At 39.6% G+C, this 234,239-nt stretch overlaps 6 protein-coding genes across 7 annotated transcripts; 4 read left to right on the top strand and 2 right to left on the bottom strand.

Annotated features, from left to right (window-relative positions):
• Positions 1-11,938: 11,938 nt before the first annotated feature.
• ier2a (immediate early response 2a) lies at positions 11,939-12,995 on the top strand. Its single transcript, XM_041816870.1, has one exon. It carries the CDS (start codon positions 12,057-12,059, stop codon positions 12,588-12,590), a length of 534 nt encoding a protein of 177 aa, XP_041672804.1. The 5' UTR covers positions 11,939-12,056; the 3' UTR covers positions 12,591-12,995.
• Positions 12,996-21,064: 8,069 nt separating this feature from the next.
• Positions 21,065-166,505, bottom strand: cacna1aa (calcium channel, voltage-dependent, P/Q type, alpha 1A subunit, a). The gene is made up of 46 exons (XM_041778582.1): positions 165,703-166,505; positions 133,347-133,452; positions 132,956-133,095; positions 119,264-119,355; positions 114,943-115,095; positions 112,473-112,660; positions 108,020-108,123; positions 107,759-107,874; positions 105,104-105,148; positions 104,935-105,018; positions 103,678-103,884; positions 102,901-103,013; positions 101,218-101,330; positions 100,998-101,129; positions 100,734-100,806; positions 100,269-100,386; positions 97,788-97,855; positions 97,529-97,635; positions 92,689-92,857; positions 91,850-92,472; positions 90,840-91,189; positions 90,014-90,149; positions 89,684-89,813; positions 89,335-89,394; positions 88,437-88,543; positions 79,726-79,825; positions 78,195-78,355; positions 77,883-78,023; positions 77,598-77,799; positions 76,162-76,326; positions 75,700-75,810; positions 74,388-74,471; positions 69,297-69,413; positions 69,080-69,145; positions 68,721-68,818; positions 66,772-66,922; positions 66,399-66,526; positions 64,142-64,238; positions 53,107-53,221; positions 52,553-52,657; positions 49,885-49,988; positions 45,018-45,133; positions 44,785-44,917; positions 31,207-31,420; positions 30,815-31,092; positions 21,065-27,914 (listed from the first exon to the last, which is right to left on the bottom strand). The coding sequence occupies exons 1-46, from the start codon at positions 166,062-166,064 to the stop codon at positions 27,111-27,113; spliced, it is 7,386 nt and encodes a 2,461-aa protein (XP_041634516.1). The 5' UTR covers positions 166,065-166,505; the 3' UTR covers positions 21,065-27,110.
• Positions 166,506-188,884: 22,379 nt separating this feature from the next.
• On the top strand, positions 188,885-191,096 carry alkbh7 (alkB homolog 7). Its single transcript, XM_041777983.1, has 4 exons — positions 188,885-189,268; positions 189,502-189,675; positions 190,090-190,214; positions 190,420-191,096. Exons 1-4 carry the CDS (start codon positions 188,996-188,998, stop codon positions 190,538-190,540), a joined length of 693 nt encoding a protein of 230 aa, XP_041633917.1. The 5' UTR covers positions 188,885-188,995; the 3' UTR covers positions 190,541-191,096.
• A 3,211-nt stretch (positions 191,097-194,307) lies between these two features.
• Positions 194,308-201,629, top strand: LOC121504012 (GDP-L-fucose synthase-like). Its single transcript, XM_041778639.1, has 9 exons — positions 194,308-194,435; positions 194,966-195,080; positions 195,894-196,022; positions 196,232-196,305; positions 196,539-196,672; positions 196,789-196,853; positions 196,945-197,011; positions 200,782-200,861; positions 201,124-201,629. Exons 1-9 carry the CDS (start codon positions 194,308-194,310, stop codon positions 201,247-201,249), a joined length of 918 nt encoding a protein of 305 aa, XP_041634573.1. The 3' UTR covers positions 201,250-201,629.
• Positions 201,630-202,027: 398 nt separating this feature from the next.
• On the bottom strand, positions 202,028-210,215 carry gtf2f1 (general transcription factor IIF, polypeptide 1). Of its 2 annotated transcripts, none has more exons than XM_041778637.1 (14): positions 210,166-210,215; positions 209,636-209,718; positions 208,062-208,108; positions 207,731-207,803; positions 207,396-207,589; positions 206,950-207,120; positions 206,653-206,858; positions 205,926-206,073; positions 205,758-205,813; positions 205,534-205,665; positions 205,362-205,432; positions 205,068-205,209; positions 204,804-204,942; positions 202,028-202,526 (listed from the first exon to the last, which is right to left on the bottom strand). In XM_041778637.1, exons 2-14 carry the CDS (start codon positions 209,645-209,647, stop codon positions 202,322-202,324), a joined length of 1,596 nt encoding a protein of 531 aa, XP_041634571.1. In that variant the 5' UTR covers positions 209,648-209,718; positions 210,166-210,215; the 3' UTR covers positions 202,028-202,321. The 2 variants fall into 2 exon arrangements, with proteins under 2 accessions (XP_041634571.1, XP_041634572.1); XM_041778638.1 differs by having other exon boundaries at positions 210,141-210,195.
• Positions 210,216-219,903: 9,688 nt separating this feature from the next.
• LOC121503960 (adhesion G protein-coupled receptor E2-like) lies at positions 219,904-231,547 on the top strand. Its single transcript, XM_041778581.1, has 15 exons — positions 219,904-219,919; positions 220,044-220,175; positions 220,267-220,413; positions 220,494-220,619; positions 221,907-222,050; positions 222,171-222,317; positions 227,265-227,378; positions 227,898-228,001; positions 228,081-228,266; positions 228,356-228,559; positions 228,681-228,920; positions 229,952-230,043; positions 230,994-231,153; positions 231,292-231,357; positions 231,491-231,547. The coding sequence occupies exons 1-15, from the start codon at positions 219,904-219,906 to the stop codon at positions 231,545-231,547; spliced, it is 1,935 nt and encodes a 644-aa protein (XP_041634515.1).
• Positions 231,548-234,239: the final 2,692 nt, after the last annotated feature.

The following is a 234,239-nucleotide window of genomic DNA, read 5'->3' as shown; positions in this document are numbered from 1 at the left end:
ATCTAAAAGCCAAAACACCTACCTACATTAAAAAAAAACAGAAGAAAAAAAAAACTCAAATTGTGGTGAGAGGAAACACAGCTTCAGTTCAGTATTGTTCAGTTTTGGCCTGTTTAGCTGCACTAAAAGAACCTCCTAGACAGAACCCTGCTCTAAATGTGCGTTTCTGCAGATTTTCCTGTGAAAGTCTAAAATAAATGCATGCGCATGCAAATCTGCTGATAGCTCCCGCCCTGTTAATTCTTTATCTTTACTTCAGCTCACACACCTGCAGCCTTTCATACATGACCACGTCTGTTTTCATGTTTTACTCACATGCATTTCCTCACACACAGCTGTCTCTGCCTTCATTTGGCTGCAGTTTTACTCTCATAGCTCACAAACACCACTTTACATATTCAGAGCTGCCAAATGATTGGACGGATTCTCCTTTGTTAATCAAACTCTGTGGTGACGACCCTTCTTTGGATTAAAGATTCAGAGATATGAATGTACGACAACTCAAAAATAAATGTGAATTACTGACTAATGCCTTTTTTCAAAGAGAAGAGCTGGTGGAGAATATTCAAACATAATAGAGGAGTATGTTTATCATGGTTTCATGGTCTGATTAATCTAAAGGTACCAGATATTATGGCATTATGATGGAAGTTTTTGTTCTAACGAGTCATTTTCATTTTTTATTTCACAATCATTTTGGCTGTCATCCTGATTAGTATTATCTTACTGATTTTTGTAAGGTTGTATGGTTTTCTTTATTGATATATTTTTTTAAGATATTATATACAAATTTACAACAGACGAGAGCCATTTTGGACAAAAATGCTCACTTATGAAAAAATTAATCAAAAATAAATACAAGAGTATCTCTAACAACTTTTTTTTGTATAAACCTTTCAATCCATTTAAAATGACCGAATGTTTGATGTTTCAGGATTTTAACCCTTTAATTGTGAGTCTGATTACCATGATGTAACTGTTGCTTTTATATGTAATGATGCTATTTTTTGATTACAGTCTTGTTTATGTCAGAAATTATGGACAGAATTAAACCTTTTTTTAAGATTTATTTTTGTGCCTTTATTTGATAGATGAGGATAGTGGATAGAGTCAGAAACCGGGACAAGAGCGGGGGCAGAGACGTACGGTAAGAGGCCTCAGACCGGATTCGAACCCAGGCCGTCCACGTACATGGGGCGCACCTTTAACCACTAAGCCACCTGCACCCAGGACAGAATTAAATTTGATGTTATATTTGTTTTTGAGCAGTATCCTTTGTGAAAATTTACTACACATTAATGCCACCAAAACTAACCTTTTTAGTTGTTGGTGAGTCCGCAGTAAGAAACAACAGCGGCTTTCTTTCATCAAACTGGCATCTAAAGAGTCAAAAAAGGGAAAATAACTCAATGATTCAAGTTTTTTATGTGGAGTAGTGCAGAATGATCAATTAAATGTTAAATGCAGTGTCAGACTGCAAATACATATGGATAAAACGCTGCAGTTATTTCTGCACCAAGTAGAACTTAAAGGTTGAGAAAAGTTCCTGCAGAAATGTTTCATAAATGCCTTTATTGAACTTTGTAGGACTCCCAATATGTTTTAAAAAAGGAAAAAAATAGTTTATATTTTTGTATTTTTCAGCGCCAGTTAATATTTGTACGGTTGCTGATGAGAAACACTTTCATTACTTTCTGTGTTTTCCTTTAAAACAAAGCAAATGGACTCGTTATACATTAATGGATTAAAGTGTAATTGTATTATCGCTAATTTTTACCAAATCATGCAGCACCAGACAGATCTTCATTAAAACACTGAGCCAGCAAACATAAAAATGTATGTATAATATTTTTATCAATGCTTTTAGTGGGTATTTCTGTGTTAAAGGCCTCAACATCAGAACATTGAAATGATACCAGAGGTTGAAGAGCAGATGGAACTTTTAGCTGACATAATTTCATACCAGTAAATATAAGAATTTAAAGGGGACATGTGAGCAGTTTCTATTCCAGCAGCACATGAAATCACATAATAGAAAAATGTTGAATCTTCACCAGGATTCTCACTTTTCTTCTGTAAATGTGTGAAAACGTTTCATTCATGCAGCAGATTCTGCCGATAAAGGTGATTGTTCAAAAACTGCCTCAGTATGAGAGAAACAGCTGATGATCACCTTAAAATTCATTTAATCAAGAAAGAAAGAGAGGAAGACAAAGGAAGAAAGAGAAACACAGGTCTGTTATCTTCATTTCCCTCACTGTAGCGCCACCCAGTGCTGAATTGTGGATACTACAGCTGGATATCACGTGACAAGACAGCAATTTCTGCAGCTTTCGCCTTTTTAAAGTCACAGTTTTATTTTTGGAGAACAGTTCCTTAGAGGAAGGCTGTAAAGTTCTGACAATTGAGGGTAAGAGCATTAAAACAGTCAGGAAGTAAAACAAAAATATAACAAGATATATATGGTAAAAAGGGAAGTTTAGTGTTGGGTTGTACGTGTAGAGACCGCTGGGATGACCCTGAGGTCATCAGCTGATTTGATTCAGAGGGAAAGTCCCAAGAAGACCCCTGCCTGGATTCTGTTCCATTCTTGGTGTGGCTTTAACTGCTCAACGTCTCAGTAGAATTGAATTTCCTGCATTTATGTTTTTTTAACCTAACAACAGTGCACACAGCACCAACGGACTGTTCCTGGTGTCTCTCTCTCTTTTCTTTCTTTATTTTTTATTTTTTTGCTGTTTATGGTTCTCAACGTGGGGGTCAGGATCCCCCTGGGGGAATATAATGTTTGAAAAAACTCTGAAAATCTCAGGTACAGTAGGGTCCCTGGTCTCTCACGCCATTATTTGGGGGTCCTGAGCTGAAATAGAGAACCCCTGGTTCAGGGAACCTAGCTCCACATATTTATATATTTTTTATTTTTTTTGTACACTTTGATGAATTAAATCAGAAAATGCTGAGGCTAGAAGTAGATTTTTTTCCCCTTGTAACATGGTAAGCAATCTGTCAGTCTGCATATTCTAATGTTTTGCTGCCCCCTTGTGGTAAAAGAATGCTTAACCCATTAATCTCTACATATCCAGGCAAGATCCCTCAGACGTTTTTCTGTTGGCAAGGGGAACACAACATTTGCAATGGAGACTGGAAAAATAGCATTGCTATAAAAAAAATTAAAATAAAATACAAAAATGTACAACCCCAATTCAAAAAAAAAAAAAAAAAAAAAGAAGTGGAGCGGTGTAAAATGTCAATAAAAACATGAAATGATTTTCAAATCTCATAAACCCATATTTTACTCATACTAGAAGATAAACAACATCAGATGTTGAAACTGAGATATTTCTGTATTTTATTATTATTTTTTTAGCAAATATGAATATAGTAGCGTTTCAAAAAAGTAGGGACAGGGCAACAAAAGGCTGGAAAAGTAAGTGATGCTAAAGAAAAACAACCTGAGGAGCATTTTGCATCTGATTAGGTTAACTGGCCACAGATCAATCACATGACTTGGCAAAAAAGATTATTTTAGAGAGGCAGAGTCTCTCAGGAGTAGAGATGTGTAGAGGTTCGCCAATCTGTGCAAAAATGTGTCTAAAAGTTGTGAGAAAAGCTTTGAAAGCAGACCATCTACAGCCCAGAATATCGTCAGAAGAATCAGAGAATCTGGAGAAATCTCTGTGAGCAAGGGACAAATTTAGACTTCAGGTGTGATATGGTGATGGGTGTCTTCTCTGCAATGAGACGGTTTGTGAAATGTCACCTCTGCTGGATATTCTACAGTCAGCTGTCAGTGACATTATTAGAAAGTGGAAGAGTTTAGGAACAACAGCAACTCAGCCATGAAGCAGAAGACCTCGTAAAATCACAGAGCAGTGTCAACGACTGCTAAGGCTCATGGTGCATAAAAGTTGATTCCATAGCTGGAGAGTTCTGAACTTCCACAGGCATTCATGTAAATACTAAAACTACTGCAGGAGCTTCATGAATGGGTCTCCATGGCTGAGCAGCTGCATACAAACTCTTTTAATAAGTCCAGATGGAGTGTTGTAAAACACACCATTGCTGGACTGTGAAGCAGTGGAAATGTGTTCTGTGGTGTAACCAATCACACTTCTCTGGGCCTTACTGAATCTGTCAGGGGCCCCGCCATCACCGTGCAGGCCTGATGATGTGTACCAATGATCAACAATATTTAATGTCTACCCGTGCCAAAGGCCGACAGAGTCTTTGGCAGAAGAAACTCACCAACTCAAAATAAGGTGAGAATCTATCAGTTCCAGTCCATTGCAACTAAGAAGAGAGAGAATTATTTCTGATACAACAGATTTACTAAATGAAACTGCTGCAATTCTGAAAGTTGACCACATGAGGGCGCTCTATACTCTGTTATGGTCTGATAAGTTGGAGCATTTACAAGTGAGGCAAAATCCAGAGTGTCTACACCTATACTGATGATTTCATCAAAGTGTTTAGAGGTTAAACTCAGCAGGAAGAGGTCAGATGGAGGAGAAAGACTTTTCAGGATCTTATTGGTCAAGCAAAACCAGATTGTGTCTTTAACAGAGGTGAACGTCAGGATTGGTCATGAATCTAATATCAAATAGCACATTAACATGCAGAGTTGAGTCAAACTACTGGGAGACTTTCCTCGTCCCAGTATGTCCCAGCACTGGGGCGAACTGATTTATTGATGGAAATACTGTATGTCCAACTCTGCTTGACTAGGTTGCAGTATGCCCCCCTTCAGCTAATTATGTTTGGACCTAACTCAAGATGACCTTGTTAACAAGCAGAAAGCTGCCAACAGGTTGTGGAAACATGAGCATGAATGCTTAATTTTAGGTACTGATATGATGAACACTACCCCCTAGCTTAAGGTGACTGCTGACGACAACACAAGTTCATTCAGGGACACTCTCACCACATATTTAACCATTTACTGCCAAATGAATGCACAGTTTAATTTAGTGAAGAAGGTTCTGCTCAAAAGATGCTCAAAGGGTCATTCAGGAAGCATGCTCAGACTTTCCAGGGAGTGCATGGCTAGGAATATAGATAGATATATTCATGACAATGTAAATGAAATACAATAAAATTAGTTTGAAAAGAAATTAAACCACAGTAGCATGAATCTGAATATGAGGGGGCAACAAGCTTGATTCTATAAAGGAGGAGGCTGGGGTGGAGGAGGTGAAGCTTTGCTAGCAGCAGCAGCATGGTGCATCAGCATTAACGCAAACAGGGATAAGGGAGAAGTACGTCATGTTCAAATATACAGAAAGAGCTGATTGGCTGAGGGCGCTGGGTGGTGATAATTGGGATCAGCTGGCTGTCAGCTGATCACAGCTGGACGTATGACTACCGTGTCCTGTATGAACTATCACAAAGCTTCATAAATGTTTTGAGTAGCTAAATGCTGTTTGATTTTCAGGTCCAGGTCTCGTTGCAGAGGCCAGAGCATGCACAGAAAACTTAGTCCACTTTAGGTCTGATGCAATAAGAGATAAACTACCAACCATGAGCCAATCTCTCACAGACTAATGTAGTCCTGGAGACTACATAGACACCCATACAATTAGCTAAGGAGCACAAATAAAGACAATAATTTGTTTGTAACTGCAGAAATGCATTGATTGGGATTTTATTTGTCCATCCTGACCTTTTAAAATGGAAACTATGAACTTAAACTATTCAAACTAATGAGAGAAATCAACCTTTTATGACTTGGAGATTTCGGCACATCATCCTCTGTTACTGATGTTTTTGGGAGCTGCTTCCACACCAGAAACAATCACCTTCATTCCTCACATTCCTCTGGAGGCACAGCACAGACCAGCAAAACAAACCCTTTTTTAAATGTTTGTCTTTAAATTCAAACCTGCTGAGGGAACATGGTAAACTGTGGCCTGAAGGCTGAATTTAGCTTTAATTGTGTCATATTGTTGTAAACTTCAGAGTATTTCACTGTGAATAAACTGATAAAGTTTCTCCTCAGACACAACCTGCACAAATGGATTCCATTGCCCAAATATGGTCAGGAGGAAGTAGCATCCCTGACGCAGTCATCACTGCATGTTACTTTAAATGGCTTCAGGAAACAAGGGCTCCCACTCACGTCACGGGTTTTCCTCTGCATGTGCCACAGCAGCAGGATGTGCTAAATATGGGCATCTGTGTCCGCACCTCCACCCCTCCTTTTCCTACTTCCTTCAAAAGGAAGCAGCACAGAGGGGGGATGGGTGAGACCGGCTGTTAAAGGCAGCCCTTTTTCTCTTTCAGAGCAGAGGAATGGAGTTCAGCTCTGCTGGGAGAGCAGCTAAAAATAGACTCTCAAAGATGAGCATTTTTCTGCTCCAGGTTTTATTTTTCAAACTAAAACATCATAATCAGATAAATATGTTTGTAAATGTGAAGCATGCTCTTTACACGTTAAAGCTGCATGGATCAGGATTTTTGAAACCTCTCATCAGTCTGAGGATTTGTCCTTGAAAGACTTAATCAATACAAACAGATCTATGCAGGGGCTACAGGATGGACAGATGCTCATGGGTTCACGCAGAAAAAGGAGAAACTCAACCAGTGGTGTGATTCTTTTTATCAGTATTGAGCTGCTGCAAAAAAGATAGAGAAGGAAAAACATTCAACCTGTTCCTGACATTTAACTCATATTTACTGGATGCATTATTCATTTATTTGATCATAAACTCATGTGGAACACATATATCAATCTGACAGCAGGTTTTTAAGATCATCTTATTAGCTGCAGTTTGCAGACACTTGTGTGATGGTTTAGGCCTCCAGGGAGCCTCATATCACTTCCTCTAGTTTTGCTCTGTATGCATTATGCATCCAAAGAAGCAATGCTTTTACTTTGCATCATAAAGAACACTGATTGAAGATTTAAATGGCATAATCTCTGTAGAACAGGATGGCCTCCTGTGCTATGCAATCTGTTGATATGCAGTTAAACTCGGGTAAATGGGTGTTTGCAGGGGTCACAGGGTCATAATTTTCTGTTCCCATCAATTTTCAGCTAAAGTTGATCAATTCAGTGACTTTTGTATTTTAGGTTCATTTTAGAAAGCGAGGAAGTTCTGATCTGATGAACAGCCAAACAGGCCATGAGTCATGAGGAAGTCTGAACTTCCTATGGTGAAAATGCACCGTCTCTTCTGTTTTCTTGAGTCGTCATATTGAAAAACCGACAACTACATTTATTTTTAGAAGTGAATTATAAATGTCGGACTATTTTTTGTCCCTTAAAGAGGGAAACACCTCATGTCCAAAAATGTCTCATACAGAAATGTTTTATTCTAACAAAGCTGCAGAAATGTTAGCTCACATTCAGGCCTGCTCCTCATCACTGCTGGGTAAGTGTTCCCGCTGATACTCCTATGGTCTGACTTTTTCTCTACATGTTACATAAGCAGACTCTCACAGGCAGCAGCTTCTGAATTTGAATTTGTGGCTGTTCATGAATATTGTGCCAACATTTCAGCTGATTCTGACGCTTAATAAAACCGCCAACGCTCTAACAGATATTAAGTTTATACAATTATGAGCATTTCGAAGTATATTGATCATGTAAGTGAGGATTATCACACCCAGCCTCTCTAAATGATCTTCTACCACAGTAAAACCATGATTTTATTTGGGCTATAATAATGCATGATTATCCTTGGAGGGTCATCCTTTATTTAACTATTAGGAAGTCTCATGGTTTTTCCCAGCTGTTTTTTTGGACAGTTAAATTCTGTTTTGCAGCTGTTTTTTTATGCACCCTGGGCATCTAATTCCAATCCAAACACCCATAATAATCTAAATAATTTCAGGTGTAAAGCTCACCTGGAGCTCACCTGTTTAGATACCAGTAAAAGGAGAATGTGAAGTGGACCTACAAAGCACATGTCTTCCTCTGGTTTGATTTTCTCAAATGCTAGAGGCTATTTTAGCTCACATCATCTCTAAAAAATCTACGTTTGGGCTCCTTTAAATTAGGACAGTTTAAACTGGAAAGTGTTGATTTTTTTCTAATTGATTTATGACTTTGTAAACTTTCTTAGAAATTAAAGGATTCTCCTAATTTGTTTTATTGAGTGCTTTTCTACTCCTGGATGTGCTCAGGCTGTTGTTTTTCCTTTCTTATAGCCCCAGTTCACAGACATGTCTCCTCTCAGTACACATGCTAATGACAATAAGATGATTCTGGGAAAAATCCTCTTTAGAGCTGTCTCAGTGAAAAGGAGAATATTCTCTCTTATGCAGGACTCTTGAGGACAAACTGCTGTAGTTAATGTGATTTTTCTCCATACAAAAAACTTTTTAGATTTTTTTATTCTTGAAAATGTAAAGTTATGGATCTCATGAATCTATGACTTTTCAAACTCAAATGTGGAGTTTTTTCTTAAATATTTAACTGATCCTCCTATATTTTTTTAGTGTCCCTAATAGGCTGCTGTACCCTGTCGATCTTTGGTGTATAAAGCAGTTAAAGTTAGCGGATGAAGCCCAAAACAAATGTAAGTCTATTTTCAATTATGGCGTTTGAGGGCCACTCTAAAAAAAATTTAAAAATCTGTGAATTCAACAGAAAAAAATAGAAATGATTGAGATCATAAAGCCACATATTTAAGAGAAACCAAATTCAGAATTCTATGAGAAAAGGTTTAAATTGTTTTATAAAGTCCAAAATTTCACGTTTATAAAATAATAAATTTATGACATTATAAGGTTAAATTCTGATGAGGGACCAAACTAAAATCAGCAGTTTATAGATCTGGAGAGTAACTACTTACATTTACTCAGATTACTGTAATTCTGTGTTGTTTTTTTTTAAGAACTTGTACTTTATTGAGTAGATTTTAAAATCTGTATTTTAATTCTAATTCAGTCAGTTTTAACCAGAGAAACTGTTCTTTTCCCCTCTGTTGACTCCACAGAGAGAAGGATTACACTTCACATCATTAACAGCTGTCAGATTTCACTTTATTATGAAGCTGTGACTGTACCTGTAAAACCTGGATGTCTGAAATATTTTTTCTACCTGAAATGTGTGGAAAAAAACAGTTTTATACACTTTTTTAAAACAGAGATGTAAAACACTGCACGCATGCGTGATGAAAGCAAATGCAAATATTGAAACATTCCTGTTTCTCAAGAAGGGTTTGTAAAAATCTTACTTTGCTTATTGTTGTAGTTTTGTCTTATTGAGAGTGAGAGTGACATAAATATTTGAATATTTTAATGTTTCTGATGATGATGAAGGTCCAGCTATCACCTAAAGTCCTGATTTTAATGTTTCTGATGATGATGAAGGTCCAGCTATCACCTAAAGTCCTGATTTTAATGTTTCTGATGATGAGGAAGGTCAAGCTATCACCTAAAGCCCTGATTTTAATGTTTCTGATGATGATGAAGGTCCAGCTATCACCTAAAGTCCTGATTTTAATGTTTCTGATGATGATGAAGGTCCAGCTATCACCTAAAGTCCTGATTTTAATGTTTCTGATGATGATGAAGGTCCAGCTATCACCTAAAGTCATGATTTTAATGTTTCTGATGATGATGAAGGTCCAGCTATCACCTAAAGTACTGATAATGTTTCTGATGATGATGAAGGTCCAGCTATCACCTAAAGTCCTGATTTTAATGTTTCTGATGATGATGAAGGTCCAGCTATCACCTAAAGTCATGATTTTAATGTTTCTGATGATGATGAAGGTCCAGCTATCACCTAAAGTACTGATAATGTTTCTGATGATGATGAAGGTCCAGCTATCACCTAAAGTCCTGATTTTAATGTTTCTGATGATGATGAAGGTCCAGCTATCACCTAAAGTCCTGATTTTAATGTTTCTGATGATGATGAAGGTCCAGCTATCACCTAAAGTCCTGATTTTAATGTTTCTGATGATGATGAAGGTCCAGCTATCACCTAAAGTCCTGATTTTAATGTTTCTGATGATGATGAAGGTCCAGCTATCACCTAAAGTCCTGATTTTAATGTTTCTGATGATGATGAAGGTCCAGCTATCACCTAAAGCCCTGATTTTAATGTTTCTGAAGATGATGAAGGTCCAGCTGTCACCTAAAGTCCTGAGTTAAATGTTTCTGATGATGATGAAGGTCCAGCTATCACCTAAAGTCCTGATTTTAATGCTTCTGATGATGATGAAGGTCCAGCTATCACCTAAAGTCCTGATTTTAATGTTTCTGATGATGATGAAGGTCCAGCTATCACCTAAAGTCCTGATTTTAATGCTTCTGATGATGATGAAGGTCCAGCTATCACCTAAAGTCCTGATTTTAATGTTTCTGATGATGACGAAGGTCCAGCTATCACCTAAAGTCCTGATTTTAATGTTTCTGATGATGATGAAGGTCCAGCTTTCACCTAAAGTCCTGAGTTAAATGTTTCTGATGATGATGAAGGTCCAGCTATCACCTAAAGTCCTGATTTTAATGCTTCTGATGATGATGAAGGTCCAGCTATCACCTAAAGTCCTGATTTTAATGCTTCTTATGATGATGAAGGTCCAGCTATCACCTAAAGTCCTGATTTTAATGCTTCTGATGATGATGAAGGTCCAGCTATCACCTAAAGTCCTGATTTTAATGCTTCTGATGATGATGAAGGTCCAGCTATCACCTAAAGTCCTGATTTTAATGTTTCTGATGATGATGAAGGTCCAGCTATCACCTAAAGTCCTGATTTTAATGTTTCTGATGATGATGAAGGTCCAGCTATCACCTAAAGTCCTGATTTTAATGTTTCTGATGATGATGAAGGTCCAGCTATCACCTAAAGTCCTGATTTTAATGCTTCTGATGATGATGAAGGTCCAGCTATCACCTAAAGTCCTGAGTTAAATGTTTCTGATGATGATGAAGGTCCAGCTATCACCTAAAGTCCTGATTTTAATGCTTCTGATGATGATGAAGGTCCAGCTATCACCTAAAGTCCTGATTTTAATGTTTCTGATGATGATGAAGGTCCAGCTATCACCTAAAGTCCTGATTTTAATGCTTCTGATGATGATGAAGGTCCAGCTATCACCTAAAGTCCTGATTTAAATGTTTCTGATGATGATGAAGGTCCAGCTATCACCTAAAGTCCTGATTTTAATGCTTCTGATGATGATGAAGGTCCAGCTATCACCTAAAGTCCTGATTTTAATGTTTCTGATGATGATGAAGGTCCAGCTATCACCTAAAGTCCTGATTTTAATGCTTCTGATGATGATGAAGGTCCAGCTATCACCTAAAGTCCTGATTTTAATGCTTCTGATGATGATGAAGGTCCAGCTATCACCTAAAGTCCTGATTTTAATGCTTCTGATGATGATGAAGGTCCAGCTATCACCTAAAGTCCTGATTTTAATGCTTCTGATGATGATGAAGGTCCAGCTATCACCTAAAGTCCTGATTTTAATGTTTCTGATGATGATGAAGGTCCAGCTATCACCTAAAGTCCTGATTTTAATGCTTCTGATGATGATGAAGGTCCAGCTATCACCTAAAGTCCTGATTTTAATGCTTCTGATGATGATGAAGGTCCAGCTATCACCTAAAGTCCTGAGTTAAATGTTTCTGATGATGATGAAGGTCCAGCTATCACCTAAAGTCCTGATTTTAATGCTTCTGATGATGATGAAGGTCCAGCTATCACCTAAAGTCCTGATTTTAATGCTTCTGATGATGATGAAGGTCCAGCTATCACCTAAAGTCCTGATTTTAATGCTTCTGATGATGATGAAGGTCCAGCTTATGAAGAACTCTGAAGTTTCTCTGCACAGCCACAGAGAAAAGTCAAACTACTCTACTCTCAGCTGTCTGACCAGTTGTTCCAGGACTGTGTTGAAATAGCAGCCCGTGGGGCGGGGCTACTCTCATATGACGCTGGGTGCGTGACGTCACCGAGGTAATAAGTAGTTGTCCTGCCGCCTGCCTGTATTGTGTCTGTGGAAGAAGTCATAGGGGGCAGACCACAGTCAAACATTTCTACTCCTGTTTGTTTGTTATTTTGTTTGTCCGGACTTTTTTGGAAACCTGCTGACATGGAGGTGAGCGCAGAGGCCAAGAGGATCATGGTCGTGGCTTTGGGGAAACTGTACAGCTCGCGCACTCAGAGAGGAGGTCTGCGTCTCCACCGGAGCCTGCTCCTCACCATGGTGATGAAATCCGCTCGGGACATTTACCACGCGGCCCAGGCGACTGAAGAGAGCCCCGTGTGCGAGAGTGACCCTCAAATACCCAAGGAGGAAGAGACCACACAGCCGCAGACTGAACCACAGGCTCCTGTCCACGGGGAGCAGACCGCTGGGTCCCCCGCGGAGCCGCGTCCTGACGCACACACTGAACACAAGGAGAATGTGTGTCCAACAGTTTCCACGCACCACTCGAGGAAACGCCGAGGAAAAGCAGCCGTGGAGCCGGACTTTCTACCCTGTAAGAAGGCCAGACTGGAGCAGGGACTCTGTCCACAGCCACTCATTGTGAGTTCTGTTCTCATGGACTATGTGAACTGCGGCAGTGAGCTGGGGGCCCCCACGGCACCCGTACTTCTCCACAGAGTCATCGCAGCGTGTTGAGACCCTGAAAGATTTGGAGAGTTAAGACTAGGGATCCTGGACGCCCCTGTCTCAGGATGTTTGGATGAACAGTCGAGATCCGGGTCCATTAGAGACCAGGACATGGCTGCGAACACGCCGGAGCATGTTATCAGACGCACCTCGGTGACTTTTGGCCTAGTTGTTGGCCTCCCTCATTACCGGGACTGACTGCAGCTGGCCAAAGGCGGAACTGAAAGAGTTGGTTGATCCGGATGGGGCCTAAGCTGCCTCATGAACTTTGGACCAGCAGAGTATGTGCTCCAGGCAGCACAACCAACATTTCAGAGTGTTGAGACTTTGAGCAAACTTTTCTGATTGAAATCGAGTGTAAACCATACAATGACTACAACTACCTCAGTATTTATTAAACTTTTTCTGTAATAATCTGACTTTGGAGTCATTTCTTTAACCTGACACATAAAGCCGTGGAACAGTCATTTCCTTCATCCCAGATGATCAGTTAGAGATGTTTAGTTAAAATCCAGACTTTATATTTTTAATCAGAGAGACATTTATATGTATTTATGATATATTAAAGCAAACTAGTCAGCATCAGCATGGGCATTCTAAGAGTCTCTGTGCCATTTATTTAGGTATAGTTTTTAAACATTCAGCTTAAACAGTATAGATCATTTATAACCATTTAAGATTAAAACAACCCTCAAAAATATGCAGAGTTTTTATCCAATCAGTTAAAGGGCTATTTCAGTATTTTTGAAGTGAGGACATATGAGGTAGCATTAGCCTCCAGTGAGCGTAACAGAAAGGTACAGTTTCTTCATGGAGTTTAGGGTTTAAATGGGCCACAATAAAAATGTTAGCTCAAATGTATGCACCTTTGAAAATGTAAGCTTTTTTTTTTTGTTTTTTTACCCAGAAAGCCTTTGTGTTTTTGTCACAATTTTGCAATACAAGAACATGTCTCCTATAGCCAAAGCCTGCTCTGCAAAATAGTGACGAAAACACAGAGGCTTTCTGGGTAAAAAATAAAATGCGGCATAAGTTTTCAGTAGTTGAGCCAGCATTGTTTTGTTTCCAAACTTATCGTGGATATGACAAATGGAACGCAAAAAACTTGGAAATCCGTTTGTGCAGACGAATAAAAGTCTTTTGTAACTTCCTAAGGTAAATGGAATGCAGCAGAATGCCACTACTACGCTACGTATCTCGTACGGCCCAACTTCAAATGTAGTGAAATATCCCTATAAGGGTTTTCAACCAATATTTCATGCTCCCATTCACAATTAATCAGGATGTTAACCTTGGATCACCATGCAAATGAAAACAGCATGAAAATGGTTGTGTGTTGTCATTGAAAGACTTCACTTGTAAGGCAGCTGCCTTTATTCTGTGAAGGAGCCCAGATTAAGATTATCTAAAAGTAGTCCGATAATAAAAGCTCAGATGAAAAATGTCTTTAGTTTTCATAAAGGAAACTAAAACTAGACTAAAACATTAGTGCTGGACTGTTGAACATTCTAGATCCAGGATATTTCTCTCCTGAGCATATAATCACTAATCTGCAAAGATTGCAGCTATTTACATTTATTTTACATTATGGTGATTTAAAAGGTTAAAAAATATGTTTTCATTAACAGAAAAGACTTAAATGTGGGGAATTTCATTGAATAAAACCAGAAAAAACCCTTCAGAGTGAAAATGACTAAATATTGGTAAAAACAAAGGCATTTCATTCTAAGACTCAATTTAAACTAAATACCAGCATTAACAATAAAACCAGCATTCAGATAAAAACTTCATCTATATATGTATGGCTATTAAAAATAGTGACTAGTGCTGTCATACTATTGTATTTATCATAAACATTTTTCAGTGTCTTTCTCCTTCTGCATCATCACACCGCTGCATTCAGGTCTTCACTGATCAGATCAGTGCTGTCGGTCTTCTGTCTTTGAACCTCTGTGGTTCTGTACTTCTGACACAGACTCTAAACCAGGGGGGTCAACCTCAACCACAGCAGGGGCCGGATTCTGGATTGAGGTCTAACCTCAGGGCCTAACAGGCTCAACATTTTAACCATAAACTGTCAACCTCATTTCACCAGTAATAAAACATGAAAAAAAACCCAACAACTTTGGACCGGTGATAAATGATTTGAGGTTAAAAAAGTTAAAAAGATGAGTTTAAAGGCTCAAAATCTGAGAAATGTAAATGTATTAGTTAAAAAGGTCAAAACATGAAATTGAAAAATTATTAACTATGGGATTATGAAGTCAAAGTAAGGAGTTGAAAATCTGAGATAAAATACTCAATAACTAGTTAAAAAGGTCAAAACATGACTCAAAATTTAAACTAGGAATCTAAAAGCTCATAATATTATATAAGAAGTCAAAATTCTGAGTTGAAATGCTCAAAGTATGGAATGAAAAGTAAAAATCCTCAGTTTGAGTCCTTATTGATAGATGCAAAATTATAAATATGAAATTAAAACACAAAACAATTTATTTTCCAACATTCCTGACTTTTTTATCTAATTAGTTTTACTTCTTACTTTTTCAGATTTTATGACTTAACAAGGATATCTTAAATCATTAAGGATAAGTTTACATTTTTATACTTGAGGAAACCTTTATACTGATGAACCAGTTCCAACAGAAATATTGTGATCTTGCAGGCCTGATTTAACTGTTCCACAGGCCGGATTTGGCCTCCGGGCCTTGAGTTTGACACCCCTGCTCTAAATGGCCCTTTGAGCTCAGATCTGGTCTTAGGAAAAGGAAAAAGTCCCACGGTGGTAGATCAGGTGAATAGGAAGGGTGATCATCACTGGATTTAGTTTTTCTCTTTACCGAGAGCTCAGTCTGAGCTGGAGCGTTGTCCTGATGAAGAAGGAAACCATTCCTCCACAGCTGTGCTCTCTTTCTTCACTTTTTCTCTGTTTTTCTAGAACCTGTTTGTAAAAGTGTTGATTCACCATCGACCTTTCTGAACCAACTCCTCCAAAATGATCCTGTCATTGTCAAAGAAAACAACCAACAAGGCCTTGAATTTGGACTGTCGTTGTGGTGCATTCTTCATCTTTGGTGATGATGGTGTTTCTGATGCACTGAATGCTGTTTGTCTCAGTATTGGAGGATCAAACTTTCGTTGCATGTTATCTCTCCTTCTAAAAATGTGGGTTTCCTTTAATTTGGCCCAACATGTCTCCACAAGTTTGATGGTGTTTGGCACACACTTTGTCATGTTCTGACGTTTATCAATGGAGGCCATTTCTGATGTTATTCTTGTCCTGAGTCATGGACCAAAAGATTCAGCTGCTTCCAGCTGCTTCTAGCCATTTCCAGCGCCTTTGCAAAACCCATGCACGTCACTCAGTAGCTAGCAGTGAACTAAAGACGCCACTGATTGGAAACTTACAGCAGTTGTCCATGAATACACAACCTTTATTTATAACAGTGTGATTTGAACCATGTGGTTTCATCCTCATAAGAGTAGTCTCATTATTTAACAGCCAGACCTCATAAAATCTAACCTTGCATAGCGGATGGATACGCCTGTTTCCGTGTTTCTCACTGGCGAATCCATCTTGCAAAGCTCCCATCTGAACCGTTTGGGCCCAGTTAGAAAGTGACAGGACCAATAAGCAACGAGGGGCAGTTCTTTCAGGCGTTGCAGAGTCGTGACGTAATCAAGCAGCAGCAAGAGGGCGGTGCAATTATGGCAGAAAAGATTAGCATGGATGCTGCTAAAGTGCCATTTTTATCAGAACTTGACGACATTTCTTCAATAAAAGAAGAACAAAGAACAGCAGTGAGTTGTTTTCTTTTCAAAAACGTCCAAAAGTTGTGTACTGGCGTGTGTACAGTCACCATGGTCCCCGTTGTGCAGTTCTCCATGGAGTTTATTCCTCGGTAGCTGAGACAACATCACATGTTTTGTTGCTCTGATTGGCCCGTAGAGATGGGACAGACAGAACGTTCATCCAATCACCCTCCAAGGTTTTTTCCAAATCCTGTGCCCTTTTCCAAACACTGTCTATCTGAGGTTTTCCAGATGGATGTGTGAAACAACTCCATCTGGCGTGTCAGCTTACATAAAATCAACATTTAGCCAAATATCAAGATAAATGTTATGGTCTGCCTTTCAGATCAAATATATATGGAGTTATTTCTATGCTCATGTTGTCCAGCCAGCAGTTGGACTGTATTTCAAAGCTCCAGGGTCTGACTTTAGATGATCAACTACGTTTTGAGTTAAACTGATGTGTTTATGGCTGATCTGCTTCGGATTCAAAACCAGCAGTGAGAAAATTAGTGTTTGACAGGAAACTGGTCTGGGTGTGAAGAAGTTAGTTTCCTCCCCCCACACTCATTTGCAGGACAAAAAGCAGGAACAATTCAGGAGATCAGGGCCTAAAGAAAAGAGTGATGGGGGAGGTTTAGAGCCTCTGACCGGCCGTAAAAGGAGAACAATCAGAATCCCCCGACTCTTGAAGACTCTGGTTTTTATTGGGGCTTCAGTACTGTAATGATGAATGGGTCAGCTCTGGCAGAAAGGGGGCAAAAGGTTACAGAGACTTCAGTTACTGTTGATGAATGACAGCGTGTGATAAAGCTCATCAACCAACTGAGCCTGGAAGATAGACGTTAGCTGGTTTACAGTTGTGTTTGCTCATCCAGATTTGGGTGGATTTGACTCTTTTTAAACCGTAAAGTCTATGTGCAAAACACTTGCATAGTTATGTCTCATTTGTAAAAGATGCATGGATACTGGGGCTGATATTAAGCTCCAGTACTCATAAAAACTGAGGATACTGTCCTTGATATCCTTCACAGCGTGGCGTTAGCCCCTCATTTGAGCTGTTGGAAAGTTGGAATTGTGTCTGCAGTTTGGTGACATTTTAACTTAAAACAGGATTATAAAAGTAAAATAAACTGCCAGTTAAACTGTAAAGAGGAGGAGGAGGAGGGAACACCTGATAGGAATAAAACAAAATGACTTTCAGAAACGTAAACGTATCATTAAGTTTAGATTTTTGTACTCGTTATCAGTAGATCTAGATGTATGTTCTTGCTTTTAGTCTAAGGATGTGGTCTTGGTTCATCTCTATCAGTTTTTCACGTATTTAAAAGCAGTAAAACCAAACTTTTATTATTTTTAAGCCAAACGTCCATAGGTTTTGGAATGCAGACAGACTGCAGAGCTGCAGGCGGACGGGGGATTCACTCGTGTTTTGGGGGAGGGTATTAACAACAGAAGAAGGAATGTGGGGGGAAGTGCCTCCGGGAGCCCCATGGGGCCCCGGGCTTATTCTTCCTGCTGAAACCAGAGCACCCAGTCTGTGTACACAGGCCGGGAGGAGGGGCTGGAACCGTCTGGACATGCCAGTGAAAATACACACGTCATGCTAACGCTCATTCACCTCCTTATCAAATCAGGTCAGACAAACACTTTCTTTACTCTTCTTTTTTGTCCCTCGGGCTTTCCCTTAAACACAAGAATGACGCGCTGACACATTCATGTCCTCTGACCTTTTCCACTGGGATGTTTTGGTCTTTGTAAAACCAAATAAAAGTCAAGTATCTGAGATCTTTGAGATTTTACAGAGGGCTGAACTTGCTCAGAGCAACTCGTGTCAGTTTATTCCAAAGGTCCATTAGATTTGTCGACTTAAAGCTCCATTGAGTTTTTTCTTTAAAGGACTAAAAATGGATCAGTGACTCAGTGGATCATGAAAAACTGCCCAGAGTTAAATCAACCATTCATCACCCAGAGTTCCTGCAGGTCTTCTTCGGTGCACAGCATCATTCACTGTCCTTTAAATTTCCATTTACACTCTCTTTAACCCTCTCACAGCCACAGCAGGCAGCTGTTACCACACAAAAAACTTAAGTCCACACTACCATCACTAAAGGCAGACACAGTTATCAAGCATGGAGTAGATAGTGGATCATTCAGTAACAGTAATTTAGACCGTTAACTGAACACAAGAGCAGTATGCCTTTACTGCCCTCTTGTGGCCAAAAGACCATGAAAACATCAAATGCAGCTTTAAAATCATAAAGTTTAGAAGTATAATAAATCTTTCCTGTCTCGATGGCGAGGTTGTGTTGACTGAGACTGGTCACACATTTCCTCAGCTGTGGAACAATCACAGAGTCTACTACGTATTCCCCATAGTGTTCCAGTTAGCTTTGTTTTCTGGTCGATTCTTGCCAATGAGTGAAATAGTTTTCTCTTAGTTGTTTACTACTGTGGTTTAACCTGTTGGTTTTGTGTCTGGGGACTCTGCAGATGAACAACGTCTCAGTACCAGCTGCCTGAGGGGGGCGCTCTCAGCAGTCTCTCTGGAGGTCAGGGCTTTATGTTAAATAAAAATAACATTTAAATGATCTCATTTGTATTTTGATGAGTAAGGATATCATCCTAGTTCTGCTCTCAATGCATTATTTGGTGTTTTTGGACATGGTGGATGGATTTGCAGAATTGTGCGTGCTAAGTCTCATTCTGATGTTTGTCCCATTCTGTAAAGTCTTGGTTGGCACTAATACCCTTTCTTCACCAAGCTGGTCCTAGGGCTGGTTCAGAGCCTGTGCTTAACAGTACTAGTCCTTTGTTTCTCCCTATCATAAGAACTGGCTTTAGGCCAGAGGAGCCGGTTTCAGCATGGAAGCAACTCCTTGCTGGACCAGAGGAGAGAACCGGACTACATCAGAACCACAGTGCTTATGTTCATGGCTGTGTGCTTAACGTCTTAAGAGGGGCAAACACTGTGTGATTTCAAGATGACTCTCTAACAAATATGCTGGAATGTCAGTTCATACTGTGTGACTGACTCTCTCATGACACACATCCATCGTGCATGATTTCTTTGCTCACACTTTACGGTCTGATGGCCGTGCATAACCTGAGCACTCACTCTGTATGAGTGAAATCAGACAATTGTGTCTAGATTGGATGAAATTTGCACAGAGAAACAACTTTTTGGGAAAGTGAGTGGATCTGTTGCTGAACAGACAGGTGTACAGGGAAACAACGCTCCACAGTGAGCTCATTAGACTCTTAATAAAGACTAGACTGTGATATCTATCAGTGAAGCAGCACCCTGTGATTATAAATAATAGTAACAAGCCTACTGCCTTGATGGTTTTGGTGTGTTTTTATGTCTCTACAGTGAGTGTTTTTTAGTTTTATGTGTGGAGCTTTAATGCTCTAGCATCACTATGAATATCAGGTTGTCACATTGGATAATAACTTGTCACTGTAACACCAGAATGAGGATATCACAGGACGATTTAATAGCTATAGGACAGCACTGAAGGCCCAGACATAAGATACACGGCACACTGCTGCCAGAACGATTTCCAGGTCAGTTGAGGAGTTATCATGATTCTAATGTATGATGGACTAAATCTCTACTGACCTCCAGGGACCCCCAATGCAAACCAGCTAACAAAACTACATAGCCATGTAGCGAGCAAAGTTAAAGTTAAGTTCATGAAGCAGCTATGTAAGCTGCATAGGTATGTTATCTATGTTTGCTTTGGTTACGTTTCCTAAATTTCAAATTGCTAAAGCTAACTTAGCTATGACAAAACTACATAGCAATGTAGCTAACATAGTTAAAGTTAAGTTCACAAAGCAGCTACGTAAGCTGCCTAGGTATGTTATCTATGTTAGCTTTAGCTACGTTTCCCAAATTTCAAATAGCTAAAGCTAACTTAGTGATAGATAACAGAATTTCATAACCACTTAATTAACGTAAGTTAAGCTTGCAAGCAGCTATGTAAGCTACATCTGTATTTTATCTGGATTAGTTTTAGGTACACTGGCTCAAGATCATGTGGCTAAAGCTAACTTAGGTATAGATAAAAAAAATATAATAGCCACATAGCTAATTTTAAACTAAAAAAGCAGCTATGTAAGCTACATAGGTATGCTATCTATATCAGCCTTAGCTACATTTGCAAAAGTTCACATTTATAAAGCTAACTTAGCTACATTGGCTTATGTAGTTATGTTAATTACATAGTTTGCATAGCTATGTTAGCTTCAGCCAAAGCTTTTAAGCCATAGTTTATAACTACTTCTGAAACAGATCTTAGCATGAATTAAACACAGATTGGACGACCTTTTTCTCTATATTATTTACAAAATGTTTGTGAGTCTGTAGTGTTTGAATTGTCGTTATTTCATGAATATAACGGCAAAACTCTTTTTTGAATTAAGTTGAATTCAAAGAGAAAAAAATGCTAAAAGCTGGAAATATGTACCAGCAAATTAAAGCATTTGCTTTATGCGATACATGCCCCCCCCCCCCCCCATTTTTGGAGGGTTTGCACTTGAAATCCAGGTCCTCTTCAGATCTCTGAGCCGCCCTACAAACGAACCCCACAGAGCGTTAAAAAAGAGTGAACCAATGACATGCACAAGAAAAGAGACGGAGCAGTGTGCATTCTCTCTGGATTTTATTCTTTAGGAAGAGTTCTGTTTGGAATTACAAAATGCACTGGTAGAAATAGCGGTGAGACAGGTTGAGAGTGTGACAGATAAGAGTGTGAGAGAGACAGAGTTAGAGAGAGAGAAAAAAGAAAGAGTGAGTGGGCGATCAAGGGATCCAAGGCCATCCTGGTGGAGGCTGGCTGCAGCCCCTGACCCCCACAGAAAGGAGAGGGGAGAATACACCATCGTCTGAACTGTACTTTCTTTTCTTGGATTTTTTCATTAAAAACAGTTCTTTTTTTTGTGGTGTCCTGAACATGGTCGTGTTGTGCCTCAACCCCATGTAACAGAAGAAATCAAACGAGACTCACCAAAGTCTCTTTTCATCTTTAGACTTTTTTTTTTTTTGCATTTTTAACCTTTTTTGTTCTCAAAAATAGAAGGAAAAAGAAAACGTTGCTTTTTAAAAACATCTATCTATTTATATATCTTTTTTTATTCCTCTGAATTCATTAATCTGCTTTTTCTTTTATGTCCTGAAGATGACTGTTAACCCACGGTGTGGCATGCACATAGCACATGCATTTCTGGAACTAGATATTTTTTCTTTTTTTAAATCTTTTGTACTTAAAAAACTTTTTTCTCAGTAGCGGCTTTACATTGCTTTTTGAAGACTTTGTGTGGTTAATCAGCGTGTTAGTGGATTTCACTGCAGCATTGACACAAAGATGGATGTGAATGTTCGGGATTTCGCCTGTTTTTCACACGCGCTCTCTCATGCCACGTTTTCACGCACACAAACACGCGAGGGTTTTAAAAAAAGGTCTGGAGACAAAGATTAGAAAGCAAAGCAAGCAGTGAATCATAAAAATTGATCAGAAACACACTCACAGGCACACGCTTTAAACCCACACAGACACACAAACACAACCAAGAGCTACATACCTAGTGTGCTTTCTGATTTAAGTGTCGTGATGTGAAAAAATACTCGTCTGTGACATTCCACTGAGGTTGGAAAGACACTAATAGGCAGTTTTTTCTTTTCTATTTTCGGTGCATTCTCTGGTCAACATGTGATGGACCTCCAGGAACGGAGAAGACGGAGTCAAAAGGAATCAAACAGAACGGTGTAGGGGCTGACAGTGGTGTGCGTTAGTGACCAGTGTTAGTTTGAGGCACACAGAGTTACACACAGAGAGAAATTAAAGATATACAGGAGTGATACACACAACAAAGATGCTTTCCAGGAACAGAAAGACACTCGGACGTCTTTTCTCCAACCCGGATGAACTGTGTGAACTCAGACAAGGTGCTGGACCACTGAGAGAAGGAGCTCAACTGCTTTCTTGGTGCACCGATAAAGTCAGATCTTATATTCGAGGTCACACTAGTCACTACAGTCAAGGATTTCTAGGCAGTTATTTCAAATCAAGCTAAACCCAAAGTTTTAGTTGATAAAGTTCTGGAAACACTGAGAAAACAGCGGCGTTTGCTTCAAAATAACGTTGGACTTGGGCAGTAGAGAAGGCCGTCCAGATGTGTTTATGTTTGTGAGCCATGAAAGTACATAACCTCCAGCTGGTGGTGCTAGCTAGTTTGTCCGTTCTCATTTATTGATGAAGGGATTCTGTCCAAGGATGCCCACAGATGTGGCCGGGCCCCTGAAAAACCCAGAGAACGGGCCCCTGACAAACCCAGAGACCAGCCCCCTGACAAACCCAGAGAATGGGCCCTCCCCAACTGTGATTTATTGATCATATCGGTGCATGCGTGTTGGATCATTAGCATTAGTGCTAGCATTCTGGCTAACAGTTCCCTCATTTTGGATCTGAAAGTGTGTCGAACTTTCACTGGGTTCTTTTGTTGGAATTATTTTTGTGCTACGTTTTAACCCATTTTCAACACTTTTTCTTTACATTTTTAACCAAATTTTTGCAACTTAATGCCAATTTTTGCCACTGTTTTGCTACTTTCAACCAATTTTTGCTGTTTTTTTTCCCCTTTAACTACACCCTTTTACCTCTTTTTAACCATTGTTGCCAGCGCTTTGCCACTTTACCCTAATTTTTACTGCTCCTTTTTCAAGTTCAGATCTCATCCTTATTACTTTTCATCCATTTTAGTTGCTTTTTTGCCCATGTTTATCTCCTCTTTTTGCTAGTTTTTACCCTTTTTCTGCCTTTTGGCCATTTGTGCAACTGTGTGCAACAATTTCTGCCACTGTTTTGACACTTTCAACCCATTTTTGCTGCCTTTGGCCATTTCATGCCACTCCATTGCCATTTTACACCTATTTTCTGACTGTTTTGCCATTTAATGCCCATTTTGCCTCTTCTTTTATGCATTTCTGTCCCATTTTTGCTTTTTCCCCATTTAAATTGCCTTTCACTCATTTTTGCCTCTTTTATGCCCATGTTTCTCACTTCTCTTTACCAGTTTTTACCTATCATGCTGCTTTTTGGCCATTCTTGCAACTTAATACACAATTTTGTTGGCCATCTTTGCTGTTTTTTGCCACTCATAACCAATTTTGCCACCTAACAACAATTACTGCAGCTGTTTTTTTTCTTTACAAATTTTTGCATTTCTTGGCAAGTTTTTGCAACTTCATTTTTGCCACTTTTCACAATTCTGTAGTTGTTTTCCATGAAAGTTTTCTCAGTTTTAGTTTCTGGCATCCTGACTTCATGGCCTGACTTTGAAATCTAACATTACTTTGCCCACATTTTTAACTTTACTCATAAAAGTTAATTTTATTTTAAGAAAAGGGGGTTTTCATTTTGAAAAAGGCTATATTACAGCATAAATAAATAAAATTCAAGGTTAGTTGTTTTGATAAGAGTGGTTATTATTCAGGTAATAAAATACTGTTAGCACAGTTTTCCAATAGACCTGGTTCTCCTGACCTCCATGGGCCCCAGAAAGCTCTCCAGTTTATCGCCCTTATGGGTGGCCTAGGTTGAGGTAATGTCTTACAAAGCAACTTACTAGTGTACTCAGATTACTGTTTGTAGTCTTTGCCGGCCTCAGAGAGGGGATTGAGAAGTGGATATTCTCTATAGAGACTGAATAACAACACCTCTGCTGGTAAGAAGAAGCAGACACAACCCTTCAGTAACCAGCTGAGTAACCATTGTTAGCATTAGCGTCAAGCTAACAGATCACAGATCCTAATGTTTGGATAGAAAAGTGCTTTAAGGTTGGTTTACAGTCTGCTTTCCTGGTGTCATCCAGCCCTGCCTCTCTTATGGTTCTTCAATTGCTTATTTGACACAGCGACCATTTAACATACAGAATATCCTGTAGTCTGACCTCAGAATAAAGGAAGAGATGCAAAAAGTCAGGAGGACAATGTTTGTCACACAGCGCCACCACAAGGTCACAACTGGTGGTTGAACTCAGCTTCAGCATGTGCAGGAGGGCAGACTGTTCCTTTAACGCTTTCATTTTTTGGGTCAACTACAAGCCTTTTGCTTGGTCTGCTTTTGGAAATTACTGATTCACGCCTGCCCTCCTGCAGACTCATTCTCCCAGAATGCATCTGTGGTTCAGAGCTCCACCTCAGGGTTGGAAAAATGATCAACTGAGCAAGAAAAAAACAAACAAACAAACAAAAATCCATACAGAACAGAAAATTAGAGCAATCATGGAGAATCTGTCCCATAATCACAGACATCATGATCATCGTGAGTTATTTTATCATCTTTTTACGGTCCGTAACAAAGAAAACAAAGATGAAGAGTTTCTCTCCTTCCTGTGCCTTTCTTTTGGTCTCTTTCTCTCTGATGTCTCTGTTTTAACCCCCAAACCCTGGAAGACTTTGAAATGTTTCAGATTTGTTGGACCCAATAAGGACTCGGCGTCCTTGAACCACTTTACCCTGCTTCCCAGTATTTCATTGTTCATTTTGACTTCAGTTATAAAAAAGTTACTCTCACAAAAAAATCTGTGCAATTCGAGCTGTATCAGTGGCAGGCATCTGGCACGGTACACACAGACAAGCAAGCAAAAAGTAATCATTCTGCTCCTTCTAGAAAGAGATAAACGAAAGATCCAATCCCCTCTGTGGCTTGATTTGAGTGTTTGTGAAGGTGCAGAGAGAGGAATGTCGTACAGAGGAGAGAGAAAGAGAAACAGAAAGAGAGAGAAACCCTACAGACCACAAGAGAAATGACCAAGTAAAGTTTCCCCCCGCATACAGTAGATTCTCATTGTTGCTAGTATTATTATTTTTTGTATCATTCATGCAGGATTCAACAGGGTGTACAACTCCGCCAGTCTAAAAAGCGAAGCTGTGTGGGGTGCAACAGAAGATTCAAGCTTCATGTTTTGAAGAAGTAGAGGAGAAGGAGGAAGAAGAAGCAGGAGTAGAAGAAGAAATACTGCAGAAAACAGTTACTGGTTTGTATTTTTTTCTGAAACCCATCTCCACTTTTTTAAAATTTTTTGTGTTTCTTCTCCTCGTGGTCTTCGCTCAAGGGTTGGTGACATTGTTCCTTGGAGGGGGGGTGTTCTCCGATACCAGGGGTCATTGTCCCCCATCCCGTCCTCTGGATTTGGACCGAAGGACTCGCCAACCCCATACGACACTTCCCAACTCTCCCACCCACGAAGCCGCCCGCCTCATACAGGCGGAGGCTGATTGTTAGTTTGTAATTTAAAAACACAGATGATAAAACTCATCAATATTCACCTGGTGGCTGGGAGGGTTGGATTCTTTTTGAAGCTGACTGGAGCAAAGTCAGCTTCAAGAGGCAAAAAAAAAAGCAGTGGTCGTTCTTTTGTTTCTGACTGTGAAGTGTCTTTTGTCGAGTCGCAACTCTTGACATCTTGTAAGTGGCTGTAGCTCTTTGCCAGAGGCATAATTTAAGACACACAAAGACTCTCTGAAGTCCATCAGCCCTCCTGCTTGCATCCTTAAAAACTTTGCTTTGAGGTTAGTCTTATTTGGCATCAGAGATGAATGCAACAACAATGCACGCAGATCATGGAGGTGGTATGTCCTCTCTTTGCACCACGTGTTTCTCCAGATGCTGCCTCAGCATTTTTATTTCATCCCTTCATCCTGACACCCGTCCTCCATGAAGCCCAACATTCCCGGGACGTACCACGCAGAGGAAGAGAGGAAAAAAACTGAACAGAGAAGAACAAAAGAATCATGGTTTCTCTTGGCAGTCAGGGCTCTGGCTCCGAGTAGGGCTGGGCAATACGGACCAAATATCATATCCCCATATTTTTTTATCTGTATATATTTTTTTTTTCTGTAAAAAATAAACCAGTGTGATAAACGTTGATATGACAAAATCAAACCATAGTGAAACCTTTTTGATACCACTGCTACAAAAATACAAGTCATAGACACCCGATACTGAGCAATTTTTCACTTAAACGATCAAAAAACGCATGCTGCTTAATTGGTGCATAAATATTGTCAGAGTTTTCATAAGCTGAGGTTGACCAGATTTCCTTCTCTAAAACGTTTGTCACGTCCCCATAATCAAATTAAAGCAACCATGACTTAAAAACCAGGATTGAGTAAGTATCAAATAAAGGAAGCCAGTCTTCATTAATCTGGATCAGGGGTTGGCAACTGGTGGCCCGGGGACCACATGCTGCCCCCCTCCTTAATCACTGTGGCCTTTAAGTAAATTTCAAACATCAGTACCTTGTAAACATGAAGAAAGCATGAATTACTCCATATTGGATGTCTGTGACTCCTGTTGTTATGGTATTAAAAAGGTATTGATATTACTTGATTTTCACTGACAGTAGAAATCCTCCTAAAATAAAATAAAATAATAATTCTCTATAAAGAATAAACTTCTAAATAGAATATCCTGTGTTGATAAGTATATTTCTGTTGGTGGTTCTTACTGTAAACAATCTTATTCTGGGTCTGACATCCATTTTTAATAAAATAAAATAAGCTTTCTTAATATAAATAATATTTTTTGTCTTGTATATCTTGTTTGAAAATATATAGATATGTTTAATAAACTCGATATTGCCCAGGCCTTGCTCAGAGCGCCCTGTCTTCTTCTTTTCATCTATCAATCATTTCTTCTCCCTATGTAAGCCCCTCCCCCTCCCCAGAGGCTAGCACCAGTCATCAGCCTCCGTCTCGACGTAGGGTTCGTGCAGGCCCTTGCGTGGCCCTCTCAGATGCCCAGCCGGAGGTGGGACCTTGTGAGGTCCGGTGTGTGGCGGTCCGTGGAGATGTGTTGAAGGCGAAGAAGAGCGGTAGCCGTTGGGGAGGCGGCGCTGGGCGGCAGGCTGCATCTGGCCCTGTGCCGGCCCGGTGAGGGCGGTGGTGGGTGGGGCCGTATGGTGGACAGTCCTCGGTGAGGTGCGGCTGGGCTGCTGGTGAGGCGGAGGGTGAGGGTGGGGGTTGTTTACGGGATGCTGCTGAGGGGGAGGGAGGGGGTGAGGGTTGTGTGGCTGTGGGGGAGGCGGCAGTGGGTGGTTGGCCAGCGCGTGTGGGTGGGGGTTCCCACCCTGCATGGGGCTCTGCTCGTAGGCAGGAGGTTCATGGTGGGGCTCATAGTCCTGGTAGTCTTGGTTGTAGAAGCAGCCGTCCCCCTCCATGGAGCTGCCTCCTCCACCTGTGTCCCCCCAGCGAGGGGGAGGATGGTGACCCGGACGAGGTCCGCCATGATGGAGGCCAGTAGTGGGTGGGCCTTGGCCTTGGGGAGGCTCAGGAGAAAAGTGGCGTGGGGCGGGGGCAGGGGGGCGGCCTTGTGGGCCCCCAGGAGGTGTGGGCATGGCCTTACGGACCACCGGGGAGTAGGTCACATGGGGCCGTGGGGTCGCGGGGGTCTGAGGCAACTGTCTTCGACCTCGACGTGGCGTACTGGTCCCCGAGGTCGAGGGAACGGGGCTTCCGCTGACTGAACTACTGCCCTACACGAAAAGTGAAATAAAGCAAATAAAAAGAAGGAACCACGAATTCAACGACAAAACACGTAGAATAAAAAGATGATGGGAAAGATAGAGCGTTAAAGAAAAGTGAAATAAAGCAAATAAAAAGAAGGATCCACAAATTCAACAATAGAACGTGAAGAATAAAAAGAAGATGGGAAAGATAGAAATGAAAATAAAATAGAGACAGAGCAAGACAAGAAGAGAAGAGGCACAGTCCAGACAAAAAGCCAAGAGAAGACAGGAACAGGAAGCCCAACAACAATAAGAGTAGAAGCATCGGTGAAGTGGAGCAGAGACAGGAGTCATGAAGTAACAGAGATAGTGAGGATGGGAATAAAAAAGATGGGAGTTCAAGCAGAAACATGCATGGAGAAGCAACATGTTAGAGGCAGAGGAAAGGAAACAAAACACGACAGGAGAAAAAAAGGGTAAAGGGTTGATTTCAGGAGCAACACATGTGTTACAGGGTAAAAATGGAGACTAAAGCCACATTTACACAACAACGACTTCAGCTGAAAACGGTAGACTTGTGTTTGATTGGACAACAGCAGCATTGTGGGAGCCCGGCTCTATCTTATAATATTCATGTCATCTGAAATCACAGACTCTACACACATGCTCATTAGGATTCTAGTCAAAAACCACGTGTGAGAGTAGAGTACCATAAATCCTCAAATAATAACCAGAGCCTTTATTTACAACATTTCTGAAGGTACCAGGCTTTTATATGAAGGAGGCTCATTATTCAGAGTCAGACCTTTATCTTACATTATCTTAAATTGTTCCTATTTTAGTTAAAATATCATGATCTAACTTCAAAAGTAATCGACTACCATAAAATGTTTAATTATTGGTTATGGACTGGTTATTTCATAAGTAAATAATATCAAAATAACAATCATGTGCAAAAGGATTCATCATGGGCCTGATGTGGCACAACCCAGGGCTGGAGGGGTGACATGCCTAGAGACTACCAGGACCTTGGGACATCCAAAGCATGACCAGGGGCTCCCCCAGGACAGTACCCTAGGCCATGCTTACTCACCAAATCCACCCTTAATCTGCCATAAAGGTGTGGGGTTTGTTATTTTTTCAACTGATTTTCCCGTGCCTGTGGTAATAGGCAAGGACACCCAGAGCACGACCAGGGTTATGTCAATCAAACCCACCTAATAACCCCTCAGGTTGGCATTCTTGTGATTAGATGCCTTACTTCAGTCTAAGGTTGGCCAATTAATCAAAAATTAGATTCAATTGCAATATGGCCTGCTGCAATTTTCCAATCACACAAGGTGCAATATTTCTTTGACCTGAAATTTGTGTCAAAGTTCCAGTTTTAAACTTTTTATTTTGCAGCAGAGATGTTATGCATGACGTATCATGCAATCATTCAGGTGCCATTTTTTAGAATGGTCTACAAAAAAATCCTACCTTCTTCATTTGTTTACTTTTTTCTTATCAAATGACAAAATCCCTTCAATGCAGTAATTCATATCCAATTTGCAATACGAGTCAAAATCATCAGAATTAGACACTTTTAAATAATTGTTCAGCCCTTGTTTAGGAATAAAAGAAAGTTGAGGAATAATCGCATATCAAATCTCAATTGCAATATTGGGGAAAAAAAATCACAATTAGATTATTTTCCAAAATCGTTCAGCCCTGCTTCAGTCACAGTTATGAGCCCAAAAAGCCTCTTTTTCTCTAAATCTTTATTCATGAGCAAACTACCTCAAATGTTGCTGAGTTGGTCTGATATTCCATAGAGAATTTTCCTGTCTGCACTACTCCTCTGTGCAAAAACATGGATTTGATTGGCTGAGTAGTATCATGTGACAATCTTTACCAAAAAGTCAAGAAAAGTTGCAAGATTGAAAATGGATATGCACAGGAATCAAAATGCTCACCCTTGATAGTATTGCATCCTTTATAAGGGAGTGATCTCCATTTGCTCATGCCCATCACAGCCTCGGCTGTAATACAGGCCGTTAATTGACTACCGGTCTTTATTTGAGGATCTGTGGTAGGAAGACTACAATGACAACGGACTCCTGAGTTCTGTTTGTGCTGCTCACTCCTGACCAATATTTCTTGAACGTTACATTATGTTAGTTGTACTTAAGTAGCGACCTTGCCTCATGATCATTTTGTTTGTTCACATCTCACCACTCTGGAGGAGGAGTATCTGCATATGTGCATGCTGTGTCATTACATTATCACATCACCAACTACTGGCCTTATACGGACACAACAGCCTTTTGAGGGCAGCAGTTATGAAAATATTTTTATCTTAATGTTTTAAAACGGACATCAGTTCAGTTTTCAGCAGTTCGTTTTTGTGTTAATGTGGCCCATCCTAATTCAAAAGAGCTTGGTTTTATTCTGATCTTAAAGAGCTCTGTGTGCAAAACTTGTTCAAGAACCCAAACATCAAAATTCAGATTGAAGTAGCAATCTTTAACTTTAAGTTCACATTGCTTTGTAAGATCTTCGAGTTTTAACATAGAGGGCATTTGACAAATCAGGCTGAACACTGAGGATAACAGACGGTTTTGAATTCAGGAGTAGATGACATAGTGTTGGATTGTGTGGGGATCTGTGGGTAAACACTGAAGCCTGAAGCATTCAGGGAGGGTGTGTGGGGACGAAGGTCAGGTACGCAAATATACATGAGTATGTATATTTGTTTGGTTGTGGAACAGAGATTTACAGCAGTAGTTTCACAAACATCAGATTTTTACATGGTCATACCAACAAACATGAAGTTTGTGTGCATGTAGTTAAAACATATTTACATTTGTATTAGCTATAAGTTTTTAAAGCTGAATTATTCTCAGGACAAGCCAAAACCTCATGCACACAAGTTCCCAGAAGCCCACCTGTCTGTGTGTCAGGCACTCTCTGCCCTCGCTGGGCGATCGAGACCAGCGTCGGTCCCTCTCTCTCTCCCTCTCCCGGTCGTGCTCTCTGTCGCGGGAGTGCCTGTGTCCATACTCGCCGCCCCGCTCTGCTACATAGCGCTCTTTGTCCACAGAGCCGTGGTGGTGGTGATGATGATGGTGGTGCTTACGGTCTTTGGACCGGCCACGGTCCCTGTCCCGATCCTTGTCTTTGAGGTCGCCTGACTGTGTGGTGGTACTCAGGTCTGTGCCCAGGCCTGATGGTGAAGAGATGTGGATTTGTTATTTGATGGAGGGGTTAAGAGCATGCATGCCTTTCAATGAAGCATCCCTCAAAGCAGTACCTGTTTTGTGTTTTTTTTTTTTCCTACCTGTGTCAGCCTCCGTGTATCGACAGAGGGACCTTTCAGACGCCCGATGACTCCGCTCTTTTCGTCGGTGTCCGTGTCTGGAGGATCTCCCTTCCTCAGGCACACGCTCCATGTTGTAGTCGTCCGGTCCACCTTTGTCTCGGTGTCCTCGCCCAGACCTGCTGTGGCCCAGAGATGAGGCTGAGCGCTTCATGGGGCTGCTGTCGCTGATGGTCTGAGAGAGAGAGAGAGAGAGAGAGAGAGAGAGAGAGAGAGAGAGCAGCGAGGCGAGGAAGGAGAGAGAGGGAGAGGTGTTTCCTTTGATTGTCCAGTTTGTGAATGCCAAGAGATAAGGGTCAGAGGCTCTGTGTTGGTGTGTTTATGTGTGGATGGGATCTACGAAAACCAACCGTACTCCAACATTATTAAACACACACCTGCATTAGTAAAACCCTCCTAATCCAAGATGTTTACTTTGAATTAAGTTTACAGGGCAATCAAAAGCCCTAGGGTTAAATCTGACCTTCTATCATAATGGTCTAGTCCCCATTAAGGGGACATTTTCTGAAATACTTAATCAAATATGTGTCTTTTACTCTTTCTCATAATAATGCCCTCTGTTTTCCCGTTTGAGTTTCAGCGCTCCCCTCAAAGACTGCCTTTGTTTAATTTCATTTCTATTTCCCTGCACCGCAGTCTGGTCTCATCCTAGAATTCGCAGGTTTCTTTTTTGCTAGTGTCAAAAAGAAGTCCTTCAAAAATCTCCCATGGTTTAAAGTACAAGAATTGAAAATCACTTTTGCAGAGAAATAAATAAATAAATACAGAAGAAAACAAATCAAATGGATGATGGCAAACGGCCATGCCTTCCATGCGTCTGTATTTGCTTTTAAAATGTAAAAAAAGGGAACAGAAGGGTCAGTATGATCCACCCTCGTCACCCCTCAACCCCTGAACATGGAACATTCCAGGCTGCACAAACTCCTCTACGCCTGCAGCTTTATAACACTTGATCCAGCCATGCAGGTAACTCCATGGGCGTTATCCTGAGTGCTCATGCTCTGACTGCAGGACAGAGCTGATGGAGCTACAAGTTTCGGACCTGGACATGTAAACCACATCAGGCTAAATCAGTGCTAGATCCATCAAGGCTGCTGCCCTGGCTTTATTTAAAAAAATATACAAATCCACAGACAGATGTTTAAGAAAACACCAGATCATCCAGCCTCATGGAAGTAGCACTGAGAATCCTCACAGCGTATTCACTTGCGCACATTTACACCTAAATCATTCCTCTCTGCTTCATCATCCTCACACGCTCAGATCAACAAGAACACTCATTCAACAAATCTCTGGCATGCAGGTAGGCAGGTATGAGTGAAGGCCCCGACACAGATGGAAGAACACGGACAGCTCTGCAGGAGACGAGAACACAGGCATGAGAACAGAAAGCAACGAAGCACGAGCAGCTGAGAGACAGAGAGGAGAGAGAGGAGACACTGACGATGACGGGGGACGTGCAGAGATCAGCCCAGATCCAAACACACTGTGTTTGCTGCATGACAGAGAAAGCCAAGGATGCTGGAATCAGTTTGGAGGCTGGGCTGGCATGCACATGGGAACATATTTTTGCTGAGGGGTGCTGCACACCTTCACCACATTTTAAGTAACAGCCAGTTCCAACAACAATCAGAGTGTCTGCCATATTTAAATTATATTATCTTTGATATCTTCAAATTAATTCAACAATGACCAAGAACTCATTTTCATGTTACATAAGTCTATCAAACTACAGCAGCATTCCCTGTTTTATCTCCAGAGGCACAAAAAAAAAAAAAAAAAAAAAATTATCCACTCTATGGCATTTTTCACAAACACGGTAGACATGAGCCATGTTTACTTCTCACTAATTCATCAGGCAGTACGGCCAAAGTGGCTCATTGGAGCGTCTGTCTACATTTTGCTACCTTCATGGTGCACAAGGAGAGAACAAGGTTGGCTTTGTTTACATGACAACATTCTGCTTCGTTTTTCTGTCTCCTTTTTCAAATAGTTCCATGTGTGGAGACCACAGGAAAAAAAAACCATAAAATGCTGTAGTATATATGACAGGCCGGTAGTTGGCGGTGATAAGCATGTGTAGAGCCCTTCCCTTCCTCAGAGCATGCAACCTGACACGCTAGATGGATTTGCATGGAATGCATTTAAGATTTAGTCACATTTTAGTCATTTCTAGCCCTTTTAGTTTTAGTCTAGATTTAGTCGATGAAAACTCAAAAACGTTTTAGTCTAGTTTTAGTCCATAAAATGTCCTCACATTTTAGTTTTCCTTTAAATCCAAGTATTTATTTTCTTGCCTAAATCTAAGTTGTGCTAGTGTGTTCTCTGCATCCTGCCAAACCTGGGGTCCCTGTTTTCTACAGCTGAGAGGCAGAATAGATACGGATGCATTGTTTTTGACAGATTACCCGCAGTGGAGAAATATCATGGATGTTGAATGTCCTACGAAAACTAAATTACATTTTAGTCTAGTTTTAGTCATCTTGACAATAACTAAACTTACTTTTTGTCAGTGTTAGTCATCACAGATCTATTTTTGTTAGTCCTAGTCTAGTTTTCGCCATGAAAAAAAGGCTGTCAACGAACATTTTAGACTTAGTTTTAGTCAGCGAAATCAACACTGTCTAGAAACCATTTAGACTTTAAACTTCTCTCCTTTCATTACAAAAACAGAACTCACAAAAGACAATGTATAACATTTGTAAAGCTATATTTCATTGAAGCATTCCCACAACATCAGAAATGACTAAAAAAATGTGGTGAAAACTTCTGCAAAAAGAACAAAAGCCTGTCCCTTTAAATTCTTTATTTGAAGGAATCAGAAAATGTTAAACTGTGGAAGAGGCTGCTCAACCTGCATGTGTTGCATGTGTGGAACAAGCTCAGTTAACGCACAGCATGCCAACCTTTCAATGTGTCCTCTAAACATAAAAACATCCTGAACCAAAGACTTTTGACCAGGTTATAAGTGGTTTAAGGAGCAGTCATTTTTCTGCAATTGGAGTGCCAATGCCTGTCACCTTTCTGGCATGATGCCAAAACCTGCAATCTTACAAAAACAGTCCAGCAGTTATTATCTATATGGATAGTTTAATCTTGTTACGCTTGGCTGTGATCTATTTTTAAGTCTCACTGAAAGGCCCAATGAATGGCTACCTTGCAAAATGTCAAATAATACTTTAATTAACTTTAGCATTTAGCATCAGCATTATCAACGTTAGTCTTTTGGCTAGCATACATCATTTTAGCCTTGGTGAGCTCATTTGGAGTTACTTTTATGGCATCCTAACTTTTTTGGAGGTTATGGCAGTCCAGATATTAGCCTTACAGCTAAGTTTACTGGGTCAGCCTTCTATGTTTACTTTAGAATTAACTATTCATTTATATTTTGACCTACATATTTTTCTAAACAAATGTTTGGACAGAATTTATACTTAAATCATGAACTACTAAAACACTTCCTTCCTCAACCCCTCAGCACCCACCGTCCCGTGCCCACATGGGCTGATGTCAGATTTGGTCATGCTAAAATAAAAACTCTTAAATAAGCTCTGCAGGAACAAGAGACAACATGGAGACATGACAGGTGAGAAGAACACGTTTGACGAGGGCTCGAGAGAGCAGAAGAGAGAGGAAAGAGGAGGAGAGAGAAAGACAAGACAGGGAAGACAAGGTACATACACTGAGGTTACTGCCACGTTGTTTCCCTTTCCTCCGCTGCTGTATGAGCACAGAGAAGACACACAAACACACAAAGAGCCACAAAGTAGTGACACACATGGAGTAAAGACACAGAACCAGAGGAAAGAAGAGGAGAGGATGGGTCGATACACAATGGAGGAGAAAAGGGAGACAAAGGAGACAATTAGGTGGAGGTCCAACCAAAAACAGAGATGGGTGTCAGGGCGGAGAGAGGAGGGACAGAGAGAGAGAGAGAGAGAGAGGGTCTGATTAGACACTGAAGCTGCAGTGACGGTGGGAGAGAAACACTTACCACAGACACGGGGGTGGATGGTGCCTACACACGCTTATAGAGACAAGGTCACCATGAAAATGCTCAGTCAACAGCAGCGCGGTCACAACAGCAGTGACAACAATTAGCAAAATACACAAATGGAAATGCATCGTCGCAAACACACAGTCAAACAGTACGTTTACATGCAGATATAGATTGTCTATTACTGTGTAAAGGCATTTCTGCTGTTTTTTTTAAAATAAAAGCCTTCTGTCCGTCTGTACACCTGTGCTTACAGGTACGCGGCTGAATGTTACAATACGAGAAGTAGTGCAAACCTGGAAGGGTTACTGCAACACTGGGGGCAGCACTGAGCAATATAACCAACAGCTCAGATCCACAAAACCACAAAGAAGAATTTGATTAAAGGTGGAACCCAAATTGAACTTTTACAGCAGTGTTACTCAACCCTGTTCAGCCAAAGAGCCAAATTGTTGAAAAATGCCATTGGAAGAGCCACGATCTAAATGGTGAAAAGTGACTTAAATGGGTAAAAATGCTGTAAAAAGGTGGGAAAATGGGGTAAAAGTGGCATTTAATGGCAAAAGGCAGCTGAAATGGGTGAAAATTGTAAAAAACGGGATAAAAGTGGCTAAAACTGATGAAAAAGGGCAAAAATGGGATGAAAGTGGCAAAAATAGTTGAAAAGTGGCTAAAAGAAGTGGTAAAAATGGGCTAAAAGCAGCAGAAATGGATGTAAATTGGCAAAAAAAAGTAAAAAAAGGGAAAAAAATAAAGGTTGACAATTAAGTTTGACCATTTAAACATACTGTATAAGTGTGGAAAACAAACTGGTTACTGTAACTTATAATGATACATTTCTGAGGTCAAAGTTTAAAAGAATGATATTTCAAATTAAGGCATAAAAAAGCCTCAAATCATCACAAAAGAGCCACATGTGGCTCAAGAGCCACGTGTTGAGTATCACTGTTTCAGAGGAAATGTAGCTGAATATTGTGTGGGTTTTTAGAAACTATAAATGAAATATCACACTAACTTAATTATTCAGACTCTTTACAGAAACACTTGTTTAGCTCGGGCTCCTCCCTTTTCTCTGGATCTTTGCTGAGATGTTTCTACACCTTGATTGGAGTCTACCTGTGGAAAATTTAACTGATTGGATATGATTTTGAAAAGCTCACACCTCTCTATAGAAGGCCACACAGCTGACAATGACATCAGAGCAGAAACCAAGCCATGAGGTCAAAGGAGCTGCAGAGCTCAGAGACAGGATCATAGACAGGCACAGATCTGGAGAAGCTGCTGAAGGTTCCCAGGAGCACAATGGCCTCCCTGATTGCTCCAAACTGAGCAATCAGGTAACAAGGGCCTTAGTAAGAGTGGTGAATTTTTCACATGGAGTTTTTTGCAAACTCCAAACTGGCTTTCCTGTGTTTTACACAGAGGACAGGCTTCCATCTAGCCACTCTGCTGTAAAGTCCAGATCAGTGGAGCGCTGCAGTGATGGTTGTCCTTCTGGAACTTTGTCCCATTTCCCTATGGGACCTCTGGAGCTCAGCCAGTGACCATCAGGTTCTTGGTCACCTCTCTTTCTGAGGCGCTTCTCCCCTGGTTGCTCAGTTTGGCCGGGTGACACACTCTTGAAGAGTCCTGGTCGTATTAAACCTCTTCCATGTCTTCTGGAGGCCACTGTACTCTTGGGAACCTTCAGTGCAGCAGAATTGTTTCTGTAGCTTTCCCCAGATCTGTGCCTGCCAACAATCCTGTCTCTGAGCTCTGTAGCTCCTTTGACCTCATGGCTTGGTTTCTGCTCTGATATCACTGTCAGCTGTGAGGCCTTCTATAGAGAGGTGTGTGTATTTAGAATCATGTCCAGTCAGTTTAATCTTCCACAGGTGGAGTCAAATCAAGGTGTAGAAACATCTCAGCAAAGATCAGAGAAATGGAGGAACCTGAGCTAAATTTACAGTGATGTTGCAAAGGCTGATGTCACTGTGATATTTCAGCTTTTGATTTTTCATAAATTTGCAAAAATTTCTAAAATTCTTCTTTCCATTTTGTCATCATGTAGTACTGAGTTTAGATTTATATTATTATTCTTTTGACTTGACAAGGGTTGTTTTGAAGCAATGGAGCTTTATTGGTAGTTGCCACTCTTTTTGCCCTCTATGCACTGATCACATGACTGAAAGCATGCATAAATCTGTTTTCTATACTGCTGAGACAAAGACAGCAGGCCTTTTAAACGGTCTAACTGAGCTTTAACCATGGCTCGACATCCCTGTGCATGTAAACGCACCGACAGTTCATCAGACGGCAGACAACAGAGAGACAGAAAAACAACAGAGCACTCTCATACAACACACACCTTTCTCACTCCTGTAACACACACTCTCACACACATGCTGGCTCCAGTCCTGGTGGAAATAAAAGCCCCCAAAATTCACAGTTCAGCACGGACAAAACCTTCGATAAAAGGAAGAGACAGTTTAGTACAGAAGGAAAAAGAAATGAAGAAAAGGAAGAGGAAACAAAGGGGGCACAGAGTGTGTTTCTACACATGTGTTTTTGTCTGTAATTATGTGGTGTGAATGTGACAACCAGAGCACTCACTGGAGTTTGAAACCATAGAAAATGGATGAGAGTGTAGGGTGGGAAATCACAGTTAAAAACCTCCATGCAGGCGTCAGGATGACAGAAGACAACAGAGAAGGGGACGACAGAGGATCAGACGTCTGACTTTGCTTTGCTGTGGTACTTTACAATCCATGTTTTCAAGTTTCAGAGAAGAGGTGCATGTTTTCATTAAAAATATCCTCATTACTGGATTTTCTCTTGAGTATGAAAGTGTTGACACAAATGCAATATTTTCCTTCCCTTCAGGGATAACCAGGGCTGTCAGATGATTAGAATTTAATTCTGATTAATCCTTTAATTTCAGGTTAAAGGCAATTAAAACATCTCTAAAGTATTTTTGCATTGTATTACTCATTTTACAATGTTTATTTAGGTCCTTTTTGCCTTTATTGATTGAGATAGGACAGTGGATAGAGGTGGAAACAGGGGTGAGAGAGTGGGGAATGACCTGTAGGAAAGGAGCCACAGAAATTGAACCCAGGCTATCTGCATACATGAGGCACAACCAAACCATGAAGCCATCAATGCTTCATAATTCTTCAATCAATACTGGCAATGGAAATGAAACCTTTCCACCGTGTTGACCAGTGAACCAAAGGAAGTCAGAGAGAAGTTTTAATGTCATCTTTTAGATTGCTGTCGAAAAATGTGCATTTGCACTTCAGTTGCATTTTTTTTAGGGCATGTGCACTTTAGTTGCATTTCTCCTTCATTGTGAGAAATTTATGAATGAAAAAAAGGGATTTTCTGTAAATACACCTCATAAGGTGCTGTTTTTTTTTTTTGTTTTTTTTTTTAACAAAGTGCCAAATTCAAAACAAGTAGTAGTATTGAAAAAGAGACTGCAGAGGAGGCAGCACTGAGCAGTGCTGGTCTATGGGGGGCGGGGGGGTTGCATGTTATTGACCTATACCGACCCATAGTCACCACCTTGACCAGACATGTCCCGTTAAAATGAGAAAATAAAAACCTAAAATAAAAAAAAACATATGAATGGTCAATTTTCTAAAAATTAAAATTTTAAGTGCAAAAATTCCACACATGGTGTCTTTAAAGCTAGGACACAGCTTTAAATGTTTTCTTACGTAAAATACATAGATTCACATTGTTATACATTAAAGTGGTTCTCAACCTTGGAGTCGGGACCCCCTTCGAGGTCGTGAGACACTGAGAGGGGCTCTCCAGATGCCCTAAAAAAACTAAGAATATTTTAAAAATTACACTGTTGCCACTTTACATCAATTTTGTCAGAGTCTTTACCCCTTCTCATCATTTTTTCTTACCAATTTTAACACATTTTTGCTATGTTACACCTATTTGTGTCAGTTTTAGACTCTTTCCATCACTTTTTTCTGCCTGTTTTTGCCACTTCCAGACCAATTCTTGCCACTTAAGTTTAATGTTGCCTCTGTTGACCCATTATTGCCATTACTAACCCCACTTTACCACTTTTTACTCCCAATTTTTCCCATTTTAACCACATTTCACCGTTTGATATGCCTGATTTTTGTAGTTTAACCAATTTCTGCCAACATCTACCTATTTTGTTCTTTCTCAGTTAACCCTTTGTTGCCGATTTATAACAATTTTTCATCCCATTTCACCCAATTTCCACCAATTTTGCAAATTTGAAGCCATTTCAGACACATTTTAACTCCCTTTTACCACTATATATGCCCATTTTTGCCACTTAAACCCATTTATGACATTTTTATCTAATTTTTGCCACTTACGACCCATTTCTGCTACTTTTAAAATTGAACTTCACCACCCATGCAACTTGTTTTTTGCCATTATTAACCCATTTTAGCCATTTTTATATAATTTTTATTCTTTTTAAGACAAAAAGGATTTACATTTTTAAGAAGGCTTTTTACTATCCACATGAATAAATAAAGATATTTGCGTCTTTGATAAGTGTGGTTATTATTCAGGTCAAATAAAATATGGATATCACAGCTTAACTTCACAATGGATCATTATTTGCTGACCTCCATGGACCCCAAGTTTGGCTGGGTGCCAGAAAGCTCTCCCATTTATCCCCCTTTATGGACAGCCTTGTCTGCACATGACTGTTCTTAATTGTGCATGGCTGTGTTCTGGGGTCCCTGGGCTCTGGCACCTTTATTTTGGGGGTCGAGATCTGAAAAGGTTGAGAACCACTGCACTAAACAACATGCAAGAGTGCGTGTACAAAATGACTCACTGTCCTTTTAGGAGTTTATGTTTAATTTCTTTGCCTGTGTAGGCAGATATTTGATAGCATAAGCTGCAGATGACTTTGACTGTCTGTGGCCTTTTTAAAAGGGAGATGAAATATTCAAAAAGGTTGCAGTGTCATTATTTTACTAAGTAGTACGCATCTGTTCCCCACTAAAGCAGCTGAACTACAGTAAATCCAAAGGCACATAACTGTACAAGATTAATGCAATTAAAAAAAAGACCCATGTGTTTATTTTGGACCTAAATTGATTTGGAAGAATGTATTATTGCCGACAGCCCTTATCATAATAACTTGTTATTTTGGAGCCAGTAAACTTTTAGTGACATGGATTTGAGTAACCACAGCAAAAAAGGAGTAAGCAACAAGTCAGACCTTTGCTAATATGATCTCTTCCAACCAAAGCAGACGAGGAACACAGAAAATGGGGGAATAGAGAGAGAGTGGAAAGATGAGAATGCTGCTCACTTGGTTGTTGCCTGGGAGGCGGGGCATGGAAGCGGCCCTGCCATGGCCTTCCATTGGTGGAAAGTGCTCAGTATCGGAGTAACCATCCTGCCCCATCTCTCTCATCTCTACCGTCTGCAAACAGAGCAGGAGAGCAGGAGATGGCTGCCATGAAAACTGAGGGGGGAGCAGGGTGGGACAGTTTGTTATCCAAAGAAAGCAGAGAACTGAGGCTCTCAGAGAGCACAGAGCGGTTAGTGGGAAAATCTGAGTGACTGTGTGTGAAGAGGGGCTTTCTGGTCTTTGTATGTTGTTAAATATTTTTAATTGTGCAATGGATGAAAACAAGGGGTTGATGGTTTGGTGTTACATGGGTAAGATCAGAAGAAAACTCCAAATAAAATCATCTTCTTGGTCTAAAAATGTTGCTAACCAATGCAGGAACTCTTTGTTTAACAGCATGTCAGTCTTGTTTAGGGAGGATAATTTGAAGAGAAACCAATGACTGTGTATTAAGATGGACAGAGACTCTGTTGAAGCCAGAGTACTCCCATGACAGGTGGTGGCCTTTGACTGTGAATAAACATGGATGTTGTCTTAGTGACAGTACTGGTTTGGGTCTTGTGAATTCCATCTGTGGTAGTCACCATGTTGGAGATGCCGTCTTAGCCTAACTTAGCTCCAGACAAAGAGGTGGAAGAGGTAGGGACTATAGAAAAATATTTTCTCTACCAGGCAATTCACATGATTATTTCTTCTGTAAAAATAGGTATTTATGAATGGAAGTGTATGCAACATCCTGGGCTTCTGCAGACAGCCTCTAGCAGACACTCCAAGAACTGCAGAATTTTGCATCTCCCCTTTGACCATTGCTTGCCGTTGAGATATTGCACTGGTAACATCATTTAGAGTCAAGACATGCCCTGAAGGGACCTGGTCAGTGGACCCATAGAATGAATGCCACTCCCCTGCTAACTGCAGCATTGCCAAACTTAATAAAACAGCTAAAGCTGGTTCTGAGTTAATTTCAGCCAAGTCTGGTTCTATTTTGATAACTAAATCTTTTGGCTTCACCTTCAGGCACTTTCTTTGACCATCTTAATGCACAGTCCATTGGAGAAAAACTGTCATCCAAAGAAAATCCAGAATCATATAACTGGTCACCAGGTTTAGGTGCTGATAAAATCACTACTTCATTGGATTACAACAGCATACACTTTGCATGCAAATCTGCTAAAACGTCATGTTTGTCAATGGCAGCTAGGGCTTCTGGTTTGAGCTTATCACCTCAGAGTACATCAAGGTTTCTACTAGCTGACAGTTAGTTAATAATGAAGGAAATTAATTTATTTAAACTAAACATGCTTTAAAAATGCACTATTTGCTACCTCATTTTCATCTCCTTTAAGGTATTAGTTTGTAGTCTGTGTTCACTGATTTTCCTCTTAATCATCTCATTGTAGGCTTCATTCAAACTAGTTTGAATGAAGCCACTCTCTTCTATCAAACTGAGTTTAAACGTCTCCAGACCTCTGTCGGTGGATATGGAGAGGTGACTCTGAGACAGAGCCGACGGGTCCAGAGACCTGTCGGGCCCTGCAGGAGGTCTACAAGCAGAGAGGTTTAATATGATGATATCCTGAAGACAGAGGCAAGAAAGACTCTGAATGAAATGTGGAAAAGACAGTGGAAGAAAATTCATTAAGATAGAGAGACATGTTTGAGAGATGAGGCTAGCTGGAGAAAATGATGCTCAGAATCGATGCAAAAGAGGTCAAACCAAATCAGTAACGAAGGGATGACTCCTGAGTCCAAAAACCTTAAGCTGCTCTGTCATCATGGTCTGACAGCAGTATATGCCTCTGCAGAAAGTCAGAAAATCTAAACCTTTGTTTGCTTTCACCACAAAGTTTTTTGCAGATTTGTGTCTCGAGTTTAAACATTGGATTTGTAAAGGCTGCACTTTTAAGGGCATATGTACTCAGAGACAATAAACATCATAAACTATGGCCATGGTACCATATTGTTAATGTTCAGGCTTTTTTCCTGCCTGTGCAGATTATTTTTCCAGCTTAGATCTAAATGAACCAGAAGTTCAGCTTCACAAAAATAACAACTGAGTGAAGATGTCATTACCACAGTCATAGATCACATGTTTTTATGAACAGTTTGGAGATTGAATGGCGCTGAGGCAAAGAATTGTGGGTCTTCTTCTTTTCTTTGCTTTTGTAAAGGATACTCCGGTGTATCTACTGCAAAATGAGATGATGAGGGAAGCTTTTAAAGACTTCAGACCCCCCTTATCATGGCCGCCGCACAAAATATACCTCTGAGTTAGGAACCTAAGCAGCAGGGCCGTTTCTCGCTTTGTCGGGGCCCTGTGCAAGATGCTGACTAGGGGGCCCCTAGTCTGCCAAACTACATGACAAACTGCAGTCCTGATAACCTCTGGTGGTGTTTATTTTAGGCCTATAAAGTACACTATAAACCTAATAAAGTAATCTTAAAGTAATGTTACATGGAAATATCTGAGACATAGCAGTCATCTGCACAACAACACACTCAGTTTATCATGGCGGCTTATTTTATTGTTTTATTATTTTATTTATTTATTTTTAAGCATGTAAGGGATAAAGACAGGCATTTTAAATCCTCCTCAGATGAGAATGAACACTCAGCTTTGGAGCCCCCTGGTGGCTTGTGGGGCCCTTTGCATTTACATAGTCTAGCAAGAAATGGCCCTGCTAAGCAGAGAAGGCTGTTCAGAGGAACTCTTAAACCAAAGTCTGGAGGATTCTAGCAGCGGCTTCTAGTGGGGGACTGAGCGGCAGAGGCTGCAGACAGCAGCAGCAGAGCCCCTTATGTCTTTCCTGCTCTGCTGTCTTCATTAATAATTATTTTTATTAAATCAGCACGGCTACACGTTGATTTACTAATATTACATCACAGTTTTCTTTAAATGGAAAATTATGACACAGTAGGAGAGAAACATTTTTAAAGGGGACATATTTTACCCTTTTAAGACAAGTTTATATTGGTCTCAGAGGTCCCAAAAACATGCCTGTATAGTTTGTTGCTGAAAAAAAACAAACAAAAAAAACGATAGAACATTTGTATGTCTACAAACCCCTCTGTTTCAGCCCTACTCAGAATGAGCTGTTTCTGTGTCTGTGGCTTTAAATGTTACTGAGCTGTCTGACTCCGCCCCTCTCAGGAAATGGATGTGGCTCAATAGATGTGGCTCTCCTGATCCTCCTCTAAACTGACAACTGAGAGGAGGATCAGGAGAGGAGGGACTTTCTTCCAAGCAGGGGGGGCCAACCGAACTTGGGGGTGGAGCTAACTCCAAACATGACATCATGAGGGGAAAAAATCTGAGAACAGCTTGTATTATCAAAGATTTTCTGAAAGGTGGAGAAAGAGAGGGGGGAGGGAATGGATTTTTCTGGTTCTTGAGGGAGTTGTGGACAGGCCAGGGACAAAAATTTTTTTAGAAAAGCCTGAAAAAGTGATTTTTGCATAATATGTCCCCTTTAAAATGTTGGAATCAGCACCTGCAGGGCGTGGACACCTCTCCGACACGTAGCGTATTTAGGTGATATCATTCTTCGCCATCAGCTGACTGTGAGAGAACCTCCAGGTTTATAACACAAACACAGGTGTCTCTTTGTGTCTCATCATGCCTTTTCATTTATAAAGCTGTGAACAAGCTGCGCTGCCATCATGTGTTACTTTTATGTCTATTGCTGTGTGTTTTCCATTCATATTACACTGGATAAGTCTGACTTTCTAAAATTATGCCTGCTCCAAAAGTTACACCTATAAACAGAGCTGGAGCACAAGGTATAACTTCCAGTTCTAAATTGGACATATTACGCCCAGCTAGTGCACTCTGAGTATTAATCATGTGATCTGATCGGCATCATTTCTGACATTTTGGATTATTTTAATAAATATCAGCTGCTGACAAGTCAGGGCATCCCTACCTCAGGTCTTTATTGAGGAAGTGTCTCAACTTTTAATGGAGATTTAAAGGATGTCTGTAACAGGATGAGGGTCGTCATTCATTTTCCCATTTTAACGTCCTCAGTGGTTCTTTGGGAGTTCATTTGGTGACGATGACATGAGAGTCAGGACAAATGTTGAATGGACTAAGTGTTTGAATACTTGCTCACACAAACGTAGTGTATCTATTCTTTGTCTCTGTGCGTGTTTGTGTCTGTGTCGTCCTGAGAGTGCGTTAGTCTGAGCTTTCTACCTGAGAATTGCTCATGCTTCCCAGGCCATCCTCAGGGTGTCCCTCAGGACTCCAGCTGCCCACCTTCTGGGACATCTCCTGAGCACGTGCTGTCACCCATGATTGGCTCTCCGGGATCCCGCCCCCCACTGGCCTGTAGCACACAAACAAACACGACAGCAAAGACATGATGTTGTCGTCACCTGCTTGGCCTCCATGCCCTGTACAGTTAACCATGCAAACGTCAAACTCACAGGCTGTTAGCCGTCTCTGTCGTCGCAGGTGGAGGCAGGGCGTTGTTAAGTCCTGGTCCCCCGTCCTGGGCGGGGGAAGGTGGCTCCACGCGCTGAAACAGTAATGGCGTTCGATTCTGTGTGAGATATACAACATGGCCGTCGCCAGCTATCAGGCAGACTGACAGGGAAATGGAGGGAGAAGGAGCAGAGCAGGAACAGAGGACATGTCGAGAAGCAGAGCGAGGCAGAAGAAGTAATGCAGGAGGAAGACATGAGTGGGAGATGGGAAGACTCAGAGTGCATTCTGGGACCTGGAGACCCTCTGAGGTGTCCAGGTCCAGATCTCAAACCGATTCATAAGGAAGTAACAAACACTCTGAGCTTCATCTGATTGGTTTAAAAGCAGAAAAAGAGGAAAAAATATGAGACATGACAGAGAATTTGGATAAATTAGGGAGGTACACAGGAGTGGCCTCGATCAAAGGAAGGATGGTCATCATGGAGGATAAACACTGCAACAATCCTGCAGAGGGGAACATAGCAGGTGAAATGCATGATGGGAAAAAGCCTACATTCATTTCAGTCAATTATCAGGAGTGAGAACTACCAAAGAATGGTGATAAACTTGGCCTTAATGCAAGATGGGTGAAAAACCAACCTCTAATGTTGGTGTAATGCTGCCGAGGGAAAAACCTTCATTTCTGAGTCAGTTTTGGGGAAACTCAGAATTAATTCATTATTATCGGTGTGGGAAGGTAAGAGTTTGAAAATTTAATTTGGGGCTTTTAAGCCTTTACTTGGATAGGACTGTGGATAAAGTTTGTAACTGGGGAGAGAGTAGAAAATGACATGCAGGAAATGAGCCACAGGCTGGGTTTGAACCTCAGCTACCTACATAGAGGACAACATTCTCAGTGGTCATAGGCCACAATCACCAGGCTGCTCTTACCCCAGAGCTTATAAAGGAAATGACCAGTCTATTAGTAGTTTTTTGGATAAGTACAACCATTTACTCGGCCATACATACTGGATGAAGGTTTGAATGTACAATAATACTTCACATTATACAGCAGATCAAACGTTTTGGGCCCAGTCCATGTTTTTTTTTGTGCATTTTGCCCTTTTATGCAGATTGAATCGGTGTTTTAGGTCAGGGGTTCCCAAACTTTTCAGCCCGTAACCCCCAAAATAACATTATAAGAGAAAGGGGACCCCCACCTTCCCTTGAGGGGGATAAAGTACACAACTTTGTACAAAGCATCATGTATAAAACTTGCATTGTAGGTAGTTTTTAGAACTTTTACACACATTTAAGCACAGATATTTCTAGACGTCTATGTTTATATTTTAAATTGAACTCTTTTTAACAATATTTTTACAATAATACATAAAATGTAAGATTTTAACTTAAATTAAATTTCTCTTTGTCTTTTGGAAAGCATCTTGCAACCCCCTTTCACTGTCTTGCAACCCCCACTTTGGGAACCACTGTTTTAAGTTACAGAAATGCACCTAATCTCCAATTCTGCTTTTTTCATGGACAGGGTCTCCAGGTGCAGTCAGGGAGTGGAGGGTTTTTGATCTGGGGACCTTAGAATTTCATCTCTGCTTTTTGCAGATGATATGGTACTGTTGGTGTCTTCTGCGGGGGGACCTCCAGCAGGCACTGGGGCGGTTTGCAGCTGAGTGTGACGTAGTCAGGATAAGGGTCGCCACCTCCAAGTCTGAGGCCACGGTTCTCTGCCAGAAAATGGATTGCTCCTGGGTGTGGAGGGTGTCTTTGCTTCAAGTGAAGGGGTTCAAGTATCTCTGGGTCTTGTTCTTAAAGGAAAGTAGAATGGACTGAAAAATTGATAGGCAGATTGGTGCAGTATTGGAAGTATTGCAAATGTGCTTGGCCATTGTGATAAAGAGGGAGTTGAGCTGCGAGGCAAGGCTCTCACATCCAACCATCATCTACAGTCATGAGCTCTGGGTAATAACCAAGAGAGGCTGCAGGTTCAAACAGTGTTTGATTTCACTGGGTGTTTTTAATTTGAATAAAATGTATGCTTATATCGGTATGGCTTAGATGAAAGTGGAAATATCTGCATATCTAATGTTGTGCTGCCCTTGTCATTTTGAGACATTTCTGTTTCCTCTCCCTTGTTGAGAGCCTAAAATGATGAACAAAATTCAGATTTTTGACCGCATATATGATAAAATGTCAGAAACATTTTTGAGTACGGCTGTAGTTTTTTTTCCCAAGGCAGCGGTGTCTGATGATCCATATAGACTGAGAGATGAGATAGAAAATGTTTCAGGAAGCATTTGAGAGAAACTGACTGAGAGGATGCAGAGCATCCCTTTATGTGGTCCAAGGTAAACCTCTCACTGACCTTAAAATACCAGTTCTCATCAGATATTATGACATGAAAGTGTTCTTTCTTTTAACAAGGGACAGTTTGTTTAATAAAGTGCTGCAAAACCAGAATACAAAATTAACTGTCCCAGGTTACAAGCATGGGGATGGGGAGTGAGAAGGTTCATTTTCTTTACAGGCAATCAAGGCACTGCAAAAAGTCAAATCTTAGTCAATGTGTTGGTCTAATTTCTAGTAAAATATATCTTTACACTTTATATATGCCACATTCATCCAACAAGCCTAGATTAATGTCTCATTTCAATGTACAGGAAGCAAAAAATAAGGTTGGAATTCTTTGTAAGAGGTAAAAATATCTGCTTAAGCAGCAAACAGTGAAATGAGATGTACTAGCTCAATTAACAACACGCTCAAGTACATTTTTTACTAACTACTAACGATACAAGCCAGCTTTTTCCTTTTTATGTCTTAAAATAATATATGTATCTGAGCATGTCTGGTAAATGACGGTTATAACAAACAGGCACGGTTTTAGTTATTTGGAGGCCCCTGGTAAAGACCAACCAGGCCCTTTTCCCTTTTCCATTTCACTACAAGCAATCATAGCAAGTGAACAAAATATCCAAAAGCATCTATATCCTGGTAGCAAAGCCAGAGAACTACAGGATGTACTCAAATAAGAAACATAAATACTCAACATGGGCTGCACAGTGGCACAGGGGTTAGCCTCACAGCCCGCTCAGGGCCTTTCTGTTTGCATGTTCTCCACAGTGCATATGTGGGTTCTCTCCAGGTACAAATAAAAACATGCTCGTTAGGTTAATTGGTGACTCTAAATTGGCCGTAGGTGTGAGTGTGAGCGTGCCTGGTTGTCTGTCTCTATATGTCAGCCCAGCGATTGACTGGCAACCAGTCCAGGGTGTACCCCGCCTCTTGCCCAATAATGGCTGGGATGGCTCCATGCCCCCCCGCGATCCCCAACGGGATAAGCGGTATAGAAAATGGATTGATGGAAATACTCAACATCAGCTCTGAAAACGCATCATAACTGATCATAGCATCTTGTCAGACCAGATGGAACATATAAAAAGACAAAATACCCTATGTGCTCAGTAATGGTGCGGAATCTATCATTCTGCCATAAATCACACAGGTTTTTAACTGCATTTTATCACACATTAGTCTACCAAGTCATTGTTTCAATATAGGATCTACCAACCTTTTTTTCTTGATATTAAGACTTTTTTGAAGGTCTTTGACTTTGCTGATGTCTTCAGAAGTCTGAACTAAGAGGGTAGCAGCACCCATTTAACACTATTCTCCCATATTTAGTCACAACCATGCTTTCAATTGAAATGGAGATGTACCTTTAACTGAATAAACCTTGTGGTGGAAGAAACCATGGTAATGTGTCGTTCACAAATGAGCCTTTTATACGGGCTGGGTTTTTATATGGAACGCAGAAGCTGGCTGCTGGAGAGCCAGTTTCCCTTCTTACATTTTTGTTATTATCTGATCCACATTTCAAAAGCCAAACTGGTCCCAAATGATGGGAGCCAAAAGATCGGCTCTTATCACTGAGCTGAGACCAATGGTCAGGATTTTGAAAAAGTGACAGATTTCCCATCTCACCAAGCGAGGCTGGACCAACATCAGCTGTGGAAACACACAAGATCAGCGTCAAACACTGCTGACCAAAACTGGACTATTTTGTGGAAACGGACCAAAAGCAAACATCACCTGACTGTACTCCTGCAGGCTTTAGACAGAGACATTCATGTCTGCTGCTGTCTGTGAGCTTTCAAACTTTTTGCCTTTGCATGTCACTATTTTTATGACTCAAAAATTGCACACAACTTCTTTGTCCCCATTTGAACTTGACGTCATCTACAACAGCCTATCATGACTGCATCTTTTGGCCTTTTGGAGCACACGACCCCCTCTCCTTACGCTAAAACTGCCTGTAATGGTAGGTGCAATGAGATATTTTGACCAGATATTAGATGACTATTCTGGCTTAGGTTTGAGTTTTTGCAGTGCACGGGAAAGAGTCAAGCTCAGGAAAAGGAGCTCCTGTGATGTTAAGGTTTTTGGCTGTGACAACACTTCTGCCTGTGTAACACACCTAACATTTTACAGGAATAATCTACCATTCTGCTGGTGCAAATGAATGAGCACTTTAAATTTGGATAAAAGCTTTCATTCCTCTGGCTCTGTACGAGATCAGTTCTAAAATCCATGTGGAAGGAAGAAGTTATACATTTTCACCAGCAGATGGCAGCACTGGTTGTGGTGTTGGAAGGGAGCAGTGCATATCAGAGTGGAGTTTCTTCAAACACAAAAATACCACTTTGAGGTGACTTAATTAGGATTCCTGGATGTGGACAAGTGTTGGCACAGCCCTGGATTACATGAATGGGATTACAGCCCGGCAGCCTGGATTTCAGTGCGTCAGTCTGCCTTACACTTTAAAGGTCTGGATGCAAATAGTTTTGAGTGTTGTTCTCTTGTAGACAGCAGTACCTGCTCGTCCCGGAGTGCCTGTGAGCGCTTGATTTTGCTCTGCCGGTAGTACTCCATGATCATCATGGCAGCGTAGATTTTTCCCACTGTCAGGTCTGTCGCTGCTGAAAGAATGACAAGTTACCCTGCAAGATTAGACCTTTTGGTATGGACCCTGAGCGCGAGGAATGGCAGAAAGGGGTGAGGCTTCACGCATACACAAACACACTTTGACTGAAACGCACACAAACACTTTCACTCATGAACATTGAGCATTTAGTCTTTTCACAAACAGATTATTTTAACTCTATTTAAACTCTATATCACATTTATATCTGTTACAGTTAAATCTTATAGTCAAAGCATCTCATTTTAAAATCAAGGAAACATAATTCAGCCGCTCCGGGAATCTGCAATCATGTGATTGCAAGAATCAACATAAACTTATAATTTAAGTGATGTAAAATTAAAAGAAAATATATAAATAAAATCTGTGATATCATCATCAACTTCTTTGGAATCGAGTGCAAATGCAATAATAAAAGCATGAAGTTTATTTCATAGCTTTTGTTATTTTGGTAGCAAATCACATGCATTTCACAATCTTCAGCATCCAGTGTTTTATGCAACTAGTGCATTAGCACACGTGCATTTTGTCTTAGTGTAATGACATTCAAAATAAAGAGTAATATCTATCAAATGGCGAGCCAGTAACTGTACACAGCTGACCGCCCCTGGAGTGAAAAGACGTCTATAGAGAGTTGATCTATAGTGAGGCACCCTCTGATTTCAGGCACACGCAGGTGAAGTGTCAGGGTTGGGGGCTGGTGGACAGACTGACCTGCTGGTGGTGGGTGTTTCTGTGAATCCTGAAAACAGGAGGCGTGTTTGTGTGGATGCATGTGCGTGTTTGCTTTGTCATTGTGTTGTTTGTCCCATGCAGCCTGAGCTTTAACAGTGGCCTTGTTAACACCCAGTATCAACATACATCCTGAGTCATCTGATCCTAAAACATGGATATACACATGGACGTCATCACCCACTGGTTTCTGAGGCAGACTTCTGAAGCCAATTGGTGGTGGCTATCATACTGGACATTTTAATTAGTCTGCCTAGAGACAGGCAGAGATAGATAAAGAAGTGAGCCACTCAGACCAAATCAGAGTTATGAGCCAGGCAGCAAACACGTTCATTTCTGTTGTAAAAAACAACCTTTTTGAACAAGTGTGTATTTGAAGTCTGGGGCTTCTGCAGCTAGCCTAAAGTGGAGACTTAAGGAACTCGAGCTTTTTTGGTATCTGCACATTGGCTTCATTTTTCAACACTGGCTGACTTCTAATTTCCTGTCTGGGGTTATCAATCTTGTTTAGCAAGTCCAGAGCTGAAATCAAACTTTGCAGAGCCAATGGACTTGCCAGATTCCATGTCCTTTGCTTCTCTGACTTTATCTGTATAGATGTACACTTTTGTATCTATAATCTCATATGACATATGTTGCACTTTTACTTAATGTGTTGTAACTGTTAACTTGTGTTCAATAAGAAAAAAAAAAAAAAGGTAGCTCCATCTTGCAAAGCTGAAACACCTGTTCCCAGTCAGAGAATGACTGGACCAATCAGCATCGTTTGAGGAGAAAGACACAGTAGGTACAGGTGTGCTTTAGTTGAAGTGACTACAAGCCTGTAAACAATGGTGGCTGTTGACGCGAAGTTAGCATGGATGCAGCTACAGAGGCAGAATTGCTCTTGGCCTAGCTCAGCTGTTAGTGAAGTCCCATTTACATGAAAATAGCTGCCTTTGAGCATAAGTTATGTAGGTTCTTCCCCATGGAAGGGCTAACATCATGTGTCTTGTTGTTCTGCTTGGCCTGTCATGAATATGACAGGCTAAGCATTCACCTAATCATCTCCTGAGTTTTTTTAAAAGTTTTTTTCCCTTCCCAAACACCATTTATGGACTTTCACGAAGATGGATGTAAAATATATCCCATGCCATGCATATGTCAAACAGTCTCGGTCCAAAATAGACGCAGCGCGGATCCTGGATGATGCAAAGAAGAGTGGTGCTTTTTGCATGCACTGAAGAGCGACTGCTGCGCATGCTGTGGAATCCCAAATACTGACTAGAGAGGGCACTTTTTGCTACAGAGTTCGTGGCATGACCAGAATGCAGAGCTCACGAATCCTGTAGAAATCACAGGCCAGAGGAAATCTAAGATGTAAATTTTCTCAGCTCTTGTGTGTGCCTCTGGCCACTCTGAAGGACTGTCTGTTTTCTATATCAAGTCCAATAATGGCGTTGACACCAACCCGCAACTCTTTTTGATTTAAAACTTCTCTGCTCTGTCTTGTGAAAATCTTTGGCTTAATTGAGGAAAGTTCTGAAGACAAGCTTTTGTGTAAAGTGTTAAGACTGATCATATCAGATCAGAGAAAGCATGTTAATACCAGGTGTAAACAAGATCAGAGCCTTTTGTCTCCTCATCTCCACAGAACTATGTTGTGCAGTATGTGGGTGTATGTGAGGTGGTGTGCCAGCTGTATCAGAGGGTGCAGCAGTGACAGAGACTGGCTGAGAGAAGCGGTTCCTCGGGTGGCGTGAAGAGAAACATCGTTGGAGCACTGGGCGGCACAGGGCGACTGCATCCAAGGCCACAATGCTGCGCCTGCACCCATACTCTGCAACTTACACTTGTGCGGTGTCACCAGCAAATCCAGAGTCTTCTGGGACAGATTGGGCCAGATTGCCATCATCTCCTTCCTCAGCTCTGCATCCATCTGGTGCTTGTCCACGCCTATGCACAGACACACACACACAGCGTACACAAACATCCGTGTCCGAGTGTGGGGACACATTTAAATTCAGATGCAAATGTAGAGAGAATAAGCAAGTAAGCACACAGACCATCCACACCCATTCAGATTGATAGAAAGGTTTAAGAGGACACACAAACATGAAAACAGAGATACACAGAAGAGATATAAATTGGTACAGAGGTCATTTTAACAGCAACGATCAATCAACACCACCACAGGACCAAACTAATCTCTGAGCCTTATTTCTGGATCACCAAACAACAAATCTGATATACTGCCATAAAAGCATTGCAAGTTTGCTAAAGTAGCAGAAGCTTCAAGTAGAGTCGACAGTTTCTGGATTCTAGCAGACACTATAATGGGAATAAGAAAAAGTAGACAAATCCAGGTGAGAATTAAAGCAAAGAAAGTAAAAGAGGCCCCAAACCTTCCACAATCTTGGCGATCTTGATGTCCAGGGCTGTACGGATCAGGGCCATGAGGGTGGAGTTAAAGTGGACTGTGTTGTCGTCCGCCACAGGCAGATCCATACGAAGGAGTCTCTGTGGGAGAGCCAATTGGTGTGGGCAGTGAGGAAACCAGGAAGTAAGTGGGATATTTGTGGAACCTCCAGATGACAAGGGGGAATCAAGAGGAAGGGGGGAGGAGGGGTTCTGGGTAAGGGAGGGTGAGGGAGCTTTGCATAGCATCTGCAGTGGCTCTGACTCTGTCTGCCTGTAAGTTATAACTCAAACATGACACCCTCATATTGTTTTTATTCTAAACCCTTTTGCAGTGTGAAAAACCTGTGAGTGCAAAGGCGTTAATAAGAGATGCCCCAAGAATGCTTTTTGCTGCTGATACTGATCATCTATGATAGAGATCGACCAACAATACAGCTCTTCTTTTAAGTGTTTAGGTATGTCAGCTGGTTTATGAGTTGGCCAGTATACTTACCCTTGTAGTATACTAAGATTTCCTACAGGTGGCAGTATAACCTGATAAATATAGCAAAAAAGTCATCCTTATATATTCATATTTATCAGTTGACATCTCAACTGAACCCTCCAGTATATTTCTGGGTAAAACAGCTGGTTTGAACTCCTAATCCTCCATGATGTGTACAGTCACACTCATATACGGCTCGCAGGTCCTGCTGGAGAACCTGCGGCTTTATAAAACTGTCCTGCTCTACCTTGTCTTTACCAGTATGGTAGACCACAGCTCTGGTAATGTCACCCAACTTTTCACCTTTTTTGTCATATGGCATTGCACTGCTTAATGGGTTAGGGTGTCTCAGTAGGGTGATTGTCTCAGTACAGATGGCTGCAGAGGCTTTGTGTTGCAGCAAGGAGTTTCACACTTTTAGCACTGCACCTTGTGCCGCTGTTATAAATGGTGGGAGAGTCATGCTCAAACCTCTTGTTGCGACATGCTTTTGATGCTCACTACAGAAAACACTGTCCTGCTCCTGGTCTGAAACTTCAAACCTGAACCATCTCCAAATAACTGAGCCTGAGTTTTCCTCTATGCCAGCGAGCTCCTTATCTCCTGTGCTGCTCTCGTCCTTTTCTGCATCCATGTTGTCTCATTCGCTGCATACGGGTATTGTTGTTGTGAATGAGCAGGGGGAGGGGTGTGTTTATATGTTTCGAGAGCAGGAGCAGGATGATGGGGGACAGACATTAACGGAAGAAACATAAAGTGTTATTTTAACATTATCGATATTAAAGATGTACTATATCTCGTTTTACAATACACCGATATATTTAAAAAACTCTATATATCACCCAGCTCTACTAGTGTTTGAAGACTTTCAGCTCCCCCAGCCTTGACCATACAGCTTGACCTGGGGTCTTGAAGTTACTTAGGCACCATCCACACAGAGACAAATTCAGGAGTTTAAACAGAAGTTATTTTTGTCGTATCTGCGTTTCATCCACACGGAAACAGCATTTTAGGAGGCTGTAAACGCTACTTTATGAAACCAGGTCCCTGTAAACACCATTTTGTCTCCGTGTGGACAGCCAACCGCATCTTTCTTGAAACGATTGTGTCACACATAGCATAACCGACTTATGCTGCATGCGCTGTCAAACCAAAACAACAATGGTGGATTACAGGGTCGTGTTTGTGCTGCAGAAGCTACTGAGCTTATTATGGCTTTGACAGCAAAATCTGATGCTCCTTTACCACCACCGAGAACAGCGGACACCAGACGTTCTTAAATCCACTGTGGAGAACAATCAGAAGGGCAACCAGGAGAAAGTTTGTGGCAGTTTTCTGTAACCTTCCTCTCTCTTTGGTGCATTTCCGTGGCAGCGTTATAGCGCCACTTACAGGCTTGGCATATATACTACGCCATTTTCAGTCGTTTTCTGTGGTTCCATGCGTATATGGACATTTCCTGAAGCGATCACATGCTTACAGAAAACTTTTTCAAAGCAAAACGAAAATATATTGTTTTTGTCTCCAGGTGGACAGGGCCTTAACCATCCTCAGAATCTGTGAAGACACAAAAATATTAGAAATTTCCTTAACAGATCAGAGGAGGACTGACCTGCAGCAGCACCAGACGGGTTGACAGAGTTTTTGTCAAGACTGGTGTTGAAGGTGCTACTTTTCAGTTAAATTTGATCAACAACACTGTTTTGCTTCATACTTACCAGCTGGAAATTCAAGTCCTTTTTTAAAGTACATAAACAGTGCTTCTCTTAGCGGCAGCTTCAGAGTACTAACTTTTTAAAAATTCTTTCAGTATGACTTGGATGAAAAAAGTCATTTTAATCTAGAGGCATTAATTCCCATCTACTGATCATATTTCAGTGAAAATCAGCTGACAATAACGGGTTCCTAATCAACCGGGGCATCTCCAGAGTAAATTAAGATTTTTTCTTTCTCTTCTTTTCCCTTTAACTGGAATAGATTATTTTATCACCTACATTTTTAGAGAGGTACATGGGCCGTCAAAGGACCTCACAGGTTGTTTTGATCTTTGCAAAGATAAAACTTAAGGACAGATGGAGTAGCAGCAACTTTGATGCAGAGCTCCCCCTAGAGGTTTGGAGGTTCACAGTGAAAACCACAAAGACCGGATGATAAACCAATAAAGCAAAAACAACTAAGGGAGCAGTCTAAGGAAAGGAAACACTGGTTTTTGTTTATTGGTTTCATCCTTTAAGGTCCTGTTGGTTTTTGATAGAAACAGACTTTACAAAGACACACACCAACTCACAGATGCCAGAGTGAAGTTAGTGTGTGTTTGGTGACAGGATACGGCGACAACCCGCACATGCAGCATATCATGCCTCCCCCATATCCGGCTTAAGTGTCCCTCCTTTAATCCATCCATTAAAACTTTTTAAAGCCTTTATTCCACCCCCAAACCCTTCTTGCACATCTCACCCCCATGCAGCATGCAATGCACACGCAATATGCCTCACAGGACAAGCAGCTGCGCAGCCGTACACAGAGAGCATCCTCTGCTGGCAACATTACAATGAGTTTGTGAGTTGTGCCTGTTATTGAAGGAAATAAGAAACTAGTAGAGGATGGGGCTAGGCCGAAGTGATAGAGCAGCTAGCTCTATCGCAGTTTTCTGATGTCTCATGTGGAAATGGTTGGAGATTTAGAGGGTTAATAGGTGAGAGAGAGCAGCGTTCTGTGGGAAATAAGAAGAAACCAAAGAAAAAGGCCTCCATGGAAAAGTTGACTTGATGGTAAGAGTTTTGTAGGAATATGTTGGAAGTATGAGGGGCGATAATACTTTTTCTGCTGGGATATATTAAGAGGGGAAGTTTAAGGTGAAGAGATGATACCGAGGGACAAAAATCAAGAATAGGTTATGATCAAGAGGAAAAGCAACCATAAAAAGGACAAAGAAAAAAAGAAGAGAATCCAAGAAAAGGAAAGAAACATCACCATGGTGAGTCGGCTGTGTCTGTAAGAAAGCGGTCCTGCCTGAAGGCTCTGCTGTCTCTCTTCAGGACAGAGAAGATCAGAGGTAAAACGCAGTGGAGCTCTATGGGACATTGTTCTGTGGACGGGTTGGAAGGTCAAGTTAAGGTCTGGATTTATTTCATTGGCTAAGGGAAAGAGGGGAGGGGTGAAATATAAACATAGAAATGTGGCAACCTTCTGGAAAACTGATCCAGACATGATAATTAGTGGAGTTTTGCCTAAATCATGCATGTCAGATGTGTTAAGGTTGCTGGGCAGGGGGGCTGGGGGGTTTCTTTGAGTTCAGGGAGGAGGCTTTGAGGAAAAATTAATGAAAAGATGAGGAGCGAAAGAAAGCATGTAATGTAATGGTGGGATTAAATGAAACAGGATTCTAAGAGTAAAGGAGTTACAACTGGGTCAAATAGTACAATGATTTTCACATTAGGGATGGGCATTTCAAGTAAAATTACTATGAAAAAGTCAATGACATTAACTTGAATAAAATAAAAGATATCACCAATGACCAATTTTCTCACAGGTTGACTTGGAAAGTCATCTTAAAGATCATTATGTCTCTATTATCTAAAAATAAAAGATCTGAGCATTTAACTGAGTGGTCCAGTCTCGACACAACGGGACCATTTCAGAACGTCGCTGCAGCGGTCTGAACCAAGCAGTTACAGCTCAGATCTACTGTCTGATGATGTTGCCTGTGATTTAGTTCAGCAAATCGTGAAGAGGTGGTTTCATGGCAAAACCAGTAAAAACAGCTGCTAAGCCAAGTCCAACATACACGGGTTTAGACTGTTGTACAGGAAGTGGAGGTTCTTTTGTCCAAACTATGACCTGCGGTGAATCTACTGGAGCTTTGTCATTGCATTGCACAGCTGAGCTCTACTTGGTTTGACTCGGCACAGCAGCCCGGTGTGGCTGGGGACTCACTTTTCCACCGCAACTGAGCTACCAGTTTGAGGGTGTCCAGAGCTGATGAGGCAGCATTTTAGGTAGGGCTGTCAATATTTATCCACAGTCCCATTTGAATGTATTATTTTTTACAGATTTTGTATTATATTTGAATATTTATGCACATTTTTTATTTATATGAACGTAAAATGTTCAGTTGCTCTAATCACCATGTAGTTACACATTTGTCCACTAGAGGACCCTCCAATATTACATTACAAATTGCAATAAAGAAATAAAAGCAAAAGTAGTTAATGTTTATTTTCATGTACTATTTTAGTGCCACCTGCACCATTTAGAGGCCTTTAAGAGGTTTTTTTTTGGTATTGATGGTCAACTTTAAAACAAATTGTTTAGAAATTAAATGTCAAACAAAAAAAAATGAAACCGTGCCGCTTACAGCGGTGATGACTTCATGTTTATAATGAACAAAACATTTTAAAAAAATGTTACCTTGTCCCTACATGTTTTTACCTAAAAACACAGGGCGATGTTTTCTATATCAAGAGCAGAGTGGTTTTTGTTCACTATAGTCCTGCCGTGGAGAAAACCCTCTCTGCCCTGATGGAGATGCCCGGGATGCACAGGTAACGACTTGCCAGCTGGGACAGGAGAGGATACCTGGACCGAATGTTTTCCACCACGACAGTGGGTTTCTGTCAGTGGGCATTGCGGTTTCACTCTCGTACATATAGTAAAGCCTTGATTGCCAAATCACCACCAGCGTGTGCACCGCCTTAGTGATAAACATCCCCAAACATCCCCAATTGCGGCACCTCTGTGTTTTGGTGTGAAAACTATTGTTCATCATGTTACATGTCTTGACAAAACATTTGGTTCTTTCACCTACATATGGGTGAAGAAGAGGCCAAGGACAGAGGGGAGAGACTCGAGAATGATTTTAAATAGCAAAAATATTTAAAACACACGCCCGAATGGTAACTTCAGCTTTCTACTATTAATGACTTTTTAAATATTTGAATTATATTTGCACCCTGAAATTCGCTCCAACAGCCTTAGTTTTACGTCAATGATAAATAACTATGCTTCAGTAACCATCTGGCCATTTGCTCTACTCCAAAGTTTCTTCTTCTCCAATTAGTCATCCGGCAGGTATTTCAAAGTCTGGTACAGCAGTTGCTAGTGTTATAGTACTCAAGAATGGTTTTGGCCTTGAGACCAATCTAAAGACCACATTTTAAATGTCTTGGTCTTGTCTCAGCCTCAGACTGGCTAGATTTTCCATCAACACCAGTCAAAAACCACCACTGCTGTGCTATTCTTTGATGTCATTAGTGTGATAATAAGGAGAAGCCCTTGCTAAAACAACAAATAGCCTCAATTCATGTGTTATTTGATAAGATTTTAGATTTTTGCATGCTGGTTCTTTGAAAACAGAGTTAAAGACATTTGTCTTTGCTGTCAAATTTATTTAAAAGTAATCTGGAATGAAAGACAGAGTACTCTTTAACTGTTCAACTTTGTGATGATTTTTTCTTTAATTGATTTTCATAGTCCTGGTCCTGTCTCAGTCAAAAAGTCTTGGTCTTGACTTGGTCGAGTTGCACTCCAGTCTCAGGCACTTCTTGGTCTTGATAGTGTGGTCTTGACTACAACACTAGGGGTTGCTACTTAAACACGTCTGCAAGGCATCCTCGAATGACGACGAACTGCTATGACATCACTGCAATGCACCTGGAGGTGCGCCAGATATGGACCAGAGTGTGTGCTATAGAAATGCAAAGCTTGACTAGAAAGCCATTGATTTTCTCTGTTGCTGCTCAGATGTAGTATGTGGGATTTGAGGGTAACTCTTTATAGATTGCACTTATATTTTAAAGGTATCAAATGTTGGTACTATTTGGCCCAGTCTGCTGGAGAAGGAGAGGGAGGTTGGGGGAAGCGATGGTTAGTGATGGAGTGATCTCCTGTGCCTACAGGCTGAGTGGCCAGCTGTCCCCTGAGGCTCACAGTGATCGGCAAATGATGTCTCATGATGCTTTCAGGTTGATCACGAGGGTTGTTACATGACTATGTTGTGACATAAGGTGAATTTGCTGTTATCGCTGCATAACTCTGTTGATTGTGTCTGCTCTGGTTATTTAACAGACAGGGTGTTGGTGGTTATCGGCCATGCAGGAGGCAGGTGAGGGAGCGTGTATGCAGAGATGAAGGGGGGCTGGAAACAGAATAGAACTGCATTGACAACAGAACCAAAGGACAAAGAGAAGATTGGACTCGCAGATAGAAAAGGCTGCTTGGGGGGGCTTGGAGCTGCTACATGAAGGATAACAGAAAAAGAACAGCGTCCATATGACAACCAAAGGCTCTCTGAGGAAAACACACCACTGACACAAGCCCTTCTGCTCTCTCTACCATTAGGAAGAACACAGAACATCTATGTGTAGGATGATACAGCGATCAATCTGTGAATGTTTGCATGTGTCTGTGTTCTGCCCCATCCACAGGACGGGACGAGCCAGAGGACAGAAGTCTAGCGGACCTTCCAAGCCCTGCTGCACAAGTATGTGTCTGTGTAGGAGTGAGTTCAGCAGTCAGTACATTTACATGCACAGTTCCAGCTCGATTAGACTATTTAACTGGACTACTGTCCTATTCCCAGTACACAAGCACTGGGAGAGAACCGATTTAGTGATGGACATAAATCCCCCTTCATTAAACTTCCCTTCGGCTGTTAACTAGTGTTTACTAGTTTGTGGTTGAGGTTGCTAACAAGTTAAAAAGCAGCTAACAGATTGGTTGTCAAACTGAAAACATGGAGGTCTTTAGAGCTTTGTATGCCATACTTTTAGTACTTATACAATGCACACTGTCTCCCTAACATATGGTGATCTTTGAAGGCAGACAACACCGTGTCTTCTGCAATGCTTTGCATTTATGCTGGTCAACCTCCAGGTCAAAACCGAGAAAACTGAGGACCGTGTGCATACATGGGTCTGTCTGAGGTGAAATAAGAAAATCTCCATTCCACATTATTTGGTTCTTAATCCTTCATTTCCTCTTACGTAAAGATATGGAGGCAGGTCAACTGAGGGTCCATTCATTTCAATGGGAATCTATGATATCTAATGTGTCTGCCAGCTGCTTTCATGTTTAGTATCTCTGACTGGAGTCAGAGTTAATTTTAGGGCTGAAAGATTTGGGAAAAAAATCTTGTTGCGATTTTTTTCCCCAGCATTGCAATTGCAATTTGATATGTGATTATTTCTTAAGTTGCTCATATTATATTTTTTTACCAACAAACACAAGAAATAAATCATTCTATACAATAACTAACACAACATTAGATAAAACTAGAGCTGTAATTTTTTTTGAAAAATATCTAATCGTGATGATTTTCACTCAAATTGCAAATTGGACAGGAATTGATGTAATAAAGGGAGTTATAATTTTTATGCCATTCTCATATTTTATAAGAAAAACATACAAAAAAGTAGAGTTTTTGAGACTATTCTAAAAAATGTGCTTGTGAACGATTGCATGATCTGTAATGAATAACATCTCTGCAGCAAAAACAAAGTTTTAAATTGCTATTTTGACACAAAGTTCAGGTTGGAGAAATATTGAACCTTCTGTGATTTGAAAATTGCAGCAGGCCATATTGCGATTTAATCTAAATTTTGACTAATTTCCCAGCCCTAGTTAATTTAGACAACTATTTTGGATTTAGTCTTAGTATTTAGTCTTTAAATGCCTCTTAGTCCAGTTTAAGTCAATTAAAAGTCCTGACATTTTACTCTTTGAGTCAAAACATGTATTTTCTTACAACCACCTTTATTAGCCATATTGTAAAATTAATATAAATGTAGAATGACTGTATTAATGCACTATCTATACTTTAACTCATTTAAAACACACTGATAAAAACACTGCATGTCCACTGCACCTTTCTCTGTCATTCACTGCATGTCCAAGCAGGGCTCGACTTTTCATTCTATGTTACATAATATTAATAATATAAAGGGCACACTTGAAGTTCACTGCGAGGGGAGTAAACCTCACAAAAAAGTGAACATCTCTGCACAGGACACGAGGAGGTATCATCCTAAAATATATGAATACATACGTACAGACGTAAGTGAAAATGAGGGTGAGTCCAGCCTCCAAAATTCAATTTAGCATGCTTTCACTTTTAAAAGTCCAGTTTTAGTCAGTTCTCTGTGTGTGTAAATGCACTGAGTGTCTACATGTGTCGTGTTTGCCTAATCATGAAATAATTAAAATAAACTTGGAGAATTACATGATTCTGGCGTTACTGTCAGTGCTTATAATGTGCATGGTTATGTGGGATCACTGTGCAAACGAGCTGAGAAGGCCCCTCTTTTCATCCCCTCCTGTGGATAGACACCCCCGCCTAACCCGCTACGCTGGTTGTCTTTCTACCTCCACCCACCCACCGCACACCACCACACACTTCCACAACACCAAAGAGCCCACTCCCACTTCCACGAGAAGAAAAGGAAACAGAACCAAAGAAACCACAACACTAAATTTACATCACGTTCAGCGCTTCAGTCCCTGGCCCCTCCCCCCCTCCCTCCCAAACACCTATAGGACGCTCAGGTGAAGATGGGGTCCTTTCTGACCTTGTAGGCCACCCGTGCTGGGCACCTCTTCCCGAGGCCCAGTGGAGGACACATGTGCCTCAGCATGTCATACATATCCCTGCAACTGATCCTGCCACTGCATCATCATCAGCCAGTGCCATCAACCGGCCAATAAGAGCACAAAGAGGGAGAGAGGGAGATATTTAGAGCCAGAAGAGGGGCAAAATGGTCGAGAAGTTGAAAGAGAGTGTCTAAGATCAAAACAGAAAAGAAAGAAGAATAAAAAAAACCCCAAAAAGACAAAGTTATTGGGCTGATCTGGAGAGATGGTGGCCTTGTGGCTTCTCTAGGACCTACAGATGTCTCTGACAGTTCTAATGTCTAAAAAAAGAGGGAGTAAATGACAGGAAGAGGGGAGATAACAAGAGGAAAAGAAGGATTAAATGATCTCCTGTGTTACAAAGCAATACTGTGCAGTATGGGAAATGGCAACAAGATAGAAGACAGAAAACCTGGCATGGTCACAGGTAAAGAATGAGTAACTAACTGCTAGTTAACCAGGAATTCATGAGTAACTACCTGCTTTAAGTTAATGGGTACTTAATGATTACTTAACAATTACTCTTAGATAAGACAGGGCACCAGGGATTGCATTATTACCTAAAGAGGAGAAAAGCGGTTAAAAAGTCCATAGAACTGTGACGTCATGGTTCAGCATGGATCCAAAACACCATTATTCTCCATTTAATGAATAATTACTTATTATGTAGTTCTAAATTATGTTTAGATAAGGTGCTCAAATGTTGTTTAGTAATTAGACAACCAGTGTGCTTGTTTGATTGGCAAACAAAATCTCCCTTTTTTTCTGGTTTATGGTTCCACGCCTCTCCTGAAGTTGGAGTGACGCCCCCCTAGGGGAGACCTGCCTCACACTTTGAAATCCACTGTCATAAGACACAAAAACAAACCTACAATATTGTGCAGAGTGCTATGACACCCTCTGCTGTCCATCTATGTGATGATGAAAGCTCACAACTTGCAATTTCTGCACAGCTGTGGTGCTCTTTTAGTACCGTCTGTTTTTCCAGTATAGAGTTTGCACATCTACTAGCTATAATACGGTAGTTGAGCTCTAAGCCTGCAGCGATTGGTCTGACTCACAACCTGCGAGTCGCTCTGCCCTCCTCTGTCCCTCCCTATTGTCCTTCTTGAGGGTCGTCTCAGCAACGCTTTATTTCCGTAGCACTAGACATTTCTTTGACTGCATGGTTTTGACCTAAGAAGAGGAAAAGCGGTTAAAAAGTCCATAGAACTGTGACATCATGGTTCAGCATGGATACAAATAACTATCACCCCTTTTAATGCATAATTACATATAATCTACTGTAATGTTGAGCATCATAGAGGGAGTTGCTCAGTGGTTAGCAAGCAGCCTGTTACTCTTTTATTCCCTAATAACCATGCCAGTGTTTGTGTATTTTTTTATAAAGTGTTCTCAGTAAAATATAGAATCATGTGTGCATGATTGTGTGTTTGTACCCTAAAGCAGGGCAGAGCTTGACCTGCTTGGACAAGGACAGAGGGGAGGTGGAGGAAGGGGAGTCAATGCAGTTTCTGTCTTTCCCCCAACCCCCAAAAAACCAAGAACAATGCAACACTACAGTGGGCAACCGTAGCTCGCTACATTATAGCCATGGCTCCACAGCAAGCAAAAGAAAAGAATACTCAAAAGAAAAAAAAAAGAAAAGATTAATTTTACAATGTGTTCAGACTTCTAAAAGTGGATTTTTCCTATTTCACTGAGTGCATTTCACATGCTTCTCTGGGTGTCTGCATTGTCCCGCACATTCTCTCAGCAGTTCAGAATGCAGGTCGAAAATGGTTGTAAAATTGAAATGAAAAAGATCAAAAGAAAAAAAACAAAAACAAAATAAAGCGGCATTCATTCCATTCCCGAATGCTGTGGCTAGCAAGTGTGGTTGAGAGATTTTGTTTGAATGGAAGTCAAACCTTGCAGGCCACCCTATGAGGGCATTTCTTGCCTAAGCCGAGAGGCGGGTCGATAACTCGTAATAAACTGTACATGTCCTTATAATGAATGCGCCCGCTGCAAGAAGAATACAGGGGAGTTAAGAAACACGCACACACACACACACCCACACACACACACGGATAAACACACACATCCAGAGAGAAGAGAAAAACATTGGGTGGAAGAGCACATGAGTGACAAATACACAGCATCTGAAAATATTTTTATAACCTCATTCATATATGCACAAAACTCCTGAAAATGACCCCAATATTTCTGAACATGGGTGAGCAAGCTCAGGCCCGCCCCTTCCTGTACATAGACCACGCACAATGCGTAGGGCAGGGATCACCAACAGCAATTGCACAAGGGCCAGATTTTTTTATTGGCAGACATTGTGGGGGCCAGACTGTTAATTAAGCAAATATGATCTATTGAGATGTTTTGACTTCCTTTGTAATGTACCTTATTTTCAGGCATCTGCAGTAAATTCAGTCCCTATCGCCTATACTGCAGCCAGCCACAAGGGGGCATTTGAGATATTTTAGCCACATATTTCACAGGCTGTAATGCTGTGCATCACTGGGTTTGAGCCAAATATGTGCAATCCTGATTGGTGAAAAACACATGCAGTAAACAAGTCTTTTGTCTTTGATATCCAAGCAGGGAAATTGGTAGGTTGACACTGTAACCGGGACTTCTCATCAAGAACTGAGTGATGAGTGCATGTTTATCATACATCTTTTTTTACTAATAATGGCTGACAGGTGGATTTTTGTGAAACTGATGCAGCAAATCTAGATTTTTTTTTATCTCAATCAATTTTGGTTCTGAAAATGACAAGACATTGTAAATACCATAACATATTTTCCTCACATTTTCTGAATTAAATAATCTTCTGGGGGCTGAATGGGAAGCTGTGGGGGCCCTGATCTGGCCCCCAGGCCTCCAGTTGATGATCACTGGCGTAGGGCCTCAGTTAGGCGTGTGATGGTGTTAATTTCATGTGGCTGATGTAAGACCATAGGGTCTAGCAGAACAGGACTGTGGCTCCCCTGAAAGCATAATTTGTAAAGGTTTCATGGGGTAAAGAGGACTTTATTTGATGTCACAAAAATTTTAATAGATAGCATTTCGATCACACTTCGATCTTCATCAAGTCCAATTGTTCAAAGGTCAAAGGTAAATATCATAAATATTGCAGAGTTATATAACCACCGCCAGGACTTCAGGGGTCGGCCCCCTGAAATATTCTGGAAATTTTCAGGAGTGCATATGTGACATCTTATGTTCACTGTTAATAACAGACTCTGTAGACTTCATTTTCTTCTTCTTACTCTGAGTCCTCGGTTTCGACAGATCTTTACTTCCTCTCCACAGTCCTTCCCCTAAATGTTTGTGTGTAATTAAAGGATTGCAAACACAGAGTGGAAAACAAGGGCTTTGTAAACAGTTGCATGCTTAATAGCTGTTTAGTGTGCAGTTTCCCTCCCTTTTAATATATGTTCAACACCAGCTGTGTGTCTCTTCCTGTGCTGTGGCGGTTGTGTTAGTCTCTAAAGTAAGGGGTTAAACAGCATGTTAGCTTCATTTCATTATGTAGACATTATCTGATTTCTAAAACTGTAGATTTATGCACATTAAAACATGTTGAAATTACTCATTTTAGCAGTTTATCTGTCTTTTCATGTTTCTGCTTCCTCTCCTCTCCTCCCCCTGTTTAGGGCGGTCCATGTGCAGTCTACAGGACAGCATGAGGGCAACACACAGGTGCTGGAATACAGATACCATCAAACACAGGACGTCTACAGCTGAGCTGACTACAGGGAGCTTTGTTTGGAGCGTAGACGTCGCCACGGTAAGTTTTCAGCAGTATGCTGATTCCAGAGGAGGTGGGGGGTTTGGGAAGGACTGGGGAGCATTTAAGGACGGTTTACAGAAGAGAGGAGGACCAGGAGGAGGGGAGGAAGGAGAGAGGGGTTGTACGGTGTAAGAGAGAGATAACCAGATGCCTGATGAGGTTATGCTCAGATCCATTACAGCCCCCTTGTAGCTTTCTCTCTTGAAAATTAACAGACTGACATTGTTTAGCTCAGTTTCTTATATCTGCACCATTAATGCTCAACTATTGGAGGAAAATAACCCTAAATGACAGTCGTGTATGTGTCAGTGCTCAAGCCTAACTATTAATTGTTCTTTCTACGTGCGCCTGAAGGTGGGCATGTCACCACTCACCAAGCAGCAGGATCATACTCGGCCCATATCCTGACATACTCATCCAGGTGGTGAGGTCCCAGGATGGATGAATCTCTCGTCAGGTACTCAAAGTTGTCCATGATGACGGCTACAAAAAGATTTAGCATCTACATACAAACAAACAAAGAAGAGTTAAGCATGCATAGAAGAAAGACAGGTCTGTTATTTCAGCCCCCTGCTGCCCTGCTTTCTAGTAAATCTGCATACCAAAGCTTTTTTCCTTTCAGGTTTCCTCCAGCAGGGAACCATCATTGCTATTAAGTAAACTAGTTTCATAAATAATATAATATTAAGGGCAATAAAAAGGGACAGGGTGCAGATTAGGGAGTTGTGTTTGGTTGTACTAACTCACCAAGAATGAACAGAAGAAGATGAAGGAGACAAAATAGAGGTAGGCGACCTGGCTGCCACACTCCGGCTCTGTGTTTCCTGAATCCTTGTCACACTCTTTACCACCCAGACACGCCAGCATGATTTCATGCCACGCCTCTCCAGTTGCACTCCTAATACAACAAAACATGTTTGGATCACAGACTTGAATAATTGTGCAATTTGAGACAAAGTTGCTTGCTTATTTGTGAAGAGTAGATTTCTATATAAGGAGGAAATGAAGATCTTAAAAACAACAGTTTAAGTGATGAAGGATGGTCTCTGCGTTTTATCTTCTCTATAAACATGCATTCAAAACCATCAAAACGATCACTCTTATTGTCTTCTATGAACAAACCCACACCAGACAAGCATGGATGCGCCTTGCCTCAGTACTTTATGCCACTACTCTATTCCTGGGGCTGCTGGCGGCGGCTGGCCAGGTGTTTCCCTGAGAGAAGAGCGGTTTTGCCCATCTTGGCTGCATCAAGAGCAGCGCTGTTTGAGGGCACAGCAAAATAAATTTCACGCCATCTTTTATTGGAGTGTATAGCTGCTGGTTAAATACCACTGCTCCTGTTTTTTCACCTACGCTGTGAGGCAGGGAAGTGATCTTTCAGCTCTGGTATCAAGCACCTGGCAATGCAGGGGCTGGTGGGGAGTTTAACCCTTGACGCGCTGCTGTCAGTGTGGACGTCAGTGAGGACGGCAATTAAAGCCAGTCAAATGACGCGACGCACCATTTCGACGTTGGTGTTTTGGGCTACTCTTCTCAGAGGACACTGATTGGTGCGGTCATTCTCTGACTGGCTACAAGCATTTTTAGCTTGAAGCTGTAACTGTGCAAAGTCAATGGATTGGCCAGATTTGGTCTGTCATCAGGCGGATCTTTCTTGGAAAGCTTCACACTGATACGACTATGCTAGGCCTGAAAAATGACTGAACCAATCAGTGTTGTTTATACAACAATGGTAGCTGTTTGATCAGAACTGGACAGATTGTTGTCAAAAGAAGACAGACGATCCACACTGATAGCTTTTCTAGGAGGGAAGATGTTTTAGTTCCTCTCCTGAATGTCTCAGTATGAGTGCTGTTCACCAACCAGCTCCACTGTTAGAAAACAACAGCATCTGTGTGTTCAGCTTACATTGCATAATTCACTTACTGGAGCTGATTGGTCAGGAAAGATTGGCCAGCCAGAATGTTCGTCCGATGACCCTCAGAGAATTTTTTGAGGGTTTTGCGCTTCACAAACACTTTGCATGAATGGATGTGAAATATTTCCCAGTAGATATATAAAACAGACTATTAGGTGTGTCAGGTAAATTCACCTGATGACAGACATGAAATCATCAGCTTTGTAAAATTAGAGAACTGCTGCCCACGGCAATGCTGTGCTAATGAAACGCCATGTTGTACGTTTTTGTGCTAGTGGATTAGAGCTGGGCGATATGGCCTAAAATTGATATCCCGATATATTTTTGCTATATTTTGAAATGGTCTCTCTGTAGCTGTATTTAATTCAGCCCCAAATTACACTAGTTTGGTGATTAAATTAGACTGTTCTATTGGAATTTTAATAAAATTGTATGCTGAAAGGGTAAAAATCAATATTTTCTGGATGGGCGGGGGAGAGAGAGAGAGCTCTCTGCTGTGAGAGATGCATTCAGGGACAATGGGAGAAGCAAAACTCCAGCGAGAAATGCACGCTTACGCCTCAAAACTTCCACATAACTCATACTCAGTGTTCATGATATAATCATTTTATACATCGTGCGTGGCAAAAGCCGTGATACATCAAGTATACTCGATATATCACTAACCCCTATAGTGGATCTATGGATGCTGATTTCAATACCTTACTTTTTATCTGTTAGGCAATAAATAAATTGACACAGCTTCTATATGCAAAGAAACAGCACAAAAAAGTACCTGAAGAGGAGCATGAGAGCCTGAATGAAGGTCCGGAAGTTGTTGTGCTTGTTGATGGCGCCGTCTTCCTCCTTTTCAAGTGCAATATTCCCAAACAGCTGTTGAATGCAAAAAGAAAACACAGTTAAAACTACTTTCTTGACCCTCTTCATCAAGAAAAGGGGGCTGCAACACTTTAATACCTTCATTGGCATTACTATTATATTATGATTCTGTTATGCACCAAATCCTCATGAGGATTACCATCATCCTCATCCCCTTATCTTCCTCATCCTCCTCCTCAACATCATTATCCTATAAAAGATACTCAGTCTATCCTAGGAGAAGTTTAGTAGTTTCTAGGTTGAGCTCTCACCCACCTGCATCCCAATGATGGCGTAGATGAAGAACAACATGGCGATGAGGAGGCAGACATAAGGCAGCGCCTGGGGAGAGATACATTCGTTGTTTGGTACATGCATGGTATATGAGACTGCAGCTCATCATAAACTATGCCAAACTGGGTATGAGTGTTTCTCTAAGTTTGTGAAATATCCATGCATGTGATTTTTGTGTGCAGTATAATTGAGTTTGAACCTTGAAGGACTGGACAAAGGTCCAGAGCAGGATGCGGATGGTTTCTCCCTGCCTCAGCAGCTTGATGAGACGAGCCGCCCTGAACAGCCTCAGGAAACTTAGGTTGATGAAATTATTCTACAGTACGGCCAGAGCATATCGGCAGATAAAAGAGAGACATAAAAAGAACAAAAGAGAGACGCAGAGGGGCAGGGGTGTGGACAGAAGAGAGAGATGCAAGAGGAGGAAAGGGAGGATGGAAGGATTTGGGGATTGGAATGAAAATTGGAAGGGAAACAGGAGTTAGTTGTAGTACAAAAGGAGCAAACTCCTTCCTTCAGACAACATAAATATTAAAATAAATCAAACTGAGGAAGATTTCAACTCAAGACAAATAAAAGAATCAGGAGCCAAAGTCAAACAAGTCAAAGCAAACCAAACTCAAATCAGCAAGGCTCTGACAAGCTTCTCATGTCCATCAAAGTTAGGCAAAACCAAACGAAACAACACAAGGGAAAGGATCATCCAAGTCTAACTAGTTTCATCCAATCGGGGTTACATAGTAGTAATCGTGGTAGGGATGGTGAGTAGTTAAAGTGCAGGGATGTCAGGACGTTTCCTTAGGAGGACAACCAAATGCACTAATTCTCTCAAGGCAAAAAATGCAAATATTTCATCATGAAGCAAGCTCACAGCATGCAGATGTGCACCACACAAGGTAAAACCAGTAGTGCTAATGGCAGCTGATGCACCATCCAATACGATTGGCTGCTTTGGTCATGTGACATTCTGTGGTGATGTCACAGCCCAGTAAGAGCAAAAGTGTGGTTGAAGGACTAACTAAGGTCATTATTTCTTCACTTCACTCATCCTCAGTTGGATTGTGTTTTTTCTTTCATTCTATGCCAAGAAACACACGTGTAATTTCAACATACACGCCTGTTTCATATCAGCAACTTGCAAGTCAATTAATCACTAAGAATTTAGAAATGCAGAGTTCTTCAACCATGATTGCAGGAAAGAACCAAAGAATGAAGCTGAAGAGCAACTACAGTGAGCTGAAGTGAATCTTGAAGGGGCTGGCAGCAGGCACATGCAGGTTTCATCTACACTGTTGTGTGTGTGTATGTGTGTATTTCTGAGTGTGCTGTGAAAGCCAAAGACATGCGAGGGGCAGCATGCATCACTAGTTCTCTCTGCCAGGGGGCAAAAGCTTTGGATTTACTCTGCTGTTACTGGAAACACTCCACCAGTCACTGTTTATGTATCAGCATATACAGCCAGAGCGCCATCTTTAAGGAAAGATACAAAAGAATGAAACGCAGGTTCCTACTCTGGCTTTCTGCTACCCATCGGTCTGCATGGGTGACTTATGGGGGCCAACAGTGAGGGCTTAATTGGGTATAGGGATTTCTTCTCTGAACTTTCTCCTTTCTATAGGGCACAACTATCTCATGTTTACCTCAGATATTTTCCTGGTGATAACTCGGAGTGAGTTTGACAAACCCTGAGTATCTTTTTATCATAAGAGATCTCTCTAAAGGCCTTTGCACACTGAGGGCCAGATCCACAGAAGAATAGCACTGCTTTTTTGTGTGTCCTAAAGGTTTGCAAATGGTAAAAAAGATCTGATCCACAGAGCACACGCAAAGGGGAAATCCAGGCTAACTGCACACAAAATCCACGCTAACTGCACACAAAATCCACACAAACTTCTCAGCTGAGCAGACAGTGCCCTAAGTGTGTCTGTCCCGTTTGCATGTAATGAGAGAATAACAAAAAAATTCAGAGCAAAGTTACTCCCCTCATATGCACCTAAGCCTCTGTGCTGACAGCAGCTAACTCATAAAGGCCGGTGTTAGCTGCCACAGGAGGTCAAAGAGGTGCAATTCAATGTCAGATGAAACCAGGGATTAAATCTGTACTCTTTCTTTCTTTCCTCTCTCTAAGTCAGTTGTGACTGTGTATCCCGTGATAAACTTTTTATTACCAACCATAGGCTGTGGAAGCGGTAGGACATGGGTTTAACCCCCCCTGAGCAATGATTGACTCCCAAACATGAATTTATCTGATATTTATGTTTTATAAAATATTTTAACAACAGCAATGACACCAGTATTTGGTTACTGTTTTTTCCTCTTTTATCCATCTCTGAGTCGTACAATCATCTAATGTAGTGGTTCTCAACTGGGGGTCTGGGCACCCCTGGAGAGGCTGGACCCTGTCTGCTCCATCTGATGTAATCAAAATTAGTTGTACATATGTTCTTTTTAAAATCATGATTAGAAACATAATGTGCAACAGTGCATAAGGACCACCCTAGAAGATTAAAAATCAAGAGGATCATGTTATTTCTGGGAAAAAAAGTGGAAATGTTTGGTTGGAAAAATAGCAACTTCTGAGATTGTTAAGTACAAAGTTATAAGATAAAACACCCCACAGAATTTCAGAGTAATAGTAACAGAAAATCCTGCTTGGTAGTGTAGCCCCTTTCCTGCAATCAAATCCCTGAGAATGTTTCTTCCAAATAAAGGATGAAAATAATAACTCAGGGATATAAAAAGAGATTCAGTGATTGGTAGAGAGATCAGTAACGCAGCAAACATGTCAAACATTCAGAGCTAACTCAGTGTTGGGGGTTTTGGGAGATGAGGGTTAAGCAGAGCATGCACGTTTCACAGCTCGAACACTGGCTGGGATGCAGATGCAGTAAAATAAGATCTCCAAAAAATTACAAACCATCTACATGTGGATGTTGCAGACATATGGTTTATAGCGGCAAATTTTTGGATTTTTGGTTGGTTTGAAGATCAACCAGAGAGATTGACCAAGCCGGTTGTCATGGGTGGACACAGAGGATTCATAGTGCATTTTGATTGGACGGAATCGCAGGAAGTAGTAGTTGATGGGGGAGGGGAGAAGGGGGTAGAGGGGGGAGTAGATTACAGAAGATCATCGTTAAGTTTGTGGACGATTTAAAGAAAGCATGTAAAAAGATAAAAACAAGAAAGAAATCAATGGTCATTACAAAAACAAGTTAGCAGAGCAGCATGTTACACAGCAGGGATACCAAGGATTATCACAGCAGAGTGTTTGTTGATTTAATGTGAATAAAATATCATTTCATACCAACACTGAGGCAGACTAGTGAGTGAAACATTTATCATATTCTAGCTGCAGCATCAATGCCTTAAAGGTGCTTGAATCAGTGGTATCCCTTTATTCCTTTGGCATAACATCAGGTTCATTTATTCCAGAGAGTCAATGCTGTCGATTAAAGGCTACACAAATATGACTTTCACTGTTTAACTCTTGTTTTTACCTCTCTGGATCCAGGGAATTTAAGATATTTTACATGTTTTATACATTCTGTATCACATTATCACCAGAGCTACATGTAAGCTATAACACCTAGAAGAGCACTAATTTTCTCTCCAGTTTAAATTCTATTTTTGAACAGTCTCTGTTGATCTGTCTGCACAATCTCCAGAATAATTTCTCAATAAAAATGCTACAGAAATGATCATCTTCCACAAATAAAGACCTTGTCCTTACAGCACATGAGCATCTGGAACCCTATGAATCGGATGCTTTCTGTCCAGACTGGGTAGTTTTGTAAAACAGTTTTACTTCTTTTGTACTTCAATAAGTTTTGCAATTCTGTCTGATTTTGTTCCTTCTTTTTTCCCCTAGGTCGGGGGTGTCAAACTAAACCACAGCAGGGGCTGTATTCTGGATTCAGGTCTAAACTGAGGGCCTAACAGGGTCAACTTTTTAACCATAAAGTTTAAATGTTCATAATCTGAGAAAAGTAAATGTATTAGTTAAAAAAAGTCAAAAAAATAAATTGAAATTGAAAAATTATGTTTTTTTTAAAGGCAAATATATTAGAAAGAAAGTAAAAATTCTGAATTTAAAAGGTCAAAATATAGAATAAAATTTGTAATCATGAAATAAAAAGTCAAAATATGATTCAAATTTTTAAACTGTGAGTCTAAAAGGTCAAACTATTGGATTATGAAGTCAAAATAAGGACAAACTACAAAATAATTAAAGGGTCCAAACTTGAATTAAAATTTTAAATTATGATTCTGAAAGCTCAAAATACGAAATAAAAACTCAGAATCGCAAATTTGAGTCACTATTGTGAGATACAAAATTGAAAATATGAAATTAAAATGCATTCCTGACTTTTTATCTTATAATTTTTACTCCTTACTTTTTCAGATTTTATGACTTAACAAGGATATCTCAAATTGTAAAGGATAAGCAGACATTTTTATACTTGAGGAAATCTGCAAACTGACTGGCTAGTTATAACAGAAATATCATATGATCTTATGGGCCGGATTTAACTGTTCCACAGGCCAGATTTGTCCCCTGGGCCTTGAGTTTGACACCACTGCACTAGGTCATGATTACACATATAACAATAATCATCCTAAATTGGTATTGTGAGAAAATGCCAAAGAAAACGATTAAAAATAAAGACATAAGAAGCTTATTTTGAATATGAAACGGCAGACCCCCATCAATAAACTCACTATGATGTCTGTGTGTCTCATCGTCTCTAGTTTAGAGGAATCTAACACCATAACCTCACTCTGAACCCTGAATCTGAGCGATTAGACCTCAAGCTAAGACGCTAATGGGCCCAATATGTCAGCAATTACTTATTTCTTTTCTTGTCCAGTTTTGGACAGTCTTGTCCAGAATTGTCAGACAGCCATTACCTGATGATTAACAGATGTTTAATGTAACCTCAAAGACTCTACGGGAGACCTAAGATGCAATCTGATGATCTGATTGGCTTGCAGACGTTTTGCAGTGGCTGCTTCTTGCCTCGCTGTCTGAGGCTGAGCGTCTGGTTCTCTCCTGTCCCACCAAGTGGGACATTTATGTAAGACTTTCAGAAGATGTTGATGCATGACTGAGCAATACAACCCAGGACTTGACAGCAGCTCTAAATCCCGCTGTCTGTAAACTCCACATCTGCTCTAATGTATGTTTGGGACATGGAACCTTACATGTTTAATATTCACCTAGTTAATGCCCTTTCTTTCTAAATCATGCCAGCAGAGACACAGAAACGTCCCAGATCCTGATACTTACCCCAAGCTCTGTCACTAGGATGTCCGTGATGCTGCCCAGAACTGTCACACAGTCAAAAATATTCCAGGCATCTTTGAAATAATTCTGTGAATAGGAAAGAAGAGGAATATGAAGACGAGAGAACAGAGGGAGGGATGGAAACAGAGGAGGAGAGAATGAGGGTAAAGAGTGAAAGAGAGAGCAGAAAAACATGAAGTCAGGGCCTGACGGGAGCAGCAAAGAAATTAGATAAGACAAATGGGCCATCAGTGATGCCATGTTGGACTTATGCCAGCAGACGAGCTTGGGACAACTTGTACTGCATCAGAGCCACACAGCAGCCATCGGATATCACACGCTGTACGTCTTCTTCATCATAAACCAAAGTCTATCCCTTCTATTTCACTCAACTAAAAGGCACTGAAACCTTAACGCACATAAAAACACATTCTCTCAAAGACTAACATGATTTTTTAACTCATAAAGATCCACAGAGGGATATTGGAGCTGATGAGTGAGTTCTGCTTTCTTTCGCCTGCAGCCAAAGTGTGCATTAGACAAGAGGAAGGATGAGAATAAAGTGAGAGAGGTGGCTATCAAAATAAATCACCTTGACAATCTGAGGTCCCGAGCTATTTATGTGTAATCTCCACCCTCTATGTAATCTCTGTGTCAGAATTTACCGCCTGCCTGTCACTCATTATGGCATTACTCCGTCCTTACCCTCGCCCCACACTCATCACTAAACTTTCTCCTCTATCCGTTTGTCTGTGTTCCTCCTCTGCAGATCTGATGACCGCACACTTCATTACAACTTCACTGTTTACTCCGAATTCCCTGCTATAATATGAAGGCAAAGTCAACAGCCTGTAAATATTTGGGGAAGGTTTAATGGAATTAAAACATGGATATCATCCAGTTCTACTGGACAGACTGATTTATTAGATGTAGCTGAGATAGATTTGTAAAATTCCACATTATAGTTAAGGAGACTGATGAGGAAAGAGAGAACTTTTTTGGTACAAGGTGAAAACTGTAACTGTAAAACTGCTGAACATGAGACAGCCAGCCATACAGCTAAATGCTGCGTCTTCATTTTTTTAGTATGATAGCTGCAGGGATACACACTCTGCTGCTGGATTGTTTTTATCCATTGGGTGGATCTGAAATAAGCTTAACTTTGGTGGCTTAGAGATTGTCTTGACTTTAATACCTGATAGTCCTTAATAACATATAGATAAAATGGTGTAATATAATAAAAAGAGCATATTTACTGCACTTTACACAGAGGTAGAGGCTTACACTGTCAACACAAACACGCAGAAAGACTCACCAGAGCTCCGAAGGCGATGATCTTGAGCACACACTCCATGGAGAAGAGTGAGGTAAACACGATGTTCAGGTTGGCTAACACAGCTTCATAGGTGTCAGAAGCTCCGTCATACTATAAACACACACAGGCAGGCACACATTCATAACAACAAAACCAGAGCGCAAACACAAACACGGGATGGTGAGGATGTGTTATTATGGACACACACACAGACACACCGAACAGAGAGGAGACAGAGAGGAGGAATATGAAGACAGACACAGTCCAACACACCCAGTGGAGAGTCATTAAGATGTTTTTAACACAGGAAATCACATACACAGAAACACGTCCAACCACACTAGTGTTGGTGTTAGTTACTGAGAGGCAGTCAGAAATAAAAAAATAATTCTAACATTTCATGTTTAAGTTGGTTTATTTTGTGTATATGTGGGCATTAATGCTTCTGAGTTTACATTCTACCTTCATCATCAGCACCACTGTGTTGAGCGCAATCATGGCCATGATGGTATACTCAAATGGCGGTGACACCACAAACTCCCACATCTTGTACTGGAAGCTCAGCTTGTTCTGAGGCATGTGTCGCGTCAGAGGCCTGGCGTTGATGGCGAAATCTATACAAGCTCTCTGCAAAGGGAAAACAAAGGTTTTATTCTCAGCAGGCTTTCCCTTTTTCTTTTAACACCACAGTTGATTAAAAGGTTATTTTAGTGTTGTAAAATCTGGTGTATGACCTGCACTATGACCTCCACCAGTAGGGGTTGGCATCACTTTTTTACTGCTTTCTCACATGTTATAACCATGTATTCAAAAAAAAAAACCAAAAAAAAACAGGAAGTAATCCATGAAGAAAATAAACCGTGGGGAGCATTAGGTTGACAGAGAACACTCCTTGGTGAGGACGAGGTCAGTGTATTTTCTAGCAGCTCCATTTCCTCTTGAGACTAGCCTCAGAGATAAAGAGAACTTCTTGTTTCAGTGACAACATGGAAAAACAGGAACATTTTAAAAAAATGGGTGAAATGTTTATTTTTCCATTTATGTTATTTCATTTACTTGTTTTAATGAAATACTTGAAGTAAAGGAAATCATGTGGCTGAATGGGAAAGGTGAACATTTTAAAATAAAAGCCCTCATGTCAAAATTAAAGCATACATAGCTATCCATGGTGTTTAACAGTATAACAATAGGCCTATTTGATCGATAAAATGTATTTAAAATAATGCTCCAGGAAGATGGTTAAACCTTTTCCCCTTTAGGCGAATTTGTGGCCTATATACCTGGGTAGCTTATGCACTGGATTGTATAGTAATTATTTTCGGACAAAATTTAAGCACAGTAGAGATGGAAAAGAGCATGAAATAGTACATTTAGAACAAAAATATTTAACCGCATAGAATAAGGCAGGGTGAGATGTCTATAAATATAATCTCTGATGAGAGCTGTGCTGCGTAAGTGTTACATTCAAACATTTATTTTGAATTAAAAGGCAGTACACCGGTCCCTTCCCCTGCTTTAGACATTACCTCAGTGGTCAAAATGTACAGCAACACCAGGCTAAAAAGGCACGGGGTCCTGAATTGGGAATGGCTCTTTTTAAGTTTCATGGTATTTTTCTTTTTTCAGCTGTTCCTCCACCACTCAGATGCAGTATTTCAAAGTATCTAAGGTTGAATGATGTTAAATTAAAGTTACGCCTACGCAGGTAGTCTACAGCAGCCAGAAAATGGGATATGGTGTATATATGGCACAGTATTCTGTTTCTCCAGGTAGCAAAACCGCGTTTCTCAAAACCGGGATACTGTAATATCCTGGTTTCTGAAGATGTAGGCTATACATGCACAAAGAGAAACCGGGATACTCAAGTCCACCTAAACGCAGTCTCTTTCCTCACTCACCTCATTCTTTTCTAAACTATAGTCCTCCATCATCTTGTCTCCTTGCTCTTGGAATGTGATGATGATGAGAGCCACGAAAATGTTGACGAAGAAGAAGGGGAAGACCACGAAGTACACCACATAAAAGATGGACATCTCCATCCGGTACCCCGGGCTCGGACCCTGATTCTCATAGGTCGCATCGACTGAATGCCTTAGCACCCTGACAGAGGAGAGACAGGAGTGTTATGGGCCGTCAGAAGGATAAATAAGAAGATAGTGAGGATAAATAAGATGTGGACTTACTGCGGCCACCCCTCTCCAGTGGATACGGTGAAGAGAGTGAGAAGGGCCCAAGCCACGTTGTCGTAGTGGAAATCGTACTTCTTCCACTCCCGCTTCTGCGCCTTCACTTCGTTATCACGTTCATACAACAGAAATTCGCCTCTGGAACACAAATATCAACAACTTTAGTGTTAAAGCTCTGATTATTTGTTAAATTCAAGAATTTTTGTTGTCATTTACAATCAGAAGAACAGTCAAGTATCAAAGCTCTCAATGCACTGGAGCTCAATATCAAGGTGGATTTGGGGTTTTCATAGTTGGGTGTTTCCTGACCTGCAATCGCGCTCAAACTCTTTGGACTCATCGGTGCAGAAAAAGAAGCGTCCCTTAAAAAGCTGAACGGCCACCACAGCAAAGATGAACATGAAGAGTAAGTAGACGATCAGGATGTTGAGCACATTCTTCAGAGAGTTCACCACGCAGTCGAACACAGCCTGAGGAACGAGGAAAAGCAACAGAAGGTGGGATGATGGTTAAAGTCAGAAATACGCTGGGTTAAGGCTAAGCGATATCAGAATAAAGGGACACCCAGATGTATTTCCTTTCTGCAATACATATATGAGAAAATACAGGAAGTTTTTCCAGAGTAATACAGAGAGCTTTTACAGGCTGAAAATAATAAACACCTGCAGTCAAAAATCCACTATCTCAGAATACTAGAATATTACAAAACACCAATCAAAAAAGGATTTGTACTACAGAAATGCTGACCCTCTGGAAAATTCTGTTCATTTATGCACTCAGTACTTGGTCAGGGCTCCTTTTGCAGTAATTTCTGCAGTAATCTGACGAGTCATGGAGCCGATCCATTCTGCTGGGTCGTTATGAAGCCCACGTTTCTCTGATAGCAGCCTTCAGCTAGTCTGAACTGTTGACTCCAGCGTCTCTTTCTCTTGAAAACAGCCCAGAGATTCTCTATGGGGTTCAGGTTAGAATCAAACACAGTACTACCATGGTCAGTAAACCAGTTTCTTGTGGTTCTGGCTTCAATGTGGGAAGGTGAAAAGGAAATCAGTATCTCCATAAAGCTTCTCAGCAGATGGAGGCATGAAGGTCTCTAAAATCTCCTGGTAGACGGCTGACAGCATTGACTCTGGACTTGGTAAAGACCAGTGGACCAACAGCAACCCAAACCTTCACTGACTGTGGAGACTGGAAACAATGGACTTCAAGACCTAAAGGATTCTGGGCTACTTCTTCCAGACTCAGGGACCTGGATTTACAAATGAAAAGCTAAATGTACTTTCATCTTGTAACAGGACTTTGGACCGCTGAGCAGCAGTCCAGTACTTGTTGTCCTTAGCCATGGTGAGACCTTGATGACGTTGTCTGTGGTTCAGGGTTGGCTCAACACTAAGAACACGACAAATGTAGTCCATCTCCTGGACCTGCTTGTTTGGTGGCTCTTGATCCACTGACTCCAGCCTCAGTTCTTGAATCTGCTTTGTTTGACAATCCTCTGGAGGCTGAGCTCATCCCTGTCCCAACTTTCTATGAGTCTGCCCTTCCAGCAGTAACCTTCTGTGGCTTACCCACCTCCTGGGTCAGCAGTTTTCCCAATGATTGTGGTTGTGGGAACTGAACCAGAGTGACAGAATAAAGGCTCAGGAAACCTTTCAGGGGTTTTGACCTCCTTTTAAGACTCAAATCACTGACAATGAATCAGACATTTCTGCAATATTCTTATATTTTGAGATAGTGTTTTTTTTTAAAATGAACTTTTCATGTAAAATAACCTGTTATAGCTTTCAGGTTAACACTGATAGTTTGAGTCTTTGCTCAATCATTCAGTATAGAAACATACCTTTAGTTTTGGCAGACGTTTGATAGTCTTCAGAGGTCGTAACACTCTCAGTACTCGCAGAGACTTGATGGTGCTGATGTCTTTTCCTTTACTGCTCCCCCTGCATGTGAACACACACCAAATACACACACAGATACAGAGAGTCAGCGTGTTCAGGCAGAGGTGGCAGGCTTAGTCGTCTCTAAACCAAAATGGCAGTGAGCAGCCGTTCTTTGATGGTGTTTTTGTCCGAGTTAACTCAAAAAGAGTAACTTCGTCTGGGTTAAATACATAGAAACACATGCAGCGTTGATATCGTATCACACTGTACTAAAGCCTTATTTCAAAGAGTGAGGTTAGCATTGTAGCTGCATGCTAGAGTAAGGTGAAACTTCACAGGAATAGCGGACGTCATTCCTGTCTTAATGCTATCTCGTATATTCACTTCTGATTACTTTGCAAAGTATTTCAATGCTTTAAAAGATGGCTAAAGCCTTGGCTTGCACATGCCAAGCTCATGGTGAAATATATTCATGCTGCATTGAAACCTTGCTTTCCATGCTGCAATATTTCCCCTTTTAAAGCAGCAGTTTGTGTGATGGAGAAGTCCATTCTACACAGAGACATTTGCAGAGAGAGTTTAGTCCTGATGTGTAAGCAGCTGACTTACAGAAGTGTTGTAAGAAAGGTGTGTTAGAATAAATACCCTGCAGTTAGCTTAACAACAGCTTTTTAAAATAATACAGTAAAACTCTTCAAAGAGGTAAAAATTTGGTGTTTTCACAGTGTGTAAAAAGCTTGAAGGAAAAGCCAAACTCTCTCTTTCATGACTCAGCCAGTTTATTTCCATCAACTCTGAAGTAAATCTAGGATAAGCTGGTTTCACAGCATTGTTCAAACAGCATGGAATCTTGTCTTGTACACCATGTTGGAAAAGACAAACGCATTTCAAGGCTGAAATGCTGAGCCAAACCTCCGTTTAAGCATTCTTTTTTGGGGGGTTTCTGGTATGCATGAGAAGGAAAACCTGTTGCAGTGAGATCTTATCAGATAAAATGTAAAAACAAGCCTAAGTCTATGCATCTTAGCATCACTGAATATCTAATGAGACACTGAAGAAACCGTACCACTGATTCCATTCAAGAAAACTGTTCTATGTTTCATGAGAAACTGTAAATCTATCATCACAGAAAACATCCTGATTTTGCTAAAAGTCCTTCACGTCTGGTATGAAGATGATGGTGCAGAGACTTAGGTCAAAGATCTGGCGCTGAGGCCAGAGGGCAGATGTGTGGGTGTTGGCATCTTTGTCTTCCAGATGTTGCAGCAGATGTCAGACTTCTGCTGCTGGTGGTTGTGCGTGTAGACATTGTGTGTGCAAATGTATTGCTGTGTTGTGTAATATTGTCGTGCTTTCACACCTGGAGTTTGTTTGCTTTATTCCGATTCAGATGATAAAACTAAACATTAAAACATTAAAACATTTCCCCTTGGGTTGATTGGTGTTCATACTGAACGACAATATGAGTGTTCTTACACAACGATGAATACACAAACAAATGCCAAGCAATGATATCGTACCCTGCATTGTAGAAAAAGTTTGCCAACCTGTCGAAAAAATGTGTTGACAAAAAGTCTTTCAAAGATTCACATATTAACAAAAAAGTCCTGTGCTTATTTATACTGGCTGATTATGAGCCATTGTTTAAAGCCATTCCTGTCTGCAGGGACACAGAGGGCTACATCACAGGCTTTCTGTCTCTTTATCCATTATGAGTCACTCAGGCTCTCTCCTTCAGTTTCTAAGTGTACACACATGCGATCCATTACAATGTATACACATTGATCCATTTTGGGAACTCAGTATGGTGGCTAATGCTAAGCTAGAAGAAGAAACAATTGTAAATTGATTAAATAGTGAGTAAAAAGACCTTCAGTGTTGGATTTGCTGGTGTGGATTTAAACTTAAAGTGCAGCAGAAAGTCACCCATGTTCCAGGCTTGCTAGAAAAGCTTCTGTAAGAGCTATGAGTGCGTGGATAGCATAATTAGAATGGTAAATCAGAGGGAAAAAAGGAAGTGGCTAGGATTTATGGTTTTAAAGTTATTCAAGTTTTTATAACCTGTGTCTCTTCTTGTCGTATATAACAACATCTGTCTCAGAGGGTTAATACAGTTGTCCTCAACAGACGGGTCAAGACCCAAAAATGGGCCACAAAGCCGTTTTAGTGGGTCATAATTATGTGTCTGGGGGAAAAAAGTGCCAACAGGTCTATGAAATAGGGCTGAACAATTTGGGAAAATAATCTAATTGCGATTTTTTTTTACCCAATATTGCGATTGAGAATTAATATGCGATTAATTCTTACGTTCCTCATGTCATGCATTTTACAACAAAACAAGCAATAGTTCATTTTTTACTATATAAAAAACACAATAGTCCATTAAACTAGGCAGAACATTTTTTTTTTATATTGAAATGTGATGATTTTTTTTACTCATTTTGCAAATTTGATATGAACTGTTGTATGAAAGGGAATGGCAATTTTAATATAATTCTCATATCTAATAAGAAAAAAAGAAAAATGAAAAAAATGTGATTTTTTGTACACCATTGTAAAAATATGGCACTAGAATGGTTGCATGATATGTAATGCATAACATCTCTTCTGCAAATACAAGTTCTAACTGGTATTTACACACAAATTTCAGGAAAAAGAAATACTGCACCTTCTGCTATTTGAAAATTGCAGCAGGCTATATTGCGATTTAATCTAATTTGTAATTAATTGCCAAGCCCTACTATGAAACATGCTTGTTGTCTTCAGTCTCTATGTCCTGTCACGCTCTGTACTGTTTGAGGACCAGACTGGGATTTTCTGACCAAGTAGACTGGTTTAAATGTAAGGAGATAAAGGGTAAGACCTGAGTCTTGACTTGTGAGAACTACTGATTAAGTATACATTTAAAGAGATGAACTGGTACTAAATGAGGAGCCATTCAGGAGCCAAAAGACCGGCTCTTATTACAGAGCTGAGCCAAATGTTCCAGATCTCTGAAGAGAGACTGATTTCTTGTCACAGTGAGTGAGGCTAGAAAGACTTCGGCTGTGGAAATGCAAACAAAATCAAAGATTTCTGCATCAAACTGTAGTGAAACGAACCAAAGTGCTAGGTGGAAACAGATCACCAATCTGAGAGCTGTCTGACTCCACCTCTCCAGAGTCTGGATTTTTCACTGCCATATCTCTGTGATTCTTTTAAGCTCTTTTTTTAACCTGAATGTGCCCTTTTTCTGAATGGTCGGCACCAAACTTTCCAAGTGCTTCTCTATGCAGAAATCTCCTGTCCAGGTGATCTCAGCTCGCTTGTTTGGAGTGCGAGTGATGAGTTCACATGTGTCTAAACAAACCAACCAAGGAGGGAAATGTCTGCTCTTTCACTAAAACCTCTCCAAACATGATCCAGGTGTGAAAGCACCCTTACTTTTATCAGCGTTAAAGTCAATGAAGGGTACAATTCTCCAAACCTTTTAAATGTGGTCAGACTTACAATACCCATGCTATCATCCTTCTATTAACCTGCAGTTATGAGGAAGAAAAAAAAAAACTGGTATCTGTGTTCATTTTAAGGACCTGCTGCAACTGAGGTTGAGTCTGAGTCCCAGCTGTTCCATGGTGAACAATGAATAACAAGGAGGAACAGACAAGTACAGAAGTCAACCGTGAAGATGGAGGGATGGAGAGGGAAAGAGATGTGTGATCAGAAGAACGGGCACTCAGAGTGCAGAGGGAGAATAATGAGCAGGAAAAAGGGAGAGAACTTTACCCGCCGCCGCTGTTGGTGGTCCAAACGGAGATATGAGAAAAGGGGTGAGAGACAGCGAGGGAGAGAGAGACAAAAAGACAAAAAGGGTGGGAGAAGGAAACAGAATGGGACACGGAGAAAGGAGGGAATTCAAAGGAACACACCCATATGAGACAGAGAGAAAGAAGAGAAGGCCTTCTAATCAAAGAGCACTGTAATTATATCTAACATGCATGCACAGAGACGCACACTTAAAATCTCAACATAAACCTTGAGAAAAGCGACATTTATTTTTTAAAAGTAAATGGCTCAAATCAGTGAATCAGAGCTTGTATTCAAAATCAAACTGTGATCCTACTAAACAAGGGCAACATGCCAACTATTTCTAAGACATTTTATGCATACCACAGCCAATAAACTATTCATTTATCCCTTGGAGCTAACTTAAACGAATCTCTGCATCTGTAGTCAGTCTTGAGATCAAACTCTGTTTGGCTGCAGAAATGTGCAGGACAGTGGCACAAACTGTCCAAGACACCAGCAGCCCTTCAGACCAGGCTAATTGGATTAAAGGAGCGATAAACATCTCCAATGAGGCTGCTGAGCCTTTCTGGAGAGCTGTTTGATTCCTACATATTGAATTAGGGCACTATCTGGACGTGTGCGAGTCTTTTTTGACCGGTCTGGATCACTCTGTCATTAACCCTTACTGTAGTTTCATTATATGTTGATGGTTTATGCAACTTGATTTACCGCTCTGTTAGGCTGTATCTATGTAGATCTGCTATGAGATTTACCTTGATTTAAGTGGTTTTAGTCCTACTTAACAGATAGGAGCTTCTCTGGTCATCTTGGGGATGATTTCTTTTCTGACTTGGCCACATTTTTAAGTGGTGTCCCACTCGGCTCTGTTCTAGGCCCCTCTTATTTTTGCTGTATCAATCATGATAGTCTGGCTACAGACAGTTAACTTCTGGCAGCAACTCACACATGCTGAGACACTGTATATCTCTGAACAGAAAAACATGCTAAACTCTTGAAATAAAATCAGGTTAACTTCAGTTTAGGGTTAAAAGGAACCCTGCATGATCAGACAAGTTCATCTTGTTGGATAGGTTTTTGTGTCTCTTGTATGTACTGTATATTGAACTAAAAAACTCACTAGATATCTGCATTTTGAGTAAATTTGAGCTTATAAGCTTACCAGGACGCTGCCATGTTTTGGTCTGTGCTGGTAGTGTAACGTCACAGTTCCGCAGCACTCCCAGTGAGCGCTCCTCTCTGTTCCTATGCAGTAACTGCTTTTTCAGACGGGTTTTCTGCTTGCAGCTGTCCATAACAGCTTTCATACCAGACACAAGTTTGCTGCGTGTTGGTTTTGTCTCCCTGCTGTCAAAGCTCTGTTATTTCTCCTAAGTTTTGCCTCAATAAAACTCCCTGCAAGTGACTGATTTCAGTATATAGTGGAAGGGTGCCAGGAGCTTTAAAAAATAAAAGCATTATGCACATACGAAGGGAGTTTCTTCAAAGAAATGCTAAAGTGGACTTTGAAAAGCATAAACCGGAAGAGCTTTCATACTGTGTTTATCTTTACCTGCAACATTCTGAACCATGTGGAAACAGAAAGCTTCATAAAGAGTAGACGTTTGGGGAACAACTTTATTAAACAGATGCATTTTAGCTCATGGCCTTCATCTGGTTCGTCAAGAAATGGATTTCAAACATATTCTACTGATGTGGATGTAAATATTTGCTACAAGAAGGTAAATATGGCTCTGTATTTGTCATTTTCCTGTCTAGATGGACAGATAACCGAGTGTGGTGCAAATAAGAGACCTCAAATTTTAAAATTCTCCGTGTGTGAGACGTACAGTGTTTCTGAGATGCAGCCCTAACACTGGCTGCCAGTCTGAAACAGTGGTTACTACACTGGAACAGAGAGGAGCGCTGTGGAACTGTGACATCACACAGCCAGCGTGGACCAAAACATGGCAGTGTCCTGGTGAGTTTATAAACTCAAATTTACTCAAAATGCAGATATCTAGTGAGTTTTTTAGTTCAGTATACATTCAAGAGATACAAAAACCTATCCCACAAGATGAACTTGTCTGATTATTCAGGGTTCCTCTTAAGGTAAAGATTAAAATACTAAAGTTAAAAGTTAATAGGCGACCCTGTGCTTATCTTTACAATTTCCCTGAGAGTTGTTATGAAAGATAGAAGAAAAGCTGATCCACACTTAAACACAGAGAGGTTGGAACAAAAAGTCAGGGACAAAAACAAACAGATATAAACACACAAAGGAAACGCACACGTTTTTATGTAACATAAAGGTAATCAAGAATAAGGGGCTTTAAGAGTTTAAAGAAAAAATACAAAGATGTTTCAGAGAGAAAAGACTAGAAAAAATCCAGAATTATTGAAAAGGCACCTCCACTAGAACCCTGTAGCACCTGTAAAGATGTTTTCATTGGACACTTGATCAGTCAGCTTTATTCTGGCTTTGCTTGGGTTTATTATTTTCTCCGAGCAGAGAAACAGCAGGCGTTAAAATAGCTGAAACTCTAGTTGATGATATAACACTTTATTTTGGTGGGTCCTAATTACCTAAGAATGACCTAATGATGTGGAGTTATCAGTAATTTCATAGTGATAAGTATAAATACTGTGTCATTTCTAGAAAGTGTGGTGGTAATAGCCTAGTGATAAGTTGGCATTTTACAAGTAACTTGGATATATGGTAAAATTAAATAAGTATTTCTTACAAAGTAATTCCTTATAATATTGTGCAATTATCTGGTAATTAGGTGGAATTTTTACACAGTAGTTTTTTAGAAATAAGATGATAATTTTTTTATATAAGTTGCTTATGCCAAGTTTTATAAACATATTGTGCCTTTAATTTTGCTTAACCCAAAGCCATTTATTTTTCATTACTAAGAAATTATGCAGGAAGGGTTTACTTCAATTCTGTGGGCTGATATATAGAAAATATCTACAAGTTACATGTTAATTATAAAGGAAGTTTTTAAGAAATTATGAATGACGGCATTCAAAAATTACCTGAAAGTAACTTAAAAATATTCAGCACAGACTCACTTTAATTTAGGGGGCCAAAATAAAGGAATTAATTTTACCTCATTATTATGAAACTTATGAAGAATATTATCATCTTATTTCTAAGAAATTACGAGGTAAAATACAACCTAATTACCAGAGAACTACCACGACACTATGCAGAATTACTTATAATTAATACATCATTACAAGGTTAATACTTACTTAATATTACCATATTTCTGAGTTTTTACTTGGTAAAATGCCAAATTATTACTAGGTAATTACCACCTTATTCTTGAGAAATTGCCAGATAATTACACTTATTGCTATAAATTTACTATGTAATAACTATGTTATTACTAAGCAATTACTTAGTAATTACTAGGTAATTACATCGTTATTACCAAGTAATTAATTAGGGTCCACTAAAATAATGTTACCCTTCTTAAATATGTCCTCTTTGAGAGCATTTCAGTGGCATTTATCCACTGCTGTCATGCTCTGATTTTAACTATTGCTTCTGAAATAATTGATTGTTCCATTTTAAAACATGTAGCATCAAAAAATTTTGAAACCTGTGGCAACCTAACAGTTTTTTCAGCATATTAAAACTTTATTCAAATATTACCTCCTGGTGGAGTCATGCTTACCAGTTCATAAGATAGAGGTCACATTTGTACGCTTATGATATTCAGACTAGAATATATATATATTTTTTTTCTGAAAGCTTGGACTTCAGAATGAGCCGACATTTTTTATCACTGCTAAAAAATCCTGAAAGATGATCTCCTGCTGAGACCTTGCCATTAAATGATCAAATTAATAAATGGGTTTGGAATTATCCAAAGAATTACTTGCCTCAAAGTGTAAACACAGAGCTCTATTGTTTTTTATGTTAAATTCCTTAACATACTGAAACGTCAAGTGGACTGACTTGGACAAGTTTAAAATGCAAACATATATTTCTCCCAAAATCTTAACTATTTGGGATCTTGTTTTTCTCTAAGTTGTAGGGCATGCAGGCACAAAAAAGCTTCCATGATAATAGAAATAGATTTTTAAAGCCATGGAATACGTAGGTTCAAGCATGATCTTACATTTCTGCAGATCATGTTTATGAGCATTTGTGTTGAAGAAAGAAAATTTATCATTGAGAACTGTTATATTCTGATAGTTAACAACACATTACATTACCTGCGGGCTCCTTTTTTCTTATTTTCTACCATGCAAAAAGCATGAAGAAAAATCTCATGCTTTATATCTCAAGGTGCTAAAAACTAAGCCACATCATAACCCACTTCTCTGGGATTCACTGGTTTATCCTCACACTCATGCAGATTAAGAGTTTAGAGTACCTGCTTGGCCGTAGAGGAGGGCGTGGAGTTTTGAGCGAGCCAGCTCAGGATGACCTGGCCTGGCTTTTGCATGGGCCTTTAACTCTAGAACGCCCTGGGCACTAAAGGGTTACAGGTGCAAAGGGTGGTCCTCACCTCTCATACAAGGAAAGAGGAGGTGGGGAGGAAGGAGATGGTGGGGTACCGTTTTTTTTTTTTTTTTTTTTTTTTACATCTTGGAGCATTTTGGGGTTGGTGGAAGTGCTTAGAGATGGAAAGAGAGAAAAAGCAGAAAAAATGGCCAGATGGAGAGGATTTGGCCATTTGTAAGCAGAGGAAGGAAAAGACAAGATCAGAAATGTTTAAGAGAGAATGAAAAGAAGAGAGAGAAGGAAGAAAGAGGAAGAGGAAAGATCCTAAATTGAGACAGAGGCAGGAAATGCTACTCCAAGGTGCCAGTGAGGCTTGAGAGAAGAAGAAGCAAAGAGGAAAGATAGGAGGGAACAACAGGAGGAGGCAGAAGGGAGACTTACGTGAAGGCGAAGGCCACCAGAGCACCACTAACCACTATAAAGTCAAGGATGTTCCACAAGTCCCGGAAATAAGAGCCCTGGTGCAAGACCAACCCCAGATCCACCATCTGGAAGAGAAGAGAGAGAACAAAGTCTTAAAAGAGAGGGCCTGGGAAATGGATGCTAAAGACACAGTATGAAGATTCCACCTCCAGAGCGTTCTCAATCAAAACAGTAACACAGTATGAGGAGTAGAGACCTGCTCAGCTCTGCCCATCTCTGCAGCTTACTTCGCATGAACTAAAGACAAAGTTCTGCAAACATGGTGTGGCTTTTTACCAAACAGTAAACTAGCATTTTGATTTCTCGGATGAATTAAGAGGGAGAAAAGTTGTAAATAGTGCCCTTCTGGGCATTCTGGGGTTGCTTGCAACATGAAAAAAATAAACCTTATGAAGAGCAGTTTTGAATGAACAAAGCCCTCAATTCAAAACAAGAAGTAAGCCGTCGATGGTGGCGAGCTGTGTAATACTGACCATAACAGGTAAGCAGCACAAAACGTGAATAAAGTACAGCAACAGAAAGGCTGCTTGCAGAAGCAGTTCCTGCATTATAGCAGTCATCATGCAGTGTTTTCATGGAAATGCTAAACAAGCTGTGTATACTTTACCTTGAATCTACACCCTAGCCACAATGTAGCTGCCTGTGCTATCATGAGTACTACACTAATGTCTGTGTGCATGCATGTTGCCCTGCAATTCTGTGCCTCAACACTAGGTGGCAGTGAATTTCCTATGCTTATTCGCTTCGCTTCATACTACTTCAATGCATAATGCAAGACAGAGTACACAACTGCTAATCATGGGTTCTCTGTTCTTCTGCAGGACATGGTCTTCTCTGATTTTGAGCATTTCCTTACCTTTATGAGCATCTCAAAGGTGAACACCCCTGTGAACACGTAGTCAAAATACCGCAGAACCTGTAAGAGGAAAAGGGGGATATTAGCATGACTGTGTATATTTTATTTTTTTTTACAATTTACTGATAAAACAACATACTAATTAACTGTCTCTTATCAGTGTTTGTTTGCTATCATATTAACAGCTACTCTACAAGTAAAGTAGACTGAAAGAAGAAGGAGACATTGCAATACTTAGAAATTGAAACCGACATATTAAATAAATGAACAGTTATTTCAATCTGATGTATCTTTAGACATAACTGATCTTCAAACAAAAGCATTGATGAATTTAGGTGGCCTTTTTTACATTGTTACGAGGGGAGTCAGGCCACACTGGATCTTCAGCAGCCAGGGCGATACTGCTCATAGCAATGACCAGCAGGATGCACATCTCAAAATAACGCAGGGTGCAGATGTAGTGACACGCCCGCCGAAACCTGAGACAAATACAGTTGTGTAAAAGTCATGCACAAGTTAAAGTCCGATGCATGCAAGTGATAGAACTCACTAAACTCCTCTCAGGACTGCAAACTGACTCAAAAGATCAGTGAAAATAAATGTTTGATGAATGCCTAGTCACTGTAATTCCTGTGTGTTTTTATGCAGATTTCTCCCATGCGTAAGCTCTCACACTTACGGGTTAGTGGTGGTCAGTATAAACATGGAGGTGAAAGGAGGCATGGGCCTGGGCCCTCCTTCTCCTCCCTTCTCATCATCGTCGTCGTCCTTATCCTCCTTCGCTGGCAGAGGCTCCGTGTTGGCGTTCTTATTGACTGGATTAAAATGGGATAGAAAAAAGAGGGGGAAATTTTTAATTAAAGCCTCTGGAAATTTAACTTGACTTTGTAAAAGTGCTTAAGTGATTTCAAAGTCAATAGTTATTAAGCATCCACAAAGATCTGGTTGAAAATGAAACAAAGAGTTGTAACTGTTAGAGATACTTCCTCTAAAATAGCTGATTTTGCTGTTCAACAGTATTTTTCAAGCAAAGACTTTATAAAACATCACACTGGCATCATCCATTAGTTTGTGAAGCTCCTTCATGAGGACAATCAGTGGTGGTTACAGATACATAAAGGCTGATTCAATCTGACTTTCAATCAACCTTGAAATAGAAATGGGGCTGACGAACAGCTCTGATGCACCAACATGTTAGTTAGAACTTTTCTTGCTGCCTCCCTCTCTCACTCATGTAAACAGCATCATCTGCAAACACAAATAGCAGCTAAATAACAACTACACATGTTCTGAACAAATGTTCTGTGTCAGATTGAGGTCCATAGGTAGGCCTATTTCCTGCCTGCTGTTTTCGCGGCGTCTTAAGACCTTGGTTCCCAACTTTGGGGTGCAGGTCCCCAAAAATATCATCGTAACCATGGACATAGGTTTTTAGGGCTGTAGGTGATTTAAATTTTTCATGGCTGAAATGAAGCAGTGAATAAAGACAGCTTAAAACCGCTTACCTTGCAGTTTGGCATTAATAGAGGGAAATATTGGCATGTCGACAGCTGTGTAGTCAGGGTGAGGCAGCCTGATGACACTGTTGGCTCGGTGATGTGCGATGCTCCCGTAGCTATCCAAAGTCACCAAACTTCCATGAGTGCCACTGTTGGCGAGATGGAGGGCAGACCCAAAGCCAGGGGCCACCGTGTGGTTGGGGATTGGGTTGGGATGACCCTCACCAGGCGGGGTGGAGCCAGAGACCAGCTTGGTGTTCATGAGGTTGTCCATGTCCTCACTGTACTGGCTATCCTGCCGAGAGAGGGTCTTTTGGATGGGTCGAGTGGTGGAGAGGTTAGGAACGCTGCATTCCCTAGAGAGAAGGAGGATAGGAGTTAAATGTGTGGCCCCTAAGTCAATTTCAGATTTCTCTAAATTGTAAGCATGAATGGAAACATGATAAAATATGCAATGAAAATAGAAACATATTTGATTAATAGCATAGATATAATTGGCTGTAACAGGTAAAAAAAATGTGTCAAAAAACTAGATAAGTAAGTTAAGAATACTGAAATAACCACTGAGTGTTCTTTTCATTGCATAAGCATCTTAAATTGTCTTAAATTCTGTGTTCAGCTGGTTAAAGTAAGCATTACTTTTTACATTTGCATCATTAAAGCTACATATTTGTAATTCGGTTAAATTATAAGCAATTATTATTGCTAAATTGAGAGTTTCCCCACAGTTTGGACCTCCTGCAGTGTTGCTCGCCCTCTCAGAATCCAACACTGCCAACCCCTGCTTTACAGTCATGCACTGATTTGACTGGTTAGCTCCATATTAGTCAACTTTAAATACTTTTTTGCAACCTACAGACACCCTAAGTAAAGATCAAGGTTAAGAATGTAAAATTAGCTACATAGGTTTGACAAAAAAGAGAAAAAAAAATTCCAGAAAGAAAAAGAAGAAATAGCAGGCCACAATTTGAAAGTGACTGGTGTATATGATTTGCAGCCATATGTGATGAACTCACTTCCTCCTGTGCGGACACATCCTCTTCCCCTCGCCGTCTGTTGAGTTGCCATGGCGGCTTCTTCTTGTCCTCCTCTCACCACCGTCTCCAGCTCCCTCCTGCTCTCCTCCCTCTCCTCCTCCATCCACCCCTCTACTCTTATGCCTCCCTGTTCTCCCAGTTCCTCCCCCGCCGTCTTCGCCCTCCTCTGCACTTTTCCGATGTGACCTGGGCTTCCTGTGTTCAGACTGCCCTCCCCCTCTGCTGCCGCTCCGGGTGTGGTGATGGCGCCTGGACGGCCTCTCCTCCGAGCCAGGCCCAGGGATGACCGTAGCGTCCAATCGGACATGAGAGGAATGATGGTGATGCTCTCCTTTACGGCTCCGTCTGCTCTCTGTGGACTCCCCACGCTCCATGGGAGGCCTGACTGGACCTGAGCCTCCTCCCCCACCGCCTCCTACTTGGCTGTCATGTTCGTGGAGGCGGGTTTGTCTGTGGAGCTCGTCTGCAGGATGCTGCTGGCTGTAGTACAGGTCTGAATTATTCTTGTTAGTGTTGTTGTTGCGGTTCTCATGAGGGTCGACAACCAAGGGGCGATCCAGGTGGGTCTTCATGTCCGGACGGATGTGGCGTGAGTAGTTCACCTGGAGGGAGATGGGGATGGAAAGGGATGGAGGAAGACAAAAGAAGGAGTTTTAAAAGTATAATCCAAGTCCTTCAGTGGGACAAAAATGGGAACTTTATACTTTCCAAACATTCAGTGAAAAGGTAAGAAAATGTCATAAATCGTCATCATCATTGCCTTCACTTGTGTACACTGATAGCACAAGTCTAGGGGGCTTTGTTGCCTTGTCCTTTACATTGTTGTGCTCCTCCCTCCCTGTCCTTGCCTTCCAGCGGTCGTCGGGGTCCAGCTCGTTGTAGAGTGCCTCACGGCTCGACACCAGGGTCTGCCTCCTCAGCTCCTTGGTACGTTGTTCCCACACAGACTTACTGACCCCTTTGTTGTGGTTCTTCTGCTGCTCCTTACTGCAAAGGGTGCAGAGAGAAGACGGGATTGATGGCATTAGAAACCCGTTTAAAGACATTACAGTGAGCAGAGTAACACAGAAAGCCATGAGAATGATGTGACACCAACACCAAAAGTATAAGTACAGAAAGTAGCCAGGACAGAAAGACACACTGGGGGCCACAGACACTTACAGGGCCAACTGGCTGGACCTAAACAAGGTAGCTCTACAAAACACGGTTCAGGGTGTCTACACAGTTTACCAAAGCAGCGAGCAGCCAGCCCAGCTTTGGTAAACCATGTGGGGACACAATATGGAGGATACCAATGAAGCAAGGTCAGATTTAGTCTGTATCATCTACCCTCCCAAAGTATAAGGAATTCAGTGAAAAGTCTTTGGCACCCAAAATCCCAAACAAATCTAATAGGACAGATTTGATTGCTTTTTTGACAACATTTTTCATCTATGTGCTACAGGACCCTAAAACATTCAGTAACCACCCTCTCTCTTAGCTCATTTCAGACTGGGTGTGTGAGATGCCCATCTTGGCAGCGTCACATCTTGGTTTTCATTTCAACTTTCAGCCACGTCTTTCAGAAGCCAGTGCCGGACCATGCACCTAATTTGCTTGTCTCATGCTTAGAGAACCTTAAGAAGTGGTTCTCTAAAGGTGTGGCATGGCATGCTGGTGTGCCTTGGTGTGTGGTGGGAATTTGTAAAACCATACAGTAATACTACAAATATGAGACAACCCAAGATACCCTAGCACATGTTATAGGGGGATTTTGCATAGAAATGAATATGGCGTACCTTGATATTGTGCCTTGGGCAAAAAAAGTTTGAAATCCACTGATCTAGAGAATAGGCTTGGCTATTTTTGATGCAGGCTGCATGCATCTCTTGGCCGAAATAGAAAATTGATAAACAGAGAGCCACAACTACCATGTTTCAGCAGAAATGTTTGTCCACATCAGTAGAAAATGTTTGCAATGCAAACTTTTTATTGACCCATAAAGACCAGGAGCCAAAATGCATTGGTCTCATAAACACAGTGCAAAAACTAAAATCTTGGCAAATGGATTTGTCTAGTTTTGAGCCAAAAATGTGTCCTTACAATTATGAAATGAGCTAAATTTTTCATGTGAGTGTCTTAATTTGAGTAAAATTTAGCTTGTTTCATAATTGTAAAGACACACTTATTCATTCTTATGCATGCGTGGGTTCTCTTGGGGCCCTCTGGCTTCCTCCCACAGACCAAGAACATGCTGGGTAGGTTAATTTGGGACTCTAAATTGGCCGTATGTGTGAGTGTGAGCATGCCTGGTTGTCTCTTTAAGTCAGCCCTGAGATTGACTGGCAACCAGTCCAGGGTATACCCTGCCTTTGCTCAATGACAGTTGGGATAAGCTCTAGCCCCAGTGGCTATGAATGGGAAAAACGGTGTAGATAATCGATGGATGGATATCTTGAAATAAGACTTTAATTTTGACATGCCAAGTGAATTTTGATTAGGATAAGAGTAAAGAAAAAGTTTTGACTTTAAACGAGAAAAATGCATTTGCATTTGCAGATTTATTCAGCTCAAACTTATGAAGAAGGACAGGGCTGTGACAGCAGGGAGAATCAGGAAAAACTGAGCACGTGCCTGGTAAGTCAGAGCACGCAGCAAAACACTCATCCAGTCTGAAACGAGTGTGGTTAGATTTGGCTGGTTATACGCTTGATGATTTTAGGCCAGATTTTAGGAGTGATTTGCCAACCCCCCTGATCACGACCATGATGGGAGATCAGGCCTGCAATTGATTATTTGTCAACATAATCCTGGAGTATGTAATATGATTATTTTACTGCTCCTGATCAAGTCAGAGCCTTCCTGATCTCAAAATCAAACATATTTGATATTTTAGATCAGACTGCCTCCAGTTGAGTTCTTTCCTATTGAGGGTGCACAGACCGCTGATGTTGATGGTCCTCCATATTTGTTTTTCTTCCAAAGTCATACTTGATCCAAAGGGTTTCTGTGTAAAATAGAGACTACAGTTGGCAGGTTGGTGGTCTCACGGTCTGGCTGAGTTGTCTAGAGTGTGCATTTAGAGGATTATGATGACAAAAACCAGTTGAATCTGTCCCCACGTTGGTTAAGATTTGAAAACCATCCAGCGTGTAGCCAGCTTTACTCTTCAAAATTTCCACCAGTAATTCCCTAACATCCTTCTCTCTTTGGGCCAATGTTTAAACAACAGCAGTACTGCAAAGTGTAGGCAACAAAAAACAATTTATTCAAAATAAGGCAACACAAAACAACAGCTAGAGAAAGCCAAGGACTTCATTGGAAAAGAAAGGAATAAAGGGACAAGGAGAGGAGGCTGATCTAAAACACGAAAAAAAAAAGAAAGAAAGCAAGGAATGGTTGAAAGTCAATAAACAGAAGGGAATCAGAAATGAATAAACAAATAAATAAATACCAGTCCAGAAAGGGGTCGGTAGCGTTGTGACACTCACTGTGTACTTTGTTGCTGAGGAGGGAAACAGCTGGTGAGTGAGATGGCACGAAAGAACAGAAGGAGGATTTCATTCCAAAATGGGATTTGTGAAAAACAGTTAGCTTATCCTTTAGAATGAAGGGTTGACTGGGAAACTAAACTACTAAAATAACAGAAGGCCAGATCTCTGTCCATCATTTTGGAATGCAATCCTTCACACAAACAAAAACACACAAACGTACACATGCACCCATCCTTCCACACTCTCATTGATGCAGCTCGATCAGATCTGTATATCTAAAACAATCCAGCCTGTTTCTCACCATCCTCCCTTTGCAGTCTCACAGATTTCATCTTTCTTGCATCAGTCACTTTCCTGCCTGACCACCGCTGCTCCGTCCGGATCATTCGTTTCATCTTTTACATTATCTTTCTCGTGTCACTTTGTCATCATCTGCACAATACCTCTGATTAAAAATTTAACTTCAAATTCTCCAGCTCTCTTTTTTAAACTAATAACGCTCTACTTCTACAAAGGCTTTTCTCTTTTCCTACTTTTCCCCCAAGGATTTTTAATTTTTTTCAAAAAGTGCACTTAGCCTTCTTCTCTCCTCACTAACAGTCCTGTGTTTAGCTTTAGTCTTCTGTCCAACTCCTCTTCTGTTTTATACCTCCTAATATTACTTGTTACTTAAAGAAAAAAAGTAAAGCCCCCCCTCCCACCCTTTAGAAATCCTTTGATCATTACAATACATTGTGCAAACTGAATTTTCTATTCCTATAGCCAACTCTGATTAAGATAAACCTTAAACAGGTGTATTTTGACCATCTTAGTTGGTATTTCTTCCAACACCTTCTGTAAGGCTGCAGCCTGATGGTTCACTAGCTGTTAATTCCTTATTCACTACTGCAGAACTCTGTTATTCATAGTGTAGATTTGCCTCACTTAGTTACTAATTTATTCCCTGGTTAAATAGCACTTATTCATTTATTATCTAGTAAAAACTCTACTACTCCAGACTGTTAGCCATGTCTTACTTGCCTGTCTCTCCAACACACTCAGACCAACACAGATACTGTACATGTGTAGTGTATGTAAAATAATTCACCTTAGCAGGACTCCGTGGTGAAGTAAGGTTTACTGACACAGACAAAAATGCTCACAGCACAGTGAAACACAGCACACACAGCAACACCAAACAGTATGATTCACAGAACCATGAGGGGCTCTGACTCTGTGTGAAATAAAGTGTGTGTCATCAAATGTGTGTGATATCAAGTGGACAGAGGCTGACGTATCAAAGCGCTAAAGGTCAGACCTGTGTGTTGTGTGTGTGGTATTTCAGCCCCCCTGTTGAGCTTTTTTAGGGCCATGCCACAGCGAGGTATGAGCAAGTCTCTGTGCGTGAACTTTAACGGCAGTGAAAGGATCGACCCCGGTGTGTATACAGAGAGGAGAGACCAAAGAGTCGGACTCTCCTGACCAGAGGAGGGCTCGCCTAGATCAATCCAACACCGGCTCTGTCTATGTGGTTTTAAGTAGACACAAAAGACTGGGACAGAGGGGAATAAAGAAGACTATGAGGCAGAGCTGCAAATCCAAACACTGGATGGGCTCGTTCCATGCAAATGTAGTCATTTAATCAAGGCTAATGTTTATTATAGTGTGGAGAAAAAAAACTGCAAAATTCACTCTAAGCTGCTGGGGGTTGATTGCATTTATGTCCTGTAACTGGTGCATAGCCTTAGAGTGTAACTTCTACTGTGACCAAGCACATAATAGATGGAACTATTTTATTTGGTTTTCTGTTTGCCTCTATGACTGTGAACAAAAGCACAAAGCATGGCGTCAGACTGGCTGCTTTGTCTGCTAATTTTGCATCATTTGTTAATGTCTTTCTGTCTTAAATCCCTCCCCTCTGGTCCAACGGGGGTAGTCTCAAGCTCTGAGGTGCGTCTGTGATGACTAACTCAGGAAGATTTCAGGGGAATTCTGCCTGTAATCTTCTTGACGTTTTCAGGAATTCATGTGCCAAAAAGCCTTCCTTTTTATTTAAACTACTATTGTATGGTGTACTTTCTCCAAGCTGCTGCATGAGCTTCTTAAAAGAAACATGCAGATATGTTTTCTGAAATTCTGTCTGCTGTGATTGATTTCAAAGTGATTCAAAAACAAAAGTGGAGGAGGAATGGAGCAGTAAACTCACGCTGCAATGGAGAGGTTAGCAGCAGACAGCGGGCTGACTTCAGCCACCTCCTTGGCTTTCTGCAGGGCGAGCTTCTGACTGGCAGCCTCCTCTTCCTCCTGTTCATCCTGCAAACGGACAGAGAAAGTCAGAAAAAGCAGGAAGTCAAGAACGATGAATTATGCAAATGATGGTGGAAGGAAAGAAATCAGTACACAAGCGTAACTCATGCTTTTTATCATTATGACAAGACATTGGACTGAAATGGACCGTTCTTTACCTTGGTCAGCTCCTGTGCATTAGCCAAATTGTCCACAGCAATGGCCAAGAACACATTCAGCAGTGTGTCTGAACACGGAGTTAAAGGAAATCCAGCATGTAGGAGCACTTACAAACAGTAAAAGACTAATTAATTGGCAGAAACACTTAGTGTGCTGTAATTCTTGGCAGAGTGAAAACTTGGACTGAATACAAAAACACCAAGGTCATTTAAACACATCCTCTGTGTTATAATAACACCTCTGCCACAGAGCTTTAGCAGAATACACACCATAATCCAGATTTACTTAAAAACAGGGACGTCCTGATTGCATTATTACTGCTTATACAAATACAGATCAGCTTTTAGTAAGAACAGTAGGCACGAATACTTATTCAGATTTAGATTATAATTCATATTTGATATAGAGGCAGTTGGTTTGCTTAACATTGTAGTGTATTGGGATCTCCTACAGGTGGCAGTAGGGCTGTCACGATATCAGATTTTCACTTCACGATTATCATGGGCAAAAAATGTCACTATAATGATATTATCACGATATCAATAAAAACTTAAATAATAAGGGGAAAATCATTAAAATTAATCTTTACCTTTTTTATGTTGTGTTCTCTCTTTTGGCAGATGAATTACACTCAAAATACCTGTCTAAGGAAGTACTAAGACAATATGAAAACAGTAACTGTACAACTGCATATAAAAAGTGCAATTACACTCGATAGCTAGTTAAAAGGTAACTAGATGAACTGATAAACAGAAAATCCAAACTACAAAACTACAATATTAACTGAAACAAAATCATTTGTGGATAGCAGGGGACACAGCATTTGTGTGCAACTGAAGAATGAAAACTAATAACTTTGGAATAATCCAATGTCTACTGAACAATCCCTGGCATATTTTTCTTTTTCTGTTTCCATTCTTTTTTTCAAACAGTTTTCAAGTGGTACTGGATCACTTACACCAGGGCTGTCCAATTTGGGGCCTGCGGGCCAACTTTGGCCCATGAGCAATTATTTTTGGCCCGCTGCCCATGTTCGAATTTTTTATTTTATTTTTTATTTTTTAATTATTATTTTCCCACTGCCAGCAGTCTAAATATTTATTTCAATATTTATTTTTTGATGCACTTCCTCTCCTGACCACAAATTAACATTGTGTTACAATGGGGGTAGGGTGGCGCTATTGAGCTCCCGTCAGCTCAGATCTGGATGCCCATGACCAGAAAGTGAGTCAGTGAGAAGATGCTGGGATCAAGCTGGGGTCATGGCAGAGGTGGAGCATGTGAGGCAGTGGCACAATGATAAGAGAAAGTTTAAAAATAGTTGGGAACATGCGTTCTTTTTTACTAAAATTTATTTTAAGGCAGTATGCCTAATTAGTATTTGTGCCATATGGACGTTCAGTAATTTCATGCTGTGAAACACAATAAAGAATAGTGTTATTCATTTTCAAAATTATTTTGTATGAGTTTTATTTTGCACAATTATGCTATAGGCATATTTGATTTCATGCACTGCAACATCAATGTGTAGTTTTGGCCCGCGACCCTCCACTCCGATTCATTTTTGGCCCTTCACTGAAAAGTTTCCACATAGGACGACTGCGCCGCGTACCCAAGTGATATGGGTTTGCTCTGATCGAAGGTGAGCGACCTCGCCCACTGGAAGTGCATAGCCCTGATCAGTGGGCAGAGATCACGGGAGAACTGCGAGTTCATGCAGGAATAATATGTCAACAGCAGACGAGTTTACCTTTTGGGCTCAATTTATCATCCTTTCTGGTACAAGTCCATGATATTATTGCTTCCACCACTGGGTGAGTACATTAGGAAGTTAAAAGGTTAACGTTTGCTTAAAGAATCTGTGGTTTTATGTAAAATTCTTTGGCTAAATATCTCCAAAAGTTAACTTTTCCTGTTCAATGGCACCGTTGTAGCTCGGTGACCCAATGACCTCTCTGTGACTCTTGCGCTTGCTGCAAGTTGAGACTTAATGTTGATATAGTGATGTTTCAGGACTGGGAGTTCATGCATTGTGTTGTATTTTGAAAGAACTGGATATTCTACGCTTGTGACTTCCTGTTTGGAGCTTTCTCATCGTTATGTATTGACACCGTTTGGCCGGCACTGAAAATAGACCTGCAGCATACCTCGAACGAAGGGAGGCCCTCCAGGCACGTGCCGCTGCTGGTCTGGAGCGCCAGCTGTGGAAATGCTCTAATAGACTAGAGAGGGAGGGATTTGCTCTGCAGTATGATTCACTGGCAGATCGCGACGTGTTCACTGTATGTGGAAATTTGAGGTCATACGTAACTTCAAAAATTCAGAAATATCCCTCAGTTGCAGACCAATAGAGGCATTCCTGATTAAAACAGTATTACTTTCTAATATATGCATTAAAAACATTACAGTAAAAGCCTTTATTTTAGTGTTTATGTGACTGTTTAGCCCCTTTTTCTACGAGTTTCCGCAGCAGAGGATACAGTTGCCAAAGAGAGTGAGTACGATGAAGAAGACAGAGAAGGCCATGCCCTTGTTGACCCCGCCCTGAGATTTGATGCCGTTGTACATCACCATGTTCCAGTCCTCGCCTGTCAGGATCTGACACACAAACACAGGAATATTTATATAAGGACAAATTTAACTCTAGTACATGTAGAGTTTGATGATTTACTCTGTCTTTAAACAAGTTTCTAAGGTCACACACACACCTGCACCTGAAACATGTAGAAGAGCCTTAGTAAGATTATACATTTGACTAATGACATTTAAGAATTCAAAAGGATCATTCCACATGTTTTATCACTTCCTCGTGTGCAAATCCTCTTTAGTCTTTTAATCGGTGAGTCCTAATCCAGCACTCTTCTTCTCTAAGTATTTTGTCCTTCCCCTCTTCCACATCTCCCTCTCTCCCTCCCTCCCTCTTTTGCACCGTGTCCTCTGCTCACCTGGAACACTGTCATTATTGCTGCCGGGAAGGTATCAAAGTTGGTCGAAGGAGTGCCATTTTCAAAATTAAACCTGGCAGGGAGAAACAAATGGAATAAGAGAGGAAATGGGGATAAAAGAGAAGTGGGAAATGTATTATTTTAAAAAATTACACAAAAAATGACTTAGTAAAATGGGCAATTAAGAGAACCCAAAGTCTCTGTGGAAACTCAAATGAGGATTATTAGAAAGAAGAGGAGAAGCCAGAGTGATGGAACACTGACTGTCCGCCGAAGAGCTGCATGCCCAGCAAGGCAAAGACGACGATGAAGAGGAAGAGCAGGAAGAGCAAGCTGATGATGGACTTCATGGAGTTAAGCAAAGAGACGACGAGGTTACGCAAAGATGCCCAGTACCTAAAAAACACACAGAACACGTCAGTGTGATAAAATGTCTGTTATATTACTACGAGAAATAATCCAAGCCATGAAACTGTAAACTCACTTTGTCACTTTGAAGATCCTCAATAACCTGAGAGCTCTGAGCACACTGATGCCAAATGATGTGCCCGGCTGGATCATGGACCACAACACTTCAAATATACTCCCACATATCACCTACAACACAACAGCACATTAAAGCATGAAGCTAGGAGCTCAAACACTGTGCACATGCCAGTGAATCATTAATGCATTATTTGTAAGCGTGTTAGGGTTACTATCTGTCCTGTAGAAGCTGGGATATTCTGTAATCTCAAGTAGACCGGTTTGATAGCTCCAGTACAGCTACTGCCCAGGTCCCCTTAAATTAGTGGTTCTCAACTTGGGGTCAGCATCCCCTTGGGGGTCACGTGACACTGAGAGGGGGTCTCCAGATGCTCTAAAAAACTAAGAATGTTTTTTGAATCACACTGTTGCCACTTTACACCAGTTTTGTCAAATCTGAACCCCTTTCTGGCAGTTTTTTCCCCAACAATTTTAACCATTTTTTTCCCCATTTAACACCCATTTTTGTCAGTTTTAAGCTCTTCCCACCACTTTTTTCTGCCTGTTTTTGCCACTCTTGGACAATTCTTGTCACTTAAACTTAATGTTGCTTTTGTTGATCTATTATTGCTACTATTAACCCCTTTGTCGCACTTTTTATGCCTCAATTTTTCCCATTTTAACCACATTTCAACCAATTTCTGCCAATATCTGCCTACTTTTTTCTTTCTCAGTTAACCCTTATTGCCTGTTTATATCAGTTTTTCATCCTTTTTCACCAAATTTCCATAATTTTTTGCCAATTGAAAGCCATTTAAGACACTTTAACTCCCTTTAACCACTATGTATGCCCATTTTTGTCAATTAAATGAATTTTTGCCATTTTTTTTACAATTTTTATCAAATTTTTGGTCCTTCTAAAATCCAATTTCACCACCTTTTCCACCATTTTTTGCCTTTACAAACCCATTGTAGCAATTTTTAAACAATTTTAATTAATTTTTTAAAAGGGGAATAACATTTTTAAGAAGGCTACTCACTACACGAATGATTCAAAAAATATATTTGTTTCTTTGATAAGAGTGGTTATTTTTTTCAGGTTAAAAATGAAATATGGATATCACAGCTTAACTTTACAATGGACCATAGTTTTGCTGATCTCCATGAGCCCCCAGTTTGGCTGGGCGCCAGAAAGCTCTTCTATTTATCCCCCTTTATGCAAGGCCTTGTCTGCACATGACTATACCAAATTGTGCATGGTTGTGTTTTCATCCACCTTCAGGTACAGTGGGGGTCCCCAGTCTCTGGCACCTTTATTTTGGGGGTCGCGGGCTGAAAAGGTTGAAAACCCCTGCCTTAAATGGCCCTGACTGGTCTGGTCTTTGTCTGACTGCAAACAAACCTATCAGCTTTGCAAGATGATAGGATAACAGGCATTAATCTGGCCAATCCATAACATGAAAAACATTGCAGCATGTGCAGTTGGCTGCATACTGTTATTTTCAGCATCAGTGTAGATATCAACCCTGATGTTCCCAAACTAAATATTCTCTCCTTTATTTAGCACCTTAAAGTTGACAACCCCACTGTGTGTGCCATCTCTGTCACATGTGCGTGCACAGGTGTGAAGTGAGTCATGCACTTGTTAGGACTGTGCTTGTGTGTTTATTTGTGTTGGTCCTTTGGGTGCCGTGGGACTCACAATGCAGTCGAAGCAGTTGAAGGAGGAGTTGAGGTAGGCCTGCCTGCCCAGGCCATACATCTTCACCATCATCTCCGTCAAGAATATCCCCAGGAAGATGAACTCAGCATAATCTACATCCAGGGAGGAAGAGGAGGAGGATAAGCTCAAAAGTGAGAAAAGACTATCAATCATCTGCAAAGTATCCACCCACCCATCCGCACATTCATTCATTCATCCCTGCACCCATCCATCCATTCACGTCTGTGGAAGAGCAGTGTGCTAAAATAGATAGCCCTGAGTAAACATGAGAAGTAGAAAACAGTTAATGTTGGATTAATGTAATACTTTTTTTGGGCGGCCAGTTTTAAATGCAAAATACTGGAATTTTAAAATGTATTTGTTGTATGTCCTAATTTCCTTCTTTAATTTCAATAAACAGAGAAAAATCTTCACTTATCCTCTAAGCTTAACTTCTCCTTGTGCAGTTCTGAAGCCAGGGTTTCACCATTTCAATTAAAGATAAAATACTGCAGCAATCGAAAATTTTTTCCCTATTTTAGTCAATCCCCTTCCTAAGTGGCTGTACAAACCAGCTGAGACTTTATGCACGACCACACTCTATGTTTAGCTGAGCTGGTCTAAAATGATTGGGTCAGCTCTTTTGTGGATTTACTCACATTTACTTACTCACCCACTCCCTTCTGCTAATCTGTGATGAGAGTATTTGTGCATTTGTGGAGGTAATCTGCACGTGTTTGCTATAAATATGCATGTCTTTCTCTGCCTCCTACTCACAGAGGAATTCTGAAAGTGGTTCTGGCTGGTCGTAGTGCACCACTGCCACACACATCGTGTTGAGGCCCACCAGACACAGCACCGTCCAATAGAAGCCCTGGGTCTTCACGACGCGCCGGATGAGGAAGCGCAGCCGTCGCTCCCGCCGCTTGAAGGTTGATCCTTCCAGCTTGGAGCTCTTCAGGCTGGCACGAGCAAATGGTGACCCTTTAAGGCACAGAGTTAACCATTACCAATACAGAAATCACAATGAACATTGGTTCTTATTTGTGCTTATACAGCTGAGGAACACCTGTGACCAGAGTGTTTGCTCTGTGTTGACTGTGTCACCGTCTAACCCCATTAATGTTTGACCTGATTAATGGTATAACTGAGCCAGAAATAATTAAGAATAAAAATATTCTGTACAAACAGGGTTGCTTTCTCCACAGAAATGCTATCCCGCTTTAAATTTGAAAAGCATAAATATACTCTAATCAACAACAAAGGGGAGGTACCAATTTGGGATCAGAAAATTTTGCCAATAACGCAACGATTTTATAAGACTGACTGACATTTTTAAGCTCACGCCGGTCATCAAAGTCATCAGTAAACACACTGCAAATATATTCTACACATGTGGACATACACACCAGCTAAGACAAGGGAAATATACCTCTATCTATTATTTTCCAGTCTATTTTATATTCCAGTCTAGAGATGCTCAGAGGAAAGTATATTCTCTACATCCATGGTGTGTGAGGCGCAGCGCTCATGCAGAAAGTCTGACTTTACAGCATGCATACTGGGATTAAATTGAGCCATGACGCAGCTATTATGCAGCCATTGCACTCTCAGGCTGAAACAGCTGTACAGCTGTGGGATTTTACATGAAGGTTACAGCGGAACTGAGAAGATTAAAATATTTCTGGAGAGGAGAAATGATAGCTTTTACATTGCAGATGCACTGCATGTTACTGGGATATTGTGGTGTCCTAATAGCATGATGCACAATAATTCTATCACTATAGAGGGTGTAACATGAGAGAACAGAGGAACAACCCTGTTTCAGAAGTCTGGAGTAACTGAGATTTAAGGAGAGAAGAGGAGGAAGTAAGGACAGGAAAGACAACAGGTAGAAACCCGAGAGAGAAAAATCGACACGAGGAGAGTAGAGCGGCAGAGGACAGACGCAGCAAGGAGAGGAGGGTCGGGTAATGCTGATATGAAAGATAAGATATCATCTGTATGTTCCTGCGGCTCGCCTTTGTCTCTTACCTACTGCCAGGTCTCCCTCCCCTTCCTCCGGATTTAGGAGCTCTGCTTTGCTTTTGTGGTTCTTTGTAGCTCTTCTACGGGAGCCTGTAAGGGACAAGAAGCATTTTATTAACATGTTATTTCATTACAATCGTGCATGCAGTTTATTTAAAAGCCTTCAAATTCTCACCATCATAGTCATTTTCATTTTCATCATCTGCCAAAATCACCTCCTCTGTAAAACAAACACAAGCAAACCTGTTAATGCAGCAGCTACAGAGTTATCTTTGCTGTCCTCTACAATGTTTAAAAATATTCAGATCATCATTATTTCTTCATTTGATTAAAGCTGGAGACAAAGTCTTTAGCCTGCACCTGCACTGGTCCCTCACCCCCTCCTCCTTTGTGTCTATAGCCTCCTTGTTTTTATGTAGATTGTTTTCAGGGCGATCAAAGGTCTGTCCTTTCTATCTGCCCCTTTATCTGCTTCTTCCAGTGTCCAACATCCACCCCTCTATCCCTCTAATCTTCTCTGCATCTTTCCTGCCTTCAGCAGACAGAGAAAAGGGGAAAAAAGGAGGAAGGAAAAACTATGGGTGCATGCACCTAACTTGCATCCTTTGTTTCTGCTACAACAACATACATCAAGGCTTCAACTCAAGGCTAAATACAAATGTGTTTGTGCAGCATTAAAAGAGATGTCTGTTTGTCAGAGCTGGCATGACCAAACAGCTGATCAGAAGATGATGATGTGCTGAGGCGGAAGAACATAAAGCCAAATGCTGCATTGTAAAATAATTCCAATACAAAGTCTTTCTCAGTGAAAAATAAAATCCTTCCAAAAATTCATTTGCATTTGCATGCATTTGAGCCAGCATTGTTTTTTTTGGTCAATTTTTACCTAAAACTCCCTAAACCACACAGAGCACCAGTACCTTTCAGCAGCGCTGCATAGCCTAGCTCCTTAACTAGTGCCACCAGCATGCTCTGCTTAAAGGGCCAATGCACACTAAAATCTCTGGAGGCTAATGTCATTATTATTACCAAGTACCTTACTGTATACAACCAGACTTCAAAATCACGAAAATAACCCTAAAGTTAGTAAGTGTTCTCTGTGAAGGACCTGCAGAAAATGTTGAGGCTGTTTTGTTTCCATTACATTTTACACAATTATCAAAAAAATCATTCCAGTGTATCACACCACACCAATGATAACTGCTACTTTTAAGTCTTTTTCTTGGACAAACCTTTCAGAATGATTATTTATCTCCTAAAACCAGAGCTTTTGTTTGAGATAAGTTGGACCTGATAAGTTTAAAAGCTCAGCCTCATATTTGAACAGAGGTTAGTTTAGACCAAAATATTTCTTGCCCAAAATCCAGAAAATTCCCTAACATTGAAATAAATATCCTACAGTTTCTGTGAAAATTCCCCCCAAAATATTTTTTACGTATTACATAAAAAGTACCTCAAAATTTCTTCAAATATTCTCCAAAGTTGTAAGTAAAACTTTATCATAACGCCTAAACATTCAAATAAAAACTGCTGCAAACCCCCACCACCCCTAAAATTGCCTCTAAAGTCTGCAAAAATTTTCATAACATTCCCTAAGATTCCATGAAAAAAGATGAAAAATTCCCCCAATCATGCAAACAAATTTCCTGAAATTTCAATTAAAATCTTACACATGTCAAAGAACATCCTTTTGCTAAATTCTCAATGAAATTTCTTAAACATTACAAATAAATTTCCCAAATTCTTATGAAAATACCTAAAAATTTCAAAGCTACGTGCCCCAAACAAAATATCCCCAAATAATGTGAAAATGACCAAAAAATTCCCCTAAAGTATAAAAACAAATCTCCCAAGTTTCAATGAAAATATACAAATGAATTCCTCTGTAACATTTCTTCCAAAATTCCCAATAATTTCAAATGCATTCCCCAAGGTTTGATGAAAATTATAAAAAAAATTCTATAAAACAGACAAATTTTCGAAATGTGAAAATATCAAATTTTGCCCAAAGGTTTAATTGGAATGCTCCAATAGGCACAAACATTGATTAACAAATACTAGCAAATTTCCAAGAAAATTCTCCAAATTATAAAAACAAATTTGCCAAAATTTTCCATGACAATTCCTCAAAATTTCTTTGCAGATTATTCCTTGAAGTTCTGGGCAATTATATCAACCAAAAGTTCTAAAAGCAGAAATCATTACTTTGTTGTAGAAAAGTGTAGATGTGATGTCCTTGTGTGTGCATGCAGGGTCTAAAGGTGTTGGCTATCTCTGGGATAAATGTATGACGACAGAACCTAAAAATATTTGAAAGATATTTCCTGGCCTGTATTAGGACTGAACAATTTTGGAAAAATAATCTAATTGCAATTTTTTTCCCCATTATTACAATTGCAATTTGATATGCGATTATTCCCTAACTTTCTTTTATACCTGAACAAGGGCTGAACAATTCTTTAAAAGTGTCTAATTCTGATGCTTCTTGACTCGTATTGCAAAGTGGATATGAATTATTGCATTGAAGGATTTTTTGTCATTCTTATATTTAATCCAAAAAAGTACAAAAATGAAGAAGGTAGGATTTTTTTGTAGAAATATTCTTACAAAAAAAAGTTACTGAATGATTGCATGACATGTCATGCATAACATCTACTGCAAAAACAAAACAAAACAAAACAAAAAAACTTTTATTTGACACAAATTTCGGGTCAAAGAAATATTGCTCCATTTGCGATTTGAAAATTGCAGCAGGCCATATTGTGATTTAATCTAATTTGTGATTTATTGGCCTGTATGTGTCTCTGTTTTTGTATTGTTTTGTACAAACCGGCTTTGCAGATCCACTCCAGATAACCGTTAAGTTCCCTCTCGATCTGCTGCTGTCTGCGGAGCTTCAGGAACTCACTCCTGTTCTCCACACGCTCTCTCTCTTTGGCAAACTCCCTGCAGGGACACACACACAACAGACACACTTCTTTTATTGTGATTCTATACATAAAGCAGATACCATTGATTGTTTAGAAATGAAGAACTATGAATTAAAAATCCTTTCACTGTCTTTGCCACCAGCACTTTCTCACAGACTTACCCAGACAAGACACCCAGCACCAAGTTGAGCATGAAGAAGGAGCCAATGATGATAAGGGGGATGAAGTACATCCAGTTCCATGCACTCCCTGAGGCATCATTGCTCTGAAACACACATCCAGACATCAGCCATCAGTGTTTAGCTTCTTGCCTCTAAACCTGACGTTACAGCATTTAATCGAATGTGGCTCTCACTGGTGTTTAGAGATTTTCAAAAGTTCAGCTCTTACTGACTAAGCATTTGATCAATGGAGACATTAGACATTTTTAACCATGTTAAAAAAAGGAAGAAAATCTGCAATGATCATTTAGATACCAGCTAACTATCTTAGCATGGCACGAGATGTGTTTCACAGCCATGCCTAAAAGTTCTGCACAGTTAGTGAAACACAAAGAACTGTGGACTAATATTATAAAGTTTCCTAAAAATAGTCTATAGTTCACCAAGAGGATGCTCAATGTTCAAATGTGACCTGAAGCTCCTACCTTGCATTTCATCCCCCTCTACATTCAAATTAATTCAATTCAGTGAGCTTTACTGGCATGGAAAACATGTTTGCATTGATAAAGCAGTGCACAAATACATTTTAAATTATGTATTGTATAGAATAACATTCCCCATTCTGTATTCCCTGATTCCTACTCCTATCTCCTTTACTGCCAAATAACAAAGGCCCCAAAATAACTCTGGTAAAGAAGCAAAGCTAGTCCCAGCCTGCTTCAATACAGCCCAAACAGTTGACTCTGATAGGCATCCATCCTCCGACTACAGTCAGTCATTATATGGGGTTTCTGAGGATTTTGAGGTTGCACCAAGGTTGGATGATCAGAATTTGGGGGGGGGGGGCTCTTGCTGCTACTATCCTGGACATGCCACTGGTGTGAGCTTAATATGTCACACCAAAGACTATAAGCATGGACATGTCTCAGTGAGGTCACTCATTGGTTTCTGAAGCACAGTTTTGAAGCCAAACAATAGCAGTCTCCATACTGCCTGCTGTCCATTACTACATCTCACGGTGATTGAGTCTGTCTTCCTATAAACACCATAGATTCTTGATTGATAATTCGCTGACTTTTTGGTTTCATATTAAGCAACTTGTAAAGAAGTCTGGGGATTTTATTCCAGAAATAAGTCTTGTTTTTCTTTCGCTGCAAAGCAAAGACTTGTTGCTGCCACTTTGATGCAGCTGATTGATCATGGTGATTTTTTTGGACATGCATGCATCTTCCCAATGCCTTAAACCTTACTGTTTCCCAGCAGGTACTGAGGTTTATAACAAATTTTAAGTCCTAAACTCATCATTGCATTCTGTATGATCTAATTGGTTGGCCGTCTTTGACCATGCATAGGCTAAATCATTGCTATATCCTTATTTATAAGGCTATACTATATAGGCTATAAGGCTATATAACCTGCTTCCAGTATACCTGTGTGATTTCATTCATGTGAAAGACTCTGGAAGCTTCAGTCTTCACTCTGTGTCTCAGTCACAACATTTACTTTGGCTATCTGTGCCCAAAGTCCATCTTGAGATGGGTAAAAGGGGTTTCACATTTGCTGCTCCTGCAGTCTGGAATCTTCGGCAGGAAAATTTCTGTCTGGGGAGCTGGTCTCTTTCAATAGTTTTAAAGCATTGGAGGAAGATACATCAGGTTGTAGACCTGTTGACTGATGACTTCCTGCTCTGTGACTCAGGATTGCTTTATCTGTGTTTGCAGTGTTTTTATGTTGAATGTTTCATGTCTGTTACTCTGTTAATGCTGCTACCTGTCTTAACCAGGACACTCTTGTGAATGAGATTCTTAATCTTAGTGAGGTTTCCTGGTTGAATAAATAAAATTGGAAATGGGATCTCAAACTAACTTGCAGTCAGTCCTCTAAAACTCAAAGACCTGGAGCTTTTAACTCCTGGCAAATATGCATAACCTGACTGCCCATCAGTAGGCCTCTCATCAAGCATCTTTTGTAATCATCGAGATAAATTAGTGATTTAAAAATTGCGCCAGATTAAAGTATTACACCAGGCTGTTTTTATTTTTGCAGAGAAAAGAGGCTTTTTGAATGGTTGTGTATGTGACTTCAGGGGCTTTTACAGCCATCCTTATTGGACACTTGAGGAGTTCTTGCTTCATTTTCCAACATTACAGTTTGCTGCTTCAGTCCAGACAATGTGGTTATGAAGAAGTAGCACATTTCAAAGTGTTGTCCTGGAAATATAAACAACATCAGGCCTGACATGAATTTGCTTTAAGTCATCTCAATAAGTAAATGCATATCTGCCACTCTATTTAGCTGCTCAGTACAGAGTAAATAATGTATAACTGCTTTCCCTCTCTGTCTCCTCTGTCCACTCTCTCCTTCCATCTTCTTTAATCCCTCCTTGTTGTCTTCTTTGTTTTTTTTTACCTCTCCAGTTCTTTTGTCCTCATTCTTATTTAGTTCATTTTGATGTTTGTTTCCATTTTTCTAACTCCCACTTTTCCTCCCCCTGTCTTTTTTTCTGTACATCTTTCATTCCTCCTCACCGTCACTGATAAGCCTCCATATTGATTCCTCATTTTGCCCTTTCCCACCGCCAGACCCCCTTTTCTCCTCCCCACTTTGCGCTCTATTTCTCATGGCCTCTCTTCCACATCTCCTTCATCTTTCCTTCTTCCTCCGTGTAAGCTGCTGTGCACCCAATGTACCGCAGACCCTTTTTTCTACCATTAAACTTTTATCGTTCCCCTCCCCAGCAGCTGCAAGAATAACTTGGGCTGAACAGGCCCTTTTAAATATAGAGCAGCACCGGGAAGGAGGGACACGGGGAGAGAGACGCAGAGAGAGCGGGAAAGAGACAGAGGGAGGGGCGAAAAAGGAGGGAACAAAGAAAGAGAGCAATGAGGAGAAAAAGAGGGGAAAAGAGACGACTACAGTAACACTCAAAGACCCTCATCTACCTCTGGTCTCCAAGCAACCGTTGCCACTGACAGCGGGAACCGATTCAGTCCTAAGCATGAGTAATGACACTGAGCAAGACCTGCTTCCTATTTTATGGGTGGATGCACACAGTGAACAGGTGAACATCATTAGAATTTCTATATTTGATGTGAGAAAAATAATCCAGGTTGGTTTGACTTCTATTGAAATATCGTTGATGCACTAACCTACCTATGTAGGAATGAAATTCACATGGCTTTATGGTTTTTTCTGACATTTACTGTGTTTACAAAGACCTGAATATGAGCCTCATCCTGGTTTTGATCATACTCATACACACAGAAAAACCTGGTTAATCAAATCCCTTCATGCATGATAAATACTAGTATCCTGGTTTCTGACTGGTGCACAAGTGCCCATGTTGTTTAATTTTAGTAACCTAAACCATGGCAATCTGGAGGAAAATGAGTAGTACTGTGGCACAATGCCAACATCGTGTTGTAGATGTGTTGATTCCTACTCATTTCATGCCACTGGATGTATAAAATGTGCATACTACACAAATGGTTATCAAGGAAAATGCAAAAAATAATGATAGTATAAAAGTGTTTTTTTTCCTCAACTCAAAACATACAAAAATAAAGTAGCATCAAATATATAAAAACTGAATGTTTTACAGTGCTGCCTTTGAAACAACTTGATATTTTCCTTTAAAAAAATAAAAGTACTTCTACAAAGTGCAACAGTGGCACAGTTGAAACCTAAAGGTGTTACTGCTGGCATTTCTGTAAACTTTTCAAGTACTACTCAATACTACAATAATTGCTGCCTTTTTATTATGTGAATGCTGTTAGATTGACTGAGCAGCACTACGATGCATGATCCCTTCAATTACAAACTTCCCTTTCAGTGTTTATTTCGTCGACTAAAACTATGACTAAAACTATTCGTTGACAGCCTTTTTTTCCATGACAAAAACTAGACTAAAACTAGCAAAAATAGATCTTCGATGACTAAAACTGACAAAAACTAGGTTTAGTTTTTGTCAAGATGACTAAAACTAGACTAAAATCTAATTTAGTTTTTGTCGGACATTCAAAATCTGTGATATTTCTCCACTCTGGGTAAATCCATCAATAAGCAATACAGCTGTAGCTATTCTGCCTTTCAGCTGTAGAAAGCAGGGACCCCAGGTTTGGCAGGGTGCAGAGAGCACACTACCATGATTTGGTACCAGATTTATGAAAGAGAATAAATGCTTGGACTAGAAGTAAAGACTAAAATGTGAGGACCTTTTATGGACTAAAACTAAAAAGGGTTGAAATGACTAAAATGTGACTGAAACTAAAATGCATTTCATTTAAAGACTAAAATTAAAAATAGCTGCCAAAATTAACACTGTTCCCTTTTCGGTGAAATATTTCCTGAGGAAAATTATTTTGTTCACCACTGTGTGTGGGACTAAAGCGGATAATAATTCGATCTCTAGGTGTTATAAAGTCCAGCCCAAGCAGAATACAGCAGTATTTACCCAGTAGAGCAGTTCTGTCCAGCCCTCCATGGTGATACACTGGAAGACGGTGAGGATAGCAAACAGGATGTTGTCAAACTGGGTGATGCCGTAGTTTGGTCCCAGCCAGTACCCTCGGCACGTGGTGCCCTGCGGACACAGCCGTGACGGAGGCTCCAAACCACACGGAAACTCTTCTCGGATTTCACCTGGAAATGAAAAGTGTGGAGGTTATTCAAAAGACAAGACACACGTGCTTGATTTAAAAGAAAAACCAAACCCCACACCAGTTTTTTAAAGATGAAAATCATATATGTTGTTGATCAATCTGACTATAAATCTCAACAAGTATCTAAATTCCACATATTGCACTGGAGGGCTGCACAGTGGGTCAGTGGTTAGCACTGATGCCTCACAGTGAAGAGGTTCTGGCTTGAATCACTGACAGACAGTTTACTCTCCAGGTACTCTGACTTCCTCCCAGACTAACGTTTTAATTACCCTTTTAAAAAGGAGTGCTCAGCGTTCAAGCCCATAGGAGCCCAAATAGGAGAAACTGCAAACATTTTTTTAAAGAACACTCCTTTCCACAAGCCTGGTAAAAGGCCTGATGTTTGGTAAAAAGTTCCTGTTCAGACCATGACTGGAATTTAGACAGCGTACAGTCACGGACGAAAGTATTGGCACCCCTGGAATTTTTCCAGAAAATACACCATTTCTCCCAGAAATTGTTGCAACTAAAAATGTCTTTGGTATACACGTTTGTTTCATGTATGTGCATTGGAACAACACAAAAACAGAAGAAAAAAGCCAAAATTGACATAATTTTCCACAAAACTCAAAAAATGGTCCAGACAAAATTATTGGCACTCTTTTAAAACTGTGGGTAAATCATATTATTTCAAACGTGATGCTCATTTAAACTCACCTGTAGCAGTAACAGGTGCTGGCAATCTAGAAGTCACACCTGAAGCCAGTTAGAATGTCTAAAAGTTGACTCAACCTTTGTGTTGTGCCACACCAAGCATCAAGAAGAGAAAGAAAAGCCCAGAAATGTCTGAGGACTTAAGAAGCAAAATTTTGGAAAAATATGAACAATCTCAAGGTTACAAGACCATCTCCAGAGATCTTGAAATTCCTTCGTCCACTATGCATGATATAACCAAGAAGTTTATAACCCATGGAGCTGTGGCTAATCTCCCTGGACGTGGACAGAAGAGAAAAACTGACAATAGAATGCAAGGCAGGATAGTTGGAATGGTGGATAAACATCCTCAGTCTATTTCCACACAAATTCAGGCTGTCCTGCAGATTCAGGGTGCAAAAGTGTCAGCTAGGACCATACGTGGTCATCTGAATGAGATGAAGCGCTATGGCAGGAGACAGAGGAGAATCCCACTGATGACAAATAGACTAATAAAGCCAGACTCGAGTTTTCACAAATATACCTGAGTAAGCCTCAATCCTTCTGGGAGAACATTTTGTGGACAGATGAGACTAAGGTAGAGCTTTATGGAAAAGCACATCATTCTACTGTTTACAGAAAACAGAATGAGGCCTACAAAGAAAAGAACACAGTACCTACAGTCAAACATGGTGGAGGTTCAAAGATGTTTTGGGGTTGTTTTGCTGCCTCTGGCACTGGGTGTCTTGACTGTGTGCAAGGAATCATGAAATCTGGAGACTATCAAAAGATTTTGGGCCTCAATGTAGGGCCTAGTGTCAGAAAGCTGGGTCTGCGTCAGAGGTCATGGGTGTTCCAGCAGGACAACAACCTAAAACATACCTCAAAAAGCACCAAGAAATGGTTGGAGACAAAGCTGAAGAGTTCTGACGTGGCCAGCAGTGAGTCTGGATCTAAATCCCATTGAACACCTATGAAGAGATCTCAAAACTGCTGTTGCAAGAAGGCAGCCTTCAAATCTGAGAGACCTGGAGTATTTTGCAAATGAAGAGTGGTCCAAAATTCCAGCTGAGAGGTGTAGGAAGCTTTTTGATGGTTATAGGAAGCAAATGGTTTCAGTTATTTTTTCCCATCGGTGTGCAACCAAATGTTAAGTTGAGGGTGCCAACAATTTTGTCTGGCTGGAAAATTGTGGAAAATTATGTCAATTTTGGCTTTTTTCTTCTGCTTTTTTTGTGTTGTTCCAATGCACATACATGAAACAAACATGTATACCAAAAACATTTGTAATTGCAACAATTTCTGGGAGAAATGATTATTTTCTGGAAAAAAATTCCAGGGGTGCCAATACTTTTGTCCAGGACTGTATGAACTCAAAATGCACAAGGAAGGGTCACATTCAACAAATCTAAGCTCTGACCTAGGGAATTCCTACAACTTTATATAACCTCAATGCATTCCTGGTTCAAGCATTGCAACTTCTTTTAACCGACCGCTTCCAGAACAAGATCCATCTTCATCAGAGCAAACGTTAGATGATGAATCACAACCACGATTAGAAAATCACCCTCCCATGCACCCTTTTACCTGTGTGATTGTCAAAGCAGGTTGTGTGGAATTTTCCCATGTAGAACTCCAGGCCTATGATGGCAAACATGAGGATGGCAAAGAAAAGAAGCAGGCCGATCTGCAGCAGAGGAATCATGGCCTTCATGATGGACTTGAGCACCACCTGTAAGCCTTGAGGAGACAGCATGCAGAGTTAAGAATGTGTCATTTTTTATAAAACTGCAGCATGCACTGGAGAAGGCTGTTCTGCATTTTAAAATGAATCTGTTTGATAAAAAGCAACACGTTAAGCTGAGGTCAAACAACCCACACCTGAGGTTCATTCTTAAACATCTTTGAAAAAGACTTCAAATGCAACCTTAATAAAATGTTTGATGGCTAGTTTCAGATGTATAACACACATCAGAACAGAGCTTTGTTTGTTTTTTTAAAGGCAGCTGAATGACTTTTATGATGAGTAAGCTTGGTTTGCCTGTTCAGCTCTGTAGTGGCGTCCAAGCTATTAATATCACTGCAGTGGTGCTGGAACACAACTGACATTATAACATTCAAAAACGGAGCGGAGAGTGCACACAAGAACCACTTTTGTTTCAACACTTTGGGTGCATTATGCAGAAAAACAAAGGCTGCATAAAACCTGGACCAAAAATGCCTTTCAATGCTATTTTGATCCTCTGGTTCTTTCTAAAACAGGTCTGATTTCTAACAAAGGAACTGTTTGGAATAAAAGCAGGGGGCTGGATGAATAGATTAAAAGTTCTGATTTTCAGAAATCATTTGGCAGCTATTCGATAGGTATACATTTGCAATATCTCTTCAGTCCTGGTTAAAACCATTCTGATTGGGATTCCAAATGCACTGTTTAGATAAATAAAGTGATCCAGTTAAAGGTCTTTGCACAGTAAATTTGTTGCTTTAGGATCATCATTACATAATCATTATGATAAATTTGTAGTATGATGCAAAACTGTGTCGGACTGAAAATGATTCTGCAACTCTTCCTATCCTTAAAAAACTCGGTCCACCCACTCCTGACAGAGACCTTCAAATGTTTTGGGTATTTGCACAAGCTTTTGCATCACAGTGCTTGGCTAAGTCAGATAGAGTGCAGCTTTTAAATTCAGCCTCTTTGTTGTGGGGCTGTGAGAAATTTTGGCCTCTATCTGTTAGGTTCGTAACCTTGCAAAGCAGATGGATATGCCTGTTTCCGTGTTTCTCACTGGCGAATCCATCTTGCAAAGCTCCCGTCTGAACCACAGACTGTAGAAAGAATTGGACAAACCCTGTGTGACGTCAGTCGCCATAGTTCGTATATGGAGTTCATTCCTCGGTATGGGCATACTTCAGTAGCAGCTAAGTCATGTGTTTTGTTGCTCTGGCGTGTCAGGTTACTAGGTTTGATGGTTGATATCTACATAATGCAGGGGTGAAGCACTGTGTTTAAAGTGAGGTTTTGGTGTAAGAATGAGTCAAAAGGAAAGAAAGGAAGCTGCAGCTACTGCTCTCAAGAGCTTAGCACCCATTTAAATCACTTGGAAAGATGCAAAAGTGTGCATCTGTACTAAGCGTGCAAACATGATGCACACAACATAAGACTGTATTTTTGTTTTACATGCAGCAGTTTCGTACGAAAAAGAAATAACACTGCGCAAGGGCCTCATGGTGTTTGTAGGTATGCATCAACACTTAATGAGAATAAAAGCGTTTAGGCACCATAACTCTGACCCACTGGTAAAATCATTCAGAAACAGCAGAAGAAGAATCTTTTCCCTCCTGTTAAAGTAAATAAAAAAGATGCTTGAACTGATAAGAAATAGATCTCTGATGATAATTAACTTATCAGCGAAGAAGACAGTAGGAGCAGCAGTGTATAAGCTCTGGTATCAATAAAACAAAAAAAGCCAACTTCCTGGTTGAGCAAAGGCCTATGTCAACGTGTTTTTCCCAGATCATTATCCAGTTTAATCAGAACTGATTTCCTACTCTATGCTTATTCCTCCTTTATAATTTTTCAGTTTTAAGCCCTAGTTGCATGGGATTATTATTACCAGTGGACCTCTGGGTATCCGTGAAATACCCTGACGTCAGTGTTTGTTGCGGTGCATTCACTCAGGATAAGCCACTTCTGTTATGTTCTCAAATTTACAGACATTTCTGAAGGAAGCATGAAGGTGCTGCATGACAGCGGCAATGTAAACACTCGGAAAATTTTCATTACTAAATCCCATACAAAAATGCAACGTCATGCATGTGTTTTACAGGTAATGTTTGCTTCATGTATGCTATACATACTGATGACCAGAGTTTGCAATGGATTACTTTTTTCTTTTAAATTTCTATAATCTTCAGCAGCAAGCTGTCCATGATCAATAATACAGCATGCTCTCTTTGCTCTCCTATTTTACATCAAGGTCACAGCTGTCACCTGTGTGTACCTGCAGGTTATCAGAGGATGAAAAAGTCGAGTACTATTACATCCCTCCTATTAATGTGCTCGTCATCTGTTATTCTGCACCTTATTAATTTCAGATCATTACAGCAACAGCCCTCCTTACACAGATTAGCTGTTAAAACCTAATCTCTGAATGTTGAGCAGCACATTTAAAATCAGATAAGGTGTTATGCATGAAATGTATGGCTGAAAATCAGGCACAAGTAAAGACAGGCTGCTGGAAGCCGAGCTAAAAAAGTCATTTGTGAACAAAAGCTGAAAAATAAACTGAAAGAAAAGCAGTCATAAAAACATATGTGACAAAACTTTGTTGAGAATGTCCTCTGCAGCCTCTTTTTTTTGTTTTTCTATCAAGGAATAAGCAGAATAAAGCTGCATACAGTAAAAACCATAATTTTAATTTTAAATTACATAGATGCCGATTCACATGGGATTAATATTACCTGTGGACTTGTGTTTGCTGCAGTAGGGACAACATTTGCCCTGGAATCTTTACTCTACAAATTACAGACATGGTCAGTCTGCACAGGATTAAAAACCCAGACATCCTGCGCGATTATTACAAACTGCCGCATGTCCATAGGTAATACTAGTCCCATGCAAATAGGGCATTCATTTTTTTAGGAGGAACATTAGAGTTACGGCCTGCACGTGTTTCAAACAAAAACTGCTGTTGCACTATAACTCTTCTACCACTCTTCTTACTTTCCCCCTCCTGTCTGTGAATTTGGATGTTTTTTTTTTCTTTTTACTAAACTGAAGGCTCAGCGGTACAAACCTGTTAAGTGGAGTTATTGTGGGTAGGACTGAATGATTTTGGAAAATAATCTAATTGTGTTTTTTCCCACAATATTGCAATTGCAATATGTACGGAAGAGGATTAGGGCCATTTTCTAAGGAGAAAATAATTTTGGGCAATTCAAGATTAAAGTTGAAATGACGAGAATAAAGCCAAAACTTTGAGGATAGTCGAAATTTCGAGAATGAAGTTAACACGAAAGAAATAGATTGTCTCTTTGCCACGTAAACACACAGGGTCTATCATCCGCTGTTAGTAATAACAAATTTTTACTTTTTTCTCGACTTTTCTCAGAATTGTGTTTTAACTTTATTCTCATCATTTTGACATCAATCTAGACTTGTCCAAAATTATTTTCTACTTTGAAAATGGCCCTAATCCTCTTCCATAGTTCTGGAATTATTCCCTAACTGCCTTTTATTCCTAAACAAGGGCTGAAAAATTCTTTAAAAGTGTCAAATTCTTATGAATTTGACTCGTATTGCATATTTGTTGCATTGAAGAGTTTCTTTCATTCTTATATTTAATAAGAAAAAAAACCAAAAATGAAAAAGTTAGGATTTTTTGCTGACTATTAAAAAAAACAAAACAAAACAAACAAAAAAAAAATGCACCTGAATGGTTGCATGATATGTCACGATTAACATCTGCTGCAATAAAACAAAAAACAAAATGTTTAAAAGGTCCAAGAAATATTGCACCTTTTGTGATTTAAAAATTGCAGCAGGCCATATTGTGATTTTATCTAATTTTAAATTAAATGCCCAGCCCTACTTGTGGGTAGAGTTTTCCATCTTGGAACTGGTCAGCTCCTACGGTTAACCTCAAATTGCTCCCTCTGCTACATCAGTGGCGTACAAATATGTAAGGATGCATATGAATGGGATTAGTTAATAATGTAGTCACTTTTCACATCAGCCTACGCCATCAGAGTGGGAATGTGGAGTGAATGGGTGTGAATTTTCAAGTGTGACCTGCAGTGTACAGGCAAAGAGACAACCGCTGCAGTGATGTGCCCTCAATAAAGCCTGCTGAGACACAATACTTCAAAACTTGACACTTCAAAAAAGATAAGAGTGATAACTTACTGGGAATACCGGACACCAGCTTGAGAGGTCTCAATACTCGCACAGCCCTGAGGGTCCGCAGGTCGAAATCTGAGCCCACAGTGGACAGGATCCTAAAGGAGAAGAGACACATGCACCAAAGTGTGCACAGACAATCAATATTTAAGCCAATCAAGCTTGTAACTGTCAGTCAGCCTCTCTCTGTGTTTTCTTCTTTCCCCCTCATCACACACTTCCTCAAAAACACAGACTTTAACACAAACCAGTGCCAGGTCATTACAAGCACAAGGCTACGCACTGTCTGTATGTAAATCCTGTAAGAGCTGAGATGATCAATACAGCTGACAAGTGGAGTCGGACAGAGGGAGTGTATCAAGACGAGAAAGGGATGGGCTGAAGAGAGTGTTTTGTGTCGGGGTGACAGAGAGACTACAAAATGAAAAAGGAGAGATGGAGTGATGGGGAGGAGACGGGGGGCTAGAAGAAAAAGAAGAGAAAGAGAGAGTTCTGGCAGATTGTGAGAAACAGAAATGCTGACTTGCTTATTTCTGCCTATTTTTATTCTCGCTACGTCTGAAAGGTTTCTTCTGGAGACGTCACAAGACTGCAGGGTAAATGCATCGATGTGTGTTATGGTGCTGGGTAATATATCAGGTTTTTAAGATTGCTGATGTATTTTAAAATAAGATTTAGGAAGAGAGTACATAGTTTACATTAGTATAGTTCATGTTGATGTTAATTAGATACAGCCAGACCTATGCTCAGTAAAAACATCATTAACAGTATGAACCACGACCGTATGAGCCACATATTCAACTTAAATACAAACTAGTGTTGGTTTAGGTGAATTTAAGATCAGAATCAAGATCATTCAACCACTGTATACTCAAGTTTTACTGCTGATCTGTTGACTGACGCATTCTTCCTGTGTTATGGTCTGTAGTATCTCATATGTGTGGAAATTCGTACGCTGTTGTCTCAGCCAAGACTTCCTTGTAGAAGAGATTTTTATATCTCAGTGAGTATACTCAGGATAATCTAGTCGGCATTTTTAAGCAGTTATCATTTATCTTAACATATAAAAACCTGCCTGATCAACAGCAACAAAAGGAGGTGTTGTAAACATTTAATACCGGAGGATTTCTTGATTTAAATGGTCAGAAATTGAAGAAAACTTCTCAACAGTCTAAATTGCACAAATGTGTTGGCAACATTTGACAAAATTTAAAATTTCCTTCAGTTCAACCCACTTTATAGAATATGACTGGAGATCACTTACCCTTCTGTCCTAATTAGTGTATGTATATACAGTGCTTAACAAATTTATTTAACCACCACCCAAAGTAAGGTTTATGCCACAGCTGCCCTAAACTAACAGCATTGGTACAAATTGGTAAAAACCAAAATCATTTTTGATGTTTCTGCAATGGTTAAAACACTAATATGTAGAAGCTCTTTAACCAAAATGATATTTTTATTGCTCAAATATAATTATTATTGTTATTCATTAATTTTCAAATTTACTGATTTGCAAAAAAAAAAAAAAGAAAAAATAGTAAAGCACATTATTATTTCTTGATTAATATGTCAAATTTTAGTTATTTTTACTTGCATTCCTGAACAGAAAAAAGAGTTTTAATGGTTGAATGTTGTGCTTGATTCATTTCTGACTTCTTAGAGTAGCCCAGTAATTACCAGTGCTGTTAATTTAGGGCAGCTGTGGCATAAATCTTACTTTGGTTAGGGTAGGGTGGTCTAAGAAATTTGTTAAGCACTGTATGTATGTATGTATGTATATATGTATGTATGTGTGTATATATATATATATATATATATATATATATATATATATATATATATATATATATATATATACACACACACACACATATCCCTTCTGTAAAGAAATAAAAATCATCAAAATACCAGTATTAAAAGGCGAACGGTATTAAAACATGTTTGATACCTCTTCAACAAAAACAGGAGTCATGGTCACCAAATAGATGGTAATTAATTGTTTAAAAAAAACTCCTTTCACTGTCTCTATTGCAGAAACTGCTCATATCTCATTAATACAAGCAGGCCACATAGTCAAGCGTTGCCATATTACTGAGATCAGCTGATCTCATGCAGGCCTCATCAGCTGATTCGTTCTAAGCAGCTGTTGCTCATGCTACCATATTTAAACTGCTCTAGCCTGGCTAAACCTTGATGCTCCCTGTACAAGTGGCTTTTTGCAACCCTCCTTCACCCCAGCTCCTCCTTTATTCTGCTTCTGACTCAATAATTCTGTTGCCATTGATGCCTGCTCTGCTCTGGGTTTTTGCTGCTTCTCTCCCTGCCTCAGGCTTTCCTTGGAGGCACAGGAAAGGCAGGAATGTTGTTGTTCCTGCTTGATCATTTTCACACTGCCTAAACTGCAGAAATGTATCAACAACATTTGGACATTTTCCATTATCTTGCTGTTCCCAACTTTTACCAAATGTTGCCAATGTTTAGGCAGCTCTTTCCCTCTCTTTTGGTTAAAAAATGGCCATTATTTGTCTGTGATATTTTGATACCAGAGATGTTTAAAATCATGGCGATTTGATCATTTTGTAACAGTTGAAAGAGTAGCAAACTCAGGGCACATGTTTTGATGTAAGAGACATGTATCAGCATTCATATAAAAGCATATGGAGATGTGATTTTCAGTCCATATTGCCCAGCTTTAGTGTGTTATAGCACCTGTACCAACACTCATTGTCTGAATAAAGATGGTAAACAGCATGTGTGTGTGTGTGCTAATGTGCGAGTACTCCAGAGGGTTAAGATGTTCCCTCACGCTGGTAGACTTCCAGTCAGTCCCTTCGTCTGACGCACACTGTGAATCATCCTCTCTCTCTCTATCTCTGTCTTTCTGGCTGACACATTTCCACTTTCCTCTGTTCCACTAAGCGGCCCGGTGACACAGCAGAGCCTTAATCACAGGTTTGAAGTCAGCCTGCTTTGCTTGAAAACGACAGGATTGGCAGGAGGGGGAAAGGTAACATCAGACCAGGATCTATGGGTGGAGATTTACTCAGCTGTGGCTGGGACTGCTGTATTACATTACCAGGAAGCCCCCACTGGTGTAGGCCGGGGTCCTTGTAATGACATTGTGAAATATCAAATGCCTGATCAGTTGCTGACTTGTAACTGAGAAGTTCCCGGTTTGGTCACGAGGTGAACTGTACTTCTTCAGCTGAGTGTGCGTGGAGCTGAAGCAGTGCCCTTCAATGAGCAGCTCACTGAATCTTAAATTATGACTCATGCAAAGATATATTTTGCAACAACACATTTGGATGCATTACTGTAAGTGAAAGTCCAATTAGAGTGGGACTGCACAAGTCTGCCAAGAAATTAACCACTATGAGAGAGTAAATACTGTAATAAGACAGGATGAGATATCTGTTCAAAAAAGATAAAACACTTTTAAAGCCATGCAGTAGTGTGCCCAGCAGGGATGACTGTCCGACAGACAACACCCTGAGCTTTCAATCTTGATGACATTGGAAATGAGGGAAACCTCTATGTGGTTTTGAGAATAAATAAAGGTTTGAATGAGTGAATATGATTTTACATGAACTGTCTCACTGAAAGGTCACAACACAGTTAAGGTACACAATATCACACAGGATAGGTAAGGGCTGATTTTTCAGTGATAAAGCAGCTGATAGGAGATGGCTAGTAACAGATAACACTGCACTAATGTAAATGAGGCTGAAGTTAAAGGACACAGGGGGTGACATTCTTAAGAGAGGGTTAATACAGTAAAGTGCAGAGGAAGGGGAGTTAGTATCATGAATCTGATACAAAAAGAACATGGATAAAAATAATCTGACAAAGAGAGAAGAAGGCATAAACAAGGTGGGAATAGCAGGTAATGTGTGTCTATTTTCATGATGTGGTAAATATAAGTTGTGATATTCATGCTTTGAATAAAGGTGAGTGTGAAGGCAGCATTAAACACTGATACCAGAAAATATCTCACTGTGTGCCAATTAAAAGACAAATATAGATATATGGTGCAGTTAATTTTTGCATCATTAGGGATGCAATGCAGAGATGGTTTAGTAGAATCCCTCTGCAGCACTAAACCTTGATTTTGTTTTCTATTTTTGTGTGAATAAAGGAAATCCGATGATGATGATGATGATGATGATGAAGCTTTTAAAATACATCTCTATTTTCTAACAGCATCCACCGTCAAACAGTATCAGTTTGATGAGGCAGTTCCTCATTCACACCGTCTCCACGGTTACTGGGCCCTTTCTCATTCATAAGTGTTTCCATGGCAACAGGGACCTTGGCTCATTGATAGAATCTCGGTATCACCTTGGTAACAGGGCCAAGGGAGGAGCCTGATTGATTTGTTTTATTCTTTCCTCTTCTGTCTTTAAGTAAATGTATCACAAACACACATGTATGCACAATAATACACACATAAATAACACACAAAGACACACATGCATCTGCAGAGCAAAACCGGCGCTGGTTGGAGATCAAACATATTGAGTGGGAATAATTTTATTCGCATATGCGTGCTGGAAAATAGGTCATTTGGAACAACCAATGAAAACAATTTCTTCCTTGTCACGGCCATGTAAAGAACATCTTCTACACCTGAACAGGACTGAGAGACAAGCTGCACTGTATGCAGGGAAACAGAGATGATTAAGGAGAACCACATTAAGGATTATTGCTATAACACAGTCTTCCCGTTGACCCCTCCTCATGGGACACCAACACATTACACAAACAGACTTTTTGCTGCTCTCTCCGCCTGCTTTCTGCTGACTTCAGCTAAATGTGGCTAATTATCTCTGTCCACATCACTGACCAAATCACTTCGTCTCTTCTCCAAACTCCTCGCTTATCTCTGCTCTTCTCCTTGCTGTCCTCTATCACCGTTATTAAACTGATTTTTACTGAATGTATCTGCATAATCAGGAATATTTATATACTGAATTATACCCAACCTTTAACAGAAAAGTCCAGATTATTAAACCACTAGAAGATCAAATTAAATCAACATCACTTTATATCTTAACTAGGGCTAGGAAAAACTATTCTTTCAAAAACACAACCAGTCCTTGAATATCGTTATTCAGGACTAATCACAGGCTTTAAAATTCAGTTATTTTGGTTTTTAATATACAATAAAGCAGTTCTTAGCAGTGTTGTAAATTTAGAAGTATAAATAATTTCACACTCCTCCTTAACATTCAGGTGCAGAGATTTTTTTTTTCAACAATGTTTCAGCTGAACCAAACAACTAAACACTGATGTGTTTATGATGTTGACTTTTTATTGGGATGAGTGCTGCACTGCTGAAGTCATGACCTAGAGCTAGGAGACTTATTCAAAGTTCTTAGTTGTCTTTTACATTAAAACATGCAGGAAAGCATGTACAAAATGACTCCCTGACATTCAGTGATCCCTTCACATGTAGTTGCTTTCTCCATGTGAGTAATCAAGTTAAGGTTAACAGTTAAGCAAAACATATTCTCATTCTTTTATCATGCACTCACTTTTTAATTTGTACTGTCTTTAACCAAGGGTATTTTACTTTTTATCTGGATAAAAAAACATGTTTTTATTTTGAAAGAAATGGTAAACCAAAGGCTACAACACGAGCATAACAATGAGAAACAAATAACCTGCTAAAGATTTTTTTTTTAAATGGAAGAAGCTGAAGGAAATGGTAAAAGATAAAAGGTTTGATATCAAACGGTGCATGTTCTCTGATTTGAGGTATATTCTTATTTTCATTACATGCTTGGCATACATTTTTAACCTGTCTGGGACTACTGATGGAAATTAGCCTTTGGCTACAATGTTTATGAATGTGCACTATCCCCTATAATCAGTCAGTCAATTAATCAATATATCAATCAATCAATCAATCAATTAATTCATTAATAAATCATCAGTAAATAAATAAATAAGAAGATACTGGATGACTTGGAGACAGACAGATCTTTTTGTAGATGTTGGGCCTGATCTGCAGGGTTTTTAAGATTGTAGTTAAATTTTGACAAACATTTTCTTACTTTGAATAAATATTTAATTTTTTTCTTGTTTTCTGTTATGCTTGTATGTCTGGCTGATAATTGTTTGTTTATAACCTCGCTGGCTGTTTACTGTGCATTATTATTATTATTGTTATTTTTGTTTTAATTATTATTAGTATTATTATTATTATGATCATTATTATTGTTAATAATAATTTTGTATGATTTTCTCTTTCTCTTTTATTATTATCTAATTTTACTGTTTTGATGTCTATTCTGTTTAACTTCTTCTTTATATTGTAGATGCTCTTACATCTGTGTTGCTGGATTTGTCTGTGCTATTCTTTTTTTTTTTAGTATTATTTTTGATCGCTGTATTATGTTTCTAAATTTTTCTGATGTCTTCCTACGATGATATGCGCTCGAGTTCTATAGCGGTCTCCTTGGGTATTAAATCTGTATTGCTAGTTGAATTTTGTCATGGGTTCCTCTGTTGTTTTTGTCTTTCTTGCTGTGTTCTTATGCTTGTGTTGTGTTATGATTGTTGTCTTGTTTGTGATTGTGCTTATTGTCAAAGCACTTTGTAAACCTCTCTTTTTAAAAGTGCAATACAAATAAAGATATTATTATTATTATCTTTGATAAACAGAAGAAAAACAGGAAACGTAGGGGTGGGGGCGGGGCAAGACATGAACAAGAACCAGGATCAGGCCTTAGTCATATACAAACTACTAACTACACTAAACGAGCGCCTGATATCAGAACTGCATACTCCATATATATAAACAGAAAATAAACATCTCTAGACTAGTAAAATAAAATCATGTAGCTGTGGCAGCTATGAGAGTTGAAATAATACCCCAGTAAGATCTAAATACTTTTTTAAAGGCGAACCATGTAAAGAGAGCCTGATCTCACAGTCTGATTAGATGTAAGTAGTAAAAGTATGGAGGCCCCTTTAAATCAACACAGCCACCATTTTTTATCATAAATACAGCTTTAGCAAACTTCTGTTGACAAGGTCACTTAAAGGACCTTCCTTGCTTGTTTCTTTCCTTTTAAACTTTCCTGAACCAGACGTATCCAATCAAAAGAGCCTCAACAAGAGGAACAACACGGCGGAGCAGAGTGAGCCAAGAACAGCCGTAAACTAAGGGTAATTGGATTAGTAATCAATAGCGGGCATAAAAAACAACTAGCTTATTCCCTGGGCCAAATCACTCATGCAATTTACTACAAGAGATAGGTCAGTGCTCACACTTGGGCACAGAGAGAAGGGAGCACACACACCTGCTGACGTCCAGTGGGGTTGTGAATCCATTCAGACATGCTAAGTGCCATTTGTGTGTTTGCCTTTGTGTGTGCTGCCAAAGCAAGCGCACCAGCATCACCGAGGAGGAAATGGAAAGGAATGTTTGAAGTGGAAATGTGTTGGTCAGTGTGTTATCAAAGGTTTGGGCCAGAGGTGGGTAGAAAGGCCAAGTAGCCTTTCATCTTCAAAGAGCTGCACTGCTAAAAACAACCTCCATTCATGGAGAGCACAACAAAGAATGTGTGAGAGAGAGTAAAATCTATTGACTTCAGTCATAATGTATCTCGGGAATATACCATGCTGTAAGTGCTGCAGCGTATTATCTGGCTCTGAATCTTACTGTAGCTTCCTGCTTTAATGCAAAATCCTGAAGACACAGACGTTTGACAGAGAACCAGATTCAACCTCGTTAAAACAAGCTTTAGTGCAGGGTTTAAGGGACGTCTGTAACCTGTATTTAGCTGCGTAACATCACAGAATCTTACTTGAGTAAAGGCGAGGTCAGACTACACTTTGATTTGTCTGTTATGATGGTCACTATGTCAGATTAGACGATTACAGAGCCATAAATTAGTGCCATGGGCTGACTGACAGACATGACAGACTACACGGATACCTGGCCAATCATTACAACAGATGTGATGACACTGGGCTGGACAAAACACAAATGTAGACTGACACCAACAGGCTGTTTTCACTGTACTACAGTGTATTTGCATGTCTATCTTAACATTATGATGAATGCTGTGCTTGCTTGATGCTCCCTGTCCTGGGCTTCTCTCGATGACTCATCATAAAGGTCGGAAATGTTGTGGTCAGAAACTTGTCCTCTGTCTCCTAGTTCCATCTTGAGAGACCAACTTTATCACTACTTTCCCTTTACCATTTGTTTTGTTTACATTTGTGACTGCTCCACATGTGAAGCCAGGACAAAAATCAGACATGCCAGACTTCCCATCATGGACCTATAAAAATGATTAGCAGGAAACTGATACTGGCATTTCAAGATTTCAAAACTTTCTGTGTATAACCTTTTTTGCTACACAGACTACCGTAGGGGGTTTGTCAGCAGGAGTGTTTACTTACTTTAGGGGGTAAAATGGCTCTTTACTGTCCAGGCACAACAATCTGTGTGTAGGTGGTTTGCTATTACGTGATCCAGAGTGTCTGTTAGGGGTCAGGTAGTGGTGGACAGCCATTAGGCAACACTATACTGAACCAAACTGGAAACAGACCATACATGAGCGGCACATCTAAGCTTTAGACAGACACTTTTTTTTCCGCCTGCTGCCATTTCTCTGTGACTTTTTAAAACTTTTATTTTTACCCTGAATGTTTCACTGTGTTCAGGACAAAATTATCTTTAAGTCTATGCTATCATATCAAACAGTACAGAGACAGGCTAACTGGCTTCTTTTTTAGCTGAGGGCTGGTGTGTGAACTTGTGCCATTAAGCCAAAAGCACTTTTTTTAAATGTGTGAACGTTTCATATTGTTGCTTGACTGGCCTCTAGATAAATTCAAATGTTTTTTGTTTTATAGATTTAACAATTAAATATGAGTTGAGTTGTTCAAACAGAAATCACAAGCAATAGACTAAAAAGTCACCACGTTTCTCATTTACATTACATACTGTACATTGTGTGGATTATAATCCTTGAATATTGAACATTGTGGCTGTATTTTATGAGATAACTTTTGCACATTTCCTTGAAAACACAATGCCAATTGCTACATAAACTTCCCATCTATTTGTATCCTACATATCTTAAATATTTATATTGTTTATTTTATTCCTATTGGATTTTTGAATAGCATAAGAACTCTAAATCACTGTATTTTCCTGTTTCACTCTATTTCTATGTTAACAAATTGCACCAGAATCACTGAGACCTATTCCTGCATGTGCTAACTTTGTTTGCATTAGTGAACATTAATTGAAAGAATATTTTCTGCTTGTATGCATGATAAATATACTCACTACAGTACCCATAATGCCTGTGTCTGAGAGAGACAGAAGCAGGTTTAAAGGGTTGGCTCACTTCTAACTATCCTCTTCATCCCAGCACCTCCTGCCGTCTTTCTACACTCATCTTCTCACTCCTCTTCTCTCGTACAGTCACTGTGTTGTGCCACGCTGAGATGAGTTTGGCTGATGATTGCTCTTATTAAAGCATAAGGACACACTGCCAGACTGGGTGCTCACTCACCTCCGTGTTTGTGTGTGAGTGTGTGTGTTTTGCAGTGTTTAGTAGACAGAGGAAGAGGAAGAGAGGTGGACAGAGGGGGGGCAATCTTTATTGCTTTGTCAGCAAAGATGCACACAGTTTATGTAAGCTCTCCAAATCTCCACATGCATGGACAGAGAGATGCAGTGACCTCAACATATTAACTTTGCCAACAAAAACAATCATTTTATTTGACACAGTAGTCTAGAATAATGCTTTTACTGTAAATTGTCCAAGAAACCAGGCAAATCATCTTTTTCTCTCATTCATTCAGCTGTAGATCACTGTAATATAGATACTATGTTTGAACAAACAATGACTTTTCCTCTCACTGTAAAGTGCAGAGGTAAAAAGTAACTAATTATATTACTCCAATTACTATAATTGAGTAGGTTTTGTTGTCACTTTACATTTAAAATTCATTAATTTTACTTCTAGTTAAATAGGTTTTAACCGGAGTAACTGTAAACTGATGTACAGTGTAAGTGTATTACACTGAGGCCGATATCTATAGTTGATGTTGCCAGCATATACAGCAGATATAGGGAGATATCTAAAGCAGATAGAGGTCAGTATTTACAACAGATATAGTCCAATATCTACAGCAAATACAGGCCATTACATAAAGCTGATACAGGGCAATATCTACAACTGAAACAGGCTAATATCTATAGCAGATATAGGTCAATATCTACAGCAGATATAGGCCAATATCTACAGCAGATGCAGGCCAATATCTACAGCAGATACAGGCCAATATCTACAGCAGATACAGGCCAGTATCTACAGTTTCTTCAACTGAACCACACCCGTAGCTGCAGTCTCTTTCTCATAAAATGATGCTGATTGGTTCAGTTATTTAAGCATTTGAGAATAGCTTGAAGTTTTGCCAGATAGATCCCCATGATGACGAACATGGAATCGGGCCAATCCATCAGCTTTGCAAGGTTAAGCCTCCATTGACATTGCAGGAAGTCCTAAAATCAGTATTTTTAGTCCTGGAAGCAAGCCAACCAACAACCCAAATATTTCCAACTATAAAACATTTGATTCAGTGCAAGAACAGGGTAGGAAAATGGAGAAAAGCAAAGACACAAGGACGTCTAGCAGTAAGCAAGCTATGCTTCCCCTAATCCTCTACAATTCCCTCAATTCATTGTAAATGGAAGCTTTACCAGTGAGAACAAAACAATAGTTTAGCATGCTTCTTTCAAATGTTAGTGAACCTTTATTGTTAGTAATAATGTCATAACATGTTATTTGTGAATACAGAGACAAACTTGTGTCTCCCACAGGAGCATATACCATCATTTTACCCTGCGGTAGCTCATGTTAAGTCTACCTTTAATGGTTCTGACAATGTGGCTAATAACAGAACCGTCTACAGGGAAAAAAAAATCTGATTTCTGCTTCTGGAACCACACTTAAGCAGTAAAGAGAGCAGCCTGAGAGTGGTGTTTAAAGGCAACAAGCCCATTGTATTCTGGGTGCTAAAGTAATTAAACATATTTTAAAATGACCAAATCTAAAGCCTTGAGAAATCTTAAGATGTACTGTAGAAAATCTTCGACCACACCTTTACGCCTCAGTGACTAATATCAAGTTAACAATTTGATATCAGCAGGCGAGAAAAAAATGATTCCTAAAACTCCAACAGCACCCTTTGAGCAGCATGTGTCAGTTATAAACATGACCTGACAGCCTGCAAGACTCACATTAGAAGTAAATCCCACTGTGTATTTATAGAAGCTGTGATATTTGACAGCCATGTGGATGGATGGATGGATGGATGGATGGTGCTGGAAAAGAGCCATAGGGAAAGGACAAATCAGTCCACATTTCCTCCATCACATAATAAAAAAATGTAAACTCGTTTGGATGTGTGTACGCATGATCTGTTTATCTTCTCTCTTTCTATTCCTGTCAATCCAATTTGTCTCTTTATGCCGATCCTCTCTATAATCTATACCCAAATTTGTCCCTCAATGACAGCCTTTTCTGTCGGAGTTGTCAGGCTTATGCCATTTCTCCATGCTACGCTTGCTTTTACCTTCACATTTAAAATTCAGATGAAACATCATGGTGTCCCTGTATGACTTACTTAGTCCTCTAATCTTTTCCCCAAGAATTATTTTGCTATTTGCATCTAAATCTACCCACAGTTTGCTTTTTGGTCTTTCTACACACTCCCTCCCTCCTTACTTCCTGCTCTCATCCTTGAATTTCCTTTGTTAATATTTTCCTCCTTGAATCTGTCGCAGCTGCCAAGCACCTGTGAATTTTCTTGCATCCTGTCTTTATCCCTTCTCTCCGGCGTCCCCTCTGTGCCCCCCTCCCCGTTGATCTCTGTGTATGTTGTGGTGACATTTGTTCGCCGCCCAGGCTGCTGGCCGCCTGCAGCTCTGCTCTGTGATCTGGCTGCTGCCTGCACAGAATGAGGCTGTTCATTAGAGCAAACGAGCAGAGAAGGGCATTTATGAACACGTGTTCAAAAGCTTGGTAAAAAAAAACATGATGAAGCAAAGTCAGTGTCTTCTAACGGTATGAAAGCTGAGTGTATTCATGGAGATTTGTGTTGCATGTGCACCTACATAGCACAGAAGTGGAGGGAGAGGCCAGACCTCAAAGTCAGTAATTTATGGGACAGTTATCTCAATTTAGAAACATTTTTTCCATTGTTTAGTGACAAATGGCCACTAATGTGTCAAACCACTATGGATGTATATCCATTTTCTTCTTCTGTGATCTTTGTCAGCTTCACAGTCCACCTCTGCATCCCGACCCAACAGCTGAGAACAACTATTCTAGATACATGGCAGATTAATCTCACTCATCCTGCATACATCTTAATCTAATCAAAACATCACCTATCCATTCCCTGTGCTTGTCTGTAGCTACAGCCCTGTTACTGGAGTACAGTGTGTCCTTACAGCATGGGACGCAAGCTAGAGTCAGTGATCAGCTTAATTTAACAGTGTCCCAAAAGAGTCCTAAAAGCCCATGATGCAATGCAACTCGTCATTCTAACCCTGTCACCCTCTCTAGTTGCACTGACTTAAACCAGGGGTGTCAAACTCAGTCACAGCAGGGACCGGATTCTGAATTCAGGTCTAATTCGAGAGCCTGACAGGGTAAACATTTAACCATAAACTGTCACCCCCAAAAGATCAAAACAAAATTGTCAAAATAATGTTTTAATAAAGGTCAATATATGAAAAAGAAAGTCAGAATTATGTTTTAAAGGTCAAAATATGAGATAAAATTTCATGAGATAAATTGATAATATATATGAGATAAATTTTGTGGTTAAAAAAATACGTCAAATCTTTAAGTTTCAATAAGCAAAATATGAGAACGTTTATGAAAATAATAAGTTTAAGTTATTATTGGGAGAAGAAAAATTGAAGAAAATGAAATGAATACACAATTTCTTTACTACATCCTGACTTTTTATGTAATTTTAGTCTTTTTAATTTTTATATGACTTGAGTATTTTTTAAATCATCAAGATTAAGGTTACATTTTTAGACTGGAGGAAATCTGCAGACCTTAGTGGGCCACTTATAATAAAAATATGATCTGATCTTATAGGACGGGTATAACCGTACAACGGGCCGAGTATGGCCCCTAGGCCTTGAGTTTGACACCCCTGACTTAGCCAAAGCAGGACAAATAAGGGAGACTGACGGGGAATATTTTCCAGATTTTCTTTCACTTTTCCCACTCAACAGAACCTGTTAGTTTGTTTTACAGAGTAGAGACAGAGGTGCATTGAGGATCTCCATCTCCATCTCCACACAAAGGCTAAACTACTCAGATCACTGTCGTCCAAGACTCATCAATACAAAGCACCACTCTCCTGTTTCGCCACATTCACTTGAAAGAAATGGATGTCAAACTGGTCAAGGGGAAATCCAAAATTTACAGAGCAGAGAGTTTAATATTTGACAGTATGGACTGTGAGCGTCTGATGGGATTTGATATCAGCACATGGGCTCTATTATGAAACTGTGTTGGACACACTGAGCTAGTACTGGGGGTAGTGTACAGAAATATTAGTAATTTTTTTAACCAACTAGAGAGAAAAGTGGTGCACATCCTTAACTAAATGCATGTTCTGTCCGTGTTTACCACTCACCCTGTAAGCACCACCACGAAGTCCATGACGTTCCATCCGTTTCTCAGGTACGAGTTCTTGTGGAAAGCGAAACCAAGCGCCAGGATCTTTATTCCAGACTCAAAACAGAAGATTCCTATGAAGTACGGCTCCGTATCATCCTGAGTGAGAAAGAGAGAGCAAAGAAAGAGAGAAGGGGTTGAAATTAATGCCTATTCCTAAGGCATGTGTGAAAAGTGGCATGTTTTGTGGTGTATATCTCCTTGCAGTCTTAAAAAAATCCTTATTAGAGTAAGTTAGCTGTGTCTCCTCTGAGCTGGAAAATTAAAGTGTCAGAAGGGCCAATTTTGTGATTTTAGGTGTTACATGTGTATATTTATAGGACTCCCTGACAACAGTATAAGATACTCACCAAGCGCTCAGACAGCGGCGTCTTGTCCCCATCGGGCAAATGTTGCTCCAGAGCCAGGACGATGCAGTTGGCAATGATGGTAGCAAGAATCATCCACTCAAATGGAGTAAGGAGATTTAGTCAAGGAAGTTACATTTTTGAAAACATCAATTTATACAGTTTATATCTGACAAAAGCATACAATAAAACCAACATCCAGATAAAGTATTAAAAAAAAAAGTCACAAAGATCCTGCAGGCAAAATGAAATATTATAATTATTAAATATTACTACAGTCCTGAAATGAAATGTCCAAGAACAAGTCAAATCAAAACCAAACAAAAATGTGAAAAAATATGAGAAGTTGCAAGGAATGATCCTGCACAAGACACATGGAAAGTTTGGTGAGAAACTGACAGAGGGAAACAAACCTGCCAACATTTATGTTAAAAAACTTGGAACACTTTTTCCATTTTATCATAAACACGGCTAATAAATGCAGAGAAAACTGAGAAAAATCAGACATTTCTACTGCACGACAGAAATCCAGACTGTGTGAACAGCTTATACTTTTTTAATCCATTAATGATCAATACCCGATTATTATACTTATGCAATACTTTAGTAGATCTTTGTTTTCCCATGTAAACACCCTGTAACCCAGACATGAGGGTGCTGAAAATCAGCCTGTCCCAGTGGAGCTTGACCTTGTTTTAACTTGTAGTTTCCATGTTTGTGCTCCTTATAATAATATTTATCAGTAAGACTTTAGGGATTAAATAAGATATCTTCCGACATGTTTAACTGTGTGTACTGTCATTATCATTTTACTATATTTGCTGTGTATTTTAAGAAAAAACACCTTTTAAGTGAAAAAGGTTAAATGGATTCTTGTTTTTACATGTGCACATTTAAGTCCAATGGGCTAAAATTAATCAAAGCCAAATTGATTTCCTCTAATTAAACTTAGAGAGGTTTTCAAACAAGGGTGCACAAAACTTACAAAAAGATTAAAACATTAATATGCAAATGTATTCAGCAAGAATCGAATCAGACGTTTTACTACATCATGAGTTTTGACCGTCTACATTTTGGTAACAGGATTTAATTAAATGCATCCTAAAGATGCTTGCAATCCAAAAAACATCCTCCAAACTCATGAGTACACCATGGCGGAGCATGAAAGAACAGAAATGTTTGAACAGGTAGCAAACTAATATAAAAAAATCCTCCACACTGAGGATTAAAGAGCCAAAGTAACTCAAAGGTATTCTGAGGAGGCTTTATGACTGCTCCGACTCAAAAACAGATGAAATTAAGTGAAAAATGTAAGAAAATATTCACACTTAAATGTTAAAGGTTAAACTGAATGGACTGAGTCAGACGAACAGCTCAAATGGATTCGTCTGGTTTCTCACTACCATCGCCACAGGCTCACACACACTTGCCATCATAATGAGTCAGATAAATATGTACTGCTAAGTGTATGTTCTGATAGCACACCACCCACACAGACGCACAAACAAACAAACAAACAAAGACACGGGTCGTGTTAGTGTGTGACAGCATGCCTGGACACTGAATGAGATTTACTGTGACATCACCGTTTGGCTCGATGTACATAACGTCTAAGGGCGAGCTCGGCGAGGGAGAAAGACAGACAAATAGAAAGAAGGAGGGAGTATCTCTTTGTAGCTCTAATTGGGTTTGTCACAAACTCTCTCTCTCTCTCCTCTGACAAACACACACACATACACACACACTCTGTCTTCTTAAATCAATCCTGCTGTCTCGTTAAGGTCACAAGATGAATAGTTAGGTTTAAAGGGGAAGAGGGGAGGTGGAGGGAGAGAGAGGGTAGGTGCAAGAGTGTGAAGGAGATGAAGGTGTGGTCAAAAAAGGGAGAAAGTGGAAGAAGAAAATGAGGAGAAGATAATAGGGATGGAGGTGATGTACAGCCTGACACCATATCCTGACAGCACATCACACGCCGACTGTCCACACTGCATACGTGAAAAATCTAAGAGAATACTCTGAATTATTTCAAATATGCTACACCTATCATACAGGGTAGGAGTGCATAATAATATTTAAAGCAAACCTCGCTCTTTGAAACAAGCTCTGTTTAGAGAGGGAAGTAAAAAAAATAAATAAAAAATCAAGGAAATATTCAGTCACAAAAAAGAATGGCTGCACAACGGACCTCTGGGCGTGGTATAAACTCTGGTTATGGAGTAAAAACGATTACCACTAACTTTTTTTAAAGAACACCTCTGTGTGTTGAATTACACTTCACAAAAGTTAAAATGGCTCTACAGTCTATCAACTCTAACACTGACAGTCTAATAGAATTGATTTCACTGTGCCTGACACTCCCGATGCCTTGTCATCTCCCTCCTTCCTTGTTCCTTAACCAGCTCAGAAGGGGCAACAGAGAAGGAAACAGGGCAAAGCAGGAAAATGCTGTCCCACATTCCTTTGCATCATGCTCCACTGTTCTACTGTCAGTTCACTGCAATAGGAATAAGTGCAATTAAGCTATGCTAAGCTAAGCAATAGCCCATGAAAATGTCCAAATCCACCTCTTCCAGACTTGAGTAAGCCAAGGCTGAAACATGAAAAGCCTCTTGGGAGCAGTGTAATAAAATGTTTAATCCAACACCAGTTAAACCATGACACCGGTTCTGTACTTCAGACAAAGTAAATGATGAAAAAGGGGGCGCGCCAGATAAATCTGTTTGTTTTTTGTTAGTTCTGAGCATTGTTACTAAGTATAATCTAACCAATTCATGATCATTTCAAACCTGGTTTAAATTTTTAAAATCCTGTTTATGCTGTTCATGTTTTATAAGGGACTTTTACCGCCCACTTGCAGTCCCCACCGGGGGCTGCAGCCCACCCTTTTGGAAGCACTGTTATAAACAATGCATTCATTATAAACATATCTGATGAATTATATGTATTTAGTGGAGTTCTTAGATAACCTCGAACTTATTTAATATTTATGCTGTAAGTTTAACATTTTTCTAACGGTTAAATCAGGAAGTTACCCCGGTTTAGGGGCATAGCTAGGGATTTTGGGCCCCTAGAAAGAATATTACACAGGGCCCCCCTTAACCGGCTAAGCAAGCAACAAATGTAACATAATGTTTGCAGATATCCATGCATTTTCATGTATTGTTGAACCATAATTTTGCCATTTATGAGCAATAGTTTCAATATGGTTAAACTGAATTTACTTACATTATTTCACAGCTCTGGACCACAACATTTGGACATTTTTTAGTGAGGAGCCCCAGTATCTTATTTGATACAAATTTCAGTCTGTTGACTGATACATACAGTCGCTTTTAATTCAATAATGACACTAGTGACTAAGAATATAAATAAAAACATTCTTTTCATTGCGGGCTTCTCAAGGGCCCCTCCCTCCCTGGGCCTGAGTAATCAGTACCCCCCCCCATGCTACGCCCATGCCCTGGTTTATAAGCTGCAGATTTTTTTGAGTTTCCAAACTGAAACAACAAAAGCAGCTGTGTTGCTCTTTTAGTTCCTCCTGTATGGATTTTGAGCATCTATTAGCATCTGTACCAGAGCTTAGCTCTCAGCCTGCTGTGACTGTTCAGAGACAGACTCTCTCACTGTCATCCTCCACCTGTCATTTTTAGGGATTTTAATGAAACCACTTCTCAACAATATTTATTTACAACTCCATGTAGTTATGAAATGCAGAATTATGTCCTAAAAGGGGAGAAAAGTGATGAAAAGGTGGCGCCAACCCCACCAGTCTGGTCAGTTTTTATGTCTGTCAGCAGTAAGGTACACAGAGAATGGTGTGAACTTTCAGTCTTGCAGGGATGATAACTGGTGTCTCAGCTCTTTATACCTGTATATTACATACATCAGTGTGGACACGGTCAGCTTTTCAGATTAAAAAAATGTGTACAAAAATGCACCAGATTTTTTGCTATGTGTACCTTTAGATGCAGCATGCTGTATTCCATCCTTTCTCCTCTGTGTCACCTTTTACCTCCTTTCCCTCATCCTTTGGGAGCATAAATTCCCATGACAAAAGGGGGAGGGGAAATATTGAATGGCGAAGGATAGAGGAGCCTATTAATGGAAGCAACCATCAGGCATGTGCATGTGGGAATCTTGTCTGTTACATCACTGCGTCTGTGTAAGGTTGTTTGCCTGTCGACCTATGTGAATGTTTGTTTTCACGGTCAAAGAGAACAGAGAAGTGTCTCCAGCCTGTCCCAACCCCATTATGAGTGTGTTAGAGACAGAGAGGGAGTGTGTTTGTGTGTATTTGTGATCATGTACATGTGTTTGACTGCTCTTAGCATGCATACATTAGAAGAACACCCAGACCTCTGCTTAATTAGCCTCCCTGCCCCTCAGTAGTGTATGACTGTCTATCTATATATTCTTTATGTGCAGAGCTGTAGAGGGCAGGGTGTCTTTGGCTGAAAAAGGGAAAGAGAAAGAGAGGAGAGGGAATGATACAGACCCACAGGGACAGAGAGGCTACAGTATAGTAGATGTAAATGTGTCTTAAAAATGGCCTCATGAAGGATGTGATGTTTGTAGATTCAATGATCCTTTGGCTCTAAGCTTCACATGCTGGATGTGAACCTCAAATGCTTTATACAGTGTTTCAGTGTCATGTTCAAGGTCATGAGGGGACATGTGACTGAGTACCCATTCAAGGAAGGGCCCCTGGTTGGACCTGAAGCCAAAACTACGAGTCTGTGCACAACAAGAAAAAGTTTCTGTATTTCTGGTGTGGAATGAAGCTATGGGACAGTTGAATGTGGAGCACTGAATATTCCTCATCATTAATTACACTTTAAAGTGTCTTTTACGGACAAAAATGTGTTCATTTGTTCCTCCTCAAACTTTACATTTTTTTTGTTTTTATGACTAAAGTTTTAGGTCTGAACTATATCTAAATGTATGGATATTGGCGAAATTGTCTTGTAAATTTTGGTATATTAACCTTCCAAAGCAGATGTATTTGCCAGACTGTCAGGCAAATCCATCTTAAAAAGCTCCAATCCACAACATCTGTGCTGCACTGAACACAGTTCTGACCAATCAGCATCATTTGCGAAGGAATGAGGTGGCAGCTACAAGTGCAAAGTGTACAGTTGGCTCAGATGTAGCTTTAGTATAATGGCAGTTTTATCAGAAATGGACAGTGCTACTTTATAAAAATAAAGATCAAAGAACAGCCCTGTAAGCTCTCCATGATGGAGAAGATGTTTTCACTCTTCTGCCGACCTGTTTCAACATGAGTTTAGCAGCATAAACAATGGCTGCTACTGCTGTAGCAATTAGCAATCAGTTCAGACGTAGCTGTGGATAAACGGCTGTTTTTTTCGGACCACGACCACATTTCTTTATTAAACAGGAGCAGAGAGTCACACTGAAAGCCTCTGTTAGCAGAGAGAATGTTTATACATGTCTCCTGAAAGGGGTTAATAGCTTTGCTGTAGCCGCTACGTATCACTTTGTCTTGTCACTCTGATTGGCCTTTGGGTGTAAAAGACAGAACGTTCGTCCAGTGACCTTTCGAGAACTTTTTGGAAAGTCCTGCCCTTCCTAAACATTTTGTATGGGGGGTTTCCAGGATGAATGTGAAATATATAAATGCAGTGGATCTATAGACTGACTCTCAGCAGGTGCTTACTGCTATTTTTTTATTTCATTATTTTTTTAATCCATAATAAAGATAGTAAATTACAGATTTATGAGTAAAAAGGGAGGATCACGTGTAGTGTGGCATATTATTTAGCACATGAACTGTATATTAGCTGCTTGTACCAGGGATTCTCAAACTTTCAGCCTGTGACGCCCAGAATAACCGTGCCAGCGACTGGGGACCCCCACTGTTCCTGGAGGAGGTTGAAGCTAAGCTTTAGCTTTAGCACGTTCAAGAATAGATATGTGCAGACTTATATTCTAAAGATTTATTAAACATTACTTTGACTTCAGCATTAATCTCCCCAGATGGCCATGTTTTTGTTACACATTTGACTAATTTAATGCATATTGTCTTATAGAAATGGGTAAAAAATGTAATTTGAAATAATTTAAATAATACTCTTACCTAGCGACCTCCCTAAGGAGGTCCTGACCCCCATGTTGAGAACCACTGGCTCCATTTTGATATAGTGCACTTTTTGATAAAGGAAAAAAAAACATCTGTCAGGATTCTGTTAAGAAAAAAGAAGGTTTGAAGTCAATGTTTTAGTGGACATTAAGCCTCACACCCTGCTGATGACGTCAGAGAAAAATTGCTGCCCTGTGAATATGAGGAATTGTGTTTGGAGTAGCATCATAACTTCCCTCTGGCAGTGAGCGTGTGTATATTGGTGCGTGAAATATTTACACAGTTACAAGTTTGATTAAGATGCCACATATCTGAACATCTAAAATTCCTGAACATGTAATATGACTCATATTCTACCATAAATGTTTCAATAATGAATCTCCTCTTCCTCCTTCCTCCACGGCTATATTTAGCAACATGACAGAGTTAAAAGCAAGGGAGGAATCAGGGGTGAGGGAGGGAGAGAGAGAGAGAGAGCCTCCCGCCCTTCATCTTTCTTATGTTTTCTTTGTCCTCAGTCTCTCTCTCTCTCCCTTGCTTTGCCTCACTGCTGTTTCTCGCTCCACCCTGGCTTCTGCATATTCTTGCTTTTTGTAAACTGTCTGGGTGTGTGTGTTTGTATGCTCTAACAGGGACAGTAGTAGGTCGGAGACTGACTCGTCTTGCCAACAAAGGGGGAAGCGAGGCCTTTAAAGTACTCCACTGGAGCCAAATGACGCACGCACATACACATATACGCACTTCTGCTGGCCTTTTCCCAACCCTGTCCATCCGGCTCCATACTGCCTTCACTCTGTCCTCCTCGGTAAAGCCTCCGCCTGTTCATCGCTGATATATTTCTCTCTCTACCTGCACCGTTAAGCCTCCTCTCTCCATCTCCTCCACCTCTCTGCTCTATACCACCACCCCATCCTACCATATTTTCTCCTCATTTATTTCACACTTTTCTTAATCCTCACTCCTCGGGCTGGGCAACAGATCCATTCTGTAAGATTAGGTATATTTTCAGTTACATCAATAGTTTATGTTGATTCAGAAAGAAAGTGTATAGATGTCAGGTCTAATACTCATTAAAAAGATAGTTCTCAGAAAGAAGCACTAATGGCTGCATGTTTATTGGCCACATAAACCATTTGAAATGTTAACTCAAACGTAGGAATTGTTATTATATGTATTTGATTTAATTCTGGAACATTTTTATTCTACATATTTTATTCTACAGCACTGTTTTGAAAATAAACATCCTGAAAATAAAAGTTTTTCCTGTTTTAAAATAAAGGTATCTCTACAAAGTGCATTGACAGCACTACTGTAATCCTAAAGGCCTTTCTGCAGACATTTTTGGAAACTTCTTAACTTACTACTTAATACAAAAATAATTGCAGAATTTCATGCAGTTCTGTAATTGCACAACCTCATGATGTCATGTGGGGAGTTTACCCCACCCCAAGGCTAGGTTGGCCCTCCCTGCTTGAAAGAAAGTTCCACCCTCTTCTCCTGATGCTCCTCTCAGCTGCCAGGTGAGTGGAGGAGCCACATCCATTAAGCTACATCCAGTCCCGGAGAGGGGCGTGGTCAGGGGAGGAGTCAGACAGCTCAGTCACATTTAAAGCCACAGACACAGAAACAGCTTGTTCTGAGCAGGGCTAAAACAGAAGGGTTTTTAGACATACAAAAATCTAATACTATAGTGTTTTTCAGGAACTGACTTCACAGACATGTTTTGGGGACCTCTGAGGCCGACATAAACTTGTCTTAAAAGAGTAAAATATGTCCCGTTTAAAACTATGACTTGATCAAGATGTGTCTGTATTTTGTGGTACCATGAATCATTAAAGTACTGGAGATTTAATCAGTACATGTGGTATTTAAATGGTAAACATTTGTTGGAAATGTCAGCCTTGTTTTGGTACATTGTGTGCAGGAGTTCGGCGGCAATTTCAGGTTCTTAATAAAAAAAATTGCCTTGTGCTGGGTGTGTTGAACTTCTGTTTTTGTTGGTGAGGTTTTAAACAGGCTTCAATGTCATCTTCAACTAGAATTATATAAAAATGTATATTTTAGGTTTAGGATCAAGATATAAATTCTGTACCACCATAGACTTACTGATATAACTCAGACCTACTCGGAGCCAGAGCCCTGACTGCCAAGAGATACCATGACTATTCTCTGATTTTCCCTCTCTTTCTCTATGTGGCACATCCCAGGAATGTCATGCTTCATGAACAACAGGTGAAGCCCAATAGGATGGAATAAAAATACTAAGGCAGGATATTGTGTGTCATCATTCAGCTAGGAAATATCCAGATATGATTTTTGGTGCCCATCGCCCAGCCCTACCCACTCCTTGCCTTGCCTCTGCTCGTTTCCCTGTCTCTAATGCATCCCTTCTCAGTCTACCTTTCTCCCCCTGAGTCCACACATCAATCATCCCTATCTCTATCACGCCATCTCCATTCAGTATCGAATAAGATGCCGCATCAGCAAATGCGCAGGAACACAGACAGTAGGAGAGAGAGAGAGAGAGCACGAGAGGTGATGAGGAGAAAGGTTGGGAAGGAGGGAAAAATAGGAAGGACTAATTGAAGGAGGAAATCTGTCCTGTGGGCACAGACATGACTAAAAGGAATGAGGGGGGAGGAATAAAAAAGAGACGGGGGAGACGGGGAAGCAGGAGGAGAGGAGGGCAGAGACGAAGAGGGGAGTTGAATGAGGGAGAAAGAGAGAGAATGACGGAGGGGTGTGAGAGGATTGCGGTATTTTCTTCTCCTGAGCGCTGTGTATGCTCGGTGAAAAGTAGGTTAGTGGCAGCACACACACATATATGAGAGGAGGGAGCTAAAAGATAGAGAGAGTGGGTAGGAGACTATACATTATACTGTCACATGCAGTATGTATGAGCGAATGTATGTGTGAAAGAGAATCACTGCAGCCCTCACATGATTCCACATAACGGCACTCTTCACACATTTCTGCTACATCACATTTGTCCTGTTTTTTAAACTGCTATTGGAAATCCTTCAGTCTGAGAGGGCAAACATTAAGGTGTATAAACACACCTGCTTCCACATACGGACACACAAACACAACTGTCATCATCTCATCTTTTATAATCTACTGGTTAGTGGTGCTTTAGACCAGGTTGTACTAACTTAAATGTATTTTTCTAAATGTTTATTTTAGGGCATATTAAGATGATTTGAGTGAAAGGACTTGCAACCAAACAGAAAAAAACTGTTATGAACATTTAAAATGTTAACGGATGGAGCGTGCATGTGTCTCTCCTGGACTTTTTGTCTTAAAAAGTGTGTAAAACTATGGTGCATAGTCAAGCTTAAAACATCCCTTTATTCAGGACAACTTGAGCTTTAAGAATGTGTGTGCTGCAGTAATGACACAGGAATTGGGTGGAAACAAGTTATGGGACTATAAATATAACAAAAAAACAAACAGGAATTTGTATGTATTACATAGAGTAGATAATAATGACCAAGGTCTTTTTGGAACACACTTGCTCTCCCATCTTTTCTGGAGCAAAAAAAAAGGATCATTCTGTGACAAAAAAAGTCTTTTAAATATTAATATATTTACAAGAAAAGTCCTTGGGCTTATAGGAATGTTCTTCTTTTGAGTCATTATTCAAAAGAGGTCCTGTCTGCAGAGACACAGAGGGCCACATCACAGCCTCAGTCATGAGTCATTCAGGCTGTCTTCTTCACTTTCTTAGCGTTGCACATCTGCAGCAAAGCATGATGTGACGACAGAATAACCTGCCATTGGTTATCACAGCCAAGTCACAATGCATTGTGGGAAACAGACAACATGGCGTCATGGTTAGCTGCTAGATGCAGTAACAACTTAAAATAGATTATAAATGCTAGAAAGACGTTCAGTATCACAGTTACTGGTGTAGATTTAATTTTCAAAGACTTAAGGAAAATCACCCGAGTTCCAGGCTTGCTAGAAAACCTTCATTATGCCTGTTTCAGATTGGGTGCATGCTTTTCTGCAAGCAGCTGCACCTCCTGCCCACTGTCACAGCTTTCATATCAGGCATGCCTGTGCTACATGTTAGCTACATATCCCTGCTGCCACATCCCTGTCTTTCTTCAGAAGTTTTTTTTTGTCTCCATAAATCTCCCTGAGTGACTTGATTTATCGTATTAATGATTAAAAGTCCGAATAACAGCATTCTACACAAAGAAGATGAGTTTCTCCACAGAGATGCTAAATCGGGCTTTTACTTTGAAAAGCACACCCATGTTTTTGTACATTTTGGTGCCTGTAATTATTGGTGATTTAAATCCAAAAATTACCTGATAATGAGTGCTAAGGCCTTCTGTTTGTGTTGCCGTGGTACTGATATTGGATTGTTGTCCAAATTTAAAATCCTTATGTTGTTACAATCGTAGTTTGGTGCATTTTGAGTACATATTTCTTATAAAAGCCTATAGAAAGCTGCTCCTCCAGCCCCATCCATGCATGTGCCATATTGTTATTCACATGTTTTGTGCACATACACCAACCATGGAGCTTCCTGCACTACACATTTCTGCCAACGGACCAGCTGCTTCCCTTTGGGAAGATGCCAGCCTCCTATTAATAAAACCAAGCGTGCAGAGTTGGCCTCTCTCACTCTGATGCTCACTGTCTGTGCTTTTTTGGTGTTTGCAGTAACACCTTTATTTAAATTGTTTGTAAAGACAACAATGGCACCACAGTAATAAATGTCTTACATGTCCCATAAAGGAACATTTAGAGTGGCACCATGCTGGTAAAAGGAAAAATAATGGCACCATACAAACAGATACATCTCTATTATTTCATATATTTCTTTACATTGAGAACATTTAGTCTTATAAAAGCTAAATTTGTCATCTAAAAGTTTTTAATTTCCGCTCAGAAAACGCCCTGACTCATGATTGTTTTGCCTGTGCAGCATATATAAATGTATTGTGTTGTTTAAAAAAGAAAAGGAAACAAAGAAAAAGAAGAACTCGTTGAACTCATAAGTTAGCAGCCTCCCTGTTCTTTGTTACTTTCTTTATAAGCCTCCCTCCTCTCCGTCCTTCTCTCTCTCCGTCCTCTTACATTATGCAGCAGAGCTCCGACAGAACAGCTCAAATGATTACTTCATTTTCTTGTCACTTTTCCCTCAGAAGCACTGATTTGATCAAATGAATGGGATAAAGCACCAAGGCTGAATCCTATCTAATTATTTTTGATAATCAGCAACCAGAGCAGATAAGAGACGTGGCTGAAGCACTTCATTTTATTCCTGCATCATACATTTTAATTAGGGCTGCTGGAATCCCAGCATGTCTTCATATTTCTAATGTGCCCTTGTATGTTCACTTTCAGTAATATTTTATCTGTTAAATGCAGGTTGATATGTTTTATTCTAGAATAAATAAGGTCAAAAGCTAAGTCTAACATCAAAAATGAATGAAAAAATGTTGATTTTGTAGTTAATTTTGGGCCTAAAATACACCACAGTAGCTGGAGTCAATGTAATGATGTGAGAAAGGAGCCATAGATTGGAGTCAAACCTGGAAGCATGGGTGCAGCACAGGGGGGAATAAGAGTACTGATTACACGGGCCACAGTAGGGAGGGGCCCTTGAGAAGCCTGCAATGAAAAGAGTGTTTTTATTCATTTTTTTCTTAGGAACTAGTGGTGGTGGTGGTGGTGGTGGTGGGGTGCTCCTCCCTTAAAAATGTCCAAAGGGTATAAATTTAACCATAGCAAAAAATTGCTAATACATTGGGAAATTATGATTCAAAAATGCATTAAAATGCATAGATATTTGTTAAAAGGATGCAACATTTGTTGCTTAGCTAGCTGGTTGAGGGGGGCCCTGTGTAATATTCCTTCTGGGGGCCCAAAATCTCTAGCTACACACCTGCCTGGAAGGACACTACCCTTTAAACATGGTGCACCACTGAGCCTGAAATTTGCACATTTTTAGAGTCCATTTAGGTTTTCAAGTCTTTTAAGTCTAAGGTTCTAATTTTTTAAGATTTCAATTTATATTTCTTATGACGGAGAGGTGAAGGATATAAACTAGGATGTATATCATATTTTCTTTCTCGTTGTGGCACTGTACTACATGTATCACCATTTTACAAAGTAGAAAAGGATGTTGCATTTATTGCATGTTCAAGAACTATGATCCCCTTATCCCCCTTAAAAAAACCTGCAATGCAATATTCAATTCATGTGTATGCATGAATTCAAAGAGGGATCTTTCCTTCCAGATCTCAGCAGCTTGTACGTATCTGTAGAGGTTTTGTTTCCGCCCTCTGAGTCATGTTAAGCGGTCCACTTCCTGATATGGCTCTTTCATATTAAAAACTAATTCAACAACACTGCAAACAGGGATTTTAAATGTGAAGTATTTTTCAGAAATAATGTATTAATCACTTATTAACTGAACTTTAAAACTTCCAAACATAGAGCATAAATGAGCATTTAGCCTACATCAAAGGCCTCTGCAGAGCCATGAACCCTTTACAGTGGCCTATATGCTTGTCATCTTGTAATAATGTAACTAATCATCATAATAAAACAAACTGCTTGCCCTGTGATTGATCTGCTGGTTAGCCCTGGTGACTGCCAGGCCCTGATTCAGCAACTATACTGTCCACTTCCTGATGTCTGCTCTTCTTTATCCTTTGCAATAACTGCAGTAAAACCAACTACTGCTCAGTATTTATCAGCTCAAGTTCCAACACAGTATGCCTGGTTCCAGTAGTCATAATTTCCTGTGTACAAGTAAGCAGGAAATGTGTTGAAAGGACGAGGAACTGGCACAAAAACTACACTGCCCAGTAGCATTTTGGCAGAGTCTTGCAGAATGATGTAGTCACATAAATGCACAATCCCAATAGTGCTCACAACGGTGCAGGCCCCTGTAGGGTAGCTACGGCACAGACTCCACACAGAAGCATACAAGAGGTTAAAAAAATTACATAAACATAAAAATTAGGCATGCACATCAGTAAACTGGGCGCTCCATCCATGAAAATCTAGTCTGAAGAAGAGCATGCTGACATGAAGCGTCACTTGGTTGCAAATAAATGCTTGAAATGGGAGCTCCTTGGTGTGCAGACCTTTTCCTCCTCCCTAAAAAAATAAAACACAAGTTTCTGTCCCAATTTAAGAGTTTTTATGTCACATATCGCTAAATCAGCCTGCCTCTGGTATCAGTTTTGCCTTGTGAGTGCACTTCAGCCAAATGCAAGTGTTTTAACTGGTGATAGAGGTATTTCAAAATTCAATTTCATGGCAGAAGCGATGCTGCTGACAGTGTTAATACTGCCCACCACACGGCAATGCTATGTTATTCTATTTTACAACCAAGAAAACAGGAAAAATAACATGGAATCCATGTTGTAAGAGTCTTTTTTACACTAGAATATGAGAATGAGGATAAACAGTGAGTTGTTCAGTCTCCTCCACACTCGTTTGGCAGTGGAAGTCCTTCTTGGCAGGACTATGGTCTCTACTGAAAGGCCTTATTTCATGAAACATTTTCCCTTTAAAACAAAAACCTAATTATTTTGTTCTAGCGTCAAACACTGTGATCATTATCGGCACAAAAGCTGGGATGAAAACACAGCCTGACGTGAAACCACAAACAAACACAAGCCCATGCTTCAGTGCTACGAGATATTTCTACATTTATCCAACTTTGGCAATATTTCTGAGTGCGTTGCCAAACAAATGGGAGTGCCCGAAGGCCAGTTTAGCCCTGCTTGGCCTCTCTCAGTCTGATTTAGCATCAATCAGTGTGTTCAGTCCTTAAATCGCCCACTTCTCCTGCCTGTTTATTCCAGGCGGCATATGTTGCGTCTCTATCTCACCCCTGCCACTGCCTCTCCCTCACCACCCACATACAGCCGAGTTGTCACTTTGTACAAGATGCTGACGCTGGTGTGTGTGTGTGTGAGTGTGTGCATAATATCAGTGTAGCATTAGTGCTGGCTCTGTGTTCAGGCAGTGCTGCTGTGTTGCATGAGCGTGTTTGGAACCACATAAGCCTTGCCTGTGTAACTGCGTGCACCTGCCTGATTTCACCTGCTGATGTGTGTGAGTGTTCATGTAAATGCATGTGGGCGTGGGTACGTTTGTTTTTGTGCCAGCGCAGCCTGCAGGTGGAGCGCAGGTTTCCAGCAGGGTTTGTCTAGTAACAGCCGCAGCACATGACTAAAGAACACGGGCATAAAAAAAATCAATCCATCACAGACTCTCTCCCTTTCTCTCTCTCTATTTTTCTCTCTCTCCACGTATCTGAATCCCCAAAATAGCTCTGCTTCACGTCACTGCACCCCCCCTCCCTCCACACACAGACAAAACACACACACTCATCCAAACCAGCCTGCAACTGAAACTGAATAATTCAACAGAGCCAGAATGCACAGCTAAGAGAAAAGGGAATAAGAAAAATGCAGAGGGAGAGAGAGAGAGAGAGAAGCAGAGAGGAATGAAAAGAGAAAAATATGATCTTCTTCTCAATGTGCATGCATGTTTGTAAACATATTTGCAAGGGCTGGGAGATTAATCAAGTTTCAATTTCCCACGATTTGGCTTTGCATGATCACAGAAACCAAGACAATCAAGATTTGAAAATTACAGTCAAATGGCAGCACAATGTAAAATAACCGGCTGTATTTTTTGCATGGTTTGGCTGTCCCTCAAGGCAGTACACCAAATTTATCTCATCATTTAAAGTCCAAACACAAAGTGGTATATGACCATAAAATGAAGGAACAAAACCATTAAAGCACCTCAACTCCTGCTAATGCAGCACAGCCAGAGTTTAAGGACACATTTTAAAATGCAACTGTTCCTACCAGCTCCTAGTGTTACGATACCAAAATTATGACCTCGATATGATACCTTCCTAAAGTATCTCGATACCAATACTGAAACGATACCGTGGCAAAACCTAAAACTTCATAAAACTAATGGAATAACTGATGACAGAACATGGAACATAATATTTTTAATTTTTTAATTATAATCAACTTAAATAATATTTTCGACATTTAACATGCCAGTGTTCTCTCAATAAAATTAATATATTTATGAAGTTGATTTTGCTGGCATCTGTTTGTCTGTGGCGGGTGGGGGGTGGAGATGGATAAATTATTGCAATTTAATATTTAGGTTTTTTTATGTAGATTCAACAACTTTAGAGAGAGCCTACCCTGTGCTCATGTATAATTTTGAAGTATAATTTGACTAAATGGAAAACTAGAAAATGTGTTGAGTACAGCACACAGAGGTGTGTTGAGTCATTGGTGTGACAGCTTCTTTAATGCACTGTAGTGCTGTAGTGAGAAGGTTCATAATCCTGCCAGATTTACAGTTAACATTAACATTTTTTTATTTTCATGCTCTGTGACCCCATTGTTTAGCCTATGCTGTTTATACACTGAATTGAATTGACACATTCTTAACATGATAAATTAGAATTTTTTTAAAAACTAAAGTATACTAGACTTCAGGCGGCTTATTTCATAGTTAACGTCATACTTACAGTTACATTCATAACCAGGTGTCACCTTATTAAACTACATCATGATTCCATGCAGCTCTGTGGCTGGGGGCTGTGTGTGCTCTACTCAGCTCATCTTCTAACGATATAGATTAAGCCGTCTCTCCAGAGGAACGCCATTATGCGACTGTACAATTCAAGAAATAAAGCAATTTTCGCGGATAAAGCGGAGGTCGCATATTTTGAAACATGCGGCGGCTGACGGAGGACGTGGAAACGCCTCGCGCTTAGAGAAGGCAACTGTGAAAATACGTTTAAAAAACCAATGTACATTGTATTGGTTTGGAAAAGCCGCCGCTGCATAATCAAAGACTTTTGTCTGCCGGTCCACGGGAGCACTTCTCTCAGCCGTTGTCTAAAGCATAACTAACTTCACAGACACACTGGGAGTGAGAGAGGAGCCAGGGCGCACTGTGGCTGTAGACCAGACACACACAGTGTGCGGCCTTCCGCCGCTCTGATCAAAACACTGTCAGTCAGGAAGTGTCGATACTGAAAACACATGGTATCGTTTGTTTTTTAACGGCGTGGTATCGCGCTACTTTTCTAGTATCGGTATACCGTGCAACCCTACCAGCTCCCAGAAGAACTAACAGAGGCCGTCGCTTTCATGCCAGCGAAAGACACGATTCTCAAAGCTGTTCTCATCTCAAAGAACAGCACAAAAAAGCTCATCAAAGCACGCTTTCACATTAGGCTCAGTTGTTTCGAACCACGCCGCGGCGATTCCTCCCCCTCCACCTTGCCCTGGATGGCTTGCTTTCACACTAGCAACATTGACCCGGGCCCACTTGCGTCTGTACGCAGTCTAAAACAGCAGGTGGCGGTATGCACGTAGCTAGTTTACAAACCCAACAAGGAGGATAGAGAAGAAGAAGCTACCATGGCAACCACTTGGGTCATGACCTGAGTGAAGACTTTTTTTGTTTTAACCCAGCAAAAAGTCTATCCTGCAGCAACGGATGATTTAGAGTCACTTTTTTAAATGCCAGCAACATTGTTCTTTGTGTCTGCACATCTACTACAGCTCAGAGGATTAAATGGGCTCGTGCTGCACAGATACAGCGGTTTTTGAGGTGAAAGGAGACTTTTATTGCCTTTGCACCTCCTGACTCCAACTTGCGTTCATATGTAAGGTGAGTCACAACAGACCATTTATTGACCGGATTCTAATGATTCCATTTATAGAGGAAAAATGTGAACAAACTGCTGCGCTGTGGAAAGAGGTTCAGTTTTTAAGATGACGTCATAAAGCTGATTCCATGCTCTGTCCTGTGTCTGAGCGTGGTTGCATTCACATCTCATCCCAATTGTGCCAGAGTCCACTTGAATAGCGCCTGAGACCACCTCCCCAAGTTGGCCTGGGCAGGGTTAGTTTGCATTCACGCTAACCAAAATAAACTGGACTTCAGGCTCAAGTACACTAGGATCCAGGACCGGGCCCCTAGTGTGAAAACCACCTATAAATATCCAGTCAATAAGGAAAGCACCAGATCTACTGACGGTGGTGCCAAACATCTGCACACACATGGCTTGACTAACACTGTGGCATCAGCAAATTACACCAACAGCTTTTCACACCAGTGTCTCCATGATTTATATCCTCATTGTTACATAGTAGCATGTTTCCATATTGATTTTGCTTCCATTGCTCAATCACCACATATGTTAGAAGAGCAGCCATCTGCAGTATATCAAAAAACAGCCACAATGCATTTATTGGATTTAAGAAGATCAGTTCACAATCTGAGAGAGTGGAAGTTATTTTAAGATGCTTATACAGCACTTTTCTGCACTACAGGTCAGCGAGCATACGCTGCAATAAAGTCTACTTTTACAGTAAGAATTGGTGATGGTGGTTGCCAGAGCATCACCATGATAGTCAAACACGTTCTTAGAGCAGGTGAACAGGACTCCTCATGTACAGCCCACCTTCCTACTCCAGCAATGGTCAGTTTAAGGAATAAACAATAATAATAAAAGAATGACACACTGAAACTGTGAAAACTCTTCAGTTGCTCTCAGCTTCTTTTTATCATCACAGCAAAGTACTGCTGAGCCGGATCAGGCCCAGGGAAGCGCATCTGGTGCTGTAGAAGTACTGTTCCAGTATCAGGAAGGTGACCCTTCCCACCCCTGCTGTCCTGAGCAGGTCAGCATTAGACTAACGGTTTTACAAGTGATACCCAATGATGCAAGGAGAAATCCAGCCACAAGTAGGCACTGTCAGCGCCCCTGGCCATCAGACAATGTCCAGGCCTTGTAAGAGTATAGCAAGACTGAATGGACTAAGGGCCGATAGACTCCAACCTTCGTCCCCATGCTCAGACACCCAGAACACCACGCTGTCTTGCTCAGCTAACCCATCGCCCCATTCACAAGTCCAAGTTTGCAGGTGATCTCAGCCCTACAGTCAGTGGAGCACTGGACCACGCTGCAAAGGCAGGCGAACTACTCCACAACTTCCACACTCAATCCAGTGCTTCAGCTTCCTCACTCAGCAAGGTAAGGGTCCCTACAAGGTCATCTACAGTCTAAGAAAGGATCACAGCATCACCAGCAAAGCCCAGATCATTGAACTGGACTTCACTAATGACACGCCACAGTTGGCTCATCTTTAAAATGTTTTACTTTTTACTACACCCTTTATAAATGTCAGAGTTTCATTTCTGACAGTAAAACATTTCAATGCTCAATGCAGACTACCTGTGATGTAAACAGTCTTTATAGTAAATGCATGCTTCTGTTTGAGTTCATCTCTGAAGCTTCTTACCGTGTCACACAGTACATCTGTAATTACTTTGTGCAATCCTTGAAACCATGAACAAAATATTGATTTGGCTTCTAAAGAAAGATGAACGGATGGAGAGAAGCAGAAAGAAACAGAGAGAGGGAAAAGTAGATTCCTCTTTCCTCAAATAACCTTAGTGTTCCTCCACCTCTGTGTAAGAACACTGTGGGAGGACAGACAGATATATTTCAGTACACACTCACACACAATCACACATCCAGACGGGATAAATGTAGAAAATGCTACACTCATGATTGATATCACCTGCAGTGTTAAGGTTTAATCTGACTGAGTGTATTTTGAGTATAGAAAACACATTTTTCTGAACTGCCCGATCCGCTACGTTCTAAAAATATCAACTGATTAATAAGGTCACCTGTTCGGACAAAAGAGTGCAGAGAAACACATGAAGTATAAAATGAGAAAAATAATAAGTCATGTTTTCACACGTGAAAAAATGGAGAGAAATAAATAGGTCTGGCTTCCTTACAAGCTCAATTCTGTTTTTAGTTTGTGAGTCTGCCCGTAGGGAGTCAGGATACAGATCAATTCACACATTTATTAACAAACAGTCAAAGGTATGAGATAGGTGGATTGAGCCCAGAGGGAACGCACACAAACATCAGGAATAGAAGCATACATCTGGACACACACTTCTTGATCCAAACAATTCTGAGGAAACTTTTATCTGTCAGGGTGTTGTTAAAGATCCCCCCAAACTCCCCACAAATGTTTTAAATTAGCATTGCAAGAGACAGAAGCAAGCAATTAGAGGGCGGACAGGATGCAGCGGAGGAGAGCAAGCAGCAACAAGAGGGGAGAGAGACAAAGACAGAATGATGGATGGGATTTGAGTGAAAGAGAAAAAGTACAGGTAGTGAAATGTGAGAGGAGATGACAAAACTTCACTTCCTATCAGTCAAAAAGACAGTGCAGGGTGGGGGTTTGGGGAAATTAGTGTGGCATTGGCAGAAAGTCATTGGTACTCCCTTTCTGTGTCATTGATGAAAGTCTGTCACAAGATCAGAACTCGGCTCCTATAGGGGGACAAAAGAACAACCAACTAGTGTAGCCAACAGGATGCCACTGCAGATAGCTGAATGTTTTTTCAAAGCAACAAGTCGCAACCTTCTGGTTGTCAGCATGTTGGCTTTCTGGTGCACGGGCGTAGCACAGGGGGAAAAGGGGTACTCATTACCCGGGCCCACAGAAGGGAGGGGCCCTTGAGAAGCCTGCAATGAAAAGTTTATTTATTTATTTTTTTCTTCGGAACTAGTGTAATTATTGAATCAAAAGTGACTGAATGAATTGGTCCACAGGCTGAAATTTGTATCAAATAAGATACTGGGGGGCCTATAATCCGCCCTTAAAAATGAGGAGGGGGCCCTGTGTAATATTTTTTCTTGGAGTCGAAAATCCCTAGCTACACCCCTAGCAAGAAGTAACCATATTTTGAAGATAAGGAGAGGAACTAAGGTTTAGAAAACACATTAGAAAAGCTATAGATCCAGCTACGGTGGATTTATAAACTCGCCAGTTTGGATTTGTTGACAAAAAATAATCTGGGGTGATTTGAGGGGGCGATTGAAAACACGTCAGACAGCACCAGCATGTTTTGGGTTAAGACTTCTATGGAAGGTTACGTCTTTAAGAGATAAAAGTTAATTCAGTCTTCTTTTATGACAATTCCACATTTGCCTGCCTTCCAGCTGCTCTGTAGAAAGTTTACGTTGAGTGTTTTGTCTCGGACACTTTGTGTTCAATGATTTATATGCAGACAGACAGTTTGATTCTTCCTCTCCCTCCATCGTCTCTCATTAGTCTACCCCTCTCCATAAAGTCTGTCTTACCCACCCCCCTCCTTTCTCTGCCTCTGTCACTCAACAGTCCATCTCTGTGATCTTTTCTCTCCGCTCCAGCTGCATGTTAGAGGCAGAGCAGCTTTTTACTTTGGCTCCCTCTCTCTCTGTGTCCTCACTCGCTCTTTCTTCATCCACTTAAGAAAAACTCAAGTTGTCCCACAAAGCACTCAGACACACACTGCTGCCTTCCTTAGACCTTTAGCTCAACCTCATGACCCCTTCTCCAAATATCTTTCACACCAATATTGAAAAAGTTTTTGAGGCTGACCTGATGTGAAAGAGGCAGTGACTCATGGATGTGACCGGTTTGAGGACACAGAGACAGAATCAATATCAGTACACAGTGTACTGTAAAGGTGCGTGTTTGTGAGTTTGTGTATGTTTCCCAAAGAACAAGGACAGAGTAAGAAAAGGGCAGTGAAAACATCAGACAAATGAGCACATATACATAAATGTTGGACACAAATATAACCTCAGCTGATTTAAGTCTGTGTAGTCATCAGCTGACAGTTGCAAACTGGAGAAAGGCCAATAAATAATTTAGATTCTGCAGTGAATGTAGATCACCCAAAATCACCCAGGTCTCTCTCTCTCAAATGTGTCCCTTTCTCTCTGTCTACATACCCCTACTATAGAATAAGGCTGTCACTATAACAGAGTTGAAACTTTTACATGATACTAGCAAAAATTAATGACACACAAAGATGCCCTGGGTGACCAATATTGTCTTGTTTTCAAGGTTTAAAAATTGCAGCCTACCTCCAGCACATTGCACAATAATATCAGCAACAGATCTTTGACATTTTATCGGTACATTAACACTGTGTTAGCGGAAGTGCTATCGATTCCTTGCTTCAACCAATCAGCCTCTTTCTTCACATGTCTTGGCTCCGACCAGTGCAATCTGATAGCAGCCATCATGGGGGTGTTCTAACTTCCTTCAGGACAATGGAAAAAGATGGAGAAGTGCTGTCCATTTTAATATGCAGTCAATAAATTAAGCCCGCTCGCCTTGAACAGTCATTTGATCTTTCATTGATTCTGGGTCAAAGCGAAGAATCAGAGACAGAAATAGAGGATAAATATGCCACTGCTCATTCACCATAAAGCACTAAACAATGAGACATAATCACAAGACTCACTGTGTTATATGCACATTAAATCATAATAATAATTAGCACTAATAAGTCAAAAGGTACTCAACTTTATGAAAGGGTTGCAGATTTAAGAAGCACATGACTTGTATCCTGTTTCCTGTTGAGCTCATTGTTTCTATAGATCACTGGATTGACTTCCTCTCCATTTACAGCAGCAGTGGAAAGCACACTGAAGTGTATGCTGATGTCGCAGGCAGCACCATATGGTGTTTAATGTGTTTGTTTAAGTGTGCTGTATTTATGCTTGCAGGTTCTATAATTAGTGCCCTGCACAGGTACTCACTATGAACCCACAGCTGACACACCATACATGGTTTAAATTTACTCCTCAGGATGACACCTGATACGCACCTAACGAGGTCAAGAGGGCACAGAAGGGTCAAAGGTCAATCAACTATTATTTATCATTTATTATCCTCTTGTTTTACACAATAGGAGAATATATCCCAGTACAAGAGACTTGGATCAAACCCAAAACACCCGTTGCCGCTACCACTTTGTGCCCTGTGTTATACATGTTCCCATCCAGGGGTGGGATGTCCTAAATCTGACTGGAATACAGGGGTAGGGTCAAGTTCTAGGTGTGCATGTTCTTTCATAGTAAAATTTTCTAGAAGTAAACTCCAAACTGAGTGTTACAGGAGAATTACCTGCTAAAGAAATGTGCAAATGTCAGCAGTGTCAGATGGTAGAGGCTGCTAGAGTGGCCAACAGTATGAACTAGTCCCATTCATACACATTTACACGCTACTGAAGCAGCAGTGGGAGCAGTTTGGGGTGAAGTGTCCCGTCCAAGAATACATCAACATTTGACTTCAGCTGGGGTCAAACCCTGACCTTCTGGTTGAGACATGACCAACCACACCACTGTTCCACAGTCGCCCAACAACAAGAAGTGTTGAAGATATAAGGTTAACTGTAAGTTATTGTTTAATTTGAAGAACCTGAGACGTGATTTTTTCTGAGCACCATGTGTATATAGATAAATACATTTATACAACACAGTGAGAAGGACATGTGTTGGTAATATTTATATTTTCTAAAGTTCATCTGCCACTTGCAACAGGCCTGAACTCTGCCCAGCTAAATCTAATTAAACAGCCAAATATGTGTGTTGTATCTAAAAGAGGATATAAGAGAACAGTTATTTATAAGGTACTCCCATGGGTCTGGAGGCCTACTAAATAAAGCTGCAGGTCAGAAATCTGCCGAATCCACTGAGACTCTGCTAAATTAAAAAGTTCAATCAGAGAAACACCAGTGAGATGATCAACATGCTAACACTTGGGTTGGCTTCAGCTCTGAATGAATCAGTCAGAATTACAGTTTTTTAGACTTTGAGGTGATACTATAATATCACACACTATCAACACCTTTTCTGACACCATGGTGACAAAAATAGGAGTCCTAGGCACCCAAAAGTAGGTGATTTCTTGATTTTAATTTCTAAAATTTGCAGGTAAATTCCTGAACTCTGTTTAAATTGTACAAAAAATGTGTAGCATTAAGGTACCAAAAGGTTGCAATTTTTTTTTTTTTTGTGCATTTTAAGCAGCATTCAGGAGTTAACCTGGAATATTTAACACACTCAGCCCTCTTCTATTTGCCTATCCTTGGAAATAGAAGTAGTTTTAGAGTTTTGATCATTGCTGATACTATTAATCATCAAAGTCATACAGATTGTCATTTTTAAAACACCTAGCATTGAAAACAATTGAAGTACTGAGACATTTGAACACCTTACATCAACTGATAAGACACTGAGTCCAGGTTTCATACACCTCACCTTGACATTAAAGTAAGTAAAACAAATCTAATACAGGTTAAGATATGCTAAGTGATTGGGTATGCTTAAATGGCTAGTTGATGGCTGACAAGGCACCTAGCAAATCATTTTAAGTATTTTGGGGAAGCCAATCAAATATCAGGGGGCCCTGACTGGCTCTGGCTACCACTGGCTCTGCCCCTGAAACATCATTGGTGCTACTCTTTGCTGCTGTAATCCATTAGGGTGTTATAAAATATGCTATCTTTTAATTTTGGCTGCCAATATGTTCACTTTTTAGTGGTGTCTCAAACAATTCGTTAAAAACAACATAAAAACTTGGTGTCAGAATGTTTGTTTGCAGTGTTAGTATGGTAGCACTGCTGAAACTACGAAGAATAATACAGTCTAGCACAAGCTTCATGCTCTGTTGAGGGCCATATTTTATTTTATTTAAAGAATGTTGGGGGAGGCAATAAAAAATGGGCCACATTTGGCCCCCGGGCCATAGTTTGGACACCCCTGCTGTATATAGGATGTCTGCAATAGGTGCAAACTTTGGCAGATTAAATGTATTATTAGACAATCAAACCCCAAACAAGCAGATAACAATAAATGTGTGATTTTTAGAGCTTTAATGCATGCTGTGGGTGGGATGATGCCTTCAGATGTTGATGCTAAAACATATTTCGTCCATTCTTCCAGCTCATCTTGGTGAGTTTTACCACATTTGGCCACAGAATGACATTATCTGTATCTGCAGCCTACTTAAGGTTTCCCACAATAGACCAGTTTATCGATGAATACATCGTAAAGCCTCACGCTCTCTGGAGGATAGGGTGGGACATTGTTGAGCTTGGTACACCTCACAATTTATTGCAATCCAGTAAACACAAAAACCACAAGGTAGAGCTTTTGAAATAACCAATAAATTGAATCAACAGCCTGGTACAATCTCTGCAAATATTGGACATTTTAAGCTCCACAAAGGTAGAAGTTATTGCAGAGCTTTTTGTTGGATTATATGAGATTTTTCTCTTGTATCAAACAACTCTGTCTGTGCAGGGACTGTGTGCCTCAAAGACAAATACAGATGGATATAAACATTCAGAAAAAACATATAGACGCTGGTATGAAAAACTCCTCCTCAGCTGCTTTCTAAACCATCAGAGAGCACGCAGCAGAAAACAACAGCACTCATTATATTGTCAGCAGCACATACAGCACATCTTTACTATCTCTGTTAATGTCAACAACACCAGTAAGCTACAATTCCATTCACTGAGGAGCAGCTCTATTCTCCAGGCTTTATTTCCTTCCCTTCATCCGTCTCCAGCAGGATTTGGATGTTTGCCATGTACACTAATGGAGAAAAAACTTTCTGTAATGAGAAAATATCTGTATTCTACAGTGTTTGGGACCAGCTGTATGCCTGTTTGACTATAAGAGAGAGACAGAAGCTTTTTTAAAAATTTTATAGCCCATTATTATGGGAGAATAGGTGTACTTTAACATTAGCACAGGCTGGACATGGGGGCAGCCATCATAAATACACCCACTGGTTTGTAGACTACCTTCCTGGAGCCTTAAGCTCAGCTGTTTCTGGTTTCAGCTGTGATTTAAATGGGAGGGAGGGGCATCATGTTAACAAGTCATTGTGTGAAATCCATCCATGAAACAAAAACAGTAGTTTGCTGTTTAGCAAATCGTACTAATGCTGTGTCTGTGTCTCAGAGGATTTTTTCAGTGTACTGGTTCGAAACTGGTGCCATGAAAAAATCAAAATTATGTACAGATTTTCAATAAAATCCCAAAATGTTGTGCCGAATCATCATTTGGGGACTTTTGCTGCTTTCTCATTCACTGAGAAATCCCAGGTTAATTGCTGTTTTGTCAGCTGTAGTTGCCGGTGTAGTGCGAACATGTTAGACTGTTGGTCTGTCTCCAGGTAGCTATCATCACACGGCAAATGGACCATGGGATGCTTTCTTAAAGCCTCATAAAAAAAGTGCATGCACTAAAACTTTGTAAATAAGTCAAAAGGCACAGATTTAATGCTCTCTTATTGTGTTGTTGGCCTGTAATGGCACATATGCACTGGCACACAGAGACGCTGAGCTCATATGCACAAACTTGGGGAAAATACACCCTTTTCCATGAAAACTGGCCTTACTGCATTAAGTATGTAATTATGAGGACAGTAACAGTATGGCATAAGTAGAGTAAAGATTAGCCTTCTGTCTGTGAGAGCTGATGGAAGCATGCTGCAGTTTTTATGAAGCACAAACTTTCCAGAGATCAGGAAACAAGTCCACCTCTGTATGACTTTAAAATAAACGATGATAAATGGTGTTTAAATAAAGTTGGCAGATATTACTTTGAACTCCTGGTTATGGCTTAGTAATAGAAATTTCAATCAGTCTGAGACTCTCAGTTGCTTCTTTTATCCACAGATGACACAGTTATGTATGGCAAGGATGTGGCTGTTTGCTTAGGGTTTCCTTCATTTAGAGCATTGGTTCCCAACCTGGGGTCTGGGACCCCCCAGGGGGGGCACAGAAGATCTTAGGGGGTGCAAGGCTTTGTCTGCTCTGAGGCTGCCAAAATTACATTTGCAAATATTGACTACAACCATGATAAAGCAGTTAATAAGTACTTTATATAGAGATTTTTTGATAAGAAAAGCATGCATAGGCCATTTTTAGGGTTTTATTAGTGAAACAATTAAAATCTATGTTGATTTTTGACAGCAGTGTGTCATTTTTTCTTCTATCTTGGGTCCTGGGGGGGCTTTGCTCTGCTTTTCTTGGGTACATGTAGGGGGGGCCTCCAAGGAAAAATGGTTGGGGAACACTGATTTAGAGGAAACTTAATCAGGGTGGTGCTTAAGTGAAAATATTGCCTTTAAATAAAGGCACAATCTGTTATTCTGAATATTTAACATGGGTTGTCAGAATCTGTGTTGGGTGCGAGCAGGATTTGACACACCTGTTGGGGGTGCAAAAAAAGGCACAATTAGGAGACCATGCTGTTAGAAACATTTGACCTCTGCAGTCCTGAAATGATCAAAGTATTTCATCTAACTGTTAGTCTGATGACAGTTACTGAGGGTGATGATGGTGAATTGTGGTTTATTAACCACACACATCACTAAACATGAGCACAGAAATACTAGCATGTAGCAGCAGAAGGTCCAACCTACCTCTAAAAAACAACCCTACCTGTAATTATGCAAACCTTAAACCTTAATAAAGTTTAAATCAACATGTCAAATAAAATTGATCTGGTTTAAGCCACTTAACGTGAGCATGCTTTCTGTTCATACTCTTCTGCTTTATGTTGAATCTATTCAATAAGAAAAGTCATTCTCTGTTTCTTTGTTAATTTTAGAAAAAAATCCTTTTTAGTTTAAGATTTTTTCAAACTTAATCACCAACATTTTCAGTTCAATGGACTCACTATTTCAGAGAGGTTGACTCTACAAGAAATGAGCTAAACATTTTCCTTTCAAACATGAAAACATCAATGATTGAATATTCATTCAACTAATTCCCTAATAAAAAGACATCCTGCACACACTCCCTCTCTCACACATCTGTCATGTAGACCGTGAATAGACGTGATTCAGCAGCACTTACAGTCCTGCATTCCACCAGAGCGGCCCAATTAGTGCGTGTAGTTATGTGACGGCACAAGCATCGGCACGGATCAATACAATCATTACTCCAATTTCCCCTCTTGTCATTAACACTCACGCAGAAACGTACTTCTACATTTGCATGGACACCAACAGACATACACAAACCCTGCAAATGAGAAATACTGAGTTCACATGCTTGCTATTTCTCCCTCAAATGGTGAAATATGTACTGGCTTAATGGAAGATGAATGCAGGGAAATGCACGCTCGGTGGTTCTAGTGCATGCACACACAACACAGTTTAAAATGATGCCATTCATTTAGTGACACCTGCATCTTGTGTTGTTAAGATAAGGCTCAAAATGGAAAAAACATCAACACTGTGTCAGTGCACAAGTTAATAGCAAAGTCTCTCATTTACCTGCACATAGGAGGTTTTACCATCAGGTAAAGGTAAGACCTCATACACCAAGTGGCCCCATGGGACGAGTGAAGATGTGCATACAATTAACAGTAAACATAAGAATGAATTCAGTGATTAAGATGAGCATTTAGGATGTAAATAAGGTGCCCAGAGTAAAAAACATAAAAGTATCAAAATAGAGTTGGATGGTGGCGCAGATAACCGAGAGGTTAAGTCATGCATGGATACTAGTCTACCAAGTGGGCTACCAGGGTTCAAGTCCAACCCATTCCCATTCTCTCTCCCCGTTTTCCCAAGCAATCCATTGTCTTGTCCAAACAAAGGCAACAGCGACCAAAGACAACCCCAGGAAGAACGCCCTGCTGAGTTCAAACCTCCCAGAAAGCCCCGCCATGCCTTCCTAGTGCAGTAGATCTATAAAAAAATATTAAATCCATAAAATGTGGATTGCTTTGTGGTAAAACAACATACAGTTGATTTTGAAAATTTGGTAGTATTGATAGATACAGCATCTACAGAGTGAGTATTAAAACATAGTGATGTGGAGACTTTGAGTCATGCTGCTCATATCAGAGGATGAGAATTTGCTTGCTTACATTTTGACGTGTCCTGTGGTTTTACTTCTGTGGCTTTGTTAACTCAAAAGAGATGCTTCCAAATATTGTCCTTCACAAAAGCTATGATCACTTTCAGCAAAATGGAGGAGGGGCTTGAATTACTTCTCAGGCCTCCAAATGACTAAAACCACCCCTGCTACTCTATTCTTTCTTACAAACATGAAATAGGAAGACACCTGTGCCACACTAATAAGGGAGCTTGTTTGTGTGCATCTCTGCAAGCAGAGGCAGTTTACCAGCAGGTAAAGGAAGGCAATAGCCTGGGGCCTTGTGCTCTAAGGGCCCTAATGTAGTCATTATAGGTTTGCATCTGATGTGAAGTATGCATCTGAAATCATTCTCAGTGATTAAGATGCTTATTTTGAATTCAAATAAGGGGCCAGTACAAAAGCAATAAAAAACTTCCAGTAGAACCCCTCGCCCTGAAAACAAGGTCAAAGACCCTTAAAAAAGCCCAGATTTTTGTTCGTATCAGTAAAATTTAATTAGGCAGATCTGTAAAGACATGAAACAATTACTTTTTCTACAAAAGCATGAAATAATTTGTTTTTATTTTTTAAAGATTTTAGATTTTCTTCTATTATGCAAGTGTACATTTAGCTTTGAGACATGTTAAAATCCAACAATGAGGGTGTTTTTTTTATTGTTCTTCATGTAAGAAATGATAGGAAAGGACTGCTTGGGCATGTCCTGTCGTTCTTTGATTTTGTTTATGGAAAAGAGATGCCTCAGAATATTTTTCCTCAATATCGATGAAAAGTTCAAGCAAAATGGAGGGTTAGTGAAATTTTACTTCTTGTCTATGGCCTCCAAATTACTGAAACCTCCCCTGATTTTTTAACCATTTCATGCCTTTTTATCACCACATAATGATCCACTATTTCATGGATGTGACCATTCTGTATATATCTACACTACTGTAATTTGTTATGAAGACAAAGTGGTGCTATTGTTGGGCTTGGGCTCAATTGAGGGTCTAGGGTTCCTTCCCAGGGACTTTTTTGGCCTTTCGAACAAGTCCGGCAGAACATATCGTTCCATTTTACATGTTGTAGTGCCGTTTTTTAGACTATTTGAAACCGCTATACATCAATACAACCTTAGAACCCAAATTTTAATGATATGTATGTGATAAGTCTATAGTAACAAATTGAATTGCTCAAAAGTGCAAAAACACTTTTTTTTACACATCTTCCTAAATACAGAGATGCCATAGCTGTATCCCTCAAATTTGTAATTGTAAAAAAGCTGCACAAGATCATTTCAAAGCACGAAAAAATATTTTGAGTATGTTCATAACTTCATTTCTGAAATACACTTATCTTTATAAACTGTGGCAAAAATGAAAATAAAATGAAATTGTGCTCAATTTTCAAAAAAGACAGCATCTTTATAAAAAAATTAACTATTTCCAGTAGTGAAATCAAATCTCTAAGTGTGCCAGATACTTTTGAGCATACATGTGTTTGCAGAAGACCATGTTGAAACAATAACAAGTGCGACTCGTGACCTGCAAAAAAACCAACACATTTATAGCCTGGATTATATTATATCAGATTGTTTTTGATGTGTGCGCTTTGTACTACATTTACGCAAAAAGAGAGAGGATATTTCTAGAAGGAAACAGTACTCTTGAACACATTAAATGTGTGATATGTTCGTGTTACTCCTCTGGTTTTGTATGCAAAAAGAATTCTTGCTCAATCTCATTTGGTTACAATTCTACCCGCGGTTGAAAATAGATATGCAAATGGGAGCGCCGGCAATCCCATAGGTTTGGGAGTGAAGGAACCTGATTTAGGTTCTAAATACTCATCATGAAGGTAAAAGTAATTTTTGATGTATACCTCACATTTCCCCATGCTTTGAGGCCTCTTGGTGCATGACAGCCCTGCCTGCCTTTGCTTAATGGTAAAAGCACCATGGTACCAGTGCATGCACACTGAGTTTGAAATGATGACATTCGTTCGGTGACGCCTGCATCTTGTGTGATTAAGATGAAGCTTGAAATGGGGGAAAATACAAACGCCTTGTCAATGCAGGAGTTAATAGCCCACTACAGCAAACTCTCTCACTCACACACATCAAATGTAGGAAGACACCTGCATCACGCTGATACGGGAGTGACACACACACACACACACCCACACACACACACACACACACACACATTGTAGCTGCTTTTCTCATTTCTCTCCCACCTTTCCTTGCCTCTTTTCCTCCCCTCCCCCCTCTCTTACACAGGCGCGAGGCTCTGGGCCTACACCGCACACATGCTGACATCAGCAACCAGCAGCGCCCCCTAGACACCCCCCCTCCACCACTACCGTCACCAGCACCCACTGTCACACACAGGAAACGTAAATCAAGCAGGTCCCACACCACTGTGACAAGAAATTGCTTACAAATGTGATTGATGGTGATAAACAGCCACATAAAGGCTCTGTTGGTTGATGCCCCCCACCCCTTAATTAGCTATAAATTACATGTGCATTGTCTGTGTCACCTCCTGTATCCCCCCCCTCACATCGCCCTGCCTTTATGTATCTGCTTGTTACAGATTTGTCATTAGGACTATAGGCAGCTTTGACTCATGGAATAAGAAATAAAAAGCACCATTCAATCAAACATGTGTGCACACATCAGGCTAGGGCTGGGCGACATGGACTAAAGGCATATCTCTGCATCTTTTCAGCTCAATTGCAATATATATTTCAACATATTTATATTTTAATAAACGGGAAATTGCTGTCATGCAACCAGAATTATAAACTTTGATATTCTCTTAAAAATCAAACAATACTGAAACCTGTTTTGGCAGCAAAAATAGACGTCCTAGACACCCAACACTGGGCAGTTTTTAATTTCCAATCATCAAAAATGGCAGCCACACTCCTACACACAGTCTAAAATGTACAACGACACAAAAACACTGGCCAAATTCCCTTGTACTATGCTTGGCTAAATTTGTCTGTGCTTTTAAATAGCCTGTGTTTCGGAAAGACAAACCTTGATCCTTTTAATAATTGGGGAGGTTGCCAGTTCCATCCAATTTTTCATATTTGTACAGTAGCCAGTGTGCTGAAGCTGGTTTGCAAATTTTGATGGTTAAAAAATTAATCAGGTGTCTTGTGCTTCTATTTTTGCCACTCTTGGATCAAACTATTATGAGTATCATTTACCAATTACATCATTATATCCTAGATATCATAAAATCAGAACTCAACATTTACATAAACATTTCAGGTAGATGTCAGATGATCAAGAAGATGTCTGATTTAATATAAATGATGTTGATTTTTCTCTGTCTCAGGGGTTTTCAAAGTGTGGGAGTGAGCCTCCCCTCACAAGAAATGATTCATTCAGTGGACCCCCACCCACAAAAAAGATTCAAATTGAAAAGAAATTAAACAACATTTCAAACATTTATGTCTAATCTTTAAACATTTTTAACAATAATATTTTTTGGATATTTTGGTTTGCAAATGTCCTTAAACGTCTGCCATTCCTTCTTATTCAGTTATAATGTCATTAAATACCCCTTTTTCATATTTTTTGACCATTTTACAACTTCTTTTTGCCACTTATCCCCCATTTTTTTCAACTTTTATCCAATTTTTGCCCTTTTGCCCATTTATGCTGCCTTTCATCATTAAATATCCCTTTTTTTCCAACTTTTTTGCTCATTTTTGTGATGTGTTTTCGCCACTTTTATCCAATTTTTTCCCCTTTTTTAAATCATTTTTTACCACTTTTTCTCCATTTAAGTTACCTTTTGCCATTAAATACCGCTTGTTTCCTTTTTTCCCATTTTTTGCCTCCCCTTTTTGCCATTTTTCCCCATTTTTGCCCATTTAAACTACCTTTTGCCATTACATACCACTTGTTTCCTCCTTTTTGCCCATTTTTTTTCACTCTTGACTGCTTTATGCCCATTTAAGTCACTTTCCACTCATTTTTTGTCACTTCTCACCCATTTCTGCTACTTTCTGACCATTTTTCCACTTTTACTCCCCATTTTTGCCCCTTTTCACCTATTTTTTGCTGCTTTTTGACCATTTTGCCACCTTTAACCCATTTATATTGCTACTTCAAGCCGTTTTAGCCACTTTTCACCACTTAGATTGTGGCTCTTGCAAAGGTATTTTTAAACCGTTTTGCTCTTTGGTCGAGGGTTGAGGAACGCTGCTCTATAGCATAGTCCCTATAGTAGAGTCTATTCATTTTGCTCAGTGCACAGCAGAAGTTCGCAAAGCAAATCACCCTTTTTCTGGTTTATGGTTCTGCGCCTCCCCTGAAGCTCTGTGGCGCCCCCCAGGGGAGGCCCGCCTCACACTTTAAAAACCACTGCTCTGTCTTATTGAAATCACATTGACACATCGCCCAGCCCTACTTCAGGCCTACCTGATCAGCTTTTACTCACTCTAGCAGGTAAAGGATATGGCCATTCGGTGATCTTTTTGGCGTATTTTCTGACGAAGTTATCCTCACTGAAGATGAACAGTGAGCGGTTGACAGTGAAACAGTTCTGGCGCACTGGGATGGGGTTATACAGAGCCATAGTCCGGGCTCTCTGCGCCATAGACTGCTTGTACATTCTCTGGGCCCCTGGACCTCCAGGTGGGCCGTGACCGTGCGCTCCATGCCCCCCATGTACCCCATGCCCACCGTGGCCATGCCCGTGTCCGTGTCCGTGGCCATGTCCATGAAGTCCTCCTTGCCTGCTACCACCGCGTCCGCCCGGGCCACCTCCTCCGGCCCCCCCGCCGTACCTGGCCGGTACCTCATCTCCAAACCGCGCCATTCTCTGGTCACCGAAAGCCAATCTTCACAAAGCAGCGGAGAAGGAGACCAATGCTCAGCTGTGCAACCACACAACATTACATCCCATCTGGATCAGAACGTCTCATATGCACGTCGGGTTGTGTTGTGAGCTGGTGCTGATCACAGAGCAGCTCTGTGCTGCTTTCAGCAGACGAGGACGCCCATGAAGCGTCTCTTCACTGCGCGTCTCTGCCAACGGCCAATTGTGGGTGTGAGGAAATTAAATATGTGGTCGGTTGGCCGACTGGTTGCTCCGTGTGGTGGTTCTGTGGGGTGCCTCGGTCTCAGTCTGTCCGTGTAGAGAAGCTTTTACCCCCGACATGAAATCATGGGGAGACTCAACATGAATGTTTGATGCTGTCCATGGTTCATGCCTGCATCAGCGCGCAGCAGCCTCCTGCACCTTCCTCCACTCTCATGGCAGCATGGAATAACAGCTTTAAAATCACACAGGCCTCTAGAATTAGATGGTGAGAGATCAATGTGAAAATAATGAACAGCCTATAGCTACCACTGCCGTCTGTGCCGTTCAACTTAGCATTTTCTAAACGGTTCCCGAAGACTTGAAAGGCATTGGAAAGGGAAAGCTACGATTATTTATTTATTTTTGAAACATCCGCAATGTTTGGCACAGTGTGTGGCGATAATGTGGCTCTGACAAGCCGTGAGAGCAGGAAAATGCTGACATTTGTTGTTAAAGCATCTTATTTCTGAGAGCGCAGTCTGGAGTAGAAAGGAGAGAGAAAAAATACCGTTTTTCTTCCAAACGATGCTGTCATTGCTGTCGAGCGCTGGGGATCAAATTATGTTCTCAAAAGAATTCAGCAGAAGGGTCCCTCTCTGCAACCATCATCCTCTCTGTCACCTGCGCGGCCATCCAGGAGCTGAGCAGCGGACACACGGACGGCGTCGTCAAAGACACGGGGATGACGGCCGCTCCTCCGCCGCTTTACGCCCTCTGATGATCTCTTCTGTCCGGCTGGTCGAGGTGCAGCAGTGCCGAAAAAGTCCCTCACCATCCCCGCCCCGAAGAGTCTACCTCTGTCGGCACTGAAAAGCCCAAATGTCCTGGCAGAGCGTCCGTCCCCTCGCTCTCATTGGAGTAGAGTCCTCGCAGCCTCCTCTCTGCGTCCGGCGGCCCCAAGGGGAGGAGGAGTGGGACGGACAGATGGACGGACGGACTGATGTGCCAGTGAATGGATGGAGACGAGAATAAAAGGGAGGGGAGCGACTGTTTCTTTGGTGTCTGCCTATAGATCGTATTGATGGTGAAATCGTTGTCTTTCAGTCAGTGTGGAGTAGAATGAGCGCCTGACGGGTTCTGCAGCAGCACATGACGCACGCAGCTCCAACTTCCAGACGTATGTCACGGTAGGGCTGGGCGATGAGACCCAAAATCCTAACTCCACATTTTTCTGGCTGAATGGCCAGACACGACATAAAACTCTATTTTTCTTAAGGTTGTTGTCACACCTGACTCATAAAGTCTGACATGATTCTAGTAATAATACTGTTAACTGTCCAAGATACCCAGCACTGATCATTGTTCATCATCATAAATTCCAAACAGAGGCTGTCATTTTTATCTATAGACTAGTCCTAAGTACTGTATAATTCAAAATGATAAAAGCTGCATTATTTTAAAAATCAGTGGTATTAAAAGGTGCAGAAGTTTATTGTATTTTTACAGAGAAACAGAGAAATACTGTCTTAATTAGAGCCCGACTGATATGAACATAAGAAGAACACATATATATACACAGGATATATACTGTACATGAACACAGATTCTTATATTTATATTATTTCACAAAGATGCAACTTAGACGATGTTAAAACACTGTATAATAGTCTTATATTAGATAATGGTGGACATGTGAATTAACAGTTGCATTTATTTTTGTTTATCTCTACTCCTGCGTCTCTGCTCCTGGTCGACTACAACACCCACAATGCTTTGCATGTCAAACAAATATGGCTGCCCACTGAAGAAAGTCAAGGTACATGATCAAAAATGGATTAAAATGGATTTAAAGACACTTATTATCGGATGTAACACTGTGGATTTAATCTCCAAAGACCCCGAAAAGTCACCAAAGTTCCGGGCTCGCTACAATGGCGTGCTTTAGAGCTACGATGGTAGCAAATGAACGGCAAAATGGTCAGCTTTCAGAGGAAAAAAGGAGTACATTTCTATGACTTATGGTTCAAAAGTTATCAACATTTTTATAAACTGTGTCACGTATTGTTGTATAGGACAACACTGTCCTCACACACTCCAGAAAGTCAGCCAAGTTCCAGGCTCACTCGAAAATGTAAGTGCCCATGGCTTACAGTTCAAACGTTACCAAGTGATTTTTAAAGGGATGTGCCCGCCGCAGGTATCTGTGCCATGTGAGCTCTAAGGGTTAATATATCAGCTACATATTGGCCGATGTTGATTAATCTGTGATACTATAAACGCTATAATCAGCCTGATTAATCGGCTCACCCATCAATCAATCGGGCTCTAGTCTTAATATGTTGACAACTTTTGGAAAAGCACTGTAAAACCGAACAAGTAGAAACTTCTCAACATTTGTGTCGAAACTGAGTTTTTTAAGTAATGGAAATCAGCTGTTTGAGTAATCATTACTTGTACATTTATATTGACTTTTATAAGTTAAACTGCACTGTGAAAACGTTCCTACACTTGAAACTCAAAACTCTCCATTTAATAACTTTTCATAAACATGGTCTTAATTCACTGCAATTTTCCCTTATTTTCTATCACATACTTGAATCTTGAACATCAATGCCATCTAAGCTGTTCCAACTTACCTCCAAATTCCACATACAGCAAAACGCCGACAAATCGTAATGTGGAACACATCGCTCCCTCTCTAGCCTATCAGAGCAATTCCACAGCCGGCACTCCAGAGTGGCAGCGATGTGTGCCTGGACCGACACTTCGCTCCGCTTCGTTTGGGATACGCTGCAGGTCTATTTTCTATTTTGCCAAATCTCGTCAATACCCACCAATCAGAAAGCCCTAGAAGAGGAAGTCACAAAATACAACGTAATGCACTCACGATCATAAATCATCACTACATCAACATTATGTTTCCTCCTGCAGCAAGAGCAAAGGGTCACCAGGAGGTCAGTGGGTCACAGAGCTACAACGGCGCCATTGACGAGGAAAAGTTAGCTTTTGGGGATATTTAGCCAAAGAATTTTACATAAAACCACAGATCCTTTAAGCAAACATTAACCTTTTAACTTCCTAATGTACTCACCCAGTGGAGGAAGCAGTAATATCATGGACTTATACCGGTTAATTGACCCCAAAAGGTAAAATAGTCCGCTGTTGTCACACTATTCCTGCGTGAACTCAGTTCTTGCAGTGCTCTAGACTCGCTCCCAGTAGGCGAGGTCGCTCGCCTTCAGTTGGACCAAACCCGTGGCGCTTCGGTACGTGGCGCAGTCTACCTATGTGGACATTGTTACGGGACAATAAGTGAAAAGTGCACACTGAACCATGGAGTTCTCCTCCATCATGTTCAGTTTTATCATACGCTCTGTATTGTAGTTGCTTTCAACAGGTGGGACTTCTCAAACTGAGTCAAAAACTTCACTCATGGTGCAAAAGTGTCTGTGCCCAAAAGTATTCTGGGAAAACTCTGGAGATAAGGGATGATTGTCAAATCATTTCAGTCCAAAGACAAAAACACTTAGAATGATTGACTTTAGATCATAAAGTGCAGAAATGTTCAGCCTTTTTCAGTGAGCAGAAGTGAAAATCATTGATATTCTAGATGTTGTACTATGATTTTTTTAGTCCTTTGGAGCTAAAAATATGTTCTTTAGATCAAACAGCTTTTTTGCCTGACTGTTCTTTGCCATTTCAAATGTATTTTTTTAAATGCAGGAAATGTGTGCATAAAATCCCCAATGACCAATCTATGGGGGAAGCAGGCCCCTGGACTCTGCTTAGTCCTGGATTTATATCTTCCACCCCTGTCTTACCCTGTATGTGCGTTTAAAACACCCAGTATATGTCAGCACATGTCAGAAAAATCCTACATATTGCCCAGCCTTATGTCACAGATCGAGGCTCCCTGTTTTTGGGTGCCACAGGCTTCAGGACAGTATGACTGTACCACTGAGCTGTCCACCTCCGAACCAGTACATCTGAGGCATAAACAGGATGTTTCCGTACAGGTGACATCAGCGCCTCTCATTTCTTCCCATCTCTGTGTGAATGTGTATTTCAGGACCTCCTAAGTAAGCTTATTATAGCCAGACGCGCGCGCGTGACTGCGTGTGTGTATGTGAGGGAAAGGCAGGGTGTTGGCATCATGCAGCATGTGCAGAGATCCAGCTGCAACCCAAGCTGACAATGACTGCGCGCACTGGGGCGCGTGAGCAGAGGGAATGCGCGTCATAGTGCGCGCGTGTCGGTGTGTGTTTGTTAGGGAAGGTGGAGGGGGAGGCTATTCTTAGCAACAGACATTTAGAAATTAATGGACGAAGAGAGCTCTCCTCCCTCCCCACCCTACCCGAAACTGAGTCGAGGATCTTCTTCCCTCTCCTCCCCCTCCTCCCCTGCCTCTCTCCTCCTCCTCCTCCCATCGTTTCTCATACCTCCACCAAACCCAACCCAGCCCTCTTCATGGTGCGACCATATGCTGCCAAAGCACGGGTACGACACAGATTTTCAATGACATTAAACAGAGGTGCGAGAGAAACGTAGAGGCTAAAATTCAATACGTAACCCCTGCTGCAGTTTTCTTGTGAAAATTCCTTTAAATACAACAGGGGAGACCATGATTGGTGGTCACACCTTTTGTTCTCCTGTCTTTTAGGCATGATAAAAACATCTGACCAGGATCAGATCTAAATAAGACAGAAGCTGGGACGTGGGTCCCTCTTTCACATCATTCTTACAGGTTGTTATTGACCATCAAAGACTGACAACCCTATCTGAGGTTGATTATCAGTGGGGGCTGAGCTTTTAAAAGGTGACTGAACAAGTCTATCTTTGTCATTTTTAAGCTTTAGGATACCAAGTAAGTTTAAAAATATCTTGGTGTGTGGGTGAGTGCAAAAGAGATAGCATGAAAACTTGGAGATTTAGCATGCACAAACCATTTTAATTATGAGAGAGTTGGTGCTAACCTGACATGCTAGATGGACACATCCATCTGGAAAACCTCCGATAGAGAGCATTTGGGAAAGGGCGGAGCCTTTGAAAAAAAAAAAAAAAACTTGGAGCGTGATTGGATGAACGTTTTGTCTGTCACATCTTTACGGGCCAATCAGAGCAACAGAACACGTGACGTAGCCGCTACCGAGGAGTAAACTCCATACAGAACTGCATAATGCGAAACATGGCAACTATAGACATGTCAGTACACAACTTTTGTCGTTTGTGAAAAGAAAACAACTTACTGCTGTTTTTTGTTCTTCTTTTAACGAAAAAATGTCGTCAACTTCTGATAAAACTGGCGATTTAGCAGCATCCGTGCTAATCTCTGCCATAATTGCACCAGCCTCTTGTTGCTGCTTGCTTATGTCACGACTCCGCTGAAAGTACTGCCCCTCGATGCTGATTGGTCCTGTCACTTTCTAACCGGGCCCAATTTGTTCCGACGGGAGCTTTGCAAGATGGATTTGCCAGTGAGAAACATGGAAACGGATGTATCCATCTGCTTTGCAAACTTAAGTTGGTGCTACTTGTGAGTTAAATGTGTGACAAACAGCCCTGTATGACCTCTTCACAGAGCTTTGATGCTGGCTACAGAGCTTGGAATTTAACTTTTTAGTCTACCTGCCACTTTGGCTGATGGATCCAAAAATCTACCAGCGACAAACATCTGTTTACCAGCCACTCTATTTTAACAGGCACTATTATTTAGGCTTACAGTGTGCAGTGTATAGGCTATTAATAAGAGAGATATTGCACATAAATGATCCACTCATTTAAACCTTGTTTTTCTGTTGTCCCATATTCCTAATTCAAATAAATTTCCCTGCATTATAAATACAAATATATATCAGACCTGCAGGAATTAAAAATTTTGTGTGTGATTTTCGCAGTGTCCTTAGGCAACAAGCAAGACGAATGACTTTAGCAGATAGACCGGCTACAGTGGAGAACTACTCTCATGTGATCCTGAGCAAACAGCTGTCAATAAACATCTGACAGCAGCTCTGACACAGGGAGGAGACAGGGGGTTTCCTGCTCAGTGAGAAAGGGGTGAGGGGTTTATGCATTGAGTGTGACAAAATCACTCTGTTAGTTTTTTTTTTTTGTTTTTTTTTTTTACCAGTTGTACAAATTACCCCAGCACTGCTCAACAGTACCTGCATTTAGCTGATAGTGGATGCTAATTTCCTACCCTGCTAGCTACCACAAGGTTAGTAACCTGGCACACCAGATGGCCAGTTTCACATATCCACAGAAATTGATATATTTAAGAAAAAACTCCCCCTATATAGCTGCATTCACTCCATCTCTTCATTGTTTAATGTCCACACCTTTAGCTACCATCTCTTTCTCCTCTAATGATGTTGATTAGTCTGATTATCCTCTGACAGGAACAAAGGGCTCAAATCTATGCTTTTACCTTCCAGTTTTTAATTAATGTGTTAAAGTGAATTGACTAGGGCTGTCAGCATTGATGCATTTATGTGAATTAATTGAGGTCAATAATTGGTGCACTCAATTCTTTAATTGTGACTTTTAGCACACTTTGGGTGGGCTGCTGCAGTGCCTCCATGCAGCCACATTGATGTAAAATAAGTCCACTTCTGCACCTTATTTCACTCTAAAGGTCACATATCTTACCCTGTAAGTTTCAAAGTGTTCTTTTAAAACACACCTGTGAAGTTTGTTGCTGAAAAAACACTCCAGTATTGTATGTTTGCATGTCTAAAAACCGCTTGGTTTAAAACCTACCCAGAAAGAGAGGTTTCTGTGTCTGTGGCTTTAAATGTTAATGAGCTGTGTGACTCCGCCCCTGACTCCGCCCCTCTCAGGAAATCATTGTGGCTCTCCTGATCCTCCTCTCAGCTGGCCGCTAAGAGGAGGATTAGGAGAGAAGGGTGCAACTTTCTTCCAAGCAGCCATGGCCAACCGAACCTGGGGGCAGTGCTAACACCACATGACATCATGTGGGGAAAATCTGAGAACGGCTTGTTTCAGCACACATTTTCTGAAAGGGAGAGAATTTGGTGGGTGGGGGGGGGGGGGGGGATGGATTTTTTGATTCTTGTAGGGATTGTGGACAGGCCAAGGGCACACATTTTACTGTAAAAGCCTGAAAAAGTGTATTTTACATAATATGTGACCTTTAAATGTCACAGAAAGCTTAGTGGCGAAGTCAAAATTCATCCACACATTGTGTTATCAATCATTTTCCTTTTTACTGTCCACTTATCTTTTGTATTAATCCATATAAAGTTATTTTTTCCATGGGTTCTGGTCATGTTAAAAATCTTCTGGACAGAAGATTTTTAACATGACCAGAAGTTTTCTCATTTCTTTAAAAATAAAGCAGGTTTGATTCAAAACAGGATGTCAGTTATGTTTAATTTCTACATGAAAAATGACTCAAAATCACAGAAATGTCTCCCCACCTAAAAGTGTTGCATTTCTTTTCTCTAGATAGACATGAGCTTAGCACTAGGCCATGTGATATGAACATTAAACAGAGCACTATCATGTCTCTTAAAAGCAATGTGACAGCCAACTCGTGAGACCACTAACCCCGGTCTCCCCTACTCTTTTTGGAGTCCCTACAGTCCAAGAGGGACGTTTCTGATATTTGTTAAGTGCTGTGAGTCACACTATGAGCAGAGGCCTGGTGCCACACTATGTAAAGTCCCGGAGGAGAGGAGGGGGAAGCTGCATCTCACAACATCACAGGACAACACTCTCTTCATCTATTATGAGACCTAATTGATTGAGTCCAAAAATAGCTGCTTCTTTGAATGGGAAATGATGGTACAAAAACAGATTTAAGACAGACTGGAGGCATTAATCCACCTCTCCAAGACATTCAATCAGGAGAGAAACCCTGCACGTGCGAGCGCAGATCGATAACTGCACGACCTTAAATGTCCATCTGATATGTCAGAGAGGGATTGGTTTGCTCTGTGATCACTTAGGGAGGACTTCCGGCTGTAGGGAGCGAGACTGACCCCAGAGCAAGGGCACAAGAGGAAAATATGTAAATATAGACAGATGGATGGATGGATTAAGCCATTTCCTTTTGAAATAATAGATATGTGTGTATTTTTGCATTTAATTAAATCACAGTTTGTGTTTGTCTTTCTTCTTTTTTACAGATAAAAGGAAGAAGCCCTTATTTCCATAGTATAATTAGGGCTACTAGACTTGAAAACTGAGAGACCATCAACTTAAAACACTGGAGTTTTAAATAGTGGTTATCTAGTAAGCTTCTTTAACAACTGAGTTTACTTTTGTCTTGTACAATTATGCAGAACTGACAGAAGTTAACACCCAAATAAAATTACTTTTGTTGTTGTTTAGTTGCTGTTACCACTTAGCTGCATTCATGTAAAATACTACACTGTTCTCCTTTTAGCCTCAGGTTCAGGACCACAGACAGCACCTCATACACCACAGCAACACTGAAGCTCTGAACCTTTTTATTTTACTATTGTGTCAACATATAATGATTTGCCCAGCACATGGGCTTACATGGCACAAGAATTTAACCTGTCATAAACCAGAGAGCATGGAAGGTCTGTTCATATTCATGGAACAAAGCAGGAGAATGGAGACAAACTGAAACAGATTTTTTGAGTACTTCAAGATTTCAACAAGCAATTTGGAGCAGCAATAACTCTCTTAGATCATCATATTTTGTACAGTACAAAAGACAACAACACTCACTTCCCACCTCAACCAGATCACACAATGCACAAAATATGTTTTGAATTATTTCTGAGTCAAATCACCTCAACAGCTAGAGGAAGAAAATGATCTTTGCAACCAGTAGTCTTGGGCTTCTAAATAAGATGTTACATATAACTCAGGTTTTATCTGCCCTTATGCCATTACAGCCTTTGGTTTGGACAAAAATCTTCAAGCTGTTTTTTCTTCAGACTAAACAAGATGTGCTCTTTCAGTTAGTCAATATTTTACTTAAATATTCCTGTAAATATTTTATGCCATATTCACCTCCTTCCTGAATGATGGAATTAAAGCCTGTTTGCCCATGAAGAATAATTTATCTTGCTCCAAACTTTTTTTGCTGATTCCATCCTCTAACACAGTGATACGCAATGTGTGGTTCTTTTGTGATGATTTGTGGCTCTCTTCTCAATTTTAAATAGCATTCCCTCATGAATCAGTTTGTTTCCAACACATACAGTTGGCTGTAATTGTCAAATTTAATTGTCAACCCTTATTTTATGCCTGTATTTTTTTTTTTTTACATTGTCCTTATTTGCAATTTTTTCATGTTTTTGCCACTTGTAATCCATTTCAGATTCTTTTATCTTGTTTTTGGCCTTTTTAACCAGTTTTTTGCCACTTTTATCCTGCTTTTTGCCATTTGCAATTCTGCCCTTTTTGCCATTGTTTGCCACTTTTCACCCATTAAGCAGCCTTTTTGCCATTTAATGCCACTTTTTCACATTTTTTTCCCATCTTTTTGCTCAAATTAGCCACTTTTTGCTGCTTTTCAGCACTTACATTTTGGTTCTTGCAAAGGTATTTCTCAAAAATTTGGCTCTAACATCTTTATAAGTCTATTTCAAAATCAGAACATTTTACATTTTTACTGCATAGACCTTTGGTTCTCAACTGGGGAGTGGAGACCCAAACGTAGGTCACAGATGTTCAACTGATCAAAATACAATGGCAAAAAAACTTTTATGTGCTTTTCTTTTGAAGGATGTGTTTCCATCACTCTTTTCCATCCCATCATTTGTTCCATCCCAGGTCAAAACTGCCTTGTTTTTCATCAAAAACATTTTTGGCTAAGGAGGTGGTGGTTGGTCTTGATGCTAGACCAGCTGAGAACCACTGGTATACACACTCAATTTCATGTTTACTTGAATTACTGGGATCAGAACATACATTATCTACAAACCCAAAGAAAGCAGCTCTGTTCTTCACAGTCGACACAATTTAAAAGTCTTTGAAACTCCACGAGACATTCCCCCATGATTTGCATGTTCCCATCTAGGGTAGGGTGGCCAGATTCTTGTTAGAATGAGGGGTAGGGTGAAGTGTTTGAGGTGCTCGGCCCTTTAAATGGAGATTTTCCAGAGGCACACTACAAACCAAGGGTTATGGGAAATCCCCCAGAATGCCTTTTGAATCATCTACAGGATTTGAAATAGATGATCACAATCTAATAGAATAATCTAATTTTGTTTCAACGCATCATGGCCCTTTCAATTTCAAGCATTTATAAAAGAATCACTCATGGTAGAAATATCCAGTAGTGTCATCACATCTGTTTACATGATGACATATCTGGAACCTAATACAAGATCTTAGAAATATCCAGTAGTGTCATCACATCTGTTTACATGATGACATATCTGGAACCTAATACAAGATCTTAGAAATATCCAGTAGTGTCATCACATCTGTTTACATGATGACATATCTGGAACCTAATACAAGATCTTAGAAAGCATTAGTGTAATTTATTTAAAAGGGAATGAAGATATCATAAAACACTTCCTGTGCTGATCTTTTGCTTGTTTCTTGCATTATCGTTTTTTTATGTATTTGTGATTTCTGATTTGTTACAATCCTATGACTCAGCAGATTTCTCTGACACAGATGAAGCCGGACTCTTGAGAAAAGCAGAAGTGAACCTACAGAAACATATGAAGCATATTTCACTTTAGTTTAAAAACATTCTTCTTCCATTTTCATACACTTGTGGTTGTGTGTGTTCATAAATGTATGTGCTTGTGTGTTTACACTCGAGTGTGATGATCTGTGAAATTATCTATTGCCCCTCCGAGCTGGAGCCTTAGAGGAGCAGCAGCCTTCTGTCCAAACTGTTCTTTTTCCACGCAGGCCGCACGAGAAGCTCTGAAGAGCCACAGCATTAAGGCCACGCATGCATAAAACATTGTAACCTCACTAGAACACATACGCTGTCTCTACAGAGGACACAGAGATACATGATGATACATGTATTTATAGCCTGTTTGGCTCAGAAAACCGATCCAGCATGATAGGCCATTGGCTCTAAAGAAGTCTTTATTTATTGACCAAGACTGCATAATTTTTCTTTGAAATGGAAGCATTTCATAATAAATAACTTACACTCAGTCATCAGTTAAAGGCAGCCCAGCCAGGTTTAAAAAGGAGAGAGATCCTGGTATCCTCTACATCAGTGGTTCTCAACTGGTCTGGCCTCAGGACCCACTGGTCTGCCTTACAACAGATTTTGACCTAAGTTTCCAAAAATCTTTCATGTTTAGGGACAAAACTGACAAATTTTATACCCTCTTTCCCCATCATTACATGCCAACTTTGATCAATTTCCAGAGAGCTTGTGAAATGACTTCATTATCATGGGAAAAGTCGCCATTTATTCCAAGAAGAGGAGATAAATTAGTTGAAATATTAATCAAACATTTAAATGTACCCAATTTTACAGCAAAACAGGATAAAATAAAAGGTATTGATGCATGTTCAATGAGGATTTCAGGACTGTTGCCAGTTTTTTTTCTTTTTACGACATCTAGTTGTGCCCCACTGAAAACTGTTCCGTGACCCACTTTTGGGTCCCGACCCACCAGTTGAGAACCACTGCTGTACATGGTGCTGGGGCTCTTGGCCAGGTTGTTTTCTTTCTGTGATATAAAACATCATCCCATTAATTGCAGCAACCTTCTGCTAAAATGTGGAAAATTATGGGCAATTAATGATTGAGTCATGTAATGTCATGTAACTCCTGCACTATATGAAAATAAAATGTGATGCACAATATGCATGGTAATATTTGATCTTTTCTGGTTGTGAAGTTGATGTCTCAAAAATGCTTTGACAATCATTCATCACACTTTGCACAAATGTTACACCTTACCCAAAGATGACATGATCAGATTTTAGGGGTCAAAAAAGAAGGTCACGTGGGTATCTTAAGAATGAAGGAGTTTGAAGGATTTTCTTCTGACTTTGCACATACATTCACTCTCACTCAAGGATGAATAGACTATATTTTGGAGGTCAAAGGTAAAAGTCATCCCTTGCTTATATCATTTGTACCACAGAAAACGCCCCAGCTCTTCTTCTTGGTCCACCATTTGGTGGATGGATGGATGGATGGATGGATGGATGGATAAATGGATGGATGGATGGATGGGTGGATGGATGGATGAATGGATGGATGGATGGATGGAGGGATGGATGGATGGTTGGATGGATGGACGGATAGATGGATAGATGGATAGATGGATGGATGGATGGATGGATGATTGGATGGATAGATGGATGGATGGATGGATGGGTGGATGGATGGTTGGATGGATGAATGGATGGATGGATGGATGGATGGATGGATACTTAATTAATCCTAAGGCTAATCCTGAGAATCCTGCAGACCTCTACAATGGGGTGACCTCGGCCATTGGGTGGGAAGTGACATATATTACCCAAGATGGAACCAGAATGACATACTGAATGCCTTATGTTGCTTTTTTTTCACAACAGCGAAATTTTATGACTAAGAAATTAAAAATTTACTGTGGGCAAATTTTGATCTAACACATCACAAACTAAGGAAACCCAAAGAGAGTTAGGGTTAGGCACCCAAATCCTTCAGGTTAGGGTTACAGTAAGGGGGATAAAATTAAAAATAATATACCACAAACTCAGGAAAAACCCAGCAAGGGTTTTGTATGTCACTGTACGTCATGTTCGAGATCACCCCATCATAGAGGTCTATATAGATGAGCCCAAAACGCCCCAGCATAGAGGTCTGCAGGTAGTAACAGGTATTTCTCAGCTTTACAGGTTATCAGTAAATGCCTAGATATCTGTAACAGACATGCTATGAATGAAAATATTGCTTAGTTGCATAAAATACTGTTTGCTGTATATTAAGGCTTATGAAATGTGTTCATTGCCAAAGCTGATTCTGGGAGAACAATAATTCGGCGATCTATTTAGTTTAGTTTTTTATGCTCCAGTCCCCCTGATGATAAAAAAGACATGTATCATTATACAGCCATGCTTCGGCTTTTCTCCAAAACTGGCAGAAGAAAGTTGGCCTGTTTTAAAGCACAGTTATTTTTTTACATTCTGTTTGGATGCTTAAATCGACAAAGAAGCAGTAACAATAGCATCCTCATTTTTAAAACAAAGGTAATGACTCAGCCCAACTAGAAGGAGAAAGTAATTAAACTTTAAATGACTTTAGTCAAAGGATGATGATGCTCAAATGAACAATCCCAAATGGACTGAGAATAATTTGCAACCACAATGTAACAAGTCTGTTGGATACACCTTCATGTCATGATAAAGGTAAATCACTTCAAATGGCCCACCTAACCCAGTCTCTGCTGTAAGTTTGCAGGCAGCTTAGAAACCCTCCAGACCATCCCTGGAGTTTAAAAGGTTCAGGATTGTTCTCGGTTGTTTGTCTTTGTCTGTCAGATGTTGAAATGGCGGGTAGCTGTGAGGCTGGAGCTCCGAGGCGAGGGCCTAAAAAGGAGTGTCGTGACTCAATGATTCATAAGGCTGAATAATTCAATGGCCGGATGCATGTAGAGCACTCCGCCCCTGCTGAACCCAGTCCTCCACAGACCCGATGCAGAACTACATGTAAACGTCTGCGAGATGGGCCGACATCGCACAAATCAGACTAAGCTTGACTAGAAACATCAGTAAACAATATGTAGCATAAACACCACTTTGTTATTTCTCTAGCATCTGGATTTATAGAAACAGAGTTTGAGAGTCAGGGCAGGTGAAGATTTGAGTTTCCAAGCATGAAAACTGGGTCAGGAGCTGTTTTTAGTTTAACTTAACTCTCAATCTTGTCTTACCAGCAAAGAGGCACGGCAACAGAGAGTTATGGGAAATTATACCACAGTGATTGAAAAGTGTGCTAAATTCCATGGTAATTCATTTGTAGGATTTATTTTCAAGCATAAATGCCAACATCAGCATTTTCCAGCTTTTAAAATGGGAGGATCTGGGGCTTTTTTTGGTCATTTTGTAAATGTAAAGATTTTGGTTTTGAAATGCTTGACAAAACTTTTCTTGTGGCTTTGAAAATTTCTACCAAATTTTGTAATTATTAATTGACTAAATACTTTCTGAGCTAATTATAGTGTGCCTGATTTAGTGATGTTTTGATGTAATATCTATTAAGTGCTATTGTTTTTATTTTGTTAATGTCACATTTCTTTGTTCTTGTTTATCTTTAGTTTTAAAAAGTAAAGTATCAGTCATTTCTTTATTTAGGTTTAAAACATTTCACATTCCTAAGAGGGACCTGGCAGAAAACGCTTAAGAACCACTGTTTCCTGTTTTAATGTCATATTTTACCTAAAGGCCACATTTTTATGTTCAAATAGTTATATATATATTTTTTATTTAACTCTGTAAAGCTTTTTGGATTCCTTTATAAATGGATGGCATACCCCATAAATAAACTAGTCTTATTTATTTATTGTTACAGCACTTAACACAACATGAGTGAGGATAGAACTCCTGATTAAGATCATTAACTGTTTCATCACACACAGTGACAATCTGACAGCAAAGCTAAGACACAGAGGATGTTTATATATTTTATATGGGATGCTCCAAATGTCCTCAAAGCTGTTCCTAAAATCAGCAATCAGAGGAAAAGGTGAGGATATGAGCTGAGGTCTTTGTGTTCCCTGAAATCCATTCCCTCTTCCTTCTTTTATAAATAGATAATAATTCTTTATGGTGAAATAAAAGACTCTGTCTGTTAGGGCTGGACTATGTTGGAAGAGAAGTGATACTGCAAATCTCCTATTTCTGTGCCAATATAAAACAGTAGGGATACTGATACTGATGCCTAAGTACTTGTACTAATAAAACACTGAAGACACTGTGCTCAATATCATTTACCAGAAGGGTGTTGGCCTGTTGTTATCTGAGTCGGTAAGCTAATTTGGAGCTATGACATTTTTGAAAAGGAGCCCTGCATATTAAGACATGTTGACTTTTCAGATTAACATTAGTGTTTTTATATCTATGTTGTACAACAAAAACAACATTTATACATTTTAGAGAAAATTCGAAAATGGATTAACCCCTCACAGCCTAATGTGTCATATTTGATACATACCTTTATGAGACCTCTGTCTAATCAATATGATTAATAAATTACTTAAAAACCCTTTGAATACAATCTGATAAATTACAAAAAAATGCCCCCCTGTGGATTATCAGTTGCCCAAAAACATTTATGTGAAATTTTATGGCAATTTTTCATAGTTTGAATTTCATTAGAATATTTAATAAACATCTTAATTTTAAAAAATGAGAATTTTCTGGCTATACGAGCTATCAGACTTTAAGGGGTTAACACTGAAGTTGACATTTTTTGCAATGCACTCTGGGTTGTGATGTCTTATGACTACATTGTTCCTTGTCCTCTGGAGTATCATTCTTAAAATCTTTCTTATTCAAACCGAAAAGAACTTATAAGGGGACAAAAGGGAAGAAGTTAGTTACAATCTGGTGTGTTTCCACATGCAATGCACATCTAAACGATAGGGCTTCCAAACTATTAAAGATGAGTAATTTTGATGATTCTAAGAATTTCTGTTAATTAGGATTAATCACAACTTTTTGTTTTATTTTGAAATTCCACTATTTAGCATTGAAGACTAATTTTATTTCTTAAAATAAGGGTAATTGACTTCCTGTTCCATTATTGGTGGTTGAAAACATTTATGCACCACTGACATCCCTAATAAAGACAATAATGTTGATCTAATAAGAAGTTCTTTTTATATGAATGATGACAGTAAAAGTAGAGCTGACTATAATCTATGCACTGCTCAGTTGTTAAGAGGGCAGGACAAGAAATTTATAATGAAAATAAGAGAAATAATAATTTCAGACATGAGCTTATTGCATGAGCCAATTTGTGATAAGAATCCCTTGTATAGCCTTTGTCTACATGCTCGTCATTGCTCAGGTATATGTTGTTCTAAAATAACCATTTAAATTATTTTAGGATGCACTAAAATCTTTAGTTTATCCTTTGGCATTCAGACTCCAGCAGATACGCTCCACACATGTTCATCCACATTGACCGCTGCCAAGCATTTTTCTGGCTGTTTTCAGTCTAATTGCATGATTCAACAGAAGGCATATGGATGCCCTCAGGACTAGCTGACCGATGATAATGCAGCGAATCGCAGAAGCTTTAAACGAGCGCACCAACTGGGAATTAGAATGTGAACCCAAAACACTCATCATGGCTGGATGAGTGTAATGCTGCAGGCAGCGACATAGCATCAACAATAAAATGGGCATCACGTCAGCTGTGTGTCTGTGCTGGAGGAGGGGGGTGGTGTGACTTAGTTTTATTGTGGATGCTCACTGACCGAGACCAACAGCCGGCTCACAGAAGGAGCACTAATAACCCTCGCAGTAGATGTACATGCTGTATGTATAGGAGGAAGCAAAAAAAAGTCTGCGTGAGAAAGAGCATGTTGGCTAGACAAAAGTACATTACCTGAGTTTCATCCTGCTGATATAAGCTCAATGCATTTTTAAACGGATAGAATTTTTAACCCAGTCATAAGTAGGGTTACACAGTCAGCTAAATCTTCTCTCTCCATCTGGATCACTGCCTGTGCTGAAAAAATTAAAATCTAAGCAAGTATTTTTGTCTGATTTTAAGTCAAAATAACCCATTACACTTCATATAAGCCACATTCAGCTGACAGGTCCAAACCAACAACTTTTCTTAAAGATATAAAAAGCATAACATAAGGCCTGCAATTCTTTATATGAAGTAAAAATGAAGCAAGAAAATTTTACTTCATAAGAGTCATGAAATGAGTTGTAATTTCTGATTTTGTTCAAACATTTGTCTGCCTCCATGCCCGGATAGCTGAATTTAGAGACATGTTTTTGGGTTGAAGCCTACGAGGGAGTGCAAGCCAATACAGAAGTGCAAAAAACTGCAGTTGTTCTGGAAGTCATGAATATACAAGGACTTTTTGAATCAGAAATAAACATGTTTACATTCTGCTTCAAAAATATTTTTAGGTCATACCTGTCTCAGCTTGACCTCTGTTTCTACGTTGATCTAAAGAAGGTTGGAGACTACTGTTTTAATATAGTGCCTGCTGCAGATTGGGCTCAAAAGCCCTCTTCAGTAACCAAATGGCTTACACCACTCAGACTAATCCCAGTATATTCTCAGTCCATGGCTTGGCACTTTGTTCATCCCTTGCTTTTGAACACAACATCTCTCACTTTGAAGGATCATAGAACTTTACACGAATGTCAAGTTTGGTGCAAGAATGAACTGATGATATTTTGGAGATTATAGGTTAAAGGTCAAAGTTTCAACTTTATCCTTTGCTCCTGAAAGCAATGTATCTCCAGAACGCTTTGAGGGTTTTTCTTCAAACTTGGTGCAAATACCAACTCTGACCCAAGTATGAAGGGATTCGATATTGGAGGTCAAAGGTAAAGGCCAGTGGGCCTCATGTCTGTCCCTTTCAAATAAGACTTCTACAGATCCCACTACCAAGCAAATCACCCCAGCCCTTCTCTTTGACTCACTATTGTACTTTCACTGTCTGGGGATAACAAACCTGACAGAGGCAAATAACTGCAAGGTGATTGTCTTAGGTTTTTAATTTACCAGCTGCATTCGACCATATCAGAATCAGAATCTGCTTTACTGGCAAAGTACACTTACGCCAGTGGTTCTCAACCTTGGGGTCGGGACCCCCTTGGGGGTTGTGAGAAACTGAGAGGGGGTCACCAGATGCCTTGAAAAAAAACAAAAAAACTAAGAATGTTTTTTTGAATAACACCATTGCCACTTTACACTAGTTTTACCAAATGCTAACACTTTTTCATCATTTTTGAGAGCCAATGTTAGTACATTTTTTATCAATTTTAAACCCTTTCCATCACCTTTTCCTGCCTGTTTTTGCCACTTCTAAACCAATTCTTGCCACTTTGTGCCTATTGTTGCCTCTGTTGACCCATTATTGCCTCTATCTACCACTTTTAACACCCCTTTTGCCAGATAATATCAATTTTTCATCCCATTCTTCCACATTTCCATTTTTTTTGCACTTTAAAGCCATTTCAGACACTTTTTAAACCCCTTTTACCATTTTTTCTGCCAGTTTTTGCCACTTTAACCCATTTATGTTCTTTATATTCAATTTCCCCACCTTTTACACCATATTTTGCCTTTATTAACCAATTTTAGCAATCCTAACCCATTTTAATTATGTTTTACATAAAAGTTATTTGCATTTAAAGAAGGCCAAATAAATAAATAAAGACATTTGTTTCTTTGATAAGAGTGGTTATTATTAAGGTCAAATATAAATATGGTTTTCACAGCTTAACTTGACAATGGACCGTGAGTTTTGCTGACCTCCATGGGCTCCCAGTTTGGCTGGGTCCCAGAAACCTTATGGACGGCCTTGTCTGCACACGACTATACTTGAATGTTCATGGCTGTTCAACCACCTTCAGGTACAGCGGGGGTCCACGGCCTCTGGCACCTTTACTTTGGGGGTTTGCGGGCCGAAATGGTTGAGAACCACTGGCTTAAAAAAATTAAATGGTAAAAAGTATTAAAAAATAAGATTTAAATATTTACAAGCTTTTGTTAGGTATTTTTCCCCGTATAAACAAGTCCATGTGCATTGATAGTTTGGCTGCAAGGTTTAAGCATGCAAGAAACCTGACTAGACATGATAAGAAGTATTAAACGTGCAAGAATGTGCAGCGTTTTGTTGCTCTGATTGGCCCATAAAGATGTGACAGACAGAATGTTCATCCAATCACCCTGCAAGTTTTTTTTCAAAGGCTCTACCCTTTCCCGAATGCTGCATATTGAAGGTTTTACAGATGAATGTGTGAAACAAATGTATCTGGCGTGTCAGGTTACGGCTAAGGTGCTTGTGAAATTAAAGTTCTATTTCCTGACACTCTGAGACTGTATTTTGTATTTATTAGTAGGTATGCACAATATTATCAGCATGGCATCTGTGTCAGCAATTATTTGTTAATTATGAATACCAGAAGGTCTGAAAATGTCTGCCGATATTCAAAACTGATAAAGCATGTACAAATACAGACCTATGCAAGCTAAAGTCTTCTCTCTGTTCATCCTCATTTCATAAACATTAATGCTTAAAGGACTTAAGTTATGCATCAGAATTACTTTTATATATTGGTTTTGATACCAGCAGAAGCTATAATGTTTGTGGGAAGATTGAGGTATTAGATATCTGCAAAAATCCAGTATCATGCATCCATAAAATTAAGTCCTTATATTCTACTTCTATATCTTGAAAAATATGTCTATCTGGGTGCACCCAGAGATATTCGGACCTGAATTTCACTATATTAAGTTCTCATCTGTCTGATACATCTGTTTAAGGTTTCATGGATTTCCTGAGAGGTAAAAGACAATCACTCACTTTCCTTTTTCTGCTGATTTATTAACTTAAAGGTTTGCCTGGAAACAAATCAAAAAAGGAAGCAGCATAGAGAGAGAGCAGAGAGAGAGAGAGGATGCTAACCTGCCCTTACTGGTATATAGGCCACTGTGTTTTTCTGTGGGAATCTCTGGTGAGGATGAAGTCATCACTTTTCTGCTCTCGTAACTGTCTTCTCTCTCTCTCTGGTTTATTCATACCCCAGTTCTTTTTCAACCCCTCAAATATTTTTAGGTTCCACGTCTCACATCTTTCATTATAGCCCCACATAAACCACCCTAAACACAGGTCATTATGTATTTATGCTCCAGATTTAAGTTGTGTATTATCATGCATTAACTGTATTTTTTCTTTCATGTCTAACATGTACATTTTTGTCCCCTCACTTTCAATATACAGCTACTTTTAATAAGACTATCAACTGACATTTTTATGTCTTGACTGATGATAAAGGAGACTGGTACTTGGAACAGAAAGTGAGCAACTAAGATGTCTGTATATGTAAAGTCTGCACCATTTTTTGCAGTCATGTAACCAGCCCTGGTAAAATAAGGTCTTAATGGGTGTTATTCCACATTTTCTGCAGGGGACAAATTAAAACTCAGTTTTTCTCATGATGGCTCACATGCTCCATGTGTTAACCAGATGTAAGCACAGGGAAAAGGACAACCAACCTGAGTGCCTTAGTAATTCTGAGTGTTTGCCACCCCCCGATGGTAGCAGTGAAGACCTGCAGCATCTGCGTTCATTCTAGGCTCCACTTCTGTTCCGTTTGTGTGTTCATGAACTATAGAGAGAAGGAGGGAAAACTTGCACTCATAAAGCTTCATGTGGCGGTTTAACAAAGGATGAAATATAAACACAAATAATGGGACCTGCAAGAGAAGATGAGAATTCCTCTACTGTAGCATTTATTTCATCACTCTGATATGTTGTCTGCATCTGTTGGATTTTAATCACTGACAGTGAGTCTGCATAGCTATATTAAAAGAAAAGCACTCTGACATATTATCTGTAAGGCTGTTTCAGGTCTACTTCCTTTATAACTTTTATCTACATCAGTAAGAAGAGCACAGGGATTTATACAGTCCCAGGATCAGTTTTACTGTGCGCTCATCCATTAGGTGATTTTGAGGTGATTTAAAAATGATTCTGAGGTAAATACATTTGGCTGTAGATGTTCTGCCTGATATTGACATGGAAATTGCTTTTTATGTATTATTTCATGTCTGTTAATGTATCTTGTATCATATTTGTAAGCATGGCTGCTCATCATTGTTAGGACATTCTTGAAGATTTTATTTTATCATGTCAAGATTTTTCCTGGTTAATGGTTACATGGTAAAAAACAAACAAACAAACAAACAAACAAACAAAAAACAATATTCAAAGTCATATCTCCCCATGCAGCAAGGTTGATAAAATTAACTTACACAAAATAACCACAACTCAGATGTAAAAATCCTTTCAGTGAAGTGAAACTAAAATAAAAACAAGTTTAAAAAAAAAGAAGAAACAATAAAGCTAACTCAAACTGTACTGTGTGCATAAAAAGTAACTATAAATAAATAAAATCAAATTACAGACATAATATCCTTACTGAGATTATCTGACTCAAGCACACACACTGGCACGGCCTTTATGTTTCATCTCAGGCACCATGATTTACGTTTTGAATGAGCTTGTTCTGGTAGTGTTTAGGGGTGGGAATCACGATACGATATTATCACGATACTTGAGTCATGATCCGATATTATTGGGATTTTAAACATTTTTCAATACAATATCGCGATACGATATATTGCAATATTGTTTATCGCAATAAATTGCTTGACACTGATTTAGCATTAGTCTTGCCCTCATGTTTGTCGCATTTCCGCAATATTTTATTTTCATGTAGCACTTCTTACTAACCTCATGTGTCATGTCCATCTCATTCGTGCCCTGCTTTCATTCTAACGTCCTTCCCCTGGTGATGGCACGTTTGTTGTACTAACTTTCTCCTGCTCCATGGCCGTCACCTCTGCCAACCTCACTAGACAAACAAATGATTTTATTTTTCCATTATCATAGACTTCACTTCATATTAGCAATTTTAAAAATCGATACTTGATGGACGAGACGATACGATATATCACCAGACAAAATATCGCAAAACTATGCTGTATCGATTTTTTCTCCCACCCCTAGTAGTGTTACAAATGGTTTCTGTTCTTTAACAATCTCCTTTAACTTATTTTTAGAATAAAAACGGGACACAGAGACACTAACTTAATAAGGAAGAGTTAAAGTTTTGTGTGTAAACAAAATTCTACAAAACAGGAAGTGTAAAAAGGCCTTATTTGAATGGTCAAGACTTCACACCATGGAAGTTTTAGGTCCTCGGCTTCAAATAACAAATTTGAATAAATAAAATTAAAAAGAATTTGAGTAGTCAATTTGAGCACTCTTTGTTTTAAATTGTATGATGTTTCCTATTTCTGGCTCTTTTGGGTCTGAACCTGATAAATATCCCATATCACTGAAAAAAAAAACAACAACAACTCTAAAACCAACAATAAAACTCGTAAAAACTGAACTAAAATGAAGCATTTTTGCAAAATCAAACAAAACCAACAAACCTGCCTTAAAGAAAACCAGTAGAAACTTAACTATATTAAAATCAAACAGTGAAAACACATAAAAATAAAAATAAAGAAAAAAAATCATAAACTAATATAACCATACTCCTGAGACATTTTCGTATTCAGATAAAAATTTTACATAGGCTGATCTTTTTTAGTGAAAAGAGATATTGAGGAGCAGAGGTGGGACTACTTTACATCACTTTGGCTGTAGGAAAAGTGTGACTGCACTAATTTTGGACCATAACTAATCCTGACAAATGCATCAATGCCGACATTCCTAGTAATAATATAAAGTCATAAACAGGCTTATTGTGGAAAAATGACCTCCTTGTAACTTACAAAAATAATAATGTTATTTAGACGGTATTCATAAACGCAAATTAACATTTTGAACATCAAACACTTAAAACTTAAAAAAAAAAAATCTGAAATTCCATGCACTGCGCGGCTTTGCTCAGGGAGACTACACTCCCCAGAATGCACCGCATTTCAAACATGGCGTCTCCCGTCGCAGTGTGACTTCTGTCAACAAGACCAATCGTTTTCTAAATGAATGTAGGCCAGTGTAGTGATATTGACTGATAATAGAACACACCGGAGGATGAAACTGTTGCTGACGGTGTTCAGACGAACCCCTAAAGCGGCTCTTTACTGCAAACATCCGCGGAGTTTGGGCTCCTCTCCCAGCAGCGGCCTCTTACCTCTCCGAGATGACGCTCTGGTCGCCGGGTCAAGCAAGGAACTCCTACGGAGAGTCGGTTCGCAGGTGGAGGTGAGGACGAGCTTCATCACTGAGGCAGAGGAAGACGCCTTTGTTCGTGAGCTGGAACCAGGCCTGAAGAAGAAACGTTATGAATATGACCACTGGGACGATGTAAGTCATTAGAACCAAAGTGGCAAAGTCCACTCTAAAAACGCAATTTTAAGTATTTTTTAAATACAAGCATAAACGGTCTTGACAAAATGTTACTGCTTTAAAAGGTCCTTGTCCAAATGTTTGCACTTAATAAATATAAGTATTGATTGAGACTTTTATAAATAAGCCCGAGCACTAAAATACTCACCTTATTTTATTCTCCTTTTTTTGCGTTATCGTCCTACTTTCAGGCGATCCACGGGTACAGAGAGACGGAGCGAGTGCGGTGGGGGGCAGCGTGTGAGGAGGTGTTGAACCGTGTCCGGTCATATGCGTTTCCAGAAGGCAATCAGCTCCTCGGGCCTGTGCACGTCCTGGATCTGGACAAGGCTGGCTACATCAAACCTCATATTGACAGTGTCAAGGTAGGTGTCTTTTTTTCTCTGTGTTTTGTAAGGTCGTGAAATCTTTTAAACTTTTTTAAACCACTTGATTTAAAATGGTACAATCAGCTTTTGTATAGGATCAAATGGTATCAAAAAGTTTCTTTTTACAGAAATATCCATTACATAAGACACGTGTGTAAGTGAGGAATTAATTCATCAAAAGTTGATGGCAATCTCTTGCATTGTCTAAATTGCATAAAAACGTCACCAATGACTGAGTACAATTTAGAATATGCAGTACAATTTTCAATAACTAGAAATAACCAAAGTTTGAATGCCTAGGACTCCTACTTTTGTTGCAATGGTATATAGAAACTGGTACCAGTACCTTTTGATTTTAACCGTCATCACATTCAAGTTTATTTATCTGTTTGCTTTATGTCTATGTTCTAGTTTTGTGGTAGCACCATTGCTGGATTAAGTCTCCTGTCTGACAGCATCATGCGTTTGGTGAAGGAGGATGCCACCAGTGAATGGCTGTACCTTCTCCTGCCTCGACGCTCCCTCTACATACTGAGGTCACTATTTACTGAACTGTGCTCACTCAAATAATGTGTTTAGGTATTAAGTATTTTAAGTTAATTATCACTGCCCAGGGATGTTTTTACACAGAAAACTGCAGGATACATTTTAATTTTGTTAACATGTTTGTGTCCTGTAGTTGTGTTTTGTAGGATGCTAACTTTTAGCATGCAGTAATGCATTTTTATTTTGTTCCTTCAGGGATGAGGCCAGATATAACTTCACTCACGAGATCTTGAAAGATGAGGAGTCTGTGTTTAATGGACAGAGAGTGCCACGACTGCGCAGAATCTCCGTTATCTGTCGGAACCTTCCTGGTTAACTCCTGCTTAAACCCAGCCCAGACATGAACAGAACAAAGACTATACTTTTAGCACTGTATCTGTTCTTTTTATTAAAAATTAGGTGATAAACAAAAAGGTTCTAGATGAAAAAATGTATCTAATTTATATTTATTTAAAGCATTTCTTAGTGCTTAAATTGCAGCAGAGATACTCTCTGCCGTGTGGCCGGGTCAAACCCATGCTCCAAAATAACTAACAGGTTTTGAGTGACATTTCTTGTGTTCAAATTTTCATTGATCATCTCCTGAAAGATCCAATAAGTGGTTTCCCTGAAGTTACTACTACTGCTCATATAAATATACAGCACGTTTCACAATAAAGTAACCAATGCCATTGTGGTTTCAAAGAGAAATTCAGTTGTCTTTTAAAATTTTACGAAAATTCTGATCCACCATTAAAGGCACAGAGAAGCCCGTGACTTTAAAACATGCTTTGGCATGTTATTATCACTTTGAGGTTTATTTCTGTATAATATGAAGAATCTTTGTAAATAATTTGCAAATAAAATGTGGGTAAACTTTGTTTTGTGTGTCTCTCACTGCTTTTTTTATGGATTTATGGAGCTTCTGTGCACGAATTATATTTGGTTATGTGGAGTATCTGCTAGTCCACAAAATGCTAAATAAACCAACCCAATCTGTTGTCTGTCCTTGTGTGAAAACACAACATTTGACAGTCTCTTTTGAATCTACCCTCATTGGGACCTCTTAATGAGCCACTATATAAATACCCCACCCTCACCTGGTCTCTCCACCTGCAGCCATGGAGGCATCCAGCTGCTTATGTTGGTACAAATCAGAAGACAGGGGCAGGGTGGAAGAGCTTAATTGCATTTAAAGAGACACACATCAAAAATGACTGCTCTGAGAAAGCCTTTAAAGAGCAGGTTTATACAGGGTTGAAAACCACCTCTGCAGCTTGATCCGCATTGTATTTAAACAAAGCATGGCATAGATGTTTCATTTAGACGTCAAACACAAAAGCAGAAAGCGAAGGTATGTCCTTAAAGATGTCCTGTTTAATATTTAAATAAAGGTTAAATAAATAACAACTTGGTGATGTATTAAGGCATGAAGACAGAGTGGATTTTCACCTCACAGCATCATAACTCAGGGCTGTGTCCAACATGGGTGGGGCAAACTGTGAGCCTTAATCCTCAGGAAGATGTTCTGCAAAATGTGCATTACTGAACAAAAACATTATAATTAGGCAATATTAGCAATCTGTAGTCCATCAGCAAAATAACATTCTGAAGCAAAGGATTACAGGGCACCTCAACGTTGTAAAGTGCACAGGGGAGGTGCAAAATGAGAGAAAATTGAACATCTATTTATTAGTTTATTTCATTTATACCTAATTTTTGGTGAATCCAATTTTCTTTATTTGTGTGTTTTATATTTTTATGATATTTCATATTTTAATCTCTCCTAAATATTCTTTTATGTGATTGTAATGTGATTTATTTATTTGTTTAACCCTGTAATGCACTGTGAATCACTTTGTATATGACTGGTTCTCTACAAATGCCTTTGCCTTACCTTTTTGGGTTTTATGAAAATGAGCTGGCAAGGGTAGGGTTTCATTTATGGAAATCCTTTTTTTGTTTTTCTGCCTTGAGTGCCGAGAAGAGGCAGGCCCACTGATAATTATATCCATAATCTAAAAATGCTAAAACAGGTTCAGGTCTCCTCATATTCAAAATTCAGACTGGTCCTGTTATTCATCATTACTGACACTGGTAAGCCATTTTAACTGTACAACTTTCATAAAGAACTCAGATTGAATTTAATGTATTTTTATGACGTGTCTCTTTTTTCGGTTAAATGCATACAGATCAAGGAAGCTTTAAAGATAGTACGGCCAGACGCTCATGTTTATGACTCAAAAGTAGAGATGAACCAATGCATCACTGGAACACTGGCATCTGCCGAACCCTCAACACCACAATATAGGAAATAAATCTTTAAAAAGCTCAAAGATTTCTGGGAAGGATGCCTCACACAAGTCTGAAGAAAATCCTACATGTAAATCCTACATGCATGGCTGGTACCTATGGGTGTGGTTTGCTTTTTAGTAGTTTTTTGTTAATGAAAGGATACAAATAAATAAAGCTGCTAAGTAAAGGACAGTTGTAAAGAAAAGATGAGGAAAAGGATGGTAAAACCCCTCACAGCTGAAGAAGAAGAAAATTCTCCAAAAGAGAAGAGCTGATGAAGAGGAGGGAAAGAACAACAGAAGTCAGAAAAAAAGGGGGAGGAAATCTGTGATGAGCCAAGAGAGGAGAAGAGGAGAATTATTACACAAAAGGCTGAGGCTGAATTCAGATTTGAGGAATCATGAAACGTGAATTGAAAGAAAATGTAAAAAAGAGAAAGAGAGAGGAAGGAGAGAAGAGGACGGGAAGTCACTACTCAAATGAAGACAATGAGACGCAGAAGAGGAAACTGTTAATCGGATAACAGAGCTCGGTTACAGAAAAGATAGCAGAGGTGTCAAGAGCTGATGTGACTAAGATACATGTTAAACTTGCTCTTTTAAAGGTAATATCATGGTCATTACTCTAAAAGCTCATTGTTTTTATATTTTCTTCTTTCAGTGGAGCAAACTTCCATCCAGGAGTAAAAGAGTGGAGCAGAGAGAGAAAGGGAGAAAATTAAAGAAGATTAGAGAGAACAGAGTGAGTCAGAAAGGAATTGATCACATAGTACCTATAGATAAAGCCAGTTCTTAAATTCTGTTATGCTATTTGCCTTTGGAAAAAAACAAACATATGTAATTGGGTTACAGGTACATACTCAACACTTTAAAATCATAAACATTGTTTCTTATAGGTACATTAAGTTCTCCCAAATAAAACATGTGCATTCAATGAATACAAATGGCTTGAAATCAATTAAAATAGTGTCTGTAAAGCAGGAAAAATCTCTCGGGGAGAATCCCCCTTGACCCTCTTGGGCTAAGCCCCTAATGTTGGCAGGGCCTAGCTCCGCCCCTGCTTGTTTATAACAATATTGTTCATGTAAAGGTTAATTTAAAAAAAGAATTGCTTAATTTCATGATAATGGGGCTGAAGTTATTATTTCTTAAATGATCTTTAAGTGTGAAATAAGTTCAAATAAGAAGTATACTGTGGATTTCTATAGTTGGATTTGTCCCCTTGAAAGTGAAAAAAGGCTAGAATTAGACTGGTGTCCAACAAAAAAAGTGAATTCTGGTCCCTGGCCTGGATAAAGACGTTAACAATCACAAAAACTGAACAAGTAACAAGAGTTAATGAAAAAACCTAGTAGTGGCCAAAAAGTTATTTTAAAGATCAGTATCGGCATTGGCCCTGATTTTCACAATCAGTGCATCATTAATCAAAAGGCTGAGATGTTGCAGGAGGAGCCATCGAGAGCCTCATACACCTTAATCCTATTCATCCCTTAGGAAAGAAACAGAAACCTCTCCACCTCTCCTTAATACCAAAAAATTGGCTCAATAAATGTACATATACCATACATTTACTGGTCAGACAGCACTGTCAACATAGACACACCCTATATAAGACACACTCTCCAGGAACGTCTCACTCATTTCAGCCCTCCACCACAGAGGTAAGAACAACTCCTGATACTTTTTATACACCTTGATTATGGACATTTTTATTGTAGGGTGATAAAGTTAACATTTTATTTGCATTTATAGAACCGCAGAGATAAATTGTGAAGAGCAGAAGCTGAAGACAAAGATGGAAGCAGGACCCATGCGTGTTATGGTGACTGGTGGATCTGGGTTGTTGGGCAAAGCCATTGAGCATGTGGTGCTGCATGAAGGAGGGAAACTGGAAGGGGAAGAGTGGTTCTTCTTGTCCTCTAAGGATGCCAATCTTGTGTGAGTTGCTTTTATGTATTTTGTACTGCTTTGGTTTAGGGAGTCTTGTACAGGGTACATCAGAAGGTTAGTAAGTGTTACTGATTCTCCCCTCGGGCCACAAGGAAAGCTGCATTTCTGCTAAATATACCCATGTTTGTAATTTCACAGATGTAGATGAGTAAAAAGTTTGCTTTCCCACAAAGCTCTACGGAGGATGAGGCAAATCAGCCTGCTTACCAGTGAAACAGATGCAACTTCATTTTAGAACTGCTCTGTTTTTATTCTCTGGAGCACTTTGAATTGTGTTGTATATGAGTGGTGCTCTATAAAAAACTTGCCTAGCTTGGCCTTACCTGTTCTAAAAGTGAGGAATTTAGATTTCTGCAATGCCTCCATTCTGACATAACAAATAAGTGTAAGATTAGGTCAGAGTGCATGCTATCTGTTGGAAGCTCCAGTAGTTAAAAATTAAGATTTACCAACTGAGCAAAATACTTTAACCATGCATCTCTATCAGACTTTTAAAGTGTGGTATGAAACCTTCACAGAGATCTTGAACAGACCAAAGCGGTGTTCGAGAAGTATCGACCTACACATGTCATCCACCTGGCTGCAAAAGTGGGAGGACTCTATCTACACATGAGGGACAACCTGTATTTTCTGGTGAGCGGACAGTAGGGAAATCCAAAACAGTTCTACATGCAAAATGGTAGAATTTTAAAATGGGATAAAAAAGGGTGTGATTAATCATGATTAACTACATAAAGTTAGAGATTAAAATAGAAAATATTAGAGAAAGTCATGAGTATTAGCTTAGAGTCACAATTAAAAGACAAAATTCAAACATAAAACGTAAAAGTAAAAAAATTAGAGGGTGGTAAGTCAGAATTATGAGACATAAGGCATAGATATAAAATAAAATGTCAAGCAGTATTAATTTTGGCAGCTTCTTAAAAATTTAGTCTTAGTTGTTGTCTTTCAATGAAACGCATTTTTTGTTTTAGTCACATTTTAGTCATTTCTATCCTTTTATTTTTAGTCTAATTCTTGGTCTAAAAGTAAAGACTAAAATGTGAGGACTTTTTATGGACTAAAACTAGACTAAAATGTTTTTGAGTTTTTGTCGACTAAAACTAAAAAGGAGAGAGATTACTAAAATGTGACTAAAACTAAAATGCAGTCCATCTAAAGACTAAAATCAAAAATAGCTGCCAAAATTAACAGTGTTTAAGGGACAAAAAAATATATGAGACAAACTTTACAATTACTGTCTTTTTTCCTCATAATTTAGACTTCATCAAGATATATCTCTGCAAATTCTTGTTTTCCTACTTTTTTGTACTGGCAGAAAAGGGCCTTCATAAATATTCCATATTTGTAAAAAACAAACCACAAACTTGTGCATGAAATCCCTGGGTATTCATCTCAGATGTTGAACTGAAATGCTAAGTGAATGACAGTGTGATATCTTTACAGAGAGACAACCTTAAAATCAACGACAATGTTCTCCATACAGCCTATTGCACAGGAGTCACCAAGGTGGTGTCCTGCCTGTCCAGCTGTATCTTCCCCGACAAAACAACTTACCCGATTGATGAGACGATGGTGAGTTTTACTTTTTACTTTTGATCATGAACACTCTTAAAGCAGTGCTATGCCTGCTTTGCATTTTTTTTTAAAGGTTGTTCTGATTTTAATTTCAGTGTGGTGTTAGAGTAAGCGGAGACTGCAGAAAAATAAAAAAGAGGAATTAATGCAAAATATCGAGCTTAAATGTTTGAATTCATATTTACTGTCCCTCTATACTCTCACAGATACACAACGGGCCTCCTCATGACTCCAACTTTGGATACTCGTATGCTAAAAGGATGATTGATGTTCAAAACAAGTAAGTAGTCATGTAATGCAAACATTGGTGTGGTGAGGAGATGTGGGCAATAGGTCACATTCATCTATAACAAAAGGTTTTCAAAGCAGCACCTGTAGTTTCTATTTGGCCTATGTCATGTTTATTTGCACTGTGGGTTGATGGATGCAGTCTATTCTTTAGTGACCAAGAAAACACCCACAACCATGCTGAACCTGTTTCTAATCCAGTCCTTTCTGTGTGTGTGTTCACAGCGCTTACTTTCAGCAGCACGGCTGTCGTTACACAGCAGTCATCCCCACCAACGTGTTCGGCCCCTACGACAACTTTGAGATAGAAAATGGACACGTGCTGTCGGCTCTCATGAACAAGACCTACAAGGCCAAAGGTGATTAACGCAGACATGAATACATCTTTACACATGCACAGAACACAACTGTAAATGTTACTGATAAATCAATATTATGACTAAGTAAAGAGTCTATTTTCTCATGTCTCTCATAGAGGAAGGAACTCCTCTGACAGTGTGTGGCTCTGGAACACCTAGAAGACAATTCATCTATTCTCTGGTATGATTCCTGCATGATATAAAATAATAATGCTTAAATATGTTTGCTAAGAACGCCTACATTTTTAACTTCCAAAATGTTTTATTCTCAGGACTTGGGCCGCTTGATTATTTGGGCCCTGAGGGAGTATGACGAAATCAGCCCTATCATTCTCACTGGTGAGTACAGCACTGTATTACTGATGATCATGAAAATGCACAAATGGGAGACCGGGCCAAAGAAAAGGAGTATTTGGCACTATACTATAGATTTCATTCAGGTATAGAGGTAGCAAATTATGGAATAGCTTTTCTCATCTGCTAAAGAAATGTTCTTCTACAAATTGTTATAAAAGATGTTGAAAAGATCATTTAATAACTGCTTTGAAATAGTTTCTCTTTTTCATGTCAGTTATGTGTACATTTTTCAAATTATTTTTTGTTTTTGTTTTTTTTGTCTTTATCCCTGGAGTCACTAGCAATACAATCCCTCATAGAACTCACACACAGTCATACACACCACTCATATTTTCTATGTAATCTTTTTATTTTTTTTCTTTCTTTTTATAATTGTTGTTGCTAGTTTGTCATAACTTCTGAGTAACTTGTTTTTTGTTTATATTTATTTATTTATTATTATTTTTTTCTTTCTTTCTTTTTGTATGTTATACTTGCATATAATATTGTGTAACTTTAATATCCTTTAGGTGGAGGTTTCAAATAAGCCCTTTGGGCTTTTCGCCTCTCCCTGCACCTCATGTAATTTGTCATCTTTGTCTTTTGTGTCTTTCATAATTGTGCAAAATAAATAAAATAAAAATAAAATAAAATAGATGTTTGTGAGGCTACAGGCTTTTGAAAGAACATGAGAAATGAAGGACCCAGCCTTGACCAATGCATACAAATTTCAGTCTGTTGACTGATTCATTTAGTCACTTTTGATTCAATAATGACACTACCAAGAAAAAAATGAATAAAAACACACTTTTCATTGCAGGCTCCTCAAGGGCCCCTCGCTACTGTGGGCCCAAGTAATCAGTAGCGCCCCCCCCCCGACAACGGTGCACGTGTTAAATGTAGTTGAGTCCCATGTTTTCATGGTGAATGTTTCTAAATTACAGATGCATTTCTGCACCACTTACTCAAAGCCTTCGTTGGCAGGTGAAGCTAGGCCCTGTAGTTGGTACGGACCGGCATAGTTTAGCTTCTCCCTGGGAAGTCAGGAGGCAGTGGTTGGGTCAGCAGTATAGGCTCAATCTATATGAGATCCATCTTTATCATCTGCAACATATGAGTGATGAACACAGTAGTGCATCCATTTTTATAATCAAGTATTACAGTATAGTCAGAGACGCAACTTTACTTTTGTTTCATTTATCTGTTTAGCCATAGCCTCTTTTATTAGGCTTCTGCTCAAAATTACCAGCTCATCTTTAAATAAGTATAACTCTGTAACAACAAGGTCTATTTGAATGATCTAGGTACAATAATGAAGAGGGCACTTGTGAAACTTGTTCAGAAATGTAAATGTATGTACACATGTTACTGGGTCAGAGTGAATAAAGTTAGCACACACAATATAAATGAAAATTTTCATTTTTGCCTAAAGAACCACATTTTGACATTACCTTTTTTAACTTTTATGCCACTAGGGGGTTATCAGGACAAAATAAAAGAGATTTTAGTACAAGATTTGGGCACAGTTTGGCTCAGTTCGGCACTATCTCTGCCATTTGAAAATTCTCAGGTATCAACCTTTTTTTTAAACTCAAATTCCATTATAGGTGGTCATTGCATCGTGGAATTCTTTTTTTTTTGCTCTGCATTTATTTCCCTTTTCAAGAAAGTCTTACAAAAGAACTAAAGTTTGACACCAAGAGGAGCAGATTTATTTTCAATTGAACAAAAACAACAAAAAATAAAGTGCAGAAAACTAAAAGAAACTGTTGAAACAAATGGAAACTGCACACTTGAATCCTTAGCAGAGGCTGGGCTTTAAAATGAGACCATGTTTGTGTCTATAATACCAGGCACCATCCAATAGAGGGCAGATGCATCTGGCTATATGGCACTACAGCTACTTTGAAATGTGGTCATTGATTTGATTCCTTTTTGTTGTTGTTGTTTGTGGTGTAGGTAAAATGGTTTGTTTGGGCTTGTAGCTGAGATTCTTATGTTTAGTTTGATGTGTAAAATGACTATATTTGTGCAAAACTAGAGCGCACAGGGAGCAAGGTTGTTAAGATCAAGGCCAGCAACCAAATTTGGTCATGCTAGGGCTCAAGACGTGTATTATGTGTATTTTCCCCCACCAGCATTGCTACTTTTAGCAGAGATGAAAATTAAAGCTCTTTTACTGCTGGTTCATGATACATACACAAAATGTAAAAGGTGCAAAGGCTGCAAATCTAACATCTAAATAACTGAATGTACTAATGGCTCAATCTACTGTAAATGCAGATCTGTTCAATAAGTTATCAGTCTCATGGACTTCCTGGCCCTGAAAAAAAAAACAACAACAATACCACTTGACCCCTAATACCTGTGCATCCACAAAGTTACAATCCAGGGTACCTGTCATCACATCAATACCTTAGATGTATTGATTTCGTACTTGCATGAGTCAAATTGACAGGGAAATTTAATTCTAATTATAACCATGCATTCTTTAAATAAAGATATTAATTCCAGGTTAAGTCTGACAGAATGCTTGGATTGGTTCAGTTTCAGCTGTATTGCAGGCATTGTGATGCACCGTTGTGATGGTGGAGAGGGAGCTGAGCCAGAAGGCAAAAGCTTTTAATTTACCGGTCAGTTTACATCCCAATCCTCACCTGAGGGGTTTGGGTAATGACTGAAAGAATGAGATTGCTTGACATAAGCGGCTGAAATGAGAGCCCTCAGTAGGTTGGCTGAGCTCCGCTGTAGAGATAGGGTGAGGAGCTCAGACATCTGGAGGAAACTAGGAGTAGTCACTGGTGCTTTGCACTGAGAGGAGCCAGTAGGGCATCTGGTCAGAATGCATTCTGGGTGACTCCCTATGGAGATCTTCCAGTCATGTTCAACTAGGAGGGGACCTTGGGGAAGACTGAGAATGAACTGGATCTTCCAACTCCAACTGGATATATTTTACTGTACTGTTTAGATGTTGACCTAACATCTTTTTACCGTACATCCAAAGCTAGGGTAAGATACATAAAGTTAACCAGTAGGAAGACATGCAGAAGATGTGTGTAGACAGAGGCATAACAGCTGTGTGTCCTGATTCTAACCTTGACATGAAAGGGACTGCTGAAGTAGCACTTCAGTTTCAGACATAAAAAGATCAGCTCTTGGATGCACAATAAAAAACAGGTCCTTATCAGGATCCCACAGTTATATAAGTTCTTATCAGGAGCTTAGCAGCATACAACCGTGAGATAATTTATGTGTGAATGGTCAAACAAGTGGGAGTGCACTGGAGGTTTATAGGTAGTCTGGTCAACATCAGAAGAGAAGAGCGGACTGACAGATAATGATTTTTTTCCATAGAAAGAGCAAGTTTATTAGGGGATATGGTCAACATCTAGGGTGGGAATGGCTGATATCTAAAAGTCTTTTCTGATCTGGGATTGAAAGCACTAATGCAACAATTGGACACTCTGATCTCCAGTGGATTAAGAACCAGCTATTCTGTTGTTTTGTTGACAGCAACTCGGGTTTACTGCTGTATTCTCTTGAATGCTGAGTAAACTCTTCTTCTGGATCAGCTCCTGGCTACTGAAAGATCTAAAAGTCTTGTTCCTGAATCGATTGGGATTTTTTAAAAATATTTTTGAAAACTTCTGATCTTAGATAATCTTAGTGATGACTGGACTATATAAATCAGGACGAAGATAAATCACCATTTTGAATTTTCTCACACTCGAAGTCATATTGTATCTATCCATTAATTGGTGATTTCTTTTCAGTTGGAGAAGATGCTGAAGTTGCCATCAAAGATGCTGTGGAGATGATTGCAGAAGCTTTCAACTTTGAAGATGAAATAATCGTATCCTTGCTACTTTCCCCCAAAAATCCTGTGTAACAAACTTGTAAAAACAAGTGAATGAATCTCTTTTCCTCCTCAGAATCTTCTCTGAAAAGCACATTGTTAGATGAACTATTAGCTGCCTGGGCTAAAATTTGAACAGAATGATTGTGCCATGATTACACCTAGTTTCTGCAGCCATATTGTATTGCCACAACCAGAGAAGTTTCAAATTTCTGTGTGGTAACATATGAAATTATTGCTCCTTGACTTGTAAAAACAGTACGACACCTCCATGTCTGACGGCCAGATGAAGAAGACAGCCAGCAATGCCAAGCTACGAAGATACCGTCCTGACTTCACCTTTACCCCTCTGAAAGACGGTAAGAGATTCTCTCAAAGTGAATGATGATTAGTCACTGTGTTTCTGTTGTTTTAAAAGAGCTGGAAAACAGAAAATGTCCTATAAAGTTCTTCTAGGTTTTTCATTTGAATTATGTTGCATACAGGACGACAGAGGCGACAAAACAAATCAATGCAGCTAAAATTCACAAATTTCAAAATGCTGGCCTGTGATATAACATATGCACAATTGTAACAAGTTTAAAATACATACGAAGACAATGTGAGACTTGTATGTGCTGCTCTACATTTAAACCAGAGTTTGGATTAATATTTGCATGCATCCTCAGCCCAGTAAAAAATGATTTGCTCTCTTTTTTTGTCCTTCCAGCTATAAAGATGACCTGTGACTGGCTTACGGCCAACTATGATATTGCTCGGACATGAATTCATCCAACACAGAGCTGCAAACAAACTCCATCTTTGTAATTTGTGGTTGATTTGGTCCTCAATGAATGGGTCTTGTTTATTTGATGCAGCTTCAAATGAACTGTTCTTCTTTTCAATGTATTTCCAGGATTCTTTTAGCTACACTCTTCCAAAATGTTTAACGCTGATCCTGTTGCTTTAGTATTTAAAATGATTAAATTTCCACATCGATTCTTAGTCTTTGTTGATGCTTTAATATATTAAAGTCACTTTTTCCCACACGCTTGTTTGGATGATAATTTACCAAAACCAACCGTTATTTTTTCCTTTTTTTGAGCAATCACGTCTCTCCTTTGCAGCTTGAAAGACAATTTTAAAGACAGATGGAAAATAAAAAGAAAAGCCTAACACTGATGTGGATTTTAAGTTTTATTAGAAAAAAAACATTTTTTTCTTTCGTCAAGCTAAGTTCAACTCTTTGCACATAGAGAGAGACCATATAGATGCGGAGTTGTTTTTTACTCTGCATCCTACAGGTCTCTCTTGTATTATGTGAGATCTCTATGAGAAACAAGCTTAAAAAAAATCTGTTTTAATACTGCCATCCAGGCAAGAGTGTGGCATTTCCCGACGCAAACATTTCTTTTCCAAGTGAGAGTTTTCCAAAAACAATGTCACCTAGATTTATTTCTAGCTCTTTCCCAGCTCAGTTACTCCGTGAGGTAAAAGTGCATTTTGTCGTTTACGTTCTTGCGCTCTGGGTTGAGGCGCTTCAGGATCTGTGCCAGCACGTTGACAGTCTGCTCACTGCTCAAACCTGTGCGCTTTGTCTGGAACTTCTTCAGCAGGTCTTTGGTGGTCATTGGTTTACGGATCAGGTAGCGACGGACCGCTTCTTCTGTCAGCTGCACATCACTACGGAGCAGACAAGAAGAAAAATTAATTCAACTTTGGCTTGTTCTGTCTTGGTTTTAATGATATATCTGTGCATTTCTGGGTAAAATGTTGCAGTGTCAGCTGCATGCACATGCAGTGGTTAAAGTGTGTGCCTCAGTATATGAGACATACCCAGCTTTTTAGATGAAAAAAATAGGTATAAAAAGTTTGCTTTTAATGAAAAATACACACTAACCCTTCTCAAAGAAACCTTCTGTTTTCAAAAGCAGCTTTAACAATGACATCTATAAATGCAGTCTGCAAAAAACATCTGTTCACACAATCACTTACTAAACTGAAGCACCGGAAATATTATATCCAAACTCAGAGGAAAACGTTTAGAGACTTGAAGTGCTAATGGCAATGATGTTGTTCTCTAAACATTAATCGTCAGCTACCTGAGCTGATCTAATCTTACTATTGAGTTAAGTTTGTTAAGTTAGCCCTAAACTAAGAATTAACCTGAATTAACCTAATCATGTTTGTAGTCTACATCCCACACATATGGTAGTTGTATACTGGCTCAGATCTCTGGTATTCTCTCTAGAGCAGGGGTGTCAAACCTAGTCACAGAAGCGGCCGGATTCTGAATTTAGGTCTAACCTGAGGGCTTAACAGGATCCACATTTAACCAAACTGTTAACCTCATTTTCACCAGTAATAAATTATGGGGAAAAAATTAGCACTGATGACAAATGATTTTGAGATTTAAAAAGTCAAAATGATTAGTTAAAAGGCTCATAATCTGAGATAATAAGTCAAACCTATTAGTTCAAAAGGTCAAAACACAAAATAAGATGTTAAAATAATGCTTTTAAAAGGCAAATATATTAAAAAGAAAGTCACAATCATGTTTCAAAGGCAAAAATATGACAATTTAAAACGGTGCAACTAAATGGTCAAAATATGAGATAACAGTTGAAATAATAAATTGAAAAGGTCAAATGATTAGATAAAAAGTCAAAATTATAAACTGACAAAATCTAAATGTGAGACAAAAGTCAAAATAATAAATGTAAAAGGTCAAAATATAAAATAAAAGTCCAAATAATAGATTGAAGTCATAATTGTGCAATGCAAAATTGAAAATATGACATGAAAACACAAATTAATTTATTTTCTCACCTTTCTTTTTTTTTTTTTTTAATTATTTTTATTCCTTAGTTTTTCACATATTTATGACTTAAGAATATTTGATATCATTAAGGTTAAGTTTACATTTTTATACTGGAGGAAATCTGCAGACCTTATATTTTAGGGCCAGTTATAATAAGGATACGATTTGATCTTGTTGGCTGCGTGTAACTGTACCTTGGGCCAGATTTGGCCCCAGGGCCTTGAGTTTGACACCCCTGCTCTAGAGGTATCCTCTAGTACAGTGGTTCCCAACCTGGGGTCCAGGTACCCCTAGGGGGTGGCAAAGATCTCAGGTGGGTGTGTATGTGTGTGTGTGTGTGTGGGGGGGGGGGGGGGGGGGGGTCAATATGCTCTGACGCTGTCAAAACTAGATGTACACATATATATTGTTTAGTTGTGATTAGAAAAATAATGCACAATGCCTCATCAGGGTCAACGTAAAAGATAACAACTAAAGAGAATCTGTAAAATTTTAGCTAAAAAGACAAAATTTTGGGGGGTAAAAACAAAATTCTTGAGATTAGCCAAAAAAGTTGTATATTTACAAGAAAACAAACTTTTAAAAGTTAAGTAAAAGTTTTGTTTAAAAAGTCTTAATTTTGTACGTTAGAAACAAACAAACAAACAAAAAATACAGGTTTCTCAAATTGTAAATTTACAACAATGTAAAGTCAAAAATTTATGAGAACCCAAACTGGGAACAGTGGCTGGATCTGTGACTTTATAATCTAAACAATTCAAAGTTTTGGTTTATGATCATTTACGACATTTAGAGTCAAACATTTCAATTTTTCCTTTGAATTAACGACTTTTTAAACTTTGAGTTTTTTCTTTAAGATTAACAGATCCTAATACACTGTCATCCTAATAGATAGTTTAATCATAGATCTTATGTCAAAAACACGTGTATTTAGGCCTATTATGCTGAGATTTTAACACTTATGTGTACTTCTCCAAGTGGGTCCTGAGGGGGCTTAGCTTGTCTTGGGGGGGACCTAAGGAAAAGGGTTGGAACCACTGCTCTAGTAACACTTCAGGTATGTGTATTTTCTAAAGATATCAAGGTTACACAACAAGTTTATCTCCTGCCTTAGGCACAGCTAGAAACTTGTTCAGTACCTTGAGCTGGGGGTAGACTTCCCTGACGGGGGCTGAGGTGTACTCTTCCCAGAGGGAGCGGGGCTCTGACTGCTCGGCTCCATCTTCAGCCTTTTGGCAGCGGGTGAGTCAGTCCCAGGGCCCTGGGTCTGCCTCTTACCTGTAGAAAGGGCCATCAAAATGAAAAGAAGCTGTGATTAAGCAATTCCATTACCAATAAATAAAACAGTTTTATGTCTTGTATGGATAACTTTTAATGGATATGTGTAACAGTTTGGCAGTAACCTTGCTCCAGCTTGCTTGCAGCTGCACGGAGTGTGTTGGAGGTGGTGGCAGAGTCGATGGATGGCGTCCCGGGCCGACTTCCAGCCCTGGAGCTTCCTGCGGAGCCCCGCCCACCTCCACGTTTAGGAGGCGTGCGCTTCTTCTGTGAAGGGAAAAACACAGAACACCGTCGATAAAGACAAAAACCAAATACTACAAACCAACATGGTTGACTCTTTGTACTAACAACTAAGTGTGACTTAATATTAAATGCTAAAATATCCATTAATTCAAACCTAACAACGCATTATCTACCATAAACAAAGCAGAGGCTGTTTCTCCCTCGATGTCGCTGTCGTCTGAGCTGTCCGACTCTCCGCTGCTGTCTGTGACATACAAATCCATCAAATTAAGCTGCTTGTGTTCACTGGGACCTGATAACTGGATGTTTTTTTTAAGACTGTCGATGGTTTGGTGAAGTTGGTACCTTTTTTCTTCTTCTTTTCCATTTGGACCGGGGTTTTCTTTCCATCTTCTTCTTCTTCATCCTCTTTTCCCTCCTCTTCATTGGGCTTCTCCTCCTCACTCTCCTCCTCACTTTCAGAAGCCTCATCGATCCCTACACCAGGGCAAATATTAGATCACCTATTCAGTAAAGGCAAGGCCTCAAAGCTTGTGAAATTCAGAATTCATAGATGGGCCATTTCTAACCTTTTGGGTGCTCCTCTGCTTTGCTGAGCTTTCCCTTTTCTGGTTCCTCATCTGAACTGTTTTTGAAAAGAAAGAAAGAAACAAAAATCATTTTTACAAAGCTGCAACAGCTGAAAAATATTTTGTATGACCATAAAGTTTGGGTCTTTGTATGGAAAAAGATCTGACCTGCTTTCATCTGACATGTAGTCCACCTCTAGACCCTCGTAGTCTCCGTCATCACTGTCCTCTAATGCCTCGTGCTCGTTGCTCTTTCTCTTCTTCCTTGCTTTTCCTTTACCAAAATCTTTCTTCACCTTTGCCTTGCCCTCCCCGTCTGTCCAAGGAAAAGAGAAGAAGATAAATATCACACAAGGGGGAGGGAAGGGAATAAACTCCATGATGTCAGGTGGACCCCAGCAGTCATTTTTATCAACTCTTTTATTTTTTTTGGTTCATGAATTTGTTTTGTGCAGTGTGTTTTTAGTGCTATTTGATTTTTGTTAACTACTTTGATCATCTGTGGGTTGTTGTAAAGGGCTGTATAAATAAAGTGTATTCACATGGCCGCTGAAGTGTAATAGCAAACTCTGCAAAACACGAGAGAGATAAAAACAAGAAAGTCAGCTGGTGCCTTCCTTAAATAAATTCATTGCTGTAATTGTGATTCTCATATAAAACAGAAGCTTCTTGTGCCTGTAAATGAGTTTCTCTAGCCACTGTCTTGTTTATAAACAAGCCTCCACACACAAGGATCACCTTATGTGATAATGGAATATCAGTGAAAAAAGCAGGTAATGATGTATTTATTTTATACGGTTTGAGCAGAAACACATAAGACAGCTATGCAGTGAGAGGAAGGGTGAGGATGTGTGTGTGTGTACTGTTTTTTACCTTTTCTCTCCTTAGTCCTTACCTTCCCCTATACTGCTGCCACTGTCGTCACTGCTCATCTCCAAGTCTTCTTCCAGGTCGTGAATGCGCAGATCTCCCCCTCTCCCACTCCCCTTCTTTTTCTTCTTCCCAGACTTCTCCCCCTCATCTTCCTCATCCTCCCCTCGCTCCGTCTCCCTCAGTCGTCTCTGAAGCATGATGCTGAAGTGATTCACTACTTTGTTCCTCCTGTAAAAGAAGGAGATTTTTGAAGAATTTAACTTTTATACGCGAACAGTTGGGAGAACAAAGCATGAAAATATTTTTCCTCTCCTCTCACCTGCCCCACTCCTCCTCAGCCTCCTCGGCGGTGAGAGTTCGGTGCTTTGCCAGAGGTGTGAAATTGTACCAGCCATGGACAGGAAATGCCTCAAATGCTCCATCAGGACACTGTGTGAAAATGTAGTAGGATGCATTCTCTGTGACACCCCCTTTCTTTTGACCTTTAAACCTGGAACAGATGGGGACAGACAGAGAGAGTGGCTAAATTAAAAGAATAAATATACTTCATGCTGTCACTTTTGCCTCAAGAAGTGTCGTAAATTACAATCCAACTTTTATATTTAATGCTGTAAAACCTCTACAACATGATCTTGTTCACAGATTAGTTTAAATAACTCCTGTAAAATATCAGTCATAATGTGTTTGATTGCTCCTAGAGCCCATGAAGAGATATGTTGGTTAAATCAGACCAAGTCGGTCCATAAAGAAGTGTCTCTGTCTCACCTTTTGCCTGCCTTGCCATTGACCTTTAGGATCCATGGCTGGTCCTCCACTTTAAACTCACGGGTCACGATGCCAAACTTCTTCCTGCGGGCTTCTTCTCGCTGCTTTTTACCAAACTCACTGCCAGCTGCTCCCTCCTGCACCTCCTCTTCCCCGTATATCCGCCGAGCACTCATGTCTCTTTCCATACGAGCCTGAGAGAGGGAGGAGAGTGATGTTAAGACTGTGAAATACAATGGTCCTTTCTGTAGAAATGACCATGGATTCTGTGCCCTTTGCTTTAAAAATGGAGCTGAAAATATCAAAGATGTGTGGACACACCGACATGAACCCACCTGAGTCCAGGAGGAACAGTTGACTCGGTCTCCAGCATTGAAAGCCATGATGTTGTACTTCTTGCTGGTATTTCTTTGGAAGAGGAAATCCAAAAAGAAAATCTTTATTTAGCTTTTTCATGTTAAGGATCCTTTTGATACGCACATTTTAAACACCTCCTGAATGTGTAAGTAATAATGAAAATCCTGTCAGCTTAAGTCCACTCAACCCAAACTGTGAGAAAATGTATTTGTCTAGCTCCTTTCCCCTCTTTTATCCTACAATGAAGCAGTTAAACGCTATAAATCTTGACAGACTGTGACTATTAGCAGACTAGTCCACTTTACTCACTTGGGGACTCGTACGATGTATTCTGTGGCCGAGGAACTGCTGCTCCCCTGTAAAACAAGATTCAGAAGGGTTACTCATCTCAGCACCTCGTTTATGTTCCAGTCAGTTTTTGAAAGCTATCCCTGCAATGAATATACTAATGTCATTACTATCACCATTCAAATTAAAGCAAGCACAAAGAACTCCTACCCACTACCTATAGAAAAAGATCAACTTTCACAGACTTGATACTGTAGAACAGACAGGTTATTAATGCCCTCTCCATTAACAACAAGAGGAGAAAAATATTAGGAACACTTTTAGATATAATACACTCCATTACACCACCAACACACAGGACAATTTTAGTAATAAACATAGAAATATCAGAGCAGGGCAGGCATTCACTAATCCCTTCATTGTTATTTATCATGATAAAGTTTTTATTAATTTTAACATGGATGCTAACTGTAAAGATTTTAATCTGGAAAAAACACATCTGAAAAATAAATTCAATTTTCATTATGACATTTTCTTAGCTTTGTGCTCTCTCTAAAAAGAGCTTGAGACAATGTCTACTACTGAAATATGTTTAGTCCTAAAACCCACTAAGACCAAACATTTAAACTCATTTCTAATTAGTTTCCCACTTGAAAAGCGTTAAAACTCCACGTAATTTCTCTCTCTCTATATTTTTTTTTACAGGTGCTCTTGTCTACATGCCCTGTATTACTATCACTACACATTTAGAACCGTTGGATTGATTCTTCAGGTATTTCAGAGGTTTTGGTCAGTTGTAGAAAATTACATTTTTAACTCTGTATTTATAAATTGTATATTGAGGTCTAGGTCCCCACTTTAAAGCTGCAGAAAGCTTTTGGGGAGCCTCATTTTACAAATACAAAATTTTGTGTGATTCATTATAAATTATATTCACATTCTAACTGACTGTGATAATAAACTGAAACTAAGCATGAGCATACTGCCTTTTGTACTTCAGAGGGCTAAATGAATAATGAGCCCAAATGCCTGCATACTTTCATTGTGAAATGCTCCTTGAACAACATGAGGTTATGTACTTCCAGAGCCCTGCTAGGCTAAGGCTATGGCAAGACTTTTAGTAAACTGACATATTTTCTATTATTTGTAGATCTGAAGCAACTCATGGATCGTTACAGATATTTGGATTTAAAATTTTAGGATCATAGGAAGCATCACTGGTGCAGCAGGACTGCTTTGTTGGAATAAATGTTTGTTTGTTTGCAGATAGTCCGATAAATGCACAGATCACAGCCGCTGTTTCGGCTAAATCCTGAAATAGTTTACGTGTTTGTGGTCTCAGGAATACTTTTTTAAAAGAGCAGTTAATGTCTATAATTTTGATAAACTATGCCCACCTATGATAGTAGAAGAAACCCCTCTCTGTCCTTTTAAACTTTTTCTGTCATACACCAACATTTAAGCGTTATACAGGACTCATTAAGACCATGGAGGAGTTCTGTGTGTCTGCATAAACTGAATAAAAATGACTGTAGTAGGTTTCACATGTTACTTTGTTGGATTAAAACATTTAAAGAAAATAACAGAAAACTTACCAAGGAAGTCATCGTTAGTGGTCTGTCTGGGTTTCCTTACATCAACAAGACAAAGTCACTAAACTTCAGGCTGAATGTTGGCACTGTAAACAAAGATACTGATGTATTAAAAATTAGATAAATAAATATAAGATAGGCAGGAAGACGACAAGTTGAAGTTGGTAATCAGAAGTATTGATTTATTTAAAGAAGCAGCCGTTTAATTCATGTAGGCCGGGTATTATCTAACTTTATCTACATAGATGCACTCGTGTTATAATAAAAACTAAGAGTAAGTAAACATGAAACTAGATATTTTTTAAAAGACGTTTGTACCAATGTACTGTTAGCAGCCGATGCTAACACGATTAGTTAGCCGTTAGCTGCAGAGTATTGCTCATACTTGACGTTAGGGTGATAAATCAACGTTTAAATTTATGTGACGTTAATGTTAAAGAGGGAACATGGAAATAACACAGTATGTATTCGAATTACAAATCTAGCTAAAAAACAAATAAACAAAAACCTTTAGAATAATTTCACTGGTTTACCGGTGCGCCGACTCCAAGCGCCTCTGTCCCTCTTGTTTATGTGGTCGACGGGAAACTTAGACCAGAACTAAAAGCTCCCCTACGTCAATTTCCATTTATTCGTGTAAAACGTAACTACGGTTCCATTAAATCACGAAAAGTGTATAAATCTTCAAGCGAGCTTAATGGGTTTCAGTTAAAAACTCCACTTAGAATACATTGGGATTGATCGTTCGAGAAAAAAAATGTATCTGTTTCGTTTGTTGCATCAAATCGTTTGGTTTTAATTTGAAGGGATGCCCAGAACAACAACAACAACAACAAAAAATTCACTCCGTCTCCCTTGACGCTACCTTGACGAGCTAAACAAACAAAAAAAAGTAACAAAATACATAACAGCCAAAGTAGCGTTATTTATTTCATTTCAACCGCCATCAACACTACCACCCTTTGTCTAAGAGAGGTTTCTTTATCGCTGTCTATTTACACTGCGTTTGAGGAAACTTTTCGTAGTAATATACCTCCTTTTAACCTGATAATACCGGGATGATTGCCACCTATCAATAAAGCCTCCTTACATTTTTAAAGAATGATGCGTTGTTTCAGTTTTATCTTCCATTGTGTATGATAAAACGTTTCTTGTTTCAATAAACCTTTTTTTGTGCTTGGATTAATCGTACTACAAGCCGACTAGTGATTATGGATTATTAACCTAGCATTATTTCACACTTGCCGATCCTGAGCATCGGTCGTTCGGTTTCGTACTGCCCTCTTGTGGCCAAACGCGAAACTACATCACTCGTCAAGCTAACACTAAAAATAACTTACACACTTCCGTCATTCACCTTCAAAATAAAACAATCATTTCGACCAAAACGTCCATTAAATTTAATTGTATTCAATTAAAATGTAACCATAACATACACGAACCAATTATTTAGACAAACGATGTAAAATAATTAAACTTTGAGTAAAAGATGTTTAATAACCCAGAGTAACAGCAACAGCAGGATATAAAGATAAACTTTAATCTTGTCTTAAATTTCTATTTTAGTCCGTCATTTTCTTTTTGTTTACATAATTGTGAACGCGTGCATGTACTGTATTGTTATTTTGTTGTATGCTGAAATAGTTTAATTGAAAAAAAGGAAGAAAGAAAGCAATTTGAATGTTATTGCTCTTCAGTTGTGTTCTGAAGATATTCCACTTTGTTTTTCGGTTGCACTTGTAATTTTACCTAGCTTAGCTTTCGATGATTCTGGGGATTTAATGTAAAGCAGCTCAACTCCCAGGAATCTACAACAGACACAATAAACGTGATATACAGATGTGTTTAACGCCCTCCTGTGGCCAAAGTGCAGAACTGCAATATCCGTAATCGATTAAGCTAGCGCTATTGATTAGCATGCACTTCCGGTTTAGCGACGCTGAACGCAAAGATTTAAATCTTTAAATTCGACAAGAATTTATGATACCAGCAGCATTAAAGGTCTGAATACATACTGTCTTCTCACTCCGTTTATCAAAGGAACTTTTCTCCGAATTTCCTCAACTATTCTGTAGGTGTATCTTTTAGTTTTTAAACTATTTAGCCTCTACGCTAATATCCACACTAGCATCACAGCACACTTTCTAATCATCAGCGGTCATTCGGGTTAGTACCGCCCTCCTGTGGTCAAAGTCTGAAACTACAAGTTAATTAAGTCAAGTTAGTGTTAATGTTTAATATCCATTTCCTCAACTAACTTCAAAATAAAACAAGGATGTACATCATGTACAAAATAATGTTTTCTGCTTATTTATCTGCATTAGGTAATGAATATACTATGTAAATTTCGTTTATCAGGGGTTTTAGTTAGTCTTAAATGTTTAAGTGGCCAATAATATGTCAATTTTAAAAGATTTCAGAAGTCGTCTTGTAAATTATTCAGAAATATCATGAACAGATGTATTTCTTTATTTTCCCTTTTTTTTTTGGAAGACATATTTTTGCACTATTATGTATGCCTTTATTTAGGGAGGTGGACTGTGGATAGAGTTGAAAACAGGGATGAGAGAGATGCAGGAAAGGAGTTGCAGGCTGAACTTGAACAAATAAGGGAGTTTGACCTTGCCACTAGCTCAGATGTTCCCAATCATTTTTCATTTGAGCTTCCCTTAAAATTAATATCAAATTTGGTCAGATCCAAACAAATTAAGCCCACACAAACTTTTTTTTCAGAAACCTTTGCAAGAACTATTGTGTTTTATTTTCCTAACCTTAAAGCAGACAGACTCCTGCACCCTAAGGGAGGTCCTAGATCCTAGGTTTGGAACCTAGTCCATCTGCTTCCCATACAGCTGTATTTTCAGGAAGATGCTCACTGTAAACACAATAAGATAATACCAAATCAACAATGAGCAAATGCTTTTGGTGCTGATTTACAGGAAATTGGGTCTTCACAATCTTGAATTACTTAAAAATCTCAAAAGCCTTAAAATTTTGAAAAATGACAAAGCAAGGAGACATTTGAGCATTACAGAGAAATAGAAGAATAGAATAGAAGCGAAAAGTACAAAGAAAGCCCCAGTTTTTCTTTTAAATCAAATTAAATGTATTTATTGATTTTATATTATGTTTTATTTATTTAATTCTAATTCTCCTTCAATTTTGTCATTGCTGTGTTGTATACGTACCTGTGCCTTATTTCTATGTATCTTCTAAGATGTAGACAAAAAGGTGTTTGTATATAAACATTTAATCATTTTTTTGAATAGAAAACTAAAACTAAATAGATAAATACATAAGTGAATAAAAATGAAAATTTGCCCCAGAAATATCCTGTTACAGAGGTATGATAAAACATAGCTTAAATTTCATTAGTTCAACTTAAACTTTGTGAAAAAAAATACATTCCAAAGACATTTTAGGACATTCATGTTAGAGATCCCTAGCCTAATGGAGGCTGATTCATTTTAATGATGTATAACAGAATTTAGCTTCTTTAAAATTCCTCTAATTTCCTTTGTCCTAATTGCTGTTTTTTTTGTACTTCTATTTTTGAAGGGATTTCCGGAAATAGACACATCATTTTGACGCTAGCTTGTTAAGTTTGGGTTATTGTAGTTCCTGACTTTGGCCACAGGAGGGCAGTAAAAAACTGATCTTCCGGTGTCAAACATTAGCAAATGAGCTGTGATGCTAGTTTAATTGTTTATTTCAAAAAGGGTCTTTAAAACGTTGATTTACAAGAAAACGACGTCTGTCAAGGCATGGCGAGATCCTTTTAACTAAGTGTGATGAAATACTGCTGCTCTTTAAAGTCCTTAAAACCGTTTAACACAAAACTAAGGAGCAAAAAAATTACAGAAGACACTTTTGGAGAAAAGCTCGGAGAAAAGCTCCCCCGCTAAATTGAGTCTTAAAATATCCTGTGTTCGCATTTCTACTGTGTATCCGTTAGCTTTGTTGATAAAGTCGCCAGATTGTGCTCGTAATTTCTGTGATTTTATGTTATTTCTTTTGAAGGGTTCACTGGAAATGTTTGCTTGACTTCATCGCTAGCTTGACGTGTTTGGGTCATTGTAGTTCCAGACTTTGTCCACAGGAGGGCAGTAAAAAACTGATCAGCAGCAAACCTACCGTGTAACATCTAACATTTAGTGAACCGTGATGCAAGTTAGCTTAATAAAGACTTTGAATATGTAAATATTTATAAATTTGTACTTTTAGTAAAGTTAATTTGAGATTCTATCAAAGGACCGTTATCTCTTGTCTTTAGGTTTGCTGCTCTGGGATTATAGGTAAGATTTGCATGCTCTGTGTTGAAAGTTTACAAGGATGAGTTATATACGATTATATAGTGTTGAAAAAGGCTTGTTGTTCTTACTATCAGTCACTCTTCGTGGTCTTCTGTTTTACCAACAGGCAGCTTTAGTCTTAGTTTGATGATTGAAGGTAAGCTAAACAGAAAAATGCGTCATAAAGAGTCCAGCAACACTTTTAATTATTGTTATTATTGTTGTTGTTGTTATAATGTCATGTTGTGTTTGTTTATACCCAGATTTTTTTTCGTAATGAAAAGGGTATTCTGACCAACCAACCTCAAACAAAATGTGCAAATTTAATTGTCTGTTTAAGCTGATTTAATATGTATGTTGCAGTTCCACTTTATGACCACAAGAGGGCGACGAATGCTCGTAATTTCAGGCAACTCAAGTCAGCATTAACTAATTTATCCTTCTAAAACCTGAGCTTTAGCTTTTAGTTTTAGTTTGTTAGTTTCTCCCACAGCAGGAGCTGATCAGTTTAAAATCGAAGTCTTGTCTTTGAAAAGATATATATATATATATATATATATATATATATATATATATATTTGTTTTTAACTAAACTGTATCCAATAATCTCCTGAAGATCTGCAGAAAATACAGCACAGGGTCAGATTTAGAGCAGATGTTTTGGCTGTTTGTTGGCCAGCTGATCAGATGTTGGGATCCTCAGTCAGTCAGAGATGGCGTCACTCATTGAGAGAGGGATGGTGGAGTCATTTTTCTAGTTGTTTTGATGATGGACTACAAGAACTTGTTAAGGCAAAGGATGAGCAAAATTTCCACTAAAAGTATTTTTTGAAAGTGAAAATTGTCCTTTCCAAAATGTACACATATTACCTAAAAAATGCAAACAAAAAACAAAACAACAACAAAAAAGCAACACAAAATTCCAGGAAACTTCTTAGACAATTTCTTAAAGTACCTCAGGAAAAGCACCCCAAAATTTCTTTAAATATTCCTGAAATATTTCAGAGGAACTTCACAAAGCTTGTAGTGAATTCCCCCTTAAATTTCTTAGCAATATTCCCAGGAATCTACAAACAAATTCCCTCAGGTTCCAATGACTCCTCCCACATTCCCAATCAAATTTCAAATAATGTTCCCAGACTCCCATGAGCGTAAAATTTCCAAGCAAATCCCCCCCAAAATTTTCAAATCAAATTTTCCAAATATTACAGTTAACTTTCCAAAATTTCCATGAAAGTGCTTGAAAATTTCTGAATGTTCCCCTTAAATACACCATTGCATTTCCTGCATTCACATAAAAATGATAATAAATAAATGAATATATCAAAAGATAGAATAAAGATAAAGTTAAACACAATATTCTTCCAAAACTTCAGCGAAATACTTCAAAATTACAACCATATTCTAAACATTTCAATGAAAACAGTTGAAAATTTTCAAGTTAATTCTCCCAACATTTCAGAAAAACTGCATTAACTTTATGGGCATTCCTGACAATTATCTAAAAAGTGAAATAGCAGGAATTATAACCATCATTGTTGGGAAGCCAGAATGTAATGTCCTAGTAGGTACATGCAGGGTCTTAAGAGGATATTATAATGACGGGGATATACAGAGCAAGAAATAGAAAAATTATAAAGACCAAGACTAAAAGCACTAGACTAAAATCATGAAGTATTGATAAAGATATCAGTGTTTCTATTCTCTGTTTAAATAAAGTTCATGGAACATTCACAGAAGATGATATATGATGCTCAAGTCACTGAAGCAGAGTTCAGTTTTTAAAGTCTTCTCTTTTCAGTTTTTCTTTTTTTTTTAATTTCCTGAAGCACATGAAATACTTTTAAATAAACTTTATTGGTCAGTTCTGATTGTGAGTTACATGAACACTTTTAAAGCTAAAATCATCTCTAAATACCTGTTTATTAAATAATCTGAAGTTTTCTATGGATGTTGAAAAAAGATAAATCAATCAATAAAAAAAAATAATCAAAAACAAAGAATATAACCATTTAAAGTAGGGGTCAGGGGTAGGGGTCTCCTTTTGGATCATTTCCAACAATTCCTGGACATAGCATTAGAAATAATAATGCACTAATGTTGATGTTTGTGGTAATTGATGACTTATGACAATAATAATAATAATAATAATAATAATAATAATAATCTACTTAGCATTGTTAATATGGAAATATCTCAGTATGCTGAATTGAAAATTGAATAAACTGACATTTAAAAGTTTAAAGACACATAAGATCATGAAAATGACTGAAAATTTGCTTGATTTGTCTTGATCAGAACTGGAGATGGTAACTAAAACTAAAAAACAACTAAAAAATATTAATACAAATTGTGCATTTGAGCATTTAAAGTATTTGCAGAAATGTTCCCTAGGGAAGTGTGTGTGTAGTCATTTAAAGGGATGTCTGAGGGAGTCTCTGGTAGTTTTAGGGATTTGTTACTGATTTCCATACAGCCTAGTTTCACCATGTTTAAGTTTTACAAGACAAATCGCCTGACAGCTGAGACTTTTTTCTGAGGCGTTTCTGTCTTTGGATGCAAACTTTCTACAGCGCGTGACTCCTCTGTGGACTAAAGTTTAAATTCTAGATTTCTCTGATCAGAACCTTTAACTGTCCGCACACAGAGGAATTATGACTCCGACTGACGAGGAGCAAAGAGATTTTTTTTTTCAGTATTAAATTAAATTTAAGTACCAAAGAATATCAGACCTGTAAAACTTTGTCTAAAAATAAACTTTTTTAGGGGAATCATTGATATTCTACATTTTTATAGAAAGTGCCTATGAAATAATGCATATTCTGAATCTAGGCTGTTAATATATCAGCTTACAAAGCAGGGCTGAATGATTTTAGAGGAAGATTATGTTGGGATGTCTTTTCTTTCAGGTAAAGTTAGGCAGTCACCTGGGGCCTCGAGCTCCATCACTGGTGAGCATCAAATATGAGGAACACATTTATATGTACTTTCAGTGATTAAAATGTGTTTTTGGATGTTAATAAGAATCCAAGAGTGAAGGAAAATCATAAAAATAGATTTTGATCATCCTAAAACGCTCCTAGGGAGGACCCCTGTCCCCAACAGAAGGGTCCGAGCCCCTCAAACAGCCCCAAATGAACCATACCAGGCTGTTCATAGTGAGGTACAACCCTTATCGTATGATACGATAAGCTACTTGGAGATTCTAAATATCGACAATTTAAATCATGACAGTTCTGATGCTTTGTCTGAATGCCAGCATGTCATCCCTGACCACGTCTATAAAATGCCTTTGTTGCTGCCATGTGATTGGCCGATGCTTGCCTAAATAAGCAGTTGATCATGTGTACCTAATAAAGTGGTCGCTGAATGTGTGGAATAATATTTCTGAGTTCCTTTATTGTTTTTTTCAGACTGAGGTTCAGCTGTCTCCTCCCTCCTTCAGTACTTACTCTGTGACTCTGAAGCGTCTCCACCAACTGAGGGAATTTGCATCGTCGTTTGCATTGCAGAACCCTGCAAAAACAGTTTTTGGATGCTGTGCAAATACCAAAATCTACGTATACGCAGCCGTGGCAGTGATGATGGACATTTTGTGGTGTGGGACCGGCCACGATGAAGTGCTTTGTCTTTTCACTTCTGCTTGGTGAGTTAATTCTTTAATTTTGATGTTATTTCTCATAACTGCTTATAGTCTGTGCATCATTTTACTATTATTAACCATTTACTATTATTAACCATCTTACTGTTATTAATCATTAACTATTATTAGCCTTCTGCACTGAGATTCATGGGCATATCAGAACTTTGTACCCGCTGTGGAGGTGTAACCTACACCACCAGCTTTGTGTTTTTGCATTCCTATAATCTGTAGTGATCTCTCCACAGTCAGTAAACAGGAGATCGATCTCTCCTGGCTGTCTCAGCAGCATTAGGGCTGGGCAAGTAATCAAAAATTAGATTAAATCACAATCGCAGGTGCAATACTTCTTGAATCTGAAATCTGTGTCAGTTCCAGTTTAAAACACTTTTTTACAGCATAGATGTTAAGAATTATATCATGCAATCATTCAAGTGCCATTTTTTAGAATAGTTTCCAAAAATCTTACCTTCTTCAGTTTTGTGCTTTTTCCTTAGTAAATATGAGAATGACAAAAAAAAATTTATCATTCCTTTTGGCATGACAATTCACATCCAATTTGCAATATGAGTCAAAATCATCAGAATTAGATATTATTTTTCTAAATTGTTAAGCCCTTGTTTAAGCTAATATACTGTTGGTTATAATATAGGATTATTTATTGCTTGTTTTTACTGGAAAATACTTTAGATGAGGAACTTCAGGAATAATCACACATCAAATCACAGTCGCAATGTTGGAGGGAAAAAAAAATCGCATTTAGATTATTTTCCCAAATCATTCAGCCTGAATACGCACTGAGCTGATCAGAGAGGAAGAGGATGGAAAAAAGAGCACCTTATCGTCCTTCCTGTTATCATATAGGAGAAGTCATAAATGTTGAATGTCTAATTTCGGATCATTACGCACCAAAAACAACCCTCCTTGCTCAGATCAGCTGTTGTAGCCTACTTACTGAATGTTCAGGGACACATTTCAAGATATAAATTGTACAGAATTGAAAAAAAATTGAGACCCAATTTTTTCGATTTCTGACTTTAAACTCAGAAATCGAATTTTTTTTTCTCACAAGTAGAAAAAAAACAAAAACTTATGATAAAAGATCAGGCACAGGAGGCAGAGCAGAGGTGCATACAGGAATGCTCAGAAAGAAGAGTTTAAAATAATAAAGCAAGCAGAATAAATTAATTTGTCAATATAAGATGTAATGAACTGAAAGAAAACTTCAAAAATCGCCCATATGTGTTGACATTTTCCTACACAACCTCTATTATCATTATTTTTTTGATGAGAAAAAGCCGCACAGATCATAAAAACACATAAACACCACCCTAAATGACAGAGATGCTGATTCCCACAGGATTAGGGATTACCTGTGGACCTCTGAGTGCTGGAATATGGTTGGATATTTGCCCTGGTATTTTTCTCCTCAAATTACAGACATGGTTGATTTGCACGGGATTAAGAACATATCGTAGAACAAATTACCAAAGGTCCCTAGGTTATACTACTACTGTGTGAAAATAAGGCTTAAAACTTTGATCAGTGAAAATGATCAGGATGTGACTAAAAATAAATATAATCTAAAGAAATAACTGAAATAATGAAGACCATTTAGATGTTTAATCTGTTTTTTTTTTTCTTAAATTAATATTAATTAATATCTTAAGAAAGCTTTGCAGTATTTTTTCCCAAATTGCACAAATGTCCGCTCTGACTCAAGGATAACCTCCAAACATTTTGTTGGTACAACGTTAAGGTCATAACCACCCTATCCAATCTTCTTTACCCTCCTCTTGACTGGCATTTGGATGAATCTAAAGAACTTGACTTCTTCTTTTCTGCTTTACAGGCTCACTCTTCAGCGTTGTCCAGTGCATTTATCCTGCTGGTAAGGAAAACGTTAAGTTTTAAACATCAGTTACAGGTTCTGCTTACTTTCTTCGTGATTCTAACACTCTGTGCTTTTGTTTCTCCATGCAGGTTCTTGTGATAATTACATAAACAAAACTGATCCATTTCGGAATTATTTATTCACATCCACCACCTTTAGCGGCTACCCCTTAAATATTGATGGTACTCTTAATGGACAGTGGGTTCGTTTCTCGGGGATTGGAGGAGACAGAATTCTTATGACATGCCATGGCACTTACAAGGCTGGCTTCTATTACAATGTTCATCTGAGGTTTTCATTGCCAACAACCGAATCTGCTACTGAGACTTCAGGGACCGCATATGTTGACACAGGAGGTTGCACAAACACAGCCATAACAATTAGCGTTGTTCTCTGTCCTGGAGGATTCTACATATACAAACCGAATGGCCATCCACATAGCTACATGGGTTATGCTACCTGTAAGAAATGCTTCCTGATTTTTTGCATTAGATCTTCCTGTCATGTAAAATCAGTTGAATAAGGCCGTTTTTATCTTGTCATCATGAATGGTTAGCTTCTACCTTTGCTTGTCGGTGTGTTTAGATCATCATCAGTGTAATGAGAGCTCCTGTGGACTGCTGGCTGAGTGCTCAGGTGATGGAGGCTGCGTCTGTGTTTCTGGGTATGAAATTCCTTCAGCACTCCTACCTCAGGGAGACTCGTATGGCTGTGAGGGTAGGTCCATGTGGTCATCTAAACTCTGGTAACCTCCGGTGTCCTTCCCTGTTATAATTATGAATTTCTGATGTTTTGTTTCTCTTGATAGACATTGATGAATGTGTGAAGACTTCAGGGATTTGTGGCTCTTACTCCGACTGCAAAAACAACCCCGGCTCCTACATTTGTGTTTGTCATGTTGGATATGAGGCAACTGATGCAGCTTTACCAATCTCAACGTCCAACCCCTGCAAAGGTAGAAACACTTGTTTCTGTGCTGTTCTTGAGCTGCAGTGATTTTTCTGTAAAGGATTAAATGTTTCTTTTCTTTCATAGATACCGATGAATGTCTCAACAACCCTTGTGGTGAGGGTGGGACCTGCACTAACAACATGGGAAGTTTTTCCTGTAAATGCTCTGACGGCTTTTTACTCGACACTCATGCAATTCCTCTCTGCCAAGGTCTGTTTACACCAACTATATGCCTTTTATTTTTCATGGTCTTTTAGTTATTATACATAGCACTAGATTGTTTTTCTATTGGAGAAAAATACAGTTCATGCAAACCCCAATTCCAAAAAAGTCTGGACCTAAAATATGAATAAAAGCAAGACAGTCAATTACAAGTCCTTATCAATCTGTATTTTTATTGAATACAGCATGAAAAAGACATTTAATGTTCCAATGATAAAAATTAACTGTTATTTTTTTTAAATGCACGCTTTCAGAAATTGATGCATGCAACAGATTTAGATAAAGTTGGGACAGGAGCACTGTGTTGTATCACCTTTTCTTCTAACAACATTTTGTGAACAGAAGATATCATTGCTGAGGTTTTGAAATCGGAATACTTTCCTTTCTTTGCTTGATGTAAGTTGTTAAGCAGTGCAGGGTTCTTGTTTTGTATTTTGCACCATGAATTTTCTGTGGGAGGTTGCAGGCCGGTTGCATGCCAAGCCATGCTGTTGTCATGCAGAATGTAGATTGCCTGAAATAAGCAGACATCTCTGAAAAAGGATGCTTCAAAACCTCTTAGCATTGATTGTGTCTTCACAGATGTGCAAATGGGCACTAAAACACCCACACATCATTACAGATGCTGGCTTTTGTGCTTTGTATTGATAGCTATCTGGACAGCCCTTTTCCTCTGCAGCCTGGAAAACTCGACGGCCATTATTTCCAAAAATAATTAGAAATGTGTGCACACTTTTCCACTTAAGTCCATCTCAGATGAGTTCAGAGAAGTGGGCATCCTCTGGAGGAGAAGAGTCTTAACTCACACTTGCAGACACAGTGATGTACTGTGTTGACCGACATGTTTTCTGACATGTTCTTGAGCCCATGTTGTAACATCCATGACAGAATGATGACAGTTTTAAGTGCGGCACCACCTGAGGGGGGTCAAAGGTCATGAGTAGAGGTGTAATTGTATCATTTATAGGATAGTCTCCACCCCCCCCACCCCCGCAACCCTGAACGGGATAAGCAGAACAGAAAATGGATGGATGGTTTGTTGTTTAGAGTTTATACCTTATGGAGGGTGGTTTCTTTTGGAAAGACTAATTAATTCTAATCCTCTTGTATGATCGTTTATGGTAAAATAACTTTTTCAAAAATTCATATAAATATAATATAAGGCTTATTTTAAATCCTTATTTGTTGTGTAGTTACTGTTAGGGATGCTTGAATATGGCTTAAATCATGATTGTCAAACTTAAGCACTCTTAACACATTTAAACTGTTCCTCAGATATCGATGAGTGCTTTAACTCCACTGTCTGTGGACCTGATTCTGAGTGCACCAACACACCTGGATCCTACACCTGTGCATGTAATGTGGGCTATGAACCAACTATACCAGAGCTGGATCCCAGCGAGGAAAACATCTGCATAGGTATTTAAATTCATGCTTTTCATTTCAGACTTATTTTTATTACCTAAAAGTGTATTTTTAATTTAACTGCACACATTTGGGTTATTTATGGTGATTTACTTGTTTTTATGTATCTGACAGATATTGGTGAGTGTGGAAGACACCCCACAATCTGTGGTCCTTACGCCAACTGCACAAATGCCATCGGATCATACGTCTGCACCTGCCTCTCTGGTTTCCGTCTGAACAACCCTGAGGTGATAGCCAGCTATCGTAATCCCTGCACAGGTATGGAACCATGCTTGATGCCTGTGTGAGATGATTTTAAACATGTACAGTGCTTAACAAATTTATTAGACCACCACCCAAAGTAAGGTTTATGCCGTAGCTGCCCTAAATTAACAGCATTGGTAATTACCAAAATCATATTTTATGTTTCTGCAATGGTTAATACACCAATATGTAGAAGCTCTTAAACTGAAATGATATTTTTAATGCTAAAATGTAATTATTTTTGTTATCCATGAATTTTCAAATTTACTGATTTACAAAAAACTGAAAAAAATAGTAAAGCACATTAATATTTCTTGATTAATATGTCAAATTATAGTTATTTACTTGCATTCCTGAACAGAAAAAAAAAGAGTTTTAGTGGTTGAATGTTATGCTTGATTGATTTCTGACTTCTCAGAGAAGCCCAGTGAGCCGGCTCAAATTTGGGTATAAAAAGGTGAATTCAGTTTGAAATCCCTCATTCCTGTTCAAAATGGTAAAACATGGAGAGCTCACTGAAAATGAAAGAGTCCGCATTAAAGCACTTCATGATACAGCTGTGGCATAAACCTTACTTTGGGTGGTGGTCTAATAAATTTGTTAAGCACTGTATGTGTTTTAAAAAGTGATTTCTCTCTTCAGATATCGACGAGTGCTTTGAGACTCCTGGTATCTGTGGTTATCAAACTATTTGCACGAATGTACCAGGGACCTTCTACTGTTCTTGCCCCGATGGATTATACCCTTCAACAGGGATCTTGTGGATTGTAGGGACCTCATTCTGTCAAAGTGTGTTACTCTACTCTAACTATTGGTTACGGTGAATACAACACTGTGTCATAACCTGACATTGACCGGCTCATGTACTTGTTTTCCTTTTCACTGACTCTACAGGTCTCCAGGAAATTTTAGATGAGATGGAACTTGAAGAGGTAAACATTACCAGCAAAGTTTAGCATCTTACAGGGAAAAACTTAACATATGAAGTAATTTTGCATACTGTTAGACATGTGACAGATCATTTCCCAAGTGAACCACAAAACTCAACAACAACAAATGTGTGGCTTCGGTAATTTTGCAAAGCAGATAGATTGGCCAGATTTCCAATATCGTCATCAGCCGGATCCATCATGCAATGCTTGCAAAGCTTCAAGCTTAGACGATTGTTCCCAGTCAGAGAATGACTGGACCAATCGGGAGGTGGTAGCGACTGGTGTTGTTTAGTTGAAGGGACTGCAATCCTGTAAACAATGGTGGCCAGTGAAGGGATTAGCATGGTTGCAGCTCTAGTGGCAGTTGCATCAGAACTGGATAAAATTCTCAGATGGAACTGATCAAGGCAGATGTTGAATGTTTCCAATGCCATGGATATATGGACTTGCATCAGATGAGAGGTTTGAAAATTAAAGTTATCTGTGAGAAAGTTTGAGTTAGGCTGACAAAACACCAATGCCTTTAGAGATATTAAAGGTGCAGTGTGTAAAATTTTGATATTTGCAACATCTAACGGTCAGATTCTAGTATGTGATGCTCACTCCTCTCATGGTAACAGCTGCAACCGGTGGAATTTTAAAAATTGCATCTGCTTTTTTGGTCCCTTTTAGTGCCATAGAAAAATTCAAGATGCAAAAATCCAAGATGGAGTCCATGGAGAGGACCTTCCTTGTGCATGAATAAGAGGCTCATCCTAAATAAATTAGATAAAAAACTATTTTATATATTCAGTTGATAAAACACTCATTTTAATCAGCAGTTTCATTTTTTAAAAAGTTTTTTCTGCTGAAAGATACAAGGCTAAATGTTGCACACTGCACCTTTGAGTACACTGTAAACCCGAACAAGTTAAACATACTCAAAATATTTGTTGAAACTGATTACAGGAAAGTTTTTAAGTAGTGGAAATACATACAGTTGAAACCAGAAGTTTACACACACTATATAAAAAGGCACATAAACCTTTTTTTTCCTCACTGTCTAACATTAAATCAGATTAAACCTTTCCCGTTTTTGGTCGATTAGGATTACCAAAATTATTTCTATTTGCTAAATGCCGGAATAATAAGAAAAGGATTTTTTTTAGACAATTTTTATTACTTTCTTCAAAGTCAGAAGTTTACACACACTAAGATTACTATGCCTTTAAACAATTTTGGAAAGCCCAGATGATGATGTCATGTCTTTGGAAGCCTCTGATAGGTTTATTGACAACATTTGAGTTAATTAGAGGCACACCTGTGGATGTATTTTAAGGCACACCTGAAACACACTGCTTCTTTGTGTAACATCATGGGAAAATCAAAAGAAATCAGCCAAGATATCAGGAAGAGAATTGTGGACTTGCACAAGTCTGGTTCATCCTTGGGTGCAATTTTCAGATGCCTGAAGGTGCCATGTTCATCTGTTCAAACAATTATATGCAAGTATAAACACCATGGGAATGTCCAGCCATCATACCACTCAGGAAGGAGACGGGTTCTGTGTCCCAGAGATGAGCGTGCTTTGGTCCGAAAAGTGCATCTCAACCCAAGAACAAAAGCAAAAGACCTTGTGAAGATGCTGGCTGAAGCTGGTAAGAGTGTGTCATTATCAACAGTCAGACGAGTCCTGTATCCACATGGGCTGAAAGGCCACTCTCCCAGGAAGAAGCCATTACTCCAAAAGAAACATAAAAAAGCCAGATTAAAGTTTGCAAATGCACACAGGGACAAAGACCTTAATTTTTGGAGACATGTTCTGTGGTCTGATGAAACTAAAATTGAACTTTTTGGCCATAATGACCATTGTTACATTTGGAGAAAAAAGGGGGAAGCTTGCAAGCCTGAGAACACCATCCCAACTGTGAAACATGGGGGTGGCAGCATCATGTTGTGGGGCTGTTTTGCTGCAGGAGGGACTGGTGCACTTCACAAAATGGATGGCATCATGAGGAAAGAACATTATGTGGAAATACTGAAGCAACATCTCAAGACATCAGCCAGGAAGTTAAAGCTTGGGTGCAAATGGGTTTTCCAAATGGACAATGACCCTAAGCATACTGCCAAACTGGTTACAAAGTGGCTTAAGGATACCAAAGTCAATGTTTTGGAGTGGCCATCACAAAGCCCTGATCTCAATCCCACTGAAAATTTATGGGCAGAGCTGAAAAGGCATGTGCGAGCAAGGCGACCTACAAACTTGGCTCAGTTACACCAGTTCTGCCAGGAGGAATGGGCCAAAATTCCTGCAAACTATTGTGAGAAGCTTGTGGAAGCATATCCAAAACGTTTGACCCAAGTCATACAGTTTAAAGGCAATGCTACCAAATACTAATGAAATGTATGTAAACTTCTGACTCCCAAGAAAATAATAAAAAATTGTCTAAAAAATGATCTCTCTCATTATTCTGGCATTTAGCAAATAGAAATAATTTTGGTAATCCTAATTGACCAAAAACAGGAAAATTTTAATCTGCTTTAATGTTAGACGGTGAGAAAGAAAAGTTTATGTGCCTTTTTATATAGTGTATGTAAACTTCTGGTTTCAACTGTATGTTCTGAAATTTAAAGTTAACACAGCTCTATTTTTTAAGATTTATTGTTAGGCTTTTTAGTGCCTTTATTCAACAGAAGAGGAAAGTGGATAGAGTTGGAAATGGGACGAGAGATGGGAGACACATGCAGCAAAGGGCCACAGGCTGGATTGGTACAAATGGCACTGCTGTGTGTGACGTAGTATTCAGGAGGGATTTTTGATGGGTGATCAACCAGCCTGTACACTTCAACACTCGGATACAACTCTATACTTACAATGAATTACAGGCAGAGTTAAAATGTGCTGCATGTTGATGTCATAGTTAAAAATACTTACTCTTACCCTACTTTAATAATATTAAAGTGTGGGTATTTTTTATTGTAACACAAATTCAGTGTTTGATATTAAATATGACTTTTTATTTTTACTTTTTTGGTGCAGGGTGAGACAAGAGAGAGAGCTTTTCTTGGCAAAATGGATAAACAACTGATAGAGAATGAAGATGCCTTCTTACCAGATGCGGTAAGGATAAAAACAAAAAGTTAGCTGCCTATAAGAACCCTACACAAACTGTATTTATTTCCATAATAAATCATATACTAGTTTAACAGAGGGTTATATATCAGGTATTCAACTCTGTTATTATACATTTGTTGGATTGTCCTTGATGGCATCTTAAAAGTAATATAAACATTTATAGTAGTTGGATAGTCTACACCGTCTGCATGGACTGCAAACTACCTGTGCACATAATGCCACCCACTCTATAGCACAGAATTTATACAAGGAGTAAAGGTACTATGAAAACAGACAATCAGGGAGCAATCATGCCTTTTCACAATATGAAGCAATTGTGCTTCATGTGAAAACACTCGAAAAGACAAACCTCTAAATAAATATTCAAAAAATACTTTATAGGTTTATAGAAGTTTCTGAATGTATGCACTTGTAGTTTTGCATAAACTTAATCATAATTTAAAAAAAGCTGATGCATATTACAGCGTGGGTAAAACTGCAGCTGTTTATATAGTTAATTTCTTTATTTTTTTTCCCTACAGACAGTGACGAACAGCTATTATGCAGCTATGGTACTGTTTATTCCTCAAACTCTTGTCACTCTCAGTGTTTCTTTTTATTTATATTTTTGTGTTTGCATCATAAACCAGTCAGTTATTGATCACTCTAATAGGAGGTCACAGGGGTAGGACCATGGGCCAGAAAAAGGACAGCCATTGTTAGTAGCGAGGGTGATGCTGACACCGGTAGTATGATCCTGGACATCTCAGACCGTTTAGTTTCCACAATACTGAAGCCAAGTCACAACAAAACCAAGAGATCTCTGACGAGTCCAACTGTGGGTAAGGGAATCTGTCTAAGCTTACTGCAGATATTTATTAATTTCTAACTTGCGTAATTCTAAATAAAGCTGTGTGATGCTAATCTTTGTGTTAGATATGGGTTTGGAGACCAGTGGGCCTGGAGGCACCTTCCCAGAGCTCTCTCTTTTGTCAGCCAAAGGAAACACGATGGAGATCAACCTGGAAGCTATAGCCAAAAATAACAATGGTGAGAAACGAGTCATTTTGTAATTATGCTGGCCATGTAAGTGGTTTTGATTTTAGTCAATCATGCATATGAATACTTTATCTACCCTTATTTTGTCAGATTTATGCAATAATTTTGTGCTCTGGGTTTACTGATTTAAAAAGGACTTTGGCTTTACAAGAGGAGCATAATAGGGACTTTAAACTCTGAGAATTATTACATTAATCTTTTAGATTTCAGACTTTATTCCTGCAAATTTAGGACTTGAATCTTCTTCTCTTAACAGCTTTATTCTTCTAAAATACCAACTCATTAATTTGGGACTTTATTCTAGTGCATTTACAGTTTTAATGCACAATATTTTTCCTGTGATGCAATTTTATTTTTGCAATTTACAGCTTTATACACTAACATAATGGACGATGTAGATAGAATTAGCAAACCTTGATTGTGCTTATTTTTTTCAAGGCTCTGCAGCGGCTGCTTTTGTGGTATTAAACGGGTTGGAGAGTCTTCTAAGTCACAACTTCTTTCAAACAGTAAACCAAACAGAGATGTACTCTAATGTCATCACTGCCTTCTTACCCTCGATAAACAACACCAACCTCACTGAGCCCGTCAACTTTACCATGTATCACAAGAAGGTGCTGCTCAATTTATCTATCTAGATTCTCTTTCTTGTTTTCTTGCAAAATCTGTTTAAAAATTCTTTGGTTTCTATAGGTACCTGCAAATGGAATGGTGACATGTGTGTACTGGGAGGAAAAAACTGATGAGACGAGAGGAGAGAAGAAGAGGACGGCGCGTTGGTCAGTTGACGGCTGTTCGGCTGTGTACAGCGGTGAAAACTACACCGTGTGCAGCTGCTCTCACCTGTCCACGTTCGCCCTCATCATGCAGATCGGGGAGGTATTACAGATCTTTGTTGATGTGCGTTTGATATCACAGCTCTCTTTACCAAGTTGATCACAGAATATACTTGTCTGCTGTCTTCCCAGCCTCCACCAGATAATGCTTTCTTGGAGTGGCTAAACAGAATGTGTGTGATTATTGGGCTTTTCTTCTTTGGCTTGGCCATCTTGACCTTCCTCTTGTGCAGCTGGAACCCAAAGATCAACAACACGGCCCGTCTTCACCTCTGCCTTAATCTTGCCTTCTCCCATCTACTGCTGCTGTGGAATGACGAATACACTGATGATGAGGTACAGTTAGAATCAGATTGTTTCTTTTAGTCTCAAAATACTTCCTTGGATCCCTCAAACCAAATGTTGCAACATCTACACAAGCATTACATCTGAGACGCCTCCCTATGTGTCTCTACAGCTGGCCTGCACCGTCATGGCGGGTCTTCTCCACTTCTTAGTCATTGCTGGTTTTGCGTGGATGCTGCTGGAGGCGCTACAGCTCCACCTGTTGGTTCGAAGGCTTACCAAGGTGCAGGTCATCCAGAGAGATGGGCTCTCTCGGCCAGTGCTCTACCTGGTTGGCTACGGTGTTCCCTTTGTGATTGTTGGTGTTTCTGCACTGGTGTACTCTGATGGATATGGTGCTACTGAGGCGAACGTGTGAGTAAAACAATCAGTAATCTTAGATTTAATTCTATTCTTCTCTATGTTTGAGCAGCAGCTAGTTAAAAAGGCATTGTTTCTTTTTGTTGCAGGTGCTGGCTCTCTACAAAACGCAGTTTTAACTGGGCTTTGACTGGTCCTGTGATCGTTATTCTTGGTGTGAGTATTGTACATTTGCATCCTCCTTTGCTCCTCCACCTCGGAAAAATTTTAGCTAAACTTCCCTCCTTGAAAATATTGTTTGGTATTTTTAAAATCATTTTGTGTTTATCTCTTGAAGCACTACTTTCTGCTACTTGTTCTGCAATGAACAACTTCAGTATTGGCCAATTTAAAGCAAAAAGGCCCTTTTTAATTCTCTGTGTTATATGTAGAGTGGTTTTGCTGTCAAAGCAGTGTGGTGTTAACAGCAGTGGGGACATTACCAGGGCATAGCACATGTTTAGTCATGGTGGTGGTAAATGGTAAATTAAAATGGGCTTTTATGACCCTTTCTAGTCATCTGACCACTCAAAGTGCTGTTAACACTGCAGGCCACACCCATTCACTCCACATGCACTCATTGATAGGGTTCGATGTAGAGGGGCCATCAGCATCAGTCCCATTCATGCACATCCATACTGGGGGTGTAACAGTTAATTTTGACCTCAATCTCAAGTTTTCAGGGTCACGGTTCAGTGCCAGTCACATAACAAATGTAACTGGACCAAAACAGATACAGTCCCATATGGCTGTATTTACACACCAATGTAGGAGGCACTAACACTCCTAAGTTTTTGCTAATTTCTATTAAACAACAAATGAAGAAGACAAAGAAGAACACAGAACATAACAGAAAAAAAAATAGCCAGCTTCAGTAACAAGAGCAGCAGAGCAAGAATCTTCATGAACACAGCTGGCCTTCTTTCTATCCCTTTTTATTGACTGTTTTTACAAGTAGTGCTTAATGTTGTTATAAAGAACTAGTGTTTTTTTGCTTCTTTTGCTATTGTCATTGTTTTATCTTTGTGTCTTTTCTTCTTTTAGCTTAATGGGATTTTGTTTTGTGCAACTCTATGGAGTCTGAGACCCACACTGGCCAACATGAAGAGTGATGTTTCTCAATCCAAAGACACACGGTATGGACTAAAAGTGTTTAACATCACACCTGCACCTATAGTTCTAGATATAACAAAGTCATTTGGTCTTATTCCTCATTGCAAATGTCCCATATTACAAACACACACCAGAAAACCCTAACCTGGCACACCAGATGGATTTGTTTGCACAAATCCATCTGATAAACTACCCATAGATAGCCTTTGGGAAAGGGCAGAGGCTTTGAAAAAAAAACTCAGAGGGTGGTTGGATGAATGTTCTGTCTGTCACATCTTTACGGGCCAATCAGAGCAACAAAACACGACGTAGCCACTACCAAGGAGTAAGCTCCATAGAGAACTGCATAACCCATACCATGGCGACTGTAGACATGTCAGTACACAACTTTTGTTGTTTTTGAAAAGAAAACAAATCACTGCTGTTCTTTGTTCTTCTTTTAACAAAGAAATGTTGTTGAATTCTGATAAAACGTATGCTTAGCAGCATCCACACTAATCTCTTCCACCATAATTGCACCGGCCTCTTGTTGCTGCTTGCTTATGTCATGACTCCATAAGTTAATTCCACTAGGGACTGGACATGATTCTCAAATATCCCAATAGACATTTATTTGTAAAACTTAGAGATTTAATGTGACTTTTAGCTCATCTTAAAGATAATTTCCATTATTTTTTACCAACTCCTAGCTGTAATTTTGTACTCCAGCAGGCTGGGAAATGTAGCACATCTACAAACATTAAATAACAAGAGAAAAAGAAAGCAACATTATGCTTAGTATTGTTTAGTGAAATAGACTATGTCAAACAAGATGATGCTGAGCTGTCTGTAAATGTTTTAAAGTGAAATGAGACATTAAGGTGCGGTGGTGGATATTTACATCACTGTTATTTTACATCACTGTAGCTGCAGGGAAACATAGTGACTCAGCCACATTATGATTTTAACCTATAATAATTCTCATATGTTACAGGTTGATTATTTTCAAGATCCTGGCCCAGTTTGTCATACTGGGCTGTACCTGGATCCTGGGCCTGTACCAGACCAACCTTTTCTTTCAGGTCTTCTTTATCATCTTAAACTCACAGCAGGGAACCTTCCTCTTCATCGTCCACTGCATGCTCAATAAAGAGGTAACTGTTTCATTTATCTGCTCTCTGACATTTGGGTTCGATAAAAAGACACTTCTTACAGTGACAGCTATAGAAAGGATAGTATAGTTTAGTTTTGGCCATATTCTTATCACTAAACTGTCTCTCTGGGTATTCTAGGTCAGAGAGGAGTACATTAAATGGCTGACCTGCTCTTTCATTAAGCAGAAACATGGAGGATCTGTGGTAAGACAACAATGCATCATGTCAAACCATTTTAGTAGACCTTGAGTCAATGACCTCTTGGTTCTCATGTTTGAACAAGTTTAAATAAATAACTCTTTGTTGTTTTTGGTTGACTCATCAATTGTCTCATCAGAGAGATGCACCCTCGGTCTCAGAGGACATCGACAAGGCTGAAGAACAGACGAACTGATAAGGATGAAAGATGAAGAGCAAGAGAAGTCAGAGGAGAGAAGAGCATGCCATAGTCACTTTTAACAGCTATTTATTGCAGATTGATTTTGTTGCCTGTTTTTGTGTTAGTTCTGGTTGGTTATCACAGTTCCTTCATAATCATGCATAGATGAAAAGTTTAATATCTGTATGGCTCTTTAAAATGTCTTGTCTGCTGCAGATTTGCTTGTAACTGCTTCTAGGCTTACTATAAATCAGTCTGATTTGCTTTTTGATTGCTTTGCATGACATTTGCACAGTATTTTTGTGGACCAGCTTGTACATTTCTATGCTTTGTCTTGTTAGATTATTTTACGTTCTTAATAAAATGTTCTTAAATGGTAAATGAAGACTTCTCCTTTTTTATGGGAGGTTTTCTTGTAATTTAAAAGCTTTTGCTAAAAGCAAATTAACCTCACACTGTTTTTAAACACCTTATTTAATTTCATATTTGAAGGTGAGTTTTACAGTGAATATATTATCATTTATTAAAAAACTTGTAAAGAAAAAAGCAGCCTTTTGCAATGTTGACAAATGCATTGTCACATTTATTCTTGTTAAACAGGACTGCACACAGATTGAATCACTCTTCTCTAACTGTGCTGCAGCAAGAAAGACAGAAATGAAAGGTACAGTAGTTAGGAGAATCATCATTTACCACATAATCGCTCATGGACTAAACAAACAACAGTTCTCAACCTGGGGTCTCAGCCCCCCTAGAGAGGACACCAAAGGTTTTAACCATGCAAAGCTGCTGGATTGTCTAGATTCCATGTCTGCCATCAGGTGGATCCATGTTGCAGAGCTTCAAACTGATATGCTCAATCCTTGGCAGCAAATAACAGGATCTGTGTCATTTGAGGAGAAAGAGGCAGTCCCAACACGAGTAGTTCAGCTGAACTGCAAGCCTGCAAAAAATGCACTTCTTATTGCATGTATCCTATTTAAACTACACAGACCATGAATTACAAAATGATGTGCTTTGTAATCATGTAGTGCACAAATGAAATTGCATTGCACTGTTTTCATGCCCAGGTATTTATTTATAATGGTTATGGCTCTGCCATTAAAACTGTGTTCAAGCCTGTCTGAACTTTAACTGCCCTGGAAGGGCAACAGTTCTAACAGGTTTAGGCTCAGGTCAGGGTTACTTTACTTTTTTTTTTTAGTAGATTTTAAAGGTAGATTTTGTGGGTTTTGCAGCCAGTGAGATGAGGACATCCATCATGACACACAAATTACAACATAAAACAGCATGCATGGTAAAAGAAAACTATTATAAACATTAAAATGTGATTTTGAAACATTTTTATGCAGAAGAAAAAGATTAGAATGAGAGAAGTGCTTGTGGATCCACCAATCAGGGCACTTAAGAAACACAAGTATCACAGAGAGGTGTTGAGAATCATCAGCAGATAAAGTGGCATGAACCAGCTTCAATAGCACGTTCATCTGCCCCATCCAAACAATTTAATACTAGCATTTGAAAAACCTAACTGCCGAAGGAGTCGCAAACTGTGATCTGATACAGGATCAATCTCAAGAAAAAATGTCTGCATAGTGCAGGGGTGCAACTCAAGGCTCTGGGGCCAAATCCAGCCCGTGGAACAGTTAAATCCAGCCTGCAAGATGAGCCCGTATTTCTTTTTCTAACTGGCCCATCAGTATGAGGTCTGCAGATTTCCTCAGGTATAAAAATGTGAACTTATCCTTGATGATCTAAGATATCCGTCTTAAGTCACAAAATCTGAAAAAGTAAGAATTATTTTATCTCATATTTTCAACCCCAAACTTTGACTTCATAATCCTATAGTTTGACCATTCAGAATCACAATTTAACATTTTGAGTCATATTTTGACTTTAAATTTTATGATGACTAATTTTATTTCATGTTTTGACCTTTTAAACCCATGATTTTGACTTTTTTTTCTAATATATTTGCCATTAAACATTATTTTTCAATTTCAATTTCATGTTTTGACTTTTAACTAATTTGCTTTTCTCAGAATGTAACCCTTAAACTTATCTTTTTAACTTCTTAAATGTCAAAATCATTTTTCACCAGTGCTAAGCTTTTTTTGTCATATTTTATTATCGCTGAAACCAGGTTGACAGTTTATGGTTCAAAGGGGGCCCTGTTAGGCCCTCAGATTAGACCTGAATCCAGAATCTTGCCCCTGCTGTGATTGAGTTTGACACCCCTGGCATGGTGAGAGTCCCACAACAAAAAGTATTGTAATACAACAGCAGCATCAGCATTGGCTAAAGTTATTTCAGGTATTGGTTGGAGCCTGATTTTCACAATCTGTGCATCTCTATCGGCCAATAACAATGATAAAAGGACCCTTTAAGTAACTAACTTGAAATAAAGCCAGGATAAAAATAAGAATAAACAAAGACTTAATGCATATATATGCATGTGTAAAAATGTTCCCACTTCTTGTTAAGATCATAAATAGCAGCAGGACTAAAGCTATTTTTTGTCGAGCACCTCAGGAGTAAAACCCTCCAGAGGGAAGAAGCTGAAAGTCACTGTGTAAAGGGTGGCTGTTATTGTTTTAGATAGTGTCAGCAATCCACTAATTGTCTTGTAGGCATGCTTTGTAGAGCCGTACCTCATCCATCAGCTGACTAAATCATTCAACAACCTGGTTTAAACAACTTCTGTCTG

This window comes from Cheilinus undulatus, linkage group 21 (assembly GCF_018320785.1).
Source record: "Cheilinus undulatus linkage group 21, ASM1832078v1, whole genome shotgun sequence".
Classification (NCBI taxonomy): domain Eukaryota; kingdom Metazoa; phylum Chordata; class Actinopteri; order Labriformes; family Labridae; genus Cheilinus; species Cheilinus undulatus.
Note: the sequence above shows the minus strand (reverse complement) of the source record. Positions and strands in the feature narration are given on the sequence as shown.

Coding starts and splice junctions, on each gene's coding strand:
- ier2a (XM_041816870.1), top strand. CDS start 12,057: ATGGAGGTGAGCGCAGAGGCCAAGAGGATCATGGTCGTGGCTTTGGGG.
- cacna1aa (XM_041778582.1), bottom strand. CDS start 166,064: ATGGCGCGGTTTGGAGATGAGGTACCGGCCAGGTACGGCGGGGGGGCC. Junction 133,096..133,346: donor CGCCGCTGTCTGAGCGCTTG/GTGAGTATCTTA, acceptor TTTCTCACTCAG/GATGATACGGAGCCGTACTT. Junction 100,387..100,733: donor CAATAATGACAGTGTTCCAG/GTGAGCAGAGGA, acceptor TTTGTGTGTCAG/ATCCTGACAGGCGAGGACTG.
- alkbh7 (XM_041777983.1), top strand. CDS start 188,996: ATGAAACTGTTGCTGACGGTGTTCAGACGAACCCCTAAAGCGGCTCTT. Junction 189,676..190,089: donor CTCATATTGACAGTGTCAAG/GTAGGTGTCTTT, acceptor TCTATGTTCTAG/TTTTGTGGTAGCACCATTGC. Junction 190,215..190,419: donor CGCTCCCTCTACATACTGAG/GTCACTATTTAC, acceptor TTGTTCCTTCAG/GGATGAGGCCAGATATAACT.
- LOC121504012 (XM_041778639.1), top strand. CDS start 194,308: ATGCGTGTTATGGTGACTGGTGGATCTGGGTTGTTGGGCAAAGCCATT. Junction 194,436..194,965: donor TCTAAGGATGCCAATCTTGT/GTGAGTTGCTTT, acceptor AAACCTTCACAG/AGATCTTGAACAGACCAAAG. Junction 196,673..196,788: donor CAAGACCTACAAGGCCAAAG/GTGATTAACGCA, acceptor TGTCTCTCATAG/AGGAAGGAACTCCTCTGACA.
- gtf2f1 (XM_041778637.1), bottom strand. Junction 207,121..207,395: donor AATGGCAAGGCAGGCAAAAG/GTGAGACAGAGA, acceptor CATCTGTTCCAG/GTTTAAAGGTCAAAAGAAAG. Junction 205,433..205,533: donor GGAAAAGAAGAAGAAAAAAG/GTACCAACTTCA, acceptor TGTATGTCACAG/ACAGCAGCGGAGAGTCGGAC.
- LOC121503960 (XM_041778581.1), top strand. Junction 222,051..222,170: donor CGAGGAAAACATCTGCATAG/GTATTTAAATTC, acceptor TGTATCTGACAG/ATATTGGTGAGTGTGGAAGA. Junction 222,318..227,264: donor CTATCGTAATCCCTGCACAG/GTATGGAACCAT, acceptor TCTTTGTGTTAG/ATATGGGTTTGGAGACCAGT.